General features: G+C 40.8%; 1 protein-coding gene across 1 annotated transcript; it reads left to right on the top strand.

The window, feature by feature from the left end:
- The first annotated feature begins 5917 nt into the window (after nucleotides 1–5917).
- LOC116509447 (WAP four-disulfide core domain protein 5-like) lies at nucleotides 5918–16347 on the top strand. Its single transcript, XM_032218600.1, has 4 exons — nucleotides 5918–6188; nucleotides 10269–10412; nucleotides 14059–14196; nucleotides 16208–16347. Exons 1-4 carry the CDS (start codon nucleotides 6095–6097, stop codon nucleotides 16345–16347), a joined length of 516 nt encoding a protein of 171 aa, XP_032074491.1. The 5' UTR covers nucleotides 5918–6094.
- The last annotated feature ends 272011 nt before the right edge of the window (nucleotides 16348–288358 follow it).

The following is a 288358-nucleotide window of genomic DNA, read 5'->3' as shown; positions in this document are numbered from 1 at the left end:
TTTTTCTGGAAGAGGGCTGGGTGATAACTTCCTACACTACCTTTAGTTTAGATCATCATTTTGGAGTTAGTCCAAGATTGTACATGGATGTCATATTATACTGTCTTAACTGCAGAGTCTGAATTCTGAATCATTACAGTATAGGGTAAAATATATTCCTTCTCATATAGGTCTTGCAAATGGAGGAATTCTAGTTTACCTATCATCTTATCTATCCATCAGATTTATATTGCAGCTCATCTTACAAAGCGCCTAATTAGAATTAGAATTAGAAAAGAACAGAAGAGTTGAAAGGGGATCTTGGAGGTCTTCTTCCAGCTCAGGCAGGAAACCTTATACCAGTGATGGCTAACCTTTTCTGGACTGAGTGGCCAAAGCGTGTGCACATGTGAATGCTCACATGCCTGCCCAAAGCTCCAAAATGCAAGGTGCACATCACCACTGCGCATGCCCTGCCCCATGCATGCATGCAGTCCCTGCATGCACGCAGCCCCCTGCATGCGCACAACCCTCTGCATGCACGCATGGCCCCCTGCATGTGCCTTGCCCCCGCGCATGCACTGCAGGGACCCAACAACCAGCTGGCCAGCGGGTGGCGTGTGCACATGCACGGTGGAGCTGAATTAGGGCCACGGCTCAAGTGCCCACAGAGAGGGTGCTGCGTGCCACCTGTGGCCCACATGCCATAGGTTCACCATCATGGCCCTATACCATTTCAGACAAATGGTTGTCTAATTCTAATTCTAATTCTAATTCTAATTCTAATTCTAATTCTAATTCTAATTCTAATTCTAATTCTAATTCTAATTCTAATTCTAATTCTAATTCTAATTCTAATTCTAATTCATTCTAATTCTATGGGAGTAGCTAGATAAAAGGGACCTAAGGCAACCCAAAGTATGAGTAAATGTCTCAGGCAAGCAACTGCCTAGTTTCCATAAAGATCAAGGTTGGTACACCAGTTGCATTCATGCCAGGAGGCTCTGCTCACAGTAAATCACACCCATGAGCCATGGCGGCATAATCGTTAGAATGCAGCATTTCAGGCTAACTCAGCCCATTGTCAAGAGTTTGATCCTGATTGGCTCAAAGCTGACCCAGCCTTCCGTTCTTCTGAGGTTGGTAAAAGGGGGACCCAGATTGTTGGGGTTATTATGTTGCTAACATAGTAAACCACTCAAAGAGTAAAAGCACTGCGAAGCAGTATCTAAGTCTGAGCACTGTTGCTATGGCTATTGTAATCTTTAGGTTAGACTCAGTGGTGGGTTTCAAAAAATGTTGGAACCTACTCTGTGGGTGTGGCCTCCTTTGTGGGAGTGGCTTGCCACCCATGTGACGGATGGGAGTGGCTTGCCGCCCATGTGACCGGATGGGAGTGGCTTGCCACCCATGTGACCGGATATGAAATTATAAATTAGTACTTAGGTTGGTCCAAGTAGCTATTCAGAAACTCTTGGCATTGAAGCATGCAAGTCTTAAAGCTGTCAAGTTACAAGATCCTTGGCAGTGGTGGGTTTCAAAACTTTTTGGAACCTCTTCTGTAGGTGTGGCCTGCTTTCTGGGTCCACTGGTGGAACCTCTTCTAACCAGTTCGGTAGATTTGACGAACCGGTTCTACCGAATAGGTGCGAACTGGTAGGAACCCACCTCTGGTTAGACTACTGTAACATGATCTACATGGGGCTGTCCCTGAAGACTATTTGGAAACTTCAACTGGTGCAGAATGCAGATGTGCGGATAGTAAATGGTGCCAGATACACGGCACATGTAACACCATTTCTGTGTGAGCTGCATTGGTTACCAGTGTGTTTTTGGGTGCAATTCAAGGCACTGGTGGTTACCTTAAAGGCTTATATGGCTTGCAACTGGGGTATTGACTGGCTTGTCTTTTCCCAAGATTCTCTACCCATCCAACCCGATCTAGCAAAATAGGCATGCTGCAGATCCTATCAGCCAAGGAGGCTGACAGGGTCTAAAAGACAGGCTTTTTCCGCAGTGGCCCCTGCTCTATGGGACACATTTCTTTCAGAGACTAGAATGACCTCAACCTGTTAGTGTTTTGTAAAGCCCTAAACACTAGCCTATTATTTCTTTGTGTAAATGCTGGACGTGACTTGGAAATGTTAGGTTGCAAGTTTAACATGACATCCTTGGCCTTTCATTGTTCTGATTAAGAGTGTTGTATATTGAACACGGCCTTTAACATAAGAATGTGCACAACCTTTGAGAGAATAAGACTTAAAGTTCCGAAAGCACACAGAAGCCAGAGCAAAGTGGGCAGGGCCAAGAGAGGAATTCTGCTTTAACTTCAGTTTAAATGCAGCTAACATGATAAATCTCCATATGTTCAATATGTCTACTGTAAAATTTATCGGCATGCTATGGTTTGATGTTGGGGAAATAATAGCAAATGTTCTGGAAGGAAGCATGAGATCAGGAAGTCATGCATTGCAAATACAGTATGTGGAAAAGGATCCAAAGAAATAAATTAAGTCTTAATGGTTTTGATTTTATTTCATGCACTACATATAGTACTATATTAAAGCATTAGCAAACCAATAAGGTTAGACATTCGGTATCAGATATCCAGAAATCTTTACTGAGTTTTTATAAAAGGAATGGTTTTGCAAAGAAGAACAACATATTGCCCTCTTGTGGTGATGTGGCAGTACAGCCCCAATGAAAAGTGTACGTAATGACTTACCATAATTTTATGCCGAATCAAAATTCATGTTCACTTATATAGCCCTCTTAAATTGAACCTTCAGCCCTGGAAGAAAAGGGCTCAATAGAAATAGAGGTAATGGTTTTGCTAGAGATACCTCTTTAATAGTAATATTGACAGAGCCTTGCAGCATGCAAACTGCAAATAAAAACACAGAATTAATGGTGTAGCTAGATCTAGGGATCAAAATCCAGAGGCTTGCAGTGTGTTGGGGGAATTACCACCCAAATTGTATGGTTACAGACCATCACAAAATAAATCAGATATAAGGCATCCACGGGGATAGATTAAAAAAAAAGTCAAGATGGCAGAAAGAAAGAAAGAAAGAAAGAAAGAAAGAAAGAAAGAAGAAAAGAAAAGAAAAGAAAAGAAAAGAAAGAGGCAGGAGCTGGATATTTGGGCATGGACAAAATACGGGGCAAATTCTGATTCAAATTTAAAACTGTTTTAGAAAGAGACCTTTGTAGAAAAGATGGATTTAAGAATAAAAGAGATGAAATGATTTCATATGAAACTGAAATTAAGAAATGCTGGAAGGAGTATTTTAGTAATGCTACCATATGCGGAAGAAGGAAATTGAAATGAATACACTTGGTTATTTTAATGTAGATTATATGTAGACTTTAGAAAGCTTAGGTTAACAAATTTAGTCTAGCATTATATAAGCACAGAATGCAATCTGTCTCCCTCTCTCTCCCCTCGCCTCCCCCTCCCTCCCTCCGCACGGGCATACTTTCCCGTCAGTTTTTACTTCTGCTGATTGCCTTGACTAGTTCCTTCAAGAGCCACAGTGGCACGGTGGTTAGAGTGCAGTACTGCAGGCTACTTCTGCTGATCACTGGCTGCCAGCAGCTTGGCAGATCGAATCTCACCAGGCTCCAGGTTGACTTCCATCTTTCTGAGGTGGAGATTGTTGGAGGCAATATGCTGACTCTGTAAATCTCTTAGAGAGGACTGCAAACCATTGTGAAGCGGTAAATAAGTCTAAGTGCTAGGTTTTCCTGGCATGGTCAGAATGGTTTCCCCTTGCCTCCCTCCTCCTTCCCAAAGTGACTGGTCCAAGGTCACCTAAAATGGGATTAAAACTCCCAGTTTCTTGGTTTCTCATCTCGTGCCTTAATCACTGCATCAAACTGTCTGTCTTCATAAACAGTCATAGACTTATTCTTATGGGGTTGCTGAGGATCCTGGAGTCCCACACAGAATCAAGATCCCCCAAAATAGAAGGAATAAGCATTAAATCCATTATTAAATGTGTTGTTGGATAAGGTCTACTTACCCAGCCTAGTGAAAACTCAGAATTTTGTTTCTTTTCCAAGAATGTATTACTGGGCCAAGCCATTGCAAGAAACATAAAATAACATAAAACAAGTTCACTGAGAGTATGTTGCTAACAGCATCATGATACCAAACAGTATTTTTTTCCTGTAGAAGAGAATGTACTGTATGTAGCTCATTGTTGAACTATGAAGTCTTTGGTGGTCTCTGAGCTTCACTGTTTGCTTCCAGATATTTCATTACTCACCAGGTAACCACAATCTTGGCAATGTTACCTAATTAGCAATGAAATGTCTGCAAGCAAATGACAATGCTCAGAGGACACCAAGGATGCCACATTTTCTTCCTGATTGGCTTTTGTCTTGTAGATCTGCCCTTAACCGGTTATGTTATAGATGTTCCACATGTGGATTGAACTGCTCATATGGGTGAAATGCTCTGAAGTCTGCCACTGGTTTGCTTTGTGCGCGCATGCACATTTTGCATGAATGCGTGCCAAATGTGTGCTTTGCATGCATGTGCATTGCAGGCATTAAGAAGTCCTCAAAGGTAAGTGGAACAGCAAAAGGAGGAGGGGGGGAAACAGCTCTGCCATGTGATTTTGATTGATTCACTAGAAAGCAGAAATTTCCTCTTTCTCTTTAGCATTTTTTTACTACTAGTTTGGGTGAATCGACCCAAACTGGTAGCATTTCACCCCTGGATTGAACTAAATATTGCATACACAACTATGACCTAGAAGTAACCAGAAGATTTGTAGTAAACTGTTGGGCCAAGACTTAAATATGCGTGACAAAATGAGGGATCAATATATCTCTGAGTGGTTGGAATTAATTCTCATAGCTTGCAATATGTTCTTTAAAAATATTGTTTAGTTAAGTTTGGGTTTCTTCTAATATTAAGTCTTTTAAATGCAGGGAATCTTCTGGTATTCCGTGCGCATGACATAAGTGATGAAAACAATCTGATGATGCCGTTGGAACAAAAAAAATATTGCAGAAGCTGTTATAATGTCTAAAGATAGAGAGATCAATAAGATGGTCTAGGAGGCAAGATAAGAATGTTTCAATACCACTCTGCTGCCAAGTATGATTGTATGATTACATGTAGCAAGCTCAAGGTCTCTGTGCAAATGCAATCAACATCAAGTTTAAATTTGTTTAAATTTTACCTTTGGGATGCCTTTCCTGGAAGCCAGTATTCATTTTAGGGAAAGACGTCCCCAATGAATTTTTATTCTCTACATCAGTGATGGCTAACTTTTTTGTCGTTGCGTGCCGAAAGTGCGCACACACACCCATAAGGCAATGTGTGCGTGACCCCCCCCCACACACAATCCCCTGCCCCTGTGCATGTGACCCCCTGCACTCCCCTGCCCCCTCACATGAATGCACGACCCCCACCCCCGTGCCTTCCGTATGCGCCCCACCCCCCATTTATGCATGGCAAAGATCCAAAAACCACCTGGCTGGCAGGAGGCATGTGTGCATTTGCGGGGGGTCTGAGCTGGGGTGACGGCTCGCTTGCCCACAGAGAGTGCTCTGCGTGCCACCTGTGGCACACGTGCCATAGGTTCACCATCACGGCTTTTCATTATGTCACACAAGAATGAAAAATTGATTTCTATATACTGAGTGGACTTAAGGCTTAAGCTTGCCGGCCCTAATTAAGCTTTAGCAGATCACGGGAATCAACGGCTTCATCCTCTTTGATGGGGCCAAAACATTATATCTATATGTTACTCAGAGTCAAAGCTGTGAGATGGGTGGCTGTAATCAATCAATCAGGTCAACTGTCACCATGGCTTCCTCCAAAACCTTTTGAATGTCTAGTAGGGTTCTGAGAATTCTCCGTTAGAACCTCATTGCCTCCAACAGAGTTTCTAGGTTTCCTCAGGGAGATGGAATGACTGTTACATCAGTAATTCACAGTAGCTTTGAACAGGGCCCATGTGTCCAGTCCACTGGAAAACTAGGGACCCTGGCAGTTTTACAGAAAGACACTGCTAGTGCTCTTTTCTTCAGAAGTTATGTGTCATAAACCACCTTGGATGGCAGGATAGATCAGAGGGGACATCCTTCTAACAGCACTATGAGATCAACTGACACTTTCTCTCTCACTGGCTTTTTAATCTTCTGTGTAGAACTAACTTGCTTCACTGCAGGTGTCCCACATCCAACCAAAGGTAAGTGGAAGAAGAATATTTGGGGGTTTCATCCCAAAATAGAAAACCTCTGCCAGTTACTCTTATTCTGGTTTTGTCTAGAAATAGAAAGATTCAAGAACCAATTCACATTCTTCCTTTCTAACAGCTGAGAATACAGTAATGCTGACCTCCTGCTGTGGTTTATACAGATTTATTTATTTTGTTGCATTTTTATCTTACTTTTTGAGAGAACCTTTTGCCTTTTGAAAGACTCAAAAGAGTTGATAGGGAGGGGAGGAGCCAATGTCACAACAATACAACATTGACACTTTTGCCACTGGATGGTCCAGTTGGACCTAAACCATCCCGTAGAGACGGTGAACAGGAAGACAAAGCCTTGCTGGTCTCAGGGACATCGCAAAGTCCCTGATTGACCCAAGGGAAGAGCTTCAAGCTGGTGGCAAACAGGCAGCCCTAGGCTGATGAAGTCGGAGACTGCTCTGGAAGGAAGGAAGTGAAAGTGAGTCCATCGGGTGAGGTTTTTTTTTCTATTGTGAGAAAGATCGCCCAAAGAAACTTAAAAAAAAGGTAAATTAGTCCTTTAAGTAAAAGAATAAAGTGGTAAGTTTAATTTTTATTTGACTACCTTGGAAAGTTTTTGTTTTTCCCTTTGTAACAATATTTTGTGGATTGATGTGACCATAATGATTCCTGTTTCTCCTCTTAAAGTGAACAGATTGATTTTTTTCCCCCTCTATTCTTTGTCACCTTATTTTTTGGCTTGAACTAAAACCTTCTTTTTTATTTTAACAATTCTTTCTACCATTTGTTATTAAATTCCATTAAAGACAATTAAGACTTTTGTTTTCCATAAGCTTGAGACAAGTATGAAAAAGTGGAATCTGCCACTCTGAAGTCAGAGTCTGGAGTTTTTTTAAAACAATGTATCTTTTGTTCTTTCTTCTTTGATCTCACTGACTTTGTAACTGAAGGGTTTGCAACTTGCTTACAAAATCTGATAAAGAGCCAAGGGCATGAATTGTTTTTGCAAGTGCTTATATATATATATGATTTTTACAACCCCTGGTAAGCCCCAATTATTTATCAGCACAAATAAACACACACACACACACACACACACACACACACACACACACACACACACACACACAAGAGGCTTGGAAGGCTAGAGTGGCAGTGGCTATCAGATTCCTTTTTTCTTTTTCTCTCCTCCTTTTTTTTTTTTTTTTTTTTTGAAAAAATGGATCAATATGCAGATAAGGAAACCTTAAAATTTTGAAATATCCTGGCTGGAATTAAAAATATATTGGAAGGTTTAGGGAGATTTGAGAAGAAGTTGGATAGATTATTGTTTCTCACAGCAAAAGATGATGTTTCTCATAACAATTTTTGGAGCCCCAAAAATTAAAGAAGAGAATGAAAATATAGAAGATAAAGACAAGACAATAGATGAACTTATTAATGGAGCAAACATGGGTGAAAGTGGAAAGAAGGGAAGATGGAAAAGTGAATTTGACAATTTGGAGCTTTATCCCAGATTTCAAGATACAGGAGGAAAAAAAGGGTGATAATGAGGGAGTTAAGAAGAGAAACCTTTTCAGAAATAAGTCTGACAACCAAAGACAAGCTAATTTCAATAACAATTCAAGGGTATCAAGATTATCTGAGAAATCTTTCAAGCAATAAAGTGCGGAGAGAAGTTTATAAAATTTTTATAAAGGAGTTAAAAAGAGAATTGATACAACAACTGGCAAAAGAGATAAGACTGTTTTGCCACTGGAAAGATACAGGTTGATAATGAAAGTTGATGATAAAAAGTTAATTTTTGGTGATTAATAAGTAGGAATTTTAGTATTTTGTAGATTGTTTTAGATTGTTATTAAATGTTTATTCATTAACATATAATTAACTACGATAACAATAATGAAATGATAACATTAACTAGTAAGAGTTAATGTCTTTGGGGAAAAGACATAAATTTTATTAATAAATTTTTGTTTAGATCTTATTATAAAGGTATAATTTCTTTTGGGTCTGATTAGAGGAGATGTGATATAAATAGTAAATAATTTTTAGCTAACTACAACAATAACAAGGAAATGTTAATGGATAATGTTTAATGATATATACATGTGTTGCATTGGTAAAAGCAAATTGGATACAAGCTCTAAATAGTGAGTTGGGGAAGAAAAAGTGGGAGGAATGCTTACATATCTTATTAATTTATTTTTTTCCAGAATATATTATAAAGGTGTAATGTTATTGGAAGTTTATTGAAATTGCGAATGAATGCCAGTAGGTGGTTGTGTCTTTAAATACAAATGGTTTCAGATAAAAGCAGGTTTAAATAATTGTAGTTAAATGAGAATTGTGGTACATTGATACTAAAATACATAAAGATTTTTAATTTAAAATATACAATTCAATATGAATGAAGTATAAGTAATGATTGTGGAAGAAACGCACGAAATGTATTTGTAACCAATCGACACGCTTTCTACAAGATGTAATGAAGGATGATTCTCTTATTGTGTTTTTGTTCAATTAAAACAATAAAAAAACTTTTAAATAAAAAGAGTTGATAGGGAAAACCTCTCTGTCTTCAGGCTCAAAACACAAACCTGGCTCTCAGAGGAGAGTGGAAGAAAAAGAGAAAAAAGGGAGATCAATGGTTCAAAATCAGAAAGCCATGCTGAGTGTGTAGGTGGTGCTTACGTGTGATTTGATTGGCCTCATGTTGTCTTCCTGAAGCTGTTGCTTATTTGGGTGAGGGTTAGGGAAAATTGCCACAAGTGATGGATGACTTCTAGCTGTCCAGGCCAAAGCAACTGTCAGTAGGAAGTGAAGTTCTATCTATCAGGGAGGGGGAAGGTAAGAGTCCTACAACTATTCCATCTGGCTGATAGAAAAGACTAGGTCAGTGATGGCTAACTTTTTTGTCGTCGCATGCCAAAAGTGTGCGCACCCACAATGCAATGCGCACATGACCCCATGCGCCCTGCGTATGTGCACATGACCCTATGTATGCACACCCCATGTGACTGTATGCACATGCTCCCCCCTGCACTCCCCAGCACAAATGCCCCCCCCTGCCCAGTTTTGGCTACCAGGTTGGTGCAAGATGCTTTCCAGGCCAAAAACGGGGCCGGGGTGTGTGTGTGCATACATGCTCTCCATACCCCATTTTGGGCATGGAATGCCTTCTGCACCAACCTGGCAGCTAAAACAGAGCACAGAGATGCATGAGGTCCTAAAATGCAATGTGAGTGCCTCCCCACGCATGCACCCCATCCGCCTTTGCATGTGTGTGCACATCCCCACATGTGCCCCACGCCCCATGCATGTGCGGCAGATACCTGAAGACCAGTTGGCCAGTAGGAGGCGTGCGCGCATGTGCGGTGGAGCTGGGTTGGGGTGATGGCTGGCGTCCCTGCAGAGAGGGCTCTGCATGCCACTTGTGGCATGCATGCCATAGTTCGCCATCAAGGGTCTAGGCGTATAATTATCCCCTTTCCCAATATTTTTAAAATTGGCACCCAGACTACAGTTTCCCAATTGTTGTCAATTCTTTGGGCTATAAACAATGTCCTACCCTTCAACTCCCAAGACTACATCTAATCTGTTACATGTTTCTGTTTTTATTTTTTAGTTCTGTGGCTTTCTAATAGATTAGTAGCATATTTTTATATATAAACTATCCAAATAGTATTGATGTTCAAGATGTAGGACATAAAATTATGGAAACAAAACCAAACGCAAACAGAAAAACTAGTATTTAAATGCAAGATGATTATATCCATGAATTAGGTAATCCTATAACCAGATTGGGAAGCAGTAACAGAAGTTCCACTTATGGGGGGATTATCCTAGACCAAGGCCCTATATCTCTTATGTATAATTTGATGATAACACATGTGTGATATATTTATTTTTGAATGAAACTTTCCCTTAGAAAATTCAGAAAAGTTTAGACACATTAGGGTTTTATGTTTACAATTCCTCCCCCCGTTTATGCCCTCTGGTAGATTTTCATCACAGCATTTCTAATTGTTCCTTTACAAGTATCCTTAAAACTTTCTTATATTTTTTTTCCCAAAGTGAAACCTGGTATCTGTCCATACACTGATGCCATCTGTCATGAAGGACCTCTTGGAAATCAATGCAAGCAAGATGACCAGTGTCCGGGTGCAAGGAAATGCTGTATTAGCTCTTGCGGGCAAGCCTGCTTGTTACCAGAGAATGGTACTAGCTTCAGATTTTGCTTCAGGGGGAGATAATGATTGCTAGTTTATGTAGAAAGCCATCCTGGAAAAAATAATAATGCATTTTTTAATTCCTGCTTATCTTTCAGTCATTCCTAAGCTAAATCCAGCTACCTCCCCATTGTTTATGCTATTTCTGTTGTAGTTTCTTAACTGTTAATTGCTTCTGATGTCTAAAACTTACCAGTACCTTCACAAGGGGCCTAGACTATTGGAAACTCTTTTACATTCTTTCAAGTCATTGGTCCAGTGAGCCTACATTTATTAATACTGTACTGACAAGCAGCAGTTCTATTTAATTCAGTGTACAACCTTTTCTATCTTTTTTCTAAAAATTCTGGCATTGAAATTGGGTGTCAGAATCGTCCTGACTTGATCCTCTAGGCAAGAAAGACCCTCAACTCAATTTGTAATGAAAGGCATACTTTACTAAAAAGTCAAGTTGTTTACAGTATAACAAAGCCTGAACTGAAATTTGTGCACCAAGATTTCCCGGTCAACTTTCCCTGTCCAGTTTCTGCCCCCCTCCCATCCGGTTCCCTTCCTCCATAGTTCATGGCAGACTAGCAGTTAGCGAATGTGACACTCAAGAGTATGATACAGTTGTACAGAGGAATTATTTAGTCTGTCATCTGCACCTCTATAACTGGCTGGTTTGGTTCTACAACCCAACAAGACAGACACAGACTTCAGAGGATAAATCAGAACTGCAGAAAAACACAATTACTGTCAACCTGCCTTCCTTTGAGGACCTGTACGCTGCACGAATCAAAAAGAGGTCTGTGAAATATTTACAGATCCCTCACATCCTGGACATAAATTGTTTCAACTCCTACCCTCAAAATGATGCTATAGACCAGTGCACACCAAGACAACTAAACACAAGAACAGCCATCATTCTGCTAAACAAATAATTCCCTCAACACTGTCAAACTATTTACTAAGTCTGCATTACTATTAATCTTTTCATCGTTCCTGTAACCATCTCCTCCCACTTATGACTGTAAATTTGTTGCTGGTATCCTTACTATTTATATTGATTGTTTCCTAGTATGATTTGATTGCTTACTTGTACCCTAGAATTATCATTAACTGTTGTACCTTATGATTCTTGATGAATGTATCTCTTCTTTTATGTACACTGAGAGTATATGCACCAAAGACAAATTCCTTGGGTGTCCAATCACATTTGGCCAATAACGAATTCTCTTCTTTGGTGGCAATTCTGACATTGTTAACTTCTGCATGCAAAGTAGATTCTGTATCACTGAACTAGAGCCCTTTTTGGATGTTATACCTTCTTTCCTCCATCATGCTTTAATTTCTAGAGCTCAAGCTCAGATCTGTGTGTGTATGTTTGCTCTAAAAGTTGCATCTTTGTCCACATCAAGCAAGTAATTTTTTAGGGAAAAGAAATGTAAGCAGTATTGTCATAAGAATCTCACTTAGAGAATTCAATTTCCATAATTGGGGGGGGGGGAAGCTACGAAAGCTTTATCCTGTAACTATATCATTTTCATTAATCCTCTTATAATGATATCCCAGTCTTATAACAAAAAAAATAAAAGGACGTTAATGGATCTCTCCAAGAACCAGCAACTAGCTTGCAGAATTAGAATTGTGTTGTAATGCTTCCCACCAATCTTTAAACATGTAATTAAGTGAAACATGCCCAGCCAAATTACAATAAGTATTAGTAATTTTGGAGCAGACTAGGAGAACCAGAGTTCTCCTGCCATCATCAAGGATGGCATGTTTGATGGATTTATACTTTGATTATCAAAATAGATCATAGCAATTGCTAGCAAATAGTTTTCAAGGTGCCGTGCCATAATCTGAGTATTTTGGTTTGAATTCAAGCTATTGGGAAGCTCTATCATTGCACTCTGTGAAATTATGTCTGTAACCTCGTATGACACCCTAAAATGATTAATGAATTTGTGTGATGCTCCCATGAATAAAATTAATAATTTAATTGGGGTTAGAGATGAGCAAGAAATAAATATCACTTATTTAATAATTAACATGTAATCCCAGATAATATATAATTTTACAATATATTTATTGTAGGGGGCATGATGGCTCAGCAGTTAAAGACATTGAGCTTGTCATTTACAATGTTAGGATACTAAATAAGCAATCAAATCATGCTAGGAAACTAAATAAAACAATATAAATCATAAAGATACAAGCAACAAGGTTATAGTCATAAGTAAAAAAAGGAGATAGGTAATAGGAAAGATGAGAAGAAGAAGTCTAGGTAAATAGTTTGACTGTGTTGTGGAAATTAGTTGTTTAGCAGAGTGATGGCCTGTGAGGAAAAACGGTCTTTGTGTCTAGTTGTTCTGGTGTGTAATGCTCTATAGCTGTCATTTTGAGGATATAAGTTGAAATAATTTATGTCCAGGATGTGAAGGGTCTATAGACATTTTCAAGCAAGGCATATCCCACCCACTTGTCCAGTCCCTGATCTTCTCAGTGCCTTCCCTTCCCTGACTCCCTTTGCCTGCTTCACTGCTTGGGGTAGTGAAAGGAAAATGCCAGGAAGCTTGAAAGGTGGGTGGGCTGATTGGTTATACTGTGTTTGAAGCAAGGGTATCATAAGTATCATCAGCAATTAAGGGGAAAGGAAGGTCCTGGGGAAATCGATAGGTGGCTGGTACAGAAAGATCTTGCCTTTGCAACCTCCGGCTTAGTCCTTGGAAATTCCCTTCTCACTGCAGTCTGGTCACATTTCCTCATCACAGCCTTCTGTAGCATGGAGTACAGGGTCAAGGTTTGTATAGCAGAGTTACCTCCTGACATGATTATTGCTGCTCTAAAGGTTGAACCAAAGGGTCACATTTCAGATAGGGATCTGAGAACAGGGCACTGCTTTCTATTCAGCCTGTTTCCCTCCCCACCCCCACCCCAATAAATGGTCATCCCCTCTCTCTCCCTCAGTTGTCATTCTCTCTTTGAGACCACCTGGCTTGGTTTAACCAACCAAAGGCAGCCTATTTAATAATCCATGGTTAAGCAAACCATGATATAATATATTTGAACCAGAGACCTGTTTACCAGAATACAGGGAGAATTTTGCCATTAGTTTCTTCAATGTACGTAAGAAGTAAAGGTGTACCCATACATTTGGCTCCCTCAGAAAACAGCAAAGTGGTATCTCAGAAAAAGTTGTGTTAAAAATCTAGTTTAAACTTTTTTAAAAAAAATCTGTATTCTTCGCAAATTCAGAGTAGACAGAAAAATCATTCAGGTAATCAAATAAGAGATTGTGGTGACTTTTGCAATGGATTATGCATACAATATTTGGATAGTTTGACCTTTTAGGTTTTTCTAAACTCGGTCTTCCAAAAAATGCTTACCATTTGTAAGACTCTTGTCACCCACTAAAGTGTATTAATCACATTTCATCTCAATGAAATACAGTATTGCTTCAGGAGAATCAGGTTGCCGAGTTCCCAAAATCCAGAAAATTTGTGCAAGTGAGAAGGAGGATATTTCAAAGGAAGTATATGTCCTCCCCCTATCCCCAGAAATCTGTAGGGATTTCTCTCTGTAAGAAGCACCGAAGAACCTAATTTATATTTCATATGAATGTTTCACTAACTCAGTTTTTGTGTACACAGTGAAAGTTGGAACCTGTCCAGTGCAATACACAGTTTGTCGAGCAGCCTTTGATGTATGTGAGAAGGATGATGAATGTCCAGGAATAAAAAGATGCTGTGAGGGTAATTGTGGGACAGTGTGTCGCACACCAGAAAAAGGTACTTCATGGGGCTTTATATATATATATAAATATATGTGTGTGTGTGTGTGTATGTATGTATGTATGTATGTATGTATGTATGTATATATACATAATATTCCTCCCCTCCCTCTCCCCCCTCTCCCTCCCTCTTCAGCCTCTAAAAACATGCCCTTTGCAATTCTATATATATATCTGTATAGTTATCAAAGTGGAAAAAAAAACTAATTAGGAAGCAAACATAGTAACAGGTTTGCTGATTATTTTTGCCTTGTGTGAACATAGGAAGAGCACCATTTCAAGAATGAGAATGAGGTATATAAACATTTTATTTTATTTTCTCACTCTTGAATCGAACTCTTTAAGTGTATATTTTATTTATTAATTAAATTTGTTTGCCACCCATCTTACTGCGAGGTGACTGCGGTTTACAAAGTTAAAGCAATAACAGTGCTATTTAAACTATTTTCTCACATGATTTCCCAACTGTGCTTAGATTTGGATGTTTTTAATAGAGATATCTGATGACGCACGCTAGGAACGTGCTGGATTTGCAAATAAGAAATATGAATTCCATCTCAAAGGTCCGGCATCCTATGACTTCAAAGACCGATTTCTGCAACCTATAGCCAAAACTTTTTGCAGCCTGATGTTTTGCCCTGTTCTTATCTTGAGTCATCACCTTCTCTTAGAGCAGAAATTCTGGAGTCTAAGGGACAGGGGAAGCATAAGAATGAGATGTGGAAAGAGACCACTTTAATTACACTAGGTATAGGTAGTAGGGAAGAATTATTTTAGTAGACATGATTCTGTTACAAAACTGTATCAACTGTTAAGATCTTTCCAGAAATCCAAGTAGCTTTTGTTTCCTTTTGCTTCCTAACACAAAGGACTTGATGCCATATGCTAAGCTATTATGCACTAGGCTATGGCTTCTGTTCTAGCTTTTCAGATGCAGAAAATGGTCCCTGAGTTAATAGGATGCAGGACCTTTGAGATAGAATTCATAATTGTGGATCCAGGATGTTTCTAGCCTGCTGTTCTGACCTAGGCTTCCCCAAAAGCATGAAGCAGATTCCTGGTCCCGACAAAACCCCTTTTATTAAACAAATGGGAATTCCTCTCAGTCACATTCAGCAGAGACCTGGTAAACAGTCTTTAAAAGGTGAACTTATGACCACGGACCTTATCTAGCTTGGAAAGCTGCCATGTAAATATTTTCCAAATGCAGTGCTGTGCAAGGAAAGACTTGGCACAGACTCTCTGAGATTCATAGACAGATCTTTACACTCCTGAAATGAACTAATGAACGAATGAATTGTTTCCTGCAAAAGCCAACTCTCCCCTTTTGCTCCTCTTTTATTTCCTCTGAGAGGGCCATTTACCATCCACCTGTGGCTTTGCTCCCAAATTGACCCTGATTTCTTAGCTGTTCTTTTCTGCTGGCATCTCTGCGCATGCACACATTGGGAACAGACTTCAGCTGTTCCTCTGCCTCTTTGCTGTTTAGCTCCGAAGGCAGCTGAGAACTGCCAGACAGCCTTGGCCCCATCTCTGCCTCTGATGCAGAGCCCTCATCTGAGCTTTCCCCAACCTCCAGGACTGGCCCATGCTCTTACCCAACCTCCTCACTGTCCGTCTCTGCTGCCAGCTTTGCTGGCCACTGGCAGGCCACAACACATGCATCATCAGATATCCTTATTAAAAACTTTCAAATTAACATAAATGTCTAACAAAAGTGCTGTGATGTCTGATGCAAAACCATATAATGCATATGATGCAAAACATTATTTGCTTTGATAACATTTGTTGCATCATTTTGTCATCAACCCCTGGACTCCCACTGAGGTTGTTTGCGTTCTCAAATATCTGTCTTCCTTTCTCTAAAGTGTAAGCATAGTTTCCTTATCAGATTTAAGTTTTAATGCTGTCCTCCCACTGTGGAAATAAAGTGTCTTTAAGGCTTGGATTGAATGCAATGGATACAGCTTTTTTCCTAGTGCTCTTTTTTTTTTTTTTTTTTTTTGCAGAAAAACCAAAGAAATGCCCAAAAGAGATTATAAGATGTCCAACTAAAGGGCAATATGAATGTAATAATGACTCTGAGTGCAGAAAAAATAAAAAATGCTGCTTCACAAAATGTGCCTTGCACTGCGTGGAACCACATTAAGGTAAATCTAGTGGGGAATGCTGACCCCATTTTTCTGCATGACACAAATCAGAATGAATGGGATTAACTGGTCTGAGGCTCTGTGCTGGATTATCACACACCCAGCTTCTCACAAATACTCCACTTAAAAAAAATCCTTGTGGTTAGGATTCTTCTAATCCAAGGATGTAAACCTCCAGCAACCTAAAAGCCATTCCAGCTTTGTGTGCCAAGTGGCTTCTCTCAATTTTTCAGGGTTCTTAAGTGGAGAAATGATGTCTTAAGTCTCTACAAAGTTTAGGGCCAGTATTTTGCCCTTAGTCTCTCCAGAAGAATAAAATAGGCCTGTGATGGCGAACCTATGGCATGTAGAGGTGGCACACAGAGCCCTCTCTGTGGACACGTGTGCCATAGCCAGCTGCTCTTCTGGTTTCTGGCTAGATGATCCACGCGGGTGCCAGAGTGCTGAAAAATGCCCCCCCCCCAACAGCCAAAAAACAGGCATGCACATGTTGATCAGCTGGTCTTTGGGTTTCTGGAATTCTGGCATGTGTGCACGCACGCACATGCACGTAGGTTCCAGTTTGGGCATGGTGCCAAAAAGGTTGGCCATCACTGAAATAGGCTACATTTATCTCTAGGGAGATGTCTGGGGCCATAGAAAGGAAACTATTAGTCGTGGCTGCATTTTGTGGACTCTTAAAAGTCAGTAATCACCATCTTACTGAAAAGTAAGGATGGCCTTTTGGGTTCATGATGTTTTTAGTGTTGGAGGCATCATCACTGTCTCAAATGAGCCGAGGTGGCGCAGTGGTTAAATGCAGCACTGCAGGCTACTTCAGCTGACTGCAGTTCTGCAGTTCGGCTGTTCAAATCTCACTGGCTCAGGGTTGACTCAGCCTTCCATCCTTCCGAGGTGAGTAAAATGAGCACCCGGATTGTTGTTGGGGGCAATATGCTGACTCTGTAAACCGCTTAGAGAGGGCTGAAAGCCCTATGAAGCGGTATATAAGTCTAACTGCTATTGCTATTGCTATTGCTATTGCTATTGCTATATTTCTTCTGTTCTAGGAAAGGCAGCCTAAGCAGAAAAAAAAAGGCTAGCAACTTGGTACAAGATGATCACAGCTATCAGACCTTTTTGTAATTTATAGTTTATTGATGTTTTTTTCCCCCTGTAACATGATGGGGAAAAAAAAATTCTTTGCTGAAGGATAAAAGTTGAGGGAAATTTTGAAGCATTCTTGTGCCTTCTTGAAACCAAGTTGCCACTCTAGTCTGAGAGCCCATAATTTCAAGCTTTCAGGGAAAAGGTTGAATTCTGAAGGGTTCTCATCCAAGAAGAAATCAGCCTTTTGAAATTAGGATGTCATTCTAAGTACTAGTCCTTGTCACTTGGAAAGATAATTTTTCTTAGCTCACTTTAAACTCAGCGAAACAGTCATTCATTTTTGAAGCCCCTTAGAGAATGCTATAAAGCACTATGAAGCAATATATAAATGTAAATGTTATTGCTATTTAGAGTATCATTTTTATTAATTGCCTTTTTAAAAGGTGGCCCTGCTTTTAATCCCAAAGGTGCTTTTCCAAAAGGCAACTGGACTTTGTTTTTGCTTGAAGACATTTCACTTCTCATCCAAGAAGCTTCCTCAGTTCAGATCAGATCTGAAGATGCTTCTTGGGTGAGGAGCGAAATGTCTTCAAAGAAAAACAAAGTCCAGTTGTCTTTTGGAAAAGCACCTTTGGGACAACCATGACCTGGATGACTGAGAATGTCTGTAGAATCTGTCTGAGAAGATGTGGAAAGCTCTCAAGTTTTCCAACCAGGAGCACAATTGTTTCCAAAGGCCCATCTGATTTCCTCTCTTACCCTTTTCTTTTCAGTTACCTTGCCTTTGTGTAGCCATTTTCCTTTGGGAGAACATTTTTAGGCGCTTCTGCTCAAAATTTACATTTACAGCCAAGTTATTTAGTTATATGGTCTCCATCAAAGAAATGTTTAGCTATTTAGTCTTAACAAAGCTCATCCCAAAAATATTCATTCTTTGTAGTCTTTGTCAGAGAACATATTTCCTCCTTTGCTGGCGTACTTGTTTATAATCTTACTTCACTAGTAACATGAAAGCAATGAAACTCATATAGCACTGGAAATGCTACTGAACCTTCAATAGGTTTCAATCAGGGATGGTTTTCACTTGAAGAGTGCCCTTGAAGAGTGTCCGAAGACTTCAGTTAGTCCAGAACGCAGCCGCGTGAGCGATTGTGGGTGCACCTAGGTTACACCTATCCTCCGCGAGCTGCACTGGCTGCCCATTGGTCTCCGGACATGCTTCAAGGTGCTAGTCGTTACTTATAAAGCCCTTCATGGCATCGGACCTGAGTACCTGAGAGACCGCCTCCTGCCAATTACCTCCCAAAGACTGATTCGATCGCACAGACTAAGCCTTCTCCGGATCCCATCTGCCAGCCAATGTCAGCTGGCGAACCCCTGGGGGAGAGCCTTCTCTGTTGCAGCTCCGGACTTCTGGAACGAGCTCCCCGTGGAGATCCAGACCCTTATGACCCTCCAGGCCTTCCGTAAAGCCACTAAGTCCTGGCTGCTCTGGCAGGCCGGGGGCTGTTGAAGTATCCAGCCCCACGGTAACTATGAATGTTGTGTGTATTTTAAAATATTGTTTGTCTTATTTATAAATCTTATTTATTCCCTTCCCCTTTGTATTGTAAGCCGCCCGGAGTCCTCCGGGAGGACTAATAAACTATAACTATAACTATAACTATAACTATAACTATAACTATAACTATAACTATAACTATAACTATAACTATAACTATAACTATAACTATAACTATAACTATAACTATAACTATAACTATAACTATAACTATAACTATAACTATAACTATAACTATAACTATAACTTACCTTCCCTACCAGTTCTCAAATGTGTGTCCATGCATGCGCCCGGAGTTCCACTCATGCTCTTTGCGTGTCTGCCTGGCCAAAAATTGTCCCTAAATAGAATGATATAGGGCCGGGGTGGATGGGCAGGCCCACCCGCGATTTCCACTACCTGTTCAGGTGAACCGGTCTGAACCAGCTGAATACCACCTCTGGTTTCAATAGGTTTTGACCATACATTTAAAAGTCATTTTCTTAGTGTATGTCATACGAGCTTGCCTTAAATGAGCTGAAGTGTAAAATTGGTAGAATACTAAAATGCACAGCTCAGACTACATTTGCTGATTCTCTTTGCTGGAACAATAAGTAATATACATAAATTTCTAAAATGTGTCTTTGGATTTGAAACTAACTAAAATGGAAGCATGTTACTGAGATATCCTCAAAGTATATAATAATTCTACAATTCTCAAAGTCGTCCACTTGTTCATTTCTGGGAGTGCCGAGAGAATGCTGTTGTATTCTTGCAAACAGGAAAATGAATCACTCTCACACTTGAGTTCACAATTTTAATCTTATGGCATTCAAGCAAGGAAGATGTGATTCAATAGCATGATGTGAACCAGAGCTAGCAGTTTGATGTAGAAATTGTTTATGTGACATCTGCTTTCATTTGGAATTGCTGTGTTTTAGTCCTCTATTCTTCCCTAATTATCTCTAGGTCTAATTCCAGGGCTTTCTATATGAGAAGAATTGTTCCAGGAATTTGTTAACATACTCAAGAAGCTCCCACTGGATCCTGGCAATTTGAGGATATCATTTGCATGAAGCTTCTAGTAAACTTGCCAAAGGCACAACTTTCTGAATCGTAATTATTTGGTTTGATCATTCCCTTATCTGCAGCATAAAGAGCAATGATAGGACAAACCGAAGGAATCTAGATTGTTGATTTTATGTAAAGACTTTCTCAGAAATAAGCAGCATCAGTATATTCTAGATTGAAACATTAGCACAATTCTTAACCAACTGAGTACCCAAGGGTTTAAAATGATTTAAGCAGAGGATGGCTCATGTCAAATTCTCCTTAATTCTGTAACAGATGTGTCTAGGAAAGGAAAACCTGCTGGAGTCAAAATTAGATGACTATTATTATGAGGTGGGTAAGTGCAGAAACATTTTAAACTAATAGAAAAGTTGATTGAACCCAAATAATTTGGAGTGTCAAGAAATCTATAAAATACAAGAAGATTGCATTTAAAGAATGCAATAGGAAAAACGGGGCACATTTTCTGTATAAAATATGTAAGGGGAGGAAAAAATTGGCTATTGACATATTTTACATATCTTGGAAATAACTGACTCAGCTAGGTATCAAAGAAGCCAAACAATTTGTTATTTGAATAAGTTGTCATATCTCCTGTAACTGTTTTCTAGATGGGGCATGCCATGTTTAGCTCATGTGGCAGATTGTAACAGAGGTGGAGAAAACATTTGGCTGCTACAATCTTTTTTGCACCCTGTCTGCAGGGTTTGGTCAAAAAGATCAAGAAGGCAATCGTAATGGTGCAATCTAAGTTCTGTTTTTTTTTAAATGTGCAATTATTTTTTTTAAAAAAACCATCATATTCTCCATACCATCCCAGTTGGCTCTGTTAGCCAATCCCATCAGTACAATTATCTATCGCTTATCTTTTCATCTGCCTCAGAGAAACAACAACAATAACAAAAATCCATATGGATTATTTTTTAAAATCCTATAATCTTCTCTTCATTCTAATAGGTTTCTTGGTTTGTACAATTTTCTTTCAACGGAATGCTGTAAAATTTCCACTTCTACTGTATTTCTTGGAATAAGGGATTTTATATTTTATTTTTTCTGTATTGTTTTCCTCCTGAGGGAATCTCAAATGGTGCATTAAAAAAAGAACAATATTCATTAAAGCAATTCAATATAACAGCTTACTGTCAAAGAGCAATAAAAGTGGAGTGCTAAACTGTATTTAAAAATCATTTCAGATTCAGTTTCATCCTGGAACAATGTCTTACCAGCAAATGAGGAGTTGCTTGATAGTGATGGATGGCATATAAATTTAATAAGTAAATAAATAAATACCCATGTGAATATGTATTGCTTTATGTTTCTTGAAACAATGCACCAAAAGGGCTGTCTGGCGCTCCCCCTTCTCCTGATTATGCAACTCTTAGAACATATAGAATAATAGAGTTGGGAGGGACCTTGGAGGTGTTCTAGCCCACCCCCCTGCCCGGGCAGGAGACCCCTATACGATTTCATATAAATGATGTCCAGTGTCTTTGAAAGCCTCCAGTGACGGAGCACACACAACTTCTGAAGGCAAGTTGTTCCGTTGGTTGATTGCACTCACTGTTAGAAAAGTTTTCCTTAGTTCTAGGTTGCTTCTCTCCTTGGTTAGTTTCCATTCATTGTTTCTTATCTTGCATTTTGGTGCTTTGAAAAATAGTTTCAGCCCCGTGTCTTTGTAAGGTAAAGGTTTCCCTCACACATATGTGCTAGTTGTTCCCGACTCTAGGGGGTGAGGCTCATCTCTGTTTCAAAGCTGAAGAGCTAGTGCTGTCCGAAGACATCTCCGTGGTCATGTGGCCGGCATGTCTAGCACGGAACACTGTTACCTTCCCACCAAAGGTGGTTCCTATTTTTCTACTTGCATTTTTTTCATGCTTTTGAACTGCTAGGTTGGCAGAAGCTGGGACAAATAATGGGAGCTCACTCAGTTACGCAGCACTAGGTATTCGAATCACTGAACTAGAGACCTTTCTGATTGACAAGCTCAGCATCCTAGTCACTGAGGAGTCCCTGAAATATTGGAACACTGCAGTCATGTCTCCTCTAAAACAGAATGACCATCCTCTTAGGGCACCACACTGAGACGGTCCTACTAGAAATCAATTCCAGACTCCTGGAAGGACTACAAGCAGAAGCTTTCCAGAAAACATTGCTTGCAAGGTATTTAAATAAGAAAATATGTTGTTTTTGTTTGTTTGTTTTTTGCTTGGTTTTTTGCTTTGATTCTCCTCAACTCCCCTCTGTCTCCCACAAAGTAGCAAATATATATCCTCTTGTCTCATAACAGGTAGTGAAGTTTATCAAAGCTTAAAGACTACTGCCACCCGGCCAAATGCCCTTTTCAGTTGGCCCCTAACCAGATAGCAATAGCACTTAGACTTATATACTGCTTCACAGTGCTTTCCAGGCCTCTCTAAGTAGTTTACAGAGTCAGCAGATTGCCTTCAACAATCTGGGTCCTCATTTTACCGACCTTGGAAGGATGGAAAGCTGAGTCAACCTTGAGCCGGTGAGACCCAAACTGCCAAACTGCTGGCAGCCGGTGATCAGCAGAAATAGCCTGCAGTACTGCATTCTAACCACTGAGCCACTGTGGCTCTGTGTGGACCAAGAGAAGGTTGTAAGCGGAGTGTGAATAAGCCTGAACTGAAGGTCTCTACATACCACTGTAATTCTTTCTTACAATACTTAAATTTACACAGTTAGTCCTAGATTTACAGTCCCAATTGAGCCTGACATTTCTGTTGATAAGGGAGACAGTTGTTTAATAAGTTTTACTCCACTATACAACCTTTCTTGCTACAGTTATTAAGTGAATCACTGCAGTTGTTAAGTTAGTAACGCTCATAGGTGTGGAAAATGGTCATACGTCACTTTTTTTCTGTGCTGCAACATTGAATGTTCACTAAATGAAATGTTAAGGGCTACGTGTAATGAAAGGTACCTGCTATACTTTAGTACCTGCTGTAATAAAAAGAAGAACATGTATTACATCAAATATGATAGAGTATAATATTTTGTGATTTTGAGGGGTATAATGCTAAATGATGAAAAAAGCAAAAAAAGGGCAAGAAATGTATAATGGATTAGAAGACCTTGACCCTGGCCAATGATGATTCAACTGAGAAAAGAAAGAAGAACAGAGGCAGTCATTTTCTTTCAGCGATGTCTTCTTTTGATTTCCATAGCAACAGTTAGATATTATCAGTGCCTTAATGTGTGGCATTTTTCAGATGGCCAGACACCTGAATAAACAAGGAAAAGTTCTAAAATTTCTACATTTGCATATAGTACTTATGTTTCTGAGTTATCAGCAGAGGGCAGCACAGTACTAAAATATACATGGTGTCAATCCTTCAGATGCCTACCTTATTCTGCAAACTTATTGAATTAAAGCTTGTTCGGATATTGAAACTTTTACATCCTTAATTTGCCAATGATATTTATCAATGATAGTTACTGAGTGCACAATATTTCCTGCTAGTAAACTGCTATTTGAAATAAAACATTAATTGTTGAACTTTTTCTATGTGATGTTTACAGAATCTTAAAACATATTGAAAGTAATAGTATCTCAAAGCAAGTAGTGAAAATGAATTTTGCCCTCAGGAGTACTGGAATCATAAATGTAACTGCTATTATGTTATCTATGCATCTACATTGATAGATAATGGTTTCTGAGGAGGAATACATTTTATTCTATCCATCATACTGGTGCTACGATTCAGAATGCAGAAACACTTATGTTCAGAGTATTTCTTTTCTCCTAAATAAATGACCCCAGTAAGATTTTATTTGATTAAGGTCGTTGTGGGTATGTGAGAAACAAAGAAGCAACTTAAGACCCAGAAGGGAGACCAAAAAAATGGGTTGAACGTGCTTGGGCCATCTAATATTTGCAATTGAAATACTATATATAGGCACTATGGTCTGAGTTCAGAGGTCTGAAAAATAAATACATGTTACTTTTTCTGCCCAGTGAGGGATTATTGCTGGAATGCATATAATATGTTCATAAGAATACCCTTTGTGTTGTTTTACAGCCCATATCTTTCTATTTCTTAATTATAAAATTCATGTTCTTAAAAGTAGATCCATGATTTACTTTTTCTGTATTCAGTATTGGATTGAAGATGGACCTAAAATGTGATTTAAGAAGTGTTTGTGTTATGGGTCCTTCCCCCTTTGCTTTGTGATGATGACATTTAACTTAATATTTTGTGCAAGTGAATGTAGTCCAAAGGAGTTGTTTTATATTGCTTTATTAGTTGTCCCTCAGTCACCACCCTAAAGTAATTCTGCCCACAGTGATTAATGATACCCTCATTGACTGCATTGATTGACTACATGAGTACTTGGTACAAGTTGCTAAAGATATTAGAGAAACACCAAATAAAGTGGCAAAATTGTATCACAGAGAAGTTAATTACCATCATTATCAGTGATTTTTTTTCATCCAAATGGTGCTGAGAATGATAGAGATGATTGATGATTTGTTTATTTTGTTCCTCTTGTTTGGAAGGAGACCAACGAGCCTTCGAAGTAAAAACAAAAACAAGCAAATAAGGGGAAATTGCAATAGGTTGTTTTAACTGAACAAATCCAGTTTCCCCATTTTCCTTTTGAAAATCTACTTTCTGCTTATAAGAAAATATCTTCTTGAATGAGAAATAAAATCAGAGTGATGTTAGTGCAGGATACAATGAACAATTAACATTGAGAGGGTGGGGCTGATGTTGCTACAACATGACATGCAATCTTGGAGTTCCAGGATTGTTGTCGATATCTCTGCTGCTGGACGGTCCTTTTGGACCTAAACCATTCCGTAGAGACGGTGATAGAGAAGGGCACATCCTGCTGATCTCAGGCACATCGCAAGGTCCCTGATTGATCCAGGAGAAGCTCTTTTTTCTGGTGAAAGAGAAGCAGCCATTGAAGCTGCAGAAGGTTGGGACAGCCCCAGAATGGAAGAAAAGCAGGAGAGAGAGAGTGTCGAAATGGTGAGATAAATTTTACTATTAGAGAAGAGAACACACAAAAAGACTTAGAGTAAAATTAAAATTGAAGACAGAAGTGAGCAAGTGGCAAATTAAACTTGAATTAAATTTAGTGTGTTATCTTTTTTAATTTTGCTTTTTTTAATGGATGGAACTTTTACAAATGCCTCTTACTTTTTAAATTGGACTGGTTTCTTTTTCCCCCTCTTCTTCTATTTTTCCTCTTTTTTCATATTTGTGGATTATGATTTTCTTTCTTTTCTTTTTACAATGCTCAACTGGATTGTTTGCTTTTAAGCACTTTTTTTCTTCCTAAATTCGTAATTTAAAGAGAGGGGTAGAGGCAGAGGAAAAAGAAGCAACACTGCCATCTAGAGGTTGGAGGCTTGGAAACATTGTCCTTTTTTATTTTCTTTGAACATCTGAAATATCTAATACTTCAAAACTCCTGATTTTGTTTATTGAAAGGGATAGTGGGAAGAGTACTGATTGTTTATGCAAGTGCTCTTCTGGAGTAGCTGGATTGGAGTGAAGAGAAAACCTTGACTTGAAAGATTATAGTGAACTTATTTGAAACTTAACAAAAAGCTTTGAATGTTTTAGTGGCAGTATTTATAACCAGGAAGAATGGCACAACATGAAGAAGAAAAAGAATTAACATTGCAAATGATTATGTTTGAAATTCAAAAAGTACAAATAAGTACAAAAAACATTGAAAAGAGGATGGAGAACATATAACAAAAAACAAAAAAATAGAGGGAGGAGTTGAGTATATTTATAAAACGATGATGAAATTTGAGAATAAGTTGAAAAAATTGAAGAAAAATATGAAGAAAGTGATAAGAAAATTGTTGATATTGAAAGCAAATTGAGCGTGGATGGAAACAACAGGACTGGAATGTTGAAAGGAGAGATTAATGAATTGGAACTCTATCTCAAACCTCAAAACATGGAAGAAGAAAAGGGAGAAAATTTGGCAGAAACAATGAGAGAAATTGTGATAGAAGCACCGGTGATAACTAAAGGCAAGTGGATGGAAGGAACAGATGGAGGGTTTTGAGTTTTTACAACATACGCAAGGAACATCAAGGTGCCAAGAGAAGTCCACATGAGACTTATCAAGAAAAAAATTAGAATACAAATACCACAAATGGCAAGAGATATAGGACTGCACTACTACTGGAAGGATACCAGATGAAGAAATGAAAATTTAGAATAAAAATTAAGTTAAACTTATTTAAATTTAGAGTATTATGTATAAAATAAAGTAATAATAGTTATAGGTAAATAAATGATTAATAATGATAATATATACATTCAATTGATGATATGAAATTTTATATAAATTGTAAATGAGGACTATGGAGAGGATGTTTAAAAGCTTTGTTATAAAAGATAAATAATTCTTTATAGAATAAAATGTAAAGATTGGATGATTTTAGGGTGATGTAAATGCCATAATATAAATTTATCTTAAATTTAGAAAGGATGTAATAATAGCTATAGTCAAATGAATGTTTAATAACTATAACAATTGTATACATATATATTAGAATGATGATGAGTATTTATGTAAATTGCAAGTGAAGACTATTGTGAAAAAGCACAAAAGTTTTGTAACCAATCAACACACTGTAAGTAATTGGAGAAGGATTTTTATTTTGTGTGTGTTTATGTCTGTATGTTTTATGTTTGTCTAAAAATAAACTTTTTTTAATTAAAAAAAACAATTAACATCCTTTAATTGTGAAAGCTACAAATTTCACATTAAACAAATATGGAGATTGGGATTCAGTTTCCAATGCATATCCACTAGATAAATATAGTTTAACTATATTTTAGGAGTTATCTTGCAGACACTGAATAACTCGCATTCCACATACCTTATTGTGGGTCCTTACATCGTAAAGAGCAGTTATAGCTGCAACATTTCTTGAGTCCTCCACAATCATAATCATTCTTGCACCTTTTATTAAAAATGCGAGGGCATTTTATAGTTTCTATGGGGCAACTTTTAGGTACTTCTGTAAGAATTTTTTAAAAAAAAGAAACGAAAAGTAAGTGATATATTTTTCAGGAAAGGTTTTGTCACCCACCAATTGATTCCACCGATCAGTGGAACAGCTTGCCTCCAGAAGTTGTGAATGCCCCAACACTGGAAGTCTTTAAGATGTTGGATAGCCATTTGTCTGAAATGGTATAGGGTTTCCTGCCTAGGCAGGGGGTTGGACTAGAAGATCTGCAAGGTAACTCTGCTATTGTATTGTACCATATCTCTCAACCTTTATTTCACAATTAGTATAAACAAGATACATTACCAGGGATCAAATGATATAGCTGGGCCTGTGCTTGACTAGTTCTATACAAGTCAGAAAGTATGTAATATTATTGTACCTTTATCATTAGTAGGCAATCTAACCCCGCTAAGGTGATGTAATTGATGGTTAGGGCCCTCACATGCCTGATCAAGCCTTAGTAGATGGTATCTGATTACAACTGAATTGAAGTGCCCAACATGCTTAGAATCAACTCTTCTTTTGCAGGGTTTTTTTGGACAGTCCCACCACACCATATCACCCACTTTCTACACGTCATTGATGATCTTGAAATAACTCTTCCCATTGGTTGCACGTGCCTTTGAGATGGTGCTTCAGATGAAGCACCTTCGCAAAGCCACTTAGCAATACCAAGTGCCTTCCTTGCTCCTAAAGGTAAGCTACCCTGGTTTACAATCCCTCCTCAACCTCTTCTTGCAAGAGACCTCTGGCAACCTTTGCAAATGCTGCAGGATGCTAAGAAGAAGAAAAGGCACTAGGAAGGCTTTCACACCCACAGGGTTAGCATAGAACAGATTTAGATGGCTTTGCTTCCCTATACTTATCCTTCTTTTGTAATGCAACTGAAGCTGACTTTTTCCTACTTAGCTTGACACTAGAATGAACACACTATATCAATGTTGGTGAACCTTTTCGGCACTGAGTGCTGAAATGAGAGCGCACGTGTTGTGTGGGGGAGCACCAGAAACCAGAAGAGCAGCTCCTTGGTGCGCATGTGTGGGTGCATCAGAAAGCAGCAGAGTAGTTCCCGGTGCACATGCATGTCCTGGAAACTGTACGCTCAGCTTCCTGGTGTGCACATGCACGACAGAGAGCTGCTCTTCCAGTTTCCGGGAGTCCCACGTGTGCAAAGACTGGCTGGCTGGTGCGCCAGAACCCAGAAGAGCAACAGGTGACGGCTGGCGTGCCCAGAGAGGTTGCTCTGTGTGCCACTTCTGGCACACTTGCCATAGGTCACAGCACTATATGGATTCTACAGTTTTCCAATTTCTTACAAAGAAGGAGGAGGGAAGAGAGGAGGAGGAGGAAGAAGAGGGTCTAAAAATACTGCCTCAGATAAGTTACTGAGTACAATACATTGAGCAGGGGAAACGCAAGCTTTTCCGCAGACAAACTCCAGGTTTCACTGTAAAAATATGATGGGATAATCTTAATCATATCAGAAAAGATCTGCAGAAATTTTTAAAAAATCCTATACTGGTTGTGATTTACGTTTAGTTATTCTATCTCTCAGTGCATGCGCATGCCTGAAAAATGATTCATCTCATGAATGAAGGTGAATATACGTGTCCCAGGATAATGTTGTAGGATCTGATCTGGATTCTTTAGCAGAAAAGATCCCTGAAGAATGGGCTCCAGCACAAGTCCAAAAATTCGGGAGATGAAACCTCTGGTCTAGGTGAGCAACCCAGATTGGATCCTGTTAGGATTAATCTGTTCGCCAGATTAAGTATTTTTTAATAATTACAGTCTCTGAAAATTAGCTGCAAAATTCATTTCTTTTCAAATGAACCTGAAAAAATTCAGATAGTTTCCAGAAATAGGATTTTTCTAGGAATCATTTCTGGTGAAGGCTATGGAGCCAGAGAAAATAGAGTATCAGTCAAGGGCCAGATCTGAACTTGACAGACAAGGAAGAGAGTGATAACTGACAAGAGATTTGGGGAATTCCCTGCTCTATTCTACATATGTCAAGGGTTAAACCTCACCTGGAAAATTGTGGAAGAAGCAAGATTCAACCTGCTGTCACATAGTTTTGCCAAATGTATATCAAGAGTTTGAAATCTGTTTCAGCCTAAGGGACGCATTCCCCCCGCCGCCTTATGTTCTGCCAGTAATGTCATGATTTCAACAGAGTGAGACTAAAAATTGAGTTTTGTCTTAATTGTTTTGAGTTGGGAGGGGGGATTTGAGAAGGGAAAATGGATGTCTTGCATTCTAGATACTCATTCTGCACCTGATGTCTACTCCAAATTGACGAAAACCCAGTTCAATTCTATTGGGATTGGATAGAATTTCTAAGGGGCTGAAATGGAGCTTGCATTTGCAAAATTTTAGTTTCCCATTTTAATGGATATGTATGCGTATGTATGTATGTATGTATGTATGTATGTATGTATGTATGTATATGCATATATATACATACATACATACATATATATACATACATACACATACATACATACACACACACATACACATATATATACACATACATATATATATATACACACATATACATACATACATACATACATACATACATACATACATACATACATATATATATATATATCCCGCGTAAAATTGGAAGTGTCTTGGCGACATTTCGACGAAGTCTCATTCGTCATCCTCGGCTTCAAAGCCGAGCAAACAAGCCTGAAGATGACGAATGAGACTTCGTCGAAACGTCACCAAGACACTTCCAATTTTACGTGGGAGAAAACCCGAATAACCAAAGACATACATACATACATACATACATACATACATACATACATATGCAAAATGAGTATCTAGAATGCAAGACATCCATTTTTCCTGTTCAAATCCTCCATCCCAACTCAAAACAATTAAGACAAAACTCTCTCTCTCTCTCTCTCTCCTCTCTCTCTCTCTCTCTCTCTCTCTCTCTCTTTCTCTTTCTCTCTCTCTCTCTCTCTCTCACACACACACACACAAACACACACACAAACACATGTTTGGATCCATTTTAAATGAGATATTAGAACCAATTCACATTTACTATATAAAAAAGTATATATGGGAGGACGTTGTATTCACAAGGAGGCTGAAGACCCAACCTTTCATTCACTCATTTTACATTGATTAAACATATCTGGGCATAGTAAAGATGGTTACCATACCTTTGTCAGGCACAAGGCAGGCCTTTCCACATGGGCCTTGACAGCACTTCCTACCATTTGTACACTGTTCTTCTATTGCACACTGATCCTGAACAAGACCTTGACAGGTCGTATGAACAGTTGGACAGGTCTCGGGGTTTCCTATAAAAATTGAAGTAAAGAATCATATATGTTAGGGTGCTTATTATAATTATAAATATCCAACAAGTTACCACTGATTAAAATCTCAATTATTTATTGGGTTCTTCTTAACTTTATACTTTATGTTTTTCTCTCTCTTTCTTCACTATAATAAACAGAAAAGTTAAATAATTGATTTTTGTACCTTGTATATTACTTTGTTTCTTTTGTTGCAAGTTAGTAGATCGTAGACCCGTGATGGAGAACTTATGTCATGTGTGCCCAAAGTGGCACATGGAGCTATGCTGCCTGCCACAGGCAGCGTCGTCTGTTCCTCTTTTGGGTTTCTGGCACGTATGTGCCCATGGCAATCAGCTGGACTTCATGCCTGCGGCAGTGCCAGAAATTGGAACAGAAACTGGAACAGCTGGTCTTCCATTTTCCGGCGTGAGCATGTGCGCCAGCCAGCTGATCGTCCTGCGTGCATGCGTATCAATAACTGGAAGACTAGTTGGCTGATGCACATGCGGGCACTGAAAATTTGAAGTTCATTTGCTGTTGTGCGCATGCCCCCGGGGCTGATCCTCTTCTAAGTTGCAGCCCCGATGAGCACACATGCTCTCTTTTCGACACTCGGTGCTGAAAAGGTTCGCCATCACTGTCTTAGACGATCGAGATAAATGTATTTATTTAAACAATTCTATAGTGTTGTAGCCAAGCACAGCTCCCAAAGAGAGCATTCTGTAGTCTGATGGTTCATATGAAAAAAGCTGGACACAAGAAAGAAGGTTGATTAAGGAGGACAAGAGTATTTTCTTACATAATCAGAAAGATGACCTTTGAAAAGGGACTATACAAGATCAAGAAATAGCTGGTCTGATCCAGGCCATCTCCAGGAATTGAACACCATACCTTTCTCAGGGGTCAAGCATTGTTTCACACAGGCACCTTGGCAACTCTTTTTGTCCCCAGGACACTTTTCATCATTTCTGCATTGGTTCTTTTCACGCGACAGCAAACAGGAAGCATGAACTATTGGGCAAGTCCCAGGTTTCTCTGCAGGAACATAAAGAAAAGAATTTCAATGACAATTATTGGGGCTCCGGGGCAAAAAAATTAAATTAAATATTGTGTAGGGCAACAATTACCCCCAAGTTCCTTCTAGAATTGGTTTGAAAGATACAAATGGGATTCCTTGGGGATTACTGTTGTTTTCATAGGATATATTAAATATAAATATTGATCCCATGCACATTTGTAATAAGCTCAGCCTATTACAAATAGACATAGCGCACTTTAAAATGCTGTGAGCTCAAATTTTAGCTTCCAAAGCAGGATGCTGGTTTTAAGGACTATGTTCTGGTCTATAAAGGGTACACGGTGGCTCAGAGGCTAAGATACTGAGCTTGTCAATCAGAAAGATCAGCAGTTTGGCAATTTGAATCCCTAGCACTGCGTAATGGAGTGAGCTCCTGTTACTTGTCCCAGCTTCTGCCAATCCACCAGTTCGAAAGAACGTAAAAATGCAAGTAGAAAAAATAGGAACCGCTTTTGGTGGTAAAGTTATAGTGTTCCATGTGCCTTTGGCATTTAGTCATGCCAGCCACATGACCATGGAGACGTCTTCGGACAGTGTTGGCTCTTCGGTTTTGAAACAGAGATGAGCACCACCCCTTAGAGTCAGAACGACTAGCACATGCAAGGGGCACCTTTACCTTTACTTCTGGTCTATGAACTAGAGAAAAAGTAACCTGCATAAATTTCAGGGCCATTATTGCAAGTCACTATTGTCTCTGAGTTACAAGGCTGTTACTATCCTTATTATGTTAAGAAAAGGAAATCAATTGGTGGATTCCCCTGGTTTCATATTAGCATTCCCAGCTAATATCATCTGCCGGAGGGAAAAATAACTGCTAGCCATTCCCTTTTATGTGTAAAAGGATGGGAATGGCCAAATATGGGCAGGTGCTTTAAAGTGTTTCTCTGTGTATTAACTCTCAGGAAATTCATAAACCTAAAACTAGCACTCTTTTGAAAGAATACTAAACCAGCCTACAAAATGGCCAGGCTGACAGGTCATAGGGATGAAGAAGAAGCAGTGGATTAAATGGGAGAGCAATTGATAGCAACAGTGGTGGGGTACGACCGGTATGCCCCGGTACGGGGGTACTGGTGCCTGCTGGGAGCACCAGAGACCATTCCAGTATGCTGCTCGAGAGAACCTGCCCGCCTGCCCTCCACTTTCCTTACCGCTATTTGAACCAATCAGGGCTTTCGCAAACACGCACGGTGCATATGGCGCCTGTGTGAGGCTCCGCCAAGCAGCTGGAGCATTGCAGGCTGTAAGTATGCATGTGTGCACTGCACGTGTGCTGTGCGCATTGATGTGGTGGACGCCGGGCCCCATTGCAGTGTACCGGTTCCAAGGGATTCGGAACCCACCACTGGATAGCAATGAGCACCCTTCATTTTTACTGGTGTTGCAAATGAATGGTATGACCAGCCGCTTGGGAAGTAGGTTAAATGGTGTAGAAGTAGACAAAATGTCATCAACTCCAAACAGTAAAAAGAATTACTATGTGAAATGTCATGTTGGCAAAAAATATAGATAGTTGCAATACACTGATAGCTGAGTGAGTCAACAAATTGTGGTTCATTAACCCAACTCTGTTTTCCAGTTTAAACTTGCTTTTTGTGTAACATCGGACCACCCTCATTCAAGAGTTCAAGATTTAGAACTTTTAGCAATAAGCCTGTGCTTAAAAAACAGGCCTAGCATCCTTTCAAAAGATGACTCACCTTATGTATTGAAGAGCCTCTACTCCTTTTGAGAAGGACTGAAGCAATCATTTTCCTGGGGTAAACATCTGGATAACAGCAGAAGGGTCCCCAAGACTCTTTAAGCCCACCCATGATTATACTTTTCGCTAAGAACTTAGGTGGTGCAGTGATTAGAGTGCAGTACTGCAGGCTACTTCTGCTGACTGCTGGCTGCATTTGAATTTAACAGTTCAAATCTCACCAGGCTCAAGGTTGACTCAGCCTTCCATCCTTCCGAGGTGGGTAAAATGAGGACCCAGATTGTTGGGGGAAATATGCTGACTCTGTAAACCGCTTAGAGTGGACTGTAAAGTGGTATATAAATCTAAGTGCTAAGTGCTAATCTCCTGGGAATCAGTGGCACAGTCAGACATAATGTTGAAGACAAGCTAAAGGATGATGAAGTGCTGAGCTAGAAAGATCTGGGGATGTAGGTTTTTTTTCACTCCTGCCTGCTAAAGGATGTAATCTAGAGAGAAGAATACTGGAAATAACAACTGCTAATACCCATGGTGCAAATAGGAACAATTTGGATTCATAGATGCTGGGTGATGTTCTTTTCCAACCTTACATTCTATGTCAGATAATGTTTTATTCCATTCATTAAAAATGTTTCTAATATCAGAGAAATCCCATCATTAGGGGAGCTATATACTTGCATGTACAAAGTTGTAACCTAAGAATTCTATTTGATGCCATGAGCAAAAGGGTATTATTAGAGATTCCCTTTTCAAAAGTGAAAGAAAACCTGATTTTCATAGGGAAAAAGATTGATCTCATGTTTATTTTTCTACTTTCCTTTTCTTTGGCTTGGAAAAAAAATGTCCCAAAGGACATGTGGCAAAGAGCAAACCAAGAGGGCCCTCAAACGCCTTGCAGTTTGATGAGATCAATCTAAGTTTTCCCCCCTATTATGCACAATAAGAATCCCTGTTTCTACAGTCAGCAAACATTCAGCAAACATTTCTAAAGTTCTTATTTCCATCAATCCCATCTATAGCTGGCAAAGCTTCAGAAATCATTGGAATCTTCCCAAATCAACATGCTATAGGCAAACATTTAGTGGAGACACAACTGCACTTGATGAAGCAGTTCCAATCCTAAAGTGGAGTCAGAATCTTTAGATCTCATTTCCAACTAACTCAAATGTTGTCGCATCCAGATTAGATAATAATCTGTAGTTTTAAACACTTACCTTTTGAGAAGATATCTAAGGTGTGACAATATAAAGGCAGTTCAACACAAAAAGCCAAGAGGCCAATGAGGAAGATGTGTTTCATGGTGCAGACATGACTCAAAGGTTCAATGTGCGAAGTCAGTATGGGTTTTTATAGTAGTTTATTCCCAACCTTCAAAGTGGGAGAGCATCTATACTATTTTCTTGACAAAATATTGAGTTTCTAGCTTTTCTGGTATTTTTTGATTGCTGATGAAGTAGATTTAAACTGAGGACACATTTAATCATTCACATTTAACTACCATTCCTTCCTATAGTGAGTCTAGAAGCTCTGTTGGGTGCTATATTAACAGATAAATCTCTGTATCTTCACCAAATAATTCCTAAGATTCTTTGGAGAAAACCATAACAGCAGTTTAACTGGTCCAGCATTCTATACATTTATAGCATTGGTTTATAGTGCTGGACTGTATTCTCAGTGCTCCTAGAACCATGATGGCAAACCTATGGCACGCCTATGGCCTCTCTGCTGGCATGCGAGCCATCGCCCCAACTAAGCTCTACCACGCATACGCCTCCCAATTGCCAGCTGATTTTTGGGTCTCTGCAGCGCATGTTGTTTAATCAAAATGCAGTTAAAACACTATACACGCCATTGAGAATATAACTATATACACCAACAAGAACAGGAAGTGCTTCTCAGGAGCAGATAGAGGTAAATCCTAGAGAAGCAGGAAATGTACCCCTGAACAAGGGAGATAAATGCTAGAGAGGAATAAAGCTGCATACAAGACAGATGTAACACCTGTAACAGTGTAGGCATGCATGGGGAGCAGGGGAAGTGTTAGAGGGAATACCCTGTACATGCATCTGCAGGGGGCAGGGGTTGGTGCAGGGTGGTTGTGCATGCATTGTATTCTGCATATGGGCACGTGCACGTGCGCTGTCATGTGAGCGTACATGCTTTCGGCACATGAGGACAAAAAGCTTAGCCATAAACTACAGATACATTAAGCTGGGTGGTTTGAAAGCCTCTTATTTATTTATTTTCTTACATCATATATAAACCTCAGGATAACAGACATGCCGAACATCACTGATAAAGGTATATGAACTTTTCATATATCAAAGGATTTCTTTAAAAGAAAAGTGGAATATTGTCTGGTAATAAAAATGAAGCCACTATTTGTCCCAGTAAATATAGGTAGTTCTTCACTCAAAGCCCAGAATTACAGTCACAAATCATTGCGGTCGTAAGTAGACACCATGGTTGTTAAGGGAATGCCATGGTGAAATATATGCCAGGCTCATTAAGTGAATTAATTTTCCACAATAGACTTTTCTTTTGTCAGAAACCAGAGGCAAATACTGGAAACTGCAATAAATATCCCAAATCATGGTACCTTGACTGTGAGTTGCTGCAAATGGCTGTAAAGGCAAGCTGGTTGCCAAACACCCAAAAAATGCAATCATGTGGCCATGGGGCAGTGATAGTGCAGTTGTTGTAACTTTGAAAATGGGTCATAAGTAACTTTCAATATGCATAGGGAAATTGGGTGCAGAGTTGCTGGAGGGCTGGGGACTTTTAGGAGGAGTTAAGAGGATAATCAACCTGGAATCCTTGGTATTCAGGAAGAAGCGCAGAGCAGACCATCCTTAAATGTTTACAGAATACACCTGATAGTTATGAGCTTGTGCTTTAGTCTGGCAAGATTCTTTCTATGGTTCAGCAGCAATAATGAAACTAATCTGAGTAAATCACAGTGTCATTCTTGGGTCATTGCACCTGACAGGAAGTCTGTCATAACTTTGAATGGTTGTTAAGTGACCAGTTGTAAGTCAAGGAGTATCTGTGAGAAATGTTGTATTAATGTTATATTTTTATGGGAAGTAACTCCTTTTGTTCTTCATTGGAAAGTAGTAACCCCCCCCCCCCCCAAAAAAAAACCCCTCATTTGAACACCAAAAGAACAAGAACTCTGATCAATGCCACTTTGGGTCAAATGAATTAGAATTGTGGCAAAACCAGGATTTGTTTAAACAAAGATGGCATCATTGCCACAAATTCATCTGGGAGACATAATTAGTATCTTTAAAATCTCACTGCTGGCATAATAGCAATAGCAATAGCAGTAGACTTATATACCGCTTCATAGGGCTTTCAGCCCTCTCTAAGCGGTTTACAGAGTCAGCATATTGCCCCCAACAACAATCCGGGTCCTCATTTTACCCACCTCGGAAGGATGGAAGGCTGAGTCAACCCTGAGCCAGTGAGATTTGAACCGCTGAACTGCTGATCTAGCAGTCAGCTGAAGTAGCCTGCAGTGCTGCATTTAACCACCGCGCCACCTCGGCATCTCCAAATGGTACATATTGTCTTCTTATTTTGAAATACTGATGTTCTCTCTCTTGCATTTTCTGATAACAAAGCATCAGGAAAATACAAATAGGGTGCTATTATATTCCATCTTCAGAGGACAAACTGATCAACAGTTAAAATTTAAAAGTGTTTATTTTGTAATAGCATTATATTAACATGAAACTTTCTTCTCCCATTTTGGAAAAAAAAAGTTATGAATGCAATCTACCAGACTGAAATGTTGAACTGAACTGCTGCTGTATTACTCAATTGAATTAATTGTAGATTTGAGAATGAGGAAAAACTCATGCACAGCCCTGAATAGGATTTGGCTGTTTTGTGGGCATTGTGACTCAAGATCCTTATATTGTTCCAAATGTCTTGGTAATTAAAGGCCATTCCAAATTGGACATGGGTAATAAAATCAGCTGCAGATATTTCCTTTCAACACTTATTGTAATAGGGAGACTTGCACAGTTATGCCATGGAAAATAGATGGGTTTATAAATGGAAGTAATGAATGAATGAACAAACAAATGAAAGAATTCATAAATAACATATATGAATACAGACACTATGATTTCATAGTGCTTTAGACATTTCATTTGTTTTATTCATTAATTCTAAAGAATGTCCTGGTCTTTCCTCCAAGGAGAAAAGTATGTGTGATCTTCATGATGTAGTCAGATCTTGGTTCCAAATCTTTATAACTAAGCCAGACATAAAGATAAATGAAGTGTTCCTGAAATGGAAACTTTGGACTATAAAAGAGAGATAGTTGCAGTTGCACTGCTTCTGTTGCAGTGACTAAGTTTTAACTCTTTGGACCTAAAGAACAGTGGTGGGATTCAACATTTTTTTATTACCGGTTCTGTGGGCATGGCTTGGTGGGCATGATGTGGCTTGGTGGGTGTGGCTTGGTAGGCATGGCAGGGGAAGGATACTGTAAAATCTCCATTCCCTCCCCACTCCAGGTGAAGGTTACTGCAAAATCCCAAGTGCCTCCTGATCAGCTGGGACTTTGGAGGCAGAGAATAGATGGAGGCAGGGCCAGTCAGAGGTGATATTTACTGGTTCTCCAAAATACTCAAAATTTCTGTTACCATTTCTCCAGAACTGGTCAAACCTGCTTAATACCACCTGTGATAAAGGGTATTACTCCATAATTTCACATTTTAATGCTGAATGTTTTCAACTGATTCATATTTATATATCAAATTTGCCTGAGTAGTTTTGTAGCCTTCATTACATTTGAGACCTTTTTATTAGATCAGTTTCTTACAGTAATCAAAACAGTTATCTGTTGCTGGATGAATTCTCTGAAAAATATCTTCAGGCATCATACAATGATTTCTTTTCAAAATGTAGGTAAAGGTAAAGGTTCCCCTCGCACATACGTGCTAGTTGTTCCCGACTCTAGGAAAAGGTGCTCATCTCCGTTTCTAAGCTGAAGACCCAGTGCTGACTAATGACAATTCTGTAGGGATTTGAACCACTGAACCCGCGACCTTTCTGATCGATAAGCTGAGTGTCTTAGCCACTAAGCCACTGTGTCCCCCTTTTCAAAATATGCTTGGGTGAATTGAAGCGACAATTCTTGTCATATCATTTCCCCCCCTCTTTCAGGGTGTTCTTTGTTACATTAATTCACTTGAAGATTATTCTAGGGGGAAAAAGGGAGGAAAAACTTCTGATTAATAGAAAAAAATGAGATTGTAGGTTCAATTTTTCCCCTAAAGGGTCTCATGTTTTTACACAATGCACAAAAGTCCAATAAAAACCTATGGCCACAGAGATATTAGAAACAGAACCTAAGCATGCATAGAAATTCCCATTTGCTAGTTTACATACATGTGCAGGTATTGCCTACATACTAAACAATGTACTGTATATACTCGAGTATAAGCCTAGTTTTTCAGCCCACTTTTTGGGCTGAAAAAAGCCGCCTCGGCTTATACTCGAGTCAGTGAAAAATTTGCCCGAAATGGAGGAGAAAAAGGGGCGGGGCCATGCCGCTGGGTGACACTCGTGAATGGCCCAGTGCCCCTGTGAGTTTCCCCTCCCTCTGTGTCAGTTTGCCGCGCAGCGCGCACCGCACCATCCCCCCTCCTCACGTTCTAATGTAATGCAGGGCTGTCTTACGATTCCCCTTCCTCCCCCTCCTGCCGCTCTGCAACGATGTCCCACCTCCTCCTTGTTATGGCAAGCAGCCACATAGCGATGTCCCACCTCCTCTGGTACAGTGATCCAATGATAGGAATCACTGTGCCGTGTGTCATAGGAGGCGGGACATCGCTCCCGCGGCTGCACGGGACATCATCATCACAGCGGGACATCAGCATCATGAGGTGAGTGAAGTATTTCATTGAATACACCGCTAGTTTACTGTTTTTCTTTGAAATAAATATTCAAAAACATTATTGGTATCTATTTTTATTTTTGAAATTTACCGGTAGCTGCTGCATTTCCCACCCTAGGCTTATACTCGAGTCAATAACTTTTCCAGTTTTTTGTGGTAAAATTGGGTGCCTCGGCTTATATTCGGGCCGGCCTATACTCGAGTATATACGGTATGTTTTCCCAGGTTCTGATGATTCAGCCTTCTTCTCCTCTCATCTGAACTTATATTTGCCTATTTGTTGCAATTTTTACTAGTGATAAATGATACAGTACCTTGGTTTTCCCCAGTCTCTTGTCGCCCTTCTATTTATGGGATCAGGACTTTCATCCCCTTTAGCTAACATAATCAAGGATTTCTGAGATGCTGCTATTCTCCAGTTCTCATCTTATTCCCTTTCTCCTTTCCTGTCTTATTTCATTTTTTATTTAATAAGAGTTGCTTTAATAGCTATTATGCCCTCTATACTAATAATTCCCAATACAATATTTTATTATTTTAGTAGTCCAGGTCATAATTGTCTACTTCCCTGGTACATTTGCTTACTGTAAAAAAAGTTCGTATTTCTGTTTAATGTATGAAACATCTTGTTTGCTATAAGCTGAACATTGAGTTCTCTCTGTGTTTGTTTTTGTGCTTTCAAGTCAGTGTTGACTCCTGATGATTGCCTGGAGATTTTCCTGCAATTTTCTTGGCAAGATTTTGAAGTGGTTTGCTACTGCTGGCTTACTAGAATTGGCACAGAGTGACTGTCCTTAGGCCATCTAGATGGTGTCATGTCTAGACTAAACTCACAGTATTCTGGTTTTGGCCTGATGCATTAATCAAAATGGCTCTCAACGTATTGAGTAGATACATCCCCCCCCCTTTTGTGTAGTTTTCCAAAGTATAAAATGAATATTCTTAGATACCTTCTACCAAATCCACACATCATTTTGCATCATATTGATATAGGCAACAAATCTGGATTCCTTTGCAATCAGAGTTAATTTCATGCTCATTAGGTTCTGCACATTTGCATAGGTAGGTGTTATGGCCCAGCAGGATCCGGTTGAGCTGCTGATGGACTCGGATAGCGAGGAACCATACGAGTCTGCCAGGGAAGATGTGGAGGACCCTGGGCAGGGTTTAGACTCAGAGCAGGGAGCAGAGAGGCTGGTTGGCCACCAGGAGGCACCTGAGGCATGGAGCAGTGGGGACGATACAAGGCAGTTTGTTCCTGACCCAAGACTAAGACAGGCGGAGAAATGGAAGCAGCAGCTCCAGAGGCAGACTGAGAGATGATAATTAAGCCCAGGTGGTTGTGGCTTGGCCCCTCCCAAGAGAATATATAAGTGAAGAAGTTGGGAGGGGTCATTTGCAGGACACAACCATTTGAAATAGTATTGGACTACTCTGTCTGTCTTGTATTTGCGCCTGTTGGATTTTGGGCTGCTGCCAACTATTCTTGTATGTGAGTCTTGTCTGGGCCTTCAGCCAAAGGAGTCAATAAATCCGTGATTAAAGAGTAGCAAACAGCCAAGCCTGTGTCTGGGTGATTTGCAGGATGGGGTGGTGGTGGTGGTGGTGGTTGTCAGAACAGGTAGGTGTCTTATGGGTAGAGTTTCTCTTCTATAATTGATAAATTGTTCCCAAGAGGGATGCATATTGGCACTCAAATTTCTATTATTTTCATTTCCCCATTGTCCAACATAATTCTAAGATTTAAAAATTATCAGCAATACAAAATGTACATTTAAAAATGCACTTAGGAAAACTCACATTTTTTTAAAAAATGTGTCACTTTAGTTTTATGATTCTATAAACTAAATAGCCTTAAAAAGGGTGAAAATATGTATTTTTTCAAAATGAGAATAATTTACTACTAAAATAAATATGCAATGACACCAGATTAAAAAATAAAGAAAGAAACAAAAAAGAACTACCAAAAGAATTTGGAATAAATTCTAAAAACCTTATTTAGTAAGAGAGAGGGGAATATACTCTCTGGAATCTATCCTCTTTCATGGGGTTGAAAAAGTTGGGAATTTGGAAATCCAAGGTCTATTTCACCGAAATATTTTCATGATGATACCTTCCCCTTGAATGATGGAAAATGGGGAGGTTGCAGAACTGTAGAGAAATGTGTATAGAGTGAAATGATTGTACCCACACACTGCCATTTTGTAACTAAGCAATACTCAATCCATCCTTTAGAATTTCATCTAAATATTATTATACAATAATACAATACAATAGCAGAGTTGGAAGGGACCTTAGACGTCTTCTAGTCCAACCCCCGGCCTAGGCAGGAAACCTTATACCGTTTCAGACTATCCAACATCTTCTTAAAGACTTCCAGTGTTGGGGCATTTACAACTTCTGGAGGCAAGCTGTTCCACTGATTAATTGTTCTAACTGTCAGGAAATTTCTCCTCAGTTCTAAGTTGCTTCTCTCCTTGATTAGTTTCCACCCATTGCTTCTTGTTCTACTCTCAGGTACCTTGGAAAATAGTTTGACTCCCTCTTCTTTGTGGCAATCCCTGAGATATTGGAACACTGCTATCATGTCTCCACTAGTCCTTATTCTTTGGGTAGGAAGAGATTGGACAACCATTTGTATGAAGTAGCCAGGGGGTTGGACTAGAAGACCTCCAAGGTCTCTTCCAACTCTATTATTCTGTAAAAATGAAAACAATGTCTTTGTCACATACTGCATTACATATTGTACTGCATAAGCTAACAACATTCCTCTTTCCTGACTTAAGCCACTGCTAAATTCCTACTGTTTCTACCCTGTCCCGTTTCTCCAAATAGTTCAAAAACAGCCCGTAACAATTTTTACATCTGTTGAGCTCAAAATACCAAAAACATGTGGAGATCGTGTGTTCTCTCCAACTGCCCAGTAGAAGAGAAAAAAACTACTCAGTTAATACTATTTGTCAGGCATCTGAATACAGTAATTACAAACAGAAAGATTGGTAAGGTCACCTTTTTGGAACTGAAGAAGCTTTTTGGATGAGAAACGAAATGTCTTCAAGAAACAAAAAAGTTGCCTTTTGAAAAAGCACTTCTGGGTCATCTTTTCTCCATTGCAATTAGCAGCCCATGTAGGTTGAGATGGCAAAAACAAACCAACAACTTCATCGCAGCATATTTGCAACTATGCACTTCTGTGGTTGAGTATTGTTGTGAGAATTGGAATACAGGAGAGGGAAGATAATAAATAATGCCCTGAAGCTTTCCATGCTGGCTATTTTGTATTTAGTACATAGGAAATAATATAAAGCAAGATGTTCCACCAGTCATAAAATAGGCTGATTACAAGCTTCAGTAATGCAAAGGAAAAAAAAAATGTTCTGGAGAGTGACTTTGCCAATTGCAATGGTGAAAAAGTGACCCAAAGGTGCTTTTTCAAAAGACAACTGGACTTTGTTTTTTCCTTGAAGACATTTCATTTCCCATCCAAAAGGCTTCTTCAGTTATTCTAAACAAGTGCAAGTCGCAGCGGAGGCTGCCCTCCTCCTCCCCTCCTCCTCCTCCTCTCATGCACACCCTCCTGGCCCCATCACAGCCAGCCAGGGAGTTGTGAGAGGAGGAGGGGGAGGAGGAGGAAGGAAACCTCTGCCATGGCTTGTGCTCATTCCTCAGTCAGCGCAGAACACACACACACACACACACACAAACACACGGAGACTGGCTGACGGGTGAGCATCTTTGGCGAGGGCCCTCCAGCTTTCTTCGAGCCTGACCCCTGGGGTGGGTGGGTGAGGTTCGATGGGGCCAGCCCATTTTTCCTGTTGCCCTGAGCTACTTAGAGCTGCAGCTGGGTGCTGTGGGCCTGTCCCCCTTTCCATCATCCCCTCCTCCCAGATTCCCTTCCCCACCTCACCAGCTCTTGAGTTAGCGAGACAGGCATTGGTCACGGCTGGGTCAGGCCAGTGTTTCAGGGCAGAGAACAGGTTGTGCATCTTCCTAAGCAACCAAGGCATGCCCAGCGCCAACAAGGGCTGGTAGAAGCTGCAGCAAGAGTGAGGAGCTGGAGAATCAGCCACAGCTGCTTCTCCATCCCCCGCCACTGCCCTTACCTTCTCAAGTCAGGCAAGGAGTGACTGGGAGGGGAGGGTGAGGGGTGGGCCCAGTGATGGACAGGGAGCCGCAGCAGACATGCATGCAGCTCTAGAGCTGCAGGTTGCCAACACATGGTCTACATTATATACAGTGTTATGTAGAATCCCATAGTCTACATAATATATATATATATCTGTCCATAGTCATTTTAAAGTTGGGGAAGTATATGAAATGGATTAACCACCACTACCTATCTTGAGTACATGCAGCGTGTTCCTCTGCCAATTTTCATAGAATGTTATTTAATTGAGAACACACCTAAATTTGCTTCAGATATCATGTCTGAGAGAAGAACAAGGAGACCCACAAGAAGAATGACACTTGGTATATTCATGGTAATAGCAGATCTTAAATCTAATCATTTTCAAGCATTAAATAGGCATCTATATTAGAAGAACTATGCTAGAAAAAGATAATATCTTCTCCCATCCTCATACCTAGCATTTTCTTTTTGTAAAGTTGGACTGATTTGTATTTTCAGTCTGCTTGTACAGTGCAGATAACATCCTTTAACTTATTTTCATTTCTATACACTGCTTCATCATACTGGAAACTGTCTGGAATATCACTGATAATTTATTACATGCACTCATTTAAGCACTGCAGATTTGATTGGATCAGCTTCACATATTGAACTTGTTCAGTTGCAGAAGTAATAAGAAAACAAAGCCAATGAGGTGAAATAAAATTAAACCTTAATATCAGTTCAATGCAATATAGAGGCTGGGCAGGGTTAAACACAGAATTCCATATTAGAGAAAAAGCAAAAAGAAAAATCAAAGTCTAGATATATTTCAGGGGGCCAAGTATCAGAGACTCAAAATTAATGCTTAGAACAACCAAGTATGTGTATAGACTGCCTCAGTGAATTCACTACAGAAGGAAAGCTTCTTTGTTGAAGTTTATGGATGATAATCTACCACAATGGTCAAGTGAGAGTTGGTAGATAGATTTAAAAATTAAATTTAAATAATCCACAGTCTGGGGTTAAAAGATTGACTACATGGGGCAGCCCTTGAAGAGTATTCAGAGACTTCAGCTTGTCCAGAATGCAGCCGCACGAGCGATCGTGGGTGTACCTCGGTTCACCCACGTAACACCTATCCTCCGCGAGCTGCACTGGCTGCCTATTGGTCTCCGGATACGCTTCAAGGCGCTAGTCGTCACTTATAAAGCCCTTCATGGTATTGGACCTGGGTACTTGAGAGACCGCCTGCTGCCAATTACCTCCACTAGACCGATCAGATCCCACAGATTAGACCTCCTCCGAATTCCATCCGCCGGCCAATGCCGACTGGCAACTACCCGGAGGAGAGCCTTCTCTGTGGCTGCTCCGACCCTCTGGAACGAACTCCCCGTGGAGATTCGAACCCTCACCACCCTCCAGGCCTTCCGCAAGGCCCTTAAAACCTGGCTGTTCCGACAGGCCTGGGGCTAAAGAGCTGTTGCCCCCGTCTCGAATGGTATGACTGTTGTATGTTTTTAAATTATGCATTGTTATGCTTTGTTTTTTAAAACATTTTTTTTTCTGTATTCCCCTTCCCTGGTTGAGTTGTGAGCCGCCCTGAGTCCCCTTCGGGGGAAAAGGGTGGCATATAAATGTAATAAACTGAACTGAACTGACTGGACCAAAGTAAGCCAGTTGGTTTCTATGCCTAAGAGAGAACTAGAACTTGGGTCTCCCTGTTCTGATCTAGCATCTTGATCACTAAACCTCACCAACTGTCTACCAGATGCCGCGGTGGGCATCAAAAATTTCAGCAACAGGTTCTCTGCCCGGTTGATGGATAGTCGATCTCCTGCACCATGATGTGTGTGTGGGGGTGGGTGGGTGGGTTGGGTGCATTTTCACCTTCCCCAGGCTCCGGAGGCTTTCCCCGAAAAGCTTCCTCCAAAATCTGCCTCCACCATGCTCTGGAGGTGAGAAACTGGCCTTCTGAAACTTCCAGGAGATCCATTTCCCCCCCATTCTGAACCTTCACACGGGCCCTGCACTTACCTTGCATCCAAAACGGACCATGTGGAGACTCCTGGGAGGGGCAGGATGGCCAGGGTGGAGTGGCCGGGGCCAGCCAGGGGTGGGATTTGGAGATTCTCCAAACCCGCCATAACGTTAGCTATGGGTTCTCCCGGACCAGGGCAAACCCATAGCACCCCACTGTTAACCAGATGGGTATGTCAATTCACAAATGCCATTCTAGCACTGTCACACAAAATAGAGGATTTAAAAGACAGAATTCCTAAAGTTTAGCCCAGTGCTTTCCAGCTAAGAATCAGGATTATCTGGAAAAGAATTTCTCTCTCTCTATAAATAAGACTGCTTATTTCTGAGAAACATTATGCTTATCATGAGGTATTTTGCTCAGCCATGTACTTCATTATTTATTCTTACAATATGAATGTCCTGCTTTCTTAAAACCTCTGTTGTCTTCAAAATCACATTCAAGGTTCAATGGATTAGATACTTCCTCACCCTGAAATTGGCAGAAAACTATATTGGCATGAAGTGTCATCTCTAATTCCTATCCATAGTCTGTCTTCCTGGCTTTTAAAAAACTCAATATAAGTATCCCAGGACTGGATGACAAGGCAAATTGATTTTATACTCTTTGGGACAGTCTTTGAATAATATCAGAATAAAGGGGGAAATATTGCTTTAATACTGATACAGCTATAGTTTCACTCATAGGCTGGAGATGAGATGGAGTATTTGTGCCTACAGATTTAAACATATTTTTTGCAGGTAGCAATCAACTTCTGCCCTTTATTATCTTGTTTAATACAAGAGCTGTTGGGAAAAAACAGCTAAATCTTACCATAAATCTTACCATTTCAAACAAAATAAAAAGCTACTTTAGTTCAATTCATTTAATTATTTTCCTTTTCTTTCTATAATTGCTTTGCAATTAAAGAAAGGTGCATAAATAGTGATTAAACTAAACATGGTTTTCAATTTTTTTTCTGTATACACCCCACACAAATCAACCTCCATTACTGTGTAGTATTATTTTTATGTCATAATCTGCCAAAGACTATTGCAGCTATCAATCAGCATCAGCATTTATTTTACTTATTTATTAATTAAAATGCATATGTCACCCACCTCATGAAAAGTAACTCTGGGTGACATGCAACAATCCAGCATTAATAAAAAGCAAGCCTCTCAAAAAGAATACATTCCAAATTGACAGCATCAAAATATGTAGAAAATATATAAAGTTGGGAGCCAACCTTCATACACAATTATGCCTTCTGCCTACACTAGATGGAAGTAGAATTCTGAACCTTCCCCTTTTGCTCCTCACCACAGCACAAACATGCCCTGGCAAACATCAGGCCTCCAGGACATTGCCTTCTTTTCTTTCTTTTACTTTTGTATACTTCTTCTGATGTATATCTTGGGAAATAAAGGTGGAAATAGCTGATAGAAAATCAGTTTCTACAACACTGTTTTTGATGTAATCAAAGGTTTCCCACTTACAGAGAAACCGTGACCTGTCAAAACCGCGCTTGACTAAACCGCGCCCGATTAAACCGCGTCGCTGAAGTCATCAACAGGGCGACAACAGCCAGTGCGGAGAAAAAAGGGCGCTTTAAATAGCGCTTTGAAAGCAAGCCGATTCAACTTAAGGTAAGGTTTAGGTTTAGGTTAGCTTTAGGGTTAGCTTTAAGGTTAGGTTAAGGGTTAGGGTTAGGTTAAGGGTTAGGATTAGGTTTAGGGTTAGGTTAAGGGTTAGGTTTAGGGTTAGGTTTAGGGTTAGGTTAAGTGTTAGGTTTAGGGTTAGGTTTAGGATTAGGTTTAGGGGTTAATTTTAGGTTTAGGGTTTACAGCGTGCTTCTGTCTCTGCGCTGTTGTCGCCCTGTTGATGACGTCAGCGACGCGGTTTAGTCGGGTGCGGTTTAGTCGAGTGCGGTTTTGTGGGTGAACCCAGAGAAACATTTCTTATTTATGGCAGACATCAACCAATCATAGATCATTCTTAGTATTCTTACGTTACAGAAAGGAAAGGGATGATTATTTGGCATACAGCGTAAATACCATAAATGAATTATATTCATGCTTTTTACATTTATTTAAACAGTCCCAAATTCTGAAGCAATGGAGCTGATATCCTCACAAGAAGGAAGAGAGTCATAACTGCTGGATTAAAGTGTTTATTGTAAATAATAATTCTAACTGCATCCAAGTATACAGTTTAAACCAGTTTAAATTCAAACTTTTTTTTGCACCATCACCACCCCAATTTCTTTCTACAAAAGGTGTTTCATCCAACAGTTAGAGGCACTAGAATGAAAACAATTTTGTCCAAATTTAATAAAAATTCTAGAAACATAGACTATTGATTTCATTTATTTCAATAATGCAGCAACAGAATGTTACTCTAGACCAGTGTTTCTCAACCTTGGCAACTTGAAGATGTCCAGACTTCAACTCCCAGAATTCCCCAGCCAGCGAATGCAGCAACAGAATGTTACTCTAGATCAGTGTTTCTCAACCTTGGCAACTTGAAGATGTCCGGACTTCAACTCCCAGAATTCCCCAGCCAGCGAGTTGAAGTCCGGACATCTTCAAGTTGCCAAGGTTGAGAAACACTGCTCTAGACATTTATTTGACACAGTATGTTTATATATGTGGAAGCTGAAGATGGAAATGACCAATATCATATAGCTGGAGAGTCATCCTTTAAATTTCTTCCTGGCTAAAGACTTGTAGAATAATTTCTAAAATTCCTGATTAATTAATCATTCAAAAATCTTTCTCAGCTTAATGTTGAGGTCTGTTGTTGATGCCTGCGTCCATCAATGAAGAAAGAAAGACTAAAAAAAAGAGAGAGAAAGAGATCGAGTACAATACATGGTATGTTTATAAATAACTGCTATAAATGGCAAGCATTTATATTCAGTGCTGAGAGTAAGAGGATGTTAAACTTTAACTAATTTAGCCTTCAAAACCCTACTTATGTTAAGCTCCAAACAAAGTTTGAGAGCCTACTTAGCACAATAAGCTGGAATTCTATACTTGAATAAGTTCACATTTAATTTCATGATTAGAAAGTGATATCCTTTACAATATTTGTAACAATGTAGATTTCCAGTGCAATATGTACAAATAATAAAGATAATGCATTGTTCTAAAACAAAAAGAATGAGGAATTATGATATTAAGATGCTGTCTTCCATTTGGAACTATACTATTCAAACCAAGCCAACACCAGTTGAAGGAAATTATATCTTTCCTTCCTGATTAAACACTTTGGGATTAATTTATTCTCTTATCTTATATGAGAATTTGGGAACTATAGTTCAACATTTGAATTGGGGAAGCTGCTATTCCTTTATAGATATAATCTTAACTAGATATTCCAAGTAAGTCAGTGGTGGGATAATTTAACAACCAGTTCTCGGCCCTAATGACCAGCAAGATAGGCGGGGCTCAGTGATCATGTGACTGGGTGGGCGTGGTCAACTCAACATCACTCATGTCGATGGGTGTATCACCTTAGCTGTTACAATGTAATAAGAGTTAACCGGAGAGGCAGTTTCTGTAAGCAGGGCAATAAAGATTAAGCTACAAACAACACCAGAATGTTTCCTTCCTGGCTTCCTTACAGGATTAGCCCTGTAAAGTGGAAAAAAAACAAAGGAGATTTCTTCCAACAATCAGTTCTCCGAACTCCTTAGAAAGTTAACAACCAGTTCTCCCGAATAGGTGCGGACTGGCTGAATCCCACCACTGAAATAAGTCTGATATAATCATGGCTAACATTGGTTTTTGACAACAAATATTATTGGCTTCAGGAAATAATGGTCACACTAATGCAATCAATAAAGGAGGGGGGGGAAAAAAACCTTTCTTGCATTAGTAAGAATTCGACCTTTCCTTACCATTGAGAGAAAAAAAAATCCTACTGTTTCTTCCATTAGTTGCCTTCCTTCTTCAGAATGCTTTGAGCATCTGAGTCTAGAACCTTCATGAGCTGATCACCCATTAGGGTTACCCTGTCCCAGTGGTGGGTTCCGGATCCTGTCGCAACTGGTATGCTGCGATGGGGCCAGGTGTCCACCACGAGCACCCACCCTGTACGCACATGCATACCCACCACCAGTGACGCTCCAGCTGCTCAGCGTAGTGTTACACAGGTGCTGTACACTCTGTGCGTGTGCGCAAATGGCCCGGTTGGGTCAAATACAGGTAAGGTTGGTGGGCAGATGGGCCTTTGGAGCACTGTACAGGAATGGTATTTGGTGCTCCCAGCAGTCACCGGTTCGCCCATACCGGGGCGTACTGCCCGTAACCCATCACTGGCGTGTTCCTTCTTAACATAATAAAAGAAGCTTATGGATTATATTACCTGGTGAGATGCATGTTCTTCCACATGCCCCCACACAGCATTTTTTGTTTTCTTCACATTGGATATCATGATCACATTTATTAGGAGGATCAACCATCATACATATTATTTTAACATGTGGGCAACGTCCAGGTTTGTCTACAACAGGGAAAACATACAATGAAAAACAAATGCATCATTTATTTGATCTTAGTAGGTGATGTACAAAGAGCTGATGTAAAACTTTGCCCCCTTAATGTAGTGTTTCTCAATCTCTGGCGCTTTAAGATGTGTGGACTTCAACTTCCAGATTTCCTCAGTCAGCTCTGTGTAACTTCCAGCTCAATTCTGGGAGTTGCGGGTCATATATCTTAAAAGTAGCTAAAATTGCAGAAAACTGCTTTAAAGGGTTTAAAGATGGGGGGAGTAGCCTGCAAATAATATAGTTTCTAAATCTGTATAATATATGAAGCAAAACATAGGGTGGCCAAATACTGAATTTTTCCACATCATCTCTGATCTTTGGCTATAGAAAAAATAATAATTAAAAAGATGAAAGTGTAGCAAAATCATTTTTGGCCATACTATATATTATAACAGCCCTGGGTAATAGCAATAGCAATGGCAATAGCAGTTAGACTTATATACCGCTTCATAGGGCTTTCAGCCCTCTCTAAGCAGTTTACAGAGTCAGCATATTGCCCCCAACAACAATCCGGGTCCTCATTTTACCCGAAAGGATGGAAGGATGGAAGGCTGAGTCAACCCTGAGCCGGTGAGATTTGAACAGCCGAACTGCAGAACTGCAGTCAGCTGAAGTAGCCTGCAGTGCTGCATTTAACCACTGCGCCACCTCAGCTCTATATAATATATAGTGCATTGTCAGATTGAAATTCTAATAATGTCTGACTTTTTCCCCCAAATCAATAGGATTAGATGGAGTTGCAGTCCAATAGTCTCTATGAGGCCACATACCTGCACTCTTTCTGGCACAAAGTGTCAGGCCTGCAATTATATTCCTTTTAGAATTTTGGCCTGACACACTTTTTCTTATTTCATTATGCTGTTTCTTTAGTATAGTTGATGGGAGGGAGGAATAGACAGGAGTGAGATTGTGGAATGTATTGTTTTCATTCTTTACTAGAAGCCAAGGTCATCCTTTGTCTCCGCACCAGTACACCTGACCAGAAGAAGCTGGGTGTGGATGCCAGTGTGGAAGAAGAAGATTGAACCATGTGATGGATTGTGGGTGTGGGGACAAGATCATGAACTTTTAACTGGGTGGAATTCTGATGTCATTTCCAGTACTGGGATTAACACAGATGTGCCTAAGATGTCTGCTTTATTAAATTGGAACCAAAAGGATTGTTTTGCCTTGGACTCTGATTTAATTCTACATGATACTAGGAACGCTGACACAAAATTTGCATTCAGATATTTTGAGTTCATCTTGAACTTTAATAACTCTAACAATTTAATAAATCTAATAAATATGGTAAATATTCAAAGAGGATACCTTTTGGCTTCTGGCAGGCCTTAGGTCCGATAACAGCACTTTAAGAATCCAGGGCAGTCATAGTCAATATTGCACTTGTGTCTTCCTGGTTTAAGGCATCGAGCTAATGGTGAGGGGCAAGTCCCAATTTTGTCTGAAAAAAACCCACCCAAGAATGTTAATGTTAATACTCAGGGACTGAACCTGACAGCAATATTTTGAGATTAAATGAAACAGTTGCCTGTTTGATTGGTGGGTAGACAGAAGAAATAAATGAAATGGAGGGTTCAGAAAACTCACATCTTTACATTTTGTATACAAGCTTAGTTTCTGATATAATGTAACTTGGATTCATTTCAGGGGAACAATTTTAAGTGCTTGCCCTTCATGCTGTGGATTGAAAGCTGAAATTTCACTATTAAAGAAAAGCTCTGGAAAATGCTCTAATGCCAGGAAAGACAGAAGGAAAGAGACAAAGTGGGTGACCAGCAACAAGCAACAGCAATTACAGAGGCAATGGAGGCACTGTTGGAAGATCTGAAGGAACAGATTAGGAATAGATAATCCTCGAAAAAATGTAGATATATTTCACTAGGAGTTGAAAATCGCTAGATGGTACATAGCCAAAACTACTGTAAAGTAATACAGAACAGTTTTGATGATCTATGTATGTGACATTTGTTTAAGAATTTTCATAGGCTCTTGTCTTTGTGTCTAACCATGTATTGTTGTTTTTTATACTTGTTCTGCTCATAGTTACATATAGTTAGGTGTAATGTTATTGGTTCCACATCTCTGCCTAAAAACTGTGTTTACCAGAGAACAATAGTTTATTCCCATGATGGCGAACCTATGGCATGAGCTTGCAGAACCCTCTCTGTGGGTACATGCGCCAGCTGCTCTTCCAGGTTCTGTTGTGTGCATGCATACCGGTCAGCTGGCACACATGCGCACAATGGAACCCAGAAAAGAGCAGCTGGCCAGTGTGCATGTGCATTGGACCAGCTGCTCTCTTCCGTGTTCCGGCGCTGCGGTGTGCACACATGAACATGCGCTCCAGTTTCGGCACTCGGTGCTGAAAAGGTTAACCATCACTGGTTTATTTGTATATTTACTGCCTGCTTCATCAGGAATGAAGATAAGATCATAAGCAGTGGAACCTGAAGTTCCATGAGGTTAGTAACAGGACATTTATAATGGGCCAAAGCTCTTGAATAATAATGTCAAAGTTTATCTAATGATCTCTTCCTGCTTTTAAAAGCCATAACAATGTTTAAATGAATGCTTAATAGCCCTGTTAGGTGTCCTTGAAAACACTGGAACTCAAACTTAATCAGCAGCATTTTTTTTCTAGAAAGGATAAAGAAGAACTTATATATTTAATGTTTCAACAAGCAAGGAAGAATCATTAGCGTCAAATAAAATGATTTAGAGAGCAGAATCAATCTTATACCAGCATAGTTGTCTTATGATGTATTATTAAAGTCAAACTTAATTTCATTGTAAGTAGCAACTAAACTGGCACATGATTACAAAATTTTATGATTAGTCCTATGATTATGAGTCCATTTCAATGGTGGGATTTTTACTACCGGTTCTGTGAGCATGGCTAGGTGGGCATGGGAGGGGAAGGATATCACAAAACCACCATTCCTTCCCCACCCCACTAACCTGTTTTCCAGCTTCTTTCTCCTGTTCAGGGCAACAAAAGAAGATCAGCTGGGAGGCAGTGGGGGCGGAGCCAGCCTATTTTCTGGTTCTCCAAATTACTCAAATTTTCCGCTACCGGTTCTCCAGAACCTGTCGGAATTGGCTGAATACCACATCTGGTTCACTTATATAGTCGAGCATTCTGCTTTCTTTCTCTTAACCTCACACACTGTTCAGTGAAACTTCTTTCCCTGTTTTCCCTTAGGCAACAAATAGAGAGCAGCATGAATCTTTCAGAAAAGTTATGAGCACACAGTAACCCAAAGGCTACAAACCTTTATTGAAAAAGAATGTTCTTTGCCCTCGTCTCATTCCTCCTTTCATTCACTAGACTTTTGTGACTCAGGGTTGACCCACTGTCTGTCTCAAAAACAGACAGAGCAGCTCCATTAAAATCCCTTTGTTTTAAGACTTTTACAGTGTTGCTATTTGCTGGGCTAATTGCTTTGTACAATCTTGATTTTCATGGTGTCTCTTTAAAGCTAGCATCTTCATTGTTCTGGGATCTGTTTTTCTAATCTCAGGAGGTTGGTTATGCCATCTATCTGATATGAGTGTCTTTCTCAATTCCAGATAATGATTTCTTGGGCTCTCTTTTATAGACATGAGCTCTAACAGTTGTCTGATTCTAACTTCTTTTAAACGACACATTTGTTCATGCATTAAATTTCAAATGTCTGAATATATGCATGTGTATTAGAGTCACCCTTCATTTACATCTCATTCCAAACTGTTCTGGTGGCAGCACTGACAACACTAGTTTAACTTCCTTTTCTCTGGGAAAAGTAGAGTTTCCCACGATTTATGAAATGTTGGAATGTCAGCATGTCAGCTGAAAAATTCTGGGCGTTGAAGTCCACATATTTTAAAGTTGCCAAATTTGAAAAACACTGCTTTATATGCACAATAATGAGTCAATCATTTTATTGGTAATAAAGAATTGGTTAAAGAGAATTTTATTGGTGAATAATTTCATCTTGAGAGAACCAAAAGTTTGGGATAAAAAGCAAAAGAATATTTTGATCAGTTATTAAGCATTGTGTATCTATAAATTCATGGAGGTCAACCAGGCTGAATGTAATGATTGCTTGTCTCATGTGATCCCTGCAAAGACCCATTAGCTTCTTCAACATATCAGATCAGTTTAGGACAAGTTGATCTGAGCATTTATCTCTCTATTGATGCTTGTTACCTTGGTCACCAGAACATGTAGTCATGGCTGGGTTATTAGATCTTTTTTGTTATTATCACTGCTCTCTGTAATGTTTTTCCACTCTTAAGATAAAATACCCTTTTTGTAACATATTTGACTACTGTATTAGATGGATCTCCTTGTTTTAATTTTCCAGTGACCTTTAATTAATGCTGTTTTAACATTTAAAAAAATATATGAGAAGCTTTAATTGATAATTTCTCATACCGTTGTTTTATTTTGCCTCGTATTTTAAATTATTGTGGTTTGCAATTGATATGGGTCAATGAATATATTCGTGGTGGATAAGTATGTATGCATATGCATAGGTATTTATTAATTTCATTCCTATCTCATTTTTCCTCTGGTTCAAAGATAGTTCAAAGATAGTTCAACTATATATAGGTGTGTGCAAGTGCATCTGTGTGTGTTGTTGTTGTTGTTGTTTATTGGATTTATTTGCCACCCTTCTCCCAAAGGACTCAGGGTGGCGTACAACATTAACAAAAAACATATTACAAAAGTTAAAAGGAAATTAGATAGAGTATCCAAAAACAAACCCAATTAATATTAACAAAACATTTTAAAAATTAGATTAAAATTAAAAATTTAATCAATCATTTATTTTATTCTGTTCAGGCCAGGCCATCTTGCTGGAAAAGCCAACTTTTTAGGGCACGTCGGAAGGACCGGAGGTCGGGGATTATGCGAAGCTCCAGGGGCAGTTCATTCCAGAAGAAAGGAGCTCCCACAGAGAAGGCTCTCTCCCTGGGGGTTGCTAGCCGACACTGTCTGGCTGACGGCACCCTGAGGAGGCCAACTCTTGGGATCGCACTGGACGGTGGGAGGCTACTGGTGGCAGTAGGTGGTCTCGCAGGTACCCTGGGCCTAAGCCATGGAGCGCTTTAAAGGCCATAAGTAGTACCTTGAATCGCACCTGGAAAACAACTGGCAACCAGTGCAGGCCGCCTAAAAGGGGTGTAACATGGGAGAATCATGTTGTGTGTGTGTGTTTCTGTGTACATAAATACATGTACATTATCATTTCTTTCTTCACAACAGCCTTTTGAAGTAGATTAGCCTGTTAATATTAAGTAAACATAACTAGTCCACCACTTTAAGCACTACAACATGTTGGCTCTCTTTTGAAGATGCTAATCAACAAATCATCCAAATGGATTTGCCTTCTGCAGATGCGATAAATGTTTGGCTGTTGACTCTTCACCTCAAGAATGCGCGTGGGTGAAGCACTGTTGATGTTAGGTATCCTTCAGAGTAGCAGGTCATTATCCTAAAAGGAAAAAACAAGGTGTCTGTTGAATTAAAAGGCTATCATTACACTCCAGAAATATAGATTGGAAACTAGTTTTAATTGTTTGGGTGAGTTATGCAGTTTGCAAACTCTGTCTGAAGGGTATGGTTTCTAATCTGTAATATTTAAAAGCAAAAACTGTCCATAAGGATATGCTTCAGGTTGCCTCTTTTAAAACTTGTCAATTTATGGGACTTAGAAGATAAGACTTTGGTGGTTGCCTACTGCTTTTCTCCCAAGCATTAGGGGCCATTTGAGTGAGAATCCGCTTTATTTGCTGGTTGCCATTATATGCTTTACATTTTGTATTTATTGTTTGTGATTCCGCCCCCCCCCTTTTGATTTATTTTTTGTTTTTTATGCTGTACACTACCCAGAATCCCATTGTTTAAGCTGGGTGGCTTTATAAATCTTGAAAATAAATAAATAAGGTAAAAGGTAAAGGTTCCGCTCACATATATGTGCTAGTCATTTCCAACTCTAGGGGTTGGTACTCATCTCTGTTTCAAAGCCAAAGAGCCAGCATTGTCCGAAGACATCTACATGATCATGTGGCCGGCATGACTAAATTCCAAAGGCATGCGGAACGCTGCTACCTTCCTACCAAAGGTGGTCCCTATTTTTCTATTTGCATTTTTTACATGCTTTTGAACTGCTAGATTGGCAGAAGCTGGGACAAATAACAGGAGCTCAATCCGTTACACGGCACTTGGGATTCGAACTGCTGAACTGCCGACCTTTCTGATCGACAAGCTCAGCATCTTAGCCATTTAGCCACTCCGTCCCTAAATAAATAAGCAAACATACAAATAAGTAGATAAACAAAGAAATAGTGACATAATTAAAGCATAATTCTAATACATAATAAAACAATAAAAAGTAAAATACCTGCCTAAGAACAGTGGAGGCTATATTCAGTAGAAATATAGTAGAACTACTAAAAATATTATTGGTACAAGCAAAAGAAATGAGCACTTTTTTAAAAAAAAAACACCCTTTGAAGAATGAAAGAGTTTTGAAAGGATAAAGGATCTTCTCAGTTCTTGTTGTGACATGGACACATCCAGGTTTTTTTCCTGGGAACAATATGAAATCGATTTGCCTTTAGGATCTTCCAAGACAGCTTTTTAACATCTGATCAATCTATTCCCAAAGATTTCTTGGTGGTATCCCATCCAAATACTAAGGAGTTAATTGCTTCTTATCCTTTTTGAGTTTATCCAAGCTCCACTAGATGCATGCACCTCTTGAACATAGCAAAGGTATCACACAAACTCAAAGGGAACAAAGCTGTACAAAGTTGTGAGTTTACTACTGAAAAGACCTACTCCACATAGCCACTTACCATGGTTCAGTAAGTTTTGCAGTGAATCCAATGCTCAGATAAGATTGTATTATTGATTTTAGCAGCCCCAGTACATAAAAAATGGATCATTCTTGTAACATCTTACAGTTCTGGAATATACCCGAGAAGCTAGAAAACAGCAAAAGCATAAATGAAAAATTTAAGTAATAACACATTTGGATTCATAGCTGGATTGAGTTTATTGCAAAAGAATCTGGAATATATTACAACATAATAGCAATAGCTCTTAGATTTATGTACTCTCCATTGTGTTTTACAACACTCTCTGAGCAGTTTACAATGTCAGCATATTAACCTTAATAATTTGATCCTAACATCATTTTATCGACCTCAGAAAGACGGAGAGCCGAGGTGGCGCAGTGGTTAGAATACAGTACCGCAGGCTACTTCAGCTGACTGCTAGCTGCAGTTCAGCAGTTCAAATCTCACCGGCTCAAGGTTGACTCAGCCTTTCATCCTTCCAAGGTGGGTAAAATGAGGACCTAGATTGTTGGGGGCAATATGCTGACTCTGTAAACTGCTTAGAGAGGACTGTAAAAGCACTATGAAGTGGTATATAAGTCTAAGTGCTATTGCTATGGCAGGCTGAGTCAAACACAAGCCCCCTTAAAATCAAAATCCAGATTATGGACAAAGTTAGCTTGCAATATTGCATTCTAACCACTGCACAACCAGTGTTCCTAATATAGAAGATTAATGAACAATCACGACTTGCCCTATAAGGAAAAGCTAAGATGAATTCAGGTTAACACTAGGATACTTCTTTTTGTATTTAGTTTGATAGTAGCCAACCTGACATTAGCCTTAAATATGTGTCCTTCTCTGAATGTGAGAATTAATTATACATCTTTAGGTGTAGTAACATTTGAAATCACTCCAAAATATGATTGGCCCAACCTTCAAATTCATTCAAAGGAACAATTCAAATGACTCATTATTAAAAAAAAGAAGAAGCTTTGGGACTACATTTTTTTTTCTATCAGGTATTTTGTCCATGTTGTATTTCATAGTCCTGATTCTTATGATAATAGTTTAGGGCTCTAAGATTTCGTGGTACTTATTTAATATTCAATTTCAAATGTAAGCAATCTCAAGGACCTTGTCAAAATGAAAAGACAGATTGTAAATATTTTAAAATATGTTTCTTATTTAGAAACATATTGACTGCTTAGTTTTTGCAGTATTGCATCTTAATCAATAATCAAGATTATATGAATAATATGAATGTGAATTACTCATTTGTCAATGCATTCATAAGGCAAAGATTAACACATAATCCCAAACTTAATTGGAGTGATTATGTGCATACTGGCTATTCATAGTCATGGAATTAATGCAGAAAGCATTACTGGATCTAGGTAAGGGGGGAAAAACCCACACCAAATGCCTAATAGGCCATAAACTATGATGCCCAAGATAGGCTTTAGAACTATGATTTCAAACAACATGTCATGTAAAGCTAATAAAAATGACTCTTCTCTACTAATAGTTATACACAGTTGTATACCATTATGTCTCTTCTATTTAGAACTACCATTTGGAACAGCACTACTTCCTATTTTCAGACTCATTTTCCTTTGTAGGAATAGTCTATGTCATGGTGACATAGACTATTCTATGGTGAAAAGGGAGCACATGCGCTTTGCTCATCTGCTCATCTGGGCCGCAACTCAGAAGAGGAGCTGCCCCAGGGGCATGCACATGCTAGAAAATGAATTGGTTTCTGGTGCATGCCTGCACACTGACAAGCTAGTTAGCCGGTTTCAGATGTGCAAGTGCATGTGACAATCAACTAGCTGGCGCGTATGTTCATGCCAGAAAATGGAAGACATGTGCGATAGGTTCGCCATCACGGGTCTATGTCTTTCATGTATAGATCAATCCTAGAATCATTGGCAAAATCTTGTCTGTCTCACATCTTATAAGACCATAATCTCAGTGCATACTGTACCATATACTGGTGGAAGACACTCCCTCCCACATATCCCTTCACAACACTTCAGGTTGCCAACGCATTCGAAGTCATAATCACAGTAATTGGGTGGATTGAGCATCCGACATTTTTCACGAATAAATGGACAGAATCCTGGTTTCTCTACAATACAGGACAGGGGAAAAAAAAGATGTGACATTGAAGACAAGTTTGCATGTTAAGGCTTCTTGAATTCACCTTGAGTGCTAAAACCTGTGCCAGAAGTATTCCATCTTGAAGCTTTCCTCACATAAACCACAAACCCCTCAATCAGAAGGACAAATTATTTTGAGCCCTAATTGGAGTCCCCAAAACACATCATCAGTGGAACATAAAAAGGTAAAGATTCCTCTCGCACATATGTGCTACTCATTCCTGACTCTAGGGGGCGGTGCTCATCTCCATTTCAAAGCTGAAGAAGCAGCGCTGTCCGAAGACTTCTCTGTGGTCATGTGGCCGGCATGACTTAACGCCAAAGGCATACGGAACCTTGTTACCTCCCCAACAATGTTTTTCTACTTGCATTTTTACATGCTTTCAAACTGCTAGGTTGGCAGAAGCTGGGACAAGTAAAGGGAGGTCACTTCATTACGCAGCACTAGGGATTCGAACCGCTGAACTGTTGACCTTTCTGATGGACAAGCTCAGCGTCTTAGCCACTGAGCCATCACATTCCTTTCAGTGGAACATACCTTCATGTTAAATGCCAATTTCATAACGAAGACAACATTATTTTGTATGCTAAATTATATTGCTATAATTTCCAGAATATCAGACTGGGCCATTGTAGCACTTTTGTTGTTTTGTTCCTGTCTAAAACCTAAACTGGAGAAAAGCTAATCCTTTTCAGGCCCTCCCAGAGTGTGGTTACAGAATAGTAATTATGCTACTTTATTTTTATTTTTTTTAAATTATCTTGAACCCAGAATAATTAAACTTCTAATAACATACTCCACCCATCTAAAGCTGTTCCCTAATCCATCAAATTACAGTAAATAAAGGGAATGTAATTCCTGTCAACTCCAGGTCATAGTGGGCATGAGGTGGCACATTTTGGCAGTGGAATTCAGGAGTTTCTGGTGGTTAAATACATTTTTTTCAGCATATAAAAAGCTTAGTTTGAAATACCTTAAAATACAAAACATGTCCAGAGCTATTTCACAAGAAGAGTACTCCACTCCTCTGCTCACAATATAATCCTTTATCCACCAGGCTCGAACTTTTGAGCTTGGATAATGTGGAACTATGCCATCTATGGTCTAACCTAAGCATAGTACACAAAATTGTCTGCTACACATCCTACCTGCCAATGACTATTTCAGTGTCATCCTCAATAAAACACAGGCAAACAATAGATACAAACTCAAGGTAAACCGCTCCAAACTCCATTGCAGAAAATACGACTTCAGCAACAGAATGGTCAACACCTGGAATGCTCTACCTGACTCCGTTGTTACATCCTCAAACCCCCACAGCTTCAACCTTAAACTGTCTATTGTAGGCCTCACCCCATTCCTAAGAGGTCCGTAAAGGGGGCGTACATAAGTGCACCAATATGCCTACCATCCTTGCACTACTGTCCCCATTTACAATACAATACAATAGCAGAGTTGGAAGGGACCTTGGAGTCTTCTAGTCCAACCCTCTGCCTAGGCAGGAAACCCTATACCATTTCAGACAAATGGCTATCCAACATCTTCTTAAAGACTTTCAGTTTTGGGGCATTCACAACTTCTGGAGGCAAGCTGTTCCATTGATTAATTGTTCTAACTGTCAGGAAATTTCTCCTCAGTTTTAAGTTGCTTCTCTCCTTGATTAATTTCCTCCCATTGCTTCTTGTTCTACCCTCAGGTGCCTTGGAAAATAGTTTGGTGGTGAGATATTGGAACACTGCTATCATGTCTCCCCTAGTCCTTCTTTCTATTACACTAGACATACCCAGTATGTCTATTTTTACTTATTTCCTTTGTTCATATCCATGTTCATACTTATACCTGTTATTTTGTACATGTGTGACAAACTAACTAAATAAGATAAAACAAACAAACAAACAAACAAAACAGGTCTCAGACATATGGGCTCATCAACTGGGGTGGATGAAGCCACAAAAAGGATGCTAATGGCCACATTTTTTAGTAAACCTCTTGCTTCTACCTTCTAAAATACACCACTATGATTCCAGACCTAAGCATAATAGATTGATATTTTTCCTCCATAGGCCATATACTGTTTTACATAAACTACATATTGACCACTCACCCTATTAGAATAAAATGTCTACCTCTTTAATTGAAACAAACACAATACTCTGACCTAAGTTTGGAAATGAAGGTTTTTATACTTACCTCTGAAAATCCTTGTTCCAGATGCAGATGATATTTCTGAGCAAAGGACAAGAAAGCCTATAAAAAGGAAGATACCAAATGTCTTCATGGTACTGTATCAGATGTTGATGCCTAAAACAGAGATAGGCTGTTATTTATATTGGTAGGACTGGATCAGATGATTATGATTGTCGTCTCCCATTTAGGTAATAATTAGCTTTTCACATCCTCATAGCTAGCCAGTGCATCTTGCACATTTAATTCCATTGTTCAACATGTTCCATGTATGCCTTTTTTTCTACTACCATGGATAATGGAATAAATGGAGGATAAACTAAGACTTTCCAACTAGCTTTGGATCAGATTTGTGACTATTGTTATGTCCCAGATTTCCTAGGCAATATGGCCAGCAGTAAAAAATGATCCAGGACAAATATTTAGTTCTGTTATTTAGAAATTCTGGTCAAAATAGAGATATATCATATGAACAAATAAAGGGAAAAAAGATTATAACATACAAAATTTCCTTTAATTAAGAATCTGGAAAAACCTGAATTATAATCATCGTTTTGGTGAAAAAAGGAGATACACAGAAGAGAACAATTTCTGGGTTTCTGAAAATGACACAGAACATATGTGGAACAACAGGAATACATAGAATATTTTGCGGAAGACAAACAGGATGTGGTAAAGAGGTACTAGAGAATGACAACTATCATTTGGTATCCTAATGTTGAACTTCATACCGCAGGAAAAGGAGGAGGAAAATTCCTGGGAGAAGTACTAAAAAAATCTGGCAGGAGTTGGCCAGAATCACAGAGCCTTAATAATCAGCAATGTAACATTGAGCCAAGGCGGCGCAGTGGTTAGAGTGCAGTACTGCAGGCTACTTCAACTGACTGCTAACTACAGTTCGGCAGTTCAAATCTCACCGGCTCAAGGTTGACGCAGCCTTCCATCCTTCCCAGCTGGGTAGAATGAGGACCCAAATTGTTGGGGGCAATATGCTGACTCTTACAGAGGGCTGTAAAAGTGCTATGAAGCGGTATATAATTCTAAGTGCTATTGCTCTGAACCATTCATACAATCATACAATAGAATCAACTAGTTGAATTTCCTATGCAGCAGATTATAAGATTGATGCCTGACTGATACTCAGAACCCAGAACACAGCAGCATAAGACATATTCATAACAAGTTGTGAAACCCAAATATGGAGTAGAAGGGATTGTTGCTGATTTAATTTTTGATTGGGAGCTTCTCAGAGTTGGCCAAAAGATGGGCAGCTATAAATGACAAATGAAGGCAAATATCCATATCCCAAGATAATGTTGCAGGATCCAATCTGAAGTGATTGGGTCCAGAGGTTTAGTATTTCAAGCTTTCAGTTTCACACTGAAGCCCTCCTCAGTGAACTTCTCTCTCTCTCTCCAGAATGTGCTATATAAACAATAATAAATACATTTTGAGTGCTCAACTCTAGAATTTAAGAAATATGCCTATTTTGGAAGACTTTCTCACGTTTATAGTGTGACAGCCGGGGGTGAAATCCAGTAGGTTCTGACAGGTTCTGGAGAACAGTAGCGGAAATTTTGAGTAGTTCAGAGAACTGGCAAATGACACTTCTGGCTGGCCCCAAAGTGGGGTGGGAATGGAGATTTCACAGTATTCTTCCCCTGCCACGCCCACCATGCCCACCAAGCCATGCCCACAGAACTGGTAGTAAAAAAAAAAAGAATTTCACCACTGGTGACAACTATTCTAATATTAATATTGGAATTCCTGGCCCCAGGGCCATGTCATAATTAAGAATCCTGAGAGTGAGTTTCCTTAGTGCTGACCCCACTTCTTTGGAAAAACTTAGCCAGAAATAAGGGGAGCTCCATCACTGTTGGTGTTCAGGCTCTTTGGGTTTTTTTGGAAGGACCTTAGGAGATAGAATGGAAGTGGAGATGCTCCTGAGAAGTTAGTGCCTGGTTAGTACCAGATGTTATAAGGACGATAAGCATATTGGTGGTTTTCTGGATTGTGACTCTATTATATTTCTTTTCTTTTTTTAACCTGATTGCTTTATAAAGGAATTGTAAGTTTCTCAGAGCATCTTATTAAACCCCAAAACATCAATAAATAATGGGAACATTATTAGCTTCTGTTCATAATTGAGTTGTGTAAGGTCCTAGAAGTTTCCCTGAACCGAGATGCCAATGAGAGTGAGACTCAAGATGACAATAACCACTTTTTTATTTATGGCCAAAGTAAAAAGGCTGGGTGACAAAACTATATACAAAATATACAGACAAAATGCATGTAAGGAATAGCCACACTCCTGCAAGATTCTTAATGTAATTACTGAACAAATAGGACATACAAGTCTTCTCTTTCTTTCCCTTTCTGAAATGGAAGTGACAATGGAAAAGGACAGTCTTCCTTTCTCAGCACTAGATCAAGAGCCAAACTAAGCAGAAATCTTATTAGCTGTCTTATATTAATGTTTAGGTTGACAAATAGAAAGTGTGATTTTGCATGTCACATCAGGACCTTAGTGGGTGGACAAGGCCTTTGACTTATGGTGTCACCCCAGCTCCAGCTAGAACACCTCTAGGGGAATTAACAACATGCAAGCAAATAGTAGCCATTCTATTTAAATAATTTTTGCATTACTATTAAATCATGCTTGTGTTGAGATGGAGTAATAATGTATAACAAATCTCCCAAAAATTGTTACCATCTTCTAGAACTATTACAAGGTGAATGCTTGTTTCCAAGACCAGCTATAACTGAATTAATCTTTTACTCATTTAGTATTATCTAATTTTTAATACAATAATACATGGCATTCTATAAGCACTGAGGCACTACCTAGAATGGATAAACATATGCCATTAAGCTCATGGCCAATGTCACTCTAGTCCAAGGGCAAATAATTCCATTGAGCTTTCCATTCTTTCCATCACCCAATGAGCTTTAAAAGGGGTGGAGAACTGCTGAGAATGCTGTAGAATAAGACTAAATATAATTGTTTTAACAACACAGGGGTGGACTTCAAAAGTTCCAGCAACAGGTTCACTGCCCCATTGCTGGGTGGACGTGGCCATGGTGGACATGACCTAGTTGGCCTCCTGAACCACGATGGGGGAGGGGGCTTTTTTGCCCTCCCTAGGCTCCAGAGGCGTTCCTTGATGCTGGGGGAGGGTGAAAACTGCTTACTCCGGGCTCCAGAGCCCCTCCAGAGGCTGGGAACAGGCCTGTTCTTGGACTTCTAGAACCTCTGGTAGGCCCATTTTTTGCCCTCTCCCAGCCTCTGGAGGGGCCCTGCACTTACCTTGCATGATGAATGGGCGCGTTGAGACTCCTCGGATGGGGGTGGGGTGAGTGGAGCCAGCCACAGATGGCATTTGGGTAAGGTGGCCAGATTTTCAGATTGGTAAAGAGGGACCCCATTGACGGGGGGGGGGAGGCTTGATTAAAAATTTTATATTTTGTCAAAAGGTCACCCCAGGACACTGAAACCAGCATAATTACGAATCTGTTGCCAAACAAAATTTTGATCACGTGACCATGAGGATGCTGCAATGGTCGCTAAGTGTGAAAAATGGTTGCAACGGTCGCTAAGTGTGAAAAATGGTCATCAGTCACTTTTTTCAATGCCATTGGTCACTAAATGTTTTCCCCCTCCTCGAGACTCCTCACTTCTTCCTTCATTCCTCTTGCTTATCTACCTTCACCTTATTCGTCTTCTGCTCTTTTCCTTTCTTCCTTCCTTTCTCCTTCCATCCTCTCTTCTTTCCTCACTCCCTTCCTCCTTTTCTCTTCCTTCCTCCTTCCATTCTTTCAGCTTCATTTCTTTTGCCTATCTACCTTCTCTGTCTTTCTGCTCTTTCCATTTCTCTCTTCCTCTTCGCTTCTGTTCCTTCCTCCTTCCATCCTTTCACCTTCCCTCCTTCCTATTTCTTCCTTCTTCCTTCCTTCTGCCTATCTACCTTCACCTTCTCTGTCTTTCTGATCTTTCCCTGTCTTGTTTCCCTAAAATCTTGTGGCTCATCTTAACTTATTCTCTCTTCCTTCCAGCCCATTTTTCTTTTCTTTTTTTAAGTTTACAAAGTAATTTTCACCAATTCAGTGGAAAAAAGAAAACAGACAGCCCTCTGTCTCAATACACACATTCAAATAGAGAGAAGTTCCCTAAGGATGGGCTTTCCAGCACAAGTCCCAAAGCTTGGAAGAGTAAACCTCTGGTTCCAGTGAATGATACAGATTGTATTCAGGCAGTTCTCTGTTCCCCCCCAAAAAAATCTTGCAACGGGCTCTCTCCCACCCCCAGCAACAAACATTCAAACATCAGCCTTAGGCACCAAAATGCTTCTACAAATGGAAATCTGGCCAAAGGCCAGAGAAACCCCCAGATTTGGAAATACCTGAGTACAAACCCAGGCAGTCCTGTGGGCTCAGACTCTCTTCCCTCTCTCCAACTAATTCCCTAAACTGAGGGCAGCAAGTCTGCAATAAACTAGATGGCCAGACACACAAACACACACAAACACACACACACACACACACACACACACACACACACACACACACAGAGACCAAAACCCATTAAATATGATCAGACTGTAACCAGCTTTAAAACATCCCCACCCCTAATTGAGATACACTGGACAAAGGTCTCTTAAGACCCAAGAAGAGAGTGTGAATGGGGTGGGTGTGTGAAGAAGAGAGAGAAAGGAAGAGTGAGAGTGATTGTGAGTGGTGTGTGTATGTGAGACAGAGAATGACTGAGTGTGTTTTTGTGTGTGAGAGAGAAAGAAAGTTGAGCGTGAGTGGGGTGTTTGTGTGTGTGAAAGACAGTATGATTGAGTGTGTGTTTGTGTGTGTGTGTGAGAGAGAGGAAGAGTGTGTGTGTGTGTGAGAGAGGTGGGGGGAGGAATCCCTGCCCTGTAAAGGGAGCATCCTCCGAAGAGAGCAAACAAGCCCTTTGCGGGCAGGAGGCAGTGAGCGCTGCTTCCCCAAGGAAGCTGCACGCCTTTTCTTTTGCAAGCGCGCGACACAACTTGCCCAGGAAGCTCTGCCACCTGTCTGGCCGGTTACCAAGATTTAGGCCCGAAAAGGCGGCTCCCCGCAAGCGAGGACGGGCCTGCCTTCTTAAGTAAGGGCGAGAACCGGGCTCGCCCTGCGCAGCTCCTGAAGACAGTTTGCGAGCCAAGCCTTTCCTTAGAGGATCTCCTGCAAGAGCTGCTCGGCAAGGGATCTGCTTAGGTGGCTGGATCCGGGGTGAACGGGAGGCTGGGGTGGGCATGGAGGTGCGGGAGGCCCGGACGGTTGCAGCCCCGACTTGCTTCGCCCAGCGGCGGCCCGGACTAGCTTCCCCTCCCACCTCAGAGACGCCTGGCTCACCATTTCCTGGTGGGCGTCTCCGGCGATCAAGTCCGTGAGCTTGACCGCCCCGCTGACCGTGAAAAAAAGGCCCAACACCACGTGGAGGGCAGAGAAGAGCAGCGCCATTGTCACCTTCGCTTTTTCTCCCACCTTTCTCTCCCGTTGGAGGAGGTGGAACTGGGTGGGGGCACAGAAAGGAGGCTGGGAAAGCCGCCCCAGACGACTTTCTCACACACAGGACGGGCGCGACCTGGGAGACACAGGGAAAGGCACCCACTTGCCAGCCCGCCACCCTTGGGCTCCTGGGGCAGCACCTTCCCAGCGCCACCGCTGCCATGCTGCTTCCTTCGCGCCCTGCAGTTTCTCGCACACAGGACGGGCGCGACCTGGGAGACACAGGGAAACACCGCAGGGCGCAAAGGAAGCAACATGGCAGCAGCGGCGCTGGGAAGGTGCTGCCCCCGGAGCCCAAGGGTGGGCGGGCTGGCGAGCAGGCGTCTTTCTCGCACACAGGGAGCCGAATGCTTTGGAGAGGGCATGGGTGCGACCTGGGAGACACAGGGAAACTCCGCAAAGGGGGAGAAGGAGAGGAGGGCCGTCTCCTCCCCCCAGCCGCCCTACTGTGGAGGGACAAAGGCTAGTGGAGGAGGTGGGGGGGAAAAGCCAGACTGCGGCCTCCCTAGGGCTAAAGGCCGCTGCCGCCCACCTGAAGCGGCGAAGCCTCCTGATTCCCACCGGTACCGTTACTCACCAGTTAAGCAGCAAGCAAATGGCGAAGACAAAATGAAATGGAGACTCGCGCAGCGTGCTAAGCTAAGCGGACTCCAGCCAATCAGTGAGCTGGCTGGGATGGAAAATTTTCCATCCCAGCCAGCTCACTGATTGGCTGGAGTCCAGGCCAATCAGTGAGCGGCAGGCTGGGCTGGCTTAGATTTTTAGTGTAGAACGGAACAAGTGAGCGAGCTAGCAGCTGATGGGCGGGTGAGCGAGCGAGCTGCGAGCGCCAAAATAAAGCGGGGTTTTTTGAGAATGGCCCGGGATCCGGGAAAAATTATGGGAAGGCGTCCCTGTCCCGCCAGATGCGGGACGTCTGGTCACCTTACATTTGGGGGTTCACCAAACTGAGCAGAATCCTAGTTAGAGGATTGCCCAAACCCATGTGACTCCCCAGCAGCCCATCCCTGTAACACCACCTCCTTAAGGTGTTTCATGAAATAATGTGATCTCCCTACTTCTAAAGCAAAACTAAGTTGCTGATTGCTTTGCTTTGCTTTACACCAGTATTTTTCAAATTTGGCAAATTTAAAACATGTGAACTTCAATTCTCATAAATCTCAAATTCTGGGAGGTAAAGTCCATATGACTTAATGTTGCCAGGTTTGAGAAACATTGCTTTAGACTACTTTGATTCTACCTGTGCAATTTTCTTTGACACATACATTTTTTTTAACTCCAAAGGAGATTTCAAGGTGATTTGAAGCACCTGGTCAAGGCAAATCACATTGTTTCTTAATCTCAGTAAAATACATTTTGTCACAGAAGAATATACCTCATCAAGTGAGTCAAAATGTTTCTATAAATAGGCTTGTGAAAATATATGATCCATTATCAACCCTGCATGATGGAAGGAATGAAATATTTTTTTCAGGGCTGAAGGAGTAGGGGGTCATAATTTTTAGAATTAATATTCCTCTGACAAATAAGTAGTGAATCAAGTTTATTTTTTTTTATATATCGGTAGCAGAAAATGATTTAGTGCTACTACTTTTACTGTTAAGGAGAGTACTCTGTCACAAACTTGTCATATGAATCAGTTGCATCACCTTTTCCGGTCTAGAAACTCCCAGATGTATTAGAACTTTTGCAAACAACAAAATTTGAAAATCTTGGTTGAGGTAAATATTTCCAAAGGATATAAACAAACTTTCCTAGACCTGAGAAGGGCAACGGTGGTATGTAATTTGGAAAATAAGTGTGATTTGAAGAGAAATAGGATTAAGTGAGGAAGAGCTGATTGAAAGGAGGATGGAAATGAATGATTTACGATACTTTCAATCATGGTCCAAGGTGAAGAATGGAGTGAAATACATTGTTGTTCTTGTGAATCACCTAAGCTATAACTTAGAAGCTTGGTGTGCAGCTTTTTTTGTCTTATTAGATCTCTTGGGGACTTTTGATACTATCAATCCTAATATGGTTCTGGGCCTCTATAAAAGTTACAATTTGAGGGCATGGCATGGTAGGTGTCTACTTAAAATGTAAGTTTTAATTTTTATTTTATTTAAAAGATTAAAATCCAAAATACAATTTTCAAAGACAAAACAAAAATTTAAAAATTTAAATTAAAATGACAAGAAATGAAACTACATATTATTTCCCCAGCTGAACAATGACAGATATAGTGCAACAATTATAATAAAAAATTCTATATCTATCTGAAATACAATTTGACCTGTCATACATTATATATATGAAGAAAAAATAGTTAACAGATTAAACAATAGCAACGTTAACCTTTCTAGGCTTCTGTTCACAATGTGACCTTTAAAAGTATTTTTTCAAGCTCTTAATCTTTCCTTCTTAGTGATACCGAAATATGAGACGAACTCACAGTTTAGTGGAATCTACCCTGCCATGGATAGGTATCTTCTTAGGAGAAATATTGTAATTAAATTTTGTCTACCAGAGATTACTAAGATGCATTCTGTAGGTAAATAAAGAACTGAAAACTGAAATTTGAGGTGCTAATTTTATTTATGATAAACAAAAAATTCCATTACAACGAATCATCTTCCTTTATTTTTCATATTTCATTATCACTATAATAAGCTTTGCCCACCCAAAAGAAGGATGGAAGGAAGGAAAGGAGGAAAGAAGGAAAAGTTCTTTGAAATAACCAGGAATAAAACAGTGTAGCTTGCTGTTTTCATCTCTTAATCAAGAAAAACTTCTGAGGCTGATGAAAGGATCAGAAGATGCTGTAAAATTGTTGGAGTTTTACATGGAGTTGCCAAACTATTTTCATCAACCTGTTAACAGATTACAAATTAGATGTTAAAATTTGACAACACAAAAGTAGCTAAACAAGTATCTATGTTTCTAATTACCAAACTAATTCAAGAAGAAACATTTTGCTGGAGACAGCATCAAGAAATCAGCCAAATGATATAATTAAGAAAAACTTCTCTCAGCCTAGGTTAGAGGAACCCTAGTTGTCAATGGATGGCTGAAGATTTGGAAATAAATGTTAAGGACCAACTTCTATGGAAACATTGATGAAGTATAACAATGCCAGCAAATTAGGTTTGCATGTGGTTGATCAAAGTTTCTGGTAGCTAATCTGAAGCAAAGGAATCAATGGCAGGTGAAGTGAAAGCAATATCTGTATTCACCCAAGAAAGAAAGAAAGCAAAGATTGGGGAGAAGATTAGGCTACAAGGCTAAAGGGAAGGGAGTATGGAGGATTTCCTTTTTCATCAAAACTATGATAATATGGAACCCAGTGCATCCTTGAGAAGAAAGTACTACCTGAATCGCTGAACATCTTATTCTGGGTCCACACAGCGCATTGCACAACATTTGTAACAACATTTCTTCTTTTTTTCACAACCATAATCTGTCGAGCACTCGTTAGGCAGAGGACCAGCGCAATCGCAGATATCTATTGGGCACACCCCTGGCTTCTGTTTAACTGGACCTTCTAGAAATGGCAGAGGGGAAACAGGGGGAAAATGTAGTGGAATTATTACATTACATTATTAATTTACAGTATATATTATTAATTCACCATCAGTCAAGGCAGTTTTATTTGGAACAGCTTACATCCTGCAACAATACTTCTATCACCATTGCATCAATTTCCATTCCACTTAAGCTTTTACTTTCCACATCCTCTCTCCTTCTTCAGGCCCTGGTGCTTTCCCAGCTTTTCATACTCTTTCCTGGGGTTGCTGTCACTTGATGGTAAGAGCACTTGTGACTGTGACTTCTAGGTTGAGAGAGTCTCCCAAAATCTAGAAATGACATCAAAGCTGGGGGCAATATGCTGACTCTGTAAACCGCTTAGAGAGGGCTGTAAAACACTGTGAAGCAGCATATAAGTCTATGTTCTATTGCTATTGCTATTGTTATTGCTATTGCTATTTCTCTCTCTCTCTCTCTCTCTCTCTCTCTCTCTCTCTCTCTCTCTGTACATGTAATTAGCAGACAAAAAAGTCCTCATCATTTTCAACCTCAAAATTATTACCAAAGTTTGTTGAATAAAAGCGTTGAACTCATTTTCCAGGAGACTAATAGCAATAGCACTTATACTTATCTACCGCTTAACGATGCTTTACAGCTGTCTCTAAGTGGTTTATAGAGTCAGCATATTGCCCCCAACAATCTGGGTCCCCATTTAACTGAGTCAAGCTTTAGCCTGGTGAGATTCAAATGGACAAATTGCAGCTAGCCGACAAAAGTAACATGCACTACTGCCTTCTAACCATTGCACCACCATGACTAATGAAGAGATGACTTAATTAACATCTTCATCCCACACTTTCAGAGTTACCTCAGAAAGGATTTCAATCTGCTGCCAGACTTACGCCTCTTAGAGAGGAAACTCTGAATAATTCCTCCTTCCTAGCTGAAGCCAGAACAATTGGAAAAAAGTCATGGAAAATTATTTCAATATATGATAACTATTGCAAGTATATTATATGCACAGAGAAAGATTCAATGCTACCCACTTTGGGGGAATAGTTGGTAAAGTTGACAAGCAACAAGAAATTTCCCCAGAGATATTGCTCAACATATTGTCAGTAGGATTCCTAATTCTACCTTTGTTTCAAAGGCCAATTCAATCCACTGATTTTTTCCAACTGCATATTTCATTTAAACCTTATCAAAATGAATTGCAATTTTCTCCAACCTCAAAGACCTGCAATATGTTATAGGTTAAAAAGGTGTCACAACAGCCAATGTGAAGTTGGTTAAATAATCAGTTTCAACTTTAGAGTTTTTTTAATCATTCTTATTTCTTTTCCAGTGTTATAAAATTAATGTAGATTGACTGGAAATGTGCACCTTCAACTTATTGAGAGAAAATGTTGAAAAAGGGTGCCATCTAGAGATGGAGGTAATATCTCTATCTCTATTGCTATAGCTATATGATCTATATCAACTATATCTATCTGAAGGTCCAAAGATTGGTTGAATAATATCAGCACTACAGTAACTTTTATGAAGAGAATCTCCAACAAAATTTAAACATTTGCATTTCTGAAACTGCATTACAGTTTAACGTATGTTATCATAAATTCCCTGATAATAATATTAGCAAAAGCTATATAAATTAATATTCTATTAGCTCTATCAAATAGACAACTTAAAAGTAAAGACAAAGGCATAAAACTCAGTGAGACTTCCTTCTCTTTCCTCCATCATCTCTCTTCACCAAACAGCTATTTTTATGTCTCACTTGTTCTGAGGTCGCTCCCGGTTGTGGTGGGGAATCCCATCCGAAGAGCTAGAAGGCCCACAAGGAGAAAGGTGAAGAGCAACTTCATGCTGTCCTCCAGATTCAGCAAATGACTTAGAATGATCAAAAACTACTCCTGGGTGAAACAACGTATGCACAGAAATGTGGTTAGAGCTACAGTTGCACAGAACTGCTATCAGAGTTTGCCAACTGGTTTGTATGTTTCAATTCTTTCTCCGCCCCCAAAAGGAAGCAATTCTTCACATTTTTGTTGAAACAGAAGCTAGGGTTACAACAGGTAGCAGCATTAGTAACTGAAATATTATGGGATAGTCTAGATCATGATCACCCTTCCATGTTTATAAACTCTGACTACCAACAAAAGGAGATGTCCTCTTTTTTTTGTCCTCGACCTCTGTCTGGTAAGCAGAATCTTAAATTCTGTCTTTCAGCTCACCCTATGAGCCATCCAGGCAGAAAACCATTTTTATATTGCCTTTGTTACATTTGTGTTGCATTTGTACTGATAAATAAAGAAAGGGAGATTAGTCTCCCTTTATTTATTTATCAGCAAAATGCAACACACACATACACACACACAAACACACAATTTTTGAACCTTTTTGATCAAGGTAGTCATTTAAACTTTCATATATAGTGGCCTTGTAAAATGTCTGCTTCTTTCATTTCCTTGTCTGCCATGAGACTCAAGAGTCAAGATTTTTATTTAATTTATTTCCTGATACCAGCAATTGCTTTAATCTGGCCCCTTCAATTCTATGATCATGGTAATCTGCAAATCATACCATATGTTCCTAGGGTGAAATTTGAAAAGCACATCACAGTTGATTCCATCTGAATGCTAGCAATCTTTCTTTCTTTTAGTAATAATTTTGCGATGCTAATTGAAAACAGCAATCCCCAGAGTCCGAGGATTTTCATATTCATTGTTCTGTATGTTGATTGGAAAGTATAATCCAGATAAAGAATGGAGGGAACAAGGAAGGAGGTGGAATTTCCTATTCGTCCATCAACCACCTGCAACATAATAGCATGATACTCTTCCATTGGGGCCCCAAGCCAACTGGCTGAGTCAGGTCTTCTGACTCTTACAGAATGTTAGGAGGATGGTGGAGGCAGATCCTACCTTGGCAGGGAAGATGCTCTCAAGGGCTGTCATAGCAGAGAAAAGTCTTCTCCTGGATCCCATGAGGAATAGTACCAAATGATGCCCACAAATGATGGTGAGAATGCCCACAGAGAGGTCTGCCACTACTGGCTTATAGGATAAAAGAAACTGGCTTTACCTTGAATCTGTCAAAGAAATAACCATGAGGAATGTTACCAAAGGATGCCAACTGGCCAAGACTTTGCTGTACCTTTAGCAAGGAAGATAATGTTGATGAACCAAAAAACTAGAACTGTGGAATCCTGCATGTGGCAGATGATCCTTGAAACTTCAGCCACATGTATATAATCTCTAATTATCCTGGATGCCCCCTCCCCATCTTTTAACAGCATTTATTACTTATTATTGTTCTCATTTTTGTTTCATTCTAATATGTACCAGATGTAATGTTTGTAAGCCGACCAGAGACATCTGTGACGAGATGCACAGTAAATTTAATAGGTAGCTAGCTAGCTAGCTAGCTAGCTAGCTAGCTAGATATAAATTAGCAACCTATTAGCTTGGCTTGACTTTGGGACATAGATGCACCAAATGGCTATTGTTTCTTATTAGGTCTCTTGACAGTTTGTGGTTAACTGACACTTTCTTGAAACTGAAATGTGGTTAGGTTATTTCACATTCATGCCATCCGCAATATCCTGTTACCTTTCCCATTCAACATCTCAAGCAAAGCAGTTCTTGTCTCCTTCTGATGGGTGGTCCAGTTAACAAACCTTCCTGATCCCGAGGATGCCGAAAAACAGTGATATAAGGTTTAAAAATGTTATATTAGACGAGAATCACAAACATCTAATTTGGGGAAAAACTGACTGAACGGAGGGAAAAAATGTGGAGGCATATGTGATTGCCATTGTGGAGGACTTTATCTATAGCTTATGTGCAGTGGTGGGATTCAAATAATTTAACAACCGGTTCTCTGCCCTAATGATTCCCTCCCAACAATCAGTTCACCAAACTGCTCAGAAAGTTAACAACCGGCTCTCCCGAAGTGGTGTGAAATGGCTGAATCCCACTACTGCTTACGTGGTTGGAGTGCAGCTTTCCTTGTTGTATTAGATCTCTTAAGGACTTTTGATAATATCAATTCTAATATAATTTGGGAATTCAGGGCACAGTATTACAATTATCTTTTTATAAATGTGATTCTTTTTCCCACCCAACCCTTAGCTTTTCCTTCTTTGAGGTAGGGAAATGTGAGAATAACATCACAGTTTAACTGACTACTCTTCTGTCATGGTTGTATTGTCTTTTTCTTTTAAAAAATTGTAAATTAAAAATGACCAAGATGGCATTCTGCAGGTAAATAAAGGAAGAATTGAAAAGTGAAATTTGCAAAAGTAACTTTATTTATGATAGAGATGTAATCATGGGCATTGTAATGAAAAACACATATAGTTTTATTCATTTTTCATTGTCCACTGATTATCCATTGAAAATATGTATATAACAGCAAGCTGTAAGACAGAAAGTGAGACATTCAGCAAAACAGGCAGAAAGAAAAGTTCCCTGAAACAACAAGGAGTAAAGCAGTGTGGCAAATATCTTGCTTTTCTCATCTCTTGTTCAAGAGACATTTTTCAGGCTTATGAAGGGATCAGAAAGATGCTGAAATATTGTTGAATACATTGAACCATCAAACCACTCCCATTAACCAGGAAACCTGTTATGGATTAGAAATGACACATTAAAACTTAAGTAAACAACACTCCAGAAGTCACTACATGAGCATCATATTTCTAACAACCAAACTAGTCTCAAGAGTACAGTACATATTTTACTGAAGAAGTTGTCAAAGAAGATGATACAATAAAAATGTCTGTCAAGTTGGATTGGAGGATTCTAGTTGTAAATAGCTTGCTGAAGAATTTAAATTAAGAGTCAAGGACGGGCTTTATATGGGAATTTTAGTGAAATATAACAATGCCAACAAATTAGGTTGTGCAGTACCCGCAGAGTTCATCCCAAGGAGGGGGAATCAGAGGCAGGCAAGGTGAAAGCAATAGCTATATTCCCCACAGAAAAAAGTAAAGAATGTGGGCAAGATGAGGCTAGAAGGCTAAAGTGAGAGAAAGATGGTGGCTATCATAAAGAAGATGAATCAAGAGTGTCCTTGAGAAAAATGCATATAAAGTACTACCTGAGTCTCAGAACTTCTTACCTTGGATCTACACATTTCTTTACACAACAATCCTCACAACACTTCATCCTTCCTTTACATTCCTTATCTGTCCGGCAAATATAAATTGTAGGAGGAATGCATCTGCAAGTATCGATTGGACACTCCCCCGGTTTCTCTGGACTCTGCTTGTCTGCAATAGAGAAGGATAATGCAGTACAACAGTAGTTAACCTTAAATATAATGTATAGGTAGTAGTCACTTATCAACTGCTTTGTTTAGTGACTAAGCAGTGTTACTATTATGATGAAGAAATAATATCTAAGCCCTGCATTTATGATCTTTGCAGGTTTGTAAAACAGGGGAAAGCTAATGGACAATCACTTTTGCATTCGGTGACTGCTTTGCTTATCAAGACAATTGCTAAAAGAGAATTATCTGCATTAGGAACACATAATTGGCAGCTAAAAACCAACATTATCAATGGCAAAATAATAAAGTTTGTTTAAAAAATGAACTCTGCTCATTTTCCTGGAGACTAACAAAGAGGAAGTTAATTATCTTCTGTGTTTATTGCACATTTTCAGAGCTACCTCAAAAAAGACTTCGGAAAAGGGAAGCTTTGAACAATGTCTCAGGAAGGAGTTCCTGTTCATTGAATACCTTGTTTTTATTTGGAATGCAATTTTTTTTCTTTGATACTTAGAAAGCATTTCTGGCCACAATCAGCACTGACCAAACAGGAAATTTTGACCCAGTGATTGTTCCACACGTTCTCTTTGGAATTCCTCACCTACCTTCCTTTTGAAGGCGAATCCAATCCACTCACTTTTTCAGGCTTCCAACTTAAATCTATGCTAACAAAATGCAGAGGGAGATGTCCAAATGACATGACCTGTTGCTATCCATGGGTAAATGTGGCTTGTTACATTATGCTTCAGCTGCTTATATGAACACAGCCATTTAGTCTTCATTCTTCAGCAACTTAACCTGTTCTTCCTTCTCTTCTCACCTCATGCAACACTTACAAACTCTGAAGAAATGAACTGAATTGTAATTTTCTCTAACCTGAATAGCCTTCAATGCACTAGATATAAAAAGGTGCTCAGAACAACATTTGTGGAGTAAGTTAAGTAATCAATCAATCAATCAATCAATCTCAGCTTTAGATTTTTTCATTTCTATTTACTTCCTTTCAGATATTGTAAAATTAATATAGAATATTTTTATACTGAAAATGTTCAATATAAATGTAAATCTCCCACTTACTGAAAGAAAATAGAGATATTTGAAAATGTTGCCATCTACAGATGACGCCAATATGTATAGTATGGATATACTGAGTTTGAAAACCCCAACATATCGTAAATTGTGTGTTAATTCAAATTCTATTGGACAAATGGGAAAAAAATGCTGAAGGATTTTCTGCAGATATATTGCTCAACATATTCTCAGTAGGATTCCTAATTCTACTTTTGTTTCAAAGGCTTATTCAATCCACTAACTTTTTCAGGCTTCCAACTGCATATTTCATTTAGACCTTATCTGATGCAACACCTTAAAGCCTTAACAAAATGAATTGCATTTTTCTCTAACCTCAAATGCCTGCAATATGTTATAGGCTAAAAAAAAAAAAAGGTTTCAAAACACTTTTATGAAGTTGATTAAATAATCAATTTCAACATTAGATTTCTTTACAATTCGTATTTCTTTTCAAGTGCTATACAATTAATATAGGCTGATTAGAAATGTGCACCTTCAATTTATTGAGAGAAAATGGAGATTATAGTTGAAAAGGTTGCTATCTAGAGATGCAAGGGTTATCTCTAGCATGGAGTACCCTGAGTTTGAAATTTCTGATATATATAAATAAATACAGTATATAAAAGATGGCAACCTTTTTTGTCAAATATAATCTCAATTTCCCCCCAATAAGATACAGAGAAAGAAAGGGAGAGACACACAGGTCCAATCTGAAGGTTTACAGATTGGTTTAATAATACCAACAGTACAATAAATTGTATGAGGAGCATCTCCAACAAAATGTAATTATTTGTATTTCTGAAATTGCATTACAGTTTAACATATGTTATCATAATTTCCCTGATAATAAGTGGAGTAAAAACTATATAAATTAATATTCTATCCGCTCTATCAAATAGACAATTTAAAAGTAAAGATGAAGGCATAAAACTCAATGAGGCTTCCTTCTCTTTCCTCCATCATCTCTCTTCACCAAACAGCTACGTTTATGTCTCACCTGTTGGGAGGTCACTCCCGGTTGTGGTGGGGAATCCCATCCAAAGAGCTAGAAGGCCAACAAGGAGAAAGGTGGTGAGCAGCTTCATGCTGTCCTCCAAAATCAGCAAACAACTTAGAATGATCAAAAACTACTGCTGGGGAAAACAGTGCAGGAACAGAAATGTAGTTAGGGCTACAGTTGCATCAGAGTTTTACCAAACTGATTTATATGCTTCTATTTTGTCTCCTCCCCCAGAAAGAAGCAATTATTTGCATTTCTGTTGAAACAGAAACTACGGTTACAACAGGTAGCAGCATTAGTAACTGCAATATTATGGAATAGTCCTCATCATGATCACTCTTTCCTGTAAGTAAACTCTGATGGCCAACAAAAGCAGATATCCTCTTTTTTGTCCTCGACGTCTGTCTGGCAAGCAGAGTCTTTAAATCATAAAGTGCGCGGCGGTGATAGCGGCGCACGGACGTTCGGAGTCTCCCCTACCACCTTACCACCTTTGGATTTCTGGAAGCCCCTGGTGCTGCCTGGTGAGCCCCCTGGCCATTTATCTGCTGGCCCCTGGTCCTATTAGTCGCCCCTGTGCAGCGGAACAGCGGCTGCTGGAGTTGGAAAGAAAGCGTGGAGGACAGCATGGAGGGAAATGGTGGCGCTAAACAGCTGACTCACAGCATTACATCTTTACATCCTCCTTTCTGGCCAGCCTGTTGACTTTGCTGGAGCTGAGTGATTGTGACTGTGACTGTGAGCCCTGGTGACTAGTGAGCTGAGAGGGGTTAATTTTTAATTTAGTTGTTCATTTGAAAGAAGGGGGCTGTCGGAGGCTGCATTGAAACTGCGGATTGAATGGTTGTGTTTGCTACCGTCCTAGACGCCCCCCCCCCCTCGGATCTATCTTTGCTCACTTTACTATCTGTTACCTACTTTATTATTTATTATCTACTGCCTTCTCCTGCAGCCCCTAGGAAAGACCTGGCCGTCCTAGGTTAACTGGTGTACTTCCCGGGCAGGGAAGAGGACAATCTTTGAACTGGGCTCTGCGTCGTTGTAGCCCCCCCCGGACTTTGCTCCCTGCTTACTTAACCATTAGGAGGAGTAGGACTGTGGCTTAGCTGGCAGGGAGCGATAGAGGATGGCGGCTGCAGTGACGAGGATTGAGCCTCGAAAACACCAGCATTTTTCCCTCCATCTGCAAGAGTGGCACAAGTCAGCCTCGAACCTTGGTCTCCTACATTGGGGCCCTTATCTATCTTTGGGAAAGAGACTTTTGAATATACAGCCCACTAACCTCCACCAGCGGGGTAAGACTACATGGTTGCCGTTTACGAACTTTGGAGCTCCACATTCAATCTTGCTTGTATACAGCCACCTTATAGATTATGCACGTTTGATTTGGTGGCCAAGGACATCTCCCCAGGACATAATAAGGGAGAGGAGCAGGTCACCGCTTCCTCCACTGTTTCTATATTACTATATATTATAACTGCGCAATTTTAAATAGTATGTTGAGTGTATGGGAGTTGGTTGGAATTGAATGAATGGCCCACTTTTAGTAATTGTTACTTTTGTATTTTTATATGTTTTAAATTTTACGTGGGAATTGTTAGTGTGGATAAATGAGAATGTTTGACTCGGAGGACCTGCTGGGGAAGGCGGGGGGTACCGGGGTGGTTGGGGGGACCATGGCCACGGGAGTGGGTCGGAGCATAGCGGTCATGACAGGGAGAGGCAGATATGGCGGGGACTTTAGGGCTGGCCATTACCGGGGAAGGAGGGTTCGCTACATCACAGAGATCCCTCCTTCCGGCCCTATGAGTCCCACTCCAAGACCAGATGGCGCGAGCAGTCAGGACCCTGGTCTCAGGCTGTTGTCGCTAAATGCCAGGTCTGTTGTTCAGAAAGCTCCCCTCGTCCGGGACTTAATTGTCGACGAGAGGGCAGACCTGGCATGTATTACTGAAACCTGGCTGGGCACAGAAGGAGGAGTCCCCCTTGTAGAGCTGTGCCCAGAGGGATTTCAGGTGCTTCATCAGCCGAGAGCCCAGGGAAGGGGTGGCGGTGTGGCTATTGTAATCCGGGAGTCTCTGTTACCTCGTAGGGTCCCTGCTCCGGAGCTTGTCGGGTGTGAGTCCCTGCTGATAAAGTTGGACCTCAAGGGTCAAGTGGGTTTGCTGCTAACGTACCTGCCTCCCAACTGCGTTGCAGCATCCCTCCCCTCGCTCCTCGAGTCAGTAGCCGAGCTGGCAGTTGAGTTCCCCAGGCTTATAGTTCTGGGGGATTTCAATTTGCCATCGCTCGGTGAACGCTCTGATGGGGCGCAGGAGTTCATGGCTTCCATGACAGCCATGGGCTTGACCCAAGTAATTCGGGGCCCAACCCATGCAGCGGGTCACATGCTCGACCTCGTATTCCTCTCGGAGCAGTGGATGTGTGATCTTGGTCTGAGGGGTAATGAGATCATACCCCTGTCGTGGTCAGACCACTGCCTACTGAGGCTTGACTTCCGGAGGCCAAACCCCCACCGTAGGGAGGAGGAACCGACCAGGTGGTTCCGCCCCAGGCGACTTATGGACCCGTTGAGGTTCCAGACGGAGCTTGGGGTTATTCCTGATACTCTCGCCCACAGTTCGGCGGAGACTCTGGCTGCCGCCTGGTATTCGGCGGCGTCGGAGTCTCTTGACCGGATTGCGCCACTACGGCCCCTCTGGGTCAGTGGATCCCGGAGGCCTCCTTGGTTTACCGAGGAGCTCCGGGAGAAGAAACGCCGGAGGAGATGCCTAGAGCACCTGTGGAGGTCCGATAAGTCCGAGTCGAACCGAGCACTTTTAACTACCTGCACCAAGGACTATGTCCGAGCACTAAGAACTGCAAAAAGATCATATATCTCTGCCTTGGTTGCGTCCGCCGAGTCACGCCCAGCCGCCCTGTTTAGGATAACCCGCTCCCTCCTCAATAGGAGGGATGCGGGAGACCCCTTGCAGGGTAGAGCTGAGGACTATGCTCAATTCTTGGCGGACAAAGTAGCTCGGTTTCGATCGGACTTGGACTCCACCGCAGTAGATCCAGCCGAGACACAGGAGGACCACTTGCCACACCATCTCTGGGTTGAGTTCCAGGATGTTGCCTCTGGGGATGTGGACAAGGCCATTCGAGCTGTAAGTGCCTCCACTTGTATTCTGGACCCGTGTCCCTCCTGGCTGGTTGCCAACAGCAGTGAGGTGACACATGGCTGGATCCAGGCGGTTGTGACCGCCTCTCTTCGGGAGGGGCACTTCCCCGCCGTACTGAAAACGGCGGTGGTGAGACCCCTCCTGAAGAAACCATCCTTAGATCCAGCCATTCTAAACAACTTTCATCCTGTCTCCAACCTCCCCTTTATCGGGAAGGTTGTTGAGAAGGTGGTGGCCTTCCAGCTTCAACGGGCCTTGGAGGAAGCTAGTTATCTTGACCCCTTCCAGTCCGGCTTCAGACCTGGTTACAGCACAGAAACCGCTTTGGTCGCATTGACCGATGATCTCTGGAGGGCCAGAGATGGAGGCTATGCGTCCATCCTGGTTCTCCTTGACCTCTCAGCGGCTTTCGATACCATCGACCATGGTATCCTTCTGCGACGTCTGCGGGAGGTGGGAGTGGGAGGCACTGTTTTACGGTGGTTCTCCTCCTACCTCTCGGACAGGTCGCAGTCGGTGTTGGTCGGGGGGCAGAGATCGTCCCTGAGGCCCCTAACATGTGGGGTGCCGCAGGGTTCGGTCTTATCCCCCCTACTATTTAACATATACATGAAACCGCTGGGCGAGATCATTCGGAGGCACGGGATAAAATACCACCAATATGCGGACGATACGCAACTGTATCTGTCCGCCCCGTGCCAACTCAATGAAGCGGTGGATGTGATGAACCAGGGTCTGGAGGCCGTTAGGAACTGGATGAGTGCTAACAAACTGGTACTCAACCCGGACAAGACCGAGTGGCTGTTGTGCTTCCCTCCCAATAATTTGGCTAATACACCAACGCTTAGGCTGGGGGGTCAAATTTTATACCCCTCAGATAGGGTCCGCAACTTAGGAGTCCTCCTGGACCCACAGCTGACTTTTGACCACCAGCTGTCAGCTGTGACCAGGGGAGCATTTGCCCAGGTTCGCCTGGTCCACCAGTTGCGGCCCTACCTAGACCGGGAGGCTCTCACAACAGTCACTCGAGCCCTTGTGATCTCTAGGCTGGAATACTGCAACGGGCTCTACATGGGGTTGCCCTTGAAGTGCATCCGGCGGCTACAGCTAGTCCAGAATGCAGCCGCGCGAGTGATAGTGGGCGCACCGCGGTTCGCCCACGTTACACCCGTCCTCCGCGAGCTGCACTGGCTACCTGTTGGTCTCCGGGTGCGCTTCAGGGTACTGATGACCATCTTTAAAGCACTCCATGGTAGTGGATCTGGGTACTTGAGAGACCGCCTTCTGCCGATTACCTCCCTAAATCGACCAATTAGATCGCACAGACTGGGCCTCCTCCGAATTCCATCTGCCAGTCAATGCCGACTGGCAACCACACGGAGGAGAGCCTTTTCTGTTGCAGCTCCGACCCTGTGGAACGACCTCCCCGTTGAGATCCGTACCCTCACCACTATCCAGACCTTCCGCGCAGCCCTCAAGATCTGGCTCTCCCAGCAGGCCTGGGGATAGGTTCCCAATTTACCCGCCCGAGTGTTTGATTGCTGAATGAAAGTTGTGTTTTTACTATTTTTTCTTTGTTCACATACTGTTCTGTTTTTGACACTGCACCCCCCTCCCTTGTGGTTGTAAGCCGCCCTGAGTCCCCTCAGGGAAAAGGGCGGCATATAAATCCCAATAAAACTCTAAAAAAAACTCTAAACTCTAATATATATATGATCCCAGTAAGGGTATGGCTAGCTGATGAGAGCTAAATAGCTTGAAATAGATCTATACTAGTCTCCCTTTATTTATTTATCAGCACAAATATAACAAAGGCAACAGTAAAAATATTGGGTTTCTCTCATGATGGACTCTTGTGACGAGCTGATTGACGGATAATGGAGGCGGTTAGCTTCCTCCCATAATTGGGGCATACCAGGGGTTGTGACACTAAATATATACCTTCCTCCCTGGCTTCAGCTGATAAGGAGGAGGGCCTGTGGCTTAATGGCTAAGATGTCTGCCTAAGATGTAATACACCACAGGTTCGAATCCCAGTAAGGGTATGGCTAGCTGATGAGAGCTAAATAGCTTGAAATAGATCTATACTAGTCTCCCTTTATTTATTTATCAGCACAAATATAATACATACATACATACATACATACATACATACATACATACATATATGTGTGTGTGTGTGTGCGTGCACACACACACATGTGTGTACACACATACCTTTTTGTTCAAGGTAGTCATTCAAACTTTTATATATAGTGGCCTTATAAAATATCTGCTTCTTTCATTTCCTCGTCTGCCCATGAGACTCAAGAGCCAAGATTTATTTAAATTATTTCCTGATTCCAGCAATTGACTTTAATCTGGCCCCTTCAATTCTACGATCATGGTAATCTGCAGATCGCACCATATAGTATGTTCCTAGGTGAAAATTTGAAAAGTACATCACAGTTGATTCCATATGAATGCAAGCAATTTTTCTTTCTTTTAGTAATAATTTTGCAATGGCAATTGAAGACAGAAACCACAGAATCCAGAGGATTTTCTTACTCATTCAATATATTGATTGGAAAGTATAATCCAGATAAAGAATGGAAGGAGCAAGGAGCGAGGTGGAATTTCCTATTCTTCCATCAACCACCTCCAACATAATAGCATGATGCTCTTCTGTTGGGGCTCCAAGCCAACTGGCTGAGTCAAGTCTTCTGACTCTTACAGAAGGTTTGGAGGGTGGAGGCAGATCTTACCATGAAAGGAAAGATGCTCCCAAGGGCTGTCATGGCAGAGAATAGTCTTCTCCTGGATCCCACCAGCTGGAATTCCTTGACTGACAGGATCCACAACATGCTTCCTCTGCTGGCATGAGGGCATCAGGCCTGTCCCTTTCGGGTAAGATGATTCCTCAAAATAACCTAGAACTATGCCATTCAGTGCTTTGTAGTAATAACCAACACGTTGAATTGCATTAGGTTGGTCTAGGAAGGATGCCTTTAATATTTGTAAAAGGAGTTAAAAGCATTCGTTGAATTTCACATTTTTTAGTCCATGTGTTTGGACACAAGGGGGGACATTTTGTTTCACATACGGTTACCATGCCTTCTATAGCTGAAGAACATTTATATTTATTTGCTACTACAGCAAAATTAAAGTATTTCTAAAAAAGCAGAATGACCACATCTTGGAAGCTTTCTCGCATGTACAGGGCATGGTGCTCTTACTTCAAAAACTCAAAAAATGCAAACTATCTCTCTGGGTTGCAAAAAATCTTTGGATTCTTCTTCTGTATTCTTGGACACAATGCAAATTTGAAGGGTTATTGTCTTTAATCAGTGCTTAGTGCAGTGGTTGCTAACCTTTTCAGCATCAAGTGTCAAAACTGAAATGTGCAAGTGGCGGCTAGGTGCTCTTTCAGGTTCCAGTGCATGCATTTATGTTGGCCTGCTGGTCCTCACATGAAGAGAGCAGCTGGCCAATGCACTTGCACAAAAAACAGATGGCTGCCACGTGCATGTACACTGGACCAGTTACCTGGCGTGCATGTACGTGCTGAAACCCTGAGGAGCAGCTGATGATGGTTTGCATGCCCACAGAGAGGTTTGCCATCACTGGCTTAGTGGATAAAAGAAACTGGCTATCCCTTGAATCTGTCAAAGAAATAACCATGAGGAATGTTACCAAAGGATGCCAACTGGCCAAGACTTTGCTGTACCTTCAGCAAGGAAGATAATGTTGATGAACCCAAAAACTAGAACTGTGGAATCCTGCATGTGGCAGATGATCCTTGAAACTTCAGCCACATGTATATAATCTCTAATTATCCTGGATGCCCCCTCCCCATCTTTTAACAGCATTTATTACTTATTATTGTTCTCATTTTTGTTTCATTCTAATATGTACCAGATGTAATGTTTGTAAGCCGACCAGAGACATCTCTAATGAGATGCACAGTAAATGTAACAGATAGAAAGATAGATAGATAGATAGATAGATAGATAGATAGATAGATAGATAGATAGATATAAACAACCTATTAGCTTGGCTTGACTTTGGGACATTGAGGCACCAAATGGCTATTCTTTCTTATTAGGTCTCTTGACAGTTTGTGGTTAACTGACGCTTTCTTGAAACTGAAATGTGGTTAGGTTACTTCACATTCCCTCCATCAGCAATATCCTGTTACCTTTCCCATTCTTGTCTTCTACATTCTGATGGGAGGTCCAGTTGGAAGAACCAATCGACGAACTAAGGATTTGCCCACACTCCTTGTGGTTAATAGTTCCCATATTTAGTCCGGTAATAATGTTCAGAATTCTTCAAACACAATCCAGTTTCAAATATAAATTTCACACAGGATATTAACAAACCTGTTAATGCCGAAAAGAGGTGATATCAGTTTTAGAAAAGTTATATTATATTAGAAGAGAACATCTAATCTGGGGAAAAACTGTCTGAAAGGAGGGACAAAATGTGGAGGCATATGTGATTGCCATTGTGGAGGACTTTATGTATAGTTTATGTGCAGTGGTGGGATTAACAACCGGTTCTCTGCCTGAATTATTTCTTACAACAATCAGTTCACCAAACTGCTCAGAAAGTTAACAACCAGTTCTCCCGAAGTGGTGGGAACTAGCTGAATCCAACCACTGCTTCAGGGGTGGGTTTCAGCCGGTACGGTCCAGTAAGCTCATTCTGGATAGTCAAATTTACCGTGCCTTTCTGTACCCATTGGTCTGGTGGCATTGTACCAGAATGCTCCCTCCCCTGGCCTGCCCCCCTGCTCGCTCCCCCTGCTTGCCCACCCTTTCGGTTGTCGCTTGCTCACCCTGTCCTTTCAGTAGCCGCTTTCTTGCCTCACCCTTTCGGTCGCTGCTCACTTACTTGCCCCACCTGTCCGCTTACCTCACCCGCCAATCACTGATTGGCTCGCTCATCATTTGCCCTGCCACTGAGAGCCCTATTTAAACTGCGGTGTATTTACCTCTTTTTCTGTTTGGCTCTTGTGTCGTCACTCGCTAGCTGATCTTCGCTTGCCTTCCCTGGTGCTACTGCTGTCTCCCTCAGGTAAGTAATCAGCAACTAAGGGTGAGGTGGGGGGCAAAAATCAGCTGGAGTGGCCTACCATAGCTTGGCACTGTAGATGAGTCCAGGGATCTCTTGTGGCCTTCGCGAGTTCCCCAGGATCACTTAGACCGCCTGGCCACGAGTAAGCACGGCGGTGGCAGTGACTGTGGCAAGGCAGCTGGAGCAGCCTGCTGCACCTCCTCATTGTAAGCAAGTCCGGGGATCTCTTGTGGCCTTCACGAGGCTTGCTTAGAGCACAGGGCTGCATGGCCGTAAGCATGAGGGTGGTGGCAGCAAGTCAGCTGAAGGGGCCTGCCACAGCCTGCCACGGCTCTGCACTCTAGGCAAGTCCAGGGATTTCTTGTGGCCTTTGTGAGGACCCCAGGCTCGCTTTGACCGTGTGGATGCAAGTCGGGGGGGTGCGTATTCCCCAAAAGTCACGTTCTTTAATAAACACTCAATCCACATTGCCCACATTCAACCTCTACCTTCCGATCTCAGTAGGAGCAGCATTTGTTCCCTCGGAAAGAATACCACCTGGCCAAAACAATCCTCAATATCTATTCACTCCCCCCCATGAAAAAACCCCTTACATAGTAAACAGAAAGAAAAAGGAAGAAATGAGTGCAATAGAGAGCTAAATAAAATAGCTACACATATTTCAAATTTGGGCTTGACACTTTGAGCCTGATGAAGGGATCAGAGATATGAGTTGAATACATGGAGTTGCCAAAGCACTTTCATCAAACGGGAAGCCTGTTAATAGATTAGAAATTAGATGTTAAACTTAAACAACAATGGAGAAGTAGCTAAGGAAACACCTATGTTTCTAATTTCCAAACTAGTTCAACAGGAAACATTTTGCTAGGGATAGAGTCAGGGATGCCACCAAATGATATAATAAAGAAAAACATTTACCAACCTGGGTTGGAGAATCATAGTTGTAAATGGATGGCTGAAGAATTTAAGAATTAATTTAAGTTTGCCTGTGAGCAGCCTGCATTCTAGGCGAGCCTGGGGACCTTGCAAAGGCCTTGTGAAGCACGTGGGGGGGGGGCAGGAAGCCAGCTGGAGCGGCCTGCCATGGCTCTGCACTCTGGGTGAGTCCGGGGATCCCTTACAGCCTTCGTTCCAGCAGATCCCCGAGGTCACGTAGATTATAGCACTGCTTGGTGCTCGGCTGAGGCCTTTCTTACCCCCCACCCCAGTCCCCAGCCTCGCCTGGCTGGCTAAGCCTGCCAGGCGGGCGTAGCTGACTCGATTGTCCCTGTGTCCCTACAGTCTAGCTTACCTGATGCCTGGTCACCTGCCTGCTTCCTGTATCCATTGCATCAGAGAGCTTCTGATTCCTTCTGCTGGTAAGTGACTCGGGGTTTTTTCTTTATGCTTTTAATGTTTTTTTAAAGGATATTTTATTTATTGTTTATAGAATTTTTTTAAATGGCTTTTAGGGAGGGAATGGCATTTTTAATTATTGTTTATATAATGTTTTTTAATGGTTTTTAGGGAATTTTTATTTATTTATTTTTATAGAATATGTTTATTAGAAGAAATGTTATTACTTTTTGCAAATGTTTTATTTGTGATGCAATGTGTTGCTTTTGAGTGTGCAGGTTGGTACATGGTTTTTGAGATTTTGTGTGTTTCTATAGTGAATTCACTACATCCCAAACATCATAATCTGGCACTGCTTGAACCACTGCCTCCAACTTGTGCTGAATGATGTGATAAAAGAAATAAAGCAAGTTAACCACTTCAAGATATTCCTTGATAAGGTACACACCACTTTCCAGAAATCCTGAAAAAGCCAGAATGAACTTTTCCAAATATCTCAACAGCTGGGCATTGAAATTGTGAAGATTGGCAGAGTTTTGGGACCAAGATGGACTGCCTGTAGTTTAAAGTCAACCATAGCTGTGTGGTGTGCTTATCCAGTGCTACATCAGTTTTTTCTGGGCAATGAAAAATTTTCAGGCATGTCTTCCCATTTTGAAAATTTAAATTTTTTGAAGGATTTGACCCTCATGATCGATATTCTAAATGAAATTTCTCTTCTGTCAAATGCCCTGCAGGGGAGAAACACAGATATTATCAAGGCCGAAAAATTAGTATTGCAATCAATTAAAGCATTTGAAATGCTTAGACAGGGAAAGGGCCCATATGAAAACAAGGTTGATGCAATGCTAGCTTCAGAAGCCTTCAAAAACATAAAATTAGTTCCAAATCAATGATTTGTTGTCCTTCCTTGTGAAAACCTTTTGGCAAGCATCATCACAAATTTGAATAAAAGGCTGATGGATTGCGATCATCTAAAAATAGGTAGCCAATTGCCAGATGCAAACAAATTACACTTTATCACATATTTGGAGCTGGATTACTGGAACAATGAAGATGTAGTTGTTCCATGGGCAGAAGCAGAGGCGGCATTGATTGAATTTGGTGAAATTTTGAATTATGAAATTGATTTAAACGACTATAGAGATTTTTTTGGAAAATGTGATCAAAGATCCAAAGACCTACAAAATTCCTGACAGTATCAAAAAAAGCTAGAGATATTGTTAGTTCAGCAGAGGCGGAAAGGGGGTTCTCAAAAATGAACCTCATATGTTCAGAGCAAAGAACCTGCCAAATTGTTCCAAACATAAGTAATCTGATGATAAGTTTTGTTGGCATGCCTGTTGAGAGATGGGACCCAATTCCTGCAGTGAAAAAGTGGCTCAGAGCACACCATCACACGGCTGATGATCCACGAGTAAAGACCAATAAAAGTGCAACTGAGGAGTCTGGAAGCCTAACAACAATCTGGAAATATTTTCAATCACAAAACCAACAACACAAGTAAGTATTTGAGTTTATCTCTTTCATTGTGTTATTCTTATGTAAGGTGTAAGTGCATGCAATTAAAGTCTTCCTTTCTGTGTCTCTTCTTTGTGTAGGTTATTGGAGCAAGGTGGTGAGGTGGTGGTGTAGTAGACTATATTCTCCAAGAAGGAAATACTCACAATGAAGCTTCTGCTCCTATATAACAGAATGCACTGAAAACTTTATCAAGATATGGACTTTCTTGCATAAGGGTTTAATAGCAATAGCAATAGCAATAGCAATAGCAGTTAGACTTATATACCGCTTCATAGGGTTTTCAGCCCCCTCTAAGCGGTGTACAGAGTCAGCATATTGCCCCCAACAACAATCCGGGTCCTCATTTTACCCACCTCGGAAGGATGGAAGGCTGAGTCAACCCTGAGCCGGTGAGATTTGAACAGCTGAACTACAGAACTGCAGTCAGCTGAAGTAGCCTGCAGTGCTGTATTTAACCACTGTGCCACCTCGGCTCCTAATGGCCTGGCCTGGTTGCCATTCTGCTTTCACCTGACGAAAATGAGAAAAAGCAGCTCACAATTGGCATTGAAGGTCTGCTATGCTGTCCCATACATGATGAGTTGTCCTCCCTATTGCTGGACTGCTCAGAAGTCCCATTGGTGCAATGTAATATTTAAGTGATGGGGACTCATGACTGATAACATGCTTGACCCCTCCCTCAGGCTCAGCCAGGTTTTCTATCATGGGTTCTTCTATGCCGCTTTTCCCTTGTGTCTTCAAAGTCTGAGTTCTCATGGAACTTGGCAAGAGCAGAAGGGAAGCAATCTCAAAGGAATCCCCCTCTCCCTCCCCTGAAACAGCTGGCGAGTCAAGTAGTGGTTGCTGTAGAAGTTAGAAGTTCCCTCCCTTCCCCTCCAGCAATTTAAGACCAGATGTGGAAGGTCCATCTTAGGCGAATATCCTCCCTCCATCTGGAGGAATGCAGGGGCTGCAACATCTTTGGAGACAAATGTTTGGTGAAATATTGCATGCATCTTCTTTAAAGGGGGTAAAGGAAGTCTACAGGGTTGATTTGATGGAGAATTTTGAACGGTTCCACACATTTATCATCTACTTTCTTGGAAAGGTTTGTACGGGCTAAAAACTTTGTCTCCTACTGCTATGATGGGCCGTCCTGCTGATGGGAACCTACTGCTTTCTTGTAAATCTGTCTCGCTTGGTTGAGGTGCTGTTTCTGAAGGTCTTGGCCTGCAATTTGCTCCTATAAGAAGTCAACTGCCCCTGTGACAGTTGAGTCCAGGGCAGGGTGGCCTGGAAACCTTTTAGGGTGTGTGCATTATATGGCATGAAATGGCATCATTGAAGCCAATGAGTGCAGCAAATTGGGGGAGATGGTCTTTGTTAGGAACAATTGTTTGCTTTGTCATGCACTCCCCTGCCTTTGGAAAAACTCAGCCTTAACTTGTGTTTCAGTTGTGGACTTGCCTTGCTGAATGGACCTTGACTCTGGACCTTGTCCCATGAGCCTACACCTTGTCTTTGGACTTCGTCTCTGCCTTTCAAATTGGTTTGTTGCTGACTGGCTTTTGTTTGTGGGACTGAAGGCCTTCTGGGAAGTGTGGAGTGGAGCCTTACTGGCCAATGGAGAGTTGTTTGCTGTGGCATTTAACAGAGCAATAAAGGACTCTATCGAAGCCTGCCTCTCCTAGGCGACCTGGGACATAACAATATGTATAGGGTATTCTGCATATGGTATATGTAATCCTTATGTTTGGACTTGGCTTTGAGGCATGGATATACTAAGTGGCTTTTTCTAATTAACTTTTTTGACAGTTTTTGGTTAACCAATTGTTCCTTTGAACAACAATGTGGTTAGCTCATTTCACTCTCAAATTGTTAGCAATATCTTGTCCCTTTCCTTTCCTGTTCAACGTCTCAAGCAAAGCAATTCTTGTTTCCTACATTCTAATGTGAGGTTCAGTTGGAAGAACCAAAGAATGTAGCAATGATCCACTCACACTCTTTGTGGTTAATAGTTCCCATATTTACTCTAGTAATAACATTCAGAATTCCCCAAATGCAGTCCAGTTTGGAATATCAGAAAATTTCCAAAGGATATAAGTAAACTTTCCTGGACCTGAGGTGGACAACAGGAGGTGATATGCAGTTTGGAAAGTAAGTGTGATTTGAAGAGAAATTGCATTAGCTGGGGAAGAGCTGACTGAAAAGAGGATTGAAATGAATGAGTTAAAGCTCTTTCAGTCAGGGTTCAAGCTGAAGCATGAGGTGGAGGCAGATATTGTTACTCTCGTGAATGAACTAAGTTGTAACTTAGATGCTTGGAGTGCAGCTTTCCTTAAAGTAGGGGTGTCAAAGTCGCGGTGTCATGTTTTTGTCATGTGACCTAATGTGACTTTCTCCCCTTTGCTAAACCAGGGAGTGGGTGGGTGTGGCCAGCACATGATGCATTCACTCTGCGGGCCTTGAATTTGACACCCCTGTCGTAAAGGAAATCTTGTAATTAAATCACCAAATACCATGATGGCATTCTTTAGATAAATAAAAGAAGAAATCAAAAGTGAAATCTGAGAAGCTAATTTTTATTTATGATAGAGAAAGAACAATTTCCATTACAATGAATAATCTTTATTTTTCATAGTATTTCCTTATAATACTAATCTGTGCCTACCCAAAAGAAGGAGGGAAGGAAGAAAGGAAGGTTGGTTCTCTAGACATCAAATTTGCAAAATCTGTTGTAATTCCAGATCTGACACAAACTGGTAATCTGACACCACACAATATTGTAATTTAGAAACATCCCCCAAAAGTCACATTCTTCAATAAACACTCAATCCACATTTCCCAGTGCCTTCAACCTTTACCTTCCAATCTCAGCAGGAGCAGCCTCTGTTCCCTCGGAAAGAAGGCCACCGAGCCAAAACAAGCCTCACTATCTATTCGCTCCTCCCCCTGAAAAAAACCCCCTTACATAGTAAACAGAAAGAAAAAGGAAGAAATGAGTATAATAGAGAGCTAAATAAAATGGCTACACATATTTCAAATTTGGGCTCAACACTTTAAGCCTGATGAAGGGATCAGAGATATGTTGTAAATGAGTTGAATACATGGAGTTGCCAAAGCACTTTCATCAAACGGGAAGCCTGTTAATAGATTAGAAATTAGTTGTTAAACTTAAACAACAATAGAGAAGTAGCTAAAGAAGCACCTATGTTTCCAATTTCTAAACTAGTTCAACAGGAATTTGCTGGGCATAGAGTCAGGGATGACATCAAATGATATAATAAAGAAAAAGATTTAGAAGAAGATTAGACTACAGAGCTGAAGGGAGCATCGATGATATTTCCTTTTTCACTATGATAACATTAAAGCCAGTGCATCCTTCAGAAGAAAGTATATGTAAAGTACTACCTGAATCCCAGAGCTTCTTATGCTGGATCCACACAGTTCATTGAACAACAGTAGTAACAACACTTCTTATTTTTTTCACACTCATGATCCTTCTGGCACTTATCAGATTCAGGTTGAATGCAGTTGCAATCATTGAATGGACACACACCCGGTTTCTGTTGGATTGGATGTTCTGGTAATGGAAGAGGACAGTAAGGGGGCAAAAGTAGAATCAATCAATATGTATTACTCTCGCCTGCCTGCCTGCCTGCCTGCCTGCCTGCCTGCCTGCCTATCTATCTAATCTATCTATCTATCTATCTATCTATCTATCTATCTATCTATCTATCTATCTATCTATCTATCTATCTATCTGTGGCTTTTCCCCTTATGGATAAGAGGCCTGGGAGTTTGAGGGTTCTGTCCTTCCATTGATCACTTTGGCCTCTACTATCCACATCCTCTCCAGTTTTTTTTCCTGGCCTTGATACTTCTTCAGCTTCTTATACTCCTTCCTGATGTTGCTCTCATTTGGTGGCAAGAGTGCTTGGGGCTGTGATTCCTAAGCTGGGAGAGAGAGTCTCCAACATCAGTGTTTGGTATCTGATGGGTGCAGACCAGGGGTGGGTTGGTCCCGGTTCGCACCGGTATGCCAGAAGGGTTTTGTCAAATTTACCATACCTTTTAGAACCCTTTCGTCTGCTGGGACAGTACCAGAACTATTCCTCCCACCTGCCCCCCTTGCTTGCCCCCCACCTATCCAGTTGCCACTCGCTTGCTTGCCCTGCCCATCTGCACCATGATTTTCCCACCCATCGCTCACTGATTGGTTGGCTCACCAATTGTCCTGCCCCTGAGAGGCAATTGGGGGGGGGGGGTTAGGGCTTTCTCGCATGCCTTCTTTCTTTCTCTGAAAGAAAGAACATGTGAACTGTGAAGGAAGGAAGATGCAGGGTCATTTGCCTCGGCTATGCGATCTCCTTTCATTTTCCATCTGCCTCATTCATTCATTCGGGCAGCAGAGAACAAAAGGAGGTCGCATAGCCGATGGCAAATGAGCCTGCAGCCTCCTTCATTCTTTCCTTCCTTCAGCACCCACCAAAGCGCTGCTGCCGCTCAACTGCCATTACTGCCACCATGGCTACTGCTCCTGGGCTAGCTGTGGGTCGTGCTGCTCAGCGGGCAGCGCCCCGACTCCCCCGCCACTACTGCTGTGCCACCTCAGCAGCAGCACCTCTCGCCCACAGAACCAAGGCAGGGAAGAAGATTGAGAGACGTGGAGCCACAGACTCCCACCTTTTCCCCGCCCCACAGCTCGCCTCCCTGGGTAGGACCAGGGCGTGTGCAGGGTGAGTGGAGTTTGCAACCAACTTTAAAGTGAATGGGGCTGTTTGTGACTAAATGGGACAGAGAACATAGAGAGATGCAGGTAATCTAGTCCAACCCCTTCCCAAGGCAGGAGTCCTTCTTTCTCTTTGAGAGCTGACAGTGGCAGACATGAGGGAAATGGTGTGTGTGTGTATGAGAGCAAGAGAGAGAAAGAAAGAATGAGAAAGAGAAAGAAAGAAAGTTGGAGAGAGAGATAGGAAGGAAGGAAGGAAGGAAGGAAGAGAAAGAAAGAAAAAAAGTGGGGGAGAGAGATAAAAGAAGGAAGGAAGGAAGAAAGAAAGAAAGAAAGAAAGAAAGAACTTATGATCACAATTGAGTCCAAAATTTTGGTTGCTAAGCAAGAGCATTGTTAAGTGAGTTTCACCACACTTTCCAACTTGGCCATGCCCACCCGGCCACACAACCGCCAGGCCACTCCCACTCAGTCACATGACCACCAAGCCACTCCCACAAAACAAGCCACACCTACAGAATAGGTTCTAAAAAAATTTGAAACCCACCACTGCTGCAGACCTAAGAACAGCTAGGTTTCTGCAGAGAACCTTCAAACTCCCAGGTCCCTCTAGTAGAGGAGCAGAGACTGAGGAAGACACAACCACCATAGGAGTGAGAAGGAAAATTTCATATGTATGCATGCATGTATGCATGCATGTATGTATGTATATAATTATACTTATTATATACCTTGCACCTTAAAATATTATATACTGCTAGTGCTAGATTATCAACTGCCTTGTTTAGTGACCATGCACAGTTAGTACAATAAGGAAAAACTAACTTTATGACCAGTCCATGAATTTATGATCCTCACAAGTCTATAAAGCAAAGAAAAGCTGACAAAAATTTAAAAGCATATTTCACTTAGTGCTTGCTTTGTTTATCAACCGATCTGATTGTCCCAATTATAGTTGCTCAACAAGGACTACTTGTATTCACTACATATTTCAACAGTAAAACTATTACCCAAGTTGTGGAAAAAAAGAGCTGAACATATTTTCATGGGGACTAACAAAGAGGAAATTAATTAGCCTCCATGTTTGTCCCATACATTCAGAGCTACTCAGGGTTTCTATCCACTGTGAGACTTACACCTCTGAGAAGGGAAATTCTGAACAATTCTTTCTTCCTTATTGAAGCCAGAACTTCTCTTTTTAAGAATAATGGTTAAACAATTGGAAAAAAGCCAGGGAAGATTATTTCAATATATGATTACTGTTACAAGTTTATTATATGCAGTGAGAAAGACTCAATGCTACCCATTTTGGAGGAATGATTGGTGAAATTGACAAGGAGCAGCAGGAAATTTCCTCACAGAAATTGTTCAACAAATCTTGGTAGAATTCCCAATTTCATCTTTATTTCAAAGGTCAATACAATCCACTGACTTTCAGGCTTCCCACCACAAATTTTACTTAAAGCTTATGTTAATTTACTTTACTTTACTTTAATATTGTATTTATTATTTTATCTATTATTTCATTTTAGTTATTTTATTATTTGTTTCTTTTGTTTTCTATAGCCATCTATCTCAGTAAATGAGTCTTGGTGGCTTATAATTTTTTTAAAAAAATATTTTTTAAAAAACAATCAGAAGAGTAAAAATCATTTAAACATCTCATTCAAAGTACACAGCAAAGTATCTGGGGCCCTTAACCATGTTGCCAGGAGCGAATGGCCAGTTTAGAGCTTTAAAAAACCTTGTGTGGTTCAGCAGCTTCTATTGACAAAGGCACTTTGTCGTTACCCTTCAGCAATATAGTTTGTTTTTGGTTTCCTCCTTTCCTGCAACAACCCTGTTTGATGCAATACCTAAAAGCCTTAACGCAATGAATTGTAATTTTCTCCACCTTGAAAGTCCTGCAGTGTGCAATATGTTAAAAAAAGTGCTCAGAGCCACGAATATGAAGTTGGGTTAAGTTATAGATGTCAACTTTTGATTTCTTTGTTGTTCTTATTTCTATTCAAGTGTAATAAAAATAATATAGATTGATTTTACACTGCAAATGTGCATTTTCAACTTATTGATAGAGTAATGAAGATTATTTTAAAAGGTCGCCATCTACAAATGCAGCTGTTATCTGTAGCATGGAGTACATTGAGTTTACAGTCTCCAACAGAATTGTGAATTGTCCCAAAATCTGTTGGATAAATTGATATATGGAAAAACTCTCAAGGTCCACAGATTGATTGAATAAAAAAAAAAACCTAGATTAAATTGTACTGCATAACAGGTTAGAATATGCAAACATATTTCCATGGTAATAATGGCATTACAAGCTATGTAAATTAATATTCTATCAGCTCTATCAAATAGACAATTTAAAAGTAAAGATGAAGGCACAAAACTCAATGAGGCTTCCTTTTCTTTCTTCTATTGTCTCTCTTCACCAACCAGCTACTTTTATGTCTCACCTGTTGGGAATTTCTTCTGTGCTTCAGAGGGGAATCCCATCCAAAGAGCTAGAAAGCCCACAAGGAGAAAGGTGGTGAGCAGCTTCATGCTGTCCTCCAGATTCAGCAAATGACTTAGAATGATCAAAAACTACTGCTGGGGAAAACAGTGCAGGAACAGAAATGTGGTTAGGGCTACAGTTGCACAGAACTGCTATCAGAGTTTTACCAAACTGGTTTATATGTTTCAGTTTTGTCTCCTCCCCCAAATGTAAGCAATAATCTGTGCCCACCCAAAAGAAGGAAGGAAGGAAGGAAGGAAGGAAGGTTTTCTGAAATAACGAGGAGTACAACAGGTAGCAAATATCTTGCTGTTCTTATCGCTTGAACAAGAAACACTTTGTGACAGGTTTCCAAGTGATGAAACCCATTCAAAAAAGAAATATACAAAGTCCATCTTCAAAAACAAATTTATTTAGGTAGACATCAAATTGGTAAAATCTGTTGTAATTCTGGATCTGACATAAACCGGAATTACACCACATAATATTGTAATTTAGAAACATCCTTATGCTGGGTCAGTGGTGGGTCAAAAGAGTAAAAATCATTAAAACAGTAAAGAATATTAAAACATCTCATTTAAAGTACACACCATAGTTGCCATGTTGCCAGGAGCCAGGGCCCTTGGCACATATGGCGCCCAAGGCTCGGGAGCATAACCAGTTTAGAGATTTACAAAAGGTTGTACGGTTCAGCAGCTTCTATTGACAAAGGCACTTTGTTGTTACCCTTCAGCAATATAGTTTGTTTTTTGTTTCCTCCTTTCCTGCAACAACCCTGTCTGATGCAACACCAAAAAGCCTTAACGCAATGAATTGTAATTTTCTCCAACTTGAAAGTCCTGCAGTGTGCAATATGTTAAAAAAAGTGCTCAGAGCCACGAAGATGAAGTTGGGTTAAGTTATCGATGTCAACTTTTGATTTCTTTATTGTTCTTATTTCTATTCAAGTGTAATAAAAATAATATAGATTGATTTTACACTGCAAATGTGCATTTTCAACTTATTGAGAGAGTAATGAAGATTACTTTAAAAGGTCGCCATCTACTGATGCAGCTGTTATCTGTAGCATGGAGTATATTTAGTTTAACGTCGCTCCCAGTTGTGGAGGGGAATCCCATCCAAAGCACTAGACAGCCCACAAGGAGAAAGGTGGCGAGCATGCTGTCCTCCAGTTTCAGCAAATGTCTTAGAATGATCAAAAACTACTGCTGGGCAAAACAGTGTAGGAACAGAAATGTGGTTTTGCTACAGTTGCTGAGAACTGTTATCAGAGTTACAATGCTAAGATACACTGCTAATTTGAAGGGCTATTGTGTTTAATCAGTGCTTAGTGCAGTGGTGGCTTACCTTTTTTGGCATGAGTGTGGAAATGAAAATGTTGGTGTGCATGCATGAACATGTGTGCCAGAGCACTGGAACCCAAAAGACAGCAGCTGCCTGGTGCCCATGTGTGTGAGGGCCAGCTGCTCTTTTGGGTTCTTCACACAAAGAAAGCAGCTGTCTGGTGCGCATGCATAAGGACCAGCTGGCTGCTGTGTGCATGTGCATCTGGAAGTGAAGCTGGTGAGGGTGTACATGCCCACAGAGAGGGCTCTGCGTGCCACCTCTGGCATACTTGCCACTGGTTCGCAATTGATGGTTTACTGGATAAAAGAAACTGGCTATCCCTTGAATCTGTCAAATAGCCATGAGGAATGTTACCAAATGATGCCAACTGGCCAGGACTTTGCTGTACCTTCAGCAAGGAAGATGATGTTGCTTAACCAATGGATAACTGGACAGTGGAATCCGGCCTAGATTCATTATCCAGTGCTAGATGATTGTTCAAACTTCAGCCGTATGTATATGATCTCCAATGAGCCTGGATGCCCCTCCCCATCTTTTAATATCATTTATTACTTACTATTATTGTTCTCATTTTTGTTTCATTCTAATAAGTACCAGTTTTTAAGGTTTGTAGACCAACCAGAGTCATCTATGATGATATGCACATACAGTAAATTTAAGAGATAGATAGATAGATAGATAGATAGATAGATAGATAGATAGATAGATAGATAGATAGATAGATAGATAGATAAACAGACAGACAAAGAGACATATCGACAGACATAAATAAGCAGCTTGGCTTTGAGATATTGAGGCAACAAATGGCTATTGTTTCTTACTAAGTCTCTTGACAGTTTGTGGTTAATTGACACTTTCCCAAAACTGTAATGTGGTTAGGTTATTTCACATTCACGCCAGCAGCATTATCCTGTTACCTTTCCTGTTCAACATCTCAAGCAAAGCAGTTCTTGTCTCTTACATTCTGATCGGAGGTCCAGTTAGAAGAACCAATCGATGTACTAAGGGTCTGCCAAAGCTCCTTGTGGTTAATAGTTCCCATATTTAGTCTGGTAATAATATTCAGAATTCTTCAATCACAGTCCAGTTTCAAATATCATAAACTTCGCACAGCATGTTAAGAAATATTCCTGATCCTGAGGATGCCGAAAAGAGGTGATATCAAGTTGTATTATATTGGAAGAGAATCAGGATCATCTAACCTGGGAGAAAGCTGACTGAAGGGAGGGATAAAATGGATTCCTTTCAGTCAGGACATAATCAATCTCAACTTTACATTTTTTTTCATTTCTATTTATTTCAAGTGTAAATAACACACTTGAAAAATAATATGGATTATTTTTATACTGGAAATGTACGTCTTCAATTTACTGAAAGAAAATGACATGTGAAAATGTTGCCATCTACATATGTAGCTAATATGTATAGGATGGAGTACATTGAGTTTGAAAACCCCAACATACCTGTGAGTTGAACTGGTGTATCTTAATTCAAATTCTATTGGACAAACGGAAGGACTCTGAAGGTTTTTCCCCAGAGATCTTGCTCAACATATTCTCAGTAGGACTCCTAATTCTACCTTTGTTTCAAAGGCTAATTCATTCCAGTTGTTTTTTTCCAGACTGCTGAGGTGGCGCAGTGGTTAAATGCAGCACTGCAGGCTACTTCAGCTGACTGCAGTTCTGCAGTTCGGCTGTTCAAATCTCACCGGCTCAGGGTTGACTCAGCCTTCCATCCTTCCGAGGTGGGTAAAATGAGGACCCGGATTGTTGTTGGGGGCAATATGCTGACTCTGTAAACCGCTTAGAGAGGGCTGAAAGCCCTATGAAGCGGTATATAAGTCTAACTGCTATTGCTGCTGTTGCTATATTTCATTTAAATATGATGCAACATCTAAAAGCCTTAACAAAATGAATTCTTTTTTTCTCCAACTTCAAAGGTTTGCAATATGTTATAAGTTAAAAAAGCTTTCAAAACACTTTTGTGAAGTTGGTTAAGTAATCAATTTCAACTTTGGAGGTTTTTTTAATCACTGTTATTTCTTTTCTAGTGTTATATAAATTAATATAGATAGACTGGAAATGTGCACCTTCAAGTTATTGAGAGAAAATGGAGATTATACTCGAAAAGATTACCATTTGGAGACATCAGCTCATATTTCTAGCATGGAGTAATCTGAGTTGTTAATCTGCCCCCTTCAGTTCTATTATCACGGTAATCTGTAGATCATTGTTGTATAGTAAAAGTTAGTCCTCGCTGTTACGAATGACAGCTCGGCAGCAGCCAGGCGCGTCTTAGCCAATCAGACGCGCCTGTCAGTTGCCGGGATGTCAGGCGCACGAGTCTGCGGAACTATAAAAGGCAGACTCGTTCAAACTGTCAGTTGTTCAGCACCAGAGCAAACGAACACTCCAGTCCAGCTGGAGCTGCTTCTCTGCCTCTCTCGACACAGATCATCCTTCTGTTGCTACATTGTTAAACCAGCACCCTGCCTGGTTGTTTTCTGTTACTGTTACAAGTTGTGTTAAAATAAATTGGTTACAGAGTTACCGGACACGAGCCTCTGTCTCATTCCTGAAGATATAATACTGGCGACGAGGACTGGGGACCTGTAACCAGAAGAAAAAGGAACCAACTGCCACTTCTAGTCACATCATCTACACTCCAACCAACTGCCATGGCCGGAATGCCAATGTTTGCCCCTTTTGGGGTTGGAGGTGAAACCTGGGAGGCATTTCTTGAACGGTTTGAATGCTTTTTAATCGCTAACAACCGTCAAGGTCAGTCTCAAGCGAGGAAATGTGGGTTCTTCCTTACAGCTTGTGGCCCAGAAATGTTTGCCACCGCAAGGTCCTTTGCCGCCCCTAGAGCGGTGTACGACCTCACCTGGCAAGAACTAACAGATGGATTGCAGGCATACTACGCACCTACTCCATCTCAAATAGCCAGACGCTTCGCTTACCGCAGGCGAGTCCAAAAGCCTGCAGAAACGGTAAATCAATTTTTGCAAGCCTTGAGAGTTGCTGCAGCGCAGTGTGAGTTCCCAGATCTTGAGGCAAATCTCGCAGAGCAATTCGTCTGTGGCCTAAAGGATATTTTTCTCAGGCGTAGACTTTTGGGCAAGCCTAAGGTCACATTAGCTTATGCCATAGACGAGGCTCGCGCTGCGGAGTTGGCAGATTCATCCTCCAACGAAATAGAACGCTACCTCGCGCAGATGACGGTTGCTGGAGGGTTACCTGCCACTCAAGCCTCAACCGTTCCAACTCCTCCTCCGCTCCAGCAGCCAACGTACATTACAAATCTAATTGATGAGCTAGCCCCCCTGCCTGACTATCTACAACAACTTCAGGTAGATAGACTTGGAGCACAACCCCGCCGTCAGCAGCCTCGACAGAGTCAAGCCATCAGCCGTTTCCCTTCAAATTCCTCTGCTTGCATTGGCTGTGGCGGAGCGCACGCCCGGGCTAATTGCCCCTTCAAGGCAGCGGTTTGCCGCCGCTGCGGGAAGAAAGGACATTTAGCCCATGTCTGCAAGGCTTCACTTCCTACTCCTTCTGCAGCAATCGAGCCACCTCCTCCATATGGTCCTCCTCCACCCCCGCCGAAGAGCTCGCAGCAGCGGAAACCTGCTCAGCGTCAAGACGAATGCTTTAACATCATTCAAGCTTCTTCGTCCCTGCATGACACCTCCATCAACTCATCCTCACAGGGTACGGACAAAATCAATATTAAAATACTGATTGAAGGGAAGCCGTGTCAGATGGAAGTGGACTCCGGCTCATCAAAATCCCTTCTTTCTTGGGACACTTTTTCTATGCTGTGCCCCCACGTGAAACGTTGTCACTTGTCACCCCTTAACACAATTTTAACAGACTATCAAGGCTCCCATATCTCTATCCTTGGTTCATATGCCTTGAGGGTTTCTTATGGCAAGTTTTGCGCTGTTTTACCTGCTTTAATTGTTCAGAAACCCTTACCAGCAATTCTGGGGTTAGAATGGTTTTCTCCCTTGGGTATCTCCCTTCAGGGGATTCATTCTACTGCGGACACGCCCCCAGACATAGCAGCAGTCTTGTCAGACTATGCTGATATCTTTGATGGCCAGCTAGGCCATTACAAAGGCAGCCCTATATCCCTTAACTTGGACCCCCAGGTTGCACCAATCAGACTGAAGGCCCGCAGGGTGCCCTTTGCATTAAGGCCAAAGGTTGAAGCTGAGCTCGATAAGCTCGTGGCGCAGGGCATACTGGAGCCCGTCGACCACTCACCTTGGGAGACCCCCCATTGTGATTGCGGTGAAGGCCGACGGCTCCATTAGGATCTGCGCCGACTATAAGTCGACCATCAACCTTGGCCTTCAGGCAAACCCCTATCCAGTCCCTGTTGTACAGCACCTGCTCCATTCCTTGGGGCAGGGCCGTATTTTCGCTAAACTGGATATGGCGCAGGCCTACCAGCAACTCCCTGTGGATGACGATGCGGCGGCTGCCCAAACCATCGTCACCCACCGGGGGGCTTTCCGTTGTCGCCGCCTTCAATTCGGCGTTTCCGTTGCACCGGGGATTTTCCAGAGCCTCATGGAACGTCTGCTCCATGGGCTCCCTGGAGTGGTACCTTACTTTGATGACGTCCTGATCGCTGCTGACAGCCGCTCAGACCTCATCAAAGTACTGAGGAAAGTCCTCGACCGTTTCAGGGGCGCGGGTCTTAAATTTAAACGCAGCAAATGTTTCTTTGCTGTGTCCCAAGTGGATTTCCTGGGCTTCACAATTGATGCCCAGGGAATTCATCCTACCCCTTCTAAATTGGCAGCTATCAGGAACGCTCCCACTCCTACTACAAAGGCACAGCTCCAATCGTTCCTGGGGCTTCTAAATTTCTATGCGCCTTTCATCCCTCACAAGGCATCACTAGCCGAGCCGCTACATTGGTTGCTCGACCGATCCGCGCCTTGGCAATGGGGCAGCCGCGAAGCGCATGCGTTCGCGGCTGTCAAATCCCTGCTGACGTCAGAGGCAGTCTTAGTGCAATATAGCGACAAGATGCCCCTGACTCTAGCATGTGATGCCTCCCCCGTCGGTTTGGGGGCTGTTCTGAGTCATGTCCTGCCCAACGGCTCAGAAGCCCCCATAGCTTTTTATTCCAGAACACTGTCCTCGGCTGAGAGGAACTACAGCCAGATTGACAAGGAGGCTCTGGCTGCAGTGTCTGGAATCAAAAAGTTTCACGACTACCTATACGGGCGGCACTTCACCCTATTCACAGACCATAAGCCACTCCTTGGGCTACTGGCTGGTGATAGACCGACCCCTCCTATCCTGTCCCCAAGGATGACCCGCTGGATGGAGTTCTTAGCGGCGTATTCTTACGCCCTGTGCTACCGTCCGGGCAAGCAAATAGGGCATGCAGATGCCCTTAGTCGCTGCCCTCTTCCGGACACGGAAGATCAAGCGGTTCCTTGCCGTTCTGTTCTGGCAATTGCTCAGTTAGAATTGCCATTGACTTCTACCGATGTGGCCGCCTACTCTCGGTCTGACCCCACACTGTCACAGCTGTTGAACTGGGTCCTGAGAGGCTGGCCTGCGGGTGAGTTACCACCTCAGTTCAAGCACTTCAAGAACAGACAGTGGGAGCTTTCTATACATTCAGGCTGCCTACTGTGGGGCGACCATGTGGTCATCCCAACGGTCCTCCGAAAACAGATTCTGCAACGCCTCCATGAAAGTCACCCCGGAGTAAGCAGAATGAAGGCCCTTGCTCGCAGTTTCGTTTGGTGGCCAGGTTTAGATGCAGAGATCGAAGCCTGGGTCGCCAAATGCGAAACCTGCCAGCAGTCCCGACCATCTCCTCCTTCCTCTCCCTCCCGGGAATGGGAGATGCCTCGGGGTCCCTGGTCTAGAATACATATAGATTTCGCTGGCCCCTTTCACGGCCAGACTTTCCTTATAGTTGTGGACGCGTACTCTCGATGGGTGGAAGTATTGCTCATGCACTCCACCACATCTGACAGTACTGTGCGAGCCTTGCGACGATTGTTCGCAACCCACGGGTTGCCGGACACAGTAGTGTCCGACAACGGCCCGCAATTCACGTCTACAACGTTCCAGACATACCTGGCCGAGCAAGGGGTCCGCCACGCACTGGTTGCCCCTTACCACCCGGCCAGCAATGGCCGAGCGGAAAGGGCGGTTAGATCTGCCAAGGAGGCTTTGGGCCGTCTAAACCGTGGAGACTGGCAGGCAAGGGTGGATGCTTACTTATTGGCACAGCACTCCACACCTTGCCCCCTGACACAGAAAAGCCCCGCGGAGATGTTGATGGGCAGGCGCCTGCGGACCACCCTGGATAGATTGCATCCCGTCTATTCAGGAATTCAGTCTGGCAACCTGGGGCCTCCAACCCCCTCCCGCACTTTTAAGCCTGGGGACCTGGTTTGGGCTAGAAACTATGGAGGAGAGACGAGATGGGTGCCCGCAATTATAACCGAAATAACAGGGCCCGTTTCCTACAGGATTCGAGTTTCAGATGGATCAACCTGGAGAAGACACCTGGATCAATTGAGACAACGACGGTCATCAGAAAATGATTCTCAAGCCGACATGCAAGGTCCTGGCTTAACCGTTTCTCAGCCAGACCTGAATCCGCAACCGCAGTTAAATAACCACAACTCTCCAGCCTTCTCCAATCCAGGCCAGCCTAGCTCAGTATCACAGCCCAGCAGTGCTTCTCAATCCGGAGTCGAAAACCCCAACCCATTACGTTTAGGCCAACATAGACCTAGCCTTTCCCTTCCAGAGGCCGCCTACCGGCCTAGTCATAAGCCGTCAACATCCTCGGCCGCGCCCCCTTCGCCTAGCTTACCATTCAGTGGGAGTCATCCATTCAGGGTTCCTCTGCCTTCAGACGTCACCTGGAGCTTCACTCCCCGAGGGGAGGAGCTCAGGCAGGGACATCACTGCGATGATCCGCCTGCAATGCAATTGCGGCGTTCGGGGCGTGTCCGCCGTTCTCCTGTATACTTACAAGACTACGCGTGCGCAAACATCACGCATGCGCACAGCTGGGGGGGAAGAAGTGTTGTATAGTAAAATGACAGCTCGGCAGCAGCCAGGCGCGTCTTAGCCAATCAGACGCGCCTGTCAGTTGCCGGGCTGTCAGGCGCACGAGTCTGCGGAACTATAAAAGGCAGACTCGTTCAAACTGTCAGTTGTTCAGCACCAGAGCAAACGAACACTCCAGTCCAGCTGGAGCTGCTTCTCTGCCTCTCTCGACACAGATCATCCTTCTGTTGCTACATTGTTAAACCAGCACCCTGCCTGGTTGTTTTCTGTTACTGTTACAAGTTGTGTTAAAATAAATTGGTTACAGAGTTACCGGACACGAGCCTCTGTCTCATTCCTGAAGATATAATAATCATATCATATGTTCCTAGGGTAAAATTTGAAAAGCACACCATAGTTGATTCTATCCAGTGCTGTGCTCCGGAGGGCCCACCCGCTCATCTTTCCTCCTTATTTGTATTTAAGCTGATCGGTGCTTTCGCACATGTGCATGGAGTGTACGGTGCCTGAGCAATGCTCCGCTGAGAAGCTGGAGCATTGCAGGTGGTAAGTATGCATACGCACACACTGTGCACATCCACATGGTGGACATCGGGCCCCATTGCAGTGTACCGGTTGCAACAGGATCTGAAACCTTTAGAAGATCGAGGGTTGAAGGGAAACGCAAGAGCCAGGACTTCAAACAAGACAAGGTTTATTTTAAAGCAGCAGTGACAGCGATTCGAACGGAACATTTCCCCGCCAAGGTATTTATATACACAGATTGAATAGGGGGACCAATCACAGGCCTAGGAGCATCCAGCAACTCCTGACGCAGTACTCCCGGCCAATCAGGATGGCCTGGCTGGCTAGCAACAGGCTATGCTGCGCCCTAGCCAAACAGGGCGCAGCCTACACTGTTGCTGGCCTCCCGGTCGTAAGTGGAGGATTTTCTGATCCTCAACAAAACCCACCACTGCATTTTTCCAATGAAAATCTCTAAATTCTTTCAATTTAGAATGTCATAGCATTTCCAAAGGATGTAAACAAATGTTGCTCTGAGGGGGAAAGCAGGAGGCGATATGGATTTGGAAAATAAATGTGCTTAAAGAGAGAAACCGGATCAACTGGATAAGAGCTGACTGAAAGGAGGATTGAAATGAAAGAGTTAAAGCCCTTTCAGTCAGGGTTCAAACTGAAAACATGGGATGCAGGCATATGTGGTTGCTCTTGTGAATGGCCTAAATTGTAACTTGGATGCTTGGTGTGCAGCTTTCCTTAAAGCAGCGGTGTCAAACTCGTGATGTCATATTTTTGTCACGTGACCTATCACAACTTTCCCACCACTCCCCTAGGGAGTGGGCGTGGTCAGTGCATGATGCATCCAGCCCACAGCCTGCAAATTTGATATCCCTCCCTTAAAGGAAATCTTGTAATTAAATTACCAGTTACTAAGATGGCATTCCGTAGGTAAATAAAAGAAGAAATGAAAAGTGAAATCCGAGAAGCTAATTGTATTTATGATCGAGAAACAATAATTTCCATTGCAATGAATGATCTTTCTTCATTTTTTTGTAGTATTTCATTATTATAACAATAAATACCTCCAACATAATAGCATGAAACTCTTCCATTGGAGTCCCAAGCCAACTAGCAGAATCAAGTCTTCTGACTGTTACAGAAGGTTAGGAGGGTGGAGGCTGAACTTAATGCGGGAGGCAAGATGTTCCCAAGGGATGGTGTCATGGCAGAGAAGGGTCTTCTCCTGGATCCCACCAGCTGGAATTCCTTGACTGACAGGATCCTCTGCTGGCATGAGTGCATCATGAGTACTCAACATGCCTCCTCAAGTAACCTGCACCCATGACACTCAGTGCTTTGTAGCAATAACCAACACCTTGAATTGCATTAGGTTGGTATATGAAGAGTGTCTTTAATATTTGGAAAAGGAGTTAAAGTTTCTGTTGAATTTCACCTTTTTTAGTCCATGTGTTTGGACGCAAGGGAGGACATTTTGTTTCACATGCTGTTACCATGCCTTCTGTAACTGAAGGACATGTATAGTTATTTGCCACTACAGCAAAATTTAAACATTTCTTAAAAAGCAGAATGGCCAGGTCTTTGAAGATTTCTCACATGTACAGGGCATGGTGCTCTTACTTCAAAAGCTCAAAAAATGCAAATTGTTTCTCTGGGTTGCAAAAAATATTTGGATTCTTCTTCTGTATTCTTGGACACAGTGCTAATTTGAAAAGCTGTTGTCTTTAATCAGGGCTTGGTGAATAAAAGAAATTTGCAACCCCTTGAATCTGTCGAAGAAATGACCATGAGGATTTGTTACCAAATGATGCCAACTGGCCAAGTCTTTGCTGTACCTTCAGCAAGGAAGATGATGTTGCTGAACCAAATAACCAGGACAGTGGGATCCTGCATATGTCAGATGATCCTTGAAACTTCAGCCACATGTATATAATCTCCAATGAGCCTGGATTCCCCCTCCCCATCTTTTAACATAATTTATTACTTATTATTATTGTTCTCATGTTTGTTTCACTCTAATATGTACCAGTTTTAATGCTTGTAAACTGACCAGAGTCATGCACTGCACATTCAGTAAATTTAACAGATAGACAAGCAGGCAGGCAGGCAGGCAGACAGACAGACAGACAGACAGACAGACAACCTATTTGCTTCACTTGGCTTTGAGCAGATGTGGGTTCCGGCAGTCACTACTGCCAGTTTGCTCATGGGTGTGCTGCACATGTGCATACACAGTACAATAAAATTGTTTTGTGCATGGGCAGAAGCAAAAAAACAAAATAGCGGCGCTTATGGCGCCACCCAGAAAACCAGCTTGGGGTGTGTGGTAGGCCTGGGTTACTTCAGGTTCCATTGACCCAGGCCACTAAACCACTACCGGTTCGGCTGAACCAGTCTGAACTTGTAGTAACCCACCACTGGCTTTAAGACACTGAGGCACCAAATGGCTATTTTTTCCTTATTAGGTCTCTGGACAGTTTGTGGTTAAACTGTCACTTTCTTGCAACTGAAATGTGGTTGGGTTGTTTCACATTCACACCATCAGCAGTATTCTGTTACCTTTCCCATTCAACATCCCAAGCAAAACAGTTCTTGCCTCCTAAATTCTGATCGGAGATCCAGTTGGATGTACTAAGGATCTGCTCAGGCTCCTTGTGGTTAATGTTTCCCATATTTAGTCTGATAATAATATTCAGAATTCTTCAAATACAGTCCAGTTTCAAATATCATACACTTTGAACAGGATGTGAACAAACATTCCTGACCCTGAGGATGCCGAAAAGGGATAGTATCAGGTTTAGAAATGTTATATTTGAAGAGAATCAGGATCATCTAACCTGGGGGAAAAATTGACTGAAAGGAGGGATAAAATGGATGGTATAGATCTCTTTCAGTCAGGACACAATCTGAAGCATTGGGTGGAGGCATATGTGATTGCTGTTGTGGAGGACTTCAGCTATAGCTTATGTGGTTGGACGCAGCTTTCTTTGTCGTATTACATCTCTTAAGGATTATTAATAATGTCAGTTCTAGTATCATTTGGGAATTAATGGCGCAATATTACAATTGTCTATTTATAATGTGTGATTCTTTTCCCCACCCAACCCCTAGCTTTTCCTTCTTTGAGATAGGGAAATGTGAGATTAACATCACAGTTTAATAGAATCTATTCTGTCATGGTTGTATTGTCGTCTTCTTTTAAAAATGGTGAATTAAAAATGACCAAGATGGCATTCTGCAGGTAAATAAAGGAAGAATTGAAAGGTGAAATTTGCAAAAGTAACTTTATTTATGATAGAGATGTAATTATGGGCATTGTAATGAAAAACACATATAGTTTTATTCGTTTTTCATTATCCATTAATTATCCATTGAAAATATATATATAATAGCAAGCTGTAAGACAAAAAATGAGACATTCAGAGAAACAGGCAGAAAGAAAAGTTCCCTGAAACAACAAGGAGTAAAGCAGTGTGGCAGATATCTTGCTCTTCTCATCTCTTCTTCAAGAGACATTTTTGAGGCTTATGAAGGGATCAGAAAGTTGCTAAAATATTGTTGAATACATTGAATCATCAAACCACTTTCATTAGTCAGGAAGCCTGTTATGGATTAGAAATGACATGTGAAAACGTAAGTAAACAACACTCTTGAAGTCACTACATTAGCATCATATTTTTAACAATCAAACTAGTTTCAGGAGTAATGTACACATTTTGCTAGAGAAGTTGTCAAAGAAGAAGCCAAATGATTCAAAAAGAAAAATGTCTGTCAAGTTGGAGTGAAATATAACAATGCCAACAAATTAGGTTGTTAAGTACCCACAGAGTTCATCCCAAGGAGGGCGAATCAAAGGCAGGTGAGTTGAAAGCAATAGCTATATTCCCCATAGAAAAAGGTAAAGATGTGAGCAAGATGAGGCTAGAAGACTAAAGTGAAAGAAAAATGGAGGATATCACAAAGAAGATGAACGAAGAATGTCCTTGAGAAAAGTGCTTATAATGTACTACCTGAGTCTCAAAACCTTAGATCTACACAGAGCAATACACCACAATAGTGACAACACTTCTTCCTTCCTCCGCAATCATTAGCTTTCTGGCACTCATTAGGTTGAGGAGGAATGGAGAAATAAGGTGTGAATGGGCACTCCCACAATCTACTACTTATATAATGTATAGGTAGCAGTCACTAATGCTTTGTTTAGTGACTAAGCACAGTTACTATTATGATGAGGAAATAATAAACAAGCCCTGCATTTATGATCTTTGCAGATTTGTAAAACAAAGAAGACCTGAATCACTGTTGCATTCAATGACTGCTTTGCTTATCAAGATAGTTGCTATCATAACAGCAATACAAAAATAGCTAAAGAAGCATCTATGTTTCTCACTACCAAACTAGTTCAAGAAGAAGCATTTTGCTGGATGCAGCATCAAGGAAGCAGCCAAATGATATAATAAAGAAAAACAACTGTCAGCCTAGGTTGGAAGAACCCTGGTTGTCAATGGGTGGCTGAAGAATTTAAAATAAGTGTTAGGGACCAACTGCCATGGGAAGATTGATAAAGTATAACAATGCCAGCAAGTTACATTTGCATGTGGTTGACCAAAGTTTCTGGTAGCTACAGTAATCTGAAGCAAAGGAATTAAAGGCAGGTGAAATGAAAGCAATACCTGTATTAACCCAAGAAAGAAAGGAAAGAATGGGGAGAAGATTAGACTACAGGGCTAAAGGGAAGGGAGCATGGAGGATATTTCCTTTTTCATCAAGACCATGATAATATGAAACCCAGTGCATCCTTGAGAAGAAAGTACTACCTGAATTCCAGAGCTTCTTATTTTGGGTCCACACAGCGCATTGCACAGCAAGAGTTACAACATTTCTGTTTTTTTCTACAATCATAATCCGTCCAGCACTTATTAGGCCGAGGACCAATGCAGATACAGGGATCGACTGGGCACACCCCAGGTTTCTGTTGATTTGGATGGTCTGGAATTGGCACAGGGGAAACAAATAAAAATGTTGTATAATCATAATCATCATATGCCATCATATATCATATCATAATCATCATATGTCATCCCATATATTGTTATCATACATATTATATCAATGGACAAGTCAGTGATGCTAAGAATGGTTAGTGGAACAAGAAAAAGAGCTAAACAAAGAACACGTTGGCATGATAACAGGCAAAGATGAACATCCAACAAGTGAAAGAAGCTGTGCTTGACAGGGTAGCATAGAGAGCATTTGCTAAGCTGCCAAGAGTTGGATATGACTGAATGTTTAAAACTATGAATAGTGTAATATTTAGTTTAACTTATTGACTGTTTTTTTCTTTTTCATGTGTGTGTGTGCGTGTGCGTGTGAGTGCGTATGAAAACAGGAGGAGAATTTGCTACTTTTCTTTTCTTTTTTTAATCACCCAGCTAGGGAACATGTTAAATTTGTTTGATCAGTTTTTCCTCTTTTTTTGTGCACCATTATTTTTCATTTTAGTTGTTGTTAGGGTGGAATGCATCCTTTTTTCTTTTCTTTTGTTTGTTTGTTTTTCTGTTTTACTTTTTATGATGAAACAAGAAATAATATTAAAAACAATAACAGATAGATTGGCCAATACAATCCACTGACTTTTTCAGGCTTCTCACTGCAAATTTTACTTCAAACTTGTATTTCATTGCATTACATTGCATTTTTTATTTTATTTTAATTATTTGATCATTTGATTATAATTATTGTATTGATTTCTATAGGCATCCATCTCAGTAAATGACATTGGGTAGCTTGCAGATTAAAAAATCTATTATTATAGATGGAAATATAATTTTTTTTTAAAACAATAAAAACTTTTCATGGAGATTAAAAAAGAGGAAATTATTTAACTTCTGTGTTTATTGTATTTTCAGAGCTACCTCAAAAAGATTTCTGAGAAGGGAAGCTTTGAACAATTTCTCTTTCCTGAGTTCTTGTGGTACAACTACTATTTTATTCATTGACTGCCTTGTTTTTATTTGAAATGCATTTTTTTTCTTTGATACTTAGCATTTCTCACCACAATCAGCACTGACCAGCAGGAAATTTTGTCCCAGCTATTGTTCAACACATTCTCTTTGGAATTCCATTTAGTCTTCATTCTTCACCAATATAGCCTGTTCTTCATTCTCTTCTCACCACATGCAACACTTACAAACACTAACAAAGTGAACTGAATTGTGATTTTCTCCAACCTGGAAAGACTTCAGTGTACTAGATGTAAAAAAAGGTGCTTACAGCGACAAATGTGGAGTAAGTTAAGTAATCAATCTCAGCTTTAGAATTTTTAAATTTCTATTTAATTCTTTTCAAGTGTTGTAAAATTAATATAAGTTTATTTTTATACAGGAAATGTGTGGGTTTAACTTATTGAAAGAAAATAGAGACATTTGAAAATGTTGCGCTCTACAGATGTAGTTAATATGTATAGCATGGAGTACATTGAGTTTGAAAACCCCAACATACCCGTGAGTTGAACTGATGCGTCTTAAAACAAATTCTATTGGACAAATGGAAAAACTCTGAAGACCCAGAGGTTGGTTGAATACTATAAGGACCGCAGAACATTGTATGAAGAGGATCTTCAATAAAATACATTTACAAATGTATGCAAATTATATGTGTAAATTATACATTAAATATGTTAATAGGTTTTCTATGATAACAATAATTGTAAAAAATGCAGCAATACAGAAATCAATATTCAATTATCTACAGAAATTAGATATTTAAATAAGGATGTAGGCATAAAAACCAAAAAGGCTTTCCACTCTTTCCTTCATCATGTCTTCTCACAAAGAGAAAGTTTTATGTCTTACCTGTTTGGAAGTTCCTTCCAACTACGGAGGGGAATTCCATCCAAATTGCCAGAAAGCAAATTGCAAGAGGAAAAATAGTCAGCAGCTTCATGTTGTCCTCCAGATTCAGGAAAACTTAATAATAATCAAGAACTATAGCTGAGCAAGGCCAATATATAAACAGAAGTGTTCTGAGGAATATAGTTGCACCTAACTATAATCAATAGTGTTGCAAAGGATCACCCCACCCCAAACTTAAGCAATTGCTTGGTCTAATTTCCACAGAATATTAGTGTCAGAGGTGTCGTATTGGCACATCTGGGAAAACCCGAATCTGAAAGCTTCCAGGTTTCCCCACCCAAGTAAAAGTTCAAGCCCATGCTCAGCACTCACATGTCCATCACATGGTCCAATCAGGCACCGTGGCAACTGGAGATGCCTCCCAGTCACATCACTCCAGGTGCAGGGAAAGGTGTCCTTGACTCTCTAAGAAAGGAATGTTATTTCGACACTCCACCCCACCCCATCCCTGCAAAAGAAGGAGATGTCCTCATTTTTCTTCTCATGATCTCAGTCTATATTGTCCAGCCTTTGGGGTTTTGCTATTTAATGGATTTTTTTTTTTACAATACACAATTGTATCTGTCCGCCCCGTGCCAACTCAATGAAGCGGTGGACGTGATGAGCCAGGGTCTTGAGGCCGTTAAGAACTGGATGAGCGCTAACAAACTGGTACTCAACCCGGACAAGACCGAGTGGCTGTTGTGCTTCCCTCCCAATAATTTGGCTGACATTCCAACACTCAGGCTGGGGGGTCAAATTTTATACCCCTCAGACAGGGTCCGTAACTTAGGAGTCCTCCTGGATTCACAGCTGACTTTCGACCATCAGCTGTCGGCTGTGACCAAGGGGGCATTTGCCCAGGTTCGCCTGGTCCGCCAGTTACGGCCCTACCTGAACCGGGAGGCTCTCGCAACAGTCACTCGACCCCTTGTGATCTCTAGGCTGGAATACTGCAATGAGCTCTACATGGGGTTGCCCTTGAAGAGCATCCGGCGACTGCAGTTAGTCCAGAATGCAGCCACGCGAGTGATAGTGGGCGCACCGCGGTTCGCCCACATTACACCCATCCTCCGCGAGCTGCACTGGCTACCTGTCGGTCTCCGGGTGCGCTTCAGGGTATTGATGACCACCTTTAAAGCACTCCATGGTAGTGGATCTGGATATTTGAGAGACCGCCTTCTGCCGATCACCTCCCTCCGACCGATTAGATCGCACAGGCTGGGCCTCCTCCGAATTCCATCCGCCAGTCAGTGCCGACTGGCGACTATGCGGAGGAGAGCCTTTTCTGTTGCAGCTCCGACCCTGTGGAACGAGCTCCCCATTGAGATTCGTACCCTCACCACCATCCAGACCTTCCGCACAGCCCTCAAGACCTGGCTCTCCCAGCAGGCCTGGGGATAGGTTTCCAATTTACCCGCCCGAGTGCTGACTGTTGAATGCATGTTGTGGTTTACTATTTTATTTTGTTCACTATTGTTTGTCTCTTGGTTGCACCCCCTCCCCTTGTGATTGTAAGCCGCCCTGAGTCCCCTCAGGGAGAAGGGCGGCCTATAAATCTCAATAAAATGTAAAAAAAAAATGTAAAATGTAAATGTACAAAAGTAGTCATTCAAACTTTTGTATATTTTGATCTTGTAAATTATTTGCTTCTTTCTTTCCCTCATCTGACAACAGACTAGACAGACAAAATATAATTCATGTAATATATTTCTTGATTCTTCAATTCTATGATCACTGCAAATCACAAGATAATATATATGCATGTATGTATGTATGTGTGTGTGTGTATGTATACACACACACACACACACACACACACACACACACACATATACATATACATATACATATACATATACATATACATATACAGGGCGGGGCATAACCTTTTCCTAGGGGGTCACAGCAAGATCGACAGCAGTTTACAACTTCCGCGACACCTCATTTTAAAGCCCATAAAAAACTGAATTGAATGAGCTATTAAATGTTAAATTTGCTTTAAGAATGGCTGGAAAATTCGATTCGGAAGAACAAAGGATCATTGACAGAATAAAATGCATTGCCTTTCGAGAGGCTCGCGATGCTGGAGCTAGATCTCAATTCGCCAGATCTCAATCCGGCAGAGAACATTGGGGCCATAATTAAGGATGAAGTGGAAGCTCTGATGATTCAGGAGCAAGGTCAAAATCGATATTCGGTTGAAACTTTGAGAATGAATTTGGAAACTGTGTTGAAAAATCTGGAAAATCGAACGGAACTGTTTGAAGATTTGTTGTGTTCTTATCCACCTCATTTGAATGCTGTTCGAAGGGCTAATGGTGGTCATACTGACTATTAAATCGTGTCAATAAACTCAGTTTTTGATGGACTTTCGAATGGTGTATGAATTATTTGTGTTGTTATTACAAGTGTTGCTGTGACCCCCTAGGAAAAGGTTATGCCCCGCCCTGTATATATATATATATATATATATATATATATATATATATATATATATATATATATATATATATATATATATATATATATATATATATATATATATATATATATATAAATTTTTAAAAACGAATCATGGCCAATTCTACATTAGCACAATGCATTTTTCTATCTCTGCATAAAGATCACTTCCAGTACTTTGATTGGAATGCTGGTAGAATCTAGATGAATATTCTCCAAGTAGGAAATGCTCACAATGAAGTTTCTGCTCCTATGTTGCAGAATGTACTGAAAATTTTATCAAGATATGGACTTTGCACTTTGACTTGACAAAAAGGTCAGGTCAAAGCAGAGATAAAGCACCTCACAATTGGTAAATGGATGGCTGAAGAATTTAAAAGAAAAGTAAAAGAGCAGTTGTCATGGGAAATCGAATGTACTCTAAAAAGGCCAGCAAATTAAGTATGTCTGGGGTTGCTTGAAGTTTATGGCAGCTGACCTGACACAAAGGGAATCAAAAGCAGGTGAAGTGAAAGCAATATCAGTATTCTCCAGAGAAGAGAAGGAAAGAGTGGGAAGAAGATTAGGCTACAGGGCTGAAGGGAGCATTGATGATATTTCCTTTTTCCCTAAGAATATGATAATATTGAATCCAGTGCATCCTTCCAAACAAAGTATATGTAAAATACTACCTAAATCCCAGAGCTTCTTATGCTGGGTCCACATGGTTCATTGAACAACAATAGTAACAACACTTCTTATTTTTATCACAATCATGATCTCTCCACCACCTATCAGGTTCAGGTCGAAAGCAGTTGCAATCACTGAATGGACACACACCCAGTTTCTGTTGGCCTGGATGTTCTGGTAATGGAAGAGGACAGTCCATCTTCCATCCATCCATCCATCCATCCATCCATCCATCCATCCATCCATCCATCCATCCATCCATCCATCCATCACTTTTACCCGTATGAGTAAGAGGCCTGGGAGTTGGAGGGTTTTGTCCTTCCATTGATCAATGGGCCCAATTACAGTTACTCAACAAGGACTACTTGTATTCACTACATATTTCAACAGTAAAACTATTATCCAAGATTGTGGCAAAAAAGAGCTGAACATATTTTCCTGGGGACTAACAAAGAGGGGATTAATTAGCCTCTGTGTTTGTCCCACACATTCAGTGCTACTCAGGGTTTCTAACCACTATGAGACTTATTCCTCTGAGAAACTAAATTCTGAACAATTCCTTCTTCCTTATTGAAGCCAGAACTACTTCTTTTAGGATTAGTGGATAAACATTTGGGAAAAAAATCCAGGAAGATTATTTCAATATATGATTATTGTTACAAGTTCATTATATGCAGACAGACAGATTCAATGCTACCCATTTCGAAGGAATGATTGATGAAATTGAGAAGGAACAGCAGGAAATTTTCTCACAGAAATTGTTCAAAACCTTCTTTGGAGAATTCCTAATTTTATCTTTATTACAAAGGCCAATACAATCCACTGACTTTCAGGCTTCTCATTGCAAATTTTACTTAAAGCTTATTATATTATTTTATTTTACTTTATCTGTTATTTTATTTTAATTATTTTATTTTATTATTTATTTTATTATTTATTTTATTATTTATTTTATTATTTATTTTACTATTTATTTTATTATTTATTTTATTATTTATTTTACTATTTATTTTATTATTTATTTTATTATTTATTTTACTATTTATTTTATTATTTATTTTATTATTTATTTTATTTGTTTTGATTTCAATGGCCATTTATTTCAGTAAATGACTCTTGGTGGATTACAATTTTAAAAAATAGTATTTAAAACATTTTAAATAATAAAAAGAGTAAAAATCATTAAAAAGAGCAAAGAATATTAAAAGATTTCATTCAAAATACACACCATACCAAAATATCTGGACCCTTAACCATGTTGTCCGGAGCCAGGGCCCTTGGCACATATGGCACCCCAGGCTTGGGATCATAGCCAGTTTAGGACTTTACAAAAGCTTCCATGTTTTAGCAGCTTCTGTGAACAATTCCATTGTAATTTTGTCCAACTTGAAAGGCCTGCAGTATGCAATAGGTTTAAAAACATGCTCAGAGAAGAGAGCAGCTGTCTGGCGTGAGTGTGCCGGAACCTGGAAGAGCTGGTGATGTTTCGCATGCCCACAGAGAGGTTCACCTTCACTGGTTTAGTCAATAAAATAAACTGGCTACCCCTTGAATCTGTCAAAAAACAAACAAACCATGAGGAATGTTATCAAATGATGCCAACTAGCCAAGACTTTTCTGTACCTTCAGCAAGGAAGATGATGTTGCTGTACCAAATAACCAGGTCAGTGGAATCCACAGTGAATGTGCCAAGTCATTGAAACTTCAGCCACATGTATATAATTTCCAATGAGCCTGGATGCCCCCTCCCCATCTTTTAACAGCATTTATTACTTATTATTATTGTTCTCATTTTTGTTTCATTCTAATATGTACCAATAATAATGTTTGCAAGCTGACCAGAGTCATCTATGATGAGGTGCACTGCACATACAGTAAAGTTAACAGAGAGAGAGAGAGAGAGAGAGAGAGAGAGAGAGAGAGAGAGAGAGAGAGAGAGAGAGGGAGGGAGGAGAGAGAGAGAGAAGGATAGATAGAATATAAGCTACTTATTAGCTTGACTTGGCTTTGACGTATTGAGACCCCAAATGGCTATTTTTTTCTTACTAGTCTCTTGATAGTTTGCAGTTAACTGACACTTTATTGAAACTGAAATGTTTTTAGGTTATTTCATATTCATGACATCAGCAATATCCTGTTACCTTTCTCATTCAAAGTCCCATGCAAAGCAGTTCTTGTCTCCTACATTCTAATAGAAGGGCCAGTTGGAAGAACCAATCAATGTACTAAGGATTTGCCCATGCTCCTTGGTTGTTAATAGTTCCCATACTTAGTCTGCTAATAATATACAGAATTCTTCAAACACAATCCAGTTTCAAATATCATAAACTTTGCACAGGATTTTAACAAACATTCCTGATCCAGAGGATGTCAAAAAAAGGTAATATCAGGTTTAGAAAAGTTATATTAGAAGAGAATCAAGATCATGCAATCTGTGGAAAAATTGAGTGAAAGGAGGGATAAAATAGATTATGTAGATCTTTTCAGTCAGGACATGATCTGAAGCATTGGATGGCGGCGTATGTGATTGCTGTTGTGGAGGACTTCAGCTATAACTTTTGTCTATACCTTATGTGCAGTGGTGGGGATTCAAATAATTTAACAACCGGTTCTCTGCCCTAATGATTTCTTCCAACAATCAGTTCACGAAACTGCTCAGAAAGTTAATAACTGGTTCTCCCGAAGTAGTGCGAAATGGATGAATCCCACCATTGCTTATGTGATTGGAGTGCAGCTTTCCTTGTCATATTATATCTCTTAAGGACTTTTGATAATATCAGTTCTAGTATAATTTGGGAATTCAGGGCACAGTATTACAGTTGTCTATTTATAACGCGTGATACTTTTCCCCACCCAACCCTGAGCTTTTCCTTCTTTGAAGTACATCTGAAAATAACATCACAATTTAATAGAATCTATTCTCTCGTGGTTGTATTGTCTTTTTATTTTAAAAATGGTGAATTAAAAATGACCAAGATGGCATTCTGCAGGCAAATAAAAGAAGAATTGAAAAGTGAAATTTGCAAAAGTAACTTTATTTATGATAGAAATGTAATTATGGGCATTGTAATGAAAAACACATATAGTTTTATTCATTTTTCATTATCCACTGATTATCCATTGAAAATATGTATATAATAGCAAGCTGTAAGACAGAAAGCGAGACATTCAGCAAAACAGGCAGAAAGAAAAGTTCCCTGAAAAAAACAAGGAGTAAAGCAGTGTGGCAGATATCTTGCTCTTCTCATCTCTTGTTCAAGAGACATTGAGGCTTATGAAGGGATCAAAAAGATGCTGAAATATTGTTGAATACATTGAACCATCAAACCACTTTCATTAGCCGGGAAGCCTGTTATGGATTAGAAATGACATGTTAAAATCTAAGTAAACAACACTCCAGAAGTCACTACATGAGTATCATAATTCTAACAACCAAACTACTTTCCAGAGTACTGTACACATTTTGCTGATGAAGTTGTCTAAGAAGTCAAATGATTCAATAAAAAAGTCAAATGATACAATAAAGAAAAATGTATTTCAATTTGAATTGGAGGATTCTTGTTGTAAAAAGCTTGCTGAAGAATTAAAACTAAGAGTCAAGGACTGGCTTTATACGGGAATTTTAGTGAAATATAATGATGTCAACAAATGAGGTTGTGCGGTACCCACAGAGTTCATTCCAAGGAGGGGGAATCAGAGGCAGGCAAGGTGAAAGCAATATTTATATTCCCCTCAGAAGAAAAGTAAAGAATGTAGGCAAGATGAGCCTAGAAGACTAAAGTGAAAGAAACTTGGAAGAAATCACAAAGAAGATGAAACAAGAATGTCATTGAGAAAAGTGCATATAAAGTACTATCTGAATCTCAGAACTTCTTACCTTGGATCTCTACACTCCATTGTACAACAATATCTACAACACTTCTTCCTTCCTTCGCAATCATTATCTCCCCAGCACTTATAAACTGTAGGAGTATTGCAGATGCAAGGATCGGGTAGACACTCCCCCGGCTTTTCTGGACTCTGCTTTCCTGCAATAGAAGAGGATAATGCAGTACAACAGTGGTTAACCTTAAAATTTAATGTATAGGTCCATGATGACAAATCTATAACATGTGTCCCACAGCTGGCTTATGGAGCCCTCTCTGCAGGCACACAAGCCGTGGTCCAGCTTATCTCCACCTCACATGTGCACATGCCTCCTGCTGGCCAGCTGACTTTCAGGTCTCTGATGTGCATGCATGAGGGGAGCACATGGGGATGTGCCCCCCACACTCCATTTTTCATTCCAGGAGGCCTGCTAGGCCCAAATTGGGGGGCAAGGGGGGATGTCACACGCATGAACAGGGCAACACAGGAGGGGGGGCATGCATGCGCAGTGGAGTGGGGCACAGTGCATTGTTGGTGTGGGCACACATATACACACTGTTGTGCACACGTGCATGATTTTGGCACATGAGGAGAAAAAGGTTAGCCATCACGGGACTAGGTAGTAGCCACTTATCAACTGCTTTGTTTAGTGACAAAGCACAGCACGTGCTTCTTCTACCAAACTGGTAGTGAAGAAAAGAGAATACTATCTCCACCACAGATGTAGCTAATATGTGTAGCACGGAGTACATTGAGTTTGAAAACCCCAGCATACCTGATGTGTCTTAATAAAAAATCAATTGGACAAATGGAAAAAAACGCTGAAGGATTTTCTGCAGAGATATTGCTCAACATATTCTCAGAAGGATTCCGAATTCTACCTTTGTTTCAAAGGCTCATTCAATCCATTAACTTTTTCAGGCTTCCAACCTCATATTTTATTTAAATCTTGTCTGATACAACTCCTAAAAGCCTTAACAAAATGAATTGTATTTTTCTGCAACTTCAAAGGTTTGCAATATGTTATACTGTAAGTTAAAAGAAAGTTTCAAAACATTTTTGTGAAGTTGTTTAAGTAATCAATTTCAGCTTTAGAGTTCTTTCTCATTATTATTTCTTTTCAAGTGTTATATAAATTAATGTAAATAGATTTGAAATATGCACCTTTAATTTATTGAGAGAAAATGGAGATTATAGTTAAAAAGATTACCATCTGGAGATGCACCTAATATATCTAGCATGGTGTAAAATGAGTTTTAAATTTCTGAAATATATAAATTAGATAGATAGATAGATAGATAGATAGATAGATAGATAGATAGATAGATAGATAGATAGATAGGATGGCAATCTTTCTTTTCAAATACAATCTCCATTTTCTCTCAATAAGATACATACATACATACTGTACATACATACATACATTCGTACGTACATACATACATACAAAACATGCTTGTGCGAAATTGTAAATTGTATGAAGAACATCTCCAACAGAATTGAAACATTTGCATTTCTGAAACTGCATTACAGTTTAACATGTTATCATAGTTTCCCTGATAATAATAGTAAAAGCTACATAAATTAATATTCTATCTGCTCTATCAAATAGACAATTTAAAAATAAAAACTCAATGAGGCTTCCTTCTCTTTCCTCCATCATCTCTCTTCACCAACCAGCTACTTTTATGTCTCACCTGCTGGGAGGTCACTCCCGGTTGTGGAGGGGAATCCCATCCAAAGAGCTAGAAGGATCACAAAGAGAAAGGTGGTGAGCAGCTTCATGCTGTCCTCCAGATTCAGCAAACGACTTAGAATGATCAAAAACTACTGCTGGGCAAAACAGTGCAGGAACAGAAATGTGGTTAGGGCTACAGTTGCACAGAACTGCTAGAGTTTTGTTATATAAGCTTCAGTTTTGTCTCCTCCCCCAAACTTAAGCAATTCATCTCATTTTTGTTGAAGCAGAAGCTTGGGCTACATTAGTAACTGCAATATTATGGGATAAGGTAGATCATCATCACACTTCCATGTCTGTAAATCTTAGTTTCGCTGATGTCCAACAAAAGGGGGTCTCCTCTTTTTTGTCCTCATGTCTTCTGTCTGGCAAGCAAAGTCTTAAAAACAAATAATATCTTCTTTTAAGGTGTTAAACATTATTGATAAGGGAAATCATTTTAATGATCTGATGATTTAATGATCTTTAATCTGTCTATTATCTCTGTAGCCTGTAGATCACCTCATACATTTCCATGGAGACATTTTAAAAGCCATCACACAGTTGAATGCTGCATGATTGCTAGCAATTTTTCTTTTTGTAATAATAATTCTCAATTATAAGCAATGACAATAACTCCAGAGTATAGAAGATGTGGTGGCCTGCCAGCTGGCAGCAAATTTGGACAGTGAGGAGTATGGGGAGGAACATGACAAACATGACTCCTTCAAAATCCAAGAAAGGAAACCCCCAACTCCATTGTTTTAGAGAAAAGGTACTTTTACTGGATATGAAGTGAAAACAGCAGAAGTAAAGCAAGATCTGAGGCCAAATGGCGCAAACTTGTACATATCAAAAGTTTACCCAAATCCCTCCCCCCAACAACTCCAAGCTAAATGTCAAATCTCCAACCCCCAAGGATGTCATGTTGGGTGCATCTTCAGGTGGCCTTATCCAGCTGGTGTGCAGAGACGGTTGGCCTTGACCAGATCCAAACATGAGCATTCAGCATGCGCAGAAGTTGATGAGAACAAAACTCCCTCTTTGAGATATCTCCTCCAGCAGGATTCCCCTTCCAAATACCGAAAACCCCTCCCTTCCCATTACTATGGCAGCCGATAGCAAGCAAGCAATATAGAGGCTGACAGATCAGTCCTGGAGTCTGGGGAAGGCTCTGATAAGGGCTTTGTGTCAGGAACAGGGGGGGGCAGAGCCGTATACCAGTTATCAGATGTCTTCAGCGTTAGACAACAGTGAGGCAGACAAAAAACTGGAGCCTGTTCCCAAGGTGCGCATGCACAGAATTGCCAGACGAAGGGAACAGCTACAGAACAGGAGACAACTTGGGAGTAAGGCCACAAGTGGATGGTGAATGTCCCCTCCCACAGGAAATAAAAGAGCAACAAAAGGGGAGTGGTGTTTGCAGGAGTTTGATTAATTAGCTTGTGACTCTCCGAGACTCCTTGCCAAGTTTTGCAGCAATTATTGCATCATGGTAAATGTAGATGGCTTAGAGTGTTTGCTGTTATTGAGATATTAGTAAGGTTGTTTCCAGCTATTTATGTATCCCTTGCTAAGGTTGGATATACAGTCTATTATTCTGGCTTGATTTTGGGGCATGGATATGTCAGATGGCTTTCTTTTCCCTAATAATTTCTCTTGTCAGTTTGTGGTTAATTGACAGTTTCTTGCAACTATATTGTGGTTAGATCGTTTCTCTTTCAAGCTATTAGCAATATCTTGTTCATTACATTCGACATTCAACATGGTCAACCAAGGTAATTCTCATCTCTTACCCCACAATCCAAAATTCTGTTGGAGGAAGAAATCAACATAGTAAGCATCTGGCCACAATTTTGTGATTAATAGCATCCATATTTACTCTGATAATAATATTAAGAATTCCCCAAACATTGTCCAATTTGGAATATTAAAACCTTTGCAAGGGATATGAACAATGTTTTCTTGTCTTTAGGAGGCCAACAGGAGGTAATATTGGGTTTGAACAATAAGAGAGATTAGAAGAGAAACAGGACTATCAAACCTGGAGAAAAGCAAGAGAAAGGAGCTGATGTCGCAAAGGTACAGACGTGCGATCTCGGAGCTCCGAGATCGCAACCGATACTTTTACCGCTGGGTGGTCTATCTGGACCTAAACCATCCTGAAGAGATGGTGACAGGGAAGAGTATGTCTTGCTGATCTCAGGGACATTGCAAAGTTCCTGATTGATCCAAGAGAATCTCTTCTCAAGAAGTCGGGACAGCTCCGCAACCGGAGGAAAGCAGAAAAAGAAAGTGTGTCCATCTGGTGAGGAAATTTTATTTTTACAAAAGAGATTGCCCAAAAAAGATTAAAGCTGAATTAAACTTGTAAAGAAAAGAAGAGCAAATAAGCGGCGAATCTAAGCTATTTTGGACAGCGTGTTATCCTTTTTTAAAAATCGTATTCTATTGGATGGAAGTTTTGCAAACACTTCCTACTTTTTAAAATGAAAGTATTGGCTTTTCTTCTACTTTTTTTTTACATATGGATTAAATCTTTTTTTTTTTTTTACTTTCACAATACTGGCATGGGTGGTTTTTTTTTCCTTTTTATTTTGTTCCATTTAAGAGCCTTGTTTCTTTTAAGCTTGGAGTATAAAGAGGATATAAAAGGAATATAAAGACAGTAGTAATATCAGAAGGAAAAGAAGTTACACTGCCACTTGGAGATTGGAGGCTGAGTTCTGGAAATATTTTTTCTCTCTTTTCTTTGATCATTTTGACCTTGCACTACAAAGGTTTTAGCTTGCAAAGAGATAAGATGGGTTGTTTATGCAGGTGCCCATTGGATGTCTCTTTGGCAGCGAGAGAGAAGTGAAAAACAAAGCTTTATTTTCCAACTAGAGTGGCAGTGTTTATAAATTGGACAATGACACAATACCAAGAAGAAACCATAACATTACAACAGATTGTGTTTGAAATTCGGAAATTGTTAGAAACATCAGAGAGAATTGAGAAGAAATTGGAAATTATAGATGGTAATCTAGCAAAATTTGATGAAATTGAAGATAGCCAGCTAATGGAAAAAGTGGAGGTTAGAGTCTCAAAAACCCAAGGGAAAAATGAACAAAGAGGCAAGATAATTGTGGACATTGACAGTGATCTGAGCATGGTTTCAAGGAAACAGGGTAGTAAATAATATAAAAGCCTCCATTGTTCTATGTTTTCGTCTCTATTGCCAACATTGCAAATGATGCTCTCCACAACTGCATTCTGCGTGGTGCTGATTTGCTGAAAGTCAATTTTGAGGCAATTGTATTGCAGATATTCAGTTAATTTACTGTATATGCAGTCAAGGCAGAAACTTTGAAAAAAATGTTCTGAATATGTGAATATTAACAATCAGCAATTATTATATCACCGTAAAACTATATGACCTAGTGCATTGCTGCTATTGAGAGATCAGTCAGGTTGTTTCCAGCACTGAATAAATATTTTTTTCTATAAATCAGCCAGTTATTTCCTGAATAACTTTATTCAGGAAGGTTTATAGTATATTTGGTTTCTGCATTCAGTGGCATCTGTCTTCCAGGGTAACATTGCCTCCAGTTCCACTCCAGTTTCCACTTCTTATTAAATATCCGTCATTCTGATTTATTTTAGCTTAAAATGTTGTTATCAAATCAATCTGACTCCATCTCCCTATCCACAGCCTAGTATTGCTCAATAGGTTGCTCTTCACACTTTAAGATTTATTTTTAGATATCTAGACACTTTTAGAGATTTTAAACATTTTAGCATGTATATGCTACAACTTTTCTCATTTACCTGTTTTAAGTAACTAGGATTTCAGTATTTTATGTGTGCTGGTCTATGACTGAATAAAGATTTAATGAGGCTGACATTGCAGCAGTTGAAAGGAAACAATTGATAATAATAGAGATGATGAGCCTCCTGCAGGACTGTCTTATTGCATGGGCCTGATGGGCACTTGCCTGTGGGCCCCATGAGCATAGGGGCCCTGTCAGTGGTGGGTTTCAATTTATTTTACTACTGGTTTGCTCGTGCGCATGCACATTTGGCCAACACTTCTGTGCATGCACAGAAGTGTCCGGGCAGTTGGGTGGAGACTCCCACTGCCATCACTACTGGTTTGCCGATCCAGGATGAACCAGCAGAAACCCATCTCTGGGGCCCCTACTAATCTGTCTATGTTAACCCTTCAATCAGAGGTGCGTTCCTACCGGTTCGGACCTGGTATTGGTTTGGTGGCCTGGGTAACTGGAACCTGTAGCGACTCACGCCTGCTACACCTTGAACCAGTTCTCCTGGTGGCCATCTTGTTTTTTTGCTTCTGCGCCATCTTGTTTTTTGCTTCTGTGCATACCATCTTGTTTTATGCTTCTGCACACGCACAGAGCAATTTTTATTGCACTGTGCATGCATACGTGGCCACAAGGAAACTAGCAGTAGTGACTATCAGAACCTACCCCTGCCTTCAGTGCACCTTGTATCATATCAATACAGCAACATATTTATTTCATTTTACTGCATTTTTAATGAATACTAACATGCAAATATATGTTAAATTGTATTGACTATTTACATTTTTATTCCTGTGAGTAGTTGTCATAGGGGCCCCAGTATAGTGCTTTGCCTGGGACCCATAATACTGTTAAGATGGCCCGGCCTTCTGCAATTCTTAGCTGAACTTCTTAAATGCTCATTGAATACTAACAAAAGTTAGAGTAGGAACTATGTGAAAAAGAAACAAGAGAAATAGAAAAGAACGAATTCTTGTATTTCCTGCAATAAATTAATCTGGTTCATGAAGAAGACATTAAATATTTGACAAAGGGATTAAACCCTTTCGTTGAACTTCACAGTATTTTCTGTGATATGTTTATACACAAGGAAGGACATTTCTTTCTTTCACTCTCTGTTACCATGCATTCTGCACCTGAACAAAAAGGCTATTATTATAAATGATGTACAGTTATTTGCCACTACTGGAAACCAGCCATTATGTTATCTGTGAGAAAACCATACATTAAAAATTGAATATACAGTCTTGTTCAAAGTGGAAAAATAATTTAATATCCATGTAGGTTTAATTTTTGCACTTTTACCTGTTGACAACTATGCAAGGAAGGCAGGATTGAGAGCTTTAAGGTTTGAGTTCAAGCAAGGAGACATTGCATCCTCTGCCTTAGGTGCCCAATTGATTCCAACTGGTTACAGCCTATCTTTACCATTGGGAAGAAAGATTATATTGTTGAATAACATAACATAACTGACTTCTCTTAGGGGGGCAGCATGTCAGGTCCGTATAGATCCTTATTCGGGATGCTGTCATTCCCCCCAATGGGATTTTTCCAAGTATTTTACCTGGAAAGGTAGAAAAGCTAGACTCAAAAATTCAGCACTCTCCTAATCATACTGATATGCTGCAAATTCATTGGTGACATCCATTTTCCTCTGCGAGTTCATGGGGACGTAACTAGTGGTGGGATTCAAATTTTTTTACTATCGGTTCTGTGAGTGTGGCTAGATTGGCTAGGTGGGTGGGGCTAGGTGGTCATGTGACTGCGTGGGCATGGCTAGGTGGTCACGATCCTAGTTCCCCCTATGAGGATTCCCCCATCTGGATCTTTGCAATCCCCCAAAGGGTCAAAGGAAACCAGATTCCATACAGTTCTGAACCCTTGAGGCAAACCATATACAAGTGGTCCTTGCTTAATGGCTGGTTGCTTAGAAAGTGTTCTAATTTACAACTGACCTCCCCAGAGCTACTTAACCTTTTTTTTTGGAGTTTTGACAGACAGACAGACAGACAGACAGACAAACACACACACACACCACAGTCATGTAACTGAGGTTTTCTATGTTTTTTGCCAGTTTCCAACAATTCCTTCTGGTTTCTGTTTAAAAATGTTCATTGGGTAAAATAAACTTATTTAACAACCACAGTGTCAGCTTAAAGGCCACAAGGTTCACTTAACAACCATGGTGTTTGCCTAACCCAGGAGTTTCCAACCTTAAACAAACAAAGAGCCATTTTTCTATTTACTTTTAAACAGGTATATCTGTCTCATCTCTCTCTTTCTCCCCTTCTCTCATCACTTTCTCCCTCTCCCTCTCTCTCTCTCTCTCTCCCTCTCTCTCTCTCTCTCTCTCTGTCTCTCTCTGTCTCTCTGTGTGTGTCTTTCCCACTCTCTCTGCGACCAAGCGACCGGGCAGGGGACGGAGCCAGCCAGAGATTGCTACCGGTTTGGCAAAGAAGGCCAAATTTCACCTAATGGTTCATCTGAACCGGTGCGAACTGGCTGCATACCACATCTGGATTGAGTATAATTCAGGGATTCTATGAAAGTTATAAACTGAGAGCACAATATTGTAGTGTCTACCTATAATGTCAACCAAAAGAATTTTTGTTTTAATGCTCTTAAATTTTCTTCTTTGTGGTACTGAAATGTGAGACCAACCTCACTGTTTTAGTGGGCTCTTCTTTGCCACAGATTTATTTATTTTTCTTGGGGAAATATTGAAATTATAAATGTGTATCACAGATGACAAAAGGGGCATTCTGTGAGGGAATAAAAGAAGACGTGAAGGTGAAATTTGAGCAAGTAACTTTTATTTATGATAGTAAAAGAAAAATGACAGTTGTAAGGAAAGAAAGAAAGGAAGGAAGGAAAGAAAGAAAGAAACAAACAAACAAGGGAAAGGATATATAATGGCAACATGGCAGATATTTTGCTGTTTTCTTCTCTTGTTCAAGAGATATTTCTGAGGTCAATGAAGGGATCAGAAAGATGCTGTAAAATGGCTGAATACATTGAACCATCGGACACCTTTCATCAATTGGGAAGGCTGTTATGGATTAAAAATGACATACTCACCTTAAATAAACAACACTCCAGAAGTGGCTACAACAACACATTCATTTTTAACTACCAAACTAGCTTCAAGGGGAAACATCTTGCTGGAGATGTTGTCAAAGAAGAAGCCAAATTATATAATCAAGAAAAACTTCTGGATGGAGGAACTTGTAAATTAATGCCTAAAGACTTTAAAATAAGCCTCCATGGGATAATCTATGACAATCTTTTTTGTTTATTTATTAGACTTATATGCCAATCATTTTATTATCAAGAGACACTGGACAGCTTCCAATATGATAAAAACTACAGAGTAAAACAATGAAATGTTAAAATTTAAATTAACCAACCTTAGTTAAAATAGGAACCCCAGTATAGAAATGACTTTTCTTTTTAATTCATAACCAGCTCCAAATATGGAACATTTCTGTAAGAGGCAAGCGCAATTAACAAAGCCTAATTTTGAGACTGTTTCACAAACATAAGACACCACGCAATAGCAAGCAGTGATTGGGCACTGATAATTTTCCCAACTAATTTTTTTTTATTTGTAATCCAGCATAATCATTTCACCTTCCCTTATTAAAACATATCAGCTAGCCTACTATCTTTATTCACCTTAGTTAATTTACCTTTAATTCTTTTTTGCTTGAAATCCTTTCTATACCATACACACATATTACATTTCAGTGTTGCAGTTAATTAAAGGGCAAAACAATGCACTTCCAAAAAACCCTGCTCACAATGAACTTGGAAGGTGTCAAAATATTTACTATATGTAGTTCATGGAAACATATTTCAGAATATAGGGATATTAACAACCAGCAATTATTGTATCATGGTAAATGTACATGGCTTTAGAGTATTTGCTGTTATTGAGATATTAGTCAAGTTGTTTCCAGCTATTTACTGTATTTGTTTCTGGAAAGCTGGGATACATAGTGCATTACTTTGGCTTGATTTTGGGGCATGGATATGTCAGGTGGTTTTCTTTTCCCTAATAATTTCTCTTGTCAGTTTGTGGTTAAATGACAGTTTCTTGCAACCATATTGTGGTTAGCTCATTTCCCTTTCAAGCCATCAGCAATATCTTGTCCGTTACTTTCAACATTCAACAGGTCAACCAAGGTAATTCTCATCTCTTACCCCACAATCCAAGATTTAGTTGGAGGAAGAAATCAACATAGTAAGGATCTGGCCACAATTTTGTGATTAATAGTATCCACATTTATTCTGATGACAATATGAAGAATTCCCCAAACATTGTCCAGTTTGGTATATTAAAACCTTTGCAAAGGATATAAACAATGTTTTCTTGTCTTATATTTAAATTTGACTTCCTTGATTAGAGGGTAGTGTCTACATTTATCAATTTTGAAGCCTCTCATGCACTTTTTGTCTAGAAAAGTTTAAAAAATGAACATGATTTATATATGATTATTATGTAGGATAAATTATGGAAAGAAGAGTAATATAATGTAATTGCAGTTGTTGTTGTTAGTTGCGAAGTCATGTCCGATTCATTGTGACTCCATGGACAATGTTCCTCTAGGCCTTCCTGTCCTCTCCCATCCTCGGAGTCCATTAAAGCTCATGCCTACTGCTTCAGTGACTCCATCTAGCCATGTCATTCTCTGTCATCCCTTTCTTCTTTTGCTCTCAATCTTTCCAGCATTAGGCTTTTCTCCAGTGAGTCCTTCCTTCTCATTAGGTAGCCAAAATATTTAAGCTTTATTTTCAGGATATTGCCTTCTAAAGAGCACTCAGGGTGGATGTCCGCTAGGATTGACAGGTTTGATCGCCTTGCAGTCCAAGGGACTTGCAGGAGTCTTCTCCAGCACCATAGTACGAAGGCCTCAATTCTTTGGGGCTCAGCCTTTTTATGGTCCAACTTTCCCAGCCATGCATTGCAACTGGGAAAACCGTAGCCTTGACTATACACACATTTGTTGGCAGGGTGATATCTCTGCTTTTTAGTATGCTATCTAGATTTGCTTCTTTCTGTCTATCATCTGACAACAGACTGGAGTGCAAAATATGTTATTTAATTTATTTCTTGATTCATCAATTCAACCCCTATAATTCTATGATCACTGTACATTCTAAATCACATAACTAGTCCTACATATCTTGGGTGAAATTTGAAAAATGTGTCATGGTCATTTCTATATTTGAATATTTCCTCAGAGCCTACGATTTCTCACAAATCTCCAATGAAAGAAAATGTGCCTATTTCCTAACTCTTTGTGGCAGAGAGATGTTCAATACTGCCGAGGCACTTATGTCACCAACCTCTATTCATTCTGTATCCTGGGATATGTTATTGAATAAATTGAAAAGCCACTATGCCCCATCACCTTTGAAAATTGTTCACCATCACGATTTCTATCATTGGAATCAGGCTGATGGGGAGTAAATTAATCATCACCTGGATGCCTTGCGATCATCTGCCCTACATTGTGAGTTTAAAGATTTAGATGATGCCTTGCTGGGTCGACTAGTATGTGGTGTCAAATATTTACAATTACAACAGCAGTTATTAGCTAAACCTGATTTGACATTTCAATCAGCTTTGGATGATGCTACGGCGGCCGAGATGTCTATGCAGTTGTTTTCAGTCATACAGAATAGTCAGAGTCTACAGAGGATTACAAAAACCGTACCTTCCCCGAGTACAGCGATTCACCAAAATGAAGCTGATAGTGAATTGGAGACCGAAGGGTCTGAGGGGTGAACCACCTAAAAGAGGAAGAGAAGTTGGCCAAAGGGTCAGAAACCCCCTCCTGCATCTTCTATGGGTTGTGGAGGAAATCGTTCAAGGGCTGATTGTCAACTTAAGTCAGCTGTCTGTCAGCGTTGCAGCCGGAAGGGTCACCTGGACAGAGTATGCCGAGCAGAGCACTCTTCTCTAATCCAACCAGCTAAATTTCAAGCTGATAGATGGCCACCCCAGAAAAAGTCCCATCTGGGAGATGACTGTCATGCTCTTTTCCGGGGTAAGGCCGGAGTTTAAGGAATTTTTCACCAAACCAGCAATGGGCTGAAGAAGAAAATTCAATTAACAGTGCAGATTGAGAGGGTGGAGTGTTCTATGGGGGTGGACATGGGGTCTGCTACTTTAATAGTGTCCTGGAATACAATGAAGAGAATAATGCCATCCCTATCAAAATAGCACTTACAGAAAGGGAGATTGACCCTGAGAGAATAATATTCCCATTCTTGGCAGTGGTTTGTTCAGGGTACAATATAAAGAATTTTGAAGATGCCTGCCTTTAGTCGTGGTGGAAGGGTCCTTACCCAGTCTCCTGGGGTTGGACTGGTTTGAGTCTCTGGGACTTAAAATTAGTGGCATTCACCAAGTCCATCCCTCCGAATTGGATTGCCTGGAGAAGGAATTCCCTGCCATATTTGACGGAAACCTTGGAACTTATGCAGGGAAGCCAGTGTCTTTTAACCTCAACCCCCAGGTATCACTGGTTTGTATGAAGCCACACTGGATGCCATTGCCCTAAAAACTAAGGTGGATGCTGAATTGAATAGATTGATTGAACAGGGGGTACCATGCGAAATGGGAGACCCCTATTGCTACTCCCATCAAGCCAGATGGGTCCATTCGTTTGTGTGCTGACTACAAATGTACCCTGAACTGCGCTCTACCTGCCAACACATACCCTGAGCCCATGATCCAGTAACTCCTATGTTCTCTTGGAGAGGGCACTATTTTTGCAAAGCTGGACCTCACACAGACATACCAGCAATTGCTGTTTAACGCCGAGACAGTGGAGGCAAAGACTATCATCACCCATAGGGGCACTTTTAAATGTTGGTGGCTCCAATTCGGAGATAGTGTGGTGCCTGGGTATTCCAGAGTCTAATGGAACAGCTTTTACAAGAAATTCCTGGCATCATACCATATTTTGATGACATGCTTGTGTCTGCCACCAGCTGTGCCGAATTATTAGGGAGATTGAGGGAGGTTTTAAAATGGCTTCAACAAAGGAGCCTCAAAGTTAAGTGAAATAAATGCCACATAGCAGTTTCCCAGGTTGAATTTTTGGATTTTCCGGTGGATGGCCAAGGGCTGCATCCTACACCAACCAAGACACAAGCCATCAAAGAGGCACCTACCCTCATGTTTAACGCAGAGCTACAAGTTTTTCTTTTTTTAACCACATAAGGTATCCATCGCGGAGCCTCTCCATCACTTGCTGGATCACAGAGCTCCTTGGAAGTGGGCTCGCAAGAAGCTAATGCATTTCTTGCTGCATCGGAAGTTGGATAATCTATAACAGGGGTATCAAACCATGGGTCCAACCTGAAAACAGTGAAGGCCATGATGCCTTTGCCACCAAAAATGGAGCTTGCAAGGGCTATTCATGGGTTTCCTGATCTCTGTTTTCACTGGCAGAGGGTTGCAGGAAGACATCCCTGCTGAAAATGGAGCATGCAAGGCCCACACTTGGCCCACTGAGCTTTGTTTTCACTGGTAGAAGATTGCAGGAGGCCGTTGCAGCTGAAAATGGAGTTTGGGAGCCTGTTTTTGCTGGCAGAGCACCACAGGTGCCACCTAACACAAATGACCTCATGCTGGCCATGCCTAGCCCAGCCCAGTCACACACACCCTGCCCTCCTGAGGTAAAACACTAACCTCATAGGCCGCTCAATGATATAAAGTTTGACACCCCCGATCTATAAAATTTTTTTTGCTTATTTATTAAACATATGCCACCCATTTTATTATCAATCGACACTGAGAAGCTTATAATATGATACAAACTACAGAGTAAAGCTTATGATACAAACTAAAGTAAAACAATGAAATGTTAAAATTTAAATTAACAAACGTTAGTTAAGATAGGAACCCCAGTATAGAAATGAGTTTTCTTTTTAATGCATAAGCAGCTCCAATATGGAACATTCCCATCAGGGCCAAGCACAATTAACAAAGCCTAATTTTGAGACCCTTTTCACAAACATAAGAGAGCACACACACAGCCCTTACCTCAAGGGGCAGAATGTTCCGAAGGCCAGAATCATGGCAGAGCAAGCTTTTCTCCTGCACAATGCCAACCAGAATTCTTTGAGGTCCACAACATGTCCCATCTGCCAGAGTTAGTGGGGTGGGCCAATGTTCCTTAGGTAGCTTAGACCCATGTCATAAAGGGTTTTACGGTGGTAAACCAAGAGCTTGGACAGGAAGCAAACCAGCAACCAATGCAGCCCAGGCAACAAAGGTGTTTCATGGCCTCTCTGGGGCACCCCAGAAATGCCAGTGAACTGTATTGTGTGCCAGCATTAGCTACTGAATATTCTTCAAGTGTAGCCGCATGTTATTCGCACTGCAGCAGTGCAAATGCAAGATGAGCAGATCCTGAGAGCAGGGACTAACAATCCAGGAAAGGGCATTACTGGCAAAGAACATGAAGTTGCAAAAAGAACACAACTGGCATCTGCCGTTTCAGCACAACATTGTAATGTGAAACCCTGTTTGTTCTTGAGAAAAATGGGCACATAAAGTCCTACCTGAGTCTAAGAAATTCTTCCATTGGAGTCATACACTGCCTTCTGCAACAAATAAGACAGCACTTCTGGTTTAGTGGACAATCATCATCACTGTAGCATTTCACATTTATACCATTAGGGCAACGGCATGCAATGAATCAGCAAATTCCCGGCTTTTCACAAACATCTTGTCCTGGCAATTGAAGAGGATAGTTCAACCTTTCACAAAACATAAAAAGTAATGTACAGACAGCATCATGTATCGACTGACTTGTTTAGTGTCCGTTTGCAAAGGAAAGCTGAGGTAAGTTCACAAGCATTGCTTCACTTATTGAGTTGACTGTCCCAACTATGGTTATTATTATAAATTATTACTAAAGATTTTTAAAAGAAGAGTTGTTCAACACATACTCGGTAGAATTCCCAACTCTGTTCCTTTCAAAAGCCAATTCAATCCACAGACTTTTTCAGCTTCTAACTGTATTTTCCACTTTATCCTAAGGAAATTCAGAAGAAGCATGGCATGTGTTATTAAAATAGTTAAATAGCATGACCTGTTTCATATCCTTGGTTAAATGTGGCTTGCTACTTTATGGAATAGCAACTGATATGAACACTGCCACTTAGCTGTCACTCTTCAGGAATATAGCCTATTCTTCATACGTTCCTCTCCTGCATATAATCTGCCTGATCAATTCCTACACATTTGAAGAAATAGAAGCTAGGACTAATATGGAAGAAGTTGAGTTTGAAATTCCCCAACATAAGTGATGTTCTTGTATGAAGAACATCACCAACAAAATTTAAACTTTTAAAGATGTATTTCTGGAACTGCATTATGAATTTAAAATGTGTTAACAGATTTATTATAACAGTAATGCCAATAAATATAACACTACAGAAATTAATATTCAATTGTTCACAGAAAATAGATGAGTTATAAGTAAAGATACAGGCATAAAACTAAGCGAGGTTTCCTGCTTTTTCCTCCTATATCTCTGTTCACCAAACAGCTACTTTTATGTCTCACCTGTTGGGAATTTCTTCTGTGCTTCAGAGGGGAAGAGCTAAAAGGCCCACAAGGAGAAAGGTGGTGAGCAGCTTCATATTGTCCTCTGGATTCAGCAAATGATCAAGAATTATAGCTCAGCAAAGCTAATAGATAAAACAGAAGTGTATTTGAGGCTACAGTTGCACCGATATTTATATGCTTCTCCAACACCACAATCCTAAACTTAACCAGTTGCTTTCTTCTCAATTCCACAGAACATTATGTTGAAAGAGAAGCCAGGGCTAGAACTGGTGGCTAAATCAGTTATTACAATATTGTGGTGTGATGTCAACTAGAGTCATCTTTCCATGTCCTGCGATCTAGGGTTCTCTGACCTCCAGCAAAAGGAAGAGATGTGCTCCATTTGGTCCTCATGACCTCTATCTACATTTTTCAACTTCTGGATTTTTTTTAAATGGAGGATTTTTTTTTAAAAAAGGTAGTCATTCAAATGTTTGTGTTTTGTGACCTATTCATTTTTCTTCTTCTTTCTAGCCATCATCTGACAGCAGACTGGAGTGCAGAATATGTTATTTAATTTATTTATTGATTCATCAATTCAACCCCTTTAATTCTATGATCACTGTACACTGTAAATCACATGACATGCTTGCTACTTTGTGATATAGCAACTGATATGAACACAGCCACTTAGCCATCGGTCTTCAGGAATATAGCCTGCTCTTCATTCCTTCTCTGCTGCATATAACCTGCCTGATGCAGGTGAAGAAATACATTTGAAGAAATAGAACCTAGGACTAATATGGAAAAGTTGAGTTTGAAATCCCCCAACATAACTGTGAATTGGCCTGGCCTGGCTTAAAACAAAACTTTATTGGACAAATAAATATATGAAAAAGTCTCTCAAGGTCCATTGATTTAATAATGGGAAATTCTTGGGTGAAATTTGAAAAATGTGTCACGGTCATTTCTATATTATAGCTATCAATTTCTCTTTCACAGAATAATTATTACATCCAATACTTTTACTGGAAAGCTGGTGGAATCCAGATGAAGATTCTCAGAGGAAAAAAGGCTCACAATGAAACATCTGCTCCATTATCACAGAGCATATTGAAAACCTTATCTTTCTGGCCTAAGGACTTAATTTTTTAATGAGTGCCATTTAGCTGACATGACCCAACCACTGTATTAAAGGAAAAAGGAAAAAACAGCATAGTTTGACCTCGAAGATCCACTGTGCTGTCACAGGCCTTATGAGTTGCCCTCCCTATTTCAGAGGCAAGTGCAGATTCAGTAACCCAACTGGTAAAGTGTGATACATAAGTGAAGGGGACTAGTATGTACAAGATAGCAAGTGTAAATATAAACATGGACATGTGAACAAAAGAAATGAACACAAATAAATGAGGACAGTAGGACATGGATGGTAAGCACTATTATGCTCTTATGCATTCCCTCTTTATGGACGTCTTAGGAATGGGGTAAGATCCACAATAGAGAGTTTAAGGTTGAAGCTTAAGGGTTAGAGGATGTAACAATGGAGTCAGGTAGAGCATTCCAGGCATTGTTGTCTGTTCCTGAAGTCATATTTTCTGCAATGGAGTTTGGGGCAGTTTTCCTTGAGTTTGTATCGATTGTTTGCTTGCGTATTATTGAGGTTGACGCTGAAGAAGTCACTTACAGGTAAGACGTTGTAACAGACAATTTTGTGTACTGTGCTTAGATCATACTGAAGGCGGCACAGTTCCAGATTGTCCAAACCCAAAATTTCAAGCTTGGTGGGATAGGGAATTCTATTATGAGTAGAGGAGTGGAGTACTCTTCTCATGAATTACCTCTGGACCCACTAAATTATATTAATGTCCGATATACAGTGATATACATGCAGACATGCTGTATTCGAGAATTGGTCTGGCAAAAGTTTTGTATGCCCTAGTTGGCAATACAATATTACCAAGCAGAAACTTCACAAAATTAGTTTAAAAACTCTTGATGCCTTTTTGGCAATGCTGTTACAGTGGGATCTGGGCTTAGATTATTTGAGATCAGTGCACCTAGGTCCTTGACAAAGTGAAAGTCATCTACATGGTCGTTTCTGCCCAACTTGTACTTAGTGTTCTGATTTTTATTGTCAATGTATAGGATGGAACATTTATTAGTCGAGATTTGGAGTTGCCAATTGCGTGACCATTCAGACCATGGTCAAAGTCGTTTTGTAGGGTAGCAGCATTGTCAGTGGTGTTGAATAATTTTACGTCCTCTGTGAAGAGTTGCTTTTAATATGGTCTCATAGGTTGTTAATGTAAAGCAAAAAGAGTATGGGTCGTAGAATGCTGCCTTGGGGGACACCACTGTTAATTTATGCTGGATTTGATAGAGCCCTCCCTATTTTGACTACTTGTCAAATGATCTACTACAGGACATCATTGCTGATGGAGAAGCCCAGTTTTGAATGGACAATTATGTGGGAGACCTCAAGAAAGGTTCATCCTAGAACAGAGAAACGGGAAGTTAGACAAGGTAAAGCCATGCTGAGCACAACATATTAATCCCAGGTGTTTTTTTTCTATAGGAGGTGATATGTGGAATTTGTTTCTTTAAACAAGTGCTTTCTCAGTTTACAAAAAAAAAAGAGTGGAAGAGGATAGACAGAAGGAGAAGTTGCTAGAGAGATCTAGAAGAAATCCAGAATCCAGCATTGTGATGTATAATTGTGTTGAAAACACCTGCTGAAAATAACTATGGATAGTATATTAAATCAGGGGCCCCAATGGGCCCTGGCCTTTTTGAAATTGAGCCACTTGAGTGGTTGGCCTGCCTGCCACTTGGACAAGGGCTGTGGTCACACATGCTAGTTCACTGCTCGCACAGGCCAGTTCCCCTACCTCTGCAATAAATAGAGGTAGAACCTCTGTAAGGAATAGCATAAATGTCTGTAGTATTATGTGCTTCTGTATCCATTGCCACCATTGCAAACAATGTACCTCCAGTTAAGAAAAAAAAACCCTGCTCAAAATGAACTTTTTTTAATTAAAAGTTTTTTTTTATTTTTATTTTTCAAAACAGACACAACACAAAAAAGTACTCTTTCTTTACATACTGTAGTACTGTACCGTAATTATGGAACAATTAATGGCTGAAAATAAACAAATGGCACAACAAATCGCAATGTTGTCGGATCAAATTACGCAGTTGCAAAGAGCTGTAAGACCCACCCCCCCAGCCAAGGAGGAAGTGCCCAGTAGCCATGCCAGATAAATATGATCAGAGTCTGGCTATGTTTGCCGCGTTTCTGGGACAATGCCAGCTGTTCCTGAGTTTGAGAGCGGAGGACTTTCCCACTGACTGGACGAAGGTGGGATTCATTATCAGTTTGCTCTCAGGCACAGTGGGCCACACCCTTGCTCAGTCAGTCTAGCCCCTTGTTGGATGACTTCCAAGGTTTCTGTCAACATTTTCGGTTGATGTTTGAGGATCCCATCAGGGGAGAAACAGCAACAAGGCGACTGAAGGCATTAAGGCAGGGTCGTGGATCTTTGCAGGAGTACGTAAATGAATTCCAGCTGCTGAGTCAGGACTCAGCATGGAATGAACCAGCGCTTATGGACACCTTCCAGGATGGCCTGTCCAATGAGTTACAAGATGAACTGGCGAGGGTGGACAGGCCACCGACGTTCAACGTGTTGGTCCACCTGTGCCTCCAGATAGACGCCCAGCTGCAGAGGCGAAGGCCTCGCTGTGTATTCCAGGAGATCACCAGCATGCCGGTTCAGCAAAAGACTGCAGTGGACTGGGAGGAGCCCATGGAGTTGGGTGCTGTCAGACCTCGAGTGTCACGGACAGAGATGGACAGACGACATGCTGAGGGATTGTGCTTCTATTGTGGGAATCTTGGACACCTGGCAGGGAGCTGCCCCAAGAAGAACAGAAGGGTTGCGGGGACTGCAGCCGTCCCTCAGCAATGCACTATCATGTCGGACAACCAGCACGTTGGTGCGGTCGTGATACCCCGTTCTCACAAGATAGCGTGCGTTCGGGGTGTGTGGAGTCCCGGGCGGAGGCCCTGCCGAGTAAAGTAGAGAACTCTGACCCTGCGAACTCGCTTCCACCTCGGACTGTTCTACCCGTTGCATCCTGCACTGCCGTTTGTCATCCCGTGAGCATGCAGTCTCTGATACGGGATGCGCAGCAGGGTGATGACTGGGTGGAGCGACAAAAGGCGGAAGTGGAGCCGATGTTCCCATGGACTTTGGAAGGGGATCTTTTGAAGTGTCGGGGCTGGCTCTATGTTCCCGCAGGGCACATCCGTCGATGGGTGCTCGCGCAGATTCATTGCGCGTCTGCGTCAAGACATTGGGGGGGTTGTTCGGACATTGCGCCTGGCCTTCCATCAATTTTGGTGGCCCCATCGGAAAAATGACATCCGGAGGGGCGTGAAGTCATGTGCCCAGTGTCATTGGGCCAGGTCTACAAGGAGAACTCCACCGAGATTCCAGCCTTTGTCAACTCCAGTCCCCGCAACACTGGACTTTGTCTCTAGGTTCCCAGTGGGGTGCCAGTGTCTTGGACTGTGTTCTGCGGAGGCCATCACCAACCCTTCTGGGCCGCACCCCGATCATCAAAACCAGGGGAAGGGCTCTGCGGGAGGGGATTGTGTGGTGGCTCAGCAGGACTCGGTAGAGCTGCTGTCAACCTCCGACAGTAGGGGGGCTGGTGGGTCAGCCTTGCAGAGGGTGGAGGACCCTGGACAGGGTGTTAAGGCTCAGCCGAAGCTGGTAGAGCTGGCATCAACCTCGGATGGTAGGGGGGCTGGTGGGTCGGCCTTGCGGAGGGTGGATGACCCTGGATGGGGTGTCGACACTGTGAAGGGCGGAAGGAAACATGGTGGCCACCGGATACCTAAGGAGTTCTGATTCAAGGGGGCTATGCCTCCAGAGGTTTGGGACTCATGAAAAAGGCACCATGGGAAATGGGTGCGGCTCATTCAATTCAATTCAATTCAATTTATTAAATTTATATGCCGCCCTTTTCCCCCGAAGGGGACTCAGGGCGGCTCACAACTCGAACCGGGGAGGGGAATACAGACAAAAGATTTAAAAGCAACAACATAACAATATATAATTTAAAAACTCACAACAGTCATACCATTTGAGATGGGGGCAACAGCTCTTTAGCCCCAGGCCTGTCGGAACAACCAGGTTTTGAGGGCTTTGCGGAAGGCCTGGAGGGTGGTGAGGGTTCGAATCTCCATGGGGAGTTCGTTCCAGAGGGTCGGAGCAGCCACAGAGAAGGCTCTCCTCCGGGTAGTCGCCAGTCGACACTGGCCGGTGGATGGGATTTGGAGGAGGCCTAATCTGTGGGATCTAATCGGTCTAGTGGAGGTAATTGGCAGCAGGCGGTCTCTCAAGTACCCAGGTCCAATACCATGAAGGGCTTTATAAGTAACGACTAGCGCCTTGAAGCGTATCCGGAGACCAATAAGCAGCCAGTGCAGCTCATGGAGGATAGGTGTTACATGGGTGAACCGAGGTACACCCACAATCGCTCGCGCGGATGCATTCTGGACAAGCTGAAGTCTCTGAATACTCTTCAAGGGCTGCCCCATGTAGAGCACATTGCAGTAGTCCAGTCTAGAGGTCACAAGGGCACGAGTGACTGTTGTGAGGGCCTCCCGGTTCAGGTAGGGACGCAACTGGTGCACCAGGCAAACCTGGGCAAATGCCCCCCTGGTCACAGCCGACAAGTGGTGTTCAAGAGTCAGCTGTGGGTCCAGGAGGACTCCCAAATTGTGAACCCTGTCTGAGGGGTGTACTGTTTGACCCCCCCAGCCTGAGAGATGGAACACTTGGCCAATTAGTAGGAGGGAAGCACAGCAGCCACTCGGTCTTATCTGGATTGAGTACAAGCTTGTTAAGCCCCATCCAGTCCCTAACAGCCTCAAGGCACTGGCACATCACGTCAACCGCTTCATTGAGTTGGCACGGGGTGGACAGATACAGCTGCGTATCGTCCGCATACTGATGGTATTTTATCCTGTGCCGTCGAATGATCTCACCCAGCGGCTTCATGTAGATATTAAACAGGAGGGGGGACAGGACCGAACCCTGTGGCACGCCATAATTCAGGGGCCTAGGGGTCGATCTCTGCCCTCCGACTAACACCGACTGCGACCTGTCCGAGAGGTAAGAGGAGAATCACCGTAGGACAGTGCCTCTCACCCCCACCTCCCGCAGTCGTCGCAGAAGGATACGATGGTCGATGGTATCGAAGGCCGCTGAGAGGTCAAGGAGCACTAGGACGGAGGCATGACCTCCGTCCCTGGCTCTCCAGAGATCATCGATCAATGCGACCAAAGCGGTTTCCGTGCTTTGGACGGACACATCATTCCCACCGCATCCAGACCATCGGAACCCGGGGAAAGGGCCCTGCGGTGGGGGATAGTGTTCTGACTCAGCAGACGTCTTCTGTGAGTCTTTTCAGGATGCAAGATTAATTATGCAGCTGGGGATCATTAGGGGATATTCTGGGGATAAAAGGATGGATGGTGCCACCCCCTAGTTGCAGGAGTCAACGTTCCTTGGTTTGTTCAACATTGATTGACAATCAGTCGTGGTTTATGTAAGATACACTTGGAAAAGTGCTTTGTTTTCTGTAACCCTGATTCAAGGATACACTTGGAGAAGTGCATTGCGTTGTAAGAGTTTTTGTTTGGTATTTTGTTATCTGGTCAGAGACTGTATTTATGTTATTTTTGGGCTTGCAGTCAGTTTGAGCCAAGAACTGATAAAGACAGTTCCTTTTAAGTTTGTTTCCTGTCGTCTGTTAACAAGCGGAGAAGGGGGGACAGAACACCTATATATACATTGTTATCATTATCTCTGCTTTATTTGACTATATCCATTAGCATAATTTAGTTCTTTTTTATTAATCTTTATATGTAACCAAACCATTTCTCATCTTCCTTTCATAGGTACCATTCAATATTCATATCCAATTACTACTTGTTATACCAATACATATGTATACATTATTATCATTTTCAATTGTTTATTTAACCATATCTATTGTCACTAAATTTCACTAAGTCCAAATAGTTTTGGATTAAACACTTTCATCTATAAGCCTGTATCTTTCAAGTAGCGAAACAGTCTCATATTTTCTTCCATTTGGGGCATCAGTCCTCTAATCGTCTCTTTAATCAAATTTGTATGGACTCTTCTCTGCAACTCCTTGTTTATTGATTCTCTCATATAATTTTGATGCCCTTCTTCTTTTTCCTTAATCATCTTGTCAATTGTCAGTGTTGTTATCGATGGTGTTACTAATAAAATTTCTCTCTTTAAATCCATAAGTTATTTTATTTTTTCTTCTCCTGGGTCTAGCCATCTAGGGTAGAGTTCCATCCATCTGGTTCCCCTTTCCATATTCCTCTTATGCCATTTCCAGACAGAAACCATTCACCATAGATGTCAGCAGATTTGATTTCTTTGTAGTCATTTTTCTCTTTATTGCTTGGGACTCTACCCTCTATTTTTCCCATTTGATAAGCATCTCCATCCTTTTCATCATATTTTTCTGTTAGGTGCTGTAATTTTTCAAACATTTTCTCAAATGCATTTGATAATTTCTATATTGCAAATATTATCTCTTGCAAGCTGACAGTTTCTCTCTGTTGTTGGAAATAAGCCATTGTTTCCAGCTGTTAAAACTTGGAAGATTTTTACAAAATTATACCCAAGTCCACCATGAGATCTCTGGTTAAGGATATATTTCAAAGGAACATTTGTATAAACAAATGGTGCTTTACTTCTTATCACTTTCTATAAACAAACTTTGAGACTTTAAAGTTCCAGACCAGAATAATCAGTAGTGAAAGTAAAAGTATTTGGTTTTCAATACTCAAGTCTCCAGTCTTCGAGTAGCAGTTATTTCTCCCTTTGTTGTTACAATTGTTGCAATTCTCTTTGTTCTTTCTATATCTTTTAATATTCCAAGTTTTAAAAATGTCAAATTCTTACATGAAACAGAGAAGAAAGAGTAAAAGACACATGTAATGATGAATAAGGAGAAGTTTAGTCCATAGGTTGTGAAAGTAATAGTAAAAATTTTAGAAGAAGAAAACTTGATCCATTCATTTGAAATGGTTTGCATAAATTCAATCCATGAAAATAACATTTAAAAATTAAGATAACACACTGACCAAAACCATCCAAAGCTTAATTCCGTCAATTATTTCTTTTATTCTTAGATTTAAATTAGCTTTAAGTTTTTTATAGGCAGGCTCTTTTAAAACGGGTAAAAATTCCTCACCAGCTGTAAACACTTTCTCTTCCATTTACTTCCATTTTGGGGCCGTCCCTACTTCATCAGCCTAGGGGCTGAGCTTTTAATGCCAGCTGAGAGACCTTCTCCTGCACCAATTAGGGACTATGCGATGTCCCTGTGATCAGCAAAACTAGTCTTCCTGTTCACCATCTCTCCGGGACGGTTTAGGTCCGATTGTACCACCCAGCGAAAAAAGTATTGGCGGCGATCTCAGAGCATCAAGATCGGGTGACCGTTTCGTAGCGACATAGGCTCCTCCCCCCCAATGTATCCATTGCCACCATTGCAAACAATGCACCTCCAGTTAAGAAAAAAAACTGCTCAAAATGAACTTTGAGTCAAATATTTATCGTATATGCAGTTCAGGGCTAGCCAGGGAGAAATTATTTCAGAATGTATGGATATTAACAATCAGCAATTATTGTGTCATGGTAAATATAGATGGCTTAGAGTCTTTGCTCTTATTGAGATATTTATCAGGTTGTTTCCAGCTATTTATGTGTCTCTTGCTAAGGTTGGATATACGGTCTATTATTTTGGCTTGATTTGGGGGCATGAATATGTCAGGTGGCTTTCTTTTCCCTAATAATTTCTCTTGTCAGTTTGTGGTTAATTAACAGTTTCTTGCAACTATATTGTAGTTAGCTCATTTCTCTTTCAAGCTGTTAGCAATATCTTGTTCATTACATTCGACATTCAACATGGTCAACCAAGGTAATTCTCATCTCTTACCCCACAATCCAAAATTCTGTTGGAGGAAGAAGTCAACATAGTAAGCATCTGGCCACAATTTTGTGATTCATAGCATTCATATTTATTCTGATAATAATATTGAGAATTCCCCAAACATTGTCCAATTTGGAATATTAAAACCTTTGCAAGGGATATGAACAATGTTTTCTTGTCTTTAGGAGGCCAACAGGAGATAATATTGGGTTTGAACAATAAGAGAGATTAGAAGAAAAAAAGGACCATCAAACCTGAAGAAAAGCAGGAGAAAGGAGCTGACGTTGCAACGGTATGGACTTGCAATCTCGGAGCTCCGAGATCGCAGCCAATAGTTTTACCACTGGGTGGTCCATCTGGACCTAAACCATCCTGAAGAGATGGTGACAGGGAAGAGTATGTCTTGCTGATCTCAGGGACATTGCAAAGTCCCTGATTGATCCAAGAGAATCTCTTCTAGCCGGCGATAGAAGTGCAGCCCCAAGCTGCTGAAGTCGGGACAGCTCCACAACTGGAGGAAAGCAGAAAGAGAAAGTGTGTCCATCTGGTGAGGAAATTTTATTTTTACAAAAGAGACTGCCCAAAAAAGATTAAAAGTAAATTAAACTTGTAAAGAAAAGAAGAGAAAATAAACGGCATATCTATTTTGGACAGTGTGTTATCCTTTTTTAAAAAAATCATCTTCTATTGGATGGAAGTTTTGCAAACACTTCCTACTTTTTAAAGTGAAAGTATTACCTTTTCTTCTACTTTTTTTTACATATGGATTAAATCTTTTTTTTTTTTACTTTCACAATACTGGCATGGATGGGTTTTTTTTCCTTTTTATTTTGTTCCATTTAAGAGCCTTGTTTCTTTTAAGCTTGGAATATAAAGAGGATATAAAAGGAATATAAAGAGAGCAGTAATATCAGAAGGAAAAGAAGTTACACTGCCACTTGGAGGTTGGAGGCTGAGTTCTGGAAATATTTTTCTCTCTCTTTTCTTTGATCATTTTGACCTTGCACTACAAAGGTTTTAGCTTGCAAAGAGATAAGATGGGTTGTTTATGCAGGTGTCCTTTGGATGTCTATTTGGCAGCGAGAGAGAAGTGAAAAACAAAGCTTTGTTTTCCAACTAGAGTGGCAGTGTTTATAAATTGGAGAATTACACAATACCAAGAAGAAACCATAACATTACAACAGATTATGTTTGAAATTCAAAAATTACTAGAAACATCAGAGAGAATTGAGAAGAAATTGGAAATGGAATGCCATTATGTGGTTTTGCTTTGAATTTTGGAATATTTGTTATAAAGGGATATAAAAACAACTATAGTCATATGAAGGATAAGGTATGATGATAGTAATATATATAAATATATTTGATTCCTGTGAGTAGTTTCAGGGGCCCCCAGTATGGCCCGGGACCCATAATACTGTTAAGATGGCCTGGCCTCCTGCAATTCTTAGCTGAACTTCTTAAATGCTCATTGAATTCCAACAAAAGTTAGAGTTTGTGAAGAAACTATGTGAAAGAGAAACAATAGAAATAGAAAAGAACAAATTCTTGTATTTCCTGCAAGAAATTAATCTGGTTCATGAAGAAGACATTAAATATTTGGCAAAGGCATTCAACCCTTTTGTTGAACTTCACAGTATTTTCTTTGATATGTTTATACACAAGGAAGGACATTTCTTTCTTTCACCCTCTGTTACAATGCATTCTGTACCTGAACAAAAAGGCAATTATGGTGAATGAAGATTATATTGCTGAATAACATAACATAACTGACTTCTCTTAGGGGGGCAGCATGTCAGATTCCCATAGATCCTTATTCGGGATGCTGTCATTCCCCCCAATGGGATTTTTCCAAGTATTTTACCTGGAAAGGTAGAAAAGCTGGACTCAAAAATTCAGCACTCTCCTAACCATACTGATATGCTGCAAATTCATTGGTGACATCCATTTTCCTCTGCGAGTTCATGGGGACATAACTAGTGGTGGGATTCAAATTTTTTTACTACTGGTTCTTTGGATGTGCCTAGGTTGGCTAGGTGGGTGTGGCTAGGTGGTCATGTGACTGGCTGAGCATAGCTAGGTGGTCATGATCCTAGTTCCCCCTATGAGTATTCCCCCATCTGGACCTTTACAATCCCCCAAAGGGTCAAAGGAAACCAGATTCCATACAGTTCTGAACCCTTGAGGCAAACCATACACAAGTGGTCCCCGCTTAATGGCTGGTTGCTGAGAAAGTGTTCTAATTTACAACTGACCTCCCCAGAGCTACTTGACCTTTTAATTGAGTTTTGACCCCCTCCCCCCCCCACACACATCACAGTCATGTTACTGTGTGTGTGTGTCTTTCCCCCTCTCTCTGCGACCAAGCGACTGGGCAGGGGATGGAGCCAGCCAGAGATTGCTACCGGTTTGGCAAAGAAGGCCAAATTTCCCCTAATGGTTCACCTGAACCGGTGCAAACTGGCTGCATACCACATCTGGATTGAGTATAATTCAGGGATTCTATGAAAGTTATAAACTGAGAGCACAATATTGTAGTGACAACCTATAATGTCAACCCAAAGCATTTTTGTTTTAATACTCTCAACTTCTTCTTTGTGATACTGAAATATGAGACCAACCTCACTGTTTAGTGGACTCTACTTTGCTGCAGATTTATTTATTTTTCTTTAGGAAATATTGAAATTAAAAACGTCTATCACAGATGACCAATGTGGCATTCTGTGAGGGAACAAAGGCAGAACTGAAGGTGAAATTTGAGCAAGTAACTTTTATTTATGATAGAAAAGAAAAATAATAATGTAGAGAAAGAAAGAAAGTGAGAAAATGAGAAAGTAACACTGAGTGAGAAAGAGAGAGAGAGAGAGAGATCTTTTTAAAAAAGAGGAAAAGCTATATAATGACAACATGGCAAATAGTTTGCTGTTTTCTTCTCTTGTTCAAGAGACATTTCTCAGGTCAATGAAGGGATCAGAAAGATGCTGTAAAATCGCTGAATACATTGAACCATCGAACCACTTTCATCAATTGAGAGGTCTGTTGTGGATTAAAAATGACATATTAAACATAAATAAACAACACTCCAGAAGTGGATACATGAGCACATTCATTTTTAACTACTAAACTAGTTTCAAGAGGAAACATCTTGCTGGAGATGCTATCAAAGAAGAAGCCAAATGATATAATAAAGTAAAATTTCTGTCAAGCTGAGGTGAAGGAAATTGATTTGTAAATGAATTGCTAAAGAATTTAAAATAAATGTCAAGGACCAGCCTGCATGGGAAGTTGGATAATCTTTAACAGGGGTGTCCAACCATGGGGCCAACCTGAAAACAGTGAAGGACCAGCCCACGGTGCCTTTCCCAGGAAAAATGGAGCTGCAAGGGCTGCACATAGTCTTCCTGATCTCTGTTTTCACTGACAGAGGGTTGCAGGAGGCCGTTGCAGCTGAAAATGGAGTTTGGGGAGCCCGTTTTTTCTTGCAGAGCACCACAGGTGCCATCTAACACAAGTGACCTCATGCTGGCCATGCCTAGCCCAGCCCAGCCCAGCCACACCCACCCTACCCTCCTGAGGTAAAACACTAACCTCATGCGGCCCTCAATGAAATCAAGTTTGACACACCTGATCTATAACATTTTTTTTGCTTATTTATTAAACTTATATGCCACACATTTTATTATCAACCGACACTGGGAAGCTTCATTCCCGTCAGGGTGAAGCACAATTAACAAAGCCTAATTTTGAGACCCTTTTCACAAACATAAGAGAGCACTCACACAGTCCTTACCTCAAGGGGCAGAATGTTCCGAAGGCCAGAATCATGGCAGAGCAAGCTTTTCTCCTGCACAATGCCGGCCAGAATTTTTTGAGGTCCACAACATGTCCCATCTGCCAGTGTTAGTGGGGTGGGCCAATGTTCCTTAGGTAACTTAGACCCATGTCATAAAGGGTTTTAGGGTGGTAAACCAAGAGCTTGGACAGGAAGCAAACAAGCAACCAAGGCAGCTCATGTAACAAAGGTGTTTCATGGGCCTCTCTGGGGCACCCCGGAAATGCCAGTGAACTGTATTGTGGGCCAGCATCAGCTACTGAATGCTCTTCAAGTGTAGCCACATGTTGATTGCACTGCAGCAATGCAAATGCAAGACGTCCTGAATGACTGAGTGCAGGGACTAATAATCCAGGAAAGGACATTACTGGCAAAGAACATGAAGTTGCAAAAAGGACCTCCTAGCCACACCTGCGATCTGCTCTTGCAACACAACATGATAATGTGAAACCCTGTGTGTTTTTGAGAAAAATGGGCACATAAAGTCCTACCTGAGTCTGAGAACTTCTTACATTGGAACCAAACACCGCTTTGTGCAACAAATAACACAGCACTTCTGGTTTTCTAGACAATCATTATCACTGGAGCATTCTTCAGTTATACTGTAAGGGCAACGGCACGCAGCAAATGGGCAAATTCCCAGCTTTTTCCAAACACCTTGTCCTGGCAATAGAAGAGGATAGTTCATTGAAAAAACAATGCTTTTTAGAATCAGTGTGTGTGTGTGTGTGTGTGTGTGTGTGTGTGTGTGCATGTGTGCATGTATGTATGTATATTTGTTCTATATCTTTCACAAAACATAAAAAGTAATGTACAGACAGCATCATGTATCGTCTGACTTGTATAGTGTCCGTTTGCAAAGGAAAGCTGAGGTAAGTTCATAAGCATTGCTTCACTTATTTATTTCACTGTCCCAACTATGGTTTTCAACAGCAAAATTCTTTCTAAAGATTTTAAAAAGAAGAGTTGTTCAACACATACTTGGTAGAATTCCCAACTCTGTTCCTTTCAAAAGCCAATTCAATCCACAGACTTTTTCAGCTTCTAACTGCATTTTCCACTTAAATTTATTCTAAGGAAATTCAGAGGGAGAATGACCTGTTTTATTAAAATAATTAAATAGCATGACCTGTTCAATATCCTTGTTTAAATGTGGTTGGCTACTTTATGGAATAGCAATTGATATGAACACCGCCACTTAGCTGTCACTCTTCAGGAATAGAGCCTGTTCTTCATTCCTTCTCTCCTGCATATAACCTGCCTGATCAATTTCTATATATTTGAAGAAATAGAACCTAAGACTAATATGGAAGAAGTTGAGTTTGAAATCCCGCAACATAAGTGATGTTCTTGTATGAAGAACATCACCACCAAAATTTAAACTTTTAAAGATGTATTTTTGGAACTGCATGATGAATTTAAAAAGTGTTAAAGATTTTTTATAACAATAATGCCAATAAATATAACACTACAGAAATTAATATTCAATTGTTCACAGAAAATAGATGAGTTATAAGTAAAGATACAGGCATAAAACTCAGCGAGGTTTCCTGCTCTTTCCTCCTATATCTCTCTTCACCAAATAGTTACTTTTCTGTCTCACCTGGTGGGAATTTCTTCTGTGCTTCAGAGGGGAAGCCCATCCAAAGAGCTAGAAGGCCCACAAGGAGAAAGGTAGTGAGCAGCTTCATGCTGTCCTCCAAATTTAGCAAATGATTAAGAATGATCAACAACTATAGCTCAGCAAAGCTAATAGATAAAACAGAAGTGCATTGAGGCTACAGTTGTACCAATATTTATATGTTTCCCCACCACCACAATCCTAAACTTAAGCAATTGCTTTCTTCTCAATTCCACAGAATATTATGTTGAAAGAGAAGTCAGGGCTGGAACTGTTGGATAGATCGGTTATTACAATATTGTGGTGTGATGTTAACCAGAGTCACCTTTCCATGTCCTGGGATCTAGGGTTCTCTGAACTCCAGGAAAAGGAAGAGATGTCCTCCATTTGGTCCGCATGACCTCTATCTACACTTTTCAAATTTGGGGAGGTTTTTTAATGGAGGATTTTTTTTTACAGAGGTAGTCGTTCAAATTTCTGTGTGTTGTGACCTAGTAATTTTTCTTCTTTCTATCCACCATCTAACAACAGATTGGAATGCAGAATATATTATTTCTTTTATTTCTTGATTCAAAAATTCAACCCCTTTAATTCTATGATCACTGTACATTGAAAATCCCATGACTAGTCCTATATTTCTTGATTGAAATTTGAAAAATGTGTCTCGGTCATTTCTATATTACAAGTAATAATTTTTCTATCTCTGAATAATTATTATTTACTTTTACTGGAAAGCTGGTGGAATCAGATGAAGATTCTCAGAGGAAAAAAAATGTTCACAATGAAACATCTGCTCCTATATCACAAAGCATACTGAAAATTTTATCTTTATGGCCTAAGGACTTAATAGCTTAATGGGTGACATTTAGCTGACATGACCCAACCACTGGATTGAAGGAAAAAGGAAAAAGCAGCTCAGTTTGACCTTGAAGATCCACTGTGCTATCACAGGTCTTATGACTTCCCCTCCCTATTTCAGAGGCTAGTGCAGAGTCAGTAATCCCACTAGTAAAGTGTGATATACTAGTGAAGGGGAGTAGAGCGCTGGGGACACCTATCACTCCAGTTAATATAGGGCAGCTTTTTATATGACAATAATAAAAGAGAAGAGTGGTGAGACCAGGAGCTGTAAAGCAAAGCTCAAGTGTACAGAGAAATTGTGGCTCTTGTTAGGGAGAAGAGAAGAGAGGTCTAGGGCAGCTTCCCTGGAAAAACAGAATAGAAGAACCTTCAGGACAAAAGATTCATGGAAAGGGATGGGGGGAGCCCACTGGATGCAGCGAGTGGCTCAGCCTTGATGCAGGAAGCATTTGTATTTGTATTTTTAGTTTGTCAAATATCTACAAGATAGCAGGTATAAATATAAACATGGACGTGAACAAAAGAAATGAATACAAATAAATGGGGACAGTAGCACATGGATGGTACATCCTTTTGTAGAGAGTGCTTTTTTAGAGGCTTTTTTAAACAGTTAAGCAGAGTCATTCACTGTGACTCTGGCAGCAACTAGCCCATCCTGACCTCAGCTCTTGCCTTTTTCCTTTTACATTTTTTTTCTTTTCATGATGACAGGCAAGAGCAGAGTTGAAATTCTCTCTGAAACAGTTGAAAAAGGTACGTGTGGGTTGGAGGGAGGGGGAGGAATTCAAACTTCATCCTCCTGGTACAACTTTGTGTGTGTGTGTGTGTGTGTGTGTGTGCGCGCGCATATGTGTGTTTGAGAGTGGGGGAGGGAGCATATTGAGACAGTTCTTTAGTTTATGCACTATGCAACACTCTAATACTATGCCTTTGGGTCTTCTGAAAATTTAATTATCCAAACATAAGCAAAAACAATGTTTTTAGTAGAATGAATTTCCACTTCTACTTACACCTGCCAGCCAAAATGCTGCTAGTGGTATTGCTAACATGGCCTGAGGAGTAAAACCTAAATTTTCTGAATCCTAGTGCAACTTTGTGTGGGTGTGTTTGTGTGTTTGTGTTTGTGTGTGTATGTTTGAGATAGGCCGGAGGGAGGGAGAGAAGGAGAAAGGAGGGGAAGGGAGAAGAAAAAGAAAAATTAAGAAGGAAACTTATTTAGCAAAGGAGAAAAAGAAATGCTGTTGCTTTAAATCGAACTGAGCATGCCTGGCTGTGGAATTCTGGGCGTTGAAGTCCACAAGTCTAAAAAAATTGCTGCCTCACCAGCCATAAACCTCACCGCACGTCACTGATGCAGCCACATCACATTTTCAATGGACCAGTTGTTAAATGGGTTGAATCCCACCACTGGGTAGACCTTTGCAGGAAATAGCATAAAAGTCTCTAATATTAGGTGCTTCTGTATTCATTTCCACCATTACAAAACAATGCACCTCCAGTTTTTTTAAAAAAAAACCTGTTAAAAATGAACATTGAAGGTGTCAAAATAATTTCTGGCCCAGACATGGAAAAATATTTCAGAATATATGGATATTAACAATCAGCAATTAGTGTATCATGGTAAATGCATTTGGCTTAGACTATTTGTTGTTACCTGGAACAGGTTATTTCCAACTATTTAGGTGTACCTTGGTAAGCTAGAATATACAGTCTATTACTTTGGCTTGATTTGGGGGCATGGATATGTCAGGTGGCTTTTTATTTGCCTAATAAATTCTCCTGTCTGTTTGTGGTTAATTGACAGTTTCTTGCAACTATATTGTGGTTAGATCGTTTCTCCTTCAAGCCATTAGCAATATTTTGTCCATTACTTTCGACATTCAGCAGGTCAACCAAGGTAATTCTCATTTTTTACCCCACAATCCAAGATTTAGTTGGAGGAAGAAATCAACATAATCAGGCCACAATTTTGTGATTAATAGCATCCATATATATTCTGATAACAATATAAAAAATTCCCCAAACTTTGTCCAGTTTGGAATATTAAAACGTTTGCAAAGGATATAAACTAAGTTTTCTTGTCTTTAGGAGACCAACTGGATATTGGGTTTGAAAAATAAGTGAGATTAGAAGAGAAACTGGACCATCAAACTTGGAGATAAGCTTGCTGAAAGAATGAAGTGGACTATTAAGATCCCTTTCAGTCAAGGCTCAAATTAAGGTCTTGGATGGAAGCCGATGTCCTTGCTTACATGGCGGGAATACACTTTTATTTCTCCCATTTTGATATTATCAATTTCAGATAATTCAGAGCTGGTATATTTCAGAGCTGCTATGAAAGTATAAGTTCAGGGCAAAGTATTACATTCCTCAACTTGCAATGTGACTCATGAAGTACTTTTTTTTCAAGCTCTCAACTTTTCCTTCTTTTCAAAACTCTTTTGTTGCACTTTATTTTCTGGATTAGTTTGGACATAAGGAGAGACAATTCATTTGATGTGTTGTTACCATGCATTTTGTACTAGAAAGAAAAGGGTATTACTATGAATGATGTATAGCAGTGGTGGGATTCAGCCAGTTTGCACCCCTTTGTGAGAACTGGTTGTTAACTTTCTGAGCAATTTGGGGAACTGGTTATTGGAAGAAATCATAAGGGCAGAGAACCGGTTGTTAAATTATTTGAATCCCACCACTGATGTATAGTTACAATATTTGTCACTAGTGCAAAATTAAAATATCTTTCAAACAGTAGAATAAAGTTTTCTTTGAGGATTTCGTGGATATGGAATGGTGCTCTTACTTCAAAAGCTCAAGAATATAAATTATGTCTCCTCCTCAAGTTGGCAGCTGAAAAACTGTCTTTCTCTCACCCACTATCTGCTGTTTTCGCTTCCAGAGCTGGTTCTTTGGCAGTGCTGCTCTCTAGATTTGAATGGGAGCTCTTAGGAATGACCAAGACAATTTTCCAATGGCCATGGACCCTTGTGGGAAGGAGAGACTTGAAGATTCCATTCTCTTTGGAATTGGTCAGAAAGTCATTTGCTTTATACCTCTTCCTGCCAGTTTGCGTGGGTGGGTGTGGCTTGTTTGGTGTGGCTTGTTGGGCATGGCTTGGTGGGCGTGGCAGGGGAAGGATACTGTAAAATCTCCATTCCCTCCCCACTCTAGGGGAAGATTACTGCAAAATTCCTGTTTCCTCCAAATCAGGTGGGACTCGGGAAGCTGAGAATAGGATGGAGCAGGGCCACTCTTTATTTACTGGTTCTCTGAACTAGTCAAAATTTCTGCTACTGGTTCTCCACAACTGGTCAGAACCAGGTGAATCCCACCTCTGCCTTAGTTTAAACTTTTTTAAAAAATGAAAATATACAAATATCAGTAAGTACGTTGTTTCCCTGAAAATAAAACAGGGTCTTATTTTTCTTACTCCCCAAATAAGCGCTTGGCCTTATTTTTGTGGAGGTCTTATTATTTTTGAGGTGAAGAAGGCAGTAACTGTGGTCACCTCAAGGCTGCTCTCTTGCAATATTTTCGGGGGAGGGCTTATTTTCAAGGAAGGGATTGTTTTAGCATAAGGGCTCAAAAGCCCAATTGGCTTATTCTCCCAGGAAGTCTTATTTTCATGGAGAGAAGATATTATATCACAGTAAAGTAGATAGCTGAATTTGCAGCTTCTGATATTGTTTACAAGGTTGACTGAATATTTTCTTTCTGTAAGTCAGCCCCAGTTATGATCAAAACATGTATGTTCAATCATACTTGGCTAGTAAAATTGTTCTATTCTGTTCTGTTCTATTCCATTGTCCGAGTTGAAAACAATGCCTGTATTCATCAAAGAAGGGAAGAAAAGCATGTGAGCCGAGGTGGCACAGTGGTTAAATGCAGCACTGCAGGCTACTTCAGCTGACTGCAGTTCAGCAGTTTGGTTGTTCAAATCTCACCGGCTCAGGGTTGACTCAGCCTTCCATCCTTCCGAGGTGGGTAAAATGAGGACCTGGATTGTTGTTGGGGGCAATATGCTGACTCTGTAAACCTCTTAGAGAGAGCTGAAAGCCCTATGAAGCGGTATATAAGTCTAACTATTGCTATTGCTATTACTATGTGAGGAAGATTAGGCTACAGGGCTAAAGTGAAGGGAACAGGAAGGTGATTTCCTTTTTCACTAAGAACATGACAACCTGGATGCCAGTTGCTCTTCAAAGGAAAATATGCATAAAGTACTACCTGGGTGCCAGAACGTCTTATTCTTAATTCAATAATGCATTGCCTAACAGAGATAACACTCACTTAACAGTTTACAACACTTAAAACACTTTACAATCATTATCTGTGAGGCACTTAATAAGTGGAATTTGAGTGCATCTGCAAATAGACACATTCCTCAGTCATGTGTAATTGGACATCCTGAAATAGTAGGGAACAGCACAGGAAAACAAACAAAGAAACAATGATGTAATATATACATAGCAATAGCAATAACAATAGTTAGACTTATATACCGCTTCATAGGGCTTTCAGCCCTCTCTAAGCGGTTTACAGAGTCAGCATATTGCCCGCAACAACAATCTGGGTCCTCATTTTACCCACCTCGTAAGGATGGAAGACTGAGTCAACCTTGAGCCGGTGAGATTTGAACAGCCGAACTGCTGAACTGGAGTCAGCTGAAGTAGCCTGCAGTGCTGCATTTAACCACTGCGCCACCTCGGCTCTTCAAATATATACATATACATATACATACATACATACATACATACATACATACATACATACATACATATACACAGTCACACATACACACATACATACCTGGGCACACACAAACACACATACACACACACACTAATCTTAGAATACTGATACTATACCTTACACAAAATCTGAAATGTAATGTTCAGGTATTTCTTGTTTATTCACAGTTAAGACTGTGATGAAAACAGCTTTTTAACCAAGCACAGTCATGGTTGCACTTAGTGACTGCTTTGCTTATCATGTGAATTGCCCACCTCAACTGTGTTTGCTAATTGAGGACTACCTATGTCCAGTACACATGCAATTAGCAGATTAAAAACTCATATTTTTGAGAAAAAGTATTAGCAAAGATTGTTGAAAGGAAAAGCTGTACAGAGTTTCCCGGAGACAAAAAAAATTGGTGAATTAATTGATATCAGTGTTTGTCTTAATCTCTTTCTTCAAAAAAGCCAGAGTTTTTCTTTCAGGATTAATGGATAAACAGATAGAAAAATGACATGGAAGATGCAGTAGGAGTTGGTCTGTTGTTGTCAGGAAACTCTGTGGGTTTGGCCGGGCCCAGTGCAGGTTTCGTGGGCTGGGCAATGGGCAATGTGGGTGCCATACTCGCCCATCATCTAGGTTGACCCTGTAAGAACAGGGTTCCCTTATTTCGAGTATGTGTCCAGGTAGCCAGCGGGGGTCACCCCCATAGTTTTGGGCATAAACTGGGTCTCCTGTTTTGAATGTTCTGACATCGCTGGAATAGGACACAGATCTGTTAGATTCGTAACTGGGTGCAGTCTATTGAGATCTGTCTGGAGGGGCCGGCCCATCAACAATTCAGCTGGGCTATGGTGGGTAATGGGGTGGGGGCTGGAATGCTGTTTAAAAAGTACTGATCACTGAGGCATGACTGTGCTAAGGATTTTTTGGGGGACCTGACTGCCATTATCGGATATCAGGGTGTCAGGGTAGCCATGAGTTGCTACCTCCACCCGCTTAGAGTAGGTATCAACCATGACCAAAAACGTTTGACTATAGATTGGTCCATCAAAATCCAGATGGATTTGAGACTAAGGGATCTTTGTTGTTTCCCACCACCTTATTGGGGCAGCAACCCAGCCAGTGATGGCCTGGTCGAGGCCAGGCCACCAAGGTAGCTTCTACCTAGTGCCTTCATGCTGAATGGGTTTTCCCAAACAGAAGGGGCACTTCAATTTCCTCACAGGAGGCAGCCGCCTTGCACTGACAGCTCATGTTGTCTGGCCCTGTACAGCAGGAACTCTGCATGTATGGAATCCTGTGACCAGCCCCTCCTAACCCATTCCAATTGTTCAGTTGCAGTTTAACTGGTGGGAGGACAAATTTCCTTGTCCTACTCACTCTTTTAAAAACTTTTGAAACTAATCAGTCTGAGCATAATTCAGACTAATATGAAAGTTATGAGATGAGAGCATGCTATTGTAGTGACTACCTATAATGTCAACCCAAATCATTTTTGTTTTGATACTCTCAGCTTCTTTGCAATCCTGAAATGTAAGACTAACCTCACAGTTTAGTGGACTCTACTTTGCTACAGATTTATTTATTTTTCTTTAGGAAATATTGAAATTAAAAATGTCTATCAGAGATGACTAAGGTGACCAGATTTTCAGATTGGTAAAGAGGGACACCTTTGACTGGGGTGGGGTGGGGGGGCTTCATTAAAAATTTTATACGGAGCAACAAAAATTTTCATACAATGCAAAAATAGTATTTGTAATATATTTTTTTATTTCAACATAACTACAATTTACAAATATAAATTGTAACTGTTGCCAAACATCAAAATTTTGATCACATGATCATGAGGATGCTGCAACTGTCGCTAAGTGTGAAAATGGTTGCTAAGTGTGAAAAATGGTCATCAGTCACTTTTTTCAATGCCATTGTAACTTTGGTCACTATACCACCTTTCTTGCCACAGTTCTTAAGTGAATCTTAAGTGAAGATGTTATATCTTAAGTGAATCTTAAGTCTTAAGTGAAGATGTTATACAGTAGAACCTCTGGTCACAAACGCTTTTGACCAAAATATTCACATCCCCCCCCCCCCCCCCCGGCTGCTGATTTCCCCTTCTGCACCATTTTTTTTGTAAGCACCAAATTTCCAAAATTAGGTTTGATTCATGACCAAATCAGTTTGCGACCAAAGTTATGGAACGAATTATCGTTGTGACCAGAGGTTCTACTGTATTCATGCCTTTACATACTCTATATCACCTCAAAATGTTGCACAGCCTTCATAAGTTTCTAATATAGATAAAATTAAATACAACATCAAAACCATAAAAAAGTAAAATTAACCTGGCTGGAAAATCCTATACCTGTCTTGCTATTATTACTGACACACTTGCTGCAGTATTTGATGGCTAAAAGAAAAAAAAATGTTAAAGTGTGTATTATGTTCACTCCCATGTCTTGTCTGCTGCGTTGATTTTGAATTCATTAAAAGAGCTTATTTTACATCAAATCCCTCTCATATTATTCTCCTATGTTCAATAAACCCTAAGAGACAGCATACTATACTGTACTGTACATCCTTGCTGCCCCAGGCATAATCTCACAAGAGTGATCCACATTCGTTTCCTTCACATACTGATGGGGATGCATTTTCCAAAAGTGGCATTTGTGTTTTGTTGTACTAATCTAATGGATTAGATATACTGGGAGCAGGAGACAGACGTCAGCAAATAGTAAAAAAAAACAAAAAAAACTAAGTGGGATCAGTGGGTCCTGTTTAACTAGGTCACATAAACATGGTAAATGCATTATTTATATCTGCAGGATGCATGGAAAACAGGGTTAATAGCAATGAATTATTAAGTTGATGATGCCTATGAATATCCCTTGTTTTGGTAACTATTACTTGCTTTTAATTTGCTTCACAATATTTAACTGAGCTAAATCATTGTAAAAGGAAATTCTACAGTTCCTAAAAGCAAAGTTCCTGAATCAGATTTTGAAATTCCCTGGTCTTTTAAGGAAAATTTCTAAGGTTTATAATAATTTCATAGGAATAATATCCCCACAGGAGTCTCTGCCTCTTCCCCCAAAGAGCATACTGCATCGTGCAAGGCTTTAAGAAATTCCCCGGGGATCCCATCCGGCTTTTAGCCAGAAAAAGCTTTTTCCTTCTCTCAAGTTCTCAGCAAAGCGCCTTGAAGTTACAGGTTGCTTTAAATCGCCTTTCAGCCGCTTGTCCGTGGACAGGACCAACAGCCTATTTCTGCGGAGCCTCAATTTCGCTCTTACTATCCCGCGTTTACAAGATTTTCTCCAGAGCTGATCACACTGATCCAACCTGACAGCAAGCTCCGTCGAGCTCAAGGAGGGATAGCCCGGCGCGTAATACTTGCAGGACAAACCGGTGGAATCCCGGACAAGACTTTCCACTGCAAAAAAAACATTCCCCAAAGCTAGAGCACCGGGAAACCTTTCGCAACAGGCAGCAAACAACTAAATACTTTCACTCCTTGGAGCGTTCGCAACTTCACTCCTTCCAATTTCTCGGCCCGGGAGGCTCGCCGGGCTCTGCCTACCTCGGGCCCCCATTGGTCCAGCGGGCCGAAGAATGCACACGTGCGCGCGTGCACACACACACACAGGCAGATGTCACACAAGGGCCCTTCAAAGACTAAATGTTTTTTTTTACTGGTGGGGAATTAAAACTTCCCTTTTCCTCAATGGGAAATCATATTCAGACAAAGAAAATTATTAAAAATATCCTTTCCTTTCTGAAGCCTGGTTCTTTCTCTGCACCTATATTGGGAGGGGGGAATAGGGGAAATGCAAACAGCGAGGTCAGCCTGCCCCCTTCTTATATCTCACCCACCTCCTTCCCAACGGGACAAGAATGTGGAGGGCTGGTCTTGCAAACGGGGATCAGCGCACTTGCTGCCTCTCCCTCCCTCAGGAGGAGCTCTGCAGCAGGACAGACAAATGGAGGGGGAGAGCGCCCCTTCCTCATCCGAGCCCCCAAACCCCATCTTCCCTTGCCTGAACTCCTACGCCCAGGCTCCTTTGGGTTTGGGGGTAATCCGAATGGGTGGAGCAGGGGATCCCCGCAGCTTCCGGAGTGAACCTTCACCTTCCCCGCCCAGTATTGCAGGGCTGGAGGTCTCGGCAGCAGCCACCCCCACCCCCAGCTGGCCAACCCTCGCCCGTACCATGAGCGGTGGGACCTGCGTAGTTCCTATCCTCCCCGGCGCCGTCCTGTGGGCGTGCGAGCGCTGGGTATGAGCGCTGAATGGCTGGCCAGCCCGGAAGGCTGCCAGCAGGGCTTGGCCGCCATTCAGTAACACATGTTTCGCTGAATGGCAGCCCAGGGGCTTGCTAAACTGCCGGCATGACTTTGAAGTGTTGGCTTGCTTGCCTTCCACATGGGCCGACGTGGAAGACAAGCCAGCACTTCAAAGTCATGCCGGCACTTTAGCGTGCCCCTCGGCTGCCATTCAGCAAAACATGTTTCTAAACTGCCGAGTTCTAAACTGCTGGCATGACTTTGAAGGGTGGCTTGCCTTCTGCACGGGCCGATGTGGAAGGCAAGCAAGCACTTCAAAGTTATGCCGGCACTTTAGGGTGCCCCTCAGCTGCCATTCAGCGAAACATGTTTCGCTGAATGGCGGCCGAGTTCTAAACTGCCGGCATGACTTTGAAGGGCCGGCTTGCCTTCCGCATGGGCCGATGTGGAAGGCAAGCCAGCACTTCAAAGTCATGCTGGCCCTTTAGCGTGTCAGCAGGCAGGGCTGGAGCGAGCGAGCGAGCGTGCTCCGTCCTGGTGGGTGCATGAGCGGAGCACTTTTCCAGGGCTCCTGTGCCTGGAGAGCTCCGTCTGCATATGAGCCCGGTATCCGCCGCTTGTGCTCCCTTGCTCCGCCCCGCCACCCGCCTTCCCTATCTAGGGGCTCCTCCAGCAGAAGGAGCAGAGTCGTGTTGAGCGCCGCTCTGCCTTCCTCCGCGCTCTTCCTGCCCGGATGCCCAAAGCCTCCCAGCCGGCCTGGCCCGGGGCAAGTCAGCTGCAGTGCAGTGGGTGGTGATCCCACCACCATCCGCCCGCTCACTCGCCCCACCCGTCACTTACTCTGAGTTCGGAGAAGAAGCGGTGGCCCCAGGTGGCTCTTTTCGCGGAGGCTTTCCCACGGCTTGTCCGGAAGTGGGACTGGAAAGGTGAGCTCACTCCCCCGCCCATCCGCCTGCTCACTCGCTATGCTACCCCACCCATACGAGCGTCAGTGGATGGGCAGGGGAGCGAGTCGAAGAATGCGCCAAAATTAAGCGGGATCTTTTGGGAATGGCCCGGGATGCAGGAAAAATTATGAGAAGGCATGCCTGTCCCACCAAATGCAGGACATCTGGTCACCTTAGAGATGACCAATGTGCCAATGTGGCATTCTGTGAGGGAACAAAGGCAGAACCGAAGGTAAAATTTGAGCAAGTAACTTTTTATTTATGATAGAAAAGAAAAATAACAAACTATAGAGAAAGTAAAAGAGAGAGAGAGAGAGGGAGGGAGGGAAGGGGAGGGGGAGGGAGGGGTAGGGAGGGGTAGGGAGGGGGAGGGAGGGAGGGAGAGAGATCTTTTTTATAAAGAGGAAAAGCTATATAATGACAACTTGGCAAATATTTTGCTGTTTTCTTCTCTTGTTCAAGTGACATTTCTTCAGGTCAATGAAGGGATCAGAAAAATGCTGTAAAATTGCTGAATACATTGAACCATCGAACCACTTTCATCAATTGAGAGGTCTGTTGTGGATTAAAAATGACATATTAAACATAAATTAACAAAACTCCAGAAGTGGCTACATGAGCACATTCATTTTTAACTACCAAACAGGTTTCAAGAGGAAACATCTTGCTGGAGATGCTATCAAAGAAGAAGCCAAATGATATAATAAAGTAAAATTTCTTTCAAGCTGAGATGAAAGAAATTGATTTGTAAATGAATTGCTAAAGAATTTAAAACAAGAGTCAAGGACCAGCCTGCGTGGGAAGTTGGATAATCTTTAACAGGGGTGTCAAACCACAGGGGCAAACTGAAAACAGTGAAGGACCAGCCCACGGTGCCTTTCCCAGGAAAAATGGAGCCGCAAGGGCTGCACATAGTCTTCCTGATCTCTGTTTTCACTGACAGAGGGTTGCAGGAGGCGGTTGCAGGTGAAAATGGGACCCTGTTTTTTCTTGCAGAGCAGCACAGGTGCCATATAACACAAGTGACCTCATGCTGGCCATGCCTAGCCCAGCCCAGTCACGTCCACCCTACCCTCCTAACCTCATGCGGCCCTCAATGAAATCAAGTTTGACACCCCTGATCTATAACATTTTTTTTCTTTACATATTAAACTTATAAGCCACCCATTTTATTATCAACCGACACTGGGAAGCTTCTAATATGATACAAACTACAGAGTAAAAGAATGAAATCTTAAAATTTAAATTAACAAACGTTAGTTAAGATAGGAACCCCAGTTTACAAATGAGTTTTCTTTTTAATGCATAAGCAGATCCAATATGGAACATTCCAGGCCAGAATCATGGCAGAGCAAGCTTTTCTCCTGCACAATGCCAGGCAGAATTTTTTGAGGACCACAACATGTCCCATCTGCCAGAGTTAGTGGGGTGGGCCAATGTTCCTTAGGTAGCTTAGACCCATGTCATAAAGGGTTTTACTGTGATAACCAAGAGCTTGGACAGGAAGCAAACAAGCAACCAAGGCAGCTCATGTAACAAAGGTGTTTCATGGCCTCTCTGGGGCACCCCAGAAATGCCAGTGAACTGTATTGTGTGCCAGCATTAGCTACTGAATGCTCTGTAAGTTTAGCCACATGTTGATTGCAGTGCAGCAATGCAAATGCAAGATGAGCAGGTCCCGAGTGACTGAGTGCAGGGACTAATAATCCAGGAAAGGACATTACTGGCACCGAACACAAAGTTGCAAAAAGAACCTCCTAGCCACAGCTGCCATCTGCTCTTGCAACACAACATGATAATGTGAAACCCTGTGTGTTTTTGAGAAAAATGGGCACATAAAGTCCTACCTGAGCTGAGAACTTCTTACATTGTAGGAGAACACTTCTTTGTGCAACAAATAAGACAGCACTTCTGGTTTCCTGGACAATCCTTATCACTGGAGCATTCTACAGTTATACGGTTAGGGCAATAGCACGCAGCTAATGGGCAAATTCCCGGCTTTTTCCAAACACCTTGTCCTGGCAATAGAAGAGGATAGTTCATTGAAAAAACAAAGCTTTTTAGAATCAGTGTGTGTGTGTGTGTCTGTCTGTGTGTGTGTGTGTGTGTGTGCATGTATGTATGTATATTTGTTCTATACCTTTCACAAAACATAAAAAGTAATGTACAGACAGCATCATGTATCGTCTGACTTGTATAGTGTCCATTTGCAAAGGAAAGCTGAGGTAAGTTCATAAGCATTGCTTCACTTATTTATTTCACTGTCCCAACTATGGTTTTCAACAGCAAAATTATTTCTAAAGATTTTAAAAGGAAGAGTTGTTCAACACGTACTTGATAGAATTCCCAACTCTGTTCCTTTCAAAAGCCAATTCAATCCCCAGACTTTTTCAGCTTCTAACTGCATTTTCCACTTAAATTTATTCTAAGGAAATTCAGAGGGAGAATGACCTGTTTTATTAAAATAATTAAATAGCATGACCTGTTCAATATCCTTGTTTAAATGTGGTTGGCTACTTTATGGAATAGCAATTGATATGAACACCGCCACTTAGCTGTCACTCTTCAGGAATAGAGCCTGTTCTTCATTCCTTCTCTCCTGCATATAATCTGCCTGATCAATTTCTATACATTTGAAGAAATAGAACCTAAGACTAATATGGAAGAAGTTGAGTTTGAAATCCCACAACATAAGTGATGTTCTTGGATGAAGAACATCACCACCAAAATTTAAACTTTTAAAGATGTATTTTTGGAACTGCATGATGAATTTAAAATGTGTTAAAGATTTTTTATAACAATAATGCCAATAAATATAACACTACAGAAATTAATATTCAATTGTTCACAGAAAATAGATGAGTTATAAGTAAAGATACAGGCATAAAACTCAGCGAGGTTTCCTGCTCTTTCCTCCTATATCTCTCTTCACCAAATAGTTACTTTTATGTCTCACCTGGTGGGAATTTCTTCTGTGCTTCAGAGGGGAAGCCCATCCAAAGAGCTAGAAGGCCCACAAGGAGAAGGGTGGTGAGCAGCTTCATGTTGTCCTCTGGATTCAGCAAATGATCAAGAATTATAGCTCAGCAAAGCTAATAGACAAAACAGAAGTGTATTTGAGGCTACAGTTGCACCAATATTTATATGCTTCTCCAACACCACAATCCTAAACTTAACCAATTGCTTTCTTCTCAATTCCACAGAATATTATGTTGAAAGAGAAGCCAGGGCTGGAACTGGTGGCTAGATCAGTTATTACAATATTGTGGTGTGATGTCAGCTAGAGTACAGTCCATTATTTTGGCTTGATTTTGGGGCATGGATATGTCAGGTGGCTTTCTTTTCCCTAATAATTTCTCTTGTCAGTTTGTGATTAAATAACAGTTTCTTGCAACCATATTTTGGTTAGCTCATTTCCCTTTCAAGCCATGAGCAATATCTTGTCCGTTACTTTCAACATTCAACAGGTCAAACAAGGTAATTCTCATCTCTTATCCCACAATCTAAAATTCAGTTGGAGGAAGAAATCAACATAGTAAGGATTTTGTGATTAATAGTATCCACATTTATTCTGATAACAATATTAAGAATTCCCCAAACACTGTCCAGTTTGCAATATTAAAACCTTGCAAAGGATATAACAATATTTCTTGTCTTATATTTAAATTTGATTTCCTTGATTAGAGAAAAGAGTGTGTCTACATTTAGCAGTTTGGAAGAAGTTTGTAAAAAAAGATGAACACGATTTATAGGTTTGATTATTATGCAGGATAAATTATGGAAAGAAGAGTAATATAATGGGATTCTTGTTGTTGTTGTTAGTTGTAAAGTCATGTCCGATCCATTGTGACTCCATGGACAACATTCCTCACGTGACCCATCAAAACCGCAGTAGACAAAACCGCGCTCGACGAAAGCGCGTACCTGACGTCATCAGCAGCGCGACAAAAAAAAATTAAAAATAAATTAAATTGAAATTAAAATAAAATTAAAGCAAGCCGATTCACATAAAGGTAAGGGTTAGGGTTAGGGTTAGGGTTAGGGTTAGGTTTAGGGATAGGTTAAGGGTTAGGGTTAGGTTTAGGGTTACGTTAAGCGTTAGGGTTAGGTTTAGCGTTAGGTTAAGGGTTAGCGTTAGGTTAAGGGTTAGGTTTAGGTTTAGGTTTAGGTTAAGGGTTAGGTTTAGGGTTAGGTTTAGGGTTAGGTTAAGGGTTAGGTTTAGGGTTAGGTTTAGGGTTAGGGTTAGGTTTAGGGTTAGGTTTGGGGGGGTTAGGGTAAGGTTTTCACTTTAATTTTAAATTTACCGCTCACAGCGCAATGTTTTCGTCGCGCTGTGATGACGTCACGTATGTGCTTTCGTCGAGCGCGCTTTTGTCTACCGCGGTTTTGTGGTGGAACCCATTCCTCAAGGTCTTCCTGTCCTCTACCATCCTCTGGAATCCATTTAAGCTCATGCCTGCTGCTTCAGTGACTCCATCTAGCCACCTCATTCTCTGTCGTCCCCTTCTTCTTTTGCCCTCAATCTTTCCCAAGCTCTTCTCCAGTGAGTCCTACGCCAAGATATTTCTGGCATAAGGACTTTATGGCTTAATGTGTGCCATTAACTGACATGAACCAATCATTGGCTTGAAGGAAAAAGAAAAAAGCAGTTCAGTTTGGCCTTGAAGATCCACTGTTCTATCATAGGTCTGATGAGTTACTTTCCCTATTTCAGAGGCTAGTGCAGAGTCAGTAGTCCCACTAGTAAAGTGTGATATACTAGTGAATGGGACTAGAGCACTGGGGGACACCTATTGCTTCAGTTACTATAGGACATGCTGTTAACATGACAAATAATAAAAGAGAAGAGTGGTGAGCCCAGCAGCTGTCCGGATTTCCGGGGGGAGCTGGTTCCAAAGAGTCGAAGCAGCCACCAAGAAGGCTCTTCTCCGAGGGCCCACCAGCTGACACTGTATGGCCAATGGGACCGGAAGGAGGCCAAATCTATGGGATCTTACTAGTCGCTGGGAGGTATGTGTCATCAGGCGGTCTCGAAGGTATCCTGGCCCTAAGCCATGTAAGGCTTAAAAGGTGATAACCAACACCTTGAATTGAGTCCGGAGACAAATAGGCAGCCAGTGCAGCTCACGGAGGATATGTGTAACGTGGGTGTACCTCGGCACACCCACTATCACCCACGTGGCCGCATTCTAAACTAACTGCAGTCTCTGAACACTTTTCAAGGATAGCCCCATGTAGAGTGCGTTACAATAATCCAGCCTCAAGGTGACAAGGGCATGAGTGACCGTTAGAAGCGCATCCTGATCCAAATAGGGCCACAATTGGTGCACCAGGCAAACTTGGGCAGAAGCCCCACTGGTCACAGCCGACAGATCATGTTCCAATTTCAGCTGCAAATCCAGGAGGACTCCCAAATTTCGAGCCCTCTCTGAGGGGCATAAATTTTCTCCCCCTAGGATTAAGGATGGACTGTCCAAACGGTCCTTCGGGGGCAACATCCAAAGCCACTCAGTCTTATCAGGATTGAGCACAAGTTTGTTCGCCCCCATCCAGACCCTAACAGCCTCCAGACATTGGCACATCATGTCCACTGCTTCACTGAGCTGGCAAGGGGCAGAAAGATATAATTGAGTATCATCAGCATATTGATCATACTTTACCTTGAGCTGTCGCATGATCTCACCCAGCGGCTTCATGTAGATGTTAAGTAGGAGGGGGGACAGGACCGAACCCTGTGGCACACCACACTCGAGAGGCCTAGGGGTCGACCTCTGCCCCCCGACCAACACTGACTGCGACCTGTCAGAGAGGTAAGAGGAGAACCACCATAATAAGGTGCCTCTCACTCCCACCTCCCCCAGGCATAGCAGAAGGATACCAAGGTTGATGGTATCGAAAGCCACTGAGAGGTCAAGAAGAACCAGGATAGAGGAATGTCCTCTATCCCTAGCCCGCCAGAGATCATCAGTCAGGGCGACCAAAGCAGTTTCCGTGCTGTATCCGGGCCTGAAACCAGAATGACAGGAGTCTAGATAATCCGTTTCTTTCAAGATCCATCAGAGTTGAAGCGCCACCAACTTCTCAACAACCTTCCCTAAAAAGGAAGTTTGGAGACGGGACGATAGTTTTTCAAAACAGCTGGGTCCAGGGAAGGCTTCTTGAGGAGGGGTCTCACCACTGCTTCCTTTAATGGTTGCAGGAAAAACCCCTCCTGCAAAGATGCGTTGATAATCGTCTGGAGCCAACCTCGTGTCACCTCTCTGCTGGTCGAAACCAGCCAGGAGGGGCACGGGTCTAATAAACAGGTGGAGGCACTCATCGCTCCCATGGCCTTGTTCACTTCCTCTGGGGTGACAAATTCAAACTCATCCCAAAAAATCTGATTAAGATTAGCCCTCGGCATCTCGGCTGGCATTGCCCAAACGGAGTCCAGGTCTGTCCGAATCTGGGTGATTTTATCCGACAGAAACTGAACAAACTCCTCAGCTCTTCCCTGCAAGAGTTCCCCCACCTCCTCACCTTTCAGTAGGGAGTGGGTCACCCTAAACAGGGTGGCTGGGTGAGATTCCGCAGACGCCATAAGAGCGGAAAAATGCGCACATTTTGCCGCCCATACTGCCACTAGATAAGTCCTATAAAGGCTCTTAGTAGTGATTGATCAGACTCAGAGTTACTAGCCCTCCAACGTCCCTCTAGGCATCTCTTTTGGTGCTTCATCTCCCGGAGTTCCTCGGTAAACCAAGGTGCCCTCCTGGAGCCGCTGCTGCGGAGAAGCCTCAAAGGAGCAATCCGATCCAATGCTCCAGCCGCTGCACTATTTCAGGCAGCGACCAAAGACTCGGCCAGATTGCGGACAAGGGAGTCAGGTGTCTCTCCAAGATACCTCTGAAACCCCTCAGGGTCCATCAGGCTCCTGGGGCGGAACCACTTAATCGGCTCCACCTCCCTGCAGTGGGGGGGGTAGTGTCCTGAAGTCAAGCCTCAGCAAGGAGTGATCTGACCATGACAAGGTTAAGATTTCTATTCCCTTAAATCAAGATCACGTCTCCACTGCCCCGAGAGAAATCCAAGGTCAAGCCTGTGTCCCACCCTATGAGTCGGACCCTGAACTACCTGGGTCAGGTCCTTGGTTGTCATGGAAGCCATGAACTCCTGTGCCCCATATGAGCATTCACTGAGAGTCCTGCAATACCATACGTCTGGGAAACTTCACCACCAACCCGGCTACTGCCTCTCGTAGCACAGGCAGGGCTCTCGTGATGCAGCTGGGAGGCAGGTACGTCAACAGCAAGCCCAATTGAACCCTTAGGTCCAACTTCAAGAGGAGAGACTCACACCCCACAATCTCTGGGGCAGGGATCCTGCGAGGAACTAACGACATTCGGACGATAACTGCTACGCCCCCACCCCTTCTTAAGTGTCGTGGTTGGTGGAGCACCTGAAACCATCTGGGCACATTTCTGAGAGGGGAACACCCCCCTCTGGGCCCAGCCAGGTTTCGGTTATACATGCCAGGTCTGCCTCCTCGTCCAATATTAAATCTCGGACAAGGGGAGCTTTGTTCACAACTGACCTGCCATTTAGCAACAACCACCTGAGACCGGGGCCCTGTACTCCTTTGACAGAAGATCCTTGAGTTGAGCCTGAGGGGCTGAAAGAAGCAATCGCTGTAATGTAGCGAGTACTTGTTCCCCAATAATGGCTAGCCCTACAGCTCCCGCCATATCTGCCCCTCCCAGTCATGACTGGAATGCTCCGACTTCCCCCTATCCCTGTAGACCCCACCCTCTCCCATGGCCCCCCTTTTTCCCGGCAGGTCATATATTCCATTCACACCAGGCCGGGAGGTGAGTCTGGGCCCCCTTCCATTTCTGCTTCTGCATTCAGCGGAGGGGACTCCAGGCCAGTCCTACCATACTTACTGATCAAACACTCTCTTCAAACACACCCCACACTAATTACTCAAATACAATGCAATAAATTAAAAGAGGGAACATTTTCTCTCAACATTCATACTATTTTGTTATAGCAGATTTGCTACTCTTAAAAAATGCAACCGAAGCTACAGAGGCTATGGTTGCAATCCAATACATATATACCATTAAAATGGCCAATTAATGGATTAAGTTCTCTTGAATTAGATGGGATCCCTAATTGAGGGCAGCTGCCATGAAGAACAGGCAAACTTCAATTTAAACCCACCAGGTTTCCCTCAAGCGGGAGTTCTCATCTTTGCCTGTCCTAATTCAGACACTTTCCTTTCCTTTTTGGATCACATCTTCAGCCAATCAAGAGGCGTGCTGGGAATCAAACCCAGATCAGGGCTAAGGAAAAAAGCGCCAGTCATCTTCGCCAATCCCTCATGGCTGCTGATCCCATAATAACCAGATCAAAGCCCCGCATCCACAGCCCTGGGATCCTCCACTTCAAGATCTCCCTCGCAAGCTTCAGCAGTCCTGATGACAGCTTGGCATGCTTCTTCTTCTCCGCATGCCACCCTCCCTCCATTCTTTTACTCAGTTCCCATGCCCTGGTGGGTCCACACAAATTTCAACCGGCAAAGTTAAGCGTGCCTTGGATCCCAGCTCCTGCTCTCCCCGCAAAAGGCAGCCTCGCTGCCGCCTCTCTCTATTCCCTTTGCCCGCTGTCAGTTAAGAATGAAGCCCATGGTGGAGAAGCTGCTTGTTTGTCTGTCTGGGATACTTTGGTGTGTGTGTGTGTATATGTGTATTGTGTGTGTGTGTATGGCGGACATACCGCTGGAGCGGCCAAAAGCCTCTTTCTTGACAGCGGTGGGGAGGTCCTTTGTGGGCGGCCAATCCTAGCCTTGCGCTGCACCTGAAATGAATCCCCAAAGCCCCCGCCGCCACCAGAATATCTGCTGCCGCCTCCTCCTCCTCCAACAGCACTGCTGGATTTGCCTCCCGACACTGCAATTGAGGTGAAGCCGCCAAAGTTCCCACCGGTACCACCCCTCCATGCGGAGCACCTGAGCTGGGCCCTGCGTTATCCCTCCCACTTCCTCCTCTGCCATGCTTTTGAAGAGCCATGAGGCCACGGGAGCCAGTAGAAAGGCAGTGGAGGGGGCAGGAGCAGGGAAAAAGGCCTCATGGCACAGAGGAGGAGGAGGTGGCAGGGGTAATGTGAAGTCCAGCTGAGGTGCTCCAAGCGGAGGGGGAGGCACCACCGCCGCTGCCATGGGCGGCGGCGCCAGCGGGAGCTTTGCCGGCTTCACCTCAGCCACAGCGCTGGGTAGCAAATGTGTTGGTTCACCCTCTGACTCCTGCTGAGATATCCCCTGCCTGCCAAGATCCCTTTTTCCCTCCTCGAAGGATCGAGGAGGATCCGGCCTCAGTGTGGGGCAGGGGGGGGGAGAGGTCTTCCTCCAGGGCCCTGGAAGGTGCGCAAAGGAATACAGTGCTGTTTCCTCTCCCACAAACTTTACGGACAGAAGACGTAGCTGTCCTGGGTGGATTTTAGCTATCTTTTCAGCCGCTGAACGCAAACTAGTGGCTCCGGTCGCAGGTGCAAAAGGCCTCCCTATTCGGGGGGGCGATGCCACTGCGCCTGGGACCCCTCCTGTCCCTCGGGGTGGCGCTGATGTCTCTCTTGCAGGGCGGGGGGTTGCGGTGAGTTCCTGGAAGAGAGGAGGTGGGGGGAAATAGCCAGGGTCCGCGTTTGCGTCTTTCTCACTGCCTCCAGCTCTTTTCCCAGAAGGAAACGTCTTCCTTCCTCCGCGTTACACTGAGCCTCATTTAAAGGCTGCGGTTTTGAGCTCAGGCAAGATGGGAACAAAGGAGGTGTTTTGCACAGAACTTCTTCAGCTCTGACAGGATTGTGGGGAATGGAAGCATGGGGAATCTGATGTCCGGCAGCCCAAACTTTCTCCTCCCAGCAACTTGGCCTGCTGGATACAGTGGTGGCGGGGGAAGAATGGTCTGGGTGGGCTGGCTGGCTGGCTGGGGAGGGGGGGAGCTCTTTAAAGCCCTGCTGCCGCGTCTTCCCAGCAAAATTTCCTTTCGGCTCGTGGTTTCCCTTGCCAAGCATTTTTTTTCTTCTTTAAAAGTATTTTTGGATTTCTCCTCACCAAACCTTTAAGACTGAAAGAGTTAGAGTTAAAATATAAAGAGATTGTCAATCGCCATACTGTTAGATTGATAGGCAATTATGGACTATCTTGATTATATCCTCCCTAGAAAGAATATACTACTTTATGGTTGAGAAAAAGATCAAACTTCATTCCATGGAAACCCAACAAAGTTCATAGGGAGCGTTTCTTTCCATGATGGGCTTTTTGGGTCAACATGAATATCAGTTATCAAAAATGTAGGTAGAAAATTAAGCAGGCAATAGGCAATTACAAAAAGGGAAGCCAACTTTCTGAATCTGTTTCTTTGCACTTAGTGACTTATAAATAGACTAATTACTATATATTTTAAATAGCTGTAAAGCTATGCTGAAAAAGTTGTTCTCGTGGTATTGTGATAAATTCAATAAAAAGAAGGGAATTCTTGATGAATTTAAGGAGAAATGAGAGTATTGGATAGTAAATGGACAAATAAAATTACCAATCAAAGAGAATATTTGCACCTCAGGGTTGAAATGAAATGTTCTCTCTTACTCTTTCCTCTTCCTCTCTTCTCTCTCTGTCTCTCTCATCCTCCTTCTCTTTGTCTCTCTTCTCTTTCTCTCTCCCTCTTTTCCATTCTTCTGTCACTTTCTCCTTCTCTCTCCTCTTTCTCTCTTTCTGTCTCTTTCACCCTCTTTCTCTTTGTCTCTTTCTCTCTCCATCTTTCCCACTCTTCTGTCACTTTCTCTGTCCTTCTCTGTCTCTTTCTGTCTCTCTTCGCTCTTTATTTCTTCCTCTCTCCCACTTTTTTATCACTTTCTCTCTACTGCCCAACCTGTCCCCATACTTATCTTCAATTGATCATGTTTGCAATAATTTACCTTCTTTCCTAAATAGGCGCAGTTCCCTTACTGGGTCCCTCGCTCACTCAAACAGACACACACACACACACACACACACACGCACAAAACTATTTTTCTCCATTCCAATTCAGATCCTATAAATCAATTGCTCTGTGAAACATCTGTGAAAAAAATTCAGGTGCTCAGGCATGAAAATGTGCTGCTCAAATACTATACTTTCCCGCACACACTGAAAAAAAATTAGAGGGAACATTGCCCACAATCCAAGATTTAGTTGGAGGAAGAAATCAACATAATAAGGATCTGGCCACAATTTTGTGATTAATAGCATCCATATTTATTTTGATAACAATATTAAAAATTCCCCAAACTTTGTCCAGTTTGGAATATTAAAACCTTTGCAAAGGATATAAACTAGGTTTTCTTGTCTTTAGGAGACCAACTGGATATTGGGTTTGAAAAATAAGTGAAATTAGAAGAGAAACTGGACCATCAAACTTGGAGAAAAGCTTGCTGAAAGAATGAAGTGGACTATTAAGATCCCCTTCAGTCAAGGCTCAAATTAAGGTCTTGAATGGAAGCCGATGTTCTTGCTTACACAGCGGGAATACACTTTTATTTCTCCCATTTTGATATTATCAATTTCAGATAATTCAGAGCTGGTATATTTCAGAGCTGCTATGAAAGTATAAGTTCAGGGCAAAGTATTATATTCCTCAACTTGCAATGTGACTCATGACACACTTTTTCTTCAAGCTCTCAACTTTTCCTTCTTTTTCAAAACTCTTCTGTTGCACTTTATTTTCTGGACTAGTTTGGACATAAGGAGAGACAATTCATTTGATGTGTTGTTACCATGCATTTTGTATCAGAAAGAAAAGACTATTACTATGAATGATGTATAGCAGTGGTGGGATTCAGCCAGTTCGCACCTCTTTGGGAGAACTAGTTGTTAACTTTCTGAGCACTTTGGGGAACTGGTTGTTGGAAGAAATCATGAGGGCAGAGAACCAGTTGTTAAATTATTTGAATCCCACCATTGATGTATAGTTACAATATTTGTCATAAATACAAAATTAAAGTATCTTTGAAACAGAAGTTTTCTTTGAGGATTTCGTGGATATAGAATGGTCCTCTTACTTCAAAAGCTCAAGAATGTAAATTGTGTCTCCTCCCCAAGATGGCAGCTGAAAGACTGTCTTTCTCTCACCCACTATCTGCTATTTTCGCTTCCAGAGCTGGTTCTTTGGCAGTGCTGCTCTCTAGATTTGAATGGGAGCTCTTAGGAATGACCAAGACAATTTTCCAATGGCCATGGACCCTTGTGGGAAGGAGAGACTTGAAGATTCCATTCTCTTTGGAATTGGTCAGAAAGTCATTCGCATTATACCTCTTCCTGTCAGTAGTTTCATTTCTTAAGTTTGCCTGGGTGGGTGTGGCTTGGTGGGCATAGCAGGGTAAGGATACTGTAAAATCTCCATTCCCTCCCCACTCTAGGGGAAGATTACTGCAAAATCCCTGTTTCCTCCCAATCAGGTGGTACTCGGGAAGCTGAGAATAGGATGGAGCAGGGCCACTCTTTATTTACTGGTTCTCTTAACTAGTCAAAATTTCTGCTACCGGTTCTCCACAACTGGTCAGAACCGGCTGAATACCACCTCTGCCTTAGTTTAAACTTTTTTTTAAATGAAAATATACAAATATCAGTAAGTACTGTATTTCCATGAAAATAAAACAGGGTCTTATTTTTTTTACCCCCAAAATAAGCGCTTGGCCTTATTTTTGTGGAGGTCTTATTATTTTTGAGGTGCAGAAGGCAGTAACTGTGGTCACCTCAAGGCTGCTCTCTTGCAATATTTTCGGGGAGGGCTTATTTTCAAGGAAGGGATTGTTTTAGCATAAGGGCTCATATGCCCAATTGGCTTATTCTCCCAGGAAGTCTTATTTTCATGGAGAGAAGATATTATATCACAGTAAAGTAGATAGCTGAATTTGCAGCTTCTGATATTGTTTACAAGGTTCACTGAATATTTTCTTTCTGTAAGTCAGCCCCAGTTATGATCAAAACATGTATGTTCAATCATACTTGGCTAGTAAAATTATTCTATTCTGTTCTGTTCTATTCCATTCTCCAAGTTGAAAACAATGCCTGTATTCATCAGAGAAGGAAAGGAAAGCATGTGAGGAAGATTAGGCTACAGGGCTAAAGTGAAGGGAACAGGAAGGTGATTTCCTTTTTCACTAAGAATTGATTGATTGATTTGATTTGATTGTATTTCTATGCCGCCCTATTCCCAGAGGGACTCAGGGCGGCTCACAAACCAAGAAAGGGGGGGGGGATACAAACAGGAAAAAAAAGACAACGGACAAACAACACCACAATTTAAAAACAATCAACAGCCACATAATTCGAGCGGGGACAGGAACTCATCAGTCCCAAGCCTGTCGGAACAGCAGGTTTTAAGGGCTTTGCGGAAAGCCTGGAGGGTGGTGAGGGTCCGAATCTCCACAGGGAGCTCATTCCAGAGGGCCGGAGCAGCCACAGAGAAGGCCCTCCTCCGGGTGGTAGCCAATCGGCATTGGCCAGTGGATGGAATTCGGAGGAGGCCTAATCTGTGGGATCTAATCGGTCTGTAGGAGGTAATTGGCAGCAGGCGGTCTCTCAAGAACATGACAACCTGGACGCCAGTTGCTCTTCAAAGGGAAATACACATAAAGCACTACCTGGATCCCAGAACGTCTTATTCTTAATTCAATAATGCATTGCATAACACTCACTTAACAGTTTACAACACTTCAAACACTTTACAATCATGATCTGTGAGGCACTTAATAAGTTGAATCTGATTGCAACTGCAAATAGACACATTCCTCAGTCATGTGTAATTGGACATCCTGAAATAGTAGGGAACAGCACAGGAAAACAAACAAAGAAACAATGATGGAATATATACATATACAGATATATACACATTCACACATACACACACACACACACACATGGGCACACACACACACACACACTCATCTAGCAATACTGATACTATACCTTACACAAAATTTGAAATGTAATGTTCAGGTATTTCTTGTTTATTCACAGTTAAGACTGTGATGAAAACATAGCTTTTTAACCAAGCACAGTCATGGTTGTGCTTAGTGACTGCTTTGCTTATCATGTGAGTTGCGAACCTCAACTGTGTTTGCTAAATGAGGACTACCTATGTGCAGTACACATGCAATTAACAGATTAAAAACTGCCGGGACATCTGGAATTGAGCAGATGTCAGCTGCAGGCCATTATCAAACACCAGGGGGTCAGGGTAGCCGGGAGTTGCCACCTCCACCCACTTAGAGTAGGCATCAACCACGACCAAAAACGTTTGACCATAGAATGGTCCATCAAAATCCAGATGGATTTGGGACCAATGGATCTTTGGTGTTTCCCACTCCCTTATGCGGACAGCAATCCAGCCAGTGATGGCCTGGTCGAGGCCAGGCCACCAAGGTAGCTTCTACGTAAGGCCTTCATGCTGACCACCCTGGGTGGCCTTCATGCAGGCTGGACAGAATGGGTTGTCACAAAGGTCAGGGGGACTTCGATTTCCTCACAGGAGGCAGCTGTCTTCCACTGACAGCTCATGGTGTCTGGCCCTGCACAAAAGGAACTCTGCATGTACGGAATCCTGTGACCAGCCCCTCCTAACCCAATCCAATTGTTCAGTTGCTGTTTAACTGGTGGGAGCACAAATTTCCTTGTCCTACTCACTCTTTTAAAGACTTTTGAAACTAATCAGTCTGAGCATAATTCATACTTCTATGAAAGTTATGAGATGAGAGCACGATATTGTAGTGGCTACCTATAATGTCAACCCAAAGCATTGTTGTTTTAATACTCCCAACTTCTTTTTTGCAATACTGAAATGTAAGACTAACCTCACTGTTTAGTGGACTCTACTTTGTTAAAGATTTATTTATTTTTCTTTAGGAAATATTGAAATTAAAAATGTCTATCAGAGATGACCAATCTGCCTATGTGGCATTCTGTGAGGGAACAAAGGCAGAACCGAAGGTGAAATTCGAGCAAGTAACTTTTTATTTATGATAGAAAAGAAAAATAACAGAGAATGAAAGAAAGAAAGAGAGAAGGTGAGAAAGAGAAAAGAGAGAGAGAGAGAGGGAGGGAGAGATATCTTTTTAAAAAAGAGGAAAAGCTATATAATGACAATGATATTTTGCTGTTTTCTTCTCTTGTTCAAGAGACATTTCTCAGGTCAATGAAGGGATCAGAAACATGCTGTAATATCGCTGAATACATGGAACCATTGAACCACTTTCATCAATTGAGAGGTCTGTTGTGGATTAAAAATGACATATTAAACATAAATTAACAAAACCCCAGAAGTGGCTACATGAGCACATTCATTTTTAACTACCAAACAGGTTTCAAGAGGAAAAATCTTGCTGGAGATGCTATCAAAGAAGAAGCCAAATGATATAATAAAGTAAAATTTCTGTCAAGCTGAGATGAAGGAAATTGATTTGTAAATGAATTGCTAAAGAATTTAAAATAAGAGTCAAGGACCATCCTGCGTGGGAAGTTGGATAATCTTTAACAGGGGTGTCAAACCACAGGGGCAAACTGAAAACAGTGAAGGACCAGCCCACGGTGCCTTTCCCAGGAAAAATGGAGCCGCAAGGGCTGCACATAGTCTTCCTGATCTCTGTTTTCACTGACAGAGGGTTGCAGGAGGCGGTTGCAGGTGAAAATGGAGTTTGGGAGCCTGTTTTTTCTTGCAGAGAAGCACAGGTGCCATATAACACAAGTGACCTCATGCTGGCCATGCCTAGCCCAGCCCAGCCACGCCCATCCTACCCTCATGAGGTAAAACAGTAAACTCATGTGGCCCTCAATGAAATCAAGTTTGACACCCCTGATCTATAACATTTTTTTTCTTTACATATTAAACTTATAAGCCACCCATTTTATTATCAACCGACACTGGGAAGCTTCTAATATGATACAAACTACAGAGTAAAAGAATGAAATCTTAAAATTTAAATTAACAAACGTTAGTTAAGATAGGAACCCCAGTATAGAAATGAGTTTTCTTTTTAATGCATAAGCAGATCCAATATGGAACATTCCAGGCCAGAATCATGGCAGAGCAAGCTTTTCTCCTGCACAATGCCGGCCAGAATTTTTTGAGGACCACAACATGTCCCATCTGCCAGAGTTAGTGGGGTGGTCCAATGTTCCTTAGGTAGCTTAGACCCATGTCATAAATGGTTTTAGGGTGGTAAACCAAGAGCTTGGACAGGAAGCAAACAAGCAGCCAAGGCCGCTCATGTAACAAAGGTGTTTCATGGCCTCTCTGGGGCACCCCAGAATCATGCCAGTGAACTGTATTGTGGGCCAGCATCAGCTACTGAATGCTCTTCAAGTGTAGCCACATGTTGATTGCACTGCAGCAATGCAAATGCAAGATAAGCAGGTCCTGAATGACTGAGTGCAGGGACTAATAATCCAGGAAAGGACATTACTGGCACCGAACACAAAGTTGCAAAAAGGACCTCCTAGCCACACCTGCGATCTGCTCTTGCAACACAACATGATAATGTGAAACCCTGTGTGTTTTTGAGAAAAATGGGCACATAAAGTCCTACCTGAGCTGAGAACTTCTTACATTGTAGGAGAACACTTCTTTGTGCAACAAATAAGACAGCACTTCTGGTTTCCTGGACAATTGTTATCACTGGAGCATTCTACAGTTATACCGTAAGGGCAAAGACACGCAGCGAATGGGCAAATTCCCAGCTTTTTCCAAACACCTTGTCCTGGCAATAGAAGAGGATAGTTCATTGAAAAAACAAAGCTTTTTAGAATCAGTGTGTGTGTGTGTGTGTCTGTGTGTGTGTGTGTGTGTGTGTGTGTGTGTGTGTGCATGTATTTATGTATATTTGTTCTATACCTTTCACAAAACATAAAAAGTAATGTACAGACAGCATCATGTATCGTCTGACTTGTATAGTGTCCGTTTGCAAAGGAAAGCTGAGGTAAGTTCATAAGCATTGCTTCACTTATTTATTTCACTGTCCCAACTATGGTTTTCAACAGCAAAATTCTTTCTAAAGATTTTAAAAAGAAGAGTTGTTCAACACATACTTGGTAGAATTCCCAACTCTGTTCCTTTCAAAAGCCAATTCAATCCACAGACTTTTTCAGCTTCTAACTGCATTTTCCACTTAAATTTATTCTAAGGAAATTCAGAGGGAGAATGACCTGTTTTATTAAAATAGTTAAATAGCATGATCTGTTTCATATCCTTGTTTAAATGTGGTTGGCTACTTTATGGAATAGCAATTGATATGAACACCGCCACTTAGCTGTCACTCTTCAGGAATAGAGCCTGTTCTTCATTCCTTCTCTCCTGCATATAACCTGCCTGATCAATTTCTATACATTTGAAGAAATAGAACCTAAGACTAATATGGAAGAAGTTGAGTTTGAAATCCCCCAACGTAAGTGATTTTCTTGTATGAAGAACATCACCACCAAAATTTAAACTTTTAAAGATGTATTTTTGGAACTGCATGATGAATTTAAAATGTGTTAAAGATTTTTTATAACAATAATGCCAATAAATATAACACTACAGAAATTAATATTCAATTGTTCACAGAAAATAGATGAGTTATAAGTAAAGATACAGGCATAAAACTCAGCGAGGTTTCCTGCTTTTTCCTCCTATATCTTTCTTCACCAAATAGTTACTTTTATGTCTCACCTGGTGGGAATTTCTTCTGTGCTTCAGAGGGGAAGCCCATCCAAAGAGCTAGAAGGCCCACAAGGAGAAGGGTGGTGAGCAGCTTCATGTTGTCCTCTGGATTCAGCAAATGATCAAGAATTATAGCTCAGCAAAGCTAATAGACAAAACAGAAGTGTATTTGAGGCTACAGTTGCACCAATATTTATATGCTTCTCCAACACCACAATCCTAAACTTAAGCAATTGCTTTCTTCTCAATTCCACAGAATATTATGTTGAAAGAGAAGCTAGGGCTGGAACTGTTGGATAGATCCGTTATTACAATATTGTGGTGTGATGTCAACTAGAGTAATCTTTCCATGTCCTGCGATCTAGGGTTCTCTGACCACCAGTAAAAGAAAGAGATGTCCTCCATTTGGTCCTCATGATCTCTATCTACACTTTTCAGCTTTTGGGGTTTTTTAAATGGAGGATTTTTTTTTTACAAGGTAGTCATTCAAATGTTTGTGTTTTGTGACCTATTCATTTTTCTTCTTCTTTCTAGCCATCATCTGACAGCACATCAATTTCTCTATCACTAAATAATTATTACATCCAATACTTTTACTGGAAAGCTGGTGGAATCCAGATGAAGATTCTCAGAGGAAAAAAAAACTCACAATGAAATATCTGCTCCAATATCACAGAACATATTGAAAACCTTATCTTTCTGGCCTAAGGACTTAATTGTTTAATGAGTGCCATTTAGCTGACATGACCCAACCACTGTATTGAAGGAAAAAGGAAAAAGCAGCTCAGTTTGACTTTGAAGATCCACTGTGCTGTCACAGGCCTTATGAGTTGCCCTCCCTATTTCAGAGGCTAGTGCAGATTCAGTAATCCCACTAGTAAAGTGTGATACATAAATGAAGGGAACTAATATGTACAAGATAGCGAGTATAAATATAAACATGGACATGTGAACAAAAGAAATGAACACAGGCATTAACCACTCCGTTGCTGAAGTCATATTTTCAGCAATGGAGTTTGGGGCAGTTTTCCTTGAATTTGTATCGATTGTTTGCTTGTGCATTATTAAGGTTTATGCTGAAGAAGTCACTTACAGATAAGATGTTGCAACAGACAATTTTGTGTACTGTGCTTAGATCATACTGAAGGCGGCTCAGCCTAGGGGCTGAGCTTTTAACGCCAGCTGAGAGATCTTCTCCTGCATCAATTAGGGACTATGCAATGTCCCTGTGATCAGCAAAGCTTAGTCTTCCTGTTCACTGTCTCTATGGGACGGTTTAGGTCTGATTGGATCACCCAGTGAAAAAAGTATTGGCGGCGATCTCAGAGCATCAAGATCGGGCGACCATTTCATAGCGACATAAGCTCCTTCCCCAATGTATCCATTGCCACCATTGCAAACAATGCACCTCCAGTTAAGAAAAAAAAACCTTCTTAAAATTAGCTTTGAAGGTGTCAAATATTTACTGTATATGCAGGTCAGGGCAGCCAGGGAAAAATATTTCAGAATGTATGGATATTAACAATCAGCAATTATTGTGTCATGGTAAATATAGATGGCTTAGAGTCTTTGCTCTTATTGAGATATTAATCAGGTTGTTTCCAGCTATTTATGTGTCCCTTGCTAAGGTTGGATATACAGTCCATTATTTTGGCTTGATTTTGGGGCATAGATATGTCAGGTGGCTTTCTTTTCCCTAATAATTTCTCTTGTCAGTTTGTGGTTAAATGACAGTTTCTTGCAACCATATTTTGGTTAGCTCATTTCCCTTTCAAGCCATCAGCAATATCTTGTCCGTTACTTTCAACATTCAACAGGTCAACCAAGGTAATTCTCATTTCTTACCTCACAATCCAAAATTCAGTTGGAGGAAGAAATCAACCTAGTAAGGATCTGGCCATACTGTGATTAATAGTATCCACATTTGTTCTGATAACAATATTAAGAATTCCCCAAACACTGTCCAGTTTGCAATATTAAAACCTTTGCAAAGGATATAACAATATTTTCTTGTCTTATATTTAAATTTGATTTCCTTGATTAGAGAAAATAGTGTGTCTACATTTAGCAGTTTGGAAGCAGTTTGTAAAAAAAGATGAACACGATTTATAGGTTTGATTATTATTATAATCCAGCCTCAAGGTGACAAGGGCATGAGTGACCATTAGAAGCTCATCCTGATCCAAATAGGGCCACAATTGGTGCACCAGGCAAACTTGGGCAAAAGCCCCCCTGGTCACAGCCGACAGATGATGTTCCAATTTCAGCTGCAAATCCAGGAGGACTCCCAAATTGCGAGCCCTCTCTGAGGGGCATAAATTTTCTCCCCCCAGGATTAAGGATGGACTGTCCAAACAGTCCTTCGGGGGCAACATCCAAAGCCACTCAGTCTTATCAGAATTGAGCACAAGTTTGTTCGCCCCCATCCAGACCCTAACAGCCTCCAGACATTGGCAAATCATGTCCACTGCTTCACTGAGCTGGCAAGGGGCAGAAAGATATAATTGAGTATCATCAGCATATTGATGATACTTTACCCTGTGCTGTCACATAATCTCACCCAGCGACTTCATGTAGATGTTAAGTAGGAGGGGGGACAGGACCGAACCCTGCAGCACACCACACTTGAGAGGCCTAGGGGTCGACCTCTGCCCCCCCGACCAACACTAACTGCGACCTGTCAGAGAGGTAAGAGGAGAACCACCGTCTCTCACTCCCACCTCCCCCAGGCATAGCAGAAGGATATCATGGTTGATGGTATCGAAAGCCGCTGAGAGGTCAAGAAGCACCAAGATAGAGGAATGTCCTCTATCCCTAGCCTGCCAGAGATCATCAGTCAGGGTGACCAAAGCAGTTTCCGTGCTGTATCCGGACCTGAAACCAGAATGACAGGAGTCTAGATAATCCGTTTCTTTCAAGGTCCATCGGAGTTGAAGCGCCACAACTTCTCAACAACCTTCCCTAAAAAGGAAGGTTGGAGTCGGGACGATAGTTTTTCAAAACAGCTGGGTCCAGGGAAGGCTTTTTGAGGAGGGGTCTCACCACTGCTTCCTTTAATGGTTGCAGGAAGGGTTTTTCCTGCAAAGATGCGTTGATAATTGTCTGGAGCCAGCCTCGTGTCACCTCTCTGCTGATCGAAACCAGCCAGGAGGGGCACGGGTCTAATAAACAGGTGGAGGCACTCATCGCTCCCATGGCCTTGTCCACTTCCTCTGGGGTGACAAATTCAAACTCATCCCAAAAAATCTGATTAAGATTAGCCCTCGGCATTTCGGCTGGCATTGCCCAAACGGAGTCCAGGTCTGTCCGAATCTGGGTGATTTTATCTGACAGAAACTGAACAAACTCCTCAGCTCTTCCCTGCAAGGGTTCCCCCACCTCCTCACCTTTCAGGAGTGAGTGGGTCATCCTAAACAGAGTGGCTTGGTGAGATTCCGCAGACGCAATAGGAGCGGAAAAATGCGCACATTTTGCCGCCTATATCGCCACTAGATAAGTCCTAATAAAAGCTCTTAGTAGTGATCGATCAGACTCAGAGTTACTAGCCCTCCAACGTCGCTGTAGGCATCTCTTTTGGTGCTTCATCTCCCGGAGTTCCTCAGTAAACCAAGGTGCCCTCCTGGAGCCGCTGCCGCGGAGAGGCCTCAAAGGCACAATCCGATCCAATGCTCCAGCCGCCGCACTATTTCAGGCAGCGACCAAAGACTCGGCCGGATTGCGGACACGGGAGTCAGGTATCTCTCCAAGCTACCTCTGAAACCCCTCAGGGTCCATCAGGCGCCTGGGGTGGAACCACTTAATCGGCTCCACCTCCCTGCAGTGGGGGGGGTAGTGTCCTGAAGTCAAACCTCAGCAAGGAGTGGTCTGACCATGACAAGGGTAAGATCTCTATTCCCTTAAATCAAGATCACGTCTCCACTGCCCCGAGAGAAATACAAGGTCAAGCGTGTGTCCCACCCTATGAGTCGGAGCCTGAACTACCTGGATCAGGTCCATGGTTGTCATGGAAGCCATGAACTCCTGTGCCCCATATGAGCATTTACCGAGAGACGGCAGATTAAAGTCCTGCAATACCATACGTCTGGGAAACTCCACCACCAACCCGGCTACTGCCTTTCATAGCACAGGCAGGGCTCTCGTGATGCAGCTGGGAGGCAGGTACCTCAACAGCAAGCCCAATTGAACCCTTAGGTCCAACTTCAAGAGGAGAGACTCACCCCCCACAATCTCTGGGGCAGGGATCCTGCGAGGAACTAAAGACATTAGAACGATAACTGCTACTCCCCCACCCCTTCTTTAATGTCGTGGTTGGTGGAGCACCTGAAACCCATCTGGGCACATTTCTTTTTTTTTTTTTTTTTTTTTTTATCCTTAAAGTCCCAATTTAATAAATCAGACATCTTAGTACATCTGTGTTAATCCCAATTCTGGAAATTACATCAGGATCCCACCCAGTTAAAAGTTCATGATCTTGTCCCCACACCCACAATCCATCACATGGTCCAATCTTCTTCTTCCACGCTGGCATCTCCACCCAGCTGCTTCCGGTCAGGTGTAAAAGTGCGGAGACAAAAGATGACCTTGGTCTTCTAGAAAAGAATGACAACAATACATTTCACAATCCTACTCCTTTCTATTCCCCCCTCCCATCAACTCTACTAATGGAACAGCATAATGAAATAAGAGAAAGTGTGGCAGGCCAAAATTCTAAAAGGAATATAATTGCAGGCCTGACACTTGGCCCTAGAAAGGAGACAACGGCAAAACCGTTTCTCAAATCTTGTCTTTCTTGAACAGAACTTTTTTATTTTTTCTTTGAAAAAAAAAACACAAATATGTCATTTGTCAATCATTAAAACATTGAAGTACAATTTTTTTTTGTTGTGTGTACCCCTCCCTCCCTCCACCCCCCCCACCCCCCCTCCTCCTTCCCCCCCCCGACTTCCCAGAACCCGTACCCGGTATGGATTTTTAACTAACACAGTCTAAAATCTATTGAGAAAAAAGAAATAAAGAAATTAATGACATTCTAGATTGACCTTAGCTTCTTCTTACTGAACTAACTTTTAACAGTTTAAATCATTTCTGATCTTAAGCATAGGCTAACTGGAATTTCTTAGTCCCGTATTTATTTTGTATATAGTCAATCCATTTTTTCCAGTCTCGTTTATATCTCTCATTTGAATGATCTTTGAGATATGCCGATATTTTAGCCATTTCCGCTAAGTTTGTTACTTTCAATGTCCATTCTTGGATTGTAGGCAAGTCTTCCTTCTTCCAATATTGCGCCACCAACAGTCTTGCTGCAGTTATCAGGTGCAAAGTCAAATTGGTCTCTACCACTGTAAAGTCAGTACATATACCTAGTAAAAATAACTGAGGACTAAACTTTATCCTTCTTTTAAAAACATTTTGCATGACCCACCATATTTTTATCCAAAATGCCTTAACCTTTTGGCAAGTCCACCATATATGATAATATGTAGCATCGAGAGAACCACACCTCCAACATTTAGGCTGTACATTCGGATACATAGAAGCCAACTTTTTAGGATCTAAATGCCATCTATAGAACATCTTGTAAAAATTTTCTCTCAGATTTTGAGCTTGTGTAAATTTCACATTTCTTACCCAGATTCTTTCCCATGTATCCAAACATTATTGGTTCCTCAATATTTTGAGCCCATTTTATCATACAATCTTTAACTAATTCTGTTTCTGAATCCATCTGTATTAATACATTATATATCCTCTTTATATGCATTAAGCTTTGATCTCTTATTTGTTTAAACAGATTATCCTCAACTTGAATAAAACCAATTTTTTGATCTATTTTCCACCTAGCCTGTAATTGCCTATACTGGAACCATGTTTGAACTACCTTGTCCTCTTTTAATACCTCTAAAGATTTTAATTGTAATACCCCCCTTTCCGAGGTAAGAAGCTGTCTGTAAGTAATTCTGTCCTGTTTTTGTGCTGTATTCATATTTTCAATTGCGTGTCTAGGAATTGCCCACATGGGTATCTTGTCATTTAATTTATATTGGTATTTCTTCCAGACCCGCAATAAAGCATTTCTTAAAATATGACTTTTAAAGTTCTTATCCAATTTTTTGTTGAATAACAGGTAAGCATGCCAACCAAATAGCAGATCGTGTCCCTCTATGTTCAATATTCTATCATTGGTTAAGTGAATCCAATCACTAATTTCGGTTATACATACCAGGTCTGCCTCCTCATCCAATATTAAATCTCGGACGAGGGGAGCTTTGTTCACAACTGACCTGGCATTTAGCAACAACCACCTGAGACTGGGGCCCTGTACTCCTTTGACAGAAGATCCTTGAGTTGAGCCTGAGGGGCCGAAACAAGCAATCACTGTAATGTAGCGAGTCCTTGTTCCCCAATAATGGCTAGCCCTACAGCTCCCGGTATATCTGCCCCTCCCAGTCATGACTGGAATGCTCCGACTTCCCCCTCTCCCCGTAGACCCCACCCTCTCCCATGGCCCCCCTTCTTCCCGGCAGGTCATATATTCCATTCACACCAGGCCGGGAAGTGAGTCTGGGCCCCCTTCCATTTCTGCTTCTGCATTCAGCGGAGGGGACTCCTGGCCGCATCCCCGGTCCTACCATACTTACCGATCAAACACTCTCTTCAAACACACTCCACACTAATTACTCAAATACAATGCAATAAATTAAAAGAGGGAACATTTTCTCTCAACATTCATACTATTTTGTTATAGCAGATTTGCTACTCTTAAAAAAAGCAACCAAAGCTACAGAGGCTATGGTTGCAATCCAATACATATATACCATTAAAATGGCCAATTAATGGATTAAGTTCTCTTGAATTAGATGGGATCCCTAATTGAGGGCAGCTGCCATGAAGAACAGGCAAACTTCAATTTAAACCCACCAGGTTTCCCTCAAGCGGGAGTTCCCATCTTTGCCTGTCCTAATACAAACACTTTCCTTTCCTTTTTGCATCACATCTTCAGCCAATCAAGAGGCGTGCTGGGAATCAAACCCAGATCGGGGCTGAGGAAAAAAGCGCCAGTCATCTTCGCCAATCCATCGTGGCTGCTGATCCCATAATAACCAGATCAAAGCCCCGCATCCACAGCCCTGGGATCCTCCACTTCAAGATCTCCCTCGCAAGCTTCAGCAGTCCTGATGACAGCTTGGCACGCTTCTTCCTCTCCGCATGCCCCCCTCCCTCCATTCTTTTCCTCAGTTCCCATGCCCTGGTGGGTCCACACAAATTCCTCGCCTAGTTAAGCATGCCTTGGATCCCAGCCCTGGGGCACCTTTCCACGGTTGGCAAAGCTCCTGCTCTCCCCGCAAAAGGCAGCCTCGCTGCCGCCTCTCTCTATTCCCTTTGCCCGCTGTCAGTTAAGAATGAAGCCCACGGTGGAGAAGCTGCTTGTTTGTCTGTTTGGGATACTTTGGTGTGTGTGTGTGTGTATGTGTGTATTGTGTGTGTGTGTATGGCAGACATACCGCTGGAGCGGCCAAAAGCCTCTTTCTTGACAGCGCTGTCAAGAAAGAGGCTTTTGGCCGCTCCTGTGGTATGTCCGCCATACACACACACACACACCTGAGTTCTTGGGACAAGGGTGGCATATAAATCTAATAAACCAAACCAACCAAACCACACACCCCAAAGAATCCCAGACAGACAAACAAGCAGCTTCCCCACCGTGGGCTTTGTTCTTAACCGACAGTGGGCAAAGGGAATAGAGAGAGGCAGCGGCAAGGCTACCTTTTATGGGGAGAGCAGGAGCTTCACCAACCGCAGAAAGGTGCCCCGGGGTGGGAAATAAAGTGCCAGCCCGGGGCTGGGAAATAAAGTGCCAGCCCGCACGCCAGCAGAGGCGGGTAAAATACACACACACTACTTAGAATAATACAATTACTTACAAATTACATTAATTTTGAATTCCTCCCCCCTCCCTCCGACCCACATACCTTTTCCAGCTGTGTCACAGAAGGTTTCAACTCTGCTCTCATCTGCCATGATGAAAATGTAAAAAAGGTAAAAAGAAAAAGGGAAGAGCTGCTGAAGTAAGGCTGGATTTGCTGCTGCCAGAGTCTCCAATGGATGACTCTGCTTAACTGTTTAAAAAAAGCCTCTAAAAAAGTGTCCTCTACAGGAGGAGGTGAAAGAACCACGTGCCTCATCTACATAAGGAATTTTTCACCTTTTAACTCTTGCTTAACTCTGCTCAAGTGATCATAAAGATAGACTAAAGGAGGCACGTGGTTCTCTCGCCTCCTCCTGTTGAGGGCACTATTTTAGAGGCTTTTTTAAATACTTAAACACTAAGCAGAGTCATCCACTGTGACTCTGGCAGCAACTACCTCAGCCTTTTCCTTTTAATTTTTTTTTCTTTTCATGATGACAGTGGTGAGGCTCTGCCTCCCCTGCCTCCCCTGACTGCACATCACTCCCCAGAACAGAGAAACATGTAGTTAGACAAAGTAAAAGTCACACTGAGCACAATATACTAATCCCAGATATTTCCCTACCTCTGTAATAAATAGAGGTAGACCTCTGTAAGGAATAACATAAATATCTTTAGCATTATGTGCTTCTGTATTCATTGCCACAATTGCAAAACAACACACCTCCAATTTTTTTTAAAAAAAAGGAAAAAGGGAAGACCTGAGATCAGGCTGAGCTAGTTGCTGCCAGAGTCACCGTGGATGACTCTGCTTGACTGTTTAAAAAAGCCTCTAAAAAGTGTCCTCTACAGGAGGTGGCAGGAGAACGACGTGCCTCATCTAGTCCGACTTTTTATGATCACTCGAGCAGAGTTAAGCAAGTGTTAAAAGCTGAAAAATTCCTGACGTAGATGAGGCACATCGTTCTCCTTCCTCCTCCTGTAGAGGGTGCTTTTTTAGAGGCTTTTTTAAACAGTTAAGTAGAGTCATTCACAGTGACTCTGGCAGCAACTAGCCCAGCCTGACCTCAGCTCTTGCCTTTTTCCTTTTGCATTTTTTTTCTTTTCATGACAGGCAAGAGCAGAGTTGAAATCCTCTCTGAAACAGTTGAAAAAGGTAGGTGTGGGTCGGAGGGAGGGGGAGGAATTCAAACTTCATCCTCCTGGTACAACTTTGTGTGTGTGTGTTTGTGTGTGTGTGTGTGTGTGTGCACATGTGTGTGTTTGAGAGAGGGGGAGGGAGCATATTGAGACAGTTCTTTAGTTTATGCACTATGCAACACTCTAATACTATGCCTTTGGGTCTTCTGAAATTTTAATTATCCAAATATAAGCAAAAACAATGTTTTCAGTAGAATGAATTTCCACTTCTACTTACACCTGCCAGCCAAAATGCTGCTAGTGGTATTGCTAACATGGGCTGAGGAGTAAAACCTAAATTTTCTGAATCCTGGTGCAACTTTGTGTGGGTGTGTTTGTGTTTGTGTGTGTATGTTTGAGAGATGCCAGAGAGAGGGAGAGAAGGAGGAAGGAGGGGAAGGGAGAAGAAAAAGAAAAAGAAAGAAGGAAACTTATTTAGCAAAGGAGAAAAAGAAATGCTCTTGCTTTAAATCGAACTGAGCATGCCTGGCTGTGCAATTCTGAGAGTTGAAGTCCACAAGTCTAAAAAAATTGCTGCCTCACCAGCCATAAACCTCACCGCACGTCACACTCATATTTTCAATGAATCAGTTGTTAAATGGGTTGAATCCCACCACTGGGTAGACCTCTGCAGGAAATAGCATAAAAGTCTCTAATATTATGTGCTTCTCTATTCATTGCCACCATGGCAAAACAATGCACCTCCAGGTTTTTTTTTAAAAAAAAAACAACCTGTTTAAAATGAACACTGAAGGTGTCAAAATAATTTCTGTATATACAATTCAGGCCCAGACATGGCAAAATATTTCAGAATATATGGATATTAACAATTAGCAATTCGTGTATCATGGTAAATGCAGTTGGCTTAGACTATTTGTTGTTCCCTGGAACAGGTTGTTTCCAACTATTTAGGTGTCCCTTGGAACGCTGGAATATACAGTCTATTACTTTGGCTTGATTTTGGGGCATGGATATGTCAGGTGGCTTTTTATTTGCCTAATAAATTCTCCTGTCAGTTTGTGGTTAATTGACAGTTTCTTGCAACTATATTGTGGTTATATCATTTCTCTTTCAAGCCATTAGCAATATTTTGTCCGTTACTTTTGACATTCAACAGGTCAACCAAGGTAATTATCATTTTTTACCCCACAATCCAAGATTTAGTTGGAGGAAGAAATCAACATAGTAAGGATCTGGCCACAATTTTGTGATTAATAGCATCCATATTTATTCTGATAACAATATTAAAAATTCCACAAACTTTGTCCAATTTGAAATATTAAAACCTTTGCAAAGGATATAAACTAGGTTTTCTTGTCTTTAGGAGACCAACTGGATATTGGGTTTGAAAAATAAGTGAGATTAGAAGAGAAACTGGACCATCAAACTTGGAGAAAAGCTTGCTGAAAGAATGAAGTGGACTATTAAGATCCCTTTCAGTCAAGGCTCAAATTAAGGTCTTGGATGGAAGCCGATGTTCTTGCTTACACGGCGGGAATACACTTTTATTTCTCCCATTTTGGTATTATCAATTTCAGATAATTCAGAGCTGGTATATTTCAGAGCTGCTATGAAAGTATAAGTTCAGGGCAAAGTATTATATTTCTCAACTTGCAATGTGACTCATGAAGCACTTTTTTTTTCAAGCTCTCAACTTTTCCTTCTTTTCAAAACTCTTTTGTTGCACTTTATTTTCTGGATTAGTTTGGACATAAGGAGAGACAATTCATTTGATGTGTTGTTACCATGCATTTTGTACCAGAAAGAAAAGACTATTACTATGAATGATGTATAGCAGTGGTGGGATTCAGCGAGTTCGCACCTCTTTGGGAGAACTGGTTGTTAACTTTCTGAGCAGTTTGGGGAACTGGTTGTTGGAAGAAATCATGAGGGCAGAGAATCAGTTGTTAAATTATTTGAATCCCACCACTGATGTATAGTTACAATATTTGTCACTAATGCAAAATTAAAATATCTTTCCAACAGTAAAGTTTTCTTTGAGGATTTCGTGGATATAGAATGCTGCTCTTACTTCAAAAACTTAAAAATGTAAATTGTGTGTCCTCCCCAAGATGGCAGCTGAAAGACTGTCTTTCTCTTACCCACTATCTGCTGTTTTCGCTTCCAGAGCTGGTTCTTTGGCAGTGCTGCTCTCTAGATTTGAATGGGAGCTCTTAGGAATGACCAAGACAATTTTCCAATGGCCATGGACCCTTGTGGGAAGGAGAGACTTGAAGATTCCATTCTCTTTGGAATTGGTCAGAAAGTCATTTGCTTTATACCTCTTCCTGTCAGTAGTTTCATTTTCTTAAGTTCGCATGGGTGGGTGTGGCTTGGTTGGTGTGGCTTGGTGGGCATGGCAGGGGAAGGATACTGTAAAATCTCCATTCCCTCCCCACTCTAGGGGAAGATTACTGCAAAATCCCTGTTTCCTCCCAATCAGGTGGGACTCGGGAAGCTGAGAATAGGATGGAGCAGGGCCACTCTTTATTTACTGGTTCTCTGAACTAGTCAAAATTTCCGCTACCGGTTCTCCACAACTGGTCGGAAACGGCTGAATACCACCTCTGCCTTAGTTTAAACTTTTTTAAAAAATGAAAATATACAAATATCAGTAAATACTGTGTTTTCCTGAAAATAAAACAGGGTCTTATTTTTCTTACCCCCCAAATAAGCGCTTGGCCTTATTTTTGTGGAGGTCTTATTATTTTTGAGGTGCAGAAGGCAGTAACTGTGGTCACCTCAAGGCTGCTATGTTGCAATATTTTCAGGGAGGGCTTATTTTGAAGGTAGGTGTTGTTTTAGCATAAGGGCTCAAAACCCAATTGGCTTATTCTCCCAGGAGGTCTTATTTTCAGGGAAAGAGGGTATTATATCACAATGAAGTAGATAGCTGAATTTGCAGCTTCTGATATTGTTTACAAGGTTGACTGAATATTTTCTTTCTGTAAGTCAGCCCCAGTTATGATCAAAATATGTATATTCAATCATACTTGGCTAGTAAAATTGTTCTGTTCTGTTCTGTTCTATTCCATTCTCCAAGTTGAAAACAATGCCTGTATTCATCAGAGAAGGAAAGGAAAGCATGTGAGGAAGATTAGGCTACAGGGCTAAAGTGAAGGGAACAGGAAGGTGATTTCCTTTTTCACTAAGAATTGATTGATTGATTTGATTTTATTGTATTTCTATGCCGCCCTATTCCCAGAGGGACTCAGGGCGGCTCACAAATCAAGAAAGGGGGTGGGGATACAAACAGGAAAAAAAAGACAACGGACAAACAACACCACAATTTAAAAACAATCAACAGCCACACAATTCGAGCAGGGACAGGAACTCATCAGCCCCAGGCCTGTCGGAACAGCCAGGTTTTAAGGGCTTTGCGGAAAGCCTGGAGGGTGGTAAGGGTCCGAATCTCCACGGGGAGCTCATTCCAGAGGGCTGGAGCAGCCAAAGAGAAGGCCCTCCTCCGGGTGGTAGCCAATCGGCATTGGCCAGTGGATGGAATTCGGAGGAGGCCTAATCTGTGGGATCTAATCGGTCTGTTGGAGGTAATTGGCAGCAGGCAGTCTCTCAAGATCATGACAACCTGAACGCCAGTTGCTCTTCAAAGGAAAATACGCATAAAGTACTACCTGGATCCCAGAACGTCTTATTCTTAATTCAATAATGCATTGCATAACACTCACGTAACAGTTTACAATACTTCAAACACTTTACAATCATGATCTGTGAGGCACTTAATAAGTTGAATCTGAGTGCATCTGCAAATAGACACATTCCTCAGTCATGTGTAATTGGACATCCTGAAATAGTAGGGAACAGCACAGGAAAACAAACAAAGAAACAATGATGGAATATATAGATATACAGATATATACACATTCACATACACACGGGCACACACGGGCACACACACACACACACACAGAGTCATCTAGCAATACTGATACTATACCTTACACAAAATTTGAAATGTAATGTTCAGGTATTTCTTGTTTATTCACAGTCAAGACTGTGATGAAAACATAGCTTTTTAACCAAGCCCAGTCATGGTTGTGCTTAGTGACTGCTTTGCTTATCATGTGAGTTGCGAACCTCAACTGTGTTTGCTAAATGAGGACTACCTATGTGCAGTACACATGCAATTAACAGATTAAAAACTCATATTTTTGAGAAAAAGTATTACCAAATTTTGTTGAAAGGAAAAGCTGTACTCATTTTCCTGGAGACTAAAAAAAATATGGTGAATTAATTGATATCAGTGTTTGTCTTAATCTCTTTCTTCAAAGAAGCCGGAGGTTTTTCTTTTGAGATTAATGGATAAACAGAGAGAAAAATGACATGGAAGATGCAGTAGGAGTTGGTCTGTTGTTGTCAGGGTTCGGCCGGACCCAGTGCAGGTCTCGCGGGCTGGGCAATGGGCAATGTGGGTTGGCGTTGTTGTAATTAATTGATGTGGCGATGCCATACTCACCCATCATCTAGGTTGACCCTGTAAGAACAGGGTTCCATTATTTTGAGTATGTGTCCATGTAGCCAGCGGGGGTCACCCCCATAGTTTTGGGCATAAACAGGGTCTCCTGTTTTGAATGTTCTGACATCGCTGGAATAGGGCACAGATCTGTTAGATTCATAACTGGGAGCAGTCTACCGAGATCTGTCCGGAGGGGCCGGCCCATCAACAGTTCAGCTGGGCTATGGTTGTCAATGGGGTGGGGGCTGGAATGCTGTTTTAAAAGGTACTGTTCACCGAGGCCTGACTTTGCTAAGGATTCTTTTGGACCTGACTGCCCATTCCGCCAGGCGGTTCCCGGCAGGTGAAATGGGGTGACCTAAGGATGACAAATGCCACGTCCAGCCAGGAACATTTGGAATTCAGCAGATGTCAGCTGCAGGCCATTATCGGACACCAGGGTGTCAGGGTAGCCATGAGTTGCTACCTCCACCCACTTAGAGTAGGCATCAACCACGACCAAAAACGTTTGACTATAGAATGGTCCATCAAAATCCAGATGGATTTGAGACCAAGGGATCTTTGGTGTTTCCCATTCTCTTAAAGGGGCAGCAACCCTGCCAGTGATGGCCTGGTCGAGGCCAGGCAACCAAGGTAGCTTCTACCTAGGGCCTTCATGCTGACCACCCTGGGTGGCCTTCATGCAGGCTGGACAGAATGGGTTGTCACAAAGAGGGGGGACTTCGATTTCCTCACAGGAGGCAGCTGCCTTCCACTGACAGCTCATGCTGTCTGGCCCTGTACGGAAGGAACTCTGCATGTACAGAATCCTGTGACCAGCCCCTCCTAACCCAATCCAATTGTCCACTTGCAGTTTAACTGGTGGGAGGACAAATTTCCTTGTCCTATTCACTCTTTTAAAGACTTTTGAAACTAATCAGTCTAAGCATAATTCAGACTTCTATGAACGTTATGAGATGAGAGCACGAGATTGTAGTGCCTACCTATAATGTCAAACCAAATCATTTTTGTTTTAATACTGTCAACTTCTTCTTTGCAATACTGAAATGTGAGACTAAGCTCACGGTTTAGTGGACTCTACTTTGCTACAGATTTATTTATTTTTCTTTAGGAAATATTGAAACTAAAAATGTCTATGAGACATGACCAATGTGCCAATGTGGCATTTTGTGAGGAAACAAAGGCAGAACCAAAGGTGAAATTTGAGCAAGTAACTTTTTATTTATGATAACAGAGAAAGAAAAATAACAGAGAAATAAAGAAAGAGAGAAAGTGAGTGAGAGAGAGAGAGAGAGAGAGAGAGAGAGAGAGAGAGAGAGAGACAGGGAGAGAGAGCTTTTTTAAAAAGAGGAAAAGCTATATAATGACAACATGGCAAATATTTTGCTATTTTCTTCTCTTGTTCAAGAGACATTTCTCAGGTCAATGAAGGGATCAGAAAGATGCTGTAAAATCGCTGAATACATTGAATCATCGAACCACTTTCATCAATTGAGAGGTCTGTTGTGGATTAAAAATGACATATTAAAGTTAAACAAACAACACTCCAGAAGTGGATACATGAACACATTCATTTTTAACTACCAAACTAGTTTCAAGAGGAAACATCTTGCTGGAGATGCTATTAACGAAGAAGCCAAATGATATAATAAAGTAAACTTTCTGTCAAGCTGAGGTGAAGGAAATTGATTTGTAAATGAATTGCTAAAGAATTTAAAATAAAAGTCAAGGACCAGCTTGCATGGGAAGTTGGATAATCTATAATAAGGGTGTCAAACCACAGGCGCAACCTGAAAACAGTGAAGGACCAGCCCAAGGTGCCTTTGCCAGCAAAAATGGAGCCGCAAAGGCTGCACATGCTCTTCCTGATCTCTGTTTTCACTGACAGAGGGTTGCAGGAGGCCGTTGCAGCTGAAAATGGAGTTTGGGAGCCTGTTTTTTTCTTGCAGAGCACCACAGGTGCCATCTAACACAAGTGACCTCATGCTGGCCATGCCTAGCCCAGCCCAGCCACGTCCGCCCTACCCTCCTAACCTCATGCTGCCCTCAATGAAATCAAGTTTGATACCTCTGATCTATAACAATTTTTTTCTTTACTTATTAAACTTATAAGCCACCCATTTTATTATCAACCGACACTGGGAAGCTTCTAATAGGATACAAACTACAGAGTAAAAGAATGAAATCTTAAAATTTAAATTAACAAACATTAGTTAAGATAGGAACCCCAGTATAGAAATGAGTTTTCTTTTTAATTCATAAGCAGCTCCAATATGGAACATTCCCATCAGGGTGAAGCACAATTAACAAAGCCTAATTTTGAGACCCTTTTCACAAACATAAGAGAGCACACACACAGCCCTTACCTCAAGGGGCAGAATGTTCCGAAGGCCAGAATCATGGCAGAGCAAGCTTTTCTCCTGCACAATGCCAGCCAGAATTTTTTTGAGGTCCACAACATGTCCCATCTGCCAGAGTTAGTGGGGTGGGCCAATGTTCCTTAGGTAGCTTAGGCCCATGTCATAAAGGGTTTTAGGGTGGTAAACCAAGAGCTTGGACAGGAAGCAAACAAGCAACCAAGGCAGCTCATGTAACAAAGGTGTTTCATGGCCTCTCTGGGGCACCCCGGAAATGCCAGTGAACTGTATTGTGTGCCAGCATTAGCTACTGAATGCTCTTCAAGTGTAGCCAAATGTTGATTGCAGTGCAGCAATGCAAATGCAAGATGGTCCTGAATGACTGAGTGCAGGGACTAATAATCCAGGAAAGGACATTACTGGCACCGAACACAAAGTTGCAAAAAGGACCTCCTAGCCACACCTGCGATCTGCTCTTGCAACACAACATGATAATTGGAAACCCTGTGTGTTTTTGAGAAAAATGGGCACATAAAGTCCTACCTGAGTCTGAGAACTTCTTACATTCGAGGCGCACACTTCTTTGTGCAACAAATAAGACAGCACTTCTGGTTTCCTGGACAATCCTTATCACTGGAGCATTCTACAGTTATACCGTAAGGGCAAAGGCTAATGGGCAAATTCCCAGCTTTTTCCAAACACCTTGTCCTGGCAATAGAAGAGGATAGTTCATTGAAAAAACAAAGCTTTTTAGAATCAGTGTGTGTGTGTGTGTGTGTGTGTGTGTGTGTGTGCATGGATGTATGTATATTTGTTCTATACCTTTCACAAAACATAAAAAGTAAAGTACAGACAGCATCATGTATCGTCTGACTTGTATAGTGTCTGTTTGCAAAGGAAAGCTGAGGTAAGTTCATAAGCATTGCTTCACTTATTTATTTCACTTCCCAATTATGGTTTTCAACAGCAAAATTCTTTCTAAAGATTTTAAAAAGAAGAGTTGTTCAACACATACTTGGTAGAATTCCCAACTCTGTTCCTTTCAAAAGCCAATTCAATCCACAGACTTTTTCAGCTTCTAACTGCATTTTCCACTTAAATTTATTCTAAGGAAATTCAGAGGGAGAATGACCTGTTTTATTAAAATAATTAAATAGCATGACCTGTTCAATATCCTTGTTTAAATGTGGTTGGCTACTTTATGGAGAAGTCTGAGAACTTCTTACATTCGAGGCGCACACTTCTTTGTGCAACAAATAAGACAGCACTTCTGGTTTCCTGGACAATTGTTATCACTGGAGCATTCTACAGTTATACCGTTAGGGCAACGGCACTCAGCTAATGGGCAAATTCCCGGCTTTTCACAAACACCTTGTCCTGGCAATAGAAGAGGATAGTTCATTGAAAAAACAAAGCTTTTTAGAATCTCTGTGTGTGTGTGTGTGTGTGTGTGTGTGTGTGTGTGTATCCATTTCCATATCCATATCCAATAAATAAAGGGAGACTAGTATAGATCTATTTCAAGCTATTTAGCTCTCATCATCATATTTAGGCATACCAGGGGTTGTGACACTAATTACATTTAGTTGACTGTCCCAACTATGGTCTCCAACAGCAAAATTATTTCTAAAGATTTTAAAAACAAGAATTGTTCAACACATACTCGGTAGAATTCCCAACTCTGTTCCTTTCAAAGGCCAATGCAATCCACAGACTTTTTCAGCTTCTAACTGTATTTTCCACTTTATTCTAAGGAAATTCAGAGGGAGCATGACCTGTTTTATTAAAATAGTTAAATAGCATGACCTGTTTCATACCCTCTCCTGCATATAACCTGCCTGATCAATTCCTATACATTTGAAGAAATAGAACCTAGGACTAATATGGAAGAAGTTGAGTTTGAAATCCCCCAACCTAAGTGATGTTCTTGTATGAAGAACATCACCACCAACATTTAAACTTTTAAAGATGTATTTCTGGAACTGCATTATGAATCTAAAATGTGTTAACAGATTTTTTATAACAATAATTCCAATAAATATAACACTACAGAAATTAATATTCAATTGTTCACAGAAAATAGATGAGTTATAAGTAAAGATACAGGCATAAAACTAAGCGAGGTTTCCTGTTCTTTGCTCCTAAATTTCTGTTCACCAAACAGCAACTTTTATGTCTCACCTGTTGGGAATTTCTTCTGTGCTTCAGAGGGGAAGCCCATCCAAAGAGCTAGAAGGCCCACAAGGAGAAAGGTAGTGAGCAGCTTCATATTGTCCTCTGGATTCAGCAAATGATCAAGAATTATAGCTCAGCAAAGCTAATAGATAAAACTGAAATGTATTTGAGGCTACAGTTGCACCGATATTTATATGCTTCTCCAACACCACAATCCTAAACTTAAGCAATTGCTTTCTTCTCAATTCCACAGAATATTATGTTGAAAGAGAAGCCAGGGCTGGAACTGGTGGCTAGATCAGTTATTACAATATTGTGGTGTGATGCCAACTAGAGTCATCTTTCCATGTCCTGAGATCGAGGGTTCTCTGACCTCCAGCAAAAGGAAGAGATGTCCTCCATTTGGTCCTCATGATCTCTATCTACACTTTTCAGCTTTTGGGGTTTTTTTAAAATGGAGGAATTTTTTTACAAAAGTAGTCATTCAAATTTTTCTGTTTTGTGACCTATTCACTTTTCTTCTTCTTTCTAGCCATCATCTGACAGTAAACTGGAGTGCAGAATATGTTATTTCATTTATTTATTGATTCATCAATTCAACCCCTTTAATTCTATGATTACTGTACACTGCTTGCTACTTTATGATATAGCAACTGATATGAACACAGCCACTTAGCCATCGGTCTTCAGGATTATTGCCTGTTCTTCATTCCTTCTCTGCTGCTTATAACCTGCCTGATGCAATACCTATACATTTGAAGAAATAGAACCTAGGACTAATATGGAAGAAGTTGAGTTTGAAATTCCCCAACATAACTGTGAATTTGCCTGGCTTGGCTTAAAACAAAACTTTATTGGACAAATAAATATATTAAAAAGTCTCTCAAGGTCCATTGATTTAATAATGGAAATTTCAAAAATGTGTCATGGTCATTTCTATATTATAGCTATCAATTTCTCTATCACTGAATAATAATTACATCCAAAACTTTTACTGGAAAACTGGTGGAATCCAGATGAAGATTCTCAGATGAAAAAAGACTCACAATGAAATATCTGCTGCTATAACACAGAGCATAATGAAAACCTTATCTTTCTGGCCTAAGGACTTAATTGTTTAATGAGTGCCATTGAGCTGACATGACCCAACCACTGTATGGAAGGAAAAAGTAAAAAGCAGCTCAGTTTGACCTTGAAGATCCCCTGTGCTGTCACAGGCCTTATGAGTTGCCCTCCGTATTTCAGAGGCTAGTGCAGATTCAGTAATCCCACTAGTAAAGTGTGATACATAAGTGAAGGGGACTAGTATGTACAAGATAGCAAGTATAAATATAAACATGGACATGTGAAAAGAGAAATGAACACAGGCATTAACCACTCCGTTGCTGAAGTCATATTTTCTGCAATGGAGTTTGGGGCAGTTTTCCTTGAATTTGTATCAATTGTTTGCTTGTGTATTATTAAGGTTGACTCTGAAGAAGTCACTTAGAGTAAGACGTTGCAACAGACAATTTTGTGTACTGTGCTTAGATCATACTGAAGGCGGCACAGTTCCAGATTGTCCAAACCCAAAATTTCAAGCCTGGTGGCATAGGAAATTCCGTTATGAGTACTGGAGTGGGCTACTCTTCTCCTGAAGTACATCTGGACCCACTCAATCAATGCCTTTTGGGGCATTCTGTTACAGTGGGATCTGGGCTTAGATTATTTGAGATCAGTACACCTAGGTCCTTGACAGAGTAAGGGTCATGTATATGGTCGTTTCTGCCCAATTTGTATTTAATGTTCTGATTTTTATTGCCAATGTGTAGGACAGAACATTTATGAGTCGAGATTTGCAGTTGCCAATTGCGTGACAATTCAGACACATGGTTAAGGTCATTTTGTAGGATAGCGGCATTGTCAGTGGTGTTGAATAATTTTACATCATCAGCAAAGAGGACACAGTTGCTTTTAATATGATCACATAGGTTGTTAATGTAAAGGAAAAAGAGTGTGGGTCCTAGAATGCTGCCTTGGGGGACACCACGATTAACTTGTGCTGGATTTGATAGAGCCCTCCATTCATTTCAAACAGTTTGCATAAATTCAATCCATGAAAAATTAAGATAACACACTGACCAAAACCATCCAAAGTTAATTCTGCCGCTTATTTCTTTTATTCTTATATTTAAATTAGCTTTAAGTTTTTTATAGGCAGGCTCTTTTAAAACGGGTAAAAATTCCTCACCAGCTGTAAACACTTTCTCTTCTGTTTCCTTCCGTTTTGGAGCCGTCCCTACTTCATCAGCCTAGGTGCTGAGCTTTTAACGCCAGCTGAGAGATCTTCTCCTGCATCAATTAGGGACTATGCGATGTCCCTGTGATCAGCAGAGCTTAGTCTTCCTGTTCACCGTCTCTACGGGACGGTTTAGGTCTGATTGGACCACCCAACAAAAAACGTATTGGCCGCAATCTCAGTGTATTAAGATCAGGTAACTGTTTCATAGCGACATAGCCTCCTCCCCCCAAAGGTATCCATTGCCACCATTACAAACAATGCACCTCCAGTTAAGAAAAAAAAAACCTTCTCAAAATGAACGTTGAAGGTGTCAAATATTTACTGTATATGCAGTTCAGGCCAACCAGGGAAAATATTTCAGAATGTATGAATGTTAACGATCAGCAATTATTGTGTCATGGTAAATATAGATGGCTTAGAATCTTTGCTCTTATTGAGATATTAATCAGGTTGCTTCCAGCTATTTATGTGTTCCTTGCTAAGGTTGGATATATAGTCTATTATTTTGGCTTGATTTTGGGGCATGGATATGTCAGATGGCTTTCTTTTCCCTAAAAATTTCTCTTGTCAGTTTGTTGTTAATTGACAGTTTCTTGCAACAATATTTTGGTTAGCTCATTTCCCTTTCAAGCCATCAGCAATATCTTGCCGTTACTTTCGACATTAACAGGTCAACCAATGTAATTCTCATCTCTTATCCCACAATCCAAAATTCAGTGGGAGGAATAAATCAATGTGGTAAGGATCTGGCCACAATTTTGTGATTAACAGTATCCATATTTATTCTGATAATAATATGAAGAATTCCCCAAACATTGTCCAGTTTGGAATATTAAAACCTTTACAATGAATATAAATAATGTTTTCTTGTCTTATATTTAAATTTGACTTCCTTGATTAGAGAAAAGAGTGTATCTATATTTAGCAGTTTGGAAGCCTCTCACAGACTTGTGGTCTAAAAATGTGGAAAAAAAGAACACGATTTATATATTTCATTATTATACAGGATAAATTACGGAAAGAAAAGTAACATAATGCAATTCAAGTTGTTGTTGTTAGTTGCAAAGTCATGTCCAATCAATTGTGACCCCTTGAACAATGTTCCTCTAGGCCTTCCTGTCCTCTACCATCCTCTGGAATCCTTTTAATCTCATGCCTACTGCTTCAGCGGCTCTATCCAGACACCTCATTCTCTGTCGTCCCATTCTTCTTTTGCCCTCAATCTTTCCCAGCAATAGGCTCTTCTCCACTGAGTCCTTCCTTCTCATTTGGTGGCCAAAATATTTGACTTTCATCTTCCAGATCTGGCCTTCTAAAGAGCTGTCAGGGTTGATCTCTTCTAGTATTGACAGGTTTGATCGCCTTGAAGTCCAAGGGACTTGCAGGAATCTTCTCCAGCATCAAAGTTCAAAGGCCTCAATTCTTTGGCACTCAGCCTTTCTCATGGTCCAACTTTCACAACTTTCCATAGCTTTCCTCCCCAGGAGCAAGCTTCTTTTAATTTCTTGGCTGCAGTCCCCATTTGCGGTGATCTTGGAGCCCAGGAAAATAAAATCTGTCACTAGCACAATTTCTTCCCCATCCATTTGCCATTTTTTCACTCTCCTCCTTCACTCACATCAAGAGGCTCTTCAGTTTCTCTTCACTTTCTGCCACTAGAGGGGTATCATCTGCATATATCAGGTTGTTGATAATACATCTACAGTAAGTTTGCATTTAAAATCTTATATTTATACATATAATTGCTGGGTTTATTTATTTATTTATTTTTGTTTATTAAAATTATATTCTGCCTATCTCACTGTACAAAGTGAGTGGATCACCTATCATTAAAATCATAAATTCTAAAACATTAACAACAGAAACTAAAAGCAAGAACACTGTTGGCATCTTCCCTATTAATTCCAACATGGGTGGCAAGATGTTCCAAAGATTGGAGACTATGGTAGAATATAATCTGATAGATAATCTCTGCCAGCCAAACTCTTTGACTGATGTGGTCAGCAGAATGCTGCTTCTGTCAGATCAAATTGGACAGACCAATTCCATTACCATAAAATGACCACCAACATATTGGATTCTAGTGTTTGTGTTTGTTTGTCTACTCTTTCATCCCCTTCTTCTTTTGCCCTCAATCTTTCCCAGGCTCTTCTCCAGTGAGTCCTTCCTTCTCATTAGGAAGCCAAAGTATTTAAGCTTCATCTTCAGGATATTGCCTTCTAAAGAGCAATCCGGGTGGATGTCCACTAGGATTCACAGGTTTGTTCGCCTTGCAGGGAAAGAGACTCGCAGGAGTCTTCTCCAGCACCATAGTTCAAAGGCCTCAATTTTTTGGCGCTCAGCCTTTTTTATGGCCCAACTTTCACAGCCATACATTGCAACTGTGAAAACCATAGCCTTGACTATACACACTTTTGTTGGCAGGTTGATGTCACTGCTTTTTAGTATGCTATGTTGATTTGCTTCTTTCTATCCATCATCTGACAACAGACTGGAGTGCAAAATATGTTATTATTTTATTTCTTGATTGATCAATTCAACGCCTATAATTCTATAATCACTGTACACTATAAATCACATTACTAGTCCTACATTTCCTGGGTGAAATTTGAAAAATATGTCATGGTCATTTCTATATCTGAATGTTTCCTCAGAGCCCACGATTCTTCAGAAATCTCCAATGTAGGAAATGTGCCTATTTCCTAACTGTTTGTGGCAGAGAGATGTTCAACACTGCCGGGGCACTTATGTCGCCAACCTCTATTTATTCCGTGCCTTGGGATATGTTAATGAATAAATTGAAAAGCCACTATCCTCCATCACCTTTGAAAATTGTCCACCATCATGATTTCTATCATAGGAATCAGGCTGACGGTAAGTCAATTAATCATCACCTGGATTCCTTGCGATCATCTGCCCTACATTGTGAATTTAAAGATTTAGATGATCCCTTGCTGACTAGTATGTGGTGTCAAATATTTACAATTACAACAGCGGTTATTAGCTAAACCTGATTTGACATTTCAATCAGCTTTGGATGATGCTAGGGCGGCCGAGATATCTATGCAGTCGCTTTCAGTCATGCAGAATAGTCAGAATCTATGAAGCATTACAAAAACAGTAAATTCTCCGAGTACAGCGATTCACCAAAATGAAGCCGACAGCCTCACCAACGGTATCCCTCACCACACGTCACTGGTCTGAGGGGTGAACCACCTAAAAGAGGAGAGGAAGAGAAATTGGCCAAAGGGTCAGAAACCACCTCCTGCATCTTGTATGGGTTTGTGGAGGAAATCATTCAAGGGCTGATTGTCAATTTAAGTCAGCTGTCTGTCAGCGTTGCAGGCGGAAGGGTCACCTGGACAGAGTATGCCGAGCAGCACACTCTTCTCTAATCCAACCAGCTAAATTTCAAGCTGATAGATGGCCACCCCACAAAAAGTCTTGTCTATGAGATGGCTGTCATGCTATTTTCCGGGCTAAGGCCGCAGTTGAGGAAATTATTCACCAAACCAGCAATGGGCAATTCAATTGACAGTGCAGATTGAGAGGGTGGAGTGTTCTATGGACATGGGATCTGCTACCTCAATAGTGTCCAGCAGTACGATGAAGAGAATAATGCCATCCCTATCAAAACAGCACTTACAGAAAGGGAGATTGACCCTGAGAGACTATCAAGGGAATAATATTCCCATTCTGGGCAGGTTTTTTTTTAAAAAAATCCCCGATCAAAATGAACTATGAATGTGTCAAAATGTTTACTGTACAGGCTTTTCAGGGACAGACATGGAAAAATATTTCAGAATATATGGATATTAACAAACAGCAATTATTGTAATCAACATAGTAAGGATCTGGCCACAATCTTGTGATTAATAGTATCCAGATTTATTCGATCTTTATTCACCTTAGTTAATTTACCTTTAATTCTTTTTTGCTTGCAATCCTTTCTATACCATACAAACATATTACATTTCAGTGTTGCAGTTTATTAAAGTGAAAAACAATGCACTTCCAGTTAAGAAAAAAAAACCCTGCTCAAAATGAACTTTGAAGGTGTCAAAATATTTAGTATATGTAGTTCATGGAAAAATATTTCATAATATATGGATATTAACAACCAGCAATTATTGTATCATGGTAAATGTACATGGCTTTAGAGTATTTGCTGTTATTGAGATATTAGTCAGGTTGTTTCCAGCTATTTATGTGTTTTTGGTAAGCTGGGATATACAGTGCATTACTTTGGCTTGATTTGGGGGCATGGAGATGTCAGGTGGCTTTCTTTTTCCTAATAATTTCTCTTGTCAGTTTGTGGTTAAATGACAGTTTCTTGCAACTATATTGTGGTTATCTCATTTCCCTTTCAAGCCATCAACAATACCTTGTCCGTTACTTTTGACATTCAACAGGTCAACCAAGGTAATTTTCATCTCTTACCCCACAATCCAAAATTCAGTTGCTGGAAGAAATCAACATAGTAAGGACCTGGCCACAATTTTGTGATTAACAGTATCCACATTTATTCTGATAATAATACCAAGAATTCCCCAAACATCATCCAGTTTGGAGTAGTAAAATCTTTGCAATGAATATAAACAATGTTTCTTGCCTTATATTTAAATTTGACTTCCTTGATTAGAGAAAAGAGTGTATATACATTTAGCAGTTTGGAAGCCTCTCACAGACTTTTGTCTAAAAATGTAAAAAAGAATGAACACGATTTATATCTTTGATTATTATACAGGATAAATTATGGAAAGAAGAGTAACAAAATCCAATTCTAGTTGTTGTTGTTCGTTGCAAAGTCAGGTTCAATCCATTGCTAGCCCATGGACAACATTCCTCTAGGTCTTCCTGTCCTCTACCATTCTCTGGAATCCATTTAAGCTCATGCCTACTGCTTCAGAGACTCCATCCAGCCACCTCATTCTCTGTCGTCCCATTCTTCTTTTGCCCTCAATCTTTCCCAGCATTAGGCTCTTCTCCACTGAGTTCTTCCTTTTCATTAAGTGGCCAAAGTACTTGAGTTTCCTCTTCAGGATCTGGCCTTCTAAAAAGCAGTCCGGGTGGATCTCTGGTAGTATTGACAGGTTTGATCGCCTTGAAGTCCAAGGGACTTGCAGGAGTCTTCTCTACCGCCATAGTTCAAAGGCCTCAATTCTTTGGTGCTCAGCCTTTCTTATGGTCCAACATTCACAGCCACACATTGCAACTGGGAAAACCATAGCCTTGACTATACGCACTTTTGTTGGCAGGGTGATGTATCTGCTTTTTAGTATCCTGTCTAGCTTTGCCATAGCTTTCCTCCCCAGGAGCAAACTTCTTTTAATTTCTTCACTGCAGTCCCCATCTGCGGTGATCTTGGAGCCCAGGAAAATAAAATCTGTCACTACCTCCATTTATTATCCATACATTTGCCAGGAATAGAGAGGGCAAGATGCCATGATTAGTTTTCTTAATGTTGAGTTTCAAGCGAACTTTTGCTATCTCCTTCCCCCTCATCAGTTTCTCTCCACTTTCTGCCGCTAGAGTGGTATCATCTGCATATCTGAGGTTGTTGATAATACACATAAGGTAGGTGTGTATGTAAAAATATATATTTATACATATAATTGCTTATTTATTTACTTATTTTTGCTTTTTAAATTTATATGCCGCCTACTCACTGTACAAACTGAGTTGCTCATTTATAATCAAAATAATAAATTCTCAAACAATAACAACAGAAACTAAAATCAAGAACATTGTTCGCATCTTCCCTATTAATTCCAACATGGGTGGCAAGATGTTCCAAAGATTGGAGACTATGATAGAATATAGTCTGATAATCTCCTCCAGCCAAAGCTCTTTGACTGATGTGGTCAGCAGAATGCTGCTTCTGTCAGATCAAATTGGACATACTAATTCCATTAGAGCAATATATTACCTCAGATAAGCTCCTTCCTTACCATGAAGAACTTGAAAAATCCAACATATTGGATTGAACCAAGAACCAATGTAGCAACCACCGTATCTTGTGCCAGGATGTGTGTTTGCATGTTTGTTTGTTGTTTATTGTTGTGATTAGGTCTGGAACTGGAGGCTAGAGTAGTAACTAATGTTCTGGTGTGGTGTAGAAACTGCCACAGTTTCCTTCATATTTCTATTTTGATGTTCAACTCCTGCTTTTTCCTGATTCATTTCTCTGTACCCTCACTGATTGCTCATTCTTCCTTCATTCTCACCATGTTTTTGTTTGAGATTCACTTAAGGCCTTTTGACATGTGGCCTCACACTGATGTGAGGTTGGCTATTGTTGAGGTTTGGGAAGATGAATTTCCTCTGCTCCTGCTGTAAGGGAAATTTTGCAGTCAATCCCTTGGAGTTGCAAGGATTTGGGGGGTAGATACTTTAAAAACAAGGGGAAAAGGTATATGATGACAACATGGCAGATATTTTGCTGTTTTGTTCTCTTGTTCAAGAGACATTTTTCAGGTCAATGAAGGGATCAGAAAGATCTTCTGCCTCGCCCAAATCAGGGAATGTACCCTTCCCTTGCTCCACCCTTGCCCCGGGCCTCTGCCCACATTCCACCCCCCACCCTGGCCTCAAACTACTGGATGGTTCTTCTTACCTAAAGCACTTACACAGTGATCTTGCAGCTGTCCATTGCTAAGGCTCAGTTGTTCACGGGGATGCTCCATTTGGTCTCCGGGTCAGCAGCTGATTCTCTCCACTGCTGTTCTTGCTGGGAGAGAGAGCACCTCTGCTGGGAGAGAGAGCACCTCTTATGCAATTTAGAAGCTGTGAGTCGCCGCTTTCCTTTAAGACCCAATCTGGAAAGTGTGCAACACAAAGAAGCAGCATTCAACATGGCTGCTTCTTTTCTGTAATGCGTGCTTTCTGGGTGGGGCTTAGAGGAAAGTGGTGGCTCACAGCTGCTAAATTGCACAAGAGACGTCTCTCTCCTAGCAAGAGCAGAAGCAGATAATAGCAGCTGCTGCCCCGGAGAGTAGAGATAGATCAATGCAGATCCCGAAAGTGCTTGGTGAACACTTGGTGAGTGGCGGAAGCCGCAGATGCACACACACACACTCACATTCTCAATGAACCAGTTGTTAAATGGGTTGAATCCCACCACTGGGTAGACCTCTGCAGGAAATGCCATAAAAGTCTCTAATATTATGTGCTTCTGTATTCACTGCCACCATGGCAAAACAAAGCACCTCCAGGTTTTTTTTTTTTAAAAAAAACAACCTGTTTAAAATGAACATTGAAGGTGTCAAAATAATTCCTGTATATACAATTCAGGCCCAGACATGGAAAAATATTTCAGAATATATGGATATTAACAATCAGCAATTAGTGTATCATGGTAAATGCAGTTGGCTTAGACTATTTGTTGTTACCTGGAACAGGTTTTTTCCAACTATATAGGTGTCCCTTGGAAAGCTGGAATATATAGTCTATTACTTTGGATTGATTTTGGGGCATGGATATGTCAGGTGGCTTTTTTTGCCTAATAAATTCTCCTGTCAGTTTGTGGTTAATTGACAGTTTCTTGCAACTACACTGTGGTTAGATCATTTCTCTTTCAAGCCATTAGCAATATATTGTCCGTTAATTTCCACATTCAGCAGGTCAACCAAGGTAATTCTCATTTTTTACCCCACAATCCAAGATTTAGTTTGAGGAAGAAATCAACATAGTAAGGATCTGGCCACAATTTTGTGATTAATAGCATCCATATTTATTCTGATAACAATATTAAAAATTCCCCAAACTTTGTCCAGTGTGGAATATTAAAACCTTTGCAAAGGATATAAACTAAGTTTTCTTATCTTTAGGAGATCAACTGGATATTGGGTTTGAAAAATAAGTGAGATTAGAAGAGAAACTGGACCATCAGACTTGGAGAAAAGCTTGCTGAAAGAATGAAGTGGACTATTAAGATCCCTTTCAGTCAAGGCTCAAATTAAGGTCTTGGATGGAAGCCGATGTCCTTGCTTACGAGAATGCACTTTTATTTGTCCCATTTTGGTATTATCAATTTCAGATAATTCAGAGCTGATATATTTCAGAGCTGCTATGAAAGTATACGTTCAGGGCAAAGTATTATATTCCTCAACTTGCAATGTGACTCATGAGAGGCGGGTAAAATACACATTAGAATAATACAATTACTTACAAATTACATTAATTTTGAATTCCTCCCTGCTCCCTCCGACCCACATACCTTTTCCAGCTGTGTCACAGAAGATTTCAACTCTGCTCTCATCTGCCATGATGAAAATGTAAAAAAGGTAAAAAGAAAAAGGGAAGAGCTGCTGAAGTAAGGTTGGATTTGCTGCTGCTAGAGTCTCCAATGGATGGCTCTGCTTAACTGTTTTAAAAAAGCCCCTTAAAAAAGTGCCCTCTACAGGAGGAGGCGAGAGAACCACGTGCCTCCTTCTCAAAAGGAATTTTTCACCTTTTAACTCTTGCTTAACTCTGCTCAAGTGATCATAAAGATAGACTAAAGGAGGCACGTGGTTCTCTCGCCTCCTCCTGTTGAGGGCACTATTTTAGAGGCTTTTTTAAATAGTTAAACACTAAGCAGAGTCATCCACTGTGACTCTGGCAGAAACTACCTCAGCCTTTTTCCTTTATTTTTTTTCTTTTCATGATGACAGTGGTGAGGCCTTGCCTCCCCTGCCTCCCCTGACTGCACATCACTGCCTAGAACAGAGAAACGTGAAGTTAGACAAAGTAAAGTCACACTGAGCACAATATACTAATCCCAGATATTTCCCTACCTCTGTAGTAAATAGAGGTAGACCTCTGTAAGGAATAACATAAATATCTTTAGCATTATGTGCTTCTGTATTCATTGCCACCATTGCAAAACAACACACCTCCAGTTTTTTTTAAAAAAAAAAAAGGAAAAAGGGAAGACCTGAGATCAGGCTGAGCTAGTTGCTGCCAGAGTCACCATGGATGACTCTGCTTGACTGTTTAAAAAAGCCTCTAAAAAGTGTCCTCTACAGGAGGTGGCAGGAGAACGACGTGCCTCATCTAGTCCGACTTTTTATGATCACTCAAGCAGAGTTAAGCAAGGGTTAAAAGCTGAAAAGTTCCTGACATAGATAAGGCACATCGTTCTCGTTCCTCCTCCTGTAGAGGGTGCTTTTTAGAGGCTTTTTTAAACAGTTAAGTAGAGTCATTCACAGTGATTCTGGCAGCAACTAGCCCATCCTGACCTCAGCTCTTGCCTTTTTCCTTTTACATTTTTTTTCTTTTCATGATGACAGGCAAGAGCAGAGTTGAAATCCTCTCTGAAACAGTTGAAAAAGGTACGTGTGGGTAGGAGGGAGGGGGAGGAATTCAAACTTCATCCTCCTGGTACATCAGTTGTTAAATGGGTTGAATCCCACCACTGGGTAGACCTCTGCAGGAAATAGCATAAAAGACTCTAATATTATGTGCTTCTGTATTCATTGCCACCATTACAAAACAACGCACCTCCAGTTTTTTAAAAAAACCCTGCTTAAAATGAACATTGAAGGTGTCAAAATAATTTCTGTATATACAATTCAGGCCCAGGCATGGAAAAATATTTCAGAATATATGGATATTAACAATTAGCAATTCATGTATCATGGTAAATGCATTTGGCTTAGACTATTTGTTGTTACCTGGAACAGGTTGTTTCAAACTATTTAGGTTTCCCTTGGTAAGCTGGAATATATAGTCTATTACTTTGGCTTAATTTTGGGGCATGGATATGTCAGGTGGCTTTTTATTTGCCTAATAAATTCTCCTGTCAGTTTGTGGTTAATTGACAGTTTCTTGCAACTATATTGTGGTTAGATCATTTCTCTTTCAAGCCATTAGCAATATTTTGTCCGTTACTTTCGACATTCAACAGGTCAACCAAGGTAATTCTCATTTTTTTACCCCACAATCCAAGATTTAGTTGGAGGAAGAAATCAACATAGTAAGGATCTGGCCACAATTTTGTGATTAATAGCATCCATATTTATTCTGATAACAATATTAAAAATTCCACAAACTTTGTCCAATTTGAAATATTAAAACCTTTGCAAAGGATATAAACTAGGTTTTCTTGTCTTTAGGAGACCAACTGGATATTGGGTTTGAAAAATAAGTGAGATTAGAAGAGAAACTGGACCATCAAACTTGGACAAAAGCTTGCTGAAAGAATGAAGTGGACTATTAAGATCCCTTTCAGTCAAGGCTCAAATTAAGGTCTTGGATGGAAGCCGATATTCTTGCTTACATGGCAGGAATACACTTCTATTTGTCCCATTTTGGTATTATCAATTTCAGATAATTCAGAGTATATTTCAGAGCTGCTATGAAAGTATAAGTTCAGGGCAAAGTATTATATTCCTCAACTTGCAATGTGACTCATGAAGCACTTTTTTTTCAAGCTCTCCACTTTTCCTTCTTTTCAAAACTCTTTTGTTGCACTTTATTTTCTGGATTAGTTTGGACATAAGGAGAGACAATTCATTTGATGTGTTATTACCATGCATTTTGTACCAGAAAAAAAGACTATTACTGTGAATGATGTATAGCAGTGATGGGATTCAGCCAGTTCGCACCTCTTTGGGAGAACTGGTTGTTAACTTTCTGAGCAGTTTGGGGAACTGGTTGTTAGAAGAAATCATGAGGGCAGAGAACCAGTTGTTAAATTATTTGAATCCCACCACTGATGTATAGTTACAATATTTGTCACTAGTGCAAAATTAAAATATCTTTCAAACAGTAAAGTTTTCTTTGAGGATTTTGTGGATATAGAATGGTGCTCTTACTTCAAAAGCTCAAGAATGTAAATTGTGTGTCCTCCCCAAGATGGCAGCTGAAAGGTAAGGGACTGTCTTTCTCTCACCCACTATCTGCTGTTTTCACTTCCAGAGCTGGTTCTTTGGCAGTGCTGCTCTCTAGATTTGAATGGGAGCTCTTAGGAATGACCAAGACAATTTTCCAATGGCCATGCACCTTGTGGGAAGGAGAGATTTGAAGATTCCATTCTCTTTGGAATTGGTCAGAAAGTCATTCGCTTTATACCTCTTCCTGTCAGTAGTTTCGTTTTCTTAAGTTTGCCTGGGTGTGTGTGACTTGGTGTCCGTGGCTTGGTGGGCATAGCAGGGGAAGGATACTGTAAAATCTCCATTCCCTTCCCACTCTAGGGGAAGATTACTGCAAAATCCCTGTTTCCTCCCAATCAGGTGGGACTCGGGAAGCTGAGAATAGGATGGGACAGGGCGACTCTTTATTTACGGTTCTCTGAACTAGTCAAAATTTCCGCTACTGGTTCTCCACAACTGGTCAGAACCGGCTGAATACCACCTCTGCCTTAGTTTAAACTTTTTTAAAAAATGAAAATAAACAAATATCAGTAAGTACTGTGTTTCCATGAAAATAAAACAGGGTCTTATTTTTTTTACCCCCCAAATAAGCGCTTGGCCTTATTTTTGTGGAGGTCTTATTATTTTTGAGGTGCAGAAGGCGGTAACTGTGGTCACCTCAAGGCTGCTATGTTGCAATATTTTCGGGAAGGGCTTATTTTCAGGGAAGGTGTTGTTTTAGCATAAGGGCTCAAAAGTCCAATTGGGCTTATTCTCCCAGGAGGTGTTATTTTCACGGAGAGAAGATATTATATCACAATGAATAGCTGAATTTGCAGCTTCTGATATTGTTTACAAGGTTGACTGAATATTTTCTTTCTGTAAGTCAGCCCCAGTTATGATCAAAACATGTATGTTCAATCATACTTGGCTAGTAAAATTATTCTATTTTGTTCTGTTTTATTCCATTCTCCGAGTTGAAAACAATGCCTGTATTCATCAAAGAAGGGAAGGAAAGCATGTGAGCTGAGGTGGCGCAGTGGTTAAATGTAGCACTGCAGGCTACTTCAGCTGACTGCAGTTCAGCAGTTCGGCTGTTCAAATCTCACTGGCTCAGGGTTGACTCAGCCTTCCATCCTTCCGAGGTGGGTAAAATGAGGACCTGGATTGTTGTTGGGGGCAATATACTGACTCTGTAAACCTCTTAGAGAGCGCTGAAAGCCCTATGAAGCGGTATATAAGTCTAACAGCTATTGCTATTACTATGTGAGGAAGATTAGGCTACAGGGATAAAGTGAAGGGAACAGGAAGGTGATTTCCCTTTTCACTAAGAACATGACAACCTGGACGCCAGTTGTCTTCAAAGGAAAATATGCATAAAGTACTACCTGGGTCCCAGAATGTCTTATTCTTAATTCAATAATGCATTGCATAACACTCACTTAACAGTTTACAACACTTCAAACACTTTACAATAATCATCTGTGAGGCACTTAATAAGTTGAACCTGATTGAAACTGCAAATAGACACATTCCTCAGTCATGTGTAATTGGACATACAGAAATAGTAGGGAACATCACAGGAAAACAAACAAAGAAACAATGATGGAATATATACATATACAGATATATACACATTCACACATACACATCCACAAGCACACACACGGGCACACACAAACTCATCTAGGAATACTGATACTATACCTTACACAAAATCTGAAATGTAATGTTCAGGTATTTCTTGTTTATTCACAGTTAAGACTGTGATGAAAACATAGCTTTTTAACCAAGCACAGTCATGGTTGCGCTTAGTGACTGCTTTGCTTATCATGTGAATTGCCCACCTCAACTGTGTTTGCTAATTGAGGACTACCTATGTGCGGTACACATGCAATTAGCAGATTAAAAACTCATATTTTTGAGAAAAAGTATTAGCAAAAATTGTTGAAAGGAAAATCTGTACAGAATTTCCTGGAGCTAAAAAAAATGGTGAATTAATTGATATCAGCATTTGTCTCAATCTCTTTCTTCAAAGAAGCGAGAGATTTTCTTTTTGAATTAATGGATAAAAGGAGAGAAAAATGACATGGAAGATGTAGTAGGAATTGGTCTGTTGTCAGGAAACTCTGTGGGTTCGTCCGGGCCCAGTGCAGGTCTCACGGGCTGGGCAATGGGCAATGTGGGTTGGTATTGTTGTAATTAATTGATGTGGCGACACCATACTCACCCATCATCTAGGTTGACCCTGTAAGAACAGGGTCCTGTTATTTTGCGTATGTGTCCATGTAGCCAGCGGGGGTCGCCCTCATAGTTTTGGGCATAAACCGGGTCTCCTCTTTTGAATGTTCTGACATCGCTGGAATGGGGCACAGATCTGTTAGATTTGTAACTGGGTGCAGTCTATTGAGATCTATCCGGAGGGGCCAGCCCATCAACAATTCAGCTGGGCTATAGTTGGTAAGGTGGTGGGGTCTGTACAGGTGGGGTCTGGAATGCTGTTTTAAAAGGTACTGATAACCCAGGCCTTACTGTGCTAAGGATTCTTTTGGACCTGACTGCCCATTCCGCTAGCCACTTCCCGGCAGGTGAAATGGGGTGACCTGAGCATGGCGAATGCCAAGTCCAGCCAGGACACCTGGAATTGAGCAGATGTCAGCTGCAGGCCATTATCGGACACCAGGGTGTCAGGGTAGCCATGAGTTGCTACCTCCACCCACTTAGAGTATGCATCAACCACGACCAAAAACGTTTGACCATAGAATGGTCCAGCAAAATCCAGATGGATTTGAGACCAAGGGATTTTTGGTGTTTCCCACCACCTTATGGGGGCAGCATCCCAGCCAGTGATGGCCTGGTCGAGGCCAGGCAACCAAGGTAGCTTCTACCTAGGGCCTTCATGCTGACCACCCTGGGTGGCTTTCATGCTGGCTGGACAGAATGGGTTGTCACAAAGGGAGGAAGGAACTACCACACAATTTCCTCACAGGAGGCAGCCGCCGTCCACTGACAGCTCATGCTGTCTGGCCCTGTACGGAAGGAACTCTGCGTGTACAGAATCCTGTGGCCAGCCCCTCCTAACCCAATCCAATTGTTCAGTTGCAGTTTAACAGGTGGGAGGACAAATTTCCTTCTCCTATTGACTCTTTTAAAGACTTTTGAAGCTAATCAGTCTAAGCATAATTCAGACTAATATGAAAGTTATGAGATGAGAGCACGATATTGTAGTGACTACCTATAATTTCAACCCAAAGCATTTTTGTTTTAATACTCTCAACTTCTTATTTGCAATACTGAAAAGTAAGACTAACCTCACAGTTTAGTGGACTCTACTTTGCTACAGATTTATTTATTTTTCTTTAGGAAATATTGAAATTAAAAATGTCTATCAGACATGACCAATGTGCCAATGTGGCATTCTGTGAGGGAACAAAGGCAGAACCAAAGGTGAAATTTGAGCAAGTAACTTTTTATTTATGATAAGAGAGAAAGAAAAATAACAGAGAAAGAAAGAAAGAAAGTGAGAAAGAGAAAGAGAGAGAGAGAAAGAAAGGAAATTATATAGCTTTTCCTCTTTTTTAAAAAAGAGGAAAAGCTATATAATGACAACATGGCAAATATTTTGCTATTTTCTTCTCTTGTGAAATTTGAGCAAGTAACTTAATTTATGATAGAAAAGAAAAATAACAGAGAAAGAAAGAGAGAAAGTGAGAAAGAGAAAAAGAGAGAGAGAGAGAGAGAGGGAGAAAGAGAGATCTTTTTTAAGAAGAGGAAAAGCTATATAATGACAACTTGGCAAATATTTTGCTGTTTTCTTCTCTTGTTCAAGACACATTTCTCAGGTCAATGAAGGGATCAGAAAGATGCTGTAAAATCGCTGAATACATGGAACCATCGAACCACTTTCATCAATTGAGAGGTCTGTTGTGGATTAAAAATGACATATTAAACATAAATTAACAAAACTCCAGAAGTGGCTACATGAGCACATTCATTTTTAACTACCAAACTACTTTCAAGAGGAAACATTTTGCTGGAGATGCAAAGAAGAAGCCAAATTATATAATAAAGTAAAATTTCTGTCAAGCTGAAATGAAGGAAATTGATTTGTAAATGAATTGCTAAAGAATTTAAAATAAGAGTCAAGGACCAGCCTGCATGGGAAGTTGGATAATCTTTAACAGGGGTGTCAAACCACGGGGACAACCTGAGAACAGTGAAGGACCAGCCCACGGTGCCTTTCCCAGGAAAAATGGAGCTGCAAAGGCTGCACATGGTCTTCCTGATCTCTGTTTTCACTGACAGAGGGTTGGAGGAGGCCGTTGCAGCTGAAAATGGAGTTTGGGGAGCCTGTTTTTGCTGGCAGACCACCACAGGTGCCATCTAACACAAGTGACCTCATGCTGGCCATTCCTAGCCCAGCCCAGCCCAACCACACCCACCCTACCCTCCTGAGGTAAAACACTAACCTCATGCAGCCCTCAATGAAATCAAGTTTGACACCCCTGATCTATAACCCATTTTATTATCAACCGACACTGGGAAGCTTCATTCCTGTCAGGGTGAAGCACAATTAACAAAGCCTAATTTTGAGACTCTTTTCACAAACATAAGAGAGCACTCACACAGCCCTTACCTCAAGGGGCAGAATGTTCCGAAGGCCAGAATCATGGCAGAGCAAGCTTTTCTCCTGCACAATGCCAACCAGAATTTTTTGAGGACCACAACATGTCCCACTGCCAGAGTTAGTGGGGTGGGCCAATGTTCCTTAGGTAGCTTAGACCCATGTCATAAAGGGTTTTACGGTGGTAAACCAAGAGCTTGGACAGGAAGTAAACCAGCAACCAAGGCAGCTCATGCAACAAAGGTGTTTCATGGGCCTCTCTGGGGCCCCATAGAACGGCCAGTGAACTATATTATGTGCCAGCATTAGCTACGGAATATTCTTCAACTGTAGCCGCATGTTTATTGCAAAAAGAACGCAACTGCCATCTGCCGTTTCAGCACAACATGGTAAGTTATGAGATGAGAGCACGATATTGTAGTGCCTACCTATAATGTTAACACAAAGCATTTTTGTTTTAATACTCTCAACATCTTCTTTGCAATACTGAAATGTAAGACTAAGCTCACAGTTTAGTGGACTCTACTTTGTTGCAGATTTATTTATTTTTCTTTAGGAAATATTGAAATTAAAAATGTCTATCAGAGATGACCAATGTGCCAATGTGGCATTCTGTGAGGGAACAAAGGCAGAACCAAAGGTGAAATTTGAGCAAGTAACTTTTTATTTATGATAGAAAAGAAAAATAACAGAGAAAGAAAGAGAGAAAGTGAGAAAGAGAAAAAGAGAGGGGGGGAGATCTTTTTTAAAAAGAGGAAAAGTTATATAATGACAACATGGCAAATATTTTGCTGTTTTCTTCTCTTGTTCAAGAGAAATTTCTCAGGTCAATGAAGGGATCAGAAAGATGCTGTAAAATCGCTGAATACATGGAACCATCGAACCACTTTCATCAATTGAGAGGTCTGTTGTGGATTAAAAATGACATATTAAACATAAATTAACAAAACTCCAGAAGTGGCTACATGAGCACATTCATTTTTAACTACCAAACTACTTTCAAGAGGAAACATTTTGCTGGAGATGCTATCAAAGAAGAAGCCAAATTATATAATAAAGTAAAATTTCTGTCAAGCTGAGATGAAGGAAATTGATTTGTAAATGAATTGCTAAAGAATTTAAAATAAATGTCAAGGACCAGCCTGCATGGGAAGTTGGATAATCTTTAACAGGGGTGTCAAACCACGGGGGCAAACTGAAAACAGTGAAGGACCGGCCCACGGTGCCTTTCCCAGGAAAAATGGAGCCGCAAGGGCTGCACATGGTCTTCCTGATCTCTGTTTTCACTGACAGAGGGTTGCAGGAGGCCGTTGCAGCTGAAAATGGAGTTTTGGGAGCCTGTTTTTGCTGGCAGAGAACCACAGGTGCCATCTAACACAAGTGACCTCATTCTGGCCATTCCTAGCCCAGCCCAGCCCAGCCCAGCCACACCCGCCCTACCCTCCTGAGGTAAAACACTAACCTCATGCGGCCCTCAATGAAATCAAGTTTGACACCCCTGATCTATAACAATTTTTTTTGCTTATTTATTAAACTTATATGCCACCCATTTTATTATCAACCGACACTGGGAAGCTTAATTCCCGTCAGGGCGAAGCACAATTAACAAAGCCTAATTTTGAGACCCTTTTCACAAACCTAAGAGAGCACACACACAGCCCTTACCTCAAGGGGCAGAATGTTCCGAAGGCCAGAATCATGGCAGAGCAGACCTTTCTCTTGCACAATGCCAACCAAAGTTCTTTGAGGTCCACAACATATCTCATCTGCTAGAGTTAGTGGGGTGGGCCAATGTTCCTGAGGTAGCTTAGGCCCATGTCATAAAGGGTTTTATGGTGATAACCAGGAGCTTGGACAGGAAGTAAACCAGCAACCAAGGCAGGCAGGCAACAAAGGTGTTTCATGGGCCTCTCTGGGACACCACAGAACTGCTAGTGAACTATATTGTGTGCCAGCATTAGCTACTGAATATTCTTCAAGTGTAGCCGCATGTTTATTGCAAAAAGAACACAACTGTCATCTGCCGTTTCAGCACAACATGGTAATGTGAAACCCTGTTTGTTCTTGAGAAAAATGGCACATAAAGTCCTACCTGAGTCTGAGAACTTCCTACATTGGAGTCACGCAGTGCATTTTGCAACGAACAAAACAGCACTTTTGTTTTCTTGGACAATCATAATCATTGTAGCAACCTTCAGCTATATCGTTAGGGCGATGGCACTGAGAAAATGGGCAAATTCCCGGCTTTTCCTGAACAACTTTTCCTGGCAATAGAAGAGGATAGTTCATTGAAAAAACAAAGCTTTTTCGTATCTCTGTGTGTCTGTGTGTGTGTGTGTGTGTGTGTGTGTGTGTGTGTTTGTATCCATATCCATATCCATATATTTGTTCTATACCTTTCACAAAACATAAAAAGTAATGTACAGACAGCATCATGTATTGACTGACTTGTTTAGTGTCCGTTTGCAAAGGAACGCTGAGGTAAGTTCATAAGCATTGCTTCACTTATTGAGTTGACTGTCCCAACTATGGTTTTCAACAGCAAAATTATTACTAAAGATTTTAAAAAGAGTTGTTCAACACATACTAGCTACAATTTCCAACTCTGTTCTTTTCAAAGGCCAATTCAATCTACTTACATTTTCAGCTTCTAACTGTATTATTTACTTAAATTTATGCCAAGGAAATTCAGAGGGAGAGGGGTTAAATAGCATGACCTGTTTCACATCCTTGGTTAAATATGGCTTGCTACTTTATGGAATAGCAACTGATGTGAACACAGCCACTTGGCCACCACTCTTCAGGAATCGAGCCTGTTCTTCATTCCTTCTTCCCCTGCATATAACCTGCCTGATGCAATACCTGTACATTTGAAGAAATGGAACCTAGGACTAATATGGAAGAAATTGAGTTTGAAATCCCCGAAGATAACTGTGAATTGGCCTGGTCTGGCTTAAAACAAAACTTTATTGGACAAATAAATATATGAAAAATCTCTCAAGGTCCATTGATCGAATAATCTAAGGGCTATAATAACTTGTATGAAGAACATCACCAACAAAATTTAAACTTTTAAAGATATATTTCTGGAACTGCATTATGAATTAAAATATGTTAACAGATTTTTGTATAATAGCAATAAAAACAGCACTACAGAAATTTATATTCAATTGTCCACAGCAAATAGATGGGTTATAAGTAACATTGCTGGAATAAAACTCAGTGAGGCTGCCTGCTCTTTCCTCTTATATCTCTGTTCACCAAACAGCTACATTTATGTCTTACCTGGTGGGAATTTCTTCTGTGCTTCAGAGGGGAAGCCCATCCAAAGACCTAGAAGGCCCACAAGGAGAAAGGTGGTGAGCAGCTTCATGTTGTTCTCTGGATTCAGCAAATGATCAAGAATTATAGCTCAGCAAAGCTAATAGATAAAACAGAAATGTATTTGAGGCTCCCGTTGCACCGATATTTATATGCTTCTCCAACACGACAATCCTAAACTTAACCAATTGCTTTCTTCTCAATTCCACAGAATATTATGTTGAAAGAGAAGCCAGGGTTAGAACTGGTGGCTAGATCAGTTATTACAATATTGTGGTGTGATGTCAACCAGAGTCATCTTTCCATGTCCTGAGTTCTAGGGTTCTCTGACCTCCAGCAAAAGAAAGAGATGTCCTCCATTTGGTCCTCATGACCTCTATCAACACTTTTCAAATTTTGGGAGGTTTTTTAAAGGAGGATTTTTTTTACAGTGGTAGTCATTCAAATTTTTATGCATTGTAACCTAGTAATTTTTCTTTTTCTTTCTATCCATCTATCCTGGGAGATACCTATCGCTTCACTTACTATAGGACAGTGATTGCAAACCTTTTTTCCTTTGGGTGCCAAAAGTGGGTGCACGTGCTATCCCGTGTGCCAACACCCATAATTAAATGACCCTCCATGTTGTGCCACCTGTACATCCACATGCAACCCCTTCCTCCTTGCATGCCCACATGGCTTTCTTGGAGCTTGGGTAGGGCGAAAATGGCCTCTCCCCCAGGCCCTATGGAGGCCCGTTTTCTGACTTCCGGTGGGTCCTGTAGGTCTGTTTTTCACCCTCCCCAGGCTTCAGGAGGCTTTCTTGAAGCCTGGAGAGGGTGAAAACGGCCTCCCCATGCTCTCTCGAAGACCAAAAATCAGCTGGACTCGGGTGCCTTCATATATAGCTCTATGCCATAGATTCACCATCACAGCTATAGGATATGTTACTAATCTAACAAATAATAAAAGAGAGGAGTGGTGAGCCCAGGAGCTGTAAGTCAAGGCTCAAGTATAAAGAGGAGTTATGGGAGAAGAGAAGAAAGGTCATGGGGAGCTTCCATGGAAAAGTGGAATAGAAGACCCTTGGGGACCAGAGCTTCATTGAAAGGGATGGAGGGAGCCCACTGGCTGCAGGGATTGGTTCAGCCATGATCTTGCAGGGGATGGAAGCAGATGATTGCTGATGGAGAAGCCCAGTTTTGATGGACAACTATGTGGTAGACCCCAAAAGAGGTTCATCCCAGAACAGAGAAAGAGGAAGTGTTGAGCTGAGTTAGAGAAGGAAAAGCCATGCTGAGCATGGCTTTTTTCTATAGAAGGTGATATCTGGGATTTTTTTCTTTAAACAGGTGCTTTCTCAGTTGTCAAAATAAAGGGGAGGAAGGAGATAGACAGAGGGAGAAAGCTGCTAGAGAGGCTTGCCCTGGTGTCACGCTGGTGGTAGCAGCCCTGCTGTTTTCAATGCTAGAGTCAGTTCTTTGGCTGTGCTCCTCTCTGGATTTGAATGGGAGTACTTAGGAATGACCCAAGACAATTTTTGAATGGCCATGGACCCTTGTGGAAAGGGGAGTCTTGAAGATTCCATTCTCTTTGGAATTGATCAGAAATTCATTGGCTGTATACCTCTTTCTGTTAGTAGTTTTGTTTTCTTAAGTTTGCCTGGGTATTAACTTTCACTTTTTGAATGTATGGTTTTACCTTGGTCTTTGCTTTAAATGTTGGTCAGTGGTTGAATGCTGGTTTATTTCAACCCCTTGCTGGACTTTAGCTGCTTATTTCTTCTTTTGCTTTCACTTTGGTTTATGTTATTTTCAACAACCTACATACTGGGGGGGGGGGGGGGGGTTGGGGGGGGGGGTTGATCTGTTTTCATTTGACTCATATTAATACTGGATTCTTGCCACAGAATTGCTATTATTTTTAAAATTGCAAAATATCTTTGCATATTAAATCTTTGCAAAAAGAAATAGATTATTGCTTTGGAAATTTCCTTTTAACCCTGGATTGAAATATCCAAAAATATTTTTCTTGTTTCCTTCTGCTTTAGGGTCTTTTGTTTCCTGATCAAGTTACACAGAGCAACAATGGATCAGACAAAATGAAGCTTTTAGGTGAAAGCTTAATTTAAAAATTCTTTTTTTTTCTTTTTTTTCTTTTTTATTATTATTTTTTTAAATTATTTTTATTTTTTGTTACACAGACAACAATGGGAAAGGGAGAGGATGGAGAAAAAAAGGGGGGGAGGGGAAACCCATCTTCACATACAATATGTCGTTTAATCACAGGTGCATCCCTACTAAGTTTATACATCCCGTATCTCTCTATAGTATATTTAATAAGCACCACAATAAGCTAGGGTTTAAAAAACAAAAAACAACAAAATAAAACAAGGGAGAGAGGGGGAAAAAAGGGTGGGGGGAGGGGGGGAGGCCAAAAAGGACAAAAAAAGGTCCAAGAAGGAAAGGGGGAAAAAAAGAAAAGAAAAAAAAAGAGGAAAAAAAAAACAACAACAACAAAAAAAAACCATCATCACATGCAGCATGTCGTTTGATTACGGTTGTTTTAACATCTACATCTTCAAATAATGTTTACCATCTCAGATATTTCCTCTAATGTAACTAAAGGTCTCATTTTCCTTCTACCATATATATTCAGTTAACATTAGCATTGTTTTCCCCCAGAGAATATACTTCTATTCATTGTTAATCTTGCATTTCATATCTTCAAACAGAGATCTTATTCCTTCATTGTTCAACAAGGCATCGCTGCCTATATATACCAGTTTTCATTTGTTCCCCTATTAGAATTGCCTTATCAGCAGCGAAATATCATTATAAGTTCTTAACCTTATACATTATATCACCAGACCTTATATTAGTACTTCCTTATATCATTGTTGAATTATTTCACATCATAATTATATCATCATTTACACATCATAATTATATCATCATTTACTACTACATGTGTCTATGTTATTGTTTGCATTTCCCCCTCCCTGATTTTATGTGAGCCGCCCTGAGTCCCCTCAGGGAAAAGGGCGGCCTACAAATGTCAATAAAATCGAAAAAAAAAAAAATCGAATCATTTACTTTTTCCAATTAAGGCATAAGTGTATCATTTTTCATTTCCAAAATTTTGTTGTTGTTTTTCCCTTAGCCATTGATAAAACAAGTCCCATATCTTATAAAATTGCTCATCCTCTTGCTCTCTAATTTCAAATGTCAATTTACTCATTTCGGCACAGTCCATTATTTTTCGAATGATTTCTTCCTCTTTTGGTATTGTTTCATTTTTCCAGTTTTTTGCAAATACAATTCTGGCTGCTGTTAACACATTTACAATCAAATATTTTAAGTCTTTGTTGTAGGTTTCTGGTAAAATTCCCAATAAAAAGACCTCTGGTTTAAAGTCTATTTGTTTGTGTATCATTTTCTCCAACCACATGTGGATTTTAGTCCAGTATCTTTTGGCTTCAGTGCAAGTCCACCACATGTGGTAGTATGAGCCAGGTATCTGGTGACATTTCCAACACTTTTCTGATTTATTCTTGAACATTCTTGCGATTCTGGTCGGGGGTAGATGCCACCTGTAAAACATCTTATACAAGTTTTCTCTATATGCAGTAGACATTGTCATTTTATAATTTTGAGATCACAATTTCTGCCAATTCTCTAAATCAATCCCATACTTAAAAAATTTTCCCCCAAGCAATCATAGTTTCTTTAACTTGTTCTTCATGCAATTTAAACTCCAATAAATATCCATATAGTTTTTTAATTACTTTTTCATCAGTACCTGTTAGAATTTTGTCTAGCTCAGTCATTTTATTATAGAGACCTTTAGTTTTTCTATCTTCATTATATCTAGATTGTATCTGTACATATGAATACCAGTTCCTTTCCATCCCTTCTTGCTTCAACTCTTGACTAGATTTGAGCTCACCCTCTGTATTCAATAATTCTATATATCTAACTGTTTGTTCCTTTTTATGTATTATCGGATACGAGAATGCTTCAATTGTTGGTGTCCAGACTGGAATTTTTAAATAATGTAATTTTTTAATCTTTTCCCAATTTAACAACAACGCCTCCCTTATATAATGTCTTCTAAAATAGCCATGTGGTTTAGTTCCCTTATACCATAAGAAAGCATGCCATCCCAACAGCAAATCGTGGCCTTCTACGTTCAATAATCTAGAGTTTTTTAATGATATCCACTCCTTAATCCACATCAGGTTTGCTGCCTGATAGTATAGCTCCCAATCGGGTAAACCAAAACCTCCTCTTGATCTGACATCTTGTAGTAATTTAAGCTTTATTCTAGCTTTTTTCCCTTGCCAAATAAATTTCAAAACTATTTTATTTAAGTCTAGAAAAAAATCCTTGCCCAGTCTAATTGGGATTGTCTGAAACAGATATAGAATTCTAGGTAGAATGTTCATTTTAATTGTGGAAATTCTTCCCATCATTGATAAATGCAAGTTTTCCCATTTCTCCAAATCGATTGCTATTTGTCGTTTTAATCTGGTATAATTATCCTCTTTAAGAGTGCTACATCTAGGTGATAAGTGTATCCCCAAATATTTAATCTTACTTGTGTTTTGAATCTGCAACATTTCTGACAACTGTTCCTTTTGTGTAGCTGGGATATTCTTTGTCATGATCTTTGTTTTATCTTTGTTTATTTTCAAGCCTGCTACTTCTCCATATTCCTCTATTCTTTCTAACAATTTGGGTGCGGTTTCTAATGGATCTTCAAGAATGAAAACTAAGTCGTCTGCGAACGCTTGCAGTTTATACTCTTCTCTCTTAATTTTCATTCCTCTTATTTCTTCTTCTTCTCTGATCTTTCTATTTAAGACCTCTAGTGTTAGGACAAAGAGTAGCAGTGATAGTGGGCAGCCTTGTCTTGTACCTCTCTTTATTTCAATCAGTTCTGTTAGTTCTCCATTTACCATTATCTTTGCTGCTTGTTTCTGGTATATCGTTCGTATACTTTGAGTGAATTTCTTGCCAAAGTTCATCTGCTCCAGTTGCAAAAACATAAACTGCCAATTCACATTATCAAAGGCCTTCTGCGCATCGAGGAACATCAGTGCCAATTGTTTTTCTGGGTGGGCTTCATAGTATTCCAAGGTATTCAAAATTATTCTCATATTGTCTTTGATTTGTCTTTTAGGTAAAAAGCCATTTTGATCTGAATGGATGAAGCCTTTTAAGTATTTTTTAAGTCTCTCAGCTAGTATAGATGCAAATAGCTTGTAGTCTGAGTTTAATAAAGAGATTGGTCTATAATTCTTGATTTGTGTTGAATCAGTCTCTTCCTTGGGTAGTAATGTGATATACGCTTCTGACCATGACTTCGGTATTTGGTTCTCAGTCATCACTTCATTCATGACTTGTAAGAGTGGGAGGGTCAATATTTCTTCAAATGTTCTGTAGAATTCCACGGGTAGGCCATCTGGTCCTGGGGCTTTCCCATTATTTTGTTTTTTAAGTGCCTCTGTTAGTTCCATCATTGTTATTTTTCTTTCTAACATTGTTCTAGTTTCATCTGGTACCTGGGGGAGATTGGCATCTTGTAGATACTTTTTGACTCGTCCCTCCTCCACCTTCTCTTGTTCATAGAGTTTAACGTAGTAGTCATGTATAATATATTTTTTCCGGTATTTCCATATTGAATTTCTCCTTGTTTATCTCTTAGTTGAAGCATTTTCTTTGTTTCTCTCTCTTTTTTCATCTTATATGCTAACCACCTGCCTGGTTTGTTCGCATTTTCAAAATAATTCTGTTTGGCACCTCTAATTTTTTGTGCCAGTTCTTCCTTTTCTAATAGGTCCATTTTGTGTTTAATTATGTCCATTTTTATTTTAACATCTTTTTTTTGTGGTGCTCTCTGTAGGTCTCTTTCAAGTATTTTATAGTCATTGTCTAAAGCTTTATGCATTTGTCTTTTTTTTGAGTTTCTCTTCCTTGTGTAGTCTATTGTCAAACCTCTGATAACAGCCTTCATTGTGTCCCAGAGATTCTGCAACGACGTATCTTCTTTCCTATTTTCTTTAAAAAAAAAGGACTAGCTCTTTTTCCATTTTTTGTACAAACGCTTTTTCTTTCAATATAGTGTTATTTAGTGTCCATCTAGATCTTGCCCTTTGGCCTTTCCATTTAATTAAAATTGGATTGTGGTCCGCCCAGGTACTTGCTTCAATCTCAATTTCTTTTATGTTGGAGCTCAACTCCGCTGAGACCCATATCATATCTATTCTAGAGAATGAAGAATGTCTATTTGAGTAGAAGGTATATTGTTCTTTTTTAACGTTTCTTTCTCTCCATATATCTTTTAAATTTAGTTCATCTGTCATCCTAAAAAAAGATTTCGGCAGAGGCTTCCTATTTAATTTTTTTGTTTTATGTGTTTTATAGTCCATATTTTGATTCACAATGCCATTAAAGTCTCCCATCATACAAATATCAGCATAGTCTAGTTCCAAAACTTTTTTGTGTAGTTTTTTGTAGAATTCATCTTGTTTTTCATTAGGGGCGTAGATTCCAATTAGGAGTGTCTTTTTGGTATCCATAATTTCCACCATCAAAATTCTTCCCTCTTCCTCTGCATATACTACTTTTGTTGGGATGTTGCCTTTAATATAGAAGACCACTCCTCTTTTCTTACAATTTGCCAATGATGAAAACATTTTCCCAAGCTTTGGTTGAGTTAGTAAATGTTCATATTTCTTTTGAATATGTACTTCTTGCAGACAGATTATGTCAAGTTGTAATTTCTCTAATTTATGGAATACTTTCTTCCTTTTAGTTACCGAATTGAGTCCATTAATGTTAATTGTAATCATTTTTCTTTCTTCCATGTTTATACTTTATATACAGGGTTTATCGCTCTAGTGGATCTAGGTTCTCGTTTTTCTTTGCGGCTCCCATTCCCTGTCTCCCCTTCTTTCTCACTTCCACCTACTGCTCCTTCTATTTTTTCGGTCGCGGTTACAGGTGGTTCCAGTATTTGTATCACTGCATCGTCTTTCCCAGCTTTCTCCGCCGTTTCTCTAAAGTATTCTTCGTAGAAAGCTTCTGCTTTCTCAGTTGTATCTATCCTGTGTCTTTGTCCTTGCCAAGTACATAATAAACCTTCCGGTATGAGCCATCTGTAGTTAACACCTTTTTTTATCAATACTTTGGTCAGAAATTGATATTCTCTTCTCCTCTCTCTCACCTCTCTTGGAATTTGTTTGAGTACTACAATCTCCTTTCCTTTATATTCTAATTTTCTATCTCTCATTTTCTGTAGGATTTGTGATTTAATTGTTTTCTTAGTAAATCTTACATGCACTTCCCTTGGAAGAGCATTTCTCATTGCATACCTTGTGTATACTCTAACAGTCTCATCGATTGTTTCTTTTATTTGGTCCTGGGACATCCCCAGAACATCTATCAAAATATTTGAAATTATCTGAACTAACAATGAACATCTGAACTAACAGAGCAACAATGGATCAGACAAAATGAAGCTTTAAGGTGAAAGCTTAATTTAAAAATTCTATGAGATGACAATGCTCATGGAGAATATTCTGACATTTAATTTTGGACAATTTAGATGTAGAAAAGGACTTTGACTTGGACCAAAGGGATAGTCTCACAGCTGGAAAACTAACTATGATGATTCCCCATGTACCTTTGAACCTTAGGTTTGCATTTCCTCTTAATACTAGTTCAAATGAATAGGGAAGTGACAGAATTTTCTTTCCTACCAAGACTGAGAGGTTGGACAATGGATTTATTACATCCAATTGGAAATCACTTTTATCTGGACTTTGGTGGGAAGATAGATTCATTGTGGAGATTACATTATTATACTTAATTAGACAACAATTGATAAGAAGCAAAGGTGGATATTTGATGTAGGGCAAAATACTTTTTTGAGGTTTTGATATAACATACCCATATGTTCTTAAGAATGAAGATTTGTTATAAAATATTGCAATTCAAAAATACTGAAAAAATTGAATGTAGAGGGTCATGATTTACTGTTGGGATGGCATGCTTTTTTGTGGTATAAGGCAACCAAAGCACATGGTTATTTTAGAAGAGATTATATAAGGGAGATCTTGCTATTAAATTGGGAAAAGTTTAAAAGATTACACTACTTAAAAATTCCAGTCTGGATATCAACAATTGAAGCATTTTCATACCCAATAATATATAAAAAGGAACAAACAGTTAGATATGTTGAAATACTGAATGCAGAGGGTGAACTCAAATCTATTCAAGAGTTGAAACAAGAAGGAATAGAAATGAATTGGTACTCATATGTACAGAAACAATCTAGATATAATGAAGATAGAAAATCAAAAGATCTTTACAACAAAATGACTGAGTTAGATAAAATCTTAACAGGTACTGATGAAAAAGTAATTAAAAAATTATATGGATATTTATTAGAGGTTAAATTACAAGAGGAACAAGTTAAAGAAACTATGATAGCTTGGGGGAAAAACTTTGGGCATCACTCTGCTTGAGTGATCATAAAACGCCAGACTAGATGAGGCACGTCGTTCTCCTGCCGCCTCCTGTAGAGGACGCTTTTTAGAGGCTTTTTTAAACAGTTAAGCACTAAGCAGAGTCATCCATGGTGACTCTGGCAGCAACTAGCTCAGCCTGACCTCAGCTCTCGCCTTATTCCTTTTACATTTTTTTTGCTTTTCATGATGACAGTGGTGAGGCTCTGCCTCCCCTACCTGCATGTCCCTGATTGGACTGAAGAAAAGGAGAAAAAATTGGCCTCGAAGGTCAGCTGTGCTATCACAGGCCTGACAAATTGCTCTCCATATGACTGTGTGGGGAGTCAGCAATCCCACTGGTGCAATCATAGATAAGTGATGCAGACCTTAACCTTGGGGGACACCCACCACCTCTGTTACCAAGGACACACTGGTAGTCTAACAATAATAAAAGAGAGAAGAGTCAAAGCTGTAATTAGAGCGAACCAGAGGTGGTATTCAGCCACTTCTCTCTGGTTCGAGTGAACCGGTAGCAGCAGCTGAGGGAGACTCTCCCCACCCGCCCCAACATAATGTGCGAGCAATGTGCATGCGCAGAAGGTGGTATGCAAATGCAGCATGCACAAAGTCACATTTGCGAACTGGTAGGGAAGGTAAGTGAATCCCACCGCTGGAGTGAACCCAGGAGCTGAAAAGAAAAGCTTGAGTTTCCAGAGCAGTTGTGGTTCCAGTTTGGGAGAAAGGGGAAAAGGTTTTCTTTACACAAGTGCCATCTCTATTATCAAGAGAATGGTGGAGGAAGCAGGAGGGACAGAAGGAAAAATTGTTAGAGAGATCTCAGAAGAATCCCAAACTCAGCATTGTGTTGTATAGCCATGTTGAAACTTCCTGTTACAAATAAATGTAGATAACATAGTAAATAGCACTGTTATGTGTTTTTGGTGTCCACTGTCACCTTTGCCAAATAAGATACCTCCAGTTCAAAAAAGAACCCCATCACCCTCTTACACTGTCCACAAAATCTGTTCATTTCCAGGGGACAATGCCAACCTGAACTTTTTAATACAAAGTGTCAAAGTGACATCCCACAAGCGGATCGTCACATGCATATCACACCCACCACAGCTCGCTAATGGCGGAAATGTCACAAAACTGAAACATGACGCAGCAAGTTTGACACCAAACCTGTATGGGTTGATACAACCAATGTGGGTTAAGTAATTCACCTCAGCTTTAGAATTATTTATCATTCTTATCTAATTCCTTTCTATTGTCATAAAATTAATATACAGATTGATTTTAAACCAGAAATGGGCATCTTCAACTTATTGAGATGAAATGGCAATTGTATTTGAACATATTTTCCATCTACAGATTGCAGCTAATACCTGTAGCCTGGGGATGCACTTTTTTGTTCTCATGTCTCTTTTCTGGCAGGTGGAGCCTTAAAATCAAATATTATATCTTTCAGGGTTTGTTTTAAGTTTCTTTCATTTTTCATATGGGCATTCAGTCAAACATTCTTGTATTGTGACCTTGGAAATTGTTTGCTTCCACTTTTTCCTTTTCAGTCAACAAACCTGACTGAAGAGATTTATATTATATAATTTATTTCATGATTCCAGGCATTGGCTTTAATCCAGCCCCTGCAAATTTAGGATCACTAGATATCTTTAATCTAACCCCTCCAAATTTATCTTCAAACAGATATCATGCATTTCTAGTGTGAAATTTGAAAAGCACAACACTTTCATTTCTATATTATTCCTTGCAGTTTTTCTTCCTATTAATTTTGTTATTGCAACCAATGCTAGCAAGTCCTGACCCAAAAGACTTTATTCATCCCAACTGCAGCCTTTTACTTTATAGCAATCTTCCAATATTTTAAAGGGCTGTTACAGAGGGGAGGGAGTCATCCTATTCTCCAAAGCACCAAAGTCATGGATAGAAACTTAACAAATAGAGATCCAACCTAAAATTAAGTAGACATTTCCTGTCAATGAGATGTTTACCCCCAACAGAGAAACAGGAGGTGTTCAGCTGAGCTAGAGAGCATACTATTATTAAAGCAATTATATTTCAACTTCTCAACTTTTTGTTCTCTGCAACACAAAAATATGAAGTGTAACATCAGTTTAGTGGAATCTACACAACCATGTATATAGTGCCATCTTTAAAAAATTGGAAATGACCAAATTGGCATTGGGCAGATAAATAATGGAAGAGTTCAAAAGTTAAATTTGATCAAGTTATTTATTTATGATTTATTTAAGAATGATTTCCATATAGATATGGATGGATAGATAGATGGATGGATGGATGTGTGTGTGTGTGTGTGTGTGTGTGTGTGTGTGTATCTATCTATCTAAACACACACACACATACACACACACACACATTTACATATACACACACCCTGTTTTCCCCAAAATAAGACCTCCCTGGATAATAAGCCCAATCAGGCTTTTGAGCACATGCACTAAAATAAGACCTGCCCTGAAAATAAGCCCTCCCAAAAATATTGCAACACAGCAGCAGCCATGAGGTGACAACGCTCGCCGCCTCCTGCATATCAAAAATAATAAGATTTCTCCAAAAATAAGGCCAAGTGCTTATTTTGGGAGGTGGGGTCAAAAGAAAATAAGACTGTGTCTTATTTTCGAGGAAACACAGTGTGTCTGTCTGTGTGTGTGTGTGTGTGTGTGTGCGCGCGCGCATGTGTGCACGCATATGTATGTACGTATATACGTATGTATGTATATGAAGTTGTGGGTACATGATAGGGGAAAGGGAAAAGGAAACAGAGAGAGCAGAATGGGACAAGATGCCATGGCTGACTTACTGCTGCCAACTCACAATGGCCCATTCACCACAGAACAATTAAACAAATACAAAGTTAATTTAATTTCAACAGAACTGTGGCCAATAATAATAAAGTAGAAAAGCCAATCCAGAAATCAGAATTACAATAATTACAAAAAGTATTACTATAATTTCAATGAAAATGTGGTCACTTATAATAAATAACTGAATGAAATGATTAATACAGCATTGAATTGTCCTGCAACAAGTTGGCTGTGGTCAGGTGTCCCACAGTGAGTTGGCTGTGGTGAATTGTCCTAGACCTGAAAGAGAAACAGAGAAAGTGACAAGAAAGGGAAGGAAGGAAGGAAGGAAGGAAGGAAGGAAGGAAGGAAGGAAGGAAGGAAGGAAGGAAAAAATGGCCCTGATTATGATCATTATAGCTGTATTCCTATCTTCTCCTGGGACTATTGAATAAATATTTGATTTCAATGCTCTGCCTGCCAGACAAAGAATATGAGCAGAAAAAAGAGGCCTTCTTTGCTGGAAGATCAGGAAACCCTAGATTTAAAGAGAAGGAAAGGTGATTATAATCTAGATGGGTGATAATAATCTCCAGTTTCCAGAGCACACATTTTGTAGATTTGCCAAAAAAAAAAAAAGAACCATCCAAATGGTATAAAACAGAAAAACGTCTGTCAACCTTGGTTGGAAGAATCATAGTTGTGAGTGGTTGGCTGGAGAAATGAAAGTAAGAATCTAGGACCAGCTGCTTTTGGAAGTTTATTGAATTCGAATAATGCCAACAAAATAAGTTTCCATATGGATGCTCTGAAGTTTCGGGTAGTTCATTACAAGCAGGGTGAATCAGAGGTTGCTGAGGTGAAAGCAATATCAGAGAAGGAAAGGAAAGGAAAGAACGTGGGGAAGATTAGGATACAGGGCTGACGTGAAGGGAACATGGAGGATATTTGCTTTTTGAATGAAGAATGTGACAACCTGGAACCCAGTGCACCTTTGAGAGGAAAATACCCATAAAGCGCTTCCTGAGTCCCAGACTCTTTATCCTTAATTCAAACAGTGCGTTATACAACAAATAAGGCAGCAATGCCACACCTGTCAACCTAAGTCAGAGGTAATCTATTCGTCATTCCCTCCTCACCTGCCTGATACAACACCTACAAATTTTAACAAAATGAACTTATTGTTTACTGCAAACTGAAAGGCCTGCAGTGCAGTATATTAAAAAGGCACTAAAACAACCAATGTGGGATGATATAATATATAATATATAACAGTGATGGCAAACATTTTTGTCCCTGCATAATGAAATTGTATGGGTGTGCACATGGTAGTATATATGTGTGTGTGTACCACACCCACAATGTAATGCGTCCCACCCAGGTGTGCAAACTCCCTCCAGTGCATGTGTGCATGACTAGCCCTGTGTACGTGGGGCGGGGGTGTTCACTGGGTGGGCAAAATTGGCCTCCCCGGGGCTCTGGAGGTCCTCCCTGAAGCCTCCTGGTGCCAAAAATGGAGCATGGTGGGCACTGCACCTCCCCCACGCTCTCACCCACCCACCATACATGTGTGTGCACGGCAGACCTGACAATCAGCTATCCGGGGGGAGGCATGCACAAATGTGGGTGGAGCCACCCTGAGCGATGGCTTTCATGCCCACATAGAGGGCTCAGCATGCCACATGTGGCACATGTGCCATAGGTTCTCCATAATGGTAATATAATAAGAGAGTTGGAAGGGACGTTGGAGGTCTTCTAGTCCAACCCCCAGTTTAGGCAGGAAACCCTACACCACTTCAGATAAACGGTTATCCAACATCTTAAAGACTTGCAGTGTTGGGGCATTCACAACTTCTGGAGGCAAGCTGTTCCACTGATTAATTGTTCTAACTGTCAGGAAATTTCTCCTTGGTTCTAAGTTGCTTCTCTCCTTGATTAGTTTCCACCCATTGCTTCTTGTTCTACCCTCAGGTGCCTTGGAGAATAGTTTGACTCCCTCTTGTTTGTGGCAGCCACTGAGATGATTAAGTAATCTAGCTCAGCTTTACAATTATTTATCATTCCTATCTAATTCCTTTCTATTGTTAAAAATTAATATACAGATTGATTTTATACCAGAAATGTACATCTTCAACTTATGGAGACAAAATGGAGATGATATTTGAACATGCTGTCATCTACAGTTTGCAGCTAATATCAGTAGAATGGAGATGGCCTTTTTTGTCCTCATGTCTCCAGTTTGGCAGGCAGAGCCTTGAAATCAAATATTATATCTTTTAGGGTTTGTTTTAAATTTCTGTCATTTTTCATAAGGGTATTCATTCAAACATTCATGTATTGTGACCTTGGAAATTGTTTGCTTCTTTCTTTTCCTTCTCTGTCAATAAACCTCACAGCAGAGATGTATGTTTAGAGTTTAGAGTTTTATTTCATTTGTATGCCGCCCTTTTCCCTAAGGGGACTCAGGGCGGCTCACAACTCAAAAAGGGAAGGGGGGATACAATTATGTATGTTACATAATTTATTTCCTGATTCCAGCCATTCGCTTTAAACCCTCCAAATTCAGGACCGCTGTAGTCCTTAGAGCCAATGACTCATACCTTTCTAGGGTAAATTTGAAAAGTGCCACACTTTTGTTTCTATATCCGTGAAGGCGAACCTATGGCACATGTGCCATGGGTGGCATGCGGAGCCATATTTGCTGGCATGGCAGCCATCAGGAAAACTCTCAAGGTCAACAGATTTGTTGAATATAAAGATTATAATAAATTGCAAGAATAGCATCTTGAACAAATATAAACAATTGCTTTCCTATCTGCATTACAGATTAATATATGTTATAGATTTTCTCTGATCATAGTAATAGCAATAAAGGTTATAATTCAATATTCAACTGTACATAGAAAATACGTAACTTATGAATGAAGATTCAGGCATAAAACTCAATGAGATTTCCTGTTTTTTCCCTCCACCATCACAATTCACACAAAAAAAGCTACTTTTACGTCTCACCAATGGCTGGTTGGCTCCTAGCTATGGATGGGAAGAGAGGCGAGGACCTGCAATATTCTGAGGTGGTGTAGAATATAATCACTTTTCCATATCTTTAAATTTTGGGTTCCCTGATGTTCTGGCAAAAATTGTGACAAATGAAAATGTTTTCCTTTTCCTTCTTGTGTAAGGTGACCAGATTTTCAGATTGGTAAAGAGGGACACCACTGACTGGGGGGTGGGGGGCGGCTTGATTAAAAATTTTATATTTTGTCAAAAGATCACCCCAGGACACTGAAATCAGCATAAATACGAATCTGTTGCCAAACAAAATTTTGATCATGTGACCATGAGGATGCTGCAACGGTCGCTAAGTGTGAAAAATGGTCGCAACCATTGACTTATAAATAGACTAATGTTCTGAAAACCTGACCTAAATTACTATATATTTTAAATAGCTGTAAAGCTATGCTGAAAAAGTTATTCTCAAGGTATTGTGATAAATTCAATAAAAAGAAGGGAATTCTTCATGAACTTAAGGAGAAATGAGAGTATTGGATAGTAAATGGGCAAATAAAATTACCAATCAAAGAGAATATTTGCACCTCAGGGTTGAAATGAGATGTTCTCTCCTACTCTTTCCTCTTCCTCTCTTCTCTCTCTGTCTCTCTCATCCTCTTTCTCTTTGTCTCTCTTCTCTTTCTCCTTCTTTTCCATTCTTCCTTCACTTATTCTTTCTTTCTCCCTTCTCTCTCCTCTTTGTCTCTTTCTGTCTCCCATCCTCTTTCTCTTTGTCTCTCTTCTCTTTCTCTCTCCTTCTTTTCCATTCTTCTGTCACTTTCTCTCTCCTTCTCCCTTCTCTCTCCTCTTTGTCTCTTTCTCTCTCTCTCTTACCCTCTTTCTTTCTTTTTCTCTCCTTCTTTCCCACTCTTCTGTCACATTTTCTCTCCTTCTCTGTCTCTTTCTGTCTCTCTCCCCTCTTTTTTCTTCCTCTCTCCCACTCTTTTATCACTTTCTCTCTACCACCCAACCTGTCCCCATACTTATCTTTGACTGATCATGTTTGCAATAATTTACCTTTTCTAAATAGGCGCAGTTCCCTTACCAGATCCCTCACTCAATCAAACACACACACACACACACACACACACACACACACACACACACACACACCATTTTTCTCCAAACTTTGGTCACAGCATGGTTCTGACCTCGGCTGGTGGGAACAGCTTTCCCCTTTCCCCGTCCAGTTTGGCAACAAGTCTAGCGGAGGGCTGTCCCCATCCCCGGTGACCGGGGTGGAGCGGGGATAGCGAGAAGGCAGGCCCAGCTCTTCTTGGCTTCTGCCTCTCCTAGCAGCATACAAGAAACCCCGCGATCTCCGGTCTCTCTTAACTTAGATACGGAAACTAAGCCCGGCGCCTGATACAGACGTCACAAGGGAAATGGCCAATAGGAACGGTTCGTGGTCACAGATCAAAAGAGGAGATCGCGACGGAGAAAGAGCATCCATTAGCGCTGCCCTCCCTCCCTTCCCTACTTCTGCGCATCTCGAAACCACCGCGTAAACAGAATTTGCCCTGACGTTTTTCCCACGGACAATGAGCTCTCTCTCAGACCTTTTACGATACAGCCACGCGCTGCCAGACTCCAAATAAGTTCTAACTAGGTTACCCAGCCCATGCGAGCCAGCAGCTGATGGGCGGGGGAACGAATGAGCGGCTCACTCGTTCCCGGGCCATCTGCCCGCTCACACGCTACAGTAGCCAGCCCCGCGAGCTAGCAGCTGATGGGCGGGGGAGGGCAGCGGCGGCGGCGGCTTGTGTAGAGAACCGCTCGGTTCCAGAGCTTCTGCCGCCCGTGGCGGTGCAGCACAGGGGCTGGCTGTGACACGAGGAGATGAAATGAACTCCGCATATGGGGAGAAGGAGGAGAGGAGGCCTGTCTCCTCCCCATAGCGCCTCCCGATTCCCACTGGTACCAATCTATAACATGATTACTCACCAGTGAGTAAGTGCAGCTGCAACCAAAAGACGAAATGAAATGGAGACTTGCGCAGGTGTGCTAAGCTAAGTGGACTCCAGCCAATCAGTGAACTGGTTGGGATGGAAAATTTTCAGCACGCGGCGTGCTGAAAATTTTCCATCCCAGCCAACTCACTGATTGGCTGGAGTCCAGGCCAATCCAATCAGTGAGCGGCAGGCTGGGCTGGCTTAAATTTGTAGGATAGAACGGAATGATGAGCCAGCCCAGTGAGCTAGCAGCTGATGGGCGGGGGAGCAAGGGAGCTGAGAGCACCAAAAAAAGCGTGTGTTTTTAAGAACCGTGCGGGACGCGGGAAAATTTATGAAAAGGCGTGGCTGTCCCGCCAAAAGTGGGATGTCTGGTCACACTATTCTTGTGCTCATGCTCTCTGTCCAGCATGCAAGCCTTAAAATCAAATCCCACTGGTGCAGCGAGGCGTATAGGTGATGGGAACCACAGCAGAGATGGGTTGCTGCCGGTTTGGCCCAGTTCAGCCGAACCAGTAGTGGAATTCAGGCCTGGGTTACAGAACCAGCAGCAAACCAGGCCCTTCCTTTCTCCTTCCCTCCCTTCATTCCTGGCGGGCTACAGCTTGTTATATAAATTTCTAAATGGATGATGAAAAATGCAAGAATGTTATTCATCGCAATAGAAATCATGTTTTATCATAAATACAATTACTAATTCAAATTTCATTTTTCAATTCTTCCTTTTATTTATTTGCAAAATATCATCTTGGTCATTTTTTGTCAGTAATTGACATTTTAAATTACAATATTTCCCAAAGAAGATGATATTTCCATGGTAGTTTTCACATTTTGGGATTGCAAAGAAAGAAAAGTGTTTTTTTTTTTCCTCTCTTTTGTTTAAAGCCAGAGGCAGAAAATGAGTTAAGCATTTCTTCTTTCTCCCTGCCCCTTGTTACTTTCTTGCCATTTCCCCCTATTAATGGACCAATCATTTCCTTAATCCTTTTCTTGTGTTTTACATATTAAAAGATGCTTTTTGTTGTTATTTTTTCTCGCAAGCCTTAGTTCATTTTGAACCTTAGTTTTCTTGACATCAACACTGCAGGTTTGGGCTATTTGCTGATATTTTGCCTTAGTTATGTGCCCCTCTTTCCATTTTTTATACTTTTTGTTTTTTAGTTTTAGGTGACTACATTTCTACTAATCCAACTGTTTTCAAGAGTTTTTTGTAGGTGATGTTGGCAGCAAGAAGCAGCCAAATGATGTCATAATGATGTAACAAAGGAAACACTCTGTCAACCTGGACTGAAGGAACCTTGGGTGGTAAATGGATGGCTGAAGAATTTAAAATAAGACTCAAAAACCAAGTGCTATGGGAAGTTTGATGAACTCATAAAATTAGGTTTCAATATGTCATTTAGGATAGTTCACCTTAAGCAAAGTAAACCAGCAGCCTCTGAGGTGAAGCCAGGTCTTCCTTCAACAGAGAAGGAAAGAAAAACACGTGGGGAAGATTAGGCCATGGGACAAAAGTTAAGGGAACAGGGAGGACATTTACTTTTTCACAAAGGTCAGGACAACCTGGAAGCCAGTGAGTGGTTGAGAGGAAAGTGGACATGGAGTGCCAGAACCGCTTATGCTTAATTCAAATAGTGTGTTACACAACAAATGAGATTTTTCTTTCACAGTGATGATCTGTCAGGCACTTCTTAAGGTGAATATGAGTATATCTGCAAGCAGCAAATGGACACTTTCCCAGCTACAATTGAAAACATGATAGACAGTTATAGTCATCTATTGACTTTTCATAGTTTTGACTGTGATGAAAAATTTACAACCATGCACAGTCTTGGTTTCACTTATTGACTCCTTTGCTTATCAAGTGAGCTGCTCCATCCCAATTGTGGTTGCTGAATATGGGCTACCTGTATTCAGAACAACGGTAATTAGCAGCAAAGAATAAAAAATAACAAGTGTTCAGCAGCCAAAAGTCTGTTGAAAACAAGAGGTGTACTAATTTTCCTGAAGACTAAAAAAGTGGTGAATTGGCAGAAATCTTGGAGATGCAAGTCAAGAACAAGGTCAAATATTTGGGGATCTTTTTAACAGCTAGATGCAGTACCCTCAAAGAGGATAACTATTTTAGATTGAAGCAACAAATTGCACGGACTTGGTGAAATGGGAAAATCTTCAACTATCAATGATTGGGAGAATCTCTACAATTAAAATGAACATTCTTCCTAGACTCCTATACTTGTTCCAGACAATCCCAATTAGGTTGGGGAAAGATTATTTTGAAGACTTAAATAAAATGGTGTTGAAATTCATATGGCAGGGGAAAAAAGCAAGAATAAAATGGAAAGTGCTGCAAGATGCTAAATCAAGAGGAGGGTTCGGATTACCTGACTGGGAGCTATATTAACAGGCAGCTAATCTGATGTGGATCAAGGCATGACTAATGTTAAAAAATGGTAGGCTCTTGAACCTGGAAGGTCACAACTTGCTGTTGGGATGGCATGCTTTTTTATGGTATAAGGAAACTAAAGCACATGGTTATTTTAGAAGGCACTATATAAGAGAGTCTTTGTTATTAAACTTGCAAAAGGTTAAGAGGTTACACTATTTAAAAATTCCAGTCTGGATATCAACCATTGAAGCTTTTTCATACTCAATAATATACAAAAAGGAACAAACAGTTTGATATGCTGAATAATTAAATACAGAGGGTGAACTCAAATCCATACAAGATTTGAAACAGGAAGGTATTGAAGTTAATTGGTATTCATATGTGCAAATACATTCTAGATACAATGAAGATCGAAAAAGGAGGGTTTTTATCATAAAAAGAACTGAATTAGATAAAATCTTAACAGGTACCAATGAAAAAGTAATTAAAAAACTCTATGGCTACTTATTAGAAGTGAAACTTCAGGAAGAACAAGTCAAAGGAACTATGTTAGTTTGGGGAAAAAACTTTGGGCATGGGATTAATTTAGAGAAATGGCAAAAACTGTGGACTCAAAACTATAAAATGACAATGTCAACTGCATATAAAGAGAACTTGTATAAGATGTTTTACAGGTGGCACCTATCCCCTACGAGAATTGCAAGAATGTCCAAGAATAAATCCGAGAAATGCTGGAAATGTCATCAGATGCCAGGCACATACTACCACATGTGGTGGACCTGTAGCTAAAAGATATTGGACTAAAATCCACATGTGGTTGGAGAAAATGATACATAAACACATAGACTTAAAACCAGAACTCTTTTTATTGGGAATAATACCAGAAACATACACTAAGGACTTGAAATATCTGATTATAAATGTTTTAACAGCTGCTAGAATTGTATTTGCCAAAAATTGGAAAAACGAGAAAGTACCATCACAGGAGGAAACTATTCAGAAAATAATAGAATGTGCCCAAATGAATAAGCTTACATTTGAAATTAGAGAACGAGAGGAGAAACAATTTTATAAAGTATGGGACTTGTTTTACCAATGGTTAGATAAAAAAAACCTGGGAATGAAACTGTTTACTTATGTAGTAATAGAAAGTTATAGTTATTGTTATGAAAGTTTTTTCTTGTTATGATATAGAGCACTATTCACACGATATATAAAGGACAATAAGGATCCCAATGTATAAGAGTGGGATGATTTAATCCCTTTGGTATAATTGTATGTAGTGACCATTTTATATTAGAAAGATCTTTGTATATTAAATGGATCAATGATGATGTAATGAACAATTGTTACATATATGAATTGAAATACTTAATCACTATATGAATTAATAATTAATAATGGAAAACTATTTTTGGAACTCTGGATGATTATTGACATTATGGTCAATTGAAAATATGAATGTATATCATAAATTAATGGGATTTTTTTGTTCTAATCTCTGCTTTTTCTTCTTAGAGATAGGCAATGTTATAATTTTTGTTGCTTGATAGATAATTATGAATTTAAGGAAATAAGGATTGTTACAAATGAAAGAATATTAATGGTAATTTGAATACATAATGCTCAATGACAGTGAAATATTTAGTTATGTTTAATGGAAAACCAGTGATGTTATTTTTAATCTTAAGAATTGATGCACAAAAACTTGTAACCAAACGACATGCTTGATGAAATGGAGGAAAGTTCTTTTTTCCCCCCTTGCTTTTGTCTTGTATGTGTTGTTTTATTTTTTCTTTAAGAAAAAGAATTAAAATATATACATTAAAAAAAAAGTGGTGAATTGATTAGTACCTGGTTTTGTCCTAATCATCTTTGTAATTGAAGCCAGAGCTTTCCCGTTTAGGATTAATTGATAAACTCTTTGAAAACAAAGTCATGGAAGATTATTTCAATTTATGATTACTATGGCAAGGTTGTTGTATGCACCAAGAAAGATTTCACACACTACCCACTTTGGAGAAACAATGAGTGAAGTTGAATGATTTTGCTGAAGTGGATAAAGTTATTTATTTGATAACAGGAAATAACATTGTCTACACTTTAAGGCAAGGGTCCCCAAACTTGGCAAACAAACTTCTGGATTTCAACTCCCAGAATTCTCCAGCCACCATAGCTGGCTGGAGAATTCTGGGAGTTGAAGTCCACAAGTCTTAAGTTGCCAAGTTTGAAGAAAGTCTGCTTTAAGGTGTTTGTAAATCTCTCATGGAATGTGTTTCTATAACTATTGTCTTTTGACAAACAATCTACCTCCAATTTAAAAAAAAAAAACCCTTTCACACTATCCTCAGGATGTCTTCATTTCCAAGGGACAATGCTATAGTAGCAAGAAACATGGTGAAAATTTGTTGTGGTGCCTGAAGAAAATCTTAACAGGCACTTAGTTTCTGTTGGATACCCTGATCATGTCCTCAACATTATATTCAGCATGATGCTGATTGTTGAAATGCGATGTTGAGGCAATTCTATTAAACATATTCAGTTAGTTTACTGAATCTATAGGGCCATGGTAGCTCAGTGGCTAAGACGCCGAGCTTGTCAATCAGAAAGGTTGGCAATTTGGCGGTTCGAATCCCTAGTGCCGTGTAACGGAGTGAGCTCCCATTACTTGTCCCAGCTTCTGCCAACTTAGCAGTTCGAAAGCATGTAAAAATGCAAGCAGAAAAATAGGAACAACATTTGGTGGGAAGGTATCAGCGATCCATGCTCCTTTGGCGTTTAGTCATGCCAGCCACATGACCACAGAGATGTCTTTCAATAGTGCTTGCTCTTTGGCTTTGAAACGGAGATGAGCACCGCTCTCTAGAGTCAGGAATGTCTAGCACATATGTGTAAGGGGAACCTTTACCTTTACCTACTGTATCTATAGTTCAATCTGAGACTTTGAGAATATTTTGCAAATATATGTCTGCCAAGGAGAGTAAGATTGCGGCAGTTGGAGAGAAGAATGATCATGAAGGTAGAGGTGGTGAACATCTTCCACTCAACAGTTGAACATATTAAAGGCTAATTGAATGTGCCTGAATATTAAAGAGTTTGTGAAGACACTGCATGAAGGGGGAAGGAGTAAGAGAAGAAAAAGTATTTCACAGAAGAGATTAAGTTGATGTATGAAAAGTACATTAATAGCAATAGCAATAGCAGTTAGACTTATATATTGCTTCATAGGGCTTTCAGCCCTCTCTAAGCGGTTTACAGAGTCAGCATATCACCCCCACAGTCTGGGTCCTCATTTCACCCACCTTGGAAGGATGGAAGGCTGAGTCAACCTTGAGCCGGTGAGATTAGAACCGCCGAACTGCAGATAACAGCCAGCTGAAGTGGCCTGCAGTACTGCACCCTAACCACTGCGCCACCTCGGCTCTTAAGTGTATGGAAAAGGGGTTAAAGCCTCCGGCTGAATTTCACTGTGTTTTCTGAATGTGTTTGGACACAAGGAAGGACATTTCATTTGATATGCTGTTGCCATGCATTCTGTATCAGAAGGAAACGCTATAACTGAGGATGATATACTGTTATTTTCTATTGGTGAAAAGTTATATTATTTGTAAAGAAGCAGAATGACCACTGTTTTGAAGACAGAGAGAAATGCTTCCCCAAAAGCCTAACCTCTGTCAATCTCAATTGGAAGAACCCTAATTATAAATGATGGCTGAAGAATGAAAAATAAGAGTGAAGGATCAGCTATTACTGGCAACATTGTTGAACTCTAACAATGCCAACAAATTTGGTTGCTGTCAACTTTGGAAGCATTCTTGACCTGCTCTTGAGTTGCCATAGGCAGAGGGATGGGGAACCAAGCCTCGCAGCTGCAGCGAGAGGATCACACCAGTCAAAACAAAAGTACATTCCAGCAATCTCTATGTCAAGGCCATCTTCACAGATACACACAATGGACGAAGGGAGGGACTCTATAACCAGTAAAATTGCTTCATTGGAGCATGTGACTGATGACATACCTTGAGGGGAGGGGGAAACAGGGCCAGAGCCAGAGCATGAATTAAGTGAGGTCAGAGTTGGCTTCACTTGGAATGTGAAGCTCCTGATAAATAACTGTATTTCTTTTGAAGCTTGGTTTGAGGCTTATGATTTAATTAGGGCATCGGTCAGAACCCTGAGATTTACAATATGGCTGCTCTGAGGTTTAGGGTAGTTTATCCCAAGTCTCTTGATGTGGGTAAAGAAGTGGAAGAAGGAGAGTGGAAAAGTTGGCCTGAAACTCAACATTAAGAAAACTAAGATCATGGCATCCAGCCCTCTCAATTCCTGGCAAATAGATGGGGAAAAATGGAGGTAGTGACAGATTTTATTTTCCTGGCCTCAACAATCACTGCAGATGGGGACTACAGCCAAGAAATTAAATGGTGCTTGCTCATGGGGAGGAAAGCTATGGCAAATCTAGACAGCATACTAAAAAGCAGAAACATCATCCTGCCAACAAAAGAATGTATAGTCAAGGCTATGGTTTTCCCAGTTGCAATGTATGGTTGTGAAAGTTGGACCATAGGAAAGGCTGAGCACCAAAGAATTGAGGCCTTTGAACTATGCTGCTGGAGAAGACTCCACAAGGCGATCAAACCGGTCAGTCCTAGAGGAGATCAACCCTGACTGCTCTTTAGAAGACCAGATCCTGAAGATGAAACTCCAATACTTTGGCCACCTAATGAGAAGGAAGGACTCCCTGGAGAAGAGCCTAATGCTGGGAAAGATTGAGGGCAAAAGAAGGGGATGACAGAGAATGAGGTGGCTAGATGGAGTGAGCTTAAATAGACTCCAGAGGATGGTGAAGGTCAGAAAGGCCTACAGGAACGTTGTCCATTGGGTTGCAATGGGTTGGACACAACTTCGCAACTAACAACAACAACAATCCCAAGCAGGGTGAATCAGGGGCCTCCGAAGTACAGGTTAGATTATACAACACTTTTGCACTAGTGCAGCGGTTCTCAACCTGTGGGTCGCGACCCCTTTGAGGGTCGAACGACCCTTTCACAGGGGTCACTTAAGACCATTGGAAAACACATATTTTTGATGGTCTTAGAAACCTGTGTGCCAGTGTTTGGAGCTAGGGGAGTGGTGGCGGCAGGCGACAGCAGGTGCTGCCTTGCAAAAGGGAGGGACTATCTGGCAGGAGCGGAGGCACGAGGACAACCAGCGCCCAGCCAATTATGACACGAGAGGCATGGGTGGGTGGATCAGACAGCTGAGCTTGATGAGGGGAGGGGAGGGGGGAGAATGGAATGTCTGGGCGCTGGTGAGGCAGCACCCTGAGAGGTGGCCAGGCTGAGCTCGGTCTCCCAGCAGCGAGGAGAGGGGAGGGGACACCGGGAAGAAGGAGCTGAGAACTGAGGTGGGAAGGATGGCAATGATGTCCCTTCAGTCCGCAGACTCCTCCTCCTCAGAGACTCAGAAGTTCACGCAGGTGTTCTGCAGCAGCTGGCTCCAGACTTTCCAGTTTTCCCTTTTCTGTAAAAACTTCCATCCATTTACAAGGAGACCCACCTTCGTTTCCTTCCCACGATATCTAGGAATGAATGAGTGGTTGGAAAATTTGGGAGCGAGAGGATTCCAGGAATTTAGGGGGGGAAAGGTAGCCGTCACAAAACATCTTCAGCACCCACTTTGAAAAAAATAAAGCACTACATTTTTTTTTAGTTTTAAGTTTTAAGCTTCCATGCTTAGAATGGAATGGAATGGAATAGAATAGAATAAAATGGAATGGAATGGAATGGAATGGAATAGAATAGAATAGAATAGAATAGAAATGTTTATTGGTGAAGTGTGATAAGATACACAAGAATTTGTCTTCAGTGCACCAACTCACAGTGTACATATAAACAGCAAGTAATAGGTCATAGGTCATAATAATAGTTACCATCATTAGTTACAAACAACAATTGATAAATTATAAATAACCAGTAGGACAAGATGAAAAAGAGGAGGGGATATCCAACCTAGTACTGTATTTCTTTTTGACTCATTTTTTTAACTGTCTTTCTTCTCTGTTTTATTTTTATTTTGTTACCAACTGAAATGTTTCATGGACTTTTTGTAACAGGGTTAGAAGTTATTATATTATATTATATTATATTATATTATATTATTATATTATATTATATTATATTATATTATATTATATTATATTATATTATATTATATTATATTATATTATATTATATTATATTATATTATTATATTATATTATATTATATTATATTATATTATATTATATTATATTATATTATATTATATTATATTATATTATATTATATTATATTATATTATATTATATTATATTATATTATATTATATTATATTATATTATATTATATTATATTATATTATATTATATTATTATATTATTACATTACATTACATTACATTACATTACATTACTTTGCTGCTGGACTGTCTATTTTTTTGATCTGTTTTTAGATTGAACTTGAGTTTTAATTCAGGTTTCATTTTTTAAAAAACCCAAAATTAGCTGATACTTACCTAAGAGTTTTGGACGACCTTCCATCATGGTGAAGGCAAGCATTAAAAAAGGTATAACATACAGCAGCTTCATCATTTTCTTTCAAGATGATAGGATCTCAGCAAAAAATCTAAAGTGCAAAAAGAGAATGGATCTATTCATTTACCCAGAGAACTGTGGGGTCCTTTGGTGTTCTCTGAACGTGGTGGTTTTTAATTATTTTAGGGAATTTTTATTTATTTATTGTTTATAGAATGTTTATTACAAGAAATGTTATTTCTTTTTGCAAATGTTTTATTTGTGATGCAATATGTTGCTTTTAAGTGTTCAGACCAGGTTTATGTGTCTCAAAGTGGCTGCTTCTCTATGGGCAGGCCAGGTTTGTTGCAAAGCAGTGTGTTTCACCCTCCTTGTTTAGGTAATTCTGAGGTGGTTGATGGTTCTGTGAGCGCCTGTCCTTTATAATTTTCCACATTGCCTTGATGGTTTTTATTCCAGTGACTTTGTCTTTCCTGTCCTTAGGTTTAGGAAAAAAAAAACTGGTTTTATTGGCAGTCTTTTTTGAGGGGGGGGAATTCTTATTTTTTTGGTGTTTTCCTAGCACTGTCATAGTTTGTGTGTGTGGGTGTGAGTGGGTATGTAATGTCCCGCAGTTATCTATGCATTAATAATGATCTAGTAATATTAATAATATCTAGTAATTAGTAATATCTAGTAATAATATTGTCTTGGCCACTCCCACCAGGTCACACGGGTGGCAGGCCACTCCCATCGGTCACATGGGTGGCAAGCCACTCCCACCAGGTCACATGGGTGGCAGGCCACTCCCATCGGTCACATGGGTGGCAAGCCACTCCCATCTGGTAACATGGGCAGCAAGCCACTCCCACAAAGGAGGCCACGCCTACAGAGTAGGTTCAAACAATTTTTGAAACCCACCCCCTGCCATAAACACATTGTAATCCCACAGCAAGGGAGAGTCATCATTATGCAAAGCAACCATCCAGGTTGCCGCTTTATTCTCCAATGCCATAGTAACAGCTCTTAGTTTAGCTTCCTCTGATGGGAAATACTCTCCATATTATTCCATGTAATTCCAGACCTGCACCAGGAAAAATTCCAGCTCTTTGGGGTCTCCTCCGTACTTCACCCCAAGGGAGGGACCTTTGGCTGTAAAGCTAAGGTGACCAGACGTCCCGCTTTTGGCGGGACACCCCCGCTTTTCAATGCATTTTCCCGCGTCCCGCCCGCCTTTTTAAAAGGCACGCTTTTTTTGGTGCTCGCAGCTCCCGCCCATCAGCTGCTAGCTTGCTGGGCTGGCTCATCATTCTGTTCTCTATCCTTACGATGAGCCAGCCCAGCAAGCTAGCAGCTGATGGGCGGGAGCTGCGAGCTCCAAAAAAAGCGTGCTTTTACCTACCTACAAATTTAAGCCAGCCCAGCCTGCCGCTCAATGATTGGATTGGCCTGGACTCCAGCCAATCAGTGAGCTGGCTGGGATGGGAAATTTTCAGCACGCCTACGCGAGTCTCCATTTCCTTTCACCAAAAGACAAAAGAGGTTGCAGCTGCGCTGACTGGTGAGTACTAAGAGCCGCGAGCGGATGGTGTGAGATCGCCGCCCGGTAGCCGCCAGAAGCCGCTCCCGGCCGCGGGCCCCTGCCCTGTCGCGTCCAGCGTGTCTTCAACAGCAAGCGGGTTGCCCGCCCGCCTAGTTGCGTTGCCCACACGCGCGGGGATTCAAGAAATCCGGCTGGATACTTTGAATCCCCATGTGTGTGGGCAACGCAGCTAGGCGGGGGGGGAGCTTCGCTTGAGATGACCAGGCTATGCCCTCCATAGCCTGGTCATCCCAAGCAGAGCCCGCCTAGCTGCGTTGCCCACACGCGCGGGGATTCAAGAAATCCGGCTGGATACTTTGAATCCCCGTGCGTGTGGGCAACGCAGCTAGGCGGGGGGGGAGCTTCGCTTGAGATGACCAGGCTATGCCCTCCATAGCCTGGTCATCCCAAGCAGAGCCCGCCTAGCTGCGTTGCCCACACGCGTGGGGATTCAAGAAATCCGGCCGGATACTTTGAATCCCCGCGCGTGTGGGCAACGCAGCTAGGCGGGGGGGGGAGCTTCGCTTGAGATGACCATGCTATGCCCTCCATAGCCTGGTCATCCCAAGCAGAGCCCGCCTAGCTGCGTTGCCCACATGCGCGGGGATTCAAGAAATCCGGCCGGATACTTTGAATGCAGCTAGGCGGGGGGGGGGACTCCGCTTGGGATGCCGGGTCATGCTGTTGAAGACGCACTGGATGCAGCAGGGCAGGGGCCCACGGCCGTGAGCAGAGCCAGCCACTGCTCCCAGTTGGGACCGGACGCCCTTAACTTAGCAACCCTGCATTGCTCGTAATCTTGAGGCTCCACGCGAAAGGGCCGAACGCGGAAGAAAGGAAGGCGCGTCGGGCATCCAGATCGCAGCGAGGAGAAGGAGGAGGAAGGTATTTATTATACTTGTATTTATTATACTGTGGATTTGGTCTGCATCAACCTGCCGCCTCCCCTCACCAGGCAAATCGCGGTGAAAACTCTGGGTGAGTCTCAGCAGAGAGCTTGGCGGGCAGCTGGCTGGACTTCTAAGAGGTGGGGGGAGGAGGCAGTGGAAGAAGCAGCAGCTCCTTGAAATGGGGGAGCAAGCCTTTCTCCATTCTACAGATCCAATATACAGAGTTTTATTTTTTGGCCCTAAAAATATTGTCACTGAGGATGACAGAAATTTCTTCATCATTGCTATTGGCCTCAAGTAGCAAATAATTAAACATGGTTTTTAGTGTACTTAGTTAGCTATCTGCTTTTTAACATTACATGGTATCAGTTTCAAGAATGCATGCAATCCTGAAAATTTGTAACAAACTTGTTGAAGGGCCTATGAAATATTTTCTAGTTTAGTGTAGAATAAGTATTCTTAATAAAAGAAAAAGTCATTTTTATTTAATCAATTGCATTCCTGTTTATAATGGCATTAATTAACTAAACTGGAAATAAATCTATGTTTTGCTAGAGTTTTAAAATTAAAAAACCTTACATTTTGTTGCTATTATTTTAATCAGAGTTTTGCCAAGTGAAATTATATAATGGTTCCTCATGTCTCTGTAATTTTCTAAATCTCATCCAGAAGTACCACAGAATCTGGCATTTTCAGCAGAATGATGCTGATGCTAATAAAACATCCTGATTTTTGGTGAAAGGATGGAAAGAGGAAGGAAGGAGGAAGAGAGATCTAAAGAGCAGAAAGACAGAAGGCAGATAGGCAAGAGGAAGGAAGGAAGGAGAAAGAATGGAAAGGAAGGAAGGCTAGAAGGAAGAAAGAGGGAGGGAGGGAGGGAGGGAAGGAAGGTGAAAGGAGGAAGGAAGGAAGGGTACTTCCACTTGTAGGCCTGGGACTGAATGCAGGAGGAGTCTCTCCATAGGATCAGCTGCTCCTCTGATCATGGTCTATGAAAATGTTACTGCCTGCCTGATGCAAATTTAGACAGATGGTGCTTTGGGCTGCCCCTCAAATCCCCCCTTTACTCCTCCCCCTGTAGAATTCAGCCCCCTGAGTTTTGCCTTTGAGGGGCATGTGTGGTTATGGCGGATGGCAGAGTCAGCTGGAGGTTGAGAGGGGATTGGGGCTTTTGTCCACCTGTGGAGTTCTCCCCATGGACAGGATGGGATGTTGGCATTAAAGGGATCCGGGCACAATCTCACCTGTTCCAAGTAAAGTTGCCTTTTGCAATTGGCTACCGGTAATCCTCGACTTACGACCAGGATTGATCCCCCAATTTCTGTTGCTAAGAGAGACGTTTGTTAAATGATTTTTGCCTCATTTTATTGCCACGTTAAGTGAATCATGGTGGTTGTTAAGTCAGGAACATGGCTGTTTAGTGACCAAAATTACAATGGCATTGAAAAAAGTGACTGATGACCATTTTTCACACTTAGCGACCATTTTCACACTTAGTGACCGTTGTGGCATCCTCATGGTTACGCGATCAAAATGTTGATGTTTGGCAACAGATTCGTATTTCTGATGATAGTTTGAAATGGTGACAGTATAAATTATTGCTGGTGTAATACTTAACAATGGTTTTTAAGGATTTCTTTTATTTATAGAATACCTTTTTTATTATTTTGGGGGGATTTTTACTTTTAAATTGTTTATAAAATGTATTTACTACAAGAAATGTTCCTTTTTGCAAATGTGATCTTTGCAAATCTTTGTGATGCAATATGTTCAGACCAGGTTTATGTGTCTCAAAGTGGCTGCTATTCTATGGGCAGGCCAGGTTGGTGCAAGGCAGCTTTGCCAGATTTGGTGTGTTTCACCCTCATTGAATTTTATATCGTATAAAGAATGGAAGGAGGAAGGAAGAGAAAAAAGGAGGAAGGGAGTGAGTGAGGAAAGAAGAGGATGGAAGGAGGGAGGAAGGAAGGAAGAGAGGGAAAGAGCAGAAGACAGATAAGGTGAAGGTAGATAAGCAAGAGGAATGAAGGAAGAAGTGAGGAGTCTCGAGGAGGGGGAAAACATTTAGTGACCAAAGTTACAATGGCATTGAAAAAAGTGACTGATGACCATTTTTCACACTTAGCGACCGTTGAGACCATTTTTCACACTTAGCGACCGTTGCGACCATTTTTCACACTTAGCGACCGTTGCAGCATCCTCATGGTCACGTGATCAAAATTTTGTTTGGCAACAGATTCGTATTTATGCTGGTTTCAGTGTCCTGGGGTGACCTTTTGACAAAAAATTTTTTTTTAATCAAGCCCCCCCCCCCAGTCAAGGGTGTCCCTCTTTTCCAATCTGAAAATCTGGTCACCTTATGTAAAGCCCCTCTTTGAGGGGCTCAGGTGGCTGCTGCTGCTGCAGCTGGGGCTCCCCCATACCGATCAGCTTCACTGCCTGCCCTTAGGGCCCTCCCAGGGTTATACAGGTCTTCTGCAGGTTTCTCCTCTTGCTCAGCAAATTCAGCCTCCCTCTCAGTGTGGCTTTCACAGAAATGGTGTTTCTCCCATGCCTCTTGAAGAAGTTTCAAAGCATGGGTCATCATGAGGATCTCTTGTTCGACTTCTTTCCAGGCAGCCTCTAGTCGCTGGCATCGGCTGATTGAAACTCCAGGCAGGAATCTCCTCAGGATCACTCCTCTGCTCCACTCCCAATGACCATCTGGGACAGACAGATCTCTCCTCCAGATCCAGTTCAGTCAGCTGTTCTGGTCAATGCCTGGATTGGACATTCTTCTTTGGAGCCGAGGTGGCACAGTGGTTAAATGCAGCAGTGCAGGCTACTTCAGCTGACTGCAGTTCGGCGGTTCAAATCTCACCGGCTCAGGGTTGACTCAGCCTTCCATCCTTCCGAGGTGGGTAAAATGAGGACCCGGATTGTTGTTGGGGGCAATATGCTGACTCTGTAAACCGCTTAGAGAGGGCTGAAAGCCCTATGAAGCGGTATATAAGTCTTAACTGCTAACTGCTGCTATTTTAAATTTTATTTTTCTTTATATTCACTCCACTTGGAAGGTGTTAGCTCTGGGATGAGTGTAAAGGCAGATCTTGCTTAATGTCCTGCGTGCCTTCATCAATAACAAAGAAAGAAAACTCTCAACTCCATTGTTTGTGGAATTAAAGATACTTTTGCTGGTTATGAAAAGATAGCAGCGAAAGAAAAGCAGGATTTGAGCCAAAAAGGTGCGAACAAGTACATATCAAATGATTACCCAGCCCCCTCCCTCTAATTACCCCAGTCCAATGTCCAATCTGCAACTCCCTAAGGTGTCATGTGGGGTACATCTTCAAAAGGCCTCATCAGGTTGGTATGCAAGATGGTTGGCCTTGACCAAGACCAAACATCAGCCATCAGCATGCTCAGAAAATGGTGAGAACAAAACTCCCTTCTACATACTCCTCCAGTACCATATAATTCCCTTCCCAAATGTCATAACCCCACCCGCCCTGTTTCCATGGCAGTCAATGCAAGTGAAGTAAAGGCTGACATTATATCTTCCTTATTAACTCCAGTATAGAGGGACCCTGTCAGGACCTCAAGCCTGCGGGGACAAGGGGGATCATTGAGCATAATCCAGCAAAAAATCTTCCCTTATCATTCTCCTGAGTAAAGATTGAGCCTTTTTTACTCCATCCAGTGTGAGTCCAGTTGCTAATCTCCCCCTCCTATCAAAGAGGATCCTGGGCACTACAGTCAATAGAGAAATGAGGAAGGGAGCTGCTGGCATGAGGGAAAGGCAAACAAAATATAAAAAACATAAAAACAATACAATTTAAAACAACAATCATCCATCATAAATTCATTCTAGTCGGGGCCGGACCTCAGTAATGAGGTCAACAGCCCCAGGCCTGCCGGAACAGCCAAGTTTTTACTGAAGGCCATCAGAGTGGGTATGGTCCGGATTTCCGGGGGGAGCTGGTTCCAAAGAGTCAGAGCAGCCACCGAGAAGTCTCTCCTCTGAGGGCCTGCCAGCCGACATTGTATGGCCGCCGGCACCCGAAAGAGGCCCAATCTATGGGATCTTACTGGTCGCTGGGAGGTATGTCAGCAGGCGGTCTCGAAGGTATCCTGGCCCTAAGCCATGTAGGGCTTTAAAGGTGATAACCAACACCTTGAATTGAGTCTTTTAATTCTTTTAATTCTATGATCACTGTACACTGTAAATCACATGACATGCTTGCTACTTTATGGAATAGCAAATGATATGAACACAGCCACTTAGACATTGGTCCTCAGGAATATAGCCTGCTCTTCATTCCTTCTCTGCTGCATATAACCTGCCTGATGCAATACCTATACATTTGAAGAAATAGAACCTAGGACTAATATGGAAGAAGTTGAGTTTGAAATCCCCCAACATAACTGTGAATTGGCCTGGCCTGGCTTAAAACAAAACTTTATTGGACAAATAAATATATGAAAAAGTCTCTCAAGGTCCATTGATTTAATAATGGAAATTTCTTGGGTGAAATTTGAAAAATGTGTCACGGTCATTTCTATATTATAGCTATCAATTTCTCTATCACTGAATAATTATTACATCCAATACTTTTACTGGAAAGCTGGTGGAAACCAGATGAAGATTCTCACAGGAAAAAAGGCTCACAATGAAACATCTTCTCCAATATCACAGAGGATATTGAAAACCTTATCTTTCTGGCCTAAGGACTTAATTGTTTAATGAGTGCCATTGAGTTGACATGACCCAACCACTGTATTGAAGGAAAAAGGAAAAAGCAGCTCAGTTTGACTTTGAAGATCCACTGTGCTATTACAGGCCTTATGAGTTCCCCTCCCTATTTCAGAAGCAAGTGCAGATTCAGTAATCCCACTAGTAAAGTGTGATACATAAGTGAAGGGGACTAGTATGTACAAGATAGCAAGTCTAAATATAAACATGGACATGTGAACAAAAGAAATGAACACAAATAAATGAGGACAGTAGGATATGGATGGTAAGCACTCTTATGCGCTTATGCATTCCTTCTTTATGGACTTCTTAGGAATGGGGTGAGATCCACGGTAGAGAGTTTAAGGGTGAAGTTTAAGGGTTAGAGGATGTAACAATGGAGTCAGGTAGAGCATTCCAGGCATTAACAACTCTGTTGCTGAAGTCATATTTTCTGCAATGGAGTTTGGGGCTTTTCCTTGAGTTTGTATCAATTGTTTGCTTGTGTATTATTGAGGTTGACACTGAAGAAGTCACTTACAGGTAAGACGTTGCAACAGACAATTTTGTGTACTGTGCTTAGATCATACTGAAGGCGGCACAGTTCCACACTGTCCAACCCCAAAATTTCAAGCCTGGTGGCATAGGGAATTCTATTATGAGTACTGGAGTGGGCTACTCTTCTTGTGAAGTACATCTGGACCCACTCAATCATATAATGTCCAATATACAGAGATATACCGGCAGACATGTTGTATTCGAGAATTGGTCTGGCAAAAGTTCTGTATGCCCTAGTTAGCAATACAATATTACCGAGAAGAAGCTTCACAAAATTAGTTTAAAAACTCTTGATCCCTTTTTGGCAATGCTGTTACAGTGGGATCTGGGCTTAGATTATTTGAGATCACTACACCTAGGTCCTTGACAGAGTGAGGGTCATCTACTTGGTCATTTCTGCCCAACTTGTATTTAGTGTTCTGATTTTTATTGCCAATGTGTAAGACAGAACATTTGTTAGTCGAGATTTGGAGTTATCAATTGCGTGACCATTCAGACACATGGTCAAAGTTGTTTTTTAGGGTAGCAGCATTGTCCGTGGTTTTGAATCATTTTATGTCCCCTGCGAAGAGTTGCTTTTAATATGATCACATAGTAGTAATGTGAGGTTTATGGCTGGTGAGGCAAAAAGAAAGAAAGCGGCTTTTGGCCGCCCTGCTGCTATGTCCGACATAGAGGCGGGACCCCTGTGTGTCGGACAAAGCGGCAGGGCAGCTTTTGCCCTCTTTCAAGAAAGGTTTCTTGAAAGCTGACAAAAGCCACTTTGCCGCTATGTCCGACATAGAGCCGCTTTCAAGGAAGCTTTCTTGAAAATGGGCAAAAGCCCCCCTGTGCTATGTCTGACATAGAGTCCCGCCTCTATGTCGGACATAGCTCCGGGGTAGCCATAAGCCACTTTCTAGAAAGAAAGAAACTGCCAGCCCGCCAGCAGAAGCGGGTAAAAACCCACCTCTGCTGGCAGGCTTCCCCCATGCAGAGAAAGAAAGCTGGCAGACTGCCCTCCCTGCCTATCCCTCTGAGTGAAGATAAGCACACACACACACACAAACACACAAATTACTTACAATTACTTACAAATTACATTAATTTTGAATTCCTCCCCCTCCCTCTGACCCACATACCTTTTCCAGCTGTTTCACAATCACAGAGGATTTAAACTCTGCTCTTGCCTGCCATCATGAAAATGTAAAAATATAAAAGGATTTTTCTACAACATGATGACAGTGGTGAGGTTCTGCCTCCCCTGCCTCCCCTGACTGCACGTCATGAGGACTACCTATGTGCAGTACACATGCAATTAGCAGATTAAAAACTCATGTTTTTGAGAAAAAGTATTGGCAAAGATTGTTGAAAAGAAAAGCTGTACTCATTTTCCTGGAGACTAAAAAAAAGGGTGAATTAATTGATATCAGTGTTTGTCTTCATCTCTTTCTTCAAAGAAGCCAGAGGTTTTTCTTTTACGATTAATGGATAAACAGATAGAAAAATGACATGGAAGATGCAGTAGGAGTTGGTCTGTTGTTGTCAGGAAACTCTGCGAGTTCGGCCGGGCCCAGTGCAGGTCTCGCAGGCTGGGCAATGGGCAATGTGGGTTGGTGTTGTTTTAATTAATTGATGTGGCGACACCATACTCACCCATCATCTAGGTTGACCCTGTAAGAACAGGTTTCCATTATTTTGCATATGTGTCCATGTAGCCAGCGGGGGTCGCCCCCATAGTTTTGGGCATAAGTCGGGTCTCCTGTTTTGAATGTTCTGACATCGCTGGAATGGGGCACAGATCTGTTATATTCGTAACTGGGTGCAGTCTACCGAGATCTGTCCGGAGGGGCCGGCCCATCAACCGGCTGTAATGCTGTTTTAAAAGGTACTGATCACTGAGGCCTGACTGTGCTAAGGATTCTTTTGGACCTGACTGCCCATTCCGCCAGGCGGTTCCCGGCAGGTGAAATAGGGTGACCTCAGGATGGCGAATGCCACATCCAGCCAGGAACATCTGGAATTGAGCAGATGTCAGCTGCAGGCCATTATCGGACACCAGGGTGTCAGAGTAGCCATGAGTTGCTACTTCCACCCACTTAGAGTAGGCATCAACCACGACCAAAAACGTTTGACCATAGAATGGTCCATCAAAATCCAGATGGATTTGAGACCAAGGGATCTTTGGTGTTTCCCATTCTCTTAAGGGGGCAGCAACCCAGCCAGTGATGGCCTGGTCGAGGCCAGGCAACCAAGGTAGCTTCTACCTAGGGCCTTCATGCTGACCACCCTGGGTGGCCTTCATGCAGGCTGGACAGAATGGGTTGTCACAAAGAGCGGGGGACTTAGATTTCCTCACAGGAGGCAGCTGCCTTCCACTGACAGCTCATGCTGTCTGGCCTTGTACGGAAGGAACTCTGCATGTACAGAATCCTGTGGCCAGCCCCTCCTAACCCAATCCAATTGTTCAGTTGCAGTTTAACAGGTGGGAGGACAAATTTCCTTCTCCTATTGACTCTTTTAATGACTTTTGAAACTAATCAGTCTAAGCATAATTCAGACTTCTATGAAAGTTATGAGATGAGAGCACGATATTGTAGTGACTACCTATAATGTCAAACCAAAGCATTTTTGTTTTAATACTCTCAACATATTCTTTGCAATACTGAAAAGTAAGACTAACCTCACAGTTTAGTGGACTCTACTTTGCTACAGATTTATTTATTTTTCTTTAGGAAATATTGAAATTAAAAATGTCTATCAGAAATGACCAATGTGCCAATGTGGCATTCTGTGAGGGAACAAAGGCAGAACCGAAGGTGAAATTTGAGCAAGTAACTTTTTATTTATGATAGAAAAGAAAAATAACAGAGAAAGAAAGAAAGAGAGAAAGAAAGAAAGAAAGAAAGAAAGAAAGAAAGAAAGAAAGAAAGAAAGAAAGAAAGAGAAAAAGAGAGGGAGGGAGAGATGCTTTTTAAAAAGCGGAAAAGCTATATAATGACAACATGGAAAATATTTTGCTGTTTTCTTCTCTTGTTCAAGAGAAATTTCTCAGGTCAATGAAGGGATCAGAAAGATGCTGTAAAATCGCTGAATACATGGAACCATTGAACCACTTTCATCAATTGAGAGGTCTGTTGTGGATTAAAAATGACATATTAAACATAAATTAACAAAACTCCAGAAGTGGCTACATGAGCACATTCATTTTTAACTACCAAACTACTTTCAAGAGGAAACATCTTGCTGGAGATGCTATCAAAGAAGAAGCCAAATGATATAATAAAGTAAAATTTCTGTCAAGCTGAGATGAAGGAAATTGATTTGTAAATGAATTGCTAAAGAATTTAAAATAAGAGTCAAGGACCAGCCTGCATGGGAAGTTGGATAATCTTTAACAAGGGTGTCAAACCACGGGGGCAAACTGAAAACAATGAAGGACCGGCCCACAGTGCCTTTCCCAGGAAAAATGGAGCCGCAAGGGCTGCACATAGTCTTCCTGATCTCTGTTTTCACTGACAGAGGGTTGCAGGAGGCCGTTGCAGCTGAAAATGGAGTTTGGGGAGCCTGTTTTTGCTGGCAGAGAACCACAGGTGCCATCTAACACAAGTGACCTCATTCTGGCCATTCCTAGCCCAGCCCAGCCACACCCGCCCTACCCTCCTGAGGTAAAACACTAACCTCATGCGGCCCTCAATGAAATCAAGTTTGACACACCTGATCTATAACAATTTTTTTTGCTTATTTATTAAACTTATATGCCACCCATTTTATTATCAACCGACACTGGGAAGCTTCATTCCTGTCAGGGTGAAGCACAATTAACAAAGCCTAATTTTGAGACTCTTTTCACAAACATAAGAGAGCACACACACAGCCCTTACCTCAAGGGGCAGAATGTTCCGAAGGCCAGAATCATGGCAGAGCAAGCTTTTCTCCTGCACAATGCCAACCAGAATTTTTTGAGGTCCACAACATGTCCCATCTACCAGAGTTAGTGGGGTGGGCCAATGTTCCTTAGGTAGCTTAGACCCATGTCATAAAGGGTTTTACGGTGGTAAACCAAGAGCTTGGACAGGAAGTAAACCAGCAACCAAGGCCGCTTAGGCAACGAAGGTGTTTCATGGGCCTCTCTGGGGCCCCACGTAACTGCCAGTGAACTATATTGTGTGCCAGCATTAGCTACTGAATATTCTTCAACTGTAGCCGCATGTTTATTGCAAAAAGAACACAACTGCCATCTGCCGTTTCAGCACAACATGGTAATGTGAAACCCTGTTTGTTCTTGAGAAAAATGGCACATAAAGTCCTACCTGAGTCTGAGAACTTCCTACATTGGAACCACACACCGATTTGCGCAACGAATAAGACAGCACTTCTTTTGTCGTGGACAATCATCATCATTGTCGCAATCTGCATATATATCGTTAGGGCAAAGGGACGCATCAAATGGGCAAATTCCCGGCTTTTCCCAAACAACTTTTCCTGGCAATAGAAGAGAATAGTTCATTGAAAAAACAAAGCTTTTTAGAATCTGTGTGTGTGTGTGTGTGTGTGTGTGAGTGTATGTATGTATATATCCATTTCCATATCCATATCCAATAAATAAAGGGAGACTAGTATAGATCAATTTCAAGCTATTTAGCTCTCATCATCATATTTAGGCATACCAGGGGTTGTGACACTAATTACATTTAGTTGACTGTCCCAACTATGGTCTTCAACAGCAAAATTATTACTAAAGATTTTTAAAAGAGTTGTTCAACACATACTAGCTACAATTCCCAACTCTGTTCTTTTCAAAGGCCAATTCAATCTACTTACATTTTCAGCTCCTAACTGTATTATTTACTTAAATTCATGCCAAGGAAATTCAGAGGGAGAGGGGTTAAATAGCATGACCTGTTTCACATCCTTGGTTAAATGTGGCTTGCTACTTTATGGAATAGCAACTGATGTGAACACAGCCACTTGGCCGCCACTCTTCAGGAATAGAGCCTGTTCTTCATTCCTTCTTTCCCTGCATATAGTCTGCCTGATGCAATACCTGTACATTTGAAGAAATAGAACCTAGGACTAATATGGAAGAAATTGAGTTTGAAATCCCTCAACATAACTGTGAATTGGCCTGGTCTGGCTTAAAACAAAATTTTATTGGACAAATAAATATATGAAAAATCTCTCAAGGTCCATTGATTGAATAATCTAAGGGCTACAATAACTTGTATGAAGAACATCACCAACAAAATTTAAACTTTTAAAGATATATTTCTGGAACTGCATTATGAATTAAAATATGTTAACAGATTCTTGTATAATAGCAATAATAGCAATAAAAACAGCACTACAGAAATTTATATTCAATTGTCCACAGCAAATAGATGGGCTATAAGTAACGATGCTGGCATAAAACTCAGTGAGGCTGCCTGCTCTTTCCTCCTATATATCTGTTCACCAAACAGCAATTTTTATGTCTCACCTGGTGGGAATTTCTTCTGTGCTTCAGAGGGGAAGCCCATCCAAAGACCTAGAAGGCCCACAAGGAGAAAGGTGGTGAGCAGCTTCATGTTGTTCTCTGGATTCAGCAAATGATCAAGAATTATAGCTAAGCAAAGCTAATAGATAAAACAGAAGTGTATTTGAGGCTCCCGTTGCACCGATATTTATATGCTTCTCCAACACGACAATCCTAAACTTAACCAATAGGTTTCTTCTCAATTCCACAGAATATTATGTTGAAAGAGAAGCCAGGGCTAGAACTGGTGGCTAGATCAGTTATTACAATATTGTGGTGTGATGTCAACCGGAGTCATCTTTCCATGTCCTGAGTTCTAGGGTTCTCTGACCTCCAGCAAAAGAAAGAGATGTCCTCCATTTGGTCCTCATGACCTCTATCAACACTTTTCAAATTTTGGGAGGTTTTTTAAAGGAGGATTTTTTTTACAGTGGTAGTCATTCAAATTTTTATGCATTGTGACCTAGTAATTTTTCTTTTTCTTTCTATCCATCTATCCTGGGGGATACCTATCGCTTCACTTACTATAGGACAGTGATTGCAAACCTTTTTTCCTTTGGGTGCCAAAAGTGGGTGCACGTGCTATCCCGTGTGCCAACACCCATAATTAAATGACCCTCCATGTTGTGCCACCTGTACATACACATGCAACCCCTTTCTCCTTACATGCCCACATGGCTTTCTTGGAGCTTGGGTAGGGCAAAAATGGCCTCTCCCTCAGGCCCTCTGGAGGCCCGTTTTCTGACTTCCGGTGGGTCCTGTAGGTCTGTTTTTCACCCTCCCCAGGCTTCAGGAGGCTTTCTTGAAAACGGCCTCCCCATGCTCTCTGGAAGACCAAAAATCAGCTGGACTCGGGTGCCTTCATATATAGCTCTATACCATAGATTCGCCATCACAGCTATAGGATATGTTACTAATCTAACAAATAATAAAAGAGAGGAGTGGTGAGCCCAGGAGCTGTAAGTCAAGGCTCAAGTATAAAGAGGAGTTATGGGAGAAGAGAAGAAAGGTCATGGGGAGCTTCCATGGAAAAATGGAATAGAAGACCCTTGGGGACCAGAGCTTCATTGAAAGGGATGGAAGGAGCCCACTGGCTGCAGGGATTGGTTCAGCCATGATCTTGCAGGGGATGGAAGCAGATGATTGCTGATGGAGAAGCCCAGTTTTGATGGACAACTATGTGGTAGACCCCAAAAGAGGTTCATCCCAGAACAGAGAAAGAGGAAGTGTTGAGCTGAGTTAGAGAAGGAAAAGCCATGCTGAGCATGGCTTTTTTCTATAGAAGGTGATATCTGGGATTTTTTTCTTTAAACAGGTGCTTTCTCAGTTGTCAAAATAAAGGGGAGGAAGGAGGTAGACAGAGGGAGAAAGCTGCTAGAGAGGCTTGCCCTGGTGTCACCCTGGTGGTAGCAGCCCTGCTGTTTTCAATGCTAGAGTCAGTTCTTTGGCTGTGCTCCTCTCTGGATTTGAATGGGAGTACTTAGGAATGACCCAAGACAATTTTTGAATGGCCATGGACCCTTGTGGAAAGGGGAGTCTTGAAGATTCCATTCTCTTTGGAATTGGTCAGAAATTCATTGGCTGTATACCTCTTTCTGTTAGTAGTTTTGTTTTCTTAAGTTTTCCTGGGTATTAACTTTCACTTTTTGAATGTATGGTTTTACCTTGGTCTTTGCTTTTAAATGTTGGTCAATGGTTGAATGCTGGTTTATTTCAACCCTTTGCTGGACTTTAGCTGCTTATTTCTTCTTTTGCTTTCACTTTGATTTATGTTATTTTCAACAACCTACATACTGGGGGGGGTGTTGGGGGGGCGGCGGGTTGATCTACTTTCATTTGACTCATATTAATACTGGATTCTTGCCACAAAATTTCTATTATTTTTTAATTTGCAAAATATCTTTGCATATTAAATCTTTGCAAAAAGAAATAAATTATTGCTTTGGAAATTTTCTTTTAACCCTGGATTGAAATATCCAAAAATATTTTTCTTGTTTCCTTCTGCTTTAGGGTCTTTTGTTTCCTGATCAAGTTACACAGAGCAACAATGGATCAGACAAAATGAAGCTTTTAGGTGAAAGCTTAATTTAAAAATTCTATGAGATGATAATGCTCATGGAGAATATTCTGACATTTAATTTTGGACAATTTAGATGTAGAAAAGGACTTTGACTTGGACCAAAGGGATAGTCTCACAGCTGGAAAACTAACTATGATGATTCCCCATGTACCTTTGAACCTTAGATTTGTATTTCCTCTCAATACTAGTTCAAATGAATAGGGAAGTGACAGAATTTTCTTTCCTACCAAGATTGAGAGGTTGGACAATGGATTTATTACATCCAATTGGAAATCACTTTTATCTGGACTTTGGTGGGAAGATAGATTCATTGTGGAGATTACATTATTATACTTAATTAGACAACAATTGATAAGAAGCAAAGGTGGATATTTGATGTAGGGCAAAATACTTTTTTGAGGTTTTGATATAACATACCCATATGTTCCTAAGAATGAAGATTTGTTATAAAATATTGCAATTCAAAAATACTGAAAAAATTGAATGTAGAGGGTCATGATTTACTGTTGGGATGGCATGCTTTTTTGTGGTATAAGGCAATCAAAGCACATGGTTATTTTAGAAGAGATTATATAAGGAAGACCTTGCTATTAAATTGGGAAAAGTTTAAAAGATTACACTACTTAAAAATTCCAGTCTGGATATCAACGATTGAAGCATTTTCATACCCAATAATATATAAAAAGGAACAAACAGTTAGATATGTTGAAATACTGAATGCAGGGGGTGAACTCAAATCTATTCAAGAGTTGAAACAAGAAGGAATAGAAATGAATTGGTACTCATATCTCCACTTTCCAGAGCACACATTTTGCAGATTTGCCACACACACACACACACAAAACCTAGCCAAATGGTATAAAACAGAAAAACCTCTGCCAACCTTGGTTGGAAGAATCCTAGTTGTGAGTGGTTGGCTGGAGAAATGAAAGTAAGAATCTAGGACCAGCTGCTTTTGGAAGTTTATTGAATTCGAATAATGCCAACAAAATAAGTTTCCATATGGATGCTCTGAAGTTTCGGGTAGTTCATTACAAGCAGGGTGAATCAGAGGTTGCTGAGGTGAAAGCAATATCAGAGAAGGAAAGGAAAGGAAAGAACGTGGGGAAGATTAGGATACAGGGCTGACGTGAAGGGAACATGGAGGATATTTGCTTTTTGAATGAAGAATGTGCCAACCTGGAACCCAGTGCATCTTTGAGAGGAAAATACCCATAAAGCGCTTCCTGAGTCCCAGACTCTTTATCCTTAATTCAAACAGTGCGTTATACAACAAATAAGGCAGCAATGCCACGCCTGTCAACCTGAGTCAGAGGTAATCTATTCGTCATTCCCTCCTCACCTGCCTGATACAACACCTACAAATTTTAACAAAATGAACTTTTTTTTTACTGCAAACTGAAAGGCACTAGAACAACCAATGTGGTAAGATATAATATATAATATATAACAGTGATGGCAAACATTTTTCTCCCCGCATGATGAAATTGTATGAATGGGCACGTGGTAGTATATATGTGTGTGTGTACCACACCCACAATGTAATGCGTCCCACCCAGGTGTGCAAACTCCCTCCAGTGCATGTGTGCATGACTAGCCCTGTGTACATGGTTCACTGTGTGGGCAAAATTGGCCTCCCCGGGGCTCTGGAGGTCCTCCCTGAAGCCTCCTGGTGCCAAAAATGGTGGGCACTGCACCTCCCCCACGCTCTCACCCACCCACCACACATGTGTGTGCACGGCAGACCTGACAATCAGCTATCCGGGGAGAGGCATGCACAAATGTGAGTGGAGCCACCCTGAGCGATGGCTTGCATGCCCTCATAGAGGGCTCAGCATGCCACATGTGGAACATGTGCCATAGGTTCTCCATCATGGTAATATAATAACAGAGTTGGAAGGGACCTTGGGGGTCTTCTAGTCCAACCCCCAGCTTAGGCAGGAAACCCTACACCACTTCAAACGGTTATCCAACATCTTCTTAAAGACTTGCAGTGTTGGGGCATTCACAACTTCTGGAGGCAAGTTGTTCCACTGATTAATTGTTTTAACTGTCAGGAAATTTCTCCTCGGTTCTAAGTTGCTTCTCTCCTTGACTAGTTTCCACCCATTGCTTCTTGTCCTACCCTCAGGTGCCTTGGAGAATAGTTTGACTCCCTCTTGTTTGTGGCAGCCACTGAGATGATTAAGTAATCTAGCTCAGCTTTACAATTATTTATCATTCCTATCTAATTCCTTTCTATTGTTAAAAATTAATATATAGATTGATTTTATACCAGAAATGTGCATCTTCAACTTATGGAGACAAAATGGAGATGATATTTGAACATGCTGTCATCTACAGTTTGCAGCTAATATCAGTAGAATGGAGATGGCCTTTTTTGTCCTCATGTCTCCAGTTTGGCAGGCAGAGCCTTGAAATCAAATATTATATCTTTTAGGGTTTGTTTTAAATTTCTGTCATTTTTCATAAGGGTATTCATTCAAACATTCATGTATTGTGACCTTGGAAATAGTTTGCTTCTTTTTTTCCTTCTCTGTCAATAAACCTGACAGCAGAGATGTATGTTACATAATTTATTTCCTGATTCCAGCCATTCGCTTTAAACCCTCCAAATTCAGGACCGTTGTAGTCCTTAGATCCAATGACTCATACCTTTCTAGGGTAAATTTGAAAAGTGCCACACTTTTGATTCTATATCCGTGAAGGCGAACCTATGGCACATGTGCCACGGGTGGCATGCGGAGCCATATTTTCTGGCATGGCAGCCATCAGGAAAACTCTCAAGGTCAACAGATTTGTTGAATATAAAGATTATAATAAACTGCAAGAATAGCATCTTGAACAAATATAAACAATTGCTTTCCTATCTGCATTACAGATTAAAATACGTTATAGATTTTCTCTGATCATAATAATAGCAATAAAGGTTATAATTCAATATTCAATTGTACACAGAAAATACATAACGTATGAATGAAGATTCAGGCATAAAACTCAATGAGATTTCCTGTTTTTTTCCTCCACCATCACAATTCACACACAAAAAAGCTACTTTTATGTTTCATCAATTGCTGGTTGGCTCTTGGCTATGGATGGGAAGAGAGGCCAGGACCTGCAATATTCTGAGGTGGTGTAGAATATAATCACTTTTACATATCTTTAAATTTTGAGTTCCCTGACGTTCTGGCAAAAATTGTGACAAATGAAAATGTTTTTCTTTTCCTTCTTGTGCTCATGCTCTCTGTCCAGCATGCAAGCCTTAAAATCAAATCCCACTGGTGCAGCGAGGCATATAGGTGATGGGAACCACAGCAAAGGTGGGTTGCTGCCGGTTTGGCCCAGTTCAGCTGAACCAGTAGTGGAATTCAGAACTGGGTTACAGAACCAGCAGCAAACCAGGCCCTTCCTTTCTCCTTCCCTCCCTTCATTTCTGGCGGGCTACAGTTTGTTATATAAATTTCTAAATGGATGATGAAAAATGCAAGAATGTTATTCATCGCAATAGAAATCATGTTTTATCATAAATACAATTATTAATTCAGATTTCATTTTTCATTTTTCTTCCTTTTATTTATTTGCAAAATATCATCTTGGTCATTTTTTGTCAGTAATTGACATTTTAAATTACAATATTTCCCAAAGAAGATGATATTTCCATCTTAGTTTTCACATTTTGGGATTGCAAAGAAAGAAAAGTGTTGTTTTTTTCCTCTCTTTTGTTTAAAGCCAGAGGCAGAAAATGAGTTAAGCATTTCTTCTTTCTCCCTGCCCCTTGTTACTTTCTTGCCATTTCCCCCTATTAATGGACCAATCATTTCCTTAATCCTTTTCTTGTGTTTTACATATTAAAAGAAGCTTTTTGTTGTTATTTTTTCTCGCAAGCCTTAGTTCATTTTGAACCTTAGCTTTCTTGACATCAACACTGCAGGTTTGGGCTATTTGCTGATATTTTGCCTTAGTTATGTGCCCCTCTTTCCATTTTTTATACTTTTTGTTTTTTAGTTTTCGGTGACTACATTTCTACTAATCCAACTGTTTTCAAGAGTTTTTTGCAGGAGATGTTGGCAGCAAGAAGCAGCCAAATGATGTAATAATGATGTAACAAAGGAAACAATCTGTCAACCTGGACTGAAGGAACCTTGGGTGGTAAATGGATGGCTGAAGAATTTAAAATAAGACTCAAAAACCAAATGCTATGGGAAGTTTGAAGAACTCATAACATTCGGTTTCAATATGTCATTTAGGATAGTTCACCTGAAGCAAAGTAAACCAGCAGCCTCTGAGGTGAAGCCAGGTCTTCCTTCAACAGAGAAGGAAAGAAAAACACGTGGGGAAGATTAGGCCATGGGACAAAAGTTAAGGGAACAGGGAGGACATTTACTTTTTCACAAAGGTCAGGACAACCTGGAAGCCAGTGAGTGCTTGAGAGGAAAATGGACATGGAGTGCCAGAACCTCTTATGCTTAATTCAAATAGTGTGTTACACAACAAATGAGATTTTTCTTTCACAGTGATGATCTGTCAGGCACTTCTTAAGGTGAATATGAGTATATCTGCAAGCAGCAAATGGACACTTTCCCAGCTACAATTGAAAACATGATAGACAGTTATTGCTCATCTATTGACTTTTCATAGTTTTGACTGTGATGAAAAATTTACAACCATGCACAGTCACGGTTTCGCTTATTGACTCCTTTGCTTATCAAGTGAGCTGCTCCATCCCAATTGTGGTTGCTGAATACGGACTACCTGTATTCAGAACACCGGTAATTAGCAGCAAAGAATAAAAAATAACAAGTGTTCAGCAGCCACAAGTCTGTTGAAAACAAGAGGTGTACTCATTTTCCTGGAGACTAAAAAAGTGGTGAATTGGCAGAAATCTTGGAGATGCAAGTCAAGAACAAGGTCAAATATTTCGGGATCTTTTTAACAGCTAGATGCAGTACCTTCAAAGAGGATAACTATTTTAGATTGAAGCAACAAATTGCAACGGACTTGGTGAAATGGGAAAATCTTCAACTATCAATGATTGGGAGAATCTCTACAATTAAAATGAACACTCTTCCTAGACTCCTATACTTGTTCCAGACAATCCCAATTAGGTTGGGGAAAGATTATTTTGAAGACTTAAATAAAATGGTGTTGAAATTCATATGGCAGAGGAAAAAAACAAAAATAAAACGCAAAGTGCTCCAAGATGCTAAATCAAGAGGAGGGTTCAGATTACCTGACTGGGAGCTATATTATCAGGCAGCTAATCTGATGTGGATCAAGGAATGGATAATGCTAAGAAATGGTAGGCTCTTGAACCTGGAAGGTCACAACTTGCTGTTGGGATGGCATGCTTTTTTATGGTATAAGGCAGTGTTTCCCAAACTTTTGGCATATGTGTACCCCTTCTATAATTTTCGTAACGCTAAGTACCCCTCATAAAAAACATATGCTTTAATAAAAATCAAAATATTTTTATTTTTTATTTTTTTGGTACATATGCAAAATAAACGAAAGTTATATTATAAAGAACATTTATTTGATTCAATGAGAAGGATGAAATTGTTTATATTGAGATGACAGATCATCATAATTTGGTTCCCTGGTTGTTAATTTTAATCTGGGATGCCAAACTCTGGTGCAATGCGTACCCCCACCAAACTCTTCCCGTACCCCTGGGAGTACGCGTACCACACTTTGGGAAACACTGGTATAAGGGAACTAAAGCACATGGTTATTTTAGAAAGCACTATATAAGAGAGGCTTTGTTATTAAACTTGGAGAAGGTTAAGTGGTTACACTATTTAAAAATTTCAGTCTGGATATCAACCATTGAAGCTTTTTCATACTCAATAATATACAAAAAGGAACAAGCAGTTTGATATGCTGAATTATTAAATACGGAGAATGAACTCAAATCCATACAAGATTTGAAACAGGAAGGTATTGAAGTTAATTGGTATTCATATGTGCAAATACATTCTAGATAAAGACTAAAATCCACATGTGGTTGGAGAAAATGATACATAAACACATAGACTTAAAACCAGAACTCTTTTTATTGGGAATAATACCAGAAACATACAATAAGGACTTGAAATATCTGATTATAAATGTTTTAACAGCTGCTAGAATTGTATTTGCCAAAAATTGGAAAAACGAGAAAGTACATTCACAGGAGGAAACTATTCAGAAAATAATGGAATGTGCCCAAATGAGTAAGCTTACATTTGAAATTAGAGAACGAGAGGAAAAGCAATTTTATAAAGTATGGGACTTGTTTTACCAATGGTTAGATAAAAAATACCTGGGAATGAAACTGTTTACTTATGTAGTAATAGAAAGTTATAGTTATTGTTATGAAAGTTTTTTCTTGTTATGATATAGAGCACTATTCACACGATATATAAAGGACAATAAGGATCCCAATATATAAGAGTGGGATGATTTAATCACTTTGGTATAATTGTATGTAGTGACCATTTTATATTAGAAAGATCTTTGTATATTAAATGGATCAATGATGATGTAATGAACATTTTTTACATATATGAATTGAAATACTTAATCACTATATGGATTAATAATTAATAATGGAAAACTATTTTTGGAACTCTGGATGATTGTTGACATTATGGTCAATTGAAAATATGAATGTATATCATAAATTAACGGGAATTTTTTGTTCTAATCTCTGCTTTTTCTTCTTAGAGATAGGTGATATTATAATACTTTAAAGACTTTTTGTTACTTGATAGATAATTATGAATTTAAGGAAATAAGGATTGTTACAAATGAAAGAATATTAATGGTAATTTGAATACATAATGCTCAATGACAGTGAAATATTTAGTTATGTTTAATGGAAAACCAGTGATGTTATTTTTAATCTTAAGAATTGATGCACAAAAACTTGTAACCAAACGGCATGCTTGATGAAATGGAGGAAAGTTGTTGTTTTTTTTCCTTGCTTTTGTCTTTTATGTGTTGTTTTATTTTTTCTTTAAGAAAAAGAATTAAAATATATACATTAAAAAAAAAGTGGTGAATTGATTAGTACCTGGTTTCGTCCTAATCATCTTTGTAATTGAAGCCAGAGCTTTCCCATTTAGGATTAATTGATAAACTCGTTGAAAACAAAGTCATGGAAGATTATTTCAATTTATGATTACTATGGCAAGGTTGTTGTATGCACCAAGTAAGATTTCACACACTACCCACTTTGGAGAAATAATGAGTGAAGTTGAACGATTTTGCTGAAGTGGATAAAGTTATTTATTTGATAACAGGAAATAACATTGTCTACACTTTAAGGCAAGGGTCCCCAAACTTGGCAAACAAACTTCTGGATTTCAACTCCCAGAATTCTCCAGCCACCATAGCTGGCTGGAGAATTCTGGGAGTTGAAGTCCACAAGTCTTAAGTTGCCAATTTTGAAGACCTCTGCTTTAAGGTGTTTGTAAATCTCTCATGGAATGTGTTTCTATAACTATTTTCTTTTGACAAACAATCTACCTCCAATTAAAAAAAAAACCCTTTCACGCTATCCTCAGGATGTCTTCATTTCCACGGGACAATGCTATAGTAGCAAGAAAGATGGTGAAAATTTGTTGTGGTGCCTGAAGAAAATCTTAACAGGCACTTAGTTTCTGTTGGATACCCTGATCATGTCCTCAACATTATATTCAGCATGATGCTGATTGTTGAAATGCGATGTTGAGGCAATTCTATTAAACATATTCAGTTAGTTTACTGAATCTATAGGGACTTGCTAGCTCAGTGGCTAAGATGCCGAGCTTGTCGATCAGAAAGGTTGGCAGTTTGGCGGTTCGAAAGCCTAGTGCTGTGTAACGGAGTGAGCTCCCATTACTTGTCCCAGCTTCTGCCAACTTAGCAGTTCGAAAGCATGTAAAAATGCAAGTAGAAAAATAGGAACCACCTTTGGTGGGAAGGTATCAGCATTCCATGCGCCTTCGGCATTTAGTCATGCCAGCCACATGACCACAGATGTATTTGGATAGTGCTTGCTCTTCGACTTTGAAATGGAGATGAGCACTGCTTCCTAGTGTCAAAAACATCTAGCACATATGTGCAAGGGGAACCTTTACCTTTACCTACTGTATCTATAGTTCAATCTGAGACTTTGAAAATGTTTTGCAAATATATGTCTGCCAAGCAGAGTAAGATTGTGGCAGTTGGAGAGAAGAATGATCATGAAGGTGGAGATGGTGAACATCTTCCACTCAACAGTTGAACATATTAAAGGCTAATTGAATGTGCCTGAATATTAAAGAGTTTGTGAAGACACTGCATGAAGGGGGAAAGGAGTAAGAGAAGAGAAAGGGTATTTCACAGAAGAGATTAAGTTGATGTATGAAAAGTACATTAATAGCAATAGCAGTAGCAGTTAGACTTATATACCGCTTCATAGGGCTTTCAGCCCTCTCTAAGCGGTTTACAGAGTCAGCATATCACCCCCACAGTCTGGGTCCTCATTTCACCCACCTTGGAAGGATGGAAGGCTGAGTCAATCTTGAGCCGGTGAGATTAAAACCGCCGAACTGCAGATAACAGTCAGCTGAAGTGGCCTGCAGTACTGCACCCTAACCACTGCGCCACCTTGGCTCTTAAGTGTATGGAAAAGGGGTTAAAGCCTCTGGTTGATTTTCACTGTGTTTTCTGAATGTGTTTGAACACAAGGAAGGACAATTCATTTGATGTGCTGTTGCCATGTATTATAACTGAAAAAACCAGGCAGGTTCTTTAAAACACTGTAACCATTTATTCAGTAGCTGAAGGAGTGTAACAAAACTCGCAACAATGTAATAATTGAAAGCCGGCTAGGCGGCAGCAGAAGCAGCTGAAACAATGTAGCAATCAGCAAGGTGGTTGCTCTAACAAGACAGTTAACTGTTAAAACGGCTTGCCTTTTATACTGCAGGCAGCTGGCTCGTGTTACAGCTCGTGCGGATGACAGCTCGGCAACTGACAGGTGCGTCTGATTGGCTAAGACGCGCCTGGCTGCTTCCGAGCTGTCATTCGTAACAGCGAGGACTTTCTTCAATACACAACACTATGCATTCTGTATCAGAAGGAAACGCTATAACTGAGGATCATATACTGTTATTTTCTATTGGTGAAAAGTTACATTATTTGTAAAGAAGCAGAATGACCACTGTTTTGAAGACCTCTTGCATGTACAATGGTGTTCTTCTTTCCAAGGCTCAACCTGACAAAATCTGTGCATTCTTCTTGTGCATTTTTACAAACAATGAGAGTTTGAAGGGCTATTTTATATACATGTTGGTACATTTTTGGTAGTGTTGTCTTGTAGGCAATCCTGAAAAAAGGAAAGATTGATAACTTTCAAGGTTTTGACCCAACAAGAAGACATATGCATTGTAACAACAAATGCCCAAATAGCCCTGTCCCAGCTGTACCTTCAGGAAGGAGGTTGGCATTGCTGAAGAAGACAACTAGGACAATAGAACTCTGTGTGTGACAGGTGACAAATCTTAGCTTAACTTAAACAAATGACAATCCAGATTGACTATTTTTTAGTATTTTTTTTTAGTATTTTAGTATTTTATTAGGATTTATAGGCCGCCCTTTTCCCTGAGGGGACTCAGGGAGGCTTACAATCATTAGGGAGGGGGTGCAATTCAAAATAAACAATATATGAGCAAAATAAAATAATAAAAACACAACTTGCATTCAACATTCAACACTCGGGTGGGGCAAATTAGAGGCTTATCCTGTAGAGCCTGTTGGGATAGCCAGGTCTTGAGGGCTGCGCGGAAGGCCTGGACGGTGGTGAGGGTGCGTATCTCGACGGGGAGATCGTTCCACAGGGTCGGAGCTGCAACAGAAAAGGCTCTCCTCCGTGTAGTCACCAGTCGACATTGACTGGCGGATGGGATTCGGAGGAGGCCCAGTCTGTGCGATCTTATCGGTCGGAGGGAAATAATCGGCTCCCAATTGTGTACGACTACAAAAATATCTGTATTTCTACCTGCCCAATCTATTCCAGAGTACACATATTGAGAGAAATGCTTCCCCAGAAGCCTAACCTCTGTCAATCTCAATTGGAAGAACCCTAATTATAAATGATGGCTGAAGAATGAAAAATAAGAGTGAAGGATCAGCTACTACTGGCAACATTGTTGAACTCTAACAATGACAACAAATTTGGTTACTGTCAACTTTGGAAGCATTCCTGACCTGCTCTCGAGTTGCCATAGGCAGGGGGATGGGGAACCAAGCCTTGCAGCTGCAGCGAGAGGATCACACTTCGGTCAAAACAAAAGTACATTCCAGTAATCTCTATCTCAAGGCCATCTTCACAGATACACAGTGGCCGGAGGGAGAGACTCTATAACCAGTAAAATTGCTTCGTTGGGAATGTGACTGCTCACACACCTTGAGGGGAGGGGGAAACAGGGCCAGAGCCAGAGCATGAATTAAGTGAGGCCAGAGTTGGCTTCACTTGGAATGTGCAATGTGAAGCTCCTGATAAATAACTGTATTTCTTTTGAAGCTTGGCTTGAGGCTTATGATTTAATTAGGGCATCACTCAGAACTGCTCTGAGGTTTAGGGTAGTTTATCCCAAGCCTCTTGATGTGGGTGAGGAAGGAGAGTGGAAAAGTTGGCCTGAAACTCAACATTAAGAAAACTAAGATCATGACATCCGGCCCTCTCAATTCCTGGCAAATAGATGGGGGAAAATGGAGGTAGTGACAGATTTTATTTTCCTGGGCTCAACAATCACTGCAGATGGGGACTACAGCCAAGAAATTAAATGGTGCTTACTCATGGGGAGGAAAGCTATGGCAAATCTAGACAGCATACTAAAAAGCAGAGACATCATCCTGCCAACAAAAGCGTGTATAGTCAAGGCTATGGTTTTCCCAGTTGCAATGTATGGTTGTGAAAGTTGGACCATAAGAAAGGCTGAGCGCCAAAGAATTGAGGCCTTTGAACTATACTGCTGGAGAAGACTCCACAAGGCGATCAAACCGGTCAGTCCTAGAGGAGATCAACCCTGACTGCTCTTTAGAAGGCCAGATTCTGGAGATGAAACTCCAATACTTTGGCCACCTAATGAGAAGGAAGGACTCCCTGGAGAAGAGCCTAATGCTGGGAAAGATTGGGGGGGGGGGGAAGAAGAAAGGGATGGCAGAGAATGAGGTGGCTAGATGGAGTCACCGAAGCAGTAGGCATGAGCTTAAATAGACTCCAGAGGATGGTGAAGGACAGAAAGGCCTACAGGAATGTTGTCCATTGGGTTGCAATGGGTTGGACACAACTTCGCAACTAACAACAACAATCCCAAGCAGGGTGAATCAGAGGCCTTCGAAGTACAGGTTAGATTATACAACACTTTTGCACTAGTGCAGCGGTTCTCAACCTGTGGGTCGCGACCCCTTTGGGGGTCGAATGACCCTTTCACAGGGGTCGCCTAAGACCATTGGAAAACACATGTTTTTGATGATCTTAGGAACCCTGCGTGCCAGTGTTTGGAGCCAGGGGAGTGGCAACGGCAGGCAACAGCAGGTGCTGCCTTGCAAAAGGGAGGGGCTATCTGACAGGAGCGGAGGCACGAGGACAACCAGTGCCCAGCCAATTATGACACAAGAGGCATGGGTGGGCGTATCGGACAGCTGAGCTTGACGAGAGGAGGGGGGGAGAATGGAGTGTCTGGGCGCTGGTGAGGCAGCACCCTGAGATGTGGCCAGGCTGAGCTCGGTCTCCCAGCAGCGAGGAGTGGGGAGGGGACACCGGGAAGAAGGAGCTGAGAACTGAGGTGGGAAGGATAGCAATGATGTCCCTTCAGTCCGCAGACTCCTCCTCCTCAGAGACTTAGAAGTTCACGCGGGTGTTCTGCAGCAGCTGGCTCCAGAGTTTCCAGTTTTCCCTTTTCTGTAAAAACGTCCATCCATTCACAAGAAGACCCACCTTCGTTTCTTTCCCACGATATCTAGGAATGAATGAGTGGTTGGAAAATTTGGGAGCGAGAGGATTCCAGGAATTTAGGGGGGGAAAGGTAGCCGTCACAAAACATCTTCAGCACCCACTTTGAAAAAAATAAAGCACTACATTTTTTTTTAGTTTTAAGTTTTAAGCTTCCGTGATTAGAATAGAATGGAATGGAATAGAATAGAATAAAATGGAATAGAATAGAATAGAAATGTTTATTGGTGAAGTGTGATAAGACACACAAGGAATTTGTCTTCAGTGCACCAACTCACAGTGTACATATAAACAGCAAGTAATAGGTCATAGGTCATAATAATAGTTACCATCATTAGTTACAAACAACAATTGATAAATCATAAATAACCAGTAGGACAAGATGAAAAAGAGGAGGGGATATCCAACCTAGTACTGTGTTTCTTTTTGACTCATTTTTTTAACTGTCTTTCTTCTCTGTTTTATTTTTATTTTGTTACCAACTGAAATGTTTCATGGACTTTTTGTAACAGGGTTAGAAGTTATTATATTATCTTATCTTATCTTATCTTATCTTATCTTATCTTATCTTATCTTATCTTATCTTATCTTATATTACATTACATTACATTACATTACATTACATTACATTACATTACATTACATTACATTACTATATTATATTATATTATATTATATTATATTATATTACATTACTATATTATTATATTATATTATATTATATTATATTATATTATATTATATTATATTATATTATATTATATTATATTATATTATATTATATTATATTATATTATATTATATTATATTATATTATATTATATTATATTATATTATATTATATTATATTATATTATATTATATTATATTATATTATATTATATTATATTATATTATATTATATTATATTATATTATATTATATTATATTATATTATATTATATTATATTATATTATTATTATATTATTATATTATATTTATTATTTTGATTAGCAAACCATTTCATAATATACAATTACATAGTTTTTGTGATTAATCACTAAGCTTTAATTATGTTCAATTTGTAATAATGAAAATACATCCTACATATCAGATATTTACATTACGATTCATAACAGTAGCAAAATTACAGTTATGAAGTAGCAACAAAAATAATTTTATGGTTGGGGGTCACAACAACATAAGGAACTGTATTAAAGGGTCGTGGCATTGGGAAGGTTGAGAGCCACTGCACTAGTGAAATAATGAAATTGTACATGGATGGCTGAAGAATTTAAAATAAGACTCAAGGACCACCTGCTATGGGAAATTTCATGAACTCTAACAATGCACTAAATTTGGTTTCAATGTGGCTACTCTGAAGTTTAGGGTAGTTATCCCAAGCAGTGTGAATGAGAGGCTTCTGGGATAAAAACATTATCTGGATTCCCCAGAGAAGAAAAGGAAAGAACATAGAGAAGATTAGGCTGTCAAAAATGAAGGGAACATGGAAAATATTTACTTTTTCACTAAGAACATGACGGTCTGGAACCCAGTGTGTGCTTGAGAGGAAAGTACACATAAAGTCCTCTTATCCCAAATTCAAACAGTGCATTGCATACCAAATGAAAAAGCAATGTCACCTCTGTCAACCTAGAAGAACTCTAGCTGTAAATTGATGGCAGCAGGAAATTTCTTCACAGATTTGTTCAACTCACTGCCGTAGAATTCCATATTCTATCTTCCTTTGAAAGGCTCATTCAATCCACTGACTTTTCAACTGCATGTTCCATTTAAATCTATGCTCAGTAAAAGCAGAGGGAGGTGGCTGACTGGTATGACCTGTTGCTATCTTAAATGTGGCTAATTATGACTTGTTACTTTATGGTTCAGCAACTGATTTGAACTCAGTCACACAGTCTTCACTCTTCAGCAATATGGCCTGTTCTTCGTCCTGTTCTCACCCGCATAGAACCTCCTTGATACAATAACAAGAACAAGAAATTTACTCCAACCTGAAACAATATTGCAATATGCAATATAAAAAAAGGTGCTCATAAAAACAAGTGGGGGTTGATTAAGTAATCCACCTAAGTGTTAGAATTCCTTATCATTCCTATATATACTTCCTCTGTATGTTGTAAAATTAATATACAGATTGATTGTATGCCAGAACTCTGCATCTTCAACTTATTGAGAGAGGGAGATTAATTTTTGCAAACATTGCCATCAGATTTATTTTATACTGGAAATGTCCATCTTCAACACTGAGAGAAAATGAGGATGATATTTGAACATCCTGTCTATAGATGCAGCTAATATCTATAGCAGGGGTGTCAAACTCGAGGCCCAGGGGCCAGATCCTGGCCCGCAGGATACTTAGATTGGGCCATGGGGCCACCCTGGAAACAGAGAAGGACATACCCAAAGTGCTTCTGCCAGTGAAAATGGGCTCCCAAATTCCATTTTTGGCTGCCACGGCCTCCTGCAACCCTCTGCCAGTGAAAATGGAGCTCTGGAAGGCCACATTCTATTTCCATACAAAGATGGAAAAAGAAATGGACTTTTTTTTTCAAAGAGAACAGGAAAGAAGAGACTTCCTCGCAAACTGTATGGAATATTGCTAAAGCATATATCCAGGGATTAGTTATAACTCACATGGGGAAAAAAAATAAGAAGAAACAAAATAAGAAAATGCTAGAAGAACACAAAAAATTATAATAAGAATTACAGAAAGAAGCACAAAAAAGAAATTTAAAACTCAAATAGACTTAATAAAATACAGAATGAATCTATTGGAAAAAGATGAAAAGAAGAAAAAAAATCAAAAGTGCAAAACAAAAGTTTTTTGAAAATGCGAATAAACCAGGAAGATGGCTGATATATAAACTGAAAAAAGAGAGAGAAATAGAAATGATACATCAATTAATAGATGAGAAAGGGACCCTGAACTATCAGAATCAGCACAAAATAATGTTAATATTATTTATTAATATTAATATTGATATTAATATTAATATAACTATCACTATCAGTATTGATCAATATCACTATCACTATCGATATCACTATCACTATCAATATCAATATCAATGTCAACGTCAATGTCAAAGTCAACAAGTGGGCTACAAGTGGACCAGCCAACAAAACGACAAAAGTATAGATGAAAAGATGAAAACCGTACCATAATGGCCTGTTACTACAACTCAGAGCCAAAAAAAAAGAGGTTATTTAAAGCGAATGTATGAATTATGGAAACAACAATATCCAGATTCAAATGTTAGTGAACAACGACTAGCAGATCAAAGGCGATTTATTATATGGAATAAAGTGTTTAGTGAAGTTGAACTTGAGGAAATTCAGGCAAATTGCAAAACCAAAAAAACAATATCACAAGCAGAAATAACTGATATTCAAGACACAACTAAAGACATTATAGTAGAACTCCCAAAAGAAGCTCTTGGGGAGGAAATAACACCACCACCACTAGAACCAGTTATCACTGAACCAACTGATGAACTAACTCAAAAACAAAAAGAATTGAAGGAGAAGATCATGGAGCATTTTCTGCTTAATGAGGAAAGGCAACATTTACCATCACTAAAAACTGTGCCTAAGAAAATTTTGGCCCCTATCATGAAAATGGTTAATGGAGTGTTTTTGAATCGGGGAGAAGAAGGCGGGGCTTAGCAGTGAGAAGACGGAGTTTCAGGCTATTCCTGAAATTCCTCTATTCCGAAGGATTTTTGGACGGGTTCTTTGAACCCTAGCTGTCCCGGAGACGACAGTGAAGGTGAGGAGAGACCTCAGAGACACCCGCAAAGTCTCTGGGGGGGGTATTAACTCCTCGTGCCAATTCCTTTCTGGATTAGCTGCGTGCTAACTGAAACTGCAGTTTGCCCCTAAGAATGGCAGAAGTGATGTAATCTGGTAAGCTGATTTTATTACTCAAGAGAGACTGTCCGCGCTAAAAGCTTAAACTAATTGAAACCATAAAATAGAAGAATCTAGCGGCGAATTGGTCTTTTTTTAATGGATTTATGGCTGGTGGCTACTTTACTTCTTAAACGCTTCAAGGAATGCTTCGGCAACCCCCCTCACTGACTCTTTTTAAGTGGATCGTAAAGTCAACTTTCTACTAATTAGCCTGACACGATCTGACATTTTTACTACTTGGCTGTGTTTACGATCAGATAAGATTGCACAATTTCCAGCGTGTTTCTATTTGTAATTTCTAACTGCGACACATCATGGCGTCTGAAGTCTCATTTCAGATTCTTTTTTCCGCATGTCGAGAGCTTTTTGACTCTTTTCAGAGATTGGAAAGAAAATTGGATCATCTGATTTTAAAATATGAAGGAAAAACTGAGATCGTTGAATGTTTGAATGTTCCTGAAATACAAATGGAAAATGTGAGAAATGGCGTCTGGTCTATCTCAGAGGAAGAAAGGAGGGGGGGAGCCATAAAGAAGATTCATTTAAAGAGACAGAGTGCAGGAGAAATGGAAACTCCACCCTGGAGAATTAAAGTCAATCTGAAAAATTTTACAAGCCCGGGACAACATTAGTATTTCATCACTGACATTCAGAGCCAAAAGGTGCGAAGATATTTTTGTTTGGACTTGCTTATAAAAACATTTGGTAAATTTATTCATCGAATGGCAACTGGATTAAGAAAACTTTGCTGTTGGAGGGACACAGGCTGACAGATGCAAGAATATAATTTAAAATTAGCTAAATCTGATTATTTTAATTTGTAATAGATATAGCTGAATAATAATTGATATTGATGGTAATGTATATAATGTGGAATTGGCTGATAGATTGAAGAATACAATTGAAATCTAGCTAATCTAATTGCTCTCTTTGTAACAGATATAGCTGAATAATAATTGATAATGATAGTAATGTATATAATGTGGAGTCGATATGATAAATAACAATTGGATATGAGAAAACATTTTTGGATTATACATAAAGAGTATTAATTACAATAACTACCACTATTATAAAAACTAAATAAAATACATACAATCAAATGTTAATCAACACTGGGAAAATGTTATGATATATGATATAACTAAATATTATGGATGTTCAGCTAAAATAGGATATGAGGATTTGATGTAAATAGAGGACTTTATAAGTAGTAAATGAAATGTCAGCATGTGTTATGGATTAATTATTTGGTATAGCTAAGGATGAAGGATGTTTAAATAACTGTAGGTAATTAAAACTGGAGGTATAATGATGTTAATATGGTAAATATTTGAGTTAAGATATTTGAATTAATATGAATTAATGGAAGAGAAGCACCAAAGCATGTTGTAACCAGCTGATATACTTCTTTTTTTTTTTAATAGATACCTGTGTTTTGTTCTTTTTCCCTGCCTGTCGTGTTTGTTTGTTTTTTTTGTTCTATTTTTTTTTTTTTGCCTTTTCTTTTTGATTTTTTCTTTTCCCACTGGTGTGGGCAGGTATTGTTCAAGATTATTACTTGTATTAATACTTTTAAACAATAATTACAGTGAAATGAAAATGGATATATAATAATGCTTAAGTTAATATGAGTTATGTTTGTTGACCGTGGAGGATCTGTAATCGATTGATACATTTTCTACAGATGTAAAGAAAGATGCTGTACTTGTTTCAATTAAAATTAAAAAACATTTATTTAAAAAAAAAACAATTGAATCGGGATCCATCTTGGAAACAAACCAGTTAATGTACAGCGCAGCTGTAATAGTCACTAATGAACTAGGCATTAAAATTAAAGTACCTAGTCACACAACAGAAAAATCATCAAAGCCAAAGTGGAAAATCCGTTTAGAACAAAAAATCAAAAAATTAAGGGCAGATGCTAGTAACTTAAAGAACATGCATGAGCAACGGCTTAAAAACAACAAAATCATAGATCGGCTAATCAGAAGATATAGATTGGATACAAGAAACATCAATGAAACTGTAGAGATTGTAAAACAGCAGATAAAAGCAACAGCTATAAAAATTGAAAGATATGAGGCACAAATCATCCAATATAAACAAAATCAGCAATTTCGATCAAACCAACGGCGTTTTTATCAAAGTCTTAATGTGAATGGTGACACCAAAAGTGAAAAACCAGAAAAACAGGCCACAGTTGAATTCTGGAAGGAATTGTGGGAAAATGCAAAGGACTACAACAAGGAAGCAAAGTGGATACATGACTTTGAGAAAAGCATTGGCAACAAACAAATGCAAGTATTAGAAATAACAACTGAGATGGTCAAAAATCGAGTTAAAAAGGTAAAGAATTGGACATCACCTGGAAATGACCAATTACATGGTTTCTGGCTCAAATATCTGACCAGTTTACATGCAATATTGGCCAGGCAACTGAATGAAATTTTACAAAAGGGCCAAATTGATGAATGGTTGACAACTGGAAAAACATACTTGATTCAGAAAGATGCAACTAAAGGAACAACACCTGAAAACTACAGACCAATAACATGCTTGCCAACAACCTTCAAATTACTCACAGGCATTATTGCAGATAACATGATGGATTATTTGGAAACAAACAACATCTTGCCAGTAGAGCAAAAAGGCAACAAAAGAAGGAGCAGGGGCACAAAAGATCAGCTCCTAATTGATAAAATGATATTAGAAAATTGTAAGAACAGAAAAACGAACTTGAATATGGTCTGGATTGATTACAAAAAGGCATTTGACTCACTGCCACATAGTTGGATCATAAAATGCTTAGAAACAACTGGCATTAGCAAAAATATTACATCCTTTACTGAAAAGGCAATGAAACAATGGAGAACTGAGTTGGCAGTAGGGAATGAGAGCTACGGAATGGTTAATATCAAGCGAGGAATTTTCCAGGGTGATTCACTTTCACCTCTTCTCTTCATCATCGCAATGATCCCACTATCAGTAATCTTAAAAAAAATGAAATTAGGCTACCAAACAGCCAAAAAAGCTGAAAAAATTTCGCATTTACTATATATGGATGATTTGAAACTCTATGGAAAGTCAGAAATAGAAATCCAATCATTGACAAATACAGTCCGAGTATTCAGCACCGATATTTCAATGCAGTTTGGCATGGAAAAATGCGCCACTGTATCCATAAAAAGGGGCAAAATCACTGCATCTGAGGGAATTGAAATGCCCAATGGCCAACTAATTAAATGCAAAGAAAATGAAGCCTACAAATACTTAGGCATTCTGCAGTTGGATAACATCAAGCATGGAGAAGTAAAAACTATTGGCAGGCGAGAGTACACCAACAGAGTTAGGAAAATTTTGAAATCTAAATTGAATGGTGGAAATACAATCAAGGCCATGTACCGGCCAAGGTGGCGCAGTGGTTAAATGCAGCACTGCAGGCTACTGCTAGATCAGCAGTTCAGCGGTTCAAATCTCACCGGCTCAGGGTTGACTCAGCCTTCCATCCTTCCGAGGTGGGTAAAATGAGGACCCAGATTGTTGGGGGCAATATGCTGACTCTCTGTAAACCGCTTAGAGAGGCCTGAAAGGCCTATGAAGCGGTATATAAGTCTACTGCTATTGCTATTGCTATAAATACCTGGGCAATACCAGTTATAAGATACACAGCTGGTATAGTTAACTGGACACAAGCTGATTTGGACATTTTGGACCGAAAAACCAGGAAACTAATGACAGTGCACTACAGTTTACATCCACGTGGTGATACTGATAGACTGTACCTGCCCCGAAAATCAGGTGGCAGAGGATTATTACAAGTGAAGCAAACAGTTGAAGAAGAAAAACATGTACACTGGCTGATTATTTAAAAGAAAGTCAAGAACATCTATTAATTGAAGTAAAGAACAGAAATCTACTGAAGGCCCAACAGACGAAACAAGAATACAGAAAAGATGTGATAAAATCAAGAATGGAGAGTTGGCAGAACAAAGCACTGCATGGCCAATTTCTGGAAAAAAAAAAAGATAAAGTGGACAGTGAACAAACTTGGTTATGGTTAACAACAGGTACATTAAAGAAAGAAACAGAGTGACTAATCCTGGCTGCGCAAGAACAAGCTATCCGCAAAACTGCCATTAAGGCCAAAATCGAAAAATCCTCTGATGATGCCAAATGCAGACTTTGCAAAGAAGCTGATGAAACTGTTGATCACATACTCAGCTGCTGTAAAAAAATTGCGCAGACTGATTATAAATTGCGGCACAATTCAGTAGCACAAATGATCCATTGGAATTTGTGCAAAAATTATAATATTAAAACAGCAACAAACTGGTGGGAACATCAGCCTGAAAAAGTCACCAAAAATCAGATGGTCAAGATCTTGTGGGATTTTTGCATACAAACAGACAAAATACTTTGCTGCTGGGCTGTCTATTTTTTTGATCTGTTTTTAGATTTAACTTGAGTTTTAATTCAGGTTTCATTTTTTTAAAAACCCAAAATTAGCTGGTACTTACCTAAGAGTTTTGGATGACCTTCCATCATGGTGAAGGCAAGCATTAAAAAAGGTACAACATACAGCAGCTTCATCATTTTCTTTCAAGATGATAGGATCTCAGCAAAAAATCTAAAGTGCAAAAACAGAATAGATCTATTCATTTAACCAGAGGACTGTGGGGTCCTTTGGTGTTCTCTGAACGTGGTGGTTTTTAATTATTTTAGGGAATTTTTATTTATTTATTGTTTATAGAATGTTTATTACAAGAAATGTTATTTCTTTTTGCAAATGTTTTATTTGTGATGCAACATGTTGCTTTTAAGTGTTCAGACCAGGTTTATGTGTCTCAAAGTGGCTGCTTTTCTATGGGCAGGCCAGGTTTGTTGCAAAGCAGTGTGTTTCACCCTCCTTGTTTAGGTAATTCCGAGGTGGTTGATGGTTCTGTGAGCGCCTGTCCTTTATAATTTTCCACATTGCCTTGATGGTTTTTATTCCAGTGACTTTGTCTTTCCTGTCCTTAAGCTTAGGGGAAAAAAACTGGTTTTATTGGCAGTCTTTTTTTTTGGGGGGGGGGGGATTCTTATTTTTTTGGTGTTTTCCTAGCACTGTCATAGTTTGTGTGTGGGGGGGTGGGTGTGGGTGTGTAATGTCCCACAGTTATCTATGCATTAATAATGATCTAGTAATATTAATAATATCTAGTAATTAGAAATATCTAGTAATAATATTGTCTTGGCCACTCCCACCAGGTCACATGGGTGGCAGGCCACTCCCATCCGGTCACATGGGTGGCAAGCCACTCCCATCTGGTAACATGGGCAGCAAGCCACTCCCACAAAGGAGGCCACGCCCACAGAGTAGGTTCAAACAATTTTTGAAACCCATCCCCTGCCATAAACACATTGTAATCCCACAGCAAGGGAGAGTCATCATTATGCAAAGCAACCATCCAGGTTGCCGCTTTATTCTCCAATGCCATAGTAACAGCTCTTAGTTTAGCTTCCTCTGATGGGAAATACTCTCCATATTATTCCACGTAATTCCAGACCTGCATCAGGAAAAATCCCAGCTCTTTGGGGTCTCCTCCGTACTTCACCCCAAGGGAGGGACCTTTGGCTGTAAAGCCCCTCTTTGAGGGGCTCAGGTGGCTGCTGCTGCTGCAGCTGGGGCTCCCCCATACCGATCAGCTTCACTGCCTGCCCTTAGGGCCCTCCCAGGGTTATACAGGTCTTCTGCAGGTCTCTCCTCTTGCTCAGCAAATTCAGCCTCCCTCTCAGTGTGGCTTTCACAGAAATGGTGTTTCTCCCATGCCTCTTGAAGAAGTTTCAAAGCATGGGTCATCATGAGGATCTCTTGTTCGACTTCTTTCCAGGCAGCCTCTAGTCGCTGGCATCGGCTGATTGAAACTCCAGGCAGGAATCTCCTCAGGATCACTCCTCTGCTCCACTCCCAATGACCATCTGGGACAGACAGATCTCTCCTCCAGATCCAGTTCAGTCAGCTGTTCTGGTCAATGCCTGGATTGGACATTCTTCTTTGGAGGTTTTTAAATTTTATTTTTCTTTATGTTCACTCCACTCGGAAGGTGTTAGCTCTGGGATGAGTGTAAAGGCAGATCTTGCTTAATGTCATGCGTGCCTTCATCAATAACAAAGAAAGAAAACTCTCAACTCCATTGCTTGTGGAATTAAAGATACTTTTGCTGGTTATGAAAAGATAGCAGCGAAAGAAAAGCAAGATTTGAGCCAAAAAGATGCGAACAAGTACATGTCAAATGATTACCCAGCCCCCTCCCTCTAATTACCCCAGCCCGATGTCCAATCTGCAACTCCCTAAGGTGTCATGTGGGGCACATCTTCAAAAGGCCTCATCAGGTTGGTATGCAAGATGGTTGGCCTTGACCAAGACCAAACATCAGCCATCAGCATGCTCAGAAAATGGTGAGAACAAAACTCCCTTCTACATACTCCTTCAGTACCATATAATTCCCTTCCCAAATGTCATAAGCCCACCCCCCCTGTTTCCATGGCAGCCAATGCAAGCGAAGCAGAGGCTGACATTATATCTTCCTTATTAACTCCAGTATAGAGGGACCCTGTCAGGACCTCAAGCCTGGGGGGACAAGGGGAATCCTTGAGCATACTCCAGCAAAAAATCTTCCCTTATCGTTCTCCTGAGTAAAGATTGAGCCTTTTTTACTCCATCCAGTGTGAGTCCAGTTGCTAATCCCCCACTCCTATCAAAGAGGATCCTGGGCACTACAGTCAATAGAGAAATGAGGAAGGGAGCTGCTGGCACGAGGGAAAGACAAACAAAATATTAAAAACATAAAAACAATACAATTTAAAACAACAATCATCCATCATAAATTCATTCTAGTCAGGGCCGGACCTCAGTAATGAGGTCAACAGCCCCAGGCCTGCCAGAACAGCCAAGTTTTTACTGAAGGCCATCAGAGTGGGTATGGTCCGGATTTCCCGGGGGAGCTGGTTCCAAAGAGTCAGAGCAGCCACTGAGAAGTCTCTCCTCTGAGGGCCTGCCAGCCGACATTGTATGGCCGACGGCACCCGAAGTAGGCCCAATCTATGGGATCTTACTGGTCGCTGGGAGGTATGTGTTCAGCAGGTGGTCTCGAAGGTATCCTGGCCCTAAGCCATGTAGGGCTTTAAAGGTGATAACCAACACCTTGAATTGAGTCTTTTAATTCGTTTAATTCTATGATCACTGTATACTGTATACTGTATACTGTATACTGTAAATCACATGACATGCTTGCTACTTTATGGAATAGCAAATGATATGAACACAGCCACTTAGCCATTGGTCTTCAGGAATATAGCCTGTTCTTCATTCCTTCTCTGCTGCATATAACCTACCTATACATTTGAAGAAATAGAACCTAGGACTAATATGGAAGAAGTTGAGTTTGAAATCTCCCAACATAACTGTGAATTGGCCTGGCCTGGCTTAAAACAAAACCTTATTGGACAAATAAATATATGAAAAAATCTCTCAAGGTTCATTGATTTAATAATGGAAATTTCTTGTGTGAAATTTGAAAAATGTGTCACGGTCATTTCTATATTATAGCTATCAATTTCTCTATCACTGAATAATTATTACATCCAATACTTTTACTGGAAAGCTGGTGGAATCCAGATGAAGATTCTCACAGGAAAAAAGGCTCACAATGAAACATCTGCTCCAATATCACAGAGCATATTGAAAACCTTATCTTTCTGGCCTAAGGACTTAATTGTTTAATGAGTGCCATTGAGCTGACATGACCCAACCACTGTATTGAAGGAAAAAGGAAAAAGCAGCTCAGTTTGACTTTGAAGATCCACTGTGCTATTACAGGCCTTATGAGTTCCCCTCCCTATTTCAGAGGCAAGTGCAGATTCAGTAATCCCACTAGTAAAGTGTGATACATAAGTGAAGGGGACTAGTATGTACAAGATAGCAAGTGTAAATATAAACATGGACATGTGAACAAAAGAAATGAACACAAATAAATGAGGACAGTAGGATATGGATGGTAAGCACTCTTATGCGCTTATGCATTCCTTCTTTATGGACTTCTTAGGAATGGGGTGAGATCCACGGTAGAGAGTTTAAGGTTGAAGTTTAAGGGTTAGAGGATGTAACAATGGAGTCAGGTAGAGCATTCCAAGCATTAACAAGTCTGTTGCTGAAGTCATATTTTCTGCAATGGAGTTTGGGGCTTTTCCTTGAGTTTGTATCAATTGTTTGCTTGTGTATTATTGAGGTTGATGCTGAAGAAGTCACTTACAGGTAAGACGTTGCAACAGACAATTTTGTGTACTGTGCTTAGATCATACTGAAGGTGGCACAGTTCCAGATTTTCCAAACCCAAAATTTCAAGCCTGGTGGCATAGGGAATTCTATTATGAGTACAGGAGTGGGCTACTCTTCTCATGAATTACCTCTGGACCCACTCAATCATATAATGTCCGATATACAGAGATATACTGGCAGACATGTTGTATTCGAGAATTGGTCTGGCAAAAGTTCTGTATGCCCTAGTTAGCAATACAATATTACCGAGAAGAAGCTTCACAAAATTAGTTTAAAAACTCTTGATCCCTTTTTGGCAATGCTGTTACAGTGGGATCTGGGCTTAGATTATTTGAGATCACTACACCTAGGTCCTTGACAGAGTGAGGGTCATCTACTTGGTCATTTCTGCCCAACTTGTATTTAGTGTTCTGATTTTTATTGCCAATGTGTAAGACAGAACATTTGTTAGTCAAGATTTGGAGTTATCAATTGCGTGACCATTCAGACATATAGTCAAAGTTGTTTTGTAGGGTAGCAACATTGTCCGTGGTTTTGAATCATTTTATGTCCCCTGCGAAGAGTTGCTTTTAATATGATCGCATAGTAGTGATGTGAGGTTTATGGCTGGTGAGGCAAAAAGAAAGAAAGCGGCTTTTGGCCGCCCTGCTGCTATGTCCGACATAGAGGCGGGACCCCTGTGTGTCGGACAAAGCGGCAGGGCAGCTTTTGCCCTCTTTCAAGAAAGGTTTCTTGAAAGCTGACAAAAGCCACTTTGCCGCTATGTCCGACATAGAGCCGCTTTCAAGGAAGCTTTCTTGAAAACGGGCAAAAGCCCCCCTGTGCTATGTCTGACATAGAGTCCCGCCTCTATGTCGGACATAGCTCCGGGGTAGCCATAAGCCACTTTCTAGAAAGAAAGAAACTGCCAGCCCGCCAGCAGAGGTGGGTAAAACACCCACCTCTGCTGGCAGGCTTCCCCCATGCAGAGAAAGAAAGCTGGCAGGCTGCCCTCCCTGCCTATCCCTCTGAGTGAAGATAAGCACACACACACACACACACACAAATTACTTACAATTACTTACAAATTACATTAATTTTGAATTCCTCCCCCTCCCTCTGACCCACATACCTTTTCCAGCTGTTTCACAATCACAGAGGATTTAAACTCTGCTCTTGCCTGCTATCATGAAAATGTAAAAATATAAAAGGATTTTTCTACAACATGATGACAGTGGTGAGGCTCTGCCTCCCCTGCCTCCCCTGACTGCACGTCATGAGGACTACCTATGTGCAGTACACATGCAATTAGCAGATTAAAAACTCATGTTTTTGAGAAAAAGTATTGGCAAAGATTGTTGAAAGGAAAAGCTGTACTCATTTTCCTGGAGACTAAAAAAAAGGGTGAATTAATTGATATCAGTGTTTGTCTTCATCTCTTTCTTCAAAGAAGCCAGAGGTTTTTCTTTTACGATTAATGGATAAACAGATAGAAAAATGACATGGAAGATGCAGTAGGAGTTGGTCTGTTGTTGTCAGGAAACTCTGCGGGTTCGGCCGGGCCCAGTGCAGGTCTCGCAGGCTGGGCAATGGGCAATGTGGGTTGGTGTTGTTGTAACTAATTGATGTGGCGACACCATACTCACCTATCATCTAGGTTGACCCTGTAAGAACAGGGTTCCATTATTTTGCGTATGTGTCCATGTAGCCAGCGGGGGTCACCCCCATAGTTTTGGGCATAAATCGGGTCTCCTGTTTTGAATGTTCTGACTTCGCTGGAATGGGGCACAGATCTGTTATATTCGTAACTGGGTGCAGTCTACCGAGATCTGTCCGGAGGGGCCGGCCCATCAACCAGCTGTAATGCTGTTTTAAAAGATACTGATCACTGAGGCCTGACTGTGCTAAGGATTCTTTTGGACCTGACTGCCCATTCCGCCAGGCGGTTCCCAGCAGGTGAAATAGGGTGACCTGAGGATGGCGAATGCCACATCCAGCCAGGAACATCTGGAATTGAGCAGATGTCAGCTGCAGGCCATTATCAGACACCAGGATGTCAGGGTAGCCATGAGTTGCTATTTCCACCCACTTAGAGTAGGCATCAACCACGACCAAAAACGTTTGACCATAGAATGGTCCAGCAAAATCCAGATGGATTTGAGACCAAGGGATCTTTGGTGTTTCCCATTCTCTTAAGGGGGCAGCAACCCAGCCAGTGATGGCCTGGTCGAGGCCAGGCAACCAAGGTAGCTTCTACCTAGGGCCTTCATGCTGACCACCCTGAGTGGCCTTCATTCCGGCTGGACAGAATGGGTTGTCACAAAGAGCGGGGGACTTCGATTTCCTCACAGAAGGCAGCCGCCTTCCACTGACAGCTCATGCTGTCTGGCCCTGTACGGAAGGAACTCTGCATGTACGGAATCCTGTGACCAGCCCCTCCTAACCCAATCCAATTGTCCAGTTGCAGTTTAACTGGTGGGAGGACAAATTTCCTTGTCCTATTCACTCTTTTTTTATGACTTTTGAAACTAATCAGTCTAAGCATAATTCAGACTTCTATGAAAGTTATGAGATGAGAGCACGATATTGTAGTGACTACCTATAATGTCAAACCAAAGCATTTTTGTTTTAATACTCTCAACATCTTCTTTGCAATACTGAAAAGTAAGACTAACCTCACAGTTTAGTGGACTCTACTTTGCTACAGATTTATTTATTTTTCTTTAGGAAATATTGAAATTAAAAATGTCTATCAGAAATGACCAATGTGCCAATGTGGCATTCTGTGAGGGAACAAAGGCAGAACCGAAGGTGAAATTTGAGCAAGTAACTTTTTATTTATGATAGAAAAGAAAAATAACAGAGAAAGAAAGAAAGAGAGAAAGAAAGAAAGAAAGAAAGAAAGAAAGAAAGAAAGAAAGAAAGAAAGAAAGAGAAAAAGAGAGGGAGGGAGAGATGTTTTTTAAAAAGAGGAAAAGCTATATAATGACAACATGGCAAATATTTTGCTGTTTTCTTCTCTTGTTCAAGAGAAATTTCTCAGGTCAATGAAGGGATCAGAAAGATGCTGTAAAATCGCTGAATACATGGAACCATTGAACCACTTTCATCAATTGAGAGGTCTGTTGTGGATTAAAAATGACATATTAAACATAAATTAACAAAACTCCAGAAGTGGCTACATGAGCACATTCATTTTTAACTACCAAACTACTTTCAAGAGGAAACATCTTGCTGGAGATGCTATCAAAGAAGAAGCCAAATGATATAATAAAGTAAAATTTCTGTCAAGCTGAGATGAAGGAAATTGATTTGTAAATGAATTGCTAAAGAATTTAAAATAAGAGTCAAGGACCAGCCTGCATGGGAAGTTGGATAATCTTTAACAAGGGTGTCAAACCACGGGGGCAACCTGAAAACAGTGAAGGACCAGCCCACAGTGCCTTTCCCAGGAAAAATGGAGCCGCAAGGGCTGCACATGCTCTTCCTGATCTCTGTTTTCACTGACAGAGGGTTGCAGGAGGCCGTTGCAGCTGAAAATGGAGTTTTGGGAGCCTGTTTTTGCTGGCAGAGAACCACAGGTGCCATCTAACACAAGTGACCTCATGCTGGCCATTCCTAGCCCAGCCCAGCCCAGCCACACCCGCCCTACCCTCCTCCTACCCTCCTGAGGTAAAACACTAACCTCATGTGGCCCTCAATGAAATCAAGTTTAACACCCCTGATCTATAAAAAAAAATTTTCTTTACTTATTAAACTTATATGCCATGCATTTTATTATCAACCGACACTGGGAAGCTTCTAATATGATACAAAGTACAGAGTAAAAGAATGAAATCTTAAAATTTAAATTAACAAACATTAGTTAAGATAGGAACCCCAGTATAGAAATGAGGTTTTTTTAAAATTCATAAGCAGCTCCAATATGGAACATTCCCATCAGGGTGAAGCACAATTAACAAAGCCTAATTTTGAGACCCTTTTCACAAACATAAGAGAGCACACACACAGCCCTTACCTCAAGGGGCAGAATGTTCCGAAGGCCAGAATCATGGCAGAGCAAGCTTTTCTCCTGCACAATGCCAACCAGAATTTTTTGAGGTCCACAACATGTCCCATCTGCCAGAGTTAGTGGGGTGGGCCAATGTTCCTTAGGTAGCTTAGACCCATGTCATAAAGGGTTTTAGGGTGGTAAACCAAGAGCTTGGACAGGAAGCAAACAAGCAACCAAGGCAGCTCATGCAACAAAGGTGTTTCATGGCCTCTCTGGGGCACCCCAGAAATGCCAGTGAACTGTATTGTGTGCCAGCATTAGCTACTGAATATTCTTCAAGTGTAGCCACATGTTATTCGCACTGCAGCAATGCAAATGCAAGATGAGCAGATCCTGAGAGACTGAGAGCAGGAACTAACAATCTAGGAAGGGGCATTACTGGCACAGAACCCAAAGTTGCAAAAAGAACACAATTGCCATCTTCCGTTTCAGCACAACATGGTAATGTGAAACCCTGTTTGTTCTTGAGAAAAATGGGCACATAAAGTCCTACCTGAGTCTGAGAACTTCTGACATTGGATCCACACACTGCCTTTTGCAACAAATAGGACAGCACTTCTGGTCTATTGGACAATCATCATCACTGGAGCATTCTACAGCTATATCGTTACGGTTAGGGCAAAGGCATGCAGCGAATGGGCAAATTCCCGGCTTTTTCCAAACACCTTGTCCTGGCAATAGAAGAGGATAGTTCATTGAAAAAACAAAGCTTTTTAGAATCAGTGTGTGTGTGTGTGTGTGTGTGTGTGTGTGTGTGTTTGTGTATGTGTATGTATGTATGTATGTATGTATGTATGTATATATCCATATATTTGCTCTATACCTTTCCCAAAACATAAAAAGTAATGTACAGACAGCATCATGCATTGACTGACTTGTTTAGTGTCTGTTTGCAAAGGAAAGCTGATAAGCATAAGCATAAGTTCATAAGTTCATAAGTTCATAAGTTCATAAGCATAAGTTCATAAGCATTGCTTCACTTATTGAGTTGACTGTCCCAGCTATGATTTTCAACAGCAAAATTATTACTAAAGATTTTAAAAAGAAGAGTTGTTCAACACATACTTGGTAGAATTCCCAACTCTGTTCCCCTCAAAGGCCAATTCAATCCACTGACTTTTTCAGCTTCTAACTGTATTTTTTACTTAAATTTATGCCAAGGAAATTCAGAGGGAGAGGGGTTAAATAGCATGACCTGTTTCATATCCTTGGTTAAATGTGGCTTGCTACTTTATGGAATAGCAACTGATGTGAACACAGCCACTTAGCCGTTACTCTTCAGGAATAGAGCCTGTTCTTCATTCCTTCCTCTCCTGCATATAACCTGCCTGATGCAATACCTGTACATTTGAAGAAATAGAACCTAGGACTAATATGGAAGAAGTTGAGTTTGAAATCCCCCAACATAAGTGATGTTCTTGCATGAAGAACATCACCAACAAAATTTCAGCTTTTAAAGGTGTATTTCTGGAACTGCATTATGAATAAAAAACATGTTAACAGATCTCTTTTATAACAATGATATTGACAATAAATACAGCACTACAGAAATTAATATTCAATTGCCCCCAGAAAATAGATGAGTTATAAAGTAAAAATGCAGGCATAAAACTCAGCGAGGTTTCCTGCTGTTTCCTCCTATATCTCTGTTCACCAAACAGCTACTTTTATGTCTCACCTGTTGGGAATTTCTTCTGTGCTTCAGCGGGGAAGCCCATCCAAAGAGCTAGAAGGCCCACAAGGAGAAAGGTAGTGAGCAGCTTCATGCTGTCCTCCAAATTTAGCAAATGATTAAGAATGATCAACAACTATAGGTCAGCAAAGCTAATAGATAAAACAGAAGTGTATTGAGGCTACAGTTGCACCAATATTTATATGGTTTCCGAAGAGAAGGTGTGGGAGGAGTAACCATGGGTATTAACCAAATCTGCTTGCCTATTGGAGATTGAGGAAATCTTTGGAAGCCACACCTCCTGCTGTTCCTATGGCCACCCCGATTAACCTCAATCTTGGCCTGAACGGAGTGTTTTTTTCCTCTCTCCCTTCTTTCCGAAATTCAGGAGTTTTTTTAGTTTCAGCAAAGCTTCAGCAAGGATTTCAATTTAAATTCATCTCACCTGCCTTCTGCTGTGCTCCGTGCCGCTTATTCAAGCCTTGGCTTGCCAGTGTGCACGCAGACCCCTGCAGGGCCGCCCGATCGCTCCAAGGGGGTGGAAGCCCCAGGAAGGCCCAGGATCGCAGGGACGCATCCAGGCGATGATCGGAGGAGCCCAGGAAGACCGGAGGACCCAGAACCTTTCCAGGATCACGAAGGAGGTTCCAGTGGCAAAAGGAGGCTCCCAACGGCACCAGCAGTCGCCATCTTGGATCATCACCATCTCAGGAGCACTTGGGAGCGCGTAATCAGCGTTCCGACGTCGAAAGCGCTCACAGGGCCATAGGAAGCTGGAAGAGGCTTCCTTTCTGCTCTGCCCCGCCGGTGATCCGGGGGGAGAATTCAGGGCCTTGCCTGCCAGCAGCGGAGTCCGCAATCGACGAAGGAAGCTGCAGATCCTATCCCTAGGAGGGGAATCCACTTACAGCCAGCTGCAGAAGGAACACGTGGGTGAGCAACAAACCGTGAGTAATGGCGGAGGCGACTAGGAGCAAAGATCCTAGACCCAGAGCCCCAGGGGGTGCGGATCCAGAAGAAGGGCCCTCTAGAGCGATTCCTCCTGTTCCCAGAGGCAGATCCCCAGCTAGGAGGGACAAGGCGAGGGCTCCGAAGAAGCCAACCCCCAGGAAGGAGGCCAGAACAACCAGGGCCTCGGCCAGGGAGTACAGGGCGACCATCAGCCCTTCTCCTTCCAGATCCCACTCCCCCCGCAGGGCCTCTGCCCGGGCTGAGTACAGATCACCATCCCCAGCCTCTCCAGGGGGATCTCTGAGAAGGCACAGCTCCCTTTCTCCTCCTCTCTCTCCTGCCCCCCTGGTGGATTCGAGAGCGGATCCCTTTGGCCGCAGAACAGCCAGCCCAACCCAGCCTCGCCTAGCACCTCTATCCCCTGAACCCAGGGAATACTCCCAACCACCAGAGCTTCAGCCTGCGCTGCCTGATCTAACCAGCAGCTTCCAGGACATGCTAGCCAGAGCTCTGGCCCAGGTTACGGCTTCTAGCTTAACTTAGCAGCCACAGGCCCCCAGGAGCAGGGCCCCTTAGGAGCCCCCCAGAGGACAGAGCGATCGCCCTAGCACCTCAGCTGCAAGGGAAGCCAGGTCTCCCTCCCCATCCACGGCTAGTGAGGCATCCGACCTAGAGGAAGGAGAACTAAAGGAAGTGGGGTTTTCGGAGGGCTGGAACTGTTGGATAGATCGGTTATTACAATATTGTGATGTGATGTCAACCAGAGTCATATAAACAGCAAGTAATAGGTCATAGGTCATAATAATAGTTACCATCATTAGTTACAAACAACAATTGATAAATTATAAATAACCAGTAGGACAAGATGAAAAAGAGGAGGGGATATCCAACCTAGTACTGTATTTCTTTTTGACTCATTTTTTTAACTGTCTTTCTTCTCTGTTTTATTTTTATTTTGTTACCAACTGAAATGTTTCATGGACTTTTTGTAACAGGGTTAGAAGATTATATTATATTATATTATATTATATTATATTAATTATATTATATTATATTATATTATATTATATATATTATTATATTATATTATATTATTATATTATATTATTATATTATATTATATTATATTATATTATATTATATTATATTATATTATATTATATTATATTATATTATATTATATT

Source organism: Thamnophis elegans, chromosome 5, assembly GCF_009769535.1.
Source record: "Thamnophis elegans isolate rThaEle1 chromosome 5, rThaEle1.pri, whole genome shotgun sequence".
NCBI classification, from domain to species: Eukaryota; Metazoa; Chordata; class Lepidosauria; order Squamata; family Colubridae; genus Thamnophis; species Thamnophis elegans.
This window is presented reverse-complemented; position numbering and strand designations above follow the sequence as displayed.

What these genes read in the sequence shown, in the direction of transcription:
- LOC116509447 (XM_032218600.1), top strand. Translation starts at nt 6,095, where the DNA reads ATGAGATCAACTGACACTTTCTCTCTCACTGGCTTTTTAATCTTCTGT. An exon ending in CTGCTTGTTACCAGAGAATG is followed by an intron (nt 10,413 to 14,058) that starts GTACTAGCTTCA and finishes TTGTGTACACAG; the next exon opens with TGAAAGTTGGAACCTGTCCA. An exon ending in GTGTCGCACACCAGAAAAAG is followed by an intron (nt 14,197 to 16,207) that starts GTACTTCATGGG and finishes TTTTTTTTGCAG; the next exon opens with AAAAACCAAAGAAATGCCCA.